General features: G+C 38.3%; 2 protein-coding genes and 2 pseudogenes across 4 annotated transcripts; 3 read left to right on the forward strand and 1 right to left on the reverse strand.

The window, feature by feature from the left end:
- Positions 1 to 298: 298 nt before the first annotated feature.
- Rttn (rotatin) lies at positions 299 to 158,714 on the reverse strand. 2 transcript variants are annotated; one of them, XM_048419139.3, is made up of 49 exons: positions 158,478 to 158,711; positions 157,993 to 158,180; positions 156,923 to 157,100; positions 156,548 to 156,637; positions 155,977 to 156,067; positions 154,188 to 154,302; positions 152,332 to 152,482; positions 148,493 to 148,658; positions 146,586 to 146,767; positions 143,213 to 143,328; positions 135,035 to 135,205; positions 122,605 to 122,817; positions 121,067 to 121,179; positions 119,652 to 119,778; positions 118,006 to 118,131; positions 117,434 to 117,550; positions 115,818 to 115,954; positions 111,015 to 111,186; positions 107,305 to 107,404; positions 103,833 to 103,921; positions 101,601 to 101,718; positions 95,917 to 96,013; positions 95,099 to 95,167; positions 92,640 to 92,828; positions 91,868 to 92,107; positions 87,585 to 87,729; positions 80,392 to 80,546; positions 72,816 to 73,035; positions 66,105 to 66,233; positions 65,359 to 65,469; positions 60,958 to 61,116; positions 59,390 to 59,461; positions 49,411 to 49,600; positions 47,158 to 47,249; positions 41,187 to 41,277; positions 35,276 to 35,465; positions 33,340 to 33,430; positions 29,717 to 29,870; positions 25,320 to 25,457; positions 23,825 to 24,042; positions 21,267 to 21,372; positions 20,089 to 20,186; positions 18,494 to 18,571; positions 14,207 to 14,333; positions 13,456 to 13,655; positions 11,465 to 11,732; positions 2,793 to 2,896; positions 1,676 to 1,745; positions 299 to 718 (listed from the first exon to the last, which is right to left on the reverse strand). In XM_048419139.3, exons 1-49 carry the CDS (start codon positions 158,506 to 158,508, stop codon positions 633 to 635), a joined length of 6,678 nt encoding a protein of 2,225 aa, XP_048275096.3. In that variant the 5' UTR covers positions 158,509 to 158,711; the 3' UTR covers positions 299 to 632. The 2 variants fall into 2 exon arrangements, 1 of the variants encoding a protein (XP_048275096.3); XR_014996872.2 differs by lacking the exons at positions 299 to 718; positions 1,676 to 1,745; positions 2,793 to 2,896; positions 11,465 to 11,732; positions 13,456 to 13,655 and having other exon boundaries at positions 14,209 to 14,333; positions 18,385 to 18,571; positions 158,478 to 158,714.
- LOC125390219 (large ribosomal subunit protein uL18 pseudogene) lies at positions 98,054 to 99,051 on the forward strand (annotated as a pseudogene).
- A 56,838-nt stretch (positions 158,715 to 215,552) lies between the features above and the next one.
- LOC125390488 (ATP synthase peripheral stalk subunit b, mitochondrial pseudogene) lies at positions 215,553 to 216,213 on the forward strand (annotated as a pseudogene).
- Positions 216,214 to 243,201: 26,988 nt separating this feature from the next.
- Positions 243,202 to 271,601, forward strand: Socs6 (suppressor of cytokine signaling 6). 2 transcript variants are annotated; one of them, XM_085676339.2, is made up of 3 exons: positions 243,202 to 243,358; positions 249,504 to 249,628; positions 266,229 to 271,601. In XM_085676339.2, exon 3 carries the CDS (start codon positions 266,356 to 266,358, stop codon positions 267,994 to 267,996), a length of 1,641 nt encoding a protein of 546 aa, XP_085532465.1. In that variant the 5' UTR covers positions 243,202 to 243,358; positions 249,504 to 249,628; positions 266,229 to 266,355; the 3' UTR covers positions 267,997 to 271,601. The 2 variants fall into 2 exon arrangements, with proteins under 2 accessions (XP_085532465.1, XP_085532466.1); XM_085676340.2 differs by lacking the exon at positions 249,504 to 249,628.
- Positions 271,602 to 288,358: the final 16,757 nt, after the last annotated feature.

Consider the following 288,358-nt stretch of genomic DNA (forward strand, 5'->3'; position numbering starts at 1 on the left):
TCACATTCATGTACTTACACTGGTAACAATTAGAGTTTATGGGAAGGAAGGAAGGAAGGAAGGAAGGGAGGGAGGGAGGGAGGGAGGGAGGGAGGGAGGGAGGGAGGAAGGAAGGAAGGAAGGATGAAAGAAAGAGGGAGGAGATAAAGTTAGAATTGGAGGCATGGTGTGGGGAGGGGTTCTGGGCAGAACTGTAGAAGCGGGGAACAAATACACTATCAAACTACATTGCATACATGAAATTCTCAAAGAATACAATACACTCTTAAAAGTCTTTAAGTAAAGTAAAACTAGCCAGTTTTGTTTCTAAAATATTTTATTAAATAACTATTAAATAGGATTTTTACAAAACATGTTGCATAGAAAAGTATATAAATGTTTATAATGGCAGAAATCTATGTCTGCAGCATCTTGAGTCAGCAAGTCTTCACTTCTGGAAGGTTGCCAGGAACGAACAGAGTGGGGAGTCACCAGTTCCACTCCTTTCATATGGCTGGTGATGTCTCATTGGGAAGGCAGATACAGATATTGCAAAATCAGCATCATTCAAGGAGCAGCTGCTGTACAAAGTTGGCCTCTGATCCAGATCTCCTGTGGATGGCAGTCAGCTCTGGAGTAGACCAGCTCACGGCTCAGGAATAGTTAAGCAGCTGTACAAGATTTTCAAGGCATTTCAAATAGTAGGCATTTAGAGCGTTTTCTTCTGAATTGGAGAAAGCTGATATATGAAAATAAGAGTTATAAATACCAGTATATTAAACTTAAAGCCCCACATAGGGGTGGACACTCCTACATGAAGCTATGAAAAAGATTTACTAGCAAGCTATTTATGCTCTTGATATACTAACATTATAAAATTATTTTACATTTGTAAAATTAATGTTTAACATTTCCATTCATTTCTTAGCAATAGCTTATCTAAAGCATATTTAAGAAAGCATCTCTGTAACCCACATGAGCTATAATTCAGAATAAACACCATACTATTTCTTACATCCCTCTAAAACCATAAACATTAACATAACCCAATTCCTCACTTCATCCTGAAATGCAAGATCACAGCTAGAAACAAACCAAAGACGTTTCTCTTCAGAAACAGACATTAACAACCAAGAGATCTACTACAGTACAGGAAGGACATACTTTGCTATCTTGAGAAAAAAGTGTTTGGAGAATAATGCCCATTGAAAACTGGCTCACTTCAAATAACTAATATGCTCTGAAATCATGACTGCAGATCACAGGGAAATGTGGTTACAGGGGCTGCTGAACCTATGCCTGGAAGACTTCAGCTTCCTGATGTTAAATCAAAGTTTTCTCTTCAAGGTTAATTCTAATTAGGCCCAATTCTTATCACCCAAGAACACCCTGTAGTGGAGTAGCAGCTGCTGGAGAAAAAAAAAACTGGCTTGGAGAAAGATCAAAGGCACGTTTTAAGAAACTTTTTTATTTCAAATACTCATCTGTCAGAACATTTTATTATGTACAAAAAAAAATTACCATGAAAAGCATGGGCTAAATGTGAGCCCATCTGATAGTACTTTGATAATATTTCTCAAAATCTATAAAAGCAATGCACAAAACTATCATTTTGCAGTGTCCTATTCAAATATTTCAGTAACCAGAAATTTCATTTAGTATTTATCAAATTTAATTGTAATCTCTTAGAACTTACTTCTCTTTGCTATGGAATATGCTTCATCTATTCTTCTTTTTATTGATGGATTTTTCAAAGTTGCTTTTGCCTGGAAAAGAGAAGACAATCTATTAGTTAGCTTTATTCCCAAATACTAAGGATAAGGATAATGCAGTACTAGTTGCCTGTTATTAACTATGGTGTTAAACAACATAGGGTTAAGATACAGAAACATAGACAGTTAGATACCACTTCAGCCTATTGTGTCAAGTCCACTGTACTCCATTCATGTCTAAGCTAACCTGGCCTCTTTTCTATAGTTTGTGATCTTTCCCTTCATTCTTATTCTTTCTCCCCGAACCTCAGTTTATTACTTTTGAGTAATCAACCTTAGGGAAATTCTCATTACTTCAATTAAATTTCAGAGTAAGTACTTCAAACACTACAAGTTCTTCAATAAGTATTTACTGAGGGACTTCAAGATGTCCAAACCTGTGCTTAGCTCACGCAAGAAGGAAGCAACCCCTTGGACCAGGATGAAGAGAAGTCACACAGGCATGAGTGGCTGTCATATCCAGGAAATCCGTGTGCCCAACACTGTCATCTGGCTACTGGGTAACCATTAGATACTCTTGAGTATTTCACTTATGAATGAAATGTTTACAAAAAGATCAGCTGCCAGAGAAAGAGAGGCTGCAGTACCCTGCTGCTATAATTCTCTCTGTGCAGCACTTGTACTTTGACCTTACAGAGACTGAGATCACTGTAGAATTAAGTGATGGTATATACACGAGAAAGGCAAATTACATGTATGGATAAAACTATTATTCAGTCTTCCATCAAGATGCATTCCTTCTGGGCATATCTGTACAAAGAAATATTTTCTACTAAAATTATAACAAATTTACAGTTTAATTGAAATTAAAAGGGAAATTCACTTAAATAGAACTACCCTTCTGAATGGAGCCCTGGTGAAACAATTAAATGAAAATATTAATTGGTAGATTATTAATCATATGAATGAACAAAGGGAACTTGGGTTTGAAACTTTATTTTTACCATTAGCTGATATTCCTGAATGCATCCTAAGAGCCCTAATTATTTAACTGCATCAACTCCCCTCCCTCCATTTCAAACAATTATTTTAAAAACTAACCTTCTGATAATTGTAAAGTAGAGCCCAAAGTGAAGCTGCTCCAATCCTCTGGGCATTTTGATTCTCACTTTCTAAGCAGGTAGCCAGAAGAGTAATGATTTTTTCTACAAATAAGCACATTATACAAGTTCAGTTCCACATACTTCCCTGTATTCTTATCTAGAACCAGTCCATGACAATACACAGAGTAATTGTCCTGTTAGAATAAAGATACAAGGTCCTACCCTCAAATGACATCTTCTACAAGTTGAGGCATATGAAGGGGTATCTTAGAACAAACTTTTTACAACAGATACAGATGATCTGGATATCAGTAATCTCTAAATTTTCTGGTCCAAGTTCCACAAAAGCTTATTCACTGAAGGACAACAATGCAAAACTAAGTGTATTATGAATTATATTAAGTTATTCTGCTATAGCTCCCATTTTCACAGGTAAAAAATAGATGATCTGTCATAAAAGCATAATCCCCACTATATAAATATACTGTAGAATGGGAATTTTTTATTTTACATCACAAGAAAATTTGACGTGATGGCATTTCAATATACAAGAAATGCTCATTTTTAAAAAGCTACCAAAGAGGAGAATAAAGACTTGTTAATTATGCATGCCAGTCTGATCATTCTAAGTGAAGATTCAGAGGCATCTACTTCAAAGGCAACTGTTAGGATGTTTCAAACAATATTAAACTTACTTTTATTATTTTCATATACCATTAAATTTCATATTATGTTTTCTAAGTTGTATAATTTTTAAAACATTCTGTTTTTAAATGTGAAACACTTTGTTAGCAAACTATTTACATGTTAACCACCCAGCAGATCTAAAGATTGGCCCCTCAGAACCAGACCCTCAACTAGCCTCGAGAGTAAAAAGAGTGATTAATTTCAGCCACCTGCATGGTCTTAAACATCCAGTGGAAAAGTATAATGAAAGTTAAACCATTGATAATGATATAAAGAATGGGTCAGGCTTGACATCTGGGCTTCTGACATGGCAGGTGAGGCCATCGCAGACAGAAACTCCAAGTGTAATCAAATTAAAGAACTCACATGCTTTTCTTCACCAGGAACATCCTACCATTTATATATGTTTGATAATCTTGCTAGTTCCTCCTTTAGAAAATCCACAAAATCAAAATAAGACCACATCAACACCACCATCCCATTGGCCAACGGTTATAAAACTGGACCTCTGGATCTTCACCATAGAAATGAGTTAAGTATATTACAACCTTAGTGATGACACTATCAGTGACTGGATATTGTGTATGCAACCACAGTCTTTAGTTTGTCTACTCTCAGTTAAGCTGACCCACACTATATGGTTCTACAATACGCTAACTCTGTCTACCTGGATCCAATGACTACCCTCAACTGTCTCAAGATCAACAAGAATGGATACTCTAAAACCATCTATGCTTCAAATAGCAACTGGGAGCAGTTAGATTGACTTGATGGCCTTCTCTTAAATGATTTTAGGGTCATATTTCTTGAAGAGAGAGCATAAGATAGCTAGAACATATCAATAGACTTGGAGACCACTGTGGAAGGATTTCTTGCTCAAGCATTTTCTTCCAAATTTTCTGACAGCAGAAACTGCCCCCAAGATCTTCCAGATGAGGATGTTGATCTTGTCCAGCAGGGAAAGCTACAAGTACAAGGATTTTTCACCCTCTTCTCTATCTGCCTGTAGAAATCAGTAGCCATGGCCACACCCTTTGAAAAAGTTCTTCTATCTTGGTTACAATTTGCTGAAATCACAGTTAATTAGCATTCCAGAACTAAAGTCTAAATACCCACCATACACACTACTACAGACCCTGGATAATGGCTAGCCATAGGAGATGTTTATTGACAACATGATACTGTTTTACTCATTACTCACCATTCTTTGTTTACTAAAAGCAAGAGCACTCTCAGGTCCCAAAAGGAATCTTGTCTACTTCTTTCCTGTCTCCTCCCCTTTACTTTTCTCAGCTTGCAAGCTGGTAGGTTTTAATCCTTACAGAGATTCTTCTGTAGACCCCCTCCCCAAATAAAAACCTGCACTATCTTAAGGCAGAGGGTTGTCTCTTTAATGATATGTATTCAAATCACAGTGTCATTATGTTATGGGGGTCAATAAATACTACCTGGATGAAAATTCAGCAACTTAACATTTTGTTTAAATCATGTTGTGACTTGAATAAAAAATGTGGCCCACAGACTCATAGATTTGAACACTGGGTCCTCAGTTGATGCTACTGCTAGGGAAAGTTGTGGAAAATTTAGGAGGTAGAGTCTTCAGAGCTAGAGGAAATATGTCAATGGAGGAAGGTTGTGAGGTTTTATAGCTTAGTCCTATTTCCTGTCTCTGCTTCCTATGTGGGGATAAAATGTGACAATTATGTTTCCTGACTGTCAGGAGGTCTTGTTGCCACACCTTCCCTACCATGATGGAGTCTATCTATCCCTTCTGCAGCCATACCTTCCCTACCATTATGGAGTCTATCCCTCTGGAACTGCAGGCCAAAATAAGCCCGCTCTTTCCTAACTTGGTTTTTATTAGTATATTTTATCATAGCAACAAAAAAAGTAACTAATACAAGTGACTTTACTGTAAGGAGTTCAAAATTTTTCTAAGAAAAAGGAAAAAAAGTCCCATAAAGTAAAAACTAATTTGTGTGCTAGAATGACAAGGTGGTAGCAAGTGAAATGCAGTCATTTTCTGCCCACACAGCCCTCTCCTGCCTGAATACCTCATGTGCATTACCCAGCTCCCCATGGCTTTCCTATAAAATCGCCTATCCAAAATTAATCTATATAAATAGCTATCAAATGTAATTTGGCATATGGATTGTGGGTGGCTACATAAAATATGAGTGTAATTTCATTTTGTTCCAACTGAAAATTATCAAGTAATTTTATATCCCAAACATTCAGATTTACGATTTAACAAAGTTCATATCATAACTTCTTTAACAAGTAATTTTAACTTATAATTTTTAATAAGCCACATTTACAGGCTAATTAATGCATTAGCTCTTTGTTAAAGCAAGTGAATAAAAAAATTTAAAGACAATACTTTATCATGAAATATAACATGGATACAAAAAAGCACATAAAACATTTTAAGTTAAAGAAGTTCGTAGGAATTCTAATTAAAACACAAGAACAGATAATAGGAAAATGATTATAAACCTAGTTTCAAATACCTTAAGTGACTTAAGAACTACAAGTGAATCAACAAGAGTGAGATACTAAATACTAAGAATTCAAGAAATATTTTAACCAAGGTTGGCTTAGTGAGAAAGCTGAAAGGCATGTCAGTTAAATGAACGTATTCTACATGGGGCATGAAGCACTTTCAGCATACTACTATCAGGTTAAAATTTACTGGGCAGAGTTTATAATACAATTCCATTCATCAACTCATGACTGAATGACAATTACAAATTAACTGTGGATACAAAAGCTTAAGAAATGAAATCAATGGGAGTATTTTGTGAGCATCAATTAGTCACAGATTGGATAAATGATTCATGCTTCATTCTATGCACATCGGAGAAGCTTCTTCTTGATGCGGCTGTGGGGTTACTATGTATTGCCTAATTATGTTGAGATATGTTGCTGGCAAGAAACTGTTGCTAGATAGATCATAGATCCTAGGAGAGAACCTACCTAGTCTACTACTATTCTACCTACTATTATTCTACTAAATCAGGAGTTCACAACCTTCCTAATGCCATGACCTTTTAATACAGCTCTTCATGTTGTGGTGACCCACAAGCAAAAAATTATTTCAGTGCTACTTCATAACTAATTTCACTACTGTATGAATTGTAAATATCTGATATACAGAATATCTGATATGCAACCCCCAAAGGGGTCACATCCCACAGGTTGAAAACCACTGTGCTAAATGAATATAGTATTAAATCAGCTTCTAAGAAGTTCTCATTGCATCATATAGTAAAGCATTTCTCAACCCTTATCAGAGAAGTTTCCAATTGCAGTAAATGGTGATAAACACAGACAACCAATAAGCATCAAGATACAGAAAACAAGGCTGTGGAATACTCAGCCCTAAACAGAACATCTTTACTATATCACATTTCCCATGGCTCAAGGATCATTGAGGGAAAAGGGGTGAAAAGTTCGTGAAAGTTAGAGGTGATGAATGAATATAAGGAAACCATTTTCCTGACACACCAGGGCAAGTGGTCATATAAACTCATAACAGTTGCCACAGCATGCAAAAGATAAGCACAAACCAGACTGAACCCTAGCATGGACAGAGAGATGGGCATAGAGTCCAACCCCAGTCAAGAAGTTCCCGGCACTGATGGCTGCTATGAGAGGGAGTCAGTTTTCCGTTAAGAGTGTAATTCCTGGTGGGTGGTGTTTAAGCGCATCATCCTAAATGGAGCAAAACTCAAAATATTCCCACTATAAGCCCACTGAACAAGACAGGAATTTTGACTCTACTCTATCATGTTCAACATACACTGAAAGTCTTAACTATAACAATAAGGCAATTCAAGGAGATAAAGAGGAGACACATAGGAAAGGAACCACACTCTAATGAAGACCATACATCTGAGAATATATGAATAGCATAGATTAGATTTGAGGACTTCAGGGAGTTGGCAAACTTGTGTGGGGAGGACAGGAGAGGTGATCTGGGAGGAGTATGAGTGGGGAAAGTGTGATCAAAATATATTGTATAAAATTCCCAAAGAACAAAATAGAAAAAGAAATAAAGCAGAAAAGCACAGGGTTGAGCCACAGAAACTAAAGATGAAATTCAGTTTTATATAGTTTGTAGTTTCTCTGTTAATGATGGCTATTCTTGGTTGTCAATTCAAGAAGGGGGGAGAAGGAACCTCAATTGAGGACCTGTCTCTGTCAGATTAGCCAGTGGTCTTTCATGTGGGGAGCTAAGGGTGAGAAGGGGAAAGGCACTTTTCTTAATTACTAATTGATGGAGGTTGGCCTACCACTGCAGACAGAGCTACTCTGGGCACACGGTCCGGGGCTGTATGAGAAAGTAGGGAGCAAGCAGGAAAATAGAATTCCAAGTTCATGCCTAGTCTTAGCTTTTCTTTCTCTCTTGTTTTTAAGGTATAACTTTTATTGATTCTTTACGGATTTCATATCATGCATTCCGATGCAACTTATTTTTTCATCTCTTTGCATCTGCCTTTTGCCCTTGCAACTGCCCTCCACCCAAATCAAAACCAAAGTTAAGAAAAAACAAAATCCAAACAAAACCAAGAGACAAACCAAAACCAGAACCAAAACCAAACAAAAAAAGGAAGGAAGGAAAAAAGAAAGAAAGAAAGAAAGAAAGAAAGAAAGAAAGAAAGAAAGAAAGAAAGAAAGAAAAAAGAGAAAAGGAAGAAAATGAAAAATCTAGCCATGGAAGCTGGTGTGGCCTGCTGAGTCACACAGTATGCCCTTTAGGCCACACATCCTATCTTGCAAATGTTCACTGCCACAAGTCATTGGTCTGACTCACTGCTCTCTGTGACACTACTACGCAGCAGTGGCTTTTCTTGATGGCTACAAGATTGAAATAGACTCTTTCTTCCTGCTCAAAAAAGAAATAAGCATTATTCGTCTTTAACCCTCTATTCTCTTTTGGTCTGCATTAAAACATATTAGACTACCTCAGGGTATTTGCTATATCACTTAACTTTTATGCTTTTGATCATTTCTCATGTTTCTAGTTCTCTGTTGCATTCTGAACAATACTTTGATAATTATTTTCTTGTTCCTAAGTTATCTCTTTTTGCTGTACCTAAATTGTATATTGTTAAAAACAGATATCCACATTAATTTAAATTTAGGCAAATAATGACCTAAAGTAACAACGTCCAACAGAACATCCTGAAATGAAAGAAATACTTATAATTACTTATAATCTAGGTAGAGAAGTTGGTATACTTTCCTATGCTGATTCTTACTCAGATGGCTAAATTTTCCAATGTACTTGTTAACTCTTCTTGCTAGTGCCTTGAAAAGTTATTTGTGGAAGTTCTCTGGGGTCTAACACGAACTTGTCCTGTATCTAGCAGGGAATTTCGCTTGCCAACACTCATGATCATTATCAACCAATAAAGGATCATATCAAGAACATGTACTCCTGAATGAAAAGACTGGGAGAGGCGATCTGTTTGCTATTCATCCAGATGGAGGCTGGGGGAGTATTTTTATTCTATTCTACTTTTCTTCTAATCCTTGAAGCTCCAGCTTTGTGTACAAAGGATAAGCTATAAGGGTCTCACTTGAAGATCATTATTTCCTTCTTCTCTTTGATGCTCTAAACAAAAGCTCAGCAATAATACTGGCAAATTTCCTACAGGCAAAAGAGCTGTCCACCTGGACACAAGCTTTCAATCAAAACTGGCTTGTATGTACATTCCCACTATCTTTCCCACAACTTGGGGCACTTTGATGTGAATTTGTATGGCACTTATTTGGTGTGCTTTTACAAAAGACACTCACCCTGAACCAAAAAGGCTGTGGATGCTTTTAGCAGCCATGTCAAGCCCAATGCACAGATATTTACACCACAAATTTGATACAGCCTGCATGAGTAATTTCTGTAACTTAACTGACTCTTCTAAAGCCTACTCCCTGGCTCACCATGTGGAAAGCCTGTGACAGGTTCTCACTGCTCTACAGAGAGCCTGTACAGCTGCTCTCTTACCTAGAAAGCCCATTGAGGTCAAGGGTCAACTATGCCCATCTGCTTAATACTTAGTGGAAGAGAGAAAACATTGCTGATTACAAGGAAATCCATAACATAAATCCAGAGATCTAAAGTGCCAAGTGCAGACTTTCTTGGTTCCCCCAAAGTCTTTACTTTTCCTGACTCAACAGTAAAGTTATAATAAGCAGGGAGACAAAAAACACTCTGAGAATGGGGAATAAACAAAGCAGATGCTACTGAGTTGCTCCCATGAATCAGAACTGTCAGCAGATGATCTCTGTGCATCTTATCACCTGACGTGAGACTTACTCTTATTTTACAGATGTGAGGATCAAAGCAGATGCAGTGGAAGAGGACCGAATGACAGCCACTGCCGTACATCTCCAAGTGCTGGGAAGCACTGTCAGCAGAGGAGTGGCAGAAGACCACGTACAAATACATCTTCAGTTCAGGTGAATTTGAAGCTGGCTGAACTTGAACAATTTTCTCTATAACATTTTCAGCAATTCTATAAATTTCGTCAAAAAAATAGAAGCACTACTATATGCACACAAAACATGAGCACAGTGTCATTTCTATTCACTTGGAAAACTTGGGGTGGTAAAGTCTCTGAGGGAAAAAAATAGGTTTAAAGCATGGAAGGAAAGGAGGATTACTAAATTATCTACTATACTAGCAACAAGGCTAGGCACTTTCTGTGTTTTAATAATCTCATTCTTACTACAGTAAAGAAGGAAGTATTTTGTGAATGAAGAATTTAGTTTCAGAGAAGCTGTAAAGTGAGAGGGGCATCCACCAGATGGATGGGCAGCTAAAGTCTGCCTCGTCCCCCACCACAAAAAGGTGTCTTCTATAAAATTCCACCCATTTACTTAGTAGTTATTGGTGTGGGAGAATGGTCTGTATTCTGTCAATTACATTTTAAATAAATGCTGATTGGCCAGTAGCCAGGCAGGAAGGGACAACTGCCAGGTGGGACAACCAGACAAGAAGTATAGGCGGGTCAAGAAGAACAGGAGAATTCTGGGAAGAGGACACAGTTCTGACCCAGCCACAGAGGAAGCAAAATGTGACTGCCTAGCTGAGTAAAGTACCGAGCCACCTGGCTAAAATAGGCAAGAATAATATAAGTTATAAGAGTTAATAAGAAGCCTGACTAATGGGCCAATCAGTTTATAACTAATGTAGACCTCTGTGTGATTTCTTTGAGACTTAATGATTGCGGGAACCAGGTAGGACAGAAAACTCAGACAAGTTATGGTTTCAGAAACAGATTCCTCCAATTTCTTTCTTGTTTCTTTTTCTTCCCCTGGAGTCCTTCTGAACTGCCTCCAGATATACAACATCTCAGAGAATGAAGCCTGGAAAGCTAATTTCCCTATCTGGTTATGGCTTTCAATTCTGCCTGTCAGGATTTCTCTCAATTAGTAAATGCTTAAGAAGTGCTTCTTGGTGACAGACAAAAACCTCTTGATTCCAAACAGCCTATGTACCAATGTAAAGGATATAAAAACAAAAGGTCAGCTAAAATTCATAGTGCATCAGACAGTGATCACGCTCAGGAGAGAAGTAGGATTGGGAAAGGGAGGGACACAGGGCAGGGTAAAGAGCAGGAGTTACAACTGGGACAGCTATTCCAGAAAGTTTCCATTTGCTGGAAAATGAGTAAGAAATGAGGGGAACTAGAACAACATGAGATCAAGAAGAGACAGAGCAAAGCAAAGGTTGTGACTGGGAGCCCCCTTGGCCCCTGCTGCTCTTTTCCCGCTGTCTCCTCACCTAATGTATCCAGTGGGACATCGGCTGCTGACCAACACAGAGGCTAGACCCACCCTCAACACCTACCACCACCCACTCCTGCAGGGATTGAAGCAAGCAGGAAATTACAGAGCTACTCTGTGTTTAATTCTGAGTAGAATGAACTAAACATCACAACATGTGTGAAATGAGCCCACAATGTGGTTATTTACCATTAGCCAGGATTTTAGGCTTATTAGCAGGACTGAAGCAAATGTTATGAAAAATCAGCAGAGGTATGTACAGGTTGGCCTTATGCTTGTATTTGCTCATCTCTGTGAGTAAGTCTAAGCAGCCATCCAGCCTCAGGATCATTTGCTGTCCATCTTCTCCAAATGATATATTCAGGAGTAACTTCAACCACAGAATGGCCAGATTGCTGAGATGTTTATTTCCTCCTTTAGGCAATGTCAGGGACAGGAAGTGCTGTAGGAAGTTGCTCTGTGGGTAAACACAGAATATTACTTTCTTTTCAGGTCTTTTTCATTATTTTCCTAATCCCATGGTATCCAATTAACTAGTATTTTGATATCCTTTTCCCTACCTAGTTTTATTTCTTTTCCTCCCAAATGCTTCATCTATACATTTCCAAGTATAAGTGGAAAGGCAAAAATAAAATAGTGATTACATTCTATACCTGTTATATTTTTTCCTGATAATAGATGAAATAAACTATAATCAACTCAATTATTACGGTTAATAATTCAGAGTTGTCCTCCTGAGTTACTTTTTTTAATTGGCCTTCTGGTAATTTTGCTACTCATTAAAGATTTCCTGTGTGAGGAAAGGAAACAAAGCCCAAATCCACCCTGCACAGGAGTTAACAAGTCTGGTAGGAGTGGAGTTGTTTCAGATCAATAGTTACACTTGTTTTCTCTTTTAACTTATGAGCAAGTACATACCTCTCATTTTGAAGAAGGTAATCCCATATATCTGTCTCCAGATGGTCTTTCAGAACTTTTATATATACATATATATACATTTGTATATGTATACACAAAGATATATATATGTATGTATATATGAAAACATTTATAAAGAAATATATTCAAATATACATATATATTCAAATACATGGCATATATGCATATAAATATGCACATACACTCATATGAACAAATGGGAGGAACATTAGCATATACATGAAGAAGTTATCCAGCTGTATGCTAGTAAATAAACTGAACTGGTATGAATGAGGGTGAGACAGAGCACTGGTTATAGGCCAAGTTACACGGTGTAAATGCTCCCACCAAGGCTGACTTCAGGATAACATTACAACAGACTTGAGAAATTTCTGAAAAATGTAATGAAGACATTCATGAGCCAGAGTGATCTGAGTGAAAGAAATTATTGAAAATATTTCCATAGTAAGATCAATCAATCAATTTCCTAAGTAAGAGAGCCATTTCTATTTATTTGGTGATTATATTCAAATTATCTTTCAGGGTTCAGAGACATGAAGTAGTAGAAGGGGATATTTAACTCATACAAATCCTATCTGACCTCCAGGCAGGAAAAAAAATTCAAATCATTGTCATTAGTAAATAACAGATGATCTGATAATATTCACATTTTAATTCACAATCAGGTACTCTGTTCATATATAACCATAACGACCCTCTGCGCCTATACATGTGCACTAGATTTGTCTCCCTCAGTCCCTTCCTTTATACACTCAGTTAGAATTAGTGTAAGAAATGAAGCTTCAGAATTGCAGATCCTCATAAAATGGCACTTTATGACATTAAGATGTAAAATGAAACCGGGGCAAAGGGCTTTGATTTTATACAGCTTTCTGTCACTATAATATGAACAGAAATTGTTACTGTTTGACTGGTCTGTGTGTAGATCAAATATATTATTTGTATGATACCAGTGATTTTTTTAGGAAAAAAAAATCACTGTTTTTGAGGCAAAACACAATTTAAAAGCAATGAAGATAACTAGAAGGAAATGGCATAATCAGAGTCTACTCCTGCTTCAGTTTTAGTGCCTCCCAAATTGGTTTAAATGATTAGTTTTTTTAATTCTTTTACCAACCTTTAAAACAAAGTGTCCTGAAATCATATAAAGCAGTACTAGAAAATGACTTATAAAATTTGATTGACCAAGTTATTTTGCCAAACAATTCTTTTATGACATGTAGGAGATGCTAAGTGCTTACCTTCTGAATTACTCCCTTGCAGTCATGAGATAAGGCCAGGTTTGAGAGAAACATAAAAACCATCTGTTGAATGGTGGTGCTCTCTGCAGGCATCTGGGAAGCAAGCTTCAGGATGCACAGTATCAGGGAGCTGCTGGGGGTGCTTCTGTATGCAGTGTGAACAGACTGTCCATAATTGGACCAACAGAGAGAACTGCAACCTTCGGGAAAAAAAAAAAAAGCCTGTCATGGAGTTGCCTCTGCTCCACTTCTTAGTTTTTAAAAACATGAACTGGTAAGCATATATGTCTGTCAAAATGACTTGGTTATCCACCTATCCACTGCAAAGAAGCACAGAAGCCTAATGCTGATGTGTACATTCAAACCTAGAGATCGACTGTCCCCTCTCAGAACAACAGTAGCTTGAACTATATCATGCTTGTCTTCTGTTAGAAAATCAATAATGGTTCTAATCATCACCTATCTTTTTCATCAATTTTCACCCTTTGGATGTTCTCACTGTATACAGTTTCCCATGGCCATATAATAAGGACAGTCTACTTCCTGAACTACCCAGTGACTCTGCCAGGTCAACAAATATATTCTTAAAATGGTCTGGAGTCATAAGATTCAGAAGAAATTTTGTCTTTAACTAACATACACTCATAAGGAGAAATACATCAACATACATATTTTTCTAGTCCAGCTTAATAACATCCTATGAAACTAGCATTTTAATTTATTAGAGAAAACAACATTTGATTCTAGTTACCTGTTGGAAAATTAGCAGTATAGACACAAAGCAACTGCAAGGCAATTTGCATCAGTGAGTCCTCCATCAAAAGCCAAGGCCAAAGAGAATGCAGAACGGGCACAAGACGCGCTTCAAGAGCTGCCACCTGTTTTGGAAAGGAGAGAAGAACAGTCATTAGTCTGGACATCTGAAATGCAAAATTATGTTCAATTAGTTGCCACCTCCATAAATCAATAGTTAAATTCATCTTTTCTGTATAGAAGAAGGGCCCTTTTCCAGTCAATAGTGCTCGACATTGGGCAGCCCTGCTCGGGAGCCTGCCCAGTCTCAGGAAGGGTGACTTGGATATATTAGTGAGAGAAGAACTATAGAAAACAGTTTCCATAACATGGAAGATATGCAGGAAAGTGATTATTTCCCAGCAAAACATAAACTCTTGAAAAGACTCAGACATGGTCCAGAGACAGAGATTTGCAGTCAAGAAAATACTGTAATCAATTTTGCTTTTTTTCTTCTCTTATTGTGAATGTAGTAGACGCGAGGAGACACAATTTTCTGAAAAAAAGCACTTGACCCCAAAGAGGTTGAATTTTGCCTAGACCTCCAGATCAAGTAAATAATATGCTTTGAAATTATTTAAGACTATGTGCCTAATTTGCCGTCCTACTGTGTGCTTGGGGTATTTAAGTTTAACCTGCCTGTAAAGGAACAATGTATCCCTTGGATTTCCCACACAATCAGTTTAAATGCATACACTTTTATGTGTTCTCCATGCCCCAACCCGGAATAATGTATGTGTGTGCTGTGGCGATTGTTTGCTGCAAACAGTCAATAGGCTGGCAGCAAACTCAAAATAAACATCTGTCACAAAAGAAAATGGAAGCAACATATAATAGTTATAAGTTGATGACGTCAGTTTGTAGCTTTGAGTACTATTCTGGGTCTGCTGCAGTCTGTAACATCTTCAACTATCAATCACTGTTCAAGAGCTCTGTAAAGAATACCCATTCCTTCCGACACCATCTTTTCCAGGTTGTCCAATAAATACAGAGGAAAGCCTCATCATCGATACACATACATGTCAGGCAACAGACACAGGCACAGATTTCAACACAAGTGCAGACTCACACAACAAACAGATTATCAGATAGCCAGTAGCCACAAACTACAAACAGAGGGAAGGTACTGAGAGAGAAGTAGAGAATTCAAGAGGAAGTGACTTGTTTTTACTCCTGAGATTATCGTTAATGTGTATTAGTACCAGAAGTTAACAATTACTTTTGTGTAATTTGAACAGATTCTAAGTAACTTAGTCTGTACTAAAAATCAGTTAAGACTGGGACAATGCTATAAATAAGATACAGTTGCTTGCAGAAGTGCAGGAATATCTTTTAAAACAAGAATTATAAGGTAATTTCTATACCCACATGAACTAGAGTACTCAGGCACATAGTTATACACCCATTTCAGAGCGCAAAGGACCAAACAGTAGGATGAAGTAGAAAGTCATTTAAAATATTTAATATTATCTAGGTTTTGAAGTTACTCCCAATGGTCTTCCTCATGCTTCTCATGCATGTTCTCACTCGGCGCCACACTGGCAACAAATGACTCCACTCACTTATTTCACAAAGAAAGAAACGATCTATCCTCCATTCCACCCACATGTATCTGTTCTCTCATCCATTTATCCTTTTCTTATGCCTAACAGAGAATCAGTACTGCTCTTGTCAGAAATTAATACACTCATCTGCACTCTGAAACATGACTCTCCTGTGTCCACGGGGATTTGATCTTTTCATCAGTTAATAAAATAATAAAATGTAGACATATGTCTACATTTTTTATTAACTAGTCATTAACTTATGCATTTCTCTGATTATTTCTCTGATGATATTAAAGAGGTTTACACATTAGTAGCACCAATATACTTATGTCATGCAATGATCTAGTTGTGGAAGGAATGCTCACTGCTGTCATGTCCGTTTCTTGCATTTTACCTTCAGCTCCTTCAGTTTATTTCCTGTTCTGATGATTCACTGAGATCACTCTAACCTTTGTGGCTGCCAAACTCTCCAGCACTGGGGCACTTACTACAAGTTTCTTTGTCTTCATTTCCATCCTTCTGTCTTATATCTACACTCCTCTGGTATCCTACCTTCTCTACATGTGTTCCAAACACATTACCAAAGCTGTTACAGTATACTGTCTTGGTAAATTTCAACTAGCATCCTGGGTACAAATATTAATTACATGCTTCTACTATTGCCAGAATGTATAGCTCCTCAGGCCCATAAAACTCAGCTACAAGCTCAATCTCCACTTGGATTTCCCAAAGGCAGCACTCCCACAGGCAAGCCTGAGCTCCAGGAGCCTCAGCCCTGCACTCTGCTCTGTCTCCTCCCACACCGGTAAGCAGCTTAAATTGGAGTCTGGAAATCGTTCTATAGGACTCTTCTTTAGTGTCAACTCTTCAGATTTACTATGCACCCCCTTTACACTTCTCCCCGCTCAGGTAAGGCCTTATCTCTTCAGATTTACTATGCACCCCATTTACATTTCTCCCCGCTCAGGTAAGGCCTTATCTCTTCAGATTTACTATGCACCCCATTTACATTTCTCCCCACTCAGGTAAGGACTTATCATCCTTTCCTGGAGTATCATAATTTACCATCCTGAGTCCTATCCACTGTTTAGGTTCGTTTGCCTCACAGCCATATAATCTACTCAACATAAAGACTCCTTAGTGTTACATGTGCATAAATCATGGTGGGGTGGGAAAAGGTAATTTAATTATGAGTTACGACCCTAATAATTAATAATTAGTAATAAGGATATATTTCCTAAGCTGGAATAAGAAAAAAAATGAAGAATTTCTGTCCCACAGATTTATATTTACACTCAAGAGTAATGTAATTATTCTTTGAATTTATTCTTTACAACTCAGAAAGACAGAAATACTTGACTTACTGAATGATTACACTTTTATAAGTGCCTAATGCGTACAAATGTGAACAGATAACTAGCAGATGACTTGTTTCATTATCTCTATAGGTAGGTGCCGTCTCGCAAATGTTCCATGTTCTGGAAATTATAAAATGTTGTCCTAGTCACTGTTCTATTGCTGTGAAGAGACACCATGACCAAGACAACTCCTAAGAAGAAAGTATTTAAACTGGGGGCTGTTTACAGTCTTAGACAGTCAATACATGATCATCATGGTAGGAAACAGACAAGTAAGTAATTGAGAGTTTTACATCTTCATCTGCAGACAGCCGGCAGAGAGACTGGACAACTGTGAGCTTTCTAAACCTCAGAGCCCACTCCCAGTGACACACTTCCTCCAACAAGGCCACACCTCCTAATCTTTCTCAAACAGTCCCACTCCCTAGGGACTAAGCATTCAAATATATGAGCCTATATGGCCATACACCACAAATGTATAAATAAATACTTAATTTTTAAATAATTGCCATGTGTATCTTACTTATTATAGTTTATGTAATACATGTTTACCATGTTTCTCCTGATACAACATGCTTTTTCCAGTTTTACCATAACTAAGAGTAAAAACTGAAGAATTTAAAAGCAAAGAAGTTTCTCAATTGATCTTTGTCTTACCAATTTTTTAATACTAAAGCTTTAAGCTAATGCCTCAAAAGTGAGGTCACTCCAGATGGACCAACTTCAAGGTTCAGATTTTCTGCCACACAATAGTACCATCACAAATGCTGAAGTGGGCAGAACCAATACTCACAGACAAAGCAGACTCAGTGGCTCTCAAAGAGGACTGTGCAAAGGTCACAGAAGACAGCAGACAGGAAGAGCGGGCTTCCTTTAGGGCACATGACCACAATGAGCAAAACAATATCTAGTCTGAAGCAGGATGCATGCTTATCTTCCTTTATAATTATAAATACTACCTCTTACTCCTTTTGAATAACTGTTTTGACAAACATCTTTAAAAACCTTCACTTCTTAAGACATATACAGCATTTATTATTCTGTTCCAGTCAGAAAGAAAATCTAAATGCCTAACAATATAGAATGAAGGATAGGTTCAAGAATTTATGGTTTACTTATGATGTTCAAGCCTTGATATAAATAAGAATGTAACTAGTGCTGAAGGACAATATGATCAAATGCATCCAGCTCTAAGAATTAATTATGAGCTTAAGAAACATTCAAGTACACACCTTAAACAAGAGAATTCGGAGATTCCACTCCTCTTCCTGTGCTACTCCTGTAAAGATTCGGCAGTGCACTACCTTAACTGTTATCAACACTCCGCGGAGCTCTACTTACTTTACATTCTTCATTTTGGTAGAGGCAATTCCTTAGGAGCTGCATGGTAATGCTTAGCTCTTTAATAAAGCCGTCCTCCTGCATAGACACAAAAAGGTTGAAAACCAGGAATGCAGTGCTTTTTGGAAACAGTAACTCCCTCCCTTACGGTCACAGTACACTGCAGTTGTGCTGTGATCACACCCAACCATCAACACTTTATAAAAACTGACAAGGTACGGTGACCATATCTCAAGAAGTGTGTGTACCACAAAAAAAGCTATTTCTGTCCCATCAAGCTTGGAGGAAATCAGATATATAATAGCCTTTATGTTTCATCCCAATAAAGTAAGGCAAGTACTGACTAGTTTTCAATCATATCAGGTACTGGCTGACTTTCCCAATGATGAAGTAGCACTTTTGGCTAGGCATGAAAATAAGCAGGAAAAGCAGCTGATAAACATGGATTCTGTTACCACGTACCAGTTAAACTATTAAATAAAGTTTGGTCTTTCCTTTTAAAGATTTGTTTAACCTTACTTTTAAATTATGTATATATACATATATGTGAGTCTGTGTATGGGTATGCTCATTTGAATGTAGTGCATCCAAAGATCAGAAGAGGACACTGGATCCTCTGGAACTAAACTCAAGTCCTCTGGAAGAGTAGCATGTATTCTTAAACACTGAGCCATCTCTCCACTTCCTTCTTGATTTCTTAATAGTTTTTACAGAAAAACTATTCTGCACACTGATTTCCAGACTGGCTGCATCAGTTTGCAATCCCAACAACAATGAACAAGTGTTTTACTTTCCCCACATTGATGCCAGCATTTGCTGTCATGTTTTTTCTGTATATTTGGGGTTTTTAATCATTTTTTGAGACCACTGTTTTGTTTGGAAATCTTTACCAACGAATATTGCATATACATAGCTATTTTCTCTATCTCTCTTAATGTATTATGTATATTAGCTTAATATACATAATAAGTAGAATATATATTTTTAGATTTAAATATTATACACACAAACATTCATTTTCTGGAAAAAAGGTAGTCTCAATGTTATTGGACACAATTATTGCTAGTCACGGGTAATATATAGCCACTATGTTACAGAATTTATATTAAAGTATAATTTATATATTCAGTCAAACAATTCAATGCTAGGACAAACATCTGGGAATCATGGAAGGAGATTGCCTCATCAATCACAGGAGTCTGTGACCAAGTCATTACAAGTGTTTATTCGTGACATAATAAATTTGAAATGTACAAACTGTGCCTGACATATAAATATGAAATAAATTATAGTTGTTACAGATTTCATTCCTTAGAAAACTTAACACTTTTATTCAAATACTCCATTGTATAAAATATTTTTGCAATGTATTATGTAAATATACATATTTTAAGTGTGTAAAACAAGAAAGAATAACATGTAAGTCTCACTTAAAGATTTTCAAATGAGAATTAATCTCAGAAACTAACTGCCTCTACCTATGTTCTATGTCAAACACTGACTTCTACCTTGCGCTCACTGTCAGCACGAGAGTAATGGAGACAGAATTACTTTATCCATGCACCCTTACACAAGAATTCAGAGGCTGAAGTCACCTTTTTTTTCAGCGTTGTTTTCCCAGGTCTTAGCAAGTCCAGGTTCAGTTGTGCATTGATGTGCTTCATCTGTTCCATGCAGTTCTCGATGAGATCAGCTGAAAGAAAAAACCTGCAACAGTCAAGGGCCATTCCACCTCTGAAGGGGTTAAGGTTAACACTCAAGTCAATGAGAGCCTGATCTAATCTGTGGGAGAATAATGGCTTAAAAGGGGGGAAAGAACACAATGCTAAGTCCACTTGTTTTTATTTCTTAGTGAGAGTTTCAGATCCACTTTATATTTTACAGCCTGCATGCTTCATCTTAGCAGCAAGTCATTAGTTGGATGAATGGGTTTTGTGTTCCTATTACTTTCTTTTACCTCTCAGATCCATAATCCCTGATGTCCAGATGAGAAACCATCACCCTGTAGTGTGAAAATCTATATAAAAATACTGCCCATTGGATATTATTAACTTTATTGTACCATAAAAACTATGTTTGAGTGTTAGAGACACACATTATATGTGCATACATATAATGAAAATGCACAATTATTAAACAATAATTAGTGTATACACTAATAATATGAAGCTGAGTAATAGGTTAAAACTTGAAATTTCTTTATATATAGTCTCTAGAGTAACATTACATGTAAATAGAAATACGCAATCTATAAGTATCATCTTAGTTTTATTTATTGATTGATTTTTCAGTACTGGGGGTTAAACTCAAAGGTCCTGTGCTTCCTAGGCAATATATTCCCAGCCTACTCTTATTGTATTTGAAAAGCAATAAATGTGGGGCTGGAGAAATGGCTGGGGAGTTAAGAAAGCTAGGATTTTGTTCTCACAAAGAACCTGAATTCAGTTCCCAGCACTCATGCCAAGCAGCTCACATCACCCTGTACCTCCAGCTATAAGGGATCCAATACCCTTTTCTGTCCTCCATAAGCAACTGCACCCAAATGAACACACTCACACACAAACATAAATACACATACATAATTAAAAATAAAGCAAATATTAGAGATAATAAAGTAAAGGCAATGATTACTGTATTGCTAAAAACTTTGTAAATGTCATTGATATTTTACTTTAATTTCTTTACATTTTTAGTTCAAAGAAAATAAAAATAAACGACGAGCAGGAAATACGATTGTCAAGATGCCATATAAACAACTGATGGTGAAGATCACCTCTCAAAGCATGTTTCTGCGCTCTTCTGCTGACAGCCAGAAGTGACATCAGTGCATTTGCGGCAACTCTTTTCAGGACATCTTTGGGAGATTTTCCTTCATAGCACTGCAGAGAATACAGATAATACAGAAGTAAAAGGGGCAATACCGAAGGAGAAGAAGGAATAATTAACACTGGGAGGTTTGAAAAAGGTATAGGAAATCATATTAATTTATGTTTACCTAAATTACATATAACATGTTTGCATATACATACACACACACAGACACACACACACACACACAGTTAAATGAAATTATGACACTTGGGGTAGTAATGCTCTACCCCAAGAACCACAGACTCCCTAGTAAAAACCCTAGTATCAAGCACAAGATATCCCTCAGGAGTTGGTTGGTCAGGGGAGACCAAAAGATCCCTAACACAACATAGACTGCTGCTATTGTCCTTCATTGCTCCCCAGGATTTGAAGGGAAGGCCCTATTGCACTGTGAACACAGTATCTGGAGGAAATGAGATGGGGCTGACCTGGAAGTCGCCTTCCAAAGGACTTTCTATCGTCGTCTCCTTAAGTGCTATGCAAGCTGCTAAGGGAGAAAAGTATCTACAGTTCTATCTAACCTGTTAACACCAAGAAACACAACATTGTCTGGGTTAAGAAAAAATCCACAGTGGTTCAGTAGTGGCACTTTATCTTGGGGACAGCCAGAAAAAGTGGACTGTAGGTGTATTCATCCCAAATAATAAATCCGCAATTCAACCCCTACATCTAAAGCTCAGAGAAAAATAATGGATGATGGGTAAGAAAGATTGTAAGAGCCAGACACCCAAGATGCCTGCTGTTAATGAGTCTCCTAGATACGATGAGAAAAACGCACCCATGAACCCTCAACTGTATGGCTGCCTAAATAAGACCAGCATAATGACAATACGTGTTGACACACCACCAGAGATAGGAAAATCCCAGATGGTCCCACCCCTGGAAGAAGAGTTATAGGTTGCCAATGGCTGAGGAGAGGAAGAACCACCTTTCTTCACAGATGAGTATCTGCATCAATTGTCCAATCTGAAATGAACAGTCCTGGATGTGCATACACACAAGCAAAGCTAAATGGATTCATTAGGTTATATGTGTATGTGTGTACATAAACACACACACATGTGTATATAAATATGTGTGTGTGTGATAATAAAGATTTCATGAATTGGGGGCAGTCAGAGGAAAAGTGGAAGAGGGAGAGAGAAGGTAAGTAGTTAAATAGATGCAATGCTCATAGATAAAGATCTAAAGAAAAGATTATAAAAAACAAACAAACAAAGAGAAAAACATGACAGCAAACACTAGCATCAATGTGGGAAAAAGAAAGACTCATTCACTGTTGTTGGCATTGCAAATTGATGCAGCCAGTCTGGAACTCAGTGTGCAGAATCCTCAAAAAGCTAAAGAAGTTCTACCACAATGCCAATCTACACTCCACAGGACTTAATATCCTCCTCCACAGATATCTGTTCAACCACATTCATTGCTACTCTATGCACAAAAGTCAGGAAATGTAACAGCCTAGATGTTCACCAACTGAAAAATGGATAATGAAAATGTGGTATAATTAAACAATGTAATAGCACTTGTTAAGGAAAGGGAGATTATAAAATTTGCAGGTAAATGGGTAGAGCTGGAAATAATCATTGAGTGAGGTAACCCAGACCCAGAAAGCCAAAGTCTGATTTTCTACATCATGTAGATGTGAGTTTTCAATCTTTACATATGCATATTTAAACTGCATTACCCCAAAAGGTCAGGAAACAAAATAGCCATGGCTGAAAGGATGTTGAAGAAAGAAGAGATAGAACACAGGTAGAATGGGGAAAAAGGTATAATGATGAATAAGGAAGAAACAGAGGTTAAGTGGAGTGGATGATGGGTGGACAGGGTAAAGGAAGGATATAGTGATTTTTCCTCCTGTTTGCAATACTCTTTAAAGTGCAGTGATCTGAGAAATAAAGCTTGTTAATCTGGCAGGAAGCAAGACAACTGGGAGAGCATACAGTTTTTATTTTTGAAGATTTATTTATGTGCTTGTGTATATGCCTAAGTGTATGAATGTGTACTACATGCATCTAAGAATTCATGGAAGTCAACTGGAAAAGGGCACTGAATCTCCTGGAACTGGAGTCACAGTGACTGTGAACCACCATGAGGGTGCTGGGAACTGAACCCAGGTCTAAGAATGGGCTAGCGATACATGTAAGATGTTCTGGGTTTAATCTCCAGCGAAACACACACACACACACACACACTGGGGGGAGGGAGGAGGCAGTTACAGTGAACTAGTAATAGTCCTAATTGTAAAAAAAAAAGTACAGCTTTACATGAGATAATTCTTAAAGTCTTATTTATACTTGCTAGTCTATTTATAGCTTTGTATTATATTGTTTATCTAATCAAAAAATAAACATTGACTGAAAAGTTTTAAATGATGACTACTAAAAGTGAATTACTTTAAAGATACATAAAGTCTAGAAAACAAACAAACAAACAAAAAATCAAGGACTCACACACCTGAAGAATTGCTTCATTAAGTCGCTCTGAGGATTTAAGACTTTCCTGAGTTCCATCAAGAAGTAAAGCCACTGTTGGGGCCTGGCACGTATTTGTTCCATCCTTGTCCTGGAGACGCCTCTTTTCTTCCTCCGCCAAGAGAATAGATAGGAACTGGAGGGTGGCAATACTCAGGGCAGGGCACCTGACTGACAAGCCCACACATCTGCACAATGCATCTAAAGGGAGAATGATTTCAGATGTAAATGTTTGGAAACGTCTTCAAAATTATGGAGGGAAATAATCAGATTGGTAGTTGCATTTATAGCATTCTTATTTTTAATGCTATACATAATCAATTAAATTATCAAATAAATATTTAATACTAATTCTAAAATAATTATTATAAAATAATTCTTATTTTTAAAGTTATCAATAGAGTATGTACAAGAAAAAAACAGTGTTAAAGTCAATATTAAGGCAATATTGAGAGTTGAGAAATCTATTTAATTTTTTATTGTATGAGTTTTTCAGTATGTATACACAGGGGCAATGTGTGGATGACTACTTTGAGCTAACATTTAAAGTTCCTAGAATTTTTAACTTCTGAATTTTATTTGAGTACTAAGAAAATGTTAGCCAGAATTTGTACGTATGGCTGAGGTATGTTCAGCACTTGTCTAGCATGTATGTGGCCCATACAAAAGCCTCTATTTTATATGTTTCCTAAAAATACATTTTAAAAATGTTAGACGTAAATATTTATGTAAAGTCTTGCTATGCTAAAGTTTATGAGACTATAAAAATACCAAAGTTTATTTACATAAAAAGTCACTTGCTTATTTTAATGAGAAACAAAATATAAAAAGTCTCATTTTTGATATTTCTATGCTATAAAACTTATCTTGGAAAGAAAATATTTTAGAATTTCCTGTGTTGTGTATGAGAGTCCATGTATGTACATTTTAATATAAAATGCAGATAGCAAAAAAGGAATGGCTTTTGTGGGAACAAAAATAAATCTATCTAATTGTTTTATGAACATTTTAAAAATGTGTATGTTATGAGGACCCTAAGAGATACATACATGGTTCTAATCTACATGGGAAGTAGAAAAAGACAAGATGTCCTGAGTAAATTGGGAGCATGGGGACCTTCGGAGAGGGTTGAAGGGGAGGGGAGTGGAAAGGAGGGGAGCAGAGAAAAATGTATAGCTCAATACAATCAATTAAAAAAATTTTAAAAATTAAAATGTGTATGTTAACACACATTTTCATGAAACCACAGACTGCTCTTACTTGGGTTTTGGCACACTGAAATTTATTGCAATTTTTCAAATCTGCATTTTGGGGGAAAGGAGGCTCATGCAGAGTATTGCAAATTCTCAAGTCAAGTACCCTGTAATTCTTTCCTAGGCCATGCCATAACTATTTGGAAAATTTACACATTGAACTGGGAATATAGTTTACCAATTTTTATTATATGAAAGACCCCCATCATTCAAGGACCTTCTTACCAATCACTGCCTCCCAGTGCTTGGCAAGAGCTGAGGTAATAAGAAGAAGGGAAACAGCACCAGCTTTCCTCAGGAGTGCGGCCAGAAGATCAAATAAGTGTGTCCATGTGCGATGAAAAGCCAGGACTAACTGTACATCTGTAAAATTAAGCAGAAACACCTCAAGTTATTAACAAGAGAACTCTTCAGAAATACACAACTGACCACTAATACTTTACTGCACACATGAATTACACACTTCAAAAAGAAAAACAATAATTGCCCAGTGGGCTCAGATGCAGACTACACTAACCAGAAGAGTGACCTGCCTGCCAGCTGAACTGCCCCAGACCCCATGCCACACCCTCACCCCGGCGGACTCCAGCTACGCAGGAGCAGGCCACACCAGTAAGAAGAACAGGTGAATGACCTCCCCGCCTGTCACTACCCCACTCCCTGGATTCTGTTCCAAGGCCCATTCCAGCACTCAAGAAAGACAATACTCACTATCTTCTCAGTTAGAATTTTTGTAACTGTGATAAAACACTATGACCAGAAGCAACTTAGGAAAGAATGGGTTTATTTCAGCCAACAGTGACAGATCACCGTCCATCACTAAGGACAGTCAGGACAGGAATTCAAACAGGCAGGAACTGATGCAGAGAACACGGAGGAGTGCTGCTTACTAGTTTAATCCTCAAGGCTTGCTCAGCCTGCTTCTTTATAGCGCCCTGGACTGCCTGTACATGAATGTCCACAATGAGCAAGGACCTCCACAGCAACCATCAACCAAGAAAATGCACCATAAACCTGCCCATGGACCAATCTGATGGTGGTATTCTCTCAATCAAGGTTTCTCTTCCCATATGACTCTACCCTGAGTCAAGATGGCAAAAAAACTAGCCTGCACAATTTTCAAATTACTACAGCTAACTCCTTTCTTCTACTGCTTCTTAAAGGTATGTTCCTCTACCCTTCTACAAAGTCACAAGCCATCTTTTCATTAAAATACACTCAAAAACAATCAGAAAGTGTGATATAGTAGATATAAACCACAATTTCAGAACTGCACAGTAGACACAGAGAAACATGAGAACAGCTACTTCTGTGAAACAAACTCTCCTCTTATTTTCTGTATTCCCTCTAGCGGCTCTGTGCAGAGATGAAAAGGAAAGAACAACGTGCTAAGGTCAAGGCAGAAGAGAAAGAAAACTTTCCTTAAGAGCCAAGCAGAGAATCATCCTACAAAGAAAACAACACTACAAACTGGGCTGAGCACTGCTGTCTGTGAGGACCCCACACTAGAGGTTAACCTTCCACAGTGAGGACGCTGTCTCTGTAAATTCACGTTGGACAGCTGGTTGTCTCTGGACTCTCTCAGGTTGTACCTCTGCACTTCTGTCACCTTTCATCAGACTTCACTCAAGGAAGCTAGAAGCATTGTTCAGGTGTTCCTCAGCACCCATGAGGCGCTTGAGAGAGCAGCTTTCAAGGACTCGGGTCACAACCTGCCCCAGTGCTCCTCAACTATCCTGTAACTAAACTCACTAAGGGGTAGTTTAGATGCTTGCTCATTGCTAATCTCATAAAAATTTAATTCCGAAGATATGCTGTGTACTAATATACTCAGGTACTATACACATATTTGTAGTAACCCTTAAAGAATAAAAGTCTACTCTTTTTATTCATTAAAGGCTAAAGAATGATAAAATATTTAAATCGGAAAGTAAATTTAAAAATGTTATTAACATTTTACTTTATTACCATACTTACTGAATATTTTAGTTGGATTTGTTTATGTATAAGGTATTGAATTATATATTTGAATTAAGAAATACTGTAAATATATATTTATTGATATAAATATCTAACATACCTGTATATATTAGAAATTTAGCCAAAGTTTAATAAAAATCATTCAAAACTTAGTTTCTAAGAAAACAATTTAAAAATGCTTTTCTTACGATAAATTCTTAATGAACATTTACACTTTTGCAAGATGCAAGGAAAAAAAACCTAGCTGCTAAATGTACCTTCCGATATTACCAATGATTTTGACTTGCAGTACTTTCTGTAACTAATCCTAAGTTTAAATAATTCTTTATGACAAAATATATAGGAGGAACAATAAGAAAATATTTACAAGGCCACAAGAGCGGTCACACTACCTCTTGCCAGGTGTACTAGATCAAGGGACTCATCATCTTCATCACAGTTTGTGGCAGTGATGTTGTAACGCCTTCCCCATCTTCATGAACTCAGTGTCAGCACTAGTCAAGTAATAGCCACAAAAACCCAACATGAAAAATTACTAAATAAAAAGAATTTATGAGGTATAACTGGACTCTGCTAGACTACAGATAATTGCAATATTTACCTCACCTCTTCTCATAAGAATCAATTTCATTACTGTTGAGATTACAGTCTAACCTACTAAGCTTAATTAAATTATAGCTACCATTAAGAGAATTTCTAAGCATGAAATTATTGCAACTCAAACACAGAGGTAATTTTAACATGGATATAAGTGATGCTGAGAACTGGAATTGCTCAGGATCACGACATCTTTCACTTTCACATCTCAAAGGCAAAGCAAATTGTGTGACTTCAAAGAACTAAGTGAGAATGAACTGAAGTCAGGTTTGATGGTGTATGTCTCTAATTCCTGATTAATTGAGAGGTTGAAGCAAAATGATTTCAAGTTCAAGGGCAGCCCGTGCCACAGAGTTAAGTCAAGCCCAGAGTGAACAACTTACCAAGTCACTATCTCAAGATAAAAAAATTAAAAATCGGTTGGAGAGGTAACTGAGTGATAAATTGCTTGCCTAGTTTGTACTAGGCACTAACATTAAATCTATGGGTTATGGGGGGAAATGAGTGAATGAATGAGCAGAAAGGCAAGTAAAGTCATCAGTTACATTACTATAAATGATTTATATTTAAAAACCAAACATATTCATATATGATCTCATATACCTGATAACTATCACTGATAAATATAGACACATATCTGTCTATAAAATTCAGGGTTTGATACATACAATGACCATGCTATTCATTAAATCCTATACTTTATTTCAATTTTCCCTATTACTAAGCTTTATATTTAGCTTTCAACAAAATGTAGGTCTCAATATTTTAAGGTCTTAGAAAATGTTCATCGTATATGCTAAACTGACTTATACCTGTAACTATAATTTGGCCTTAGCCACAAATATAAAACTAGTACTCAAAGTTCACTGCCGACTGTAGCGTGTTTCAGCTAGCAGACAGAGGAGATTTTGGCCCATTGTTTAAGCTACTCATCTGCCCTAAGTTGTTTCTGGAGCTACTTCAGATTGTTCTAATTATAAAGTACACCTTCAAAACCTCCCAAAAAATCAGGGGGGTGGGGTGGGGAGATGGTTTCATCTGGAGAAAAATAAGATTTGCTCCCTCAATACTGTTCACGTCTCATCTTAACTGCAAAAATAAAACTTAGCTGAAGGTCCCATCCTAGCTTTCAAAGGAGGGAAACAACCAATCAACCTAACTAGCTAAGATGCTATGAACTACAACAATGACTAGCATGGCACAATAACCCTACGGGTGCAGTACTACCACCCATAATTTCCTCCACTATAACCGTAGCCAACTGTTCAAGGCTAGTGAAGTCATGGATCTTGTAGGAAAACCTGTAATTGCCAATTTACTAAAACAGCACAATCCCTAACTACATCCTAATATTTGGCCTTATACTCACAGATAAGTATAGGTGTTACCCCTCTGGGAGGGCGGGGAAGTCTCATTGCAACAGATAGAAATCATTACAGAAAACCACACTTGATCAAAATTCAGAGACTGTGTGGAGTCCAGTCCTAACTGATACATCTATCTACCACACAACACCTGCTTCTAAGGTTCCTGGATCACTGCAGAAGAACAAAGCAGAAAGACTGTAAAAGCCAGAGGAACAACAAGTTCACTGTAAGATTTTATCTCCTAGAAATGTCAGAGAAGCTACAGCTCTCATCATCTTGATGGAGTCTCATCAACATGACTGTCTAAACAAGACCTGAAGGATAACACCAACAGACAGGCCACAATGAAAAAGGAAAATCTCATGGGACCTCAACCCCAGACAAAGAACTAACATCAAGTAAGGAATACCAACAGTGGGAGAGTATTCCTCGGGAAGAACCTTCAAACTGGTTATCCAATACCAAGTGGTCTATCCTGAAATCATATACAGATAAGTCAGATCATATGAACTGAGCAGGTTGTGTGTGTTGGGGGAATGCAGGGTGGGGGTGTAACAACTGAAGAAACAGAGATCATGAATTTGAAAGATAGTAGAAGATAGAGACATGGGAAGGGCTGAAGGGAAGAAAAAAATGATGTGATTACATTTTCATTTTTAGAACATTAAAAAAGCTTACCTAATACATCGTTGGTACACACAATGAGAACTCGGATGACATTAGTGATAAGAGGTTTCAAGAGCTCATCCTGTGTCACAAGACTAGAATCTACCAACAGACAGGACTGCAAAAGCTGGGACAAAGAGGACAGGAATTCCAAGAGAAAGGAAGCCTATTTGCAAAAAGAAAAATATAATAAATAAGCAGATGTCATAAAAAGCCTATCTCAGTCACATCATGGTGTCTACGTTTCTATGTGTTCTAAGAAATCATTTCTTTATAAAATACACAATAAAGCACTAAAAAAAGCACTCGTCATAAATTATGTGCTATAAACTTAATGTGTAGCAGGCAAAGCATAGCTTCCAATATTAGAAGCATGGTCAGTAATGGTCACACTTTGACCATCAACCATACCACCAGTAAATAAAGCAATATTTTCAAAGCCGATTTCTGTATTCCATTTAAAGAAAGTCTTTATATTTTAAAAGTATGTAACTTGTAGAACCAATATCCTAGAAGAAGCATAGAGTATATTTAAAGTCAAAGTAAACTAGTTTGTAAAGAAAAATCTGATTACAAAAATATTACTCAAAGTGCAAAAGAATGGAAGAAAAAAACATCTATCCTATTAGCCCAGCTAATGTTATCAATAAAATTTATTTTTGCTTTTAGTTATATATAACTATAAATACATATAATATAAATATAAAAACAATATTCTCAAATGTGAGGAAAAAAATTAAATTTCCATGATAAACAATAAAACTATCTATAGATAGTTTTCTAAATTTTCCTAATGCTAATACTGTAAATAGTACCTGGTAAATCTCCTTTCAAAACTTCCCCTGGACAGACAGCAGTTAAAGAACAGCAGGTGTGTCATACGTATTCACTGTTCTTAAGTAGTACATCCTCAAAGGGGAATTTTATAGAGCTACCCAAGGTCAGTTTCTATGTACAAAAGCATAGTCGTTTCATTCATCTTAGTTTGATGCTGTGAGACTGTAATTAGGAGTTGGGCACTGGTCTCCATTTGTGGAGGAGTCCATGTCTCCACAGAATACAGTCTCAGACCACTTAAAAACAAGTTCTCTTACTTCCTCTATGAATATGAAATTCCTTTATAGAATATGCTAGCTTCTTTTGTATTATATAAAAGTACACGTTCCTTTATCCTTTAGGAATTCCTTCTACAGATTTTGAAATTTAATTTGCTTATTTCTGTAACACTTTTGTTGTTCTTTTATATTGTTGGAGACAGGGCCTAACATAGTCTGGGCTAGCCTAGCACTCACTATGTACTTGAGAGCTTGAACTTCTGATCCCCCTACCTCTATTTCCCAGAGGTAAATATTTGCCTGTTGGGATTACAGGCAAGTACCACAAGACTCTGCTCTGTGAAGTGTTTGTGATCTCTTCATCTTCTGCCCTATTAAGGTTAGAACAAGTCTAATCTCTAGGTACTGGAAATATTATTATAAATAAGCCAGTGAGAAACATGAGGAAAAACCAAACTATTTTATAAATCAATCATTTAAGATTAAATATTAATATAGCCAATATACTATCTTTTCCTATTTATAATATTTTTAGAAACAAACAATGCAACAAGAAAACCGACTAATCACACACTCCAACACTGTTACCTCACTATCAACTTTCTGTACCTGGCTCTGCCTCAGACGCCCATAGCTGTTTTCCTTTTAGCCCAGGTCTCTTGCTCTATTCTGACCTTTTATAGGCAATTTTTTTTTTTTTGGCCATTGTGTATCAACTACTCTTGTGTAGCACCCCTTTGTCCAATGAATGTCACTCTTTTTGTTCCCCATACCATTTGTTACTATCTAGTCCCAAACTTCACATTTTCTATGTGCTCCTATCTGACTCTTGCACCTAGATTCCTTATGGGCACAGATGTTTGCTTTGTATCAACAGCAGCAACTAGAATAGAATCTGGTAAATGTTAGAGAATTTTCTGGATTCCTGTTCAAACAACAATGTACAGACATTAATCCATACAAGGCAGGCAGCACAGCGAATCAGAGTGTCCTCTGGAACCAACCTGCATGGCCAACTCTCCTTGCTCTGCTTGGTATTATGGGAGATCCCTCAACTTCTACCATTTCCTTTGTAACATTACGGCACTGACGATTGCTCCTGTGATTTCTTGTGCATGTATTTACTCAAAAGGACCCATAAGTGTTTGTCACTGCTATCACAGTACTAAACTGTACGTTCACGACACAACTACAGGCCAGGTCCTGCCCTCATTGCTGTCTGTACTTTCTAGTCTCATTTTCCCCTCACAGATCCAGCTCCATCAACTCTGGATTCTTCGCTGTTTCTTGGACAGACCAGCCAGACTCTGATGTCAGAGGCCTTGTTCTGTCTATAGAACCATCTTTATCAGGTCACGCGTATGATTGAAAAGGTGTTCCCTGGACACTAAGTACAGGCCTTTGCATCAATATCTGGTGCAGTCCCCCTTGCTTTATCTTTTCTTCTGAATGCTTGTCATCCTTAAATATACATGGGTTTGTTATCTATTTTCCCAATATAAAGAGAAAATTTTTTAATGACTTAAGAGAAATTTTAAGCCAGAGAAGCCATTCAGTTAAGACTTTTCAACTGTACCAAGAAAAGAGTAAAGAGAACATGTATCTTATGAATAAGCTAATTCAGTATAAATACTATATTTAAAAAACTATGTGCCTCAAAAATGGCATGCAAAATATTTCCTAGACACTCTAGAGGCTTTCTATGTTCAAAGAGTGCAACACAAAAGATACTTCAGTTTCCACTTTTCACCCCTCACCCACACAAAACAAATGGCATGTTAAATTTTGGTCTTTAATTAAAATTTCTAGCAGTAGCAACTATATTGGAAATTGCTAAACATATTTTACATACAGAACCTAAGCAAGAACCCAAAATTTAGCTGTGAAGAAAAAAAATTAAAATTTATTTTTGTCATCTTGAGAAAATATGCTTTTAGTTTTTTGTTTGTTTGTTGAGAACAAGGTCTTGCTACATAGTCCTGGCTATCCTTGAAGTCACAGTAGATCATGCTGATCTCCAACTCACAGAGATCCACCTACCTCTGCCTCCCATGTGCTGGGAAGTTTATCTGGACTGTAGTGATGCACACCTTTAATCCCAGCACTTGAAAGGCAGAGGTAGGAAGATCTATGTGTGTTCAAGGCCAGCGTGGTCTATAGAGTGAGTCCAAGACAGCCAGGACTACACAGTAAAACCATGTCTTGTGGGGTGGTGGTAGGGGGCATGTTAGTCTAACAACTTCAACCTAGGTGAAAACAACAGATACCAGAGAGAGCCTAAAGTAACAGGAGTAAGTGGTCTATACCAGTGCCCTTACAGTAGTGCTCCAAGAAACTTTGCTAAACATTTATAATTCATTATATGATGGAGTTAGCAAAAGTGCCCACTGTTCTTTTCTCCCCCAGTTTCTCTATTAAAGTCAAATTTTAAGTAACCTTATTCAAAAAGCATCTAGTATCACGCATATACTGAGAGATTCCCATCCTTTTCTTAAGTCTGGATCTACTTAAAATTTGCTGTTTGGCCCACAAGGCAAAGAAATCCATGCTACAGAAGAGAGGTTGATCCCAGGTACTTGCCTGAGCTTGAGTATGTTCAACAGCAGATGATAAAGCCAGCGGGGTCCTGAGTTCCTGGACACACATCTCTATGACAGAGGCATCCACAGTACTGTGAAGAATAAGGAATACCCCATTGATAGATAATTACTATGCTTCTTACTAAAGACAAAACATGACTATTTGAAGCTTCAATATAAACCTGAATATAAATAAAAAGAAAGGACATTTACAAGTAAACAAAATATTTAAGGTTTCCCAAAGTCAGAAAACAGGAAAATATTGTGCTAAGTAAGTGCGAAAAACAGAGAACTCTACAAAGTGACACAGTCTTAGTCAATAGGAAACCACACTAGAGGGACTGCATCCATCATGCTGTGCTGGAAGCAGTGTGCAGAGGGCGAGCTCCGCTGCTAATTGACCTGAGTGGGCCTAGCCCACTGGGGGAGGCGCTACCCCTGGGCAGGTGGACCTGAGGGTGTGAGGCAGCTGGACAAGCAAGAGCAGGCAAGCCAGTAGGAAGAACTCCTCCATGGTCTGAGTCAGTTTCTGCTACCAGGTGCCTGCTCAGCTTAGAGTTAATAATGACGACCTGTAACTTCTAAACCCTATAATAAGCCCTTGTCTCCTCTGAGTTGCTTTTGATCAATGTTTCATCATAGCAACAGAAAACCTAGGACAGACTCAAGGAATTTTTTTTTCAGTTCTTCACATCCCAGAAAAAGAGAAGGTAGCATGATTTAACAAAAAGAAGACAGACATTTCTAACAGCACTGCTCTAAAGTAAAAGGAGAGAACTGAAGAGAAATGGACATACACACGTGAATAAAAGAAGGTGGACATGCTGGGCTAGAGTAGCCGGATGTTAGGAGGAGAGAAGTCACACTCACTAAAGCAAGTATCTAGATACTGACTTTTCTCACACTCATCCCTTTCAGTTGAGGCCAGCTACAACCCTCTGAGGATAAACCATGTTCAATACTACAACACAGTGTAAGGAATGAACTAAAAACTTAGATAGGTCTGAATATAATAGCTAAGGCTATGTCACTATAATAAAAACATTATTAGATACTGATGGAGGACGGTTATCTGTCTATTGTGTTATTTTCATTGGTCAATAAAGAGACTGCCTTGGCCCTTTGATAGGACAGAAAATTAGGTAGGTGGAGTAAACAGAACAGAACGCTGGGAAGAGGGCAATGGGGCAGACGCCATGGAGCCAGCCACCAGGTCAGACATGCTGAATATTTCCCGGTAAGCCACACCTCGTGGTGCTATACAGATTATTAGAAATGGGTTAATCAAGATGTGAGAGTTAGCCAGTAACTAACTCTCTAGAGATAATGGGCCAGGCAGTATTTAAATGAATACAACTTATGTGTTATTATTTCTGGGGCTAAGCTAGCCATGCGGGAGCTGGGCAGGATGAAAAGCAGGCCTGCCCGCAACTCCACACTACAAGATACTCATTAGGAAAATAAAAAATTCAAAGAATCAAGTTACCATTTCCTTAAGTTACACCAGAATGCTTCTGATTAGTTTACTTTCCCATAACAAAATACAATCAAATGAAATTCAGCAATATTTTCAACCTGGGAACATAATTCTGATATGAGTGCTAGAGATAGGAATCTTCAAACTCCTTCACATCCAATGAAAAATAGCCAAGGGCATTATACTACATCCCTTGTCTGTGCTAGAAGGCACATAAGATTTAGAACCACTTCAATTTTTTTTAATTAAAGAAAAAAATCTTTTTGATCTAAGTAATCAAGTTAAGAAGCCAATACAAGTTGATTAATAAAACAGAGGGAGGAAATAACAACAGCACCTGTGAAGACAACTGTAGCAAAACAAAAGCCTGGAACTTACTTGGTATAAGAACAAATGAGAATATACTGCCAGGCACATACGGTCCTGTGTTTATTCATCTCTACTCCCATTTATCTCTTACCTACAAAGAAACTCTATGAGATGGGATTGCTGAAAGGCATTTGCAGCATCCCTTGAAGTAACTGCCAAGAGGTTGTCTAGAAGGCTGCAGATTGCTGACAGAAGAGATGGAGTAACAAACGTATACTGCTTGTGCAGGGGAGCAGAGAGCGAGGAGTCACAAGGTCGCACTGGTCTGGTTTCACACTGACCTGTTATTTAAAAAAAAAGCATAAAAATTATTCAGTTTACCTGGTGGTTATTAATAAAATTTAACTCCTCATAACACAGGAAAGTTTGTAAAGATATAGAGGTGGATGACTGGTTAATTCTCATAACTGCAAGGTAAAGTTTACCTTGAGGCTAGGGAGATTGCTTCTATTCCCAACCCCCAACCCCAGAGTGTACATGTGCACACACAGAAACACCCAACATGCAAGAGCCAAGGTTAGAATACAATCATTTTTCACCTCTGAAATTCTAGGTACCAGAATGTTCCCAACTTTCAAATACTTTACAGGGTCCATTTAACACCTTTAGTCATTTAATATTTCATTTACATAAACCCACAAAAACCTCTTTCGTTGTCCACTGTCTATCTGCTCATTTGCCCAGTCTTAAGTATATCTGAGGAAGTTTAAGAAAGCTAATTGCAGAAGGTAATCTAGCATCATGACTTGAACAGTAGCCACAATTTTCTTTGCCATTAAGTCTGAGGGTGAAAGTCTATGAAATGCAAGAACAACATGTGTGTATTCCACATTAGTTTCATGTTTTGTCAGTTTGTTTCCTTTTCTTTCTCTTTGTAGCACACAAAACATAAAATACGGTTATTAAAGACTAACTAAGCTAAGAAGTATATGCAAGAGAGTGACTATGTCTACTGTAGAGTCCCTTTTACCTTGTTCTTACCCTCATGTATTTCCTCCCTAACAAACCACTCACTCTGATAATTAAATTTCCTGTCTAATTTTATTACAAATAAAGAGATACATGTATTTTTTAATTCCCCTTATATTTTATTGCTTGCAGATATATGTTTGTTTCCTCTACGTCTATACTTGTGCACAGTATGAATGCCTGGTGTCTGCAGATGCCAGAGAGGGGCGCCAGAACCCATGGAACTAGAGTTTCAGATAAGAGTGAGCTGCTACTTGGGTGCTGGAAATCAAATCCAGTCCTCTGGAAGAGCAACAAGAACTCTTAAACACTGAGCTCACTGTTAAAAAAGTAGAACTCTATAAATACTATATACTCTAAGTATATATTTTTAGTGTTTTCTGTGTGATGCATGTGTGGGTATGCCCAAGTATACACATGTAGAGGTCAAAAACAAAATTGGGTGTTCTGCTTTATTCTCTCTCTCTGTCTCTCTCTCTCTCTCTGTCTCTCTCTCTCTCTTTCTCTCCCTCCCCCCCCTCCCTCCTTCCCCTTCTCCCCCCCCCCGAACCTGAACTTCAACAATGCAACCAGAATGGCTGCTCCCTGAACCCCAGTTTACCTGCCTGTTTCTGTCACCTGCATTGGCATGAAAAGCATGTGTCACCACAGCCAACATTCGCAGGGGTGCTAGAGGACCGCACAGCGAGCACTTTGCCCACTGAACCATCTCCCTAACCCAGTGCATGCTTTTGTTACTTATCAATATTTAGGGAGGGAAGGACAACAATTTACTGTATACCAATTTTAAGATACCCTCATTTTTAAAAAGCAGAATAGTTCATTACATGGATATTAATCTGAAACAAGCCCCTGCTTTTGGGAATCCAGGTATTTGATATATTTTCTAATTGCAGATAATATTTCATTAAATAATCATGTGCATGCGTATTTTCATACTTTTAGAAATTCCTATCTGTAAGACAAATAAATTTATAGATTCATGAGATATTGCCAAGTTCCCTTCCAAAAATGTTATACTAATTGCATTCCCTCTTAAAATTTATAGAAGTGTTGTTTTCTATAGCCTGGCCAAGAGGATGCACTGCCAATGCATTTTAATAGTTGGCATTTAATTTAACAGCTAAGAAAGAGCTAGCTTTCTTAGGTCACAGTGTAGCATTAATTTGTACTTATTCAGTAATATGGATTCCTCATCTTTTGTATGTGTCTGCCTCATGCTTCTGTTCATTTTTATATAGTGTTAGTTCTCCTCCTTCTGAAAAACTGAGAATATTTTACATGCTTACAACACAGCCATGAATGTTGGTTTTTCAGGAAATCTCTTCACTTTATGACAATTTCTGTCATAGAAGTTATCTTTTTAACTATTATTATTAAATGTAAAATGTGTCAATTTTTTACTGATGTTTGAAGCATAATTTGAAAACTTTCTATATACTTTTATAGGCAGTATATAGGAGTACATATAAGAGTTTGCAGAAACTCACTTTTCACTTTGAAACCCAGATAACTGTATATAAGAATGCTCTTGTGTCAAATGGCTAGCCAGTTTTCACCACTATTGATCAAAAGATCCATGGCTCATCCAAAGATCTGACTCATCACTTTAATCATTATGGATACATTTTCAGTTCTATTTGTTTTTCCAGTGCTGGTGATAAAAACAAATTCAATTACAGTTCTCCATATGTGATAAAATCTATGTAGCCTTTTCACCTTTTAGACCATTTTCCTGGCAACTTTTGTACACTCAGTTTTGTTTTGTTTTAATTGTTAATAGAATCTTATTTACCACAAAGAAATGTGTTATATTTTGACTGGACAATAATATATAGATTATCTTATAAAGAATTGACACTTGATAACTTTTTGACGACAAGTTATCCTATCTAAATATAATAGATGTTTTATATATTTGTTCACATCTATTTTCATACGTTTGGAAAATATTTTAAAGTTTTTCTTCTATAAATGATGTAGCGGCCAGTGAGATGGTTCAGCAGGTATAGGCAGCTGCTGCCAAGCCTAAGAACCTAAATTCAATCCCTCAAATTCACAAGGTGGAGGGAGACCCTACTCCTGCCAGCAGTCCTCTGACTTCCCCACACACAAACATACACACACACATACACACAATCAATAATTAAGATACATAAAAATCTGAATATATTTTGTAATTTTTTCATTGTCTGTTCCTGCATCTTTACCCCTTGTTGCACTACAGATGGCCTTGTCTACACTGTACTCATTGTTCAAAGGCATATATAAAGTCTATTAATTTCTGTGCATTTCTGTTATTTTAGTGAATTTTTTGTATTTATCATTAACTGCTTAAATATTTTTAAGCATACAAGATAGACAGATGTTCAATTAAGTATTTTCTATTATCAAGCCCTTTTATTTACTAACATAAATTACTAGAAACCAAGGTGGAACCCTGTTCATGAAATTATTGGAACAAATATGGTAATACAAATTCAATGAAGCAAACATTTTTTCTAAGAATATTTTTGATGTGGAATTCCCCTGTGTATGCTGTGAATATCATTGGTTAATAAAGGAACTGCTTTGGGCCTATAACAGAGCTATAGGGGGACAGAGCTAGGTGGAGAAAACTAAACTGAATGCTGAGAGAAAGGAGGTGGAATCAGAGAGAAGCCATGGAGTCTCTGCCAGAGACAGACAAGCTGAAACTTTGCTGGTAGGCCAAAACCTCGTGGTTATGCACAGATTAATGAAGATAGGTTAAATTAAGATGCAAGAGTTAGCCAGAAATATGGTTAAGCTATTGACCAAACAGTATTGCAAATATTATAGTTTCTGTGTGATTATTTTGGGGCTGAGCAGCCCAGGAACCAACAAGAGGTCTGCTGCAACATATTTTATATATATCAGTATTCACATTTAATTCCTTTTCAGAAAAGTATTATTTCATTCAGGTCAGAAATGTAATGCTAACAAATCAGGTTAACACATTCTCTAGAATTAAAAGATGAGTTGCAAACTTCAATGTAAATACAACATAAAGCAGAGATTGTTGTGACCCAAGTACAAAAAATAAAGCACACTGGCATTTGTAAAAATAACATTGCAGGGGATTGAGGATTTAGTTTGTGCCTAGCATAAAAATGGTCCTGGGTTTCACATTCAGCTTCAAGTAAAGTAAAAATATACTATAGGTTGCTTATGCAAATTTCTAGAACATAAAGACCCATAGATCTGTTTCAAGTGACAGTCTTACAGAATGTATCTCAACTACAGTCACTTCGCTCTTGTCAACCATCATTAATCTTTTCCAAAAAGAGGGTTAAAAAATGGAATGAATATTCAGTACTTATTGACTCAAGTACTAAACACTGCTCAACTGGTAAGGAGCCATATGGCGATCAGAAGTTATTCTAAACATGTCCCTAAACAATGAGCTGTTTCTTTAAATGATATATTTTTTTCAAGTATGTAAATGTGGGGCTCACCTGAGTGCAGGTGCCCTATGGGAGCTGGAATTGCAGGTAGCAGTAAGCAGCTCCACATAGGAGTTGGGAACCTGACTTGGTCCCTCTGCAGACACTCCTGTCTGCTGAGCCACAGCTCTAGCGGCTCAGACTTTTCCACAGCCAACTTTTCCTTTGCTACTTCACCACTTTTGTTTTGTTAGCTTCTCTTTTGTTTTTCGGATTTTCGAGACAGGGTTTCTCTGTAGCTTTGGGAGCCTGTCCTGGAACTCAATCTGTAGACCAGGGTGGCTACAAACTCAGAGATTCACCTCTCTCTGCCTCCGGAGTGCTGTGATTAACCTCCCACCTTACTTTTGATTATTTATTCTAAATTATCTTAAACTGTCTGTAATTTGTTTAATTAGTAATTTGTTCTCCAGATATTTAGTTTAAAAATTGTCTGGACTTTTTCCTCTTTTCCTTTCTCCCTTCTCTATCCACCTCTCTTTCTATCTTCTATTAAAGTAGAATATCTTCCTAAAACAAAAGGATACCTTGAGTGGGCACAGGCAATAAATCAATAGGTAAAGTGCTTGCTAAGAGCCATGGGACCTTGAGTTCAGATGCTCGTGGTCCCTGAAAATGCAGGATATGGCAGGAAACACCCTTATTCCCAGTGATGAGCAGATCACAGGCCATCTAGTGAGCTTCCAATTAAGGAAGAAACTGGGTATCAAAACACAGGAGAGAAGACTCGGGCACACAATCACACCCCCAGCCTGAGAGCAAAGAGCAATTGCTAGCTGCTGATAGAGAGATAGTTTTCTCTAACAATGTAGCCACCGTTAAATTGATCATGCTCTAGTGGAAGGAAAAAAATCCAAAAATATTTGAAAAGCACATTTTGTCTTGAAAAGTTTCATGACACTGGGGAAGCAGAGGTGGACAGATAGATCTCTGAGTTCAAGACCAGACTGGTCTATAAAGGAAGTTTAAGATAGTCTGGCTATACAATCAGATTTTGTCTCAAAAATAAGGATAGAGAAGAGGAGGTAGGTCTGGGAAGAGTTGAGAGAATGGGAGTGGAATGCTCAGGACATACAAAACTCAAAATTCTCCAGGAACCAATACAGAAAATATAAGCAAAGGCCTCCTGGCCCATGTGGGGCATCCAGAGAACACTCTGCGTGGATGATTCTCGGATGATAGAAAGAACTGTTTGGCTATCTCCAAAGAAAGAGAGGAAATTCTGCTCAATGTTCTTCACAGGGAAAAATAAAAGATGCTCAAAAAACTTAACCCATGGAGCTCAAGTGGACATGGTAAAAGGAAATGCACAGCAAGTATAGGACACCCAGGAGAACAACACCTGTCCAGGTTAAGGGAGCTTACAGGTTTCGCATGAAAAATTCATGAGGAAGTAAATGTAGGTCACACCGCTCACAGTTTCACCCTCAAGTAATGATGCACTACAAGTTCCAAGTTCACATATATTAAATTTTCTGTGCTATTAAGGGTGATTGAGAAAGATTCCTAATGTTAACCTCTGACCTACACACACACACACACACACACACACACACACACACATAATACCTGGAGTCACAAACTGGTCAAGTGCAGTCTCAGACGGAAGCGTTGACGGCAGCAGTGGCTGGGTCTCAGCACTGCCCACTGAGGCCGCCACCTGTGAAGCAGACAGGGTACTTTACTCATTAATACTGAAGCATGGAAAATAAAACAAATAGTAGATATGAAAAATATCCTTAAGGAAGCAAGTTTGCAATGAATTTTACCAGTTACCATAACTACAAAACACTTTGAATCCTGAGTTATGGCTAGTTTTCTGATAATGGCATTTCCTATGACACCCTGTAGCATCTGTTACAATGTCCATAAATCAGTAAAGAACCAAGTTTGATTTGAAGCCCAATTAAAATTTTAAGTTTCTGATATAAATAATTTATGGCTCTCCCTTGCCTAAATGTTACTTATTTACACTTCTTTACCTCAAATTTACTGTTTTTGAGATTCTTAATTCTTTGCTTTAGATTTGTTATGTAAATCAGTGTTTGCCTCCATATATGTATGTTTATCATTTATGTGCCTGGTGAGCACAGAGAACAGAAGAGGGCATTGGATCCCTCGAAAATGGAGTAAACTTAACTAGAATCCTCTGTAAGAACAAGAGCTTTTAACTGTTGAGCCATTTCTCTAGCCGTATTTTCTTCTATTAATAATACAATGGTTTGCTTTTGATGTTTCAAATTGTACACTTAAGTTTTAATAACACCTATAAAAATCAGTGTAAATGCTGAAGAGACAGATGACTCAGAATCTAACAGCACTTGCTGTTCTTCCAGGGAACCTACGGCTATCCCCAGTAACCACATGGTGGCTCACAACCATATAGAACTCCATTCCCAGGAGACTGAATATCCTAATATAGCCTCTGCAGATACCAGGTACTTGTGGTAAACAGAAATACAAACAAATAAATAAACAAACACACCATACACATAAAATAAAGTTTGGGAAAACCTTGAAGATCTAGAATTAAAAAAAAAAAAACACAGCGAAGTATTAAAAAATTTTTCTCTATCTTGCCTCACATCAGAAAAGAACTTAAAGAAAAAAAAAAGCTTGGCAAAATGCTGACACTGAGTTTCAGAAAACAACATATTTATAACATTAAGATTAATAGAAATGCTGTAGAAAGCAAACACAAATTCGCCTACAGGTCTACAGATGAGGCTGCGGCCGTCTAAAATTGAATGCACTCAGCCTACTGTGTTTGGCACTTCTTAGGTGAAAAATACCTCTCTTGGGAGGGAAGATACCTCTTTTTCTTCCCCCTTTTTTTTTTTCCTCTGTGAAAAGGCACAAAGGGTGTATACCTGGGGAGCCCCCATGTTAGTGTACATGTATGACATGGGGCATCCACAGAAGTGATAAAGAAGCATTACTGACGACGTAGAGACCACTAGGTCACATCTATATGATCCCTGTGTTTACTCCTAAGCATACTGCACCTCTGATTTACATGATAACACGAGAGCAAATACGAAGATCACTTTCATCTGTAGTTTCTGGTAGGATCTCAGTTGAGAGTTGACAGTATAAACACTTTCCAATAGGCGAAAACCCTCACACACATCTCTAGAGGGAGGAAACTAGCTGCCTGTGTTTGAGAGAGTATGCTTCCTTTTCCAGACTTTTCCTGAACACAAGTGAACCTCCTCAGCTAGACTGAGACTTCTGTCCACGCCCATGTGGAGGTGGTGGAAGAAGGCTTACTGAGAGTACACAGCATACTTAGTCATTCTTCCTTCTTCCTAGGAAAATCCTCATTCTCACATCTTCCCACTCTAAGTAGGAAACTTAGGTGGGAGGCATAGGCCTATCCTCTTCCAACACTAATCAGACTAATTTCATCCATAATTTCCTTGGTTCATTAAAATGGCCCCAATGCAAAACTACAAAGCATTTCTAGTCAATGGACTGCATGCATTCCAGAATAGTTATGAATATAGGACAATACAAAACTGCCAATTTTCTTAAAATATTATTAGATTTTAAAAAAAGAAAGAAAATGTTCCTGTAACTTGATTATACAGCTCTTAGGCATGAATTCCATAGATGACATCATAGCACAATGTCAAAAGTCTGGATGCACCTAGTAGGCTTTTCTTGGACTTTCTCATTTTTGTAATATACCATGAGATCTTCAATTGATGAATTGGTGTTCCTAATAAGACAAGCTGAGTCTTCTTTGAGTTGATGGAATATATAGTTATCACCTTATCATCTGGTTGAAGTTACAGAAGCCAATAAAAGATACAGAAAACAGACATATTATATTATTGTGGCCTATGTTAACAATGCTTACAAAATACACCCCACTTCCCCATTTGTATTTTCCTTCTAACTGAAAAACACTTAGTTCTTGCATAACCTGTAAATACTTGAGATTTATTGAAAACAAGGATATTATTTGTTTTATCCCTTTTTACTGAAGTCATGCCACTGAAGTCATATAAATGCCAACAGAGATACTTAGAAATATTTCTTCTAAGAAGCCACTTGATTTATCTCTACATATACTACTCTGTGTATAGAGCAAATCTTAATTCTCAGACAAGGGTCAGTGATATTTTCCTGGTATCAGTTGTAACATTACAAGCCATTTCACTATGCTGAATAAAATGTCTTTACATCTTTATCTTTGTAAAGGCATATCTTAGTACTTTAACACCCAAAAGCTGACTCAGCTTGATTAAACTGTTTTTGGTAATGAAACTTCAGCCTTTAACATCACGTTCTGAATGTTTTAGTATATTACAATAGTCATTTTCCAAACTGAGCTTTATGGTCTTAGCCAATTTTAACTCTTTTGAGCACTGAACATAAAACATCTCGGTTTTTCAGCCACTTACATATGTGTACAGAAGTGTTGGAAGGAAGGAAAACAGTCCTGCAAATGGATATTTCATATACAAAATAATCACTGAATCATTCTTACAGTGTAATCTCACTGCATGTTGACTACATAACACAGCAGAGACATTTGGCTTCGAAGCAGAGTATAACATTGTGGACAACAACAGAGCTGGTGCATCTGTATCTAAATGGCTTCTATTGGTTTGGGTACCAGGGTCTCACTCTATCTCTCATTTCTTCTTTTGTAACAAAATGCCAAGAAAATTGTTCAGTATTTTTCTCTCTTCAAAGACAATTATTATTTATAAATTAAACTTTCCAAATACTTAAACTAAAAATCAATCTTATTTAAATTTGTGTTCCACATAAGAAAAAAAATCTAAAGAAAAAGAATCGCATTTTCTGTGTCATTTACTCTGAGAAAAGATAAAACAAATTTAAAGCAATAGCAAAACAAATCACAGTCATAAAGTTATGATGTATTTGGGGTTTACTGTGTATGAATGTCTCATTTCTTAACTTTTTGAGGGAAAAGGGATGGTTCTGGGAGGAAAGGTATGCTGCGTACACGACCCAGCTGGATGGAGACCACAATTGGGAGCTATTTAGTAGAGCAGGGCCTCAATGAACCCACGGCACTGCCTAGCTACATGCACAGTAGGCAATATACAGGCCCCACCCTTACAAACCTTACAAAAAGACTGAACTACTGCTGATTAGATATCATCGCTAGGTCCCTAACGTGGCCCTGACAGCATAGAGTGGACAAGCCCAGTACTCAGGATCCAAATCAAAGAGGAGTCTCTGCTTGGAAAAGATAAAATGGAAAAGCCAACCAACAAACAGATCTTAACTTTTCTCAATTCTGGGAGATGAACAAATGATACAAACAGCCAAATAAGCTCAGTAAGATACATATTATCTCTCCTTGTTTCCTCAATTCATAATTTCTACATTCTAGAAAAATGCTAGCCAATTAGATATAAGAGAAAGCATCAGGTGATCTAAGTGCAATTGCTGTTGCACACAATAGTAATGACCAGAAAATAAATTCTTCAGATTTGTCTCTCTGGGACAAAGATACACATCACATTAGCATGGTAAGAAAAACAATTAGTACATTTCTGGAAGTTAGAATGAATTTAAAATAATAATAATTCCAATATGTCAGTTTGTAATCTACTATCTACAAAAATGAAAAATGAAATAATAACAATAAAGTAAAACTGGCTCTGTAAAAGCCAAAATGAAAATACTAATCTTTTGAAAAAAGATGAATGATTTACATAGAACTATATATTTAAAATAATTGTAGAGATGGTATAAATATGTCTTAGTAGATAAAATGTAAGAGTTGGAAGATAGGCTGCAAAATGATAACATCTAGGAAAGGCACAGTTATTGTAATCAGCAACTAACAGCAGCTACAGATGCTTGCGTGGCATCAGCATGACAGTGGGACCACCAACAGTCAGGATGGAAGAAGGAAGCACTTGGGGAGCCCCAACCTTTGCTACTCAACCAAATGTAACTGATAGATGAAGGAAGATGGGAGCCAGTGCCTACTTATATGCCCACTGGTGATCCCGTAAACTTTAATGGATAGTTCTTTAACTTGTAATAATGTTGATATAAACCAAAAAATATAAACATGGTTTTTCTTTCTGTATCAAGGTCTTTTTACATATGACAAATATAGTAAGTTGAATAAAACAAAGTAGTTAACACAGGAAATTTATTATTTATTGATTAGCACTAATAAACAATGAAGGAAAGGGCTTAAGGTAGATCTTATGGGTTGGCTGTCTAATTTCTTCTAATGCAATCTAGTGCACCCCAATCATTCTCTGTAACTATCTTTTATCAAGGTATCTGGATATCATGAGGTAAAAATCTCCGCTCCCAAATATGTTTCCCTTCATGACCTTCTGTCCACTAAGGACAGACCTGGGATTAACAAAGCCATGTAACCATGTGCCTGAATCCCTGAGATAACTTCTATATAGCTTTCATACCTGAGATAGATTTTTCTTAAGCATCTAGTCATGGTCTTATAAAAACTGGATCACTTGAGAAAACTTACTTTTAAGCAAGTATTGATGGTGTTCTGTGATTTTTCTGTGAACTAAAGATACATACTATCTTTACATATAAGCATGGAAAGTATGACATCTAGTGGGAACAGGGTAATTATGCTACATTTCCACATAAAAGTCTAGTTTAGCACTAAATACAAGCTCTCTCTTTTGAATCTAATAAAAACAGGGGAAAAGGAAAGGGGACAATATAGGAGGTAAGTTTTATCAATGTCTATCACGACATTGTTTATCAATATTATCACGAATGCATATTATTTATTTAAACTTCTAAAATCAAAGATACCAAATCTTTGCTTCTCTAATAGATTCTACAACACAGTTATTATCAACAAATACTTGAAAAATTGATGTTTTCTAACTAAGAAGAAATGCTTTTTGTATGCTTGGATTAAACTGAAGACCAGCATATACTATGAGAAAGAAAGCCATATATGCAAAAATGAAGATATCCAAGAACACACAAATTTTACATATTTTAGATATTGAAGAAAAGTTTCTGATTCAAGTATTTAGAGATGTGTTTGAATTATTATTACTACACTAAAATCCTCTTAACAGGTTAGCTTTCTCATTCTGCCTTGCCCTTAATTAAAAACCCAGGATAACTAATGAATTTTTAATTATATAGAATATGTTTCATCTATTATTAATGAAAACATTTTGGACACCATTCTCTCTTAATTCTTCAAAAAAGGTAGGAAAGGGGAGTTGATGACTCTTAACTGAAAGAAGCTAGGTGATCCCTAGTTGAAATTCCAACCCTGTCTCTTACAGCACAATTCATCACAGTTACTTAACTTCACAATAATACACTTAGGTGGGCAAGCACAAGGGTGTCTACCACACATGCCTACTTGAACACATAACAAACTATGTTAAGTAAATGCAGAGCAGCAATCTTCTCAGAATACAAGTTTTAAGAACCACAGTGATTATAATCATAATCTTATGCTTATATATAATATTTTATCAAAATTCAAACTTATTCAGAGACTCAAAATGAAACATTTCTGTGTCCTCTCAATTACCATTGTTTCTGAGGTGGAAAGAGAGCTTGGCTCATGATCCTGAATGGACGTCCCTGAGGGAGCCCTCCAAAACTTGAATGAGTCATCTAAACCTGTAATGACAGAGACAAATAACATGACATTTCCCAGGTTCGTCAACAACTAACAGAATACATACATCTTAAGGAAACTAAGAAAACTAAAGAATGATGATTTTAACTGTGCTCATTGAAAAGTTCTTGTTTCAATTCTTCCACAGAGCCTGTCCTTGGAATTCTAATACCCCACAGCAGAGTAAAACCATGAATGTACATTTCTAACAAACACCTAAAATAAATCAATACAGATTAGCTCAAAAGCCATGTTAGGAGTAATGGTGATTCATAAAATCAAAACAACTGAGTAAGTTACTTTTCTTTCTTTTTTTTATAAATTATTTTAAAGATTTATTTATTTACTATATACAATATTCTGCCTGAATGTATCCCTGTGGGCCAGAAGGGGGTTCAAGATCTCATTACAGATGGTTATGAGCCACCATATAGTTGCTGGGAATTGAACTCAGGACCTCTGGAAGAGCAGCCAGTGCTCTTATCCTCTGAGCCATCTCACTAGCCCCATAAGTTGCTTTTCTAATAGTGATAGCCATTTATAAAGTTCAAGTGCTTCATTAAATGATACTTTCACTTCCTCTAAGAAGGGAATAGAAATATAAATTTATAATTTAAGTAATAAAATATTAATCATAAAGCAATGAAATTTTATTATTTCAGTTAACTCTATAGATAACATAAATACATTTGAATATATACATATAAACAAATTTTATGTCTAAGTACATCACATATACACTCAAATAAATTCATATATTTGAGGGCTTTTGTATTTTTATTGAAAAGTATAAAAGGAGACTGTAATTTCATTCCCAGGCTGCCCAGACCGAAATAATCACACAGAAGCTATATTAATTATAACACTGTTTGGCCAATAGCTTAGGTTTCTTATTAAGTAACTCTTACATCTTAAATATCCATTTCTATTAATCTATCTATAGCCACAAGACTGTGGACTATCAGTAAGGTTCTGGCGTGTCCTTCTCCTTCAGCAGCTACACAGCATCTCCCTGACTCTGCCTACTCTCTCTCTCTCTATCCCTTTCAGTCTGGCTCTATTCTGCCCCGCCATAGGTCAATGCAGCTTTATTCATTAACCAATAAAAGCAACACATATACAAAAGAACATCCCACATAAGAAACTTTTCTGTGTTAAGATTCTAAAACATTAATTTCAAAATAAAAGCAACTTATGTTAAAAGAATATTCATTTTTATGAGATCTAATTAGTATTTATGTGTATTATATAATACTTGGAAAACCCAAAAACATCTACCAAGAGAAGTAAAAATGCTTTAGCAAAAATCCTGATAAATTCATGATATACCAAAAATAGATTTTTTTAAGACCTTTACCAAACCAGTTAGAAGATTTAGTTAGAAAAGATCTTATTCATAAGAAAGATTGGGGGGGGGGGGAACCTGTAGAGTTCCAAGAAATAAATGTTTCAATACGTTAGAGATTTTACTAGAGAAAAAAAGCTATAAAAGTTTAATGACAGGCAGAAAATAACTTAAAATACATGAATAAGAAGTCAAACATGGCTGCCATGAAGAATTTATAAAACAGAATAATGTTTGGGCAATGTTTAGAGAAACAGAGACTAAAACTGCACATAAAACACATAAAATAAACATCACATAGTAGAAAATGGTAAGAGATAAAACATATTAAGAATATTCTCTGGATTGCAGGACTGGAGAAAATTTTTCCTGTGCACTTTTTATTATTTTCCAAATGTTCTTTAATAAACACGTGTTTTAATGTCACTTTTTGCATGTGTAAGAGGTGTGTATGTGTGTGTGTGTGTGTGTGTGTGTGTGTGTGTGTGTGTATAAAATCGCATGTATATACTTGAGTGAGGAGGTCAGAGGTTGATGCCACAAGTCTTCTACAATGGCTTTCAGACTTTACATACTGAGGTAAGTCTCTCACATGAACACAGAGTTTGTCAGTCTGACCGGTCTAGCTAGTCAGCTTGCTCAAGGGATTCCAGACCACTGTGCATACCTTGCATGTCTTTCGGTGTTGAGGATCCAAACCCCAGTCCTCTCACCTGCGTTTTTTTAAACACTTAATCATCTACCTGGCCCCTCAACCTCATTTAAAAGAAGTTACACTTTGTAAGAATGAATAATAATAATAAAGGATTTATACTTACCATTTAAATCACTACATTCCGAAGTTTCAGTAAAAGCAGGAAAACTTAAATCAAACGTATATCTTCCTACATAAAAATGTTTCACCATCTGAGTCAAATGTTCATAGAAATGACAATGATATAACAGGGCCTGAAGGGCAGGTTTTCCTACGAGTGACAGGCCAGAATCCTCATCATGGACACAGGGGCCCTGAGGGGAAGATAGAGAAAAGGCACTGATTTAAGAAACCATTTCTTCAAAAAGATCTACTGCATCTCACTAAGGCAATGGTGTCCCAGACCTTACCAAAGTACTTCTAATTGTGGTTGCTTAGACTAGAATGGAAAGTATTTCACTTTACTGGCCCCTGGCAGAAGGTTGATCAACTCTATCTCCTATAGGCTCAATTCATTAAAATGCTGATAATTCTCAACTAAGCAATCACACACTTGAGCACAAACACAATAGTATCTTTAAACCTACACACAATAGTAAAACAATTATTATAAATACCTGAAATAATGTGGTATAGGTAATGGTTTTTAAAATGTTTCTACATAAAGAATCAGCAAAAGTAAGCAACATAAATATTGACATCTACAAGAAACAGGTAAAACAGAGTAAGAGAATAGCCATGCTTACGTATCAAGGTCAGTGACAAGCAATGTGGTTCCTCGTTTATTATAAATTATTCTGTCAATGAAATCAACGGCCTATCCATGCTAGGCGAGTAACTACCACTATTATCCCTATGTGGTCCTTTAAGGCACGACTTTACTAAACTACCCTTGGTGAGATATTTGTCAAAAATATTGAATCTTAAATGTCATCACTACAAGGAGTTATAGTATGTTTAAGCAAGTTATAGTATGTTTAAATGTACACAACATAATAAATACAAGAGACATGTAACAATTACAACAAAAGTCAATTCCTTTGTCACTCAGAGCAAAAATTATCAACCTAAGTGAAAACTATGGTTTTGTTAAGGCAGGCTAATGAGTGTGGCTCAGCAATAAAACACGTACCTGCCATACAGGAAGTCCTGCATTTGGTTCCTAGTACTAAAAGCAAACGAACACAAACCAAACAGCTCTCAAAGGTTAACACTAACTTCACTCTGGCTACTTAACAAAACATAGTCAACAAAACAAAAACCCTAAAATAACATAAAACTATTGTTCTGTATTTCCTAGTGATGATTAATTTTACTTTGTAATATACTAATCATGTAAAATTATTTAATTCATTTTATGAATTAGGTCTATTTAATTGCCTCCTCTATCAGAGTCCTAAATTCATAAATATTTACTGAGAACAGATAAACATAAATTGTAATGAAAACAACTATTCAGAGCTCTTCACAATTACATCTGCTGAGTCTTTACCCCATCAAAGGCGTTTTGGACGGACAATGGTAACAACCATTAGAAATGGGATGCTACGAACCCTCCATCTTTTAAGGTCCCACTTTTCTATCTTTAAAAGTGGTGGTAAAGTGAGAAGTAATAAGTACTCACTACAACAAATCTAGCAATTAGTCTCTGAATTATAAAATTATGAAGATAATCTAACCCAATTATACTTTTATTTAACAATTTTTAAAAACTTGTTCTTTTGGGGGCAGTTTCAAAACAGGGTTTCGCTGTAGCTTTCGTTCTTTTTCTAATCTTTCTAGGAAGATAAACTAGAGTTAAAAAGCACCGATAGATAACAAAAGATATCATAGTAAAGGCATAAAAATCCAAACTAGTTTATTCACAAAAAATTAATATCTCAGAAAGCAGTATAAATCTAGTTATGACACAGAGGTCAGGGAAGATCAACCCAAGAGGCTCACTATGGGGATCATTTCTGGAAACACACAACATAACAGTGCCAATCATTTTTCAACACTGACTTTACATAAGTCAAGTTCAAAGAAGAAAAAGTATATGTTGGTTCATGGTTTCAAAGGCCTCATCTTTAGGTGGTTAGCTCAATGAGTTTAGGTCTGTGGCTAAGCAGAAACATTATAAAAGGGCATGGTACCATGACTACCAGATGAGCGCTGACCATCTCCTAGTAGCCAGGAATCAGAAGAACAAAAAAGGCATGCATACCATGGACAAAAAGGACTCCTCAAAGGCACAAACCTCAGAGATTTCCTTCAGTGAAGCCTTGGTTCTCAAGGACTACCAGTGTTCCATAGTGCACCCTCTTGGTATACAGCCCTTGGGGACACTCAAGTACTACCAGTGTTCCATAGTGCACCCTGTTAGTGTACAGCCCTTGGGGACATTCAAGTTAAAAACACACACACACACACACACACACACACACACACACACACACACACACACACACAAAAAGGGAAAGTCATTTTGAAAAATAAATACAAAATATGAAGAAATTGTACAGAAGAGGCAATCCTTCCAATCCTCCAAGTAAAGAGCTTAATGAGTATTCAGTGAAAAAATTAAGATAAAATTCTAGAAAACCATGAATAAAAACATGAACAGTAAAAGGTCGGAGATAAAGAAGAAAAGAAAGCCTCAATAGTCCTGGGTGCTAGAAGACTATACGGTAAAGTTCTTGGGAAGAATGGTTTTTCAACTCAGTACAGAGTAAACTGCCAAACTAACAACCCAGAAAATAGTTGAAGACAGTTTTAAATACGTTAGAATTCACAGGGTAGATAAGAATACAAAAATTTAGGGATGGTTCCAAGAAAATGTGGTCCTAATGAAAGAGGAAAGAAGATTAAGAGTAGAAAAATTTGAGTTGTGATATAGACTTATGATGCAGGAAAAACAAACAGTATTTCCAAAGAGAAAAGATATGTCACATAAATCCATTTTTTAAAATTATGTGCATACTTATACACATAAATAAGCAACTGAGAACTAGATGAGTCAGCCATAGAAGGGTGGATAAGGAATTTTAACCATAAATCACTCAGTGTGAATTATGTAATTTCCATTGTTCAGAATCAATCTGTGGACAAAGTCAGGTATGAATATAAATATCATCAAACCTCACAAAGCAAAGATTTAAATAAAAACTGACAAAGGTTAGCCTCAGAAGTAAGGGAGAGGAGAAAGGACACTAATGTAACACCTAAGACATAGTTTGTCTGTCTTCTAAATGGGGCCCTGCAGGGTAAAAGGCAAAAACGTCAACAAGAGCAAGGGTGGCCACATACAAGAAGAGTTAACAGTGTCTACAGGGAGTCAGTCACACAGGAACTAAAAACACATGCAGGTGTCAGAATAATAAACACAACACTGGAAATATATCATTTGGAAATATATGGTAGGCTCCTGAAGAATTAAATTCCAAGATAGACATCTCTGTGAATGGAAACAGGTAGTGAATATCATTAATACTCTATTGCTTTCTATTACTATGGATATTTGTTACTTGATACAACAATCACTTCTAAAAACGTAAAAAATTACTGTATTAAAAAATTTTAAAGGATGCATTTTTATTTATGTGTCTCTATGTGTGCTTCTGTACACACTTATGTATGTATGGGTACCCACGGAGGCCAGAAGGGAGTATATTGGATCCCCTGGAACAAGAGATCTAGGCAGTTGTGAGCTACCTGATGCTGGTGCTGGGAATCGAACTCAGGTCCTCTGAAAGAGCAATGTGCTTTAAACTGCTGAGCCACCTCTCTAGTCCCTCAAAACCACTTTTAAGTTTTCAAATGAATGTCAAAATAATGGAAATTCATATGTATTAGACACCATTATTTATTTTCAGTTGACTGAGTTTAACTAAGCAATTAGGTGACTCCCTATTCTCCAATAGCAAAGCTTCTTAGTGGTGAGTGTGCCATGCCCAGCATATACACAAAAGAAAGCTTGACTTAGGCTTTCCATTGAAGATAAATGGTCCAAGGGCCATGATACAGGAGATTTTTACTGATTTCGCCCCACAGATTCAAATGTCATCAATGTCTTTTGGCACTATGAGGAAATTCACATGGTCTAACGGTTCTATCTCAAGATGTCTGTGTCTTTATCACCCTTGTCCCCAGAAGGTGAGCTGAACATTGGACCTCACAGATCACCTGCTTAATTTATGAGAGACCTCAGAATGGCAGTGCATGAAAAAAAAAATCAACTCTTAAGTTATCAAGTGCCAATTATAAACATAATTGCAAAGAAAAGTGCAGATTAATTTTCTTAGAACTATCCAATTAACTTGCAAACAGGGTTCTGAAGGAAATATACTACAATATCAACTGTAAAACACATATTTTACTCATATAGTCACAATGTAAACAGACTTCTTACATATCATAGAAATAAAACTATGCAAAAAAATACATGTAAGAAGAACTTTAAAATGAAATTACTTTGGCAACACATAAAAAGTACTATATGGTACTATATGTATAAAATATTATACATATATATGTATATATAATATGTATATTAATTACAGCAAATATGAAACATTTCTATATGAATGATTTATAATTAATAGGGAACAGGAATGAGTGCTTCTGTTTATCAAAAACACATACACAAATAGTATATGAGACACTTGTCTTGAGCTGCCCTCTTTACAACTCTGAAACCTGGACAATGAAACGCTCCTCAGGACAGCGGCTGAATGTGTCTGAGACAGCGTGTCTCAGGAGGATCCTAGGAATCACATGAAGAGATAGACTGTGCAATGATGACATTAGAAAACATCTCCACCTACAGAAAGAGGTAAATTACAGGATACAGCAACAGCACTTGAGATACTTAGGCCATGTTATGAGAAAGAACGACGGCAGACAGCACTGCTTGGAGGAGTGCATGGGATAAAGCAAAGAGGAAGGCCCAAAAGACAGCTCAGAGACAGCATAAAGGAAGGAAGACTGGAATCTTGGATATTGCAAAAACACAAACATGTAAGACTGCCCATGACGGGAATAACTGAAGCCGCCATAAACAGGCTGCCCATGCATGTTTAAGCAGTGCTGGGGAATAAATGATGATGATGATGAGTAATGAGTTCTTCTGTAACATGAAGGGGCCAGCTTGTTGGGGTTTCTGTTCCGCCCAGTACCCCACAGCCGGCAAGTCCCAAGGAAAATCAATCACACAGAGATCTCTATAAGTTATAAAGCTGATTGGCCTATTAGGTCAGGCTACTTATTAGCTCTTATAACTTATGTTACCCAATTATCCTTACCTACTTAGCCTCAGTACCTTTCTCACTGTGACAGCTTACATGTTGCCTCTTCGGTGGTCTGCGCAGGAGTGGCCGAGGGAGCTTTCGCCTCCCTAGCCTTATCCTATTCTCATTGCCCCGCCTCTACTTCCTGTCTGGTTGACCCGCCTATACTTCCTGCCTGGCCAATCAGCGTTTTATTAAAATACATGATTGACAGAATACAGATAATTCTCCCACACCATTCTTCCATTTATCAAAAATCCAAAACACATACACAAATAGACAAGCATGTAAATAGAGAGATTTTAGCTCCATGTGCTAATAGAATACAGACAAGAAATATCAAGAACATTAGGTCCACCCAGACACCAGACTTGATTTTTAAATATTACTCTTAGGGTTGGAGATATAGCTTGGCTGGTAGAGTGTTTGGCTAGCATGCACAAGGTCCTGGTATCATATAAACAGGAAATGATAGTACATGCCTATAATCCCAGTATGAGATAGGTGAACGCAAGATCAGAAGGATATGCTCATTACATGAGGAGTTTGGGTTAGAGACCCTGCCCCTCCCCCCCAAAAAAGGGAAAAAAGGAAAAAACTCAAATGAAAGCATGAATAAATACTATCCCTTTAAAAAATATTAATGTGTGTGGGTGTTTTGCCTTTATCTATGTCTGCATATCACATGAATGTCTGGTGCCTACAAAGGCCAGAAGAAGATCAGATTCCCTAGAATGGTACTTACAGATGGTTGTGAGCTGTCATGTATGTATTGGGTTTCTTCTAATTTGGGTCCTCTGGAAAAGAAGCAAGTGATCTTAACAACTGAGTCATCTTTCCAGCTCCCATACATACTACAATTATTGGAAAGTAATCAGAGCCATTTGAGCAGAAACCTGATTCTAAGCTGAAGTCAGAGAACTATAAGACAATACCTTTCTACACCAGAAAGAAAGGTAATGCTCAAAACTTCCCAATGACAAGATTAAAGGACACAAGTGTCCTCATCAAGAACAGTCTTTGCCAAATGTAGAATAATCTGATCAACTAAACAGACGCAGATAGCAATCAGTGAAATAAACTAAGAGTCCTTGAGTCTATACTAAAGTAAACAAATAAGTGAACAAATACATAGCAGGGAAAAAAGGAAGGTTCTTTGGTTGAGCAGAATGTAATAAATATAGAAAGAAATTACATAATTACAAAATCATTAGTAAATGTTATACAACTACTTCAGACAAGGAAATCAAAACTAGTAAAAGAAGTTTGATAAGAAACATATTGACATGCCGGGCAGTGGTGGTGCACGCCTTTAATCCCAGTACTCGGGAGGCAGAGGCAGGTGGATTTCTCTGAGTGTGAGTTCGAGGCCAGCCTGGTCTACAAGAGCTAGTTTCAGGACAGAGTTACAGAGCTCCAAAAGCTACAGAGAAACCCTGTCTCGGAAAACTTAAAAAAAAAAATAATGAAGAAAATAGGCAATAGCCAAATAATCAATTGATATAACCAAAAAGTAGAAAAATAAATAAATCTGAGTATATGATTTCTATGGTTTTTATGCCAAAACTGAATAATCCAAAGTCAATCATAAGAAAACAGATAAATTACAAGACATTACAGAAACTGGAGAATCTATGTAACTATCTATGAAAGTTATATTACTTCTATAACTTTCCATAAATCTATTATTTTTCAAAACAAATGTTAAAAAAATAAAGTGAATGTGCCAATTCAAAGTCCTATTACAAATACAGAAAGCAGAGTGAAAACAAGTACATTACTCTTATAAACTAACAATCACCCGACATATCAAAGCGCACGATAGTACCTTCCTTACATTAAATATAATATCTTTTCAATGGAAGAACAACTCTATCATTACAAAACTTATGCATAAGCCACCAATAGAATACATAAAACGTAAAATGCCTGTCTCCCCTAAATCAGGTCTTTAGCTCCAGAGCATTAAATCTGATCACCTGCATATCCCCAACATGCAAGCACTCAAGAAGTTCTGTAGGCATGGACAAAACAAAACAAAAAACACAGAAACAAGAGAGAGAGAGAGAGAGAGAGAGAGAGAGAGAGAGAGAGAGAGAGAGAGAGAGAGAGAGAGAGATAAGACCCCTCTAGCAAGTAGATTTCTTGTTACAATCAAGTCTAAAGTTGGTTATAGGGATCCAACAATGCAGGGATCAGGACACTATTCTTCAAAGAAACCAAGAAACAAAGGCAGCCAAATTCAGAAGCATCAACCTGGGCAAGCTGTGGGAAACTGGTTTCCAAAGCACTGGTTGGCTGGGAACCACAATTTACAGCACTTTGACACTGATTCTGCTTTCTCCCCTTGAGAGAGAAAGCTTCGATGATGTGTGTGAATAAAGATCAATCTCCATAAACATTAACAGTTATGCCCCAAATCTGAAAGAGATATAATATGTAAAAATTATTATCACAATAGTTGAGTTCTCATACCCACAACAGAAGCTGTGGGTATCTACTGGAGGCCAGGGAAAATATGTTGTTGCATAGGCTGTTTATCTGTGCCTCCTCTTTAAAATCATCTATCCCCAGCATATTTCTATTGTCCATATAACAAGAGTGGATATTATGATACAAAACAAAGACTTAACTTATATACGACCAAATATGTAAGATGAATGTTTTGTGCACTAATCAGTAAGGCTAAAGCAATGTCAATCTACTCTCAAGTGAAAACAGGGAGAACATTTTTCAAAATATAAAACCTATCAGTGGTAGAGCACTTGCTGTCTAGCGTAAACAAGGTCTTGGGATCACCATAAGAGAAGAAAATAGAAATAATAATAAACTATGCCCCGAACCTTGAGAAACAAACATTCTATGTAAGAAGATTAAGTTTAATGGCAAAAAAAAAATGAGGCAATGCAGTAAAAATAATATGAATCCAATTCAACGGTAAAAATATACGAGTGTCTTAAGAGAAGAGAAAACTATACTGGTTAGTAAAAATATTTTTAGAACTATATTTAAGAGATGGTGAGACAACTTAGAAGGTTAAAGCACTTGATGTACAAGTCTGATGACCCGAGTTCCATCCCAAACCCCATAAAAGAGGAAAAAGAAAATAGACTTCACAAACTGTCTTCTAGCCTCTCAACCCATACTGCTGTGCATACACACAACCTGAATTCCATCCCTAGACCCCATAAAAGAGGAAGAAGAAAATAGACTTCACAAAACTGTCTTCTCACCTCTCAACCCACACTATTATGTGCGCACACACACACCACACACACACACACCAGAGGCACATCCCCCACAGACACACACCCACATCATCACCCCCACACAGAGACACATGACACACACAGACACACACACACTCACACATGGCTAAAGATGACTTAGAGCACCAGCACCACAAACTGGGCTTTGCAAAGACTGAAGAAGTAAACAACCCAGGAAATTAATCCCAGCTGGATCACGCATCAAGCGACACACTGAAATCTGCCCTTCAGAAGCTCAGCTTTATTCAGTAACAATTAGCATATTCTGATGGAAATTTAAAAATAAATAAATTTATAGAAGATTCTGTGAAGTACTATAGAACATTGTTATAAGCACACAATCATAAGATAAGGATGAAGATTAAATGATAAAAAGCACATCTTATGCCTACAATGAGAGTACTTCATATTCTCCAAATTATCTATTTATATGTTAACTATTTAATGAATTGGCACTCACTATTTTTTAAAAACCTAATATATAAAAAAGAGATAAATCAAGGCCCCAACTATACACTAAGAGAAAAAGGGAAAAAAATTAATATGATGACGTTTGTAAATACAAACAATCTTACTTATTATTATTATAGAACCAATTTAGTGATATGGACAAGAGAGAGACTATCTGTACTCAGAAAATATATACTACTGACTAAATATGGGGCTTCACCAAGCTATTTCAATCCTTTGAGCTAAAGCTTCTAAACTATACAATGAAGAATATAGTTCACAGAGCCAACACTTATGCCAGTTAATATACTTGAAGCTTCTAGAAAAGTATCGAGTATGTCATGCTAAGCATTACTAATTCGAAAATTACCACTTCAGAAAAGAGATTTAATTTTTCTTACAATTTTATTATTATATTTTTAAACATTTTATCAGGCTGGTGGTGGCACATGCCTTTAACCCCAGCTCTCGGAAGCAGAGGACGGCAGTTCACTATTGAGTTTGAGGTCAACCTGGTCTACATCATGAGTTCCAAGCTAGTCAAGGTTACATGGTGATGCCTTGACTCAAAATAGACAGAGGATGGCCCTACTGAGTCAGTTCTCTCCTTTCCCCTTTGCTGGTCATTTCTCTAGCTCAGGAGAATGTTCAAATGTGAAAAAGAACCAGACAACTTTTACCGTCTAACTAAAAAGTACTTGCTGCCATACACACAATTTATTGAGTAATAAAGTTTAGCCATTTCTTGATATCAACAATAGACTGGTTCTTAGACTCTCACAAATAACAAAGACTGTAGACAGAGAAATCCCTTATATAAACAAGGTAGATTTGTACATTGTCTATGCATATCTTGTGTGTAACTTAAAAGGTCTCTTAGTCACATGCCTGAATGCTACTGTAAGTGGTTGTCATATAATACTGCTAAGGAGAATGATAAGAGAAAAAGGCTACAACTGTTCAGTACAATTACTTCTTGTTGGTATTTTTAACTCTTGGTTGCTTAAATTCACAAACATGAAACCCACGAACATAAATGGATAGCTGCACACATATGCTGAAAATCTAAAACTAATTAATATAAAATATTTGCTAGACTGATACTGTTTATACCCACCTGCCACGTATAATCTTTTATAATTTCTGAAGGCATCGGAATTACAAGGAGATTCTGAAGAATAAAGGCGGCCTGAAAATTAAAAACACAAAATGTCAATACTGCCATCTTGTTGTCATCTTTGAAATAACCAGCTGCTGTAACTAAATAACAGAGATTGCAGTTAGTCCCTTATACACGCTAAGAGAGCCTCACGAGATCTCATGCACCGCAGTTCTTACTAGCTGATGACTGAACTAGCTGACGAGCATATAGTGTGTATATAGTATATAAAAATGTCATTAGAAAATGTATTTCTTACTATTTCAAAATATAGTTTCATACAGAAAAATGATCAGTATAAGATATTCTAGAATCATTAAAGAAACATGTATCCTCACATCCCTTCGTAGGGACACACACAGAGAGCAAGCATCTGCCTTCTCCCTCCTCAATTGTCTCCTCTCTGGATTTTCATTTAATGAAAGATTATGGTATAATTCTAATGAAAGAATAACAAGAATTTGTGAAATTCTAAGAGTAAAACATCCATCCATCTTCACTGAAGTCAATTTTAAAAGTTTAAAATTAGTGAAGAAAGAAATCCACAGATGTAAGAATTACCACTTGAAATTACGACAGCACAAGAAAACTGGCTTATGCATTTGCCACTAGCCATAGTCGTTAGTGGTGGCCCAGGAGCTGCTGATTTCTTCAGAAACCTCTGAGAACTATTTGCTTTCATTTTTAAAGCTATTGGTATGAATTACCACTTTGAAAGTAGCAGCAATAAGAAGAAACCACCAACTGGAGCTGACAAGATGGCTCAATGGGTAGAGGCAGCTGTGGGGACACAAAAGTTTGCTTCCTAGAACGCACAAAATAGCAAAAGATGTGTGCTCTGGTGCTCACAGGAACACACATGCATAAATAAAAGATACAAACATGCAAATAATTTTAAGAATGCAAATTATATTGGTGTTTATTTTCTTCCCACATATTATTGACATATGCTGTGAAATGCTATTTTCAAAACACTTTTTTATTAATAAAGGTTTATAAACACTAAAGACCTATACATGTTGAGTAAAAACAACTGTTTTCTATAAATTACTTTTCAATGTCCACATTAAAATATATCAGCAAGAGAGCTCATCTGGTAAAGGCATTTGCTGCCAAGGCTGAATTGTACACCCAGATGGAAACAGAGGGCTGGCTCTGGAAAGCTGTCCTCTGACCTCTACAGTACAGCATGTTACTGCACACGCATACCGCATATGCATGCACACATCCTCTACAGAGTACAGCATGTTACTGCACACGCATACCGCATATGCATGCACACATAGGCAAAATAAATAAATATTTAATGCAAAAACGTAAGATTTTCTGCCTTAATTTTATCAGAATAAATGCCTTAAATTTTCACTATGAATTAATAACTTTTCATGTAAATATTTTTTAAGCAAAATAAATAATGGGTTTTGATCAGTCCACCCTGCTAAAGGGCAAGGCAAGTGAGGTTTACCACAAAGATTTATTTCTGTGACACACAAGCAGGTGGGATTAGGATGCTAACACAGACATACCTCCCGGCGTACCATACTGCATTCGGACTGATCAAGAAGAATGTTCACCACAGTTCCCCAGAGTCCACCAGAAATATTCTGACAACTGTTTGCCAAGGCCACACAGCCAGTTTCAATAGTAGTCAGTGCTGACCCCAGTCCCAGTGAGGTGAATCTCACCTGTCACGTAAAGACAGAGATATCAAATCCAAGGATACTCTTTCATAGCATGAGGTCATCCTTCTGGTAAAGGGAAGTGTTAGAACTCTATAAATGCAGCATTGGCTTTACATCACTACACACTACACGACACTCAGAAAAAGTGTCCTACACATCTGTGAATGTGGCACTGCCTTCACATTCCTATATTCTAAATGACACACAAAAACAGTCTTACATGTGTATGAATACAGCCTTGGCTTTACATTCCTACATACTAAAGACACACAGAAAGAGTGTCCTACATGTGGGTGAACTGACTTTACAGAAATTCTGTATCAAGGTTGAGGGGGAAAAAAAAATTAATGACCTAAAAAAAGTAGACTATAACCAATTGCCAAATGAGGTTAAACTAAATAGGTATAAGTAAGAATTAAAGCAACTAAAATTTACAAGGATTTTTTTTTTAAAAAGGAGAAGATATTTGGTTATATTTACTGAACATGATTTCTATGTATTCCTCATTTATAAAAAATACACCCACTTATTTTGTTCTATTTTTCTTAAGTTATTAATATCTTTTTTTAATTAATCCAGTTAAAAAATGGGGCACTGAACTGAACAGAGAATTCTCAACAGAAGAAGTTCAAATGGCCAAAAGACACTTAAGGTCATGCTCAACCTCCTTAGCGATCAGGGAAATGTAAATCAAAACAACTTTAAGATACCATCTTACATCTGTCAGAATGGCTAAACTCAAAAACACCGATAGCCTTTGCTGGAGAGGATGTGGACAAAGGGGAGCACTCATCCATCGCTGGTGGGAATGCAAACTCGTGCAGCCACTGTGGAAATCAGTGTGGTGGTTTCTCAGAAAATTCGGGATCAACCTACCCCAGTATCCAGCAATACCACTCTTGGGAATGTACCCAAGAGATGCCCTATCATACTACAAAAGCATTTGTTCAACTATGTTCATAACAGCACTATTTGTAATAGCCAGAACCTGGAAGCAACCTAGATGCCCCTCAATGGAAGAATGGATACAGAAAGTGTGGCATATATATGCATTAGAATACTACTCAGCGATAAAAAACAATGACATCTTGAATTTTGCATGCAAATGGATGGAAATAGAAAACACTATCCTGAGTGAGGTTACCCAGATGCAAAAAGATGAATATGGTATATACTCACTCATAGGTGGGTTCTAGCCATAAATAAAGGACATTGAGGTATTAATATCTTTTGCAAATAAATAGCTTTAACTTTTTAATACTTTGTTTAAAAATTATGTAGCTGAGTTACATTTCTTTCTAGGGCATGCAGTGTTTTCTCAAAAGTTATTTTAAAAAAAAGATATTCCAAAGAAGCTTAATTTGGCATAATAATGATAGTCATAACATAACTGCTATTTAAGTAATAGTTTGGTGCATATATGAATTTTGACTCCAAAAGTACATTTTCAGTGACAATTACAGGATAAAAATAACATAGCCATAAAATAGTCAAGTAATAAGTCTAAGTACAAAGCTCTCAAAACTATAGCAAGTTCAGATCAAGTAACAATTCTACAAATCAACGTTTTTAATAAGATCTACTATTTCTCACTCAATATCATTGAATAAATGACTAAAACTGCAACTATAATATGAATTTTGTATTAAAATAGCACTTAAGTATGACTAGGTTTTGAAAATGAAGTGGGGTAGTTGCCTTAGCAAATAGAGATAAGAAGTCTTTCTCCATGTGCCTACAACAAGAAAAGGAAAATGAACATATAATAAGAAGGTAGCCATCTATACAGTGGAGAGGAACCTCCCAAGAAGCCAACTGCGGATTTTTGGGTGCTGGGTCAAAAACATAAGAAAAGAGATTGCTGTTTTTTTGTTTGTTTGCCTGTTTTATTTTTCGAGACAGGGTTTCTCTGTAGTTTTGGAACCTGTCCTGGAACTAGCTCTTGTTCAGGCTGGCCTCGAATTCACAGAGACCTGCTTCTGTCTCCCAAGTGCTGGGATTAAAGGCATACACCACCACCACCTGGCAAGATTGCTGCTTTTGAAAGCAATCATTCTGTGGTATTTATTAGGCAACCTGAGAACATTACAACAGATTTTTTTTTCTTTACCAAGAATAGGAACAATACTGAAACCTACCCAGAAGCACAGAAGTGATTTCTGAAGTACATGATGGGTTAGAATCTAAATGACTGGAAGTTCATATGTTACTAGAAATACAGTATGTTACATTTGGACAAGCAACCATCAAAAGCAAAATGTGTGGCCCCGGTCCATGGAACCACTGGCAGGAGATAGAACTGTTTAACGATAGGGCAGTTAGAAGTCTTCTAATTATACTGTAGCAAGTCCAAAAAAAGGAATATTGAAACCCTGGCCCTTCTACTTTTTTCTCTTTCTGCTGCCCAGCTACTAAAAGGTGAGCACCTGTGCTTCCATAAGCTCCCACATAGACACTACCAAAGGATCAAAAGCAATGGGTCTGACTGTCTATGGACTGAAACTTTCAAAACTGAGTAAAAACAAACTTTGACTTTCTTTTTAAGTTGTTTTACTCTGGCATTTGTTATAGTAATGGAAAGCTGCTTTACACAAACAGAAGTAAAAGTGATCTAATTGTGTTCAAGTGTTAAGTGTTTTGTAAGCAAAGAAACTGGACACACAGCTGAAAATATTTCTAAGCAAAGTGTTGCGTGTATAAATTCCTCCTGAGTGCTTACAGAAAAATGAAAAGAAAACATGATTGAATAAACAACAATACACATGTAAAAAAGAACAATCATGAGCAATTAAGAAAATTCTCAGATAACTATGCACAAGATGAGAATGCATGTTCTGAAAAGACCGCAGAGCTATGACTGAATACTGTTCCACGAAGAGATGAATCTTGAGACATTATAGCAGGAGCCAGAAAGGAGATGCGACTGGATCAGCAATGCCCACACCAATGGGAATGGCAGGGAATGGGAAAGGGAACAGGAATGACTGGAAGATTGTAGGACAATATGTGCCATCACTCTCGAGAGAGAATAATGATCCCAATGTAACACAGAGATCTTCAGGTCTGCCGCTCATACCTTAGGCTTGAAAGCAAGGATGTTTTTTTCACAAGGGATTTACAATAAGAACAGTGACTATTGGTAAAGCAAATATTCCCACTGCCTTGTATTTGGGCCTCCTCCAGCAGAATGAGTGATCCTGGTAGTTAGGCTGGTTAAACTTCAAGATTTGTCAACTAAATTCTCACTGCATAATCCTACAGACCACAGTAGCTACCCACTGAGTGGTAGGAAACTAGGGCTGAGAACATTCCTCTACAGTATAAGACAAAGGGCGAGGGGGCCTGTGACCCACAGTATAAGACAAAGGGCTTTGGTTTTAAGTGCTAATGTATTTGCTACCTCAGCATATACACTTGCTTTGAAACCGCATTTCTTCCATTCCTATTTCTCCCCTTGGGACTAGGACTTGGACAAGAGACTAGAACCCCATGACTAGTCTACCCTCAGATAGAGATACATAATTTCTGTGTTTCACAGTCTCCTAGCTGAGTTGCGAATAAATTCTTTCCTCAGGATGAAATATATGAATTCTTATCTATTTTTATTTAGATAATATTCAAAGCAAACTTTGGACTTCACAGTTTAAAGTTGATACTTCAGTGCGTTAAGATTGTTTTGTTTTTGCTTTGGGGGTGTTTTGGTTTTTTATCTGTTTACAGAGATTAATGTACTTACTTGAAAAGATAAGGATACACATTTTCATGGAAGAAAGATGAGAAGTTGAAAAATTTCCCCTCAAATCTCAGTGGAAGCTTTAATTTCCAATGTGACCTCTTTGGAAATAGGGCTTCCACACGATAATTAAAATGAAATGAACTCTTAACAATGATGCCCTACCCACAACCCAACTTGTGACTTCCTGACAAATATACAGTGAAAATCTTGTGGATATTCTGCAAAAAGACAGGCATACGTCAATGAAAATAAGAGCCTTCTCCAGAGCACGACAATGCTGGTACACAAACCTTGAACTTTCAGCCACCAAAACTATAAGGCAAGAAGTTCTCTTACTACAATAACCCAGTCAAGAGAGTTTCGTTATGGCAGCCTGAGTGAAGACAGACATCAAATAAAACATAAGCTGTATCAATCACAATAACCCACAATACTACATAAGTATATCTATTTTATTTCAATTGTTTTTTAATCTGGACGTCACAAACTTGATAGTCCTCTATACTGACCTCCGGGTCTCGATCAACCCACAAGGGAATTAGCCAGGCCAACCCCTGCTGAGTAGAAGCATCTTCTTCACTGTGACTACCCAAAGGCAAAAACCAAAGTGGCATCCACTCCTAGAATGAGAACCAAGGACACAGTACTTCAAGTAAGTTTGGAGAACTTACTTTAACTAAAATTTTGAAGATCAGAATTTAAGAATGTATTTTTGGCCAAAATAAAGCAAAAAAGAAAAATCATGGCTTCCCTTAAAACAATTTTTCAACAGAGGATTTTCTTCCATGACTTAGCCAAAAACAAAAGAAAACAAAACAAATCAAAAAAGGCATTTTCTAATTAATGATTTCAGTCAAAATTAATTTTTAAATAAATTCGGACACATATAACTTTCAAGAAATGTTATAACCCCAAATAATCATTGTCTAAAAGATTTTACTTTCATTCTTTGTGTGTGTATGACACATGTGTGTAGTTGCCTGCAGACAAGAGCCCCATATCCCCTGGAGCTGCAATTATATGTGGCTGTGAGTCACTCACTGTGGCTGCAGAGAACAAACTCAGGTCCCCTGGAAGGATAAGCACTCTTCACCACTGAGTCATCTCTCCAGCACCCACCCACAAGCAAATAATTCTTGTTGTCTTACTAACAAACAAAAATAATATTTTCCTGTGGCAAATTCAGAGGCTGAAATGTATTAGACATAGCCCATCAAGCAATAGTTCGGATGATGGCAGCTTGTGTTTTAATTACCGAGCTTGGTGCCTGGGACATCATCTCATGGGACAAATGAAGTAAGCAAAGAACTGTGCTCTTTGTAACACCTTTGCCCATAAAGGACATAGCATTTCCTCCACGTTCCACATAAAACGAAGTAATGACCTAGAAAGTAAACATAAGGAATTTTATGGTGGTTTAACACTTAGGGGTATATAACAGCAAGTATTTTTCTCCTAACTTAGCTAATTGAATATTAGCCACAAAAATTTATAACAGTCCTATTAATTTAACAGTAGCAAATTTCATCATAGCTAAAAAATGTTTTTAAATGTTTTCAACTTTGGGATTTGTACGAAGAATATTTATTTAGTATCTTACCAAACATTTTTTAAATTTACAATATGAATATAGTATTTCTAAGTGCTGTAGCATTTTTAATCAAAATTTTTTAAATATATAGTTAAAAAGTATATGCAAAATTACTAGTTCTATAAAACTCTCTGACTACCAGGGTTATGCTAAACTTTGCTAAATGAAAATAGAAAGTTTATTTACTTCTGAGTGATCTTAGATTTCTATTGCTCATTTAAGATTATACTTATTATTTCAAACACTGGTCCTCATTTTGTTTCTTTCTCACACAACAGAGAGCTCTGACACTCTCCAACAGGAACAACACAGTGGTATTTCTCTTGTGAAGAGACACTCTTAGCAACTGAATCAGGAAAGTCCTCATGTTTAACTTAGAAAACTCTCTCAAATATGTGGCAATTGTTTCAGAGCATTTCTGTATGGATTCTGCATTGTTTCCCAAACAGAAGCCTGATGTGGGAGTCCCCTTTGTGTACTGTGATTGCCATTAATGAATAAAGAAACTGCCTTGGCCTGCTGATAGGACAGAACTTAGGTGGGTGGGCAACACAGAACTGAATGCTGGAAGAAGGCATAAGAGAGAGAAGCCATGAAGCCCACCGCCACTGGAGATAGACGTGCTAAAACTTTGCAGGTAGGCCTCAACCTCATGGTGATGCACAAACTAATAGAAACAGGTTAAGTTAAGATGTAAAAGTTAGCCAATAAGAAGTCAGAGCTAATGGGTCAAGCAGTGATTTAAATAGTATGGTTTCTGTGTGATTATTTCGGATCTGGGCGGCCGGGACAAACAAGCAAGCCCCTTCCTCCTACAGAAGTTGGTAACTCACTATGAAGTGATTGCAAAAAAGTAACTCTCTAGATTACTGACTTAAAGTTTAAAAACTCAGTAAGACAAAAGTATTTTTAAATATTTCATGCTCAGTATTTTTAGATGCTGTGTTTAGGCCCCACACATTTGAAGGAAAATTCTGCTGTAAATTTTGGAGCCAATCCAACTATACATGCTAGCTAAGGCCTCACTGCTCTCTTCAAGGGAAAACCCTGCACAGACCTTTCCACCTCACCTCTCGGGGTCCTTGCATGTTTGTTGTTTGTTTGTTTGTTTTTTAAATTTGTTTCTTCAACTCATGCAGCAACAGAAATCACATGTATAATATACATTAGAAATAAGCAAATATTAGAAATTAGCAAAAGGCAAATATCAGATCTACTCTATAGAAACAAGGAGACTTGACAATGGGAGGGTGGCTCTTTCAAGAAGGAATCGTCTTCAGTAACAGAGGAACCGTTAATCAGATCAGTGGGACCAACAATGATTGTTGCTATATCTACTCATAAAAGCTTCACCTTCTCCTTAATCATAAGAGTTTAGACAGTACACGATGATGAGACCCATTCACCTAAGTAACTAAGCAAAAAGTCTGAGAATAAATGTAACTCAGCTATAATTTCTAATAAAAGTGACTTCTTGACATTAAGTTCTTATCAGTGAATATAAAGACATACACATTTTTCTCCTTATTTTCAATGAAGCATAAAATAAGCATCTTTTTATTCCAAACCAGCACTTATTAATCAAAACTTTCATAACTATGAAACATTAGAAAATGAGGATATTTTTATCTATTCTGTGGTTAATAAACTTAGCTAATATATATTGTATCAAGATAACTGAGAAGGAAGCTATTGTCTTCTGATTGGATGTGTTACTTAAAATTAAATACTTTATTCTTCAATATCATGAATAGCTAATTTTGAATTCTAGAATTGAAGGAGAGCTATGATCAGCAATCTTTCTTACATTATCTTAAAAACAAAAGTACATCTGACTGTTTCAAATATAAAGAGAACATTTAGCTGCTCTTCACACTGTAATTCCTCACATATCTCTGATCTGTAAATATATAAATAAATAATTTGTCTTAAAGAGAGGCACAGTAGTGCTGAAGAAGTATCTCAGTGGCCAACTTCCAGCAACCACATCAGGCAGCTCCAATACCTCCAGTTTCAGAGGTTCTGTCACCTTCTCTGGGCTCCTACACACATTCAAACATGCATAAACATAATTTTAAAAAATAAATAAAATTAGAAATATACCATAAAAATTACATAGGCTTTAAGTATAAATTACATTATAATTAACACTGTAATTTAGGTACTTGTAGATTAAATTATATTTTAAATCCATGAGTGAAACTAAATTTAAAAAATTATTATAACCAATTTTTTAGCTAATATACTTGTGCAAAATTATATATTTCTGATAGCAAACACCTCATAGCATGGAGTAATTAAAGTGAAAGATTCTAATATATCCTTTTGGCATGTGTATTTAAGAAACACTGTATTTTCTTAAGGAGGCTACAGTAAAATTTGCACTGAATTTTATAGTACTTCTGAGATTATTTTAGCACTTTCAAGTCTTTCTTTAAAAATAGAAGATAGCTGTAGGGAAAATAAAACTGCAGATAACAATCACTGGGCTAAGCATTCAAATAGCCACTGAGGAGTAGAAATGGTCGAAAGACAAGTAGCATAAGCCAACAAAGACATGTAAAACAAAGATTATGTACTTAATAGATATGTATTAAATAATTGTGGCATATGTAAGCTTCTATAGGTAAATGGTCATAGACCAGCAAACAATATTTGACACATAGCTATGAGGAAAAGAAGGCTTATGGAAGGAAGGAAGGATGGGAGAGAAGGAGAGAGGGAGAGAGGGATGGACGGAGGGAGGGAGGGAGGGAGGGAGGGAGGGAGGGAAGGAGGAAGGGAGGGAGGGAGGGAGGGAGGGAGGGAGGGAGGGAGGGAGGGAGAAAGTAAGTTAAATCTTAAACTCTATGTAGTGATTGCTATCCAAAAAAGACAGGCACAGAAAAGGTTTTTTTTTTTTTGAGTGAACAGCCAAATCTAACAGAAAATTCAGAATGAAAAAAAAAACCAGAAATCACACTCAAAATATAAGATTATCAAAATTCTTAACATAGATATAAGTTTTTAACACATGGGTTTAAAAAAAAAGAAGGGCAAAAAGTTGGATGGGTAGAGAAGGAGGGGGAGGAAGTTTGGGGACTGAGCATCAGGATCAAAATCACTGTATAAAATTCTAAACAATAAAAGGATTGAAAGCATAAAAATTAAAGAAAATATATATAGATATTTTAAAAAAAACACATTAATCTTAGAAGTACATAGCCAACTTCGAATAGTGAAAGTACATGAGAATCCACCCCTGACAGTTCCATGAAGGCTCTTAGGCTTCCAAATTCCAGAATAATCTCAGAAAATTCTGCTAAGACTTCCGTCAGCTGGGCATGTGCACACATGCAAGACTGCCAGTACCACAGAGAAAAACAGAGAAGATGATGGTTCGTTCCTTTATAACACTAACAAACATTACCACTGGTGAGATAATGTAGGAAAAAAAATGGAGAGGGCTGGAGAGATGGCTCAGAGGTTAAGAGCACTGACTATTCTTCCAGAGGTCCTGAATTCAGTCCCCAGCAACCACATGGTAGCTCACAACCATCTAAAATGAGAACTGGTGTCCTCTTCTGACCTGCAGGCATAATGTATGCAGAACACTGTGTACATAGTAAATAAATCAATCTTAAAAAAAGAAAAAAATGGAGAAAGTATAATTTATACCTGGACAGCAGGAACTATAGATGCAGCCAATAATTAAGAAATGAATAATAAATAATGATTTTGAAAATTTAGATAAAAATTTTTAATTCTGAAAAAATATACTAATACAAACATAAAAATATTCTAATTACATAACTATAGATCTACTAAAAGGTCAATTCAACATAATCTTCCCAAATAGAACATTCTAGGCCTGAATAATTTCATAAATAAAATCTATCAATAAGTGAAGAATTAAAAGAAGAATTTGATTAGAAACTGGAAACAAGGTAAATAAAAAATTAAATTTTCATAAATCAATATACATGAGAAAAAAAATTTTAAATATATATCATCTTCATTTTCACCATAAGGCAATAATGTTCACAGCAACACAAACATCAAAACACTAAATGTAATTCATTGTTATAGTATGTAAATTATGACAAAAAATTTCAAACCCCACCTACAAGCAACCAAATGAATAAATTTCCTAAGGCTATTGTTGAAAGAAACCAACCCAAACAAATGGTTCCATTTGCACATTAAAAAAATTCAGAGTACAATCTGGGGACCTCTCCTTGGGCCTGGGAACCCCTCCAGAATCAAGTCTCTTGCAAACCCTAAAATGGCTCCCTTAGTTGAGATATAAACTTCCCTGATCCCAGAACCATCCTTCCTCCCTCCCCCCCTCCCATTCTCCCAAGCCATCCCCAATCCTCCCCCTCTCCCTAACCATCTTCCCCTACTTCCACTCCCCCAACCCCCCATGCACCCAAGTTTGCCAGGTAATGTTGCCTAGTTCTAATATCCAGGAGGCCAGGCCCAAGGAGAGGTCCCCAGATTGTACTCTGGGCAGCAGAGGAGAGGGTGCCTGAACTGGCCTTGACCCATAACCATACTGACGAATATTTTGCATGTCACCACAGAACCTTCATATGGCGATGGATGGAGATAGAGACAGAGACACATATTGGAACACTGGACTTAACTCCCTAGGTTCAAATGAGAAGCAGAGGGAGGGAGATCGTGAGCAAGGAAAGCAAAATCAGAGGGGGCCTTCATCCGACAATGGATGGAGATAGAGACGGAGTGTAGGTACCCAGGTCTTTTTCCCTTTTCTTCCTTGGCATTTCGCAGGGCTGTTTGACCTCTGGCCCCTGGAGATTCTGCACTAGCACTGGCTTGAGGGTAGCTTAGAAAGAACTTGGCTGTCTTTGTTATGGTAATTCCACCTGTAAACAAGGTTACAGCTGAGGGCCCTACATGCCTCCCACGCCAGCCTGAGGCACTGGGAATGTATCAATCTATTCTACTGCTCCTGATGGGAGGGGGCCATGCCCTTTTGAACCCTCTTGCCTCCTGGTATAAATACTTGAGTTTAATAAAGGGCTTTTTTGCTCTTTGGCAAGCGAGCAGGTCTCTTGTGTTTGTCTATTTAAACCCTTAGGACAATCGTCCATTCTCGTGGCCCTGGTTCAGGAAAGCGCGCTCCTGGATTAGGCCTGGGTATCCACAGAAAGTGCGGAGGCTTACAATGGAGACTCACATTGGAGCACTGGAAGTCAGGACCGCGAAGGGTGCGTTCACCCACTGATACAAGGGGACTGATCGAATGAGAGCTCACCAAGGCCAGCTGGACTGGGACTGAACGAGCATGAGATCAAACTGGATTCTCTGAATATGGCTGACATGGGGGCTGACTGAGCCCCAGAAGTCCAAATGAAGACTGAGAAGCCATTGACAATGGCACTAGGTCTTGTTTCGTCTGCATGGACTGGCTTTTTGGGATCCTGGCCTGTTTGGATGCTCACCTTCCTGGACCCGGAGGGAGGGGGGAGGAACTTGGATTCCCCACAGGACAGGAAACCCTGACTGCTCTTGGGAATGGTGAGGGAGGAGGAGAGTGAGTGGGGGGAGCGGGAGGGTATTGGGAGGAGGGGAGGAAGTGGAAAGAGTGTTTTCGGATACTTGAATAAACAAAAAAAAAAACAAAACAACACAAAATTCAAAAATATTTTGTATACAGACATGAGTTAAATAGTAAAACAATCAAGAATGAAGAAGAAGAAGAGAAAGAGTACCAAGAATCAAAAGCCTTTGGGAAAGGTTTCCAAAATGAACATGATTGATGTTGCCAGAATTGTCAGCTAGGTTCTCTTGGGAGAGTTGAGGGCAATCAAGTGGGTTTTAATTATGTAATAACTCACTGGGACAGTTGTTTAATTTTGTGTGTTTTCTGGTTACAGATTACATTTCAATATTTACACATTTTAAACAGGACTGGTTAGATGGTTTAGAAGGTAAAGGTGATTGCTACCAAGCTTGGTGAACCAAGTTCAATCTTACAACTCACATGGTACCTGCCAGGAGAGAAAGGACTGCCGTAAGTCCTCCGATGGTCACACCTGTGCTGTGGCATGCATGACCCCACCCATCCTGCCCCAACAACCAGAGAAAGTGGAAACAAAACATTAGCACGCTAAATGAAATAAGTGAAAAAACAAATCACTTCCATAAAGAGACTTAGGATAATTCTTAGTTTTTCTTCAAAATGAAAATATGCATATATAAGCTCACATTTGTTTAAAAACATTAAAGCCTTTTACCATTATAAGTTACACATTTACTGTACTATAATCTATCTTAAATATAACAATATACACTGCATTTGTTCCTGACATGGAAATAAAAAAATATGATCAGTATCTAGGTATTAGAGTTGTCATTCTATCTTACCTCCAGGAGGCCTGACAAGTACTTTCCACAAATTTCAAGTGGCTTTGAGAGAGGAGAGTGTGCACTCCACCCAGGGAAAGCAGTGAGGTGAGCCATCCCTCCTAAGGTTCGCTCCAGGGCAGGCAAGCCATAGAAATGAGGAGCATCTGTGACTCGGAGGCACTGGAGCAGCTTCAGAGACAGCTGAGTTTGGAAGACATAAAAAAGCTCCAAGCATTTCCTAATCATAGAGAAAGAGAAAAACCACAGTAAGGGCTCAGGGTGCTGTCTTGGCTGCTGAGGAGGTTTCTGATGGTGCACTACATTAGAAATGTATGAATTAGACAAGATGGTAGAAAATATTCCTTCTGAAAATAAGATTTTTCAAAGGACTCATAGAAAAAGTATCAACAAAGATAAGGCAGGAGAAATAAAGTAACAAGAATGTGGAAAATAATATCTATATGTAAATAGATATCACTGCCACCCTAGATTTTCAAAATTAGAAAAGTATGCATTTCGTGAATTTAACTTGCATATATTAATATTACACTTAACTCACTGTCATAAAAGTATTTTCATTTAATTAAAATTAACCTTTTCCCTAAAAATCTAAACATATAAGCAAAACTGTTATAAATAGAACATTTTCTACTAAAGAACAAATTCATAAAATTAAGTGCTAAGGCATACATTCAGAAATATAATTCTAGATTTAAAACCTTATATAACAAACTACTAAATGAAGCCTAAAATTTTTTCAACATTACTCTAAAGGATAAGTTAAATAAACAGAAAGGGATAATAAATACCACCAGAAACAGATGGCATTATTAACCCTGAATTTCCTTCCTTAAGGCTAATGAGAAAGGAACAACAGCTGCAGAGAGATATCCGACAATAGAAAAATGGTCTGAATTAACATGGCTGGTATACTTCAAGGATGTATTGACCTAGAAATGGAAACCAGGAGATGTGCTATGCTAGGGAAGAGGTTTTCTCTTGTTTCCACAGAAAAAAAGTTAAGAATACCAACAAAATTAATCAAGATTCGGCTCGAAAAGGAGAAACTTCTGGATAAAGAAAAATGACAGCTCATACAAAGAGGTGACAATCCTACAAGCTGTAAGAAAATCTCATAAGAGTTGGGGCAGAGTTCTGTTCTGGTCTTTGCAGGAAAATACCCATCTTCAAAACCTAAAGAGAAAAGATAGCTATGCTGAAAGAATCATCAAGCCAAAGGGGGAGAAAAAAAATCTGACCTATGATACCAACATTCTCTGCAGGGTAAAATCTCACTACCTAAATATCCACATCTCCTTACTTCTCAATATAATGATAGTCCTGACCCACTTAAAAATCAAAGCTGGCTTTAAAAATGGACTGTGGCGCTCTCCTTTTCTAAATCCAAGCATGTTAAAAGAAAAACTCAAGAGTTTCTGTCTCACATAAGGAGAGCCACCTGGTATAGGACAGAAGGAAAATAATAATATAGGGACTAGGGTTATCAAAACTCTGTTTTCAAAAATTCTACTTTTCCCCATACTGACTTTCATCTTTTTGATGCTTTTCTTTGAATATGCGTCTATCAAAATTTAAACTTTCCGTTTTGATGTGAATAATGTTTGTTTTCCACAGAGAACAATAAATTTTCCTACAGTAATCTCTGAAGTCTCCAGGAAGATGGGGTCCCACAAATATTCCATCTGGTTCACAATAATGCCATTCAGCTGATAGCACCACTTAAAACCGGCTTTGGATTACAAACTGCTCAGAATAATTTCAAGGTGGCTAGCTGAGATGCTCCAGCCTAACAAACTACTTTAGCCAGGACTTGAGACAAGCCCTGAACATTCCCATTACGCACAGACTAGACAAAAAAAAAAAAAAAAGATACAGCTACCTCATCCAGGGCTTGACAAATAACCCAAATGTTTCCTTTCAGGATCCAGTAAAGATACCGTCATCCCAGACAGCAGGTAATAAATTTAAGAATACAAAACCTACATTCCCAAGAGGTAGGGTGGGTGGTTTTTGGTCATTCAATGGAATATGGATATTTGTCATTGTTTGAGGGTGTGTGGTTACACATTATTATTGCTCAGAAAAAAAAAACTAAACCAAGAAAATTAGACTAAAAGTTCTTCTTTTGAAAAGAAAAAGGGGAGATATAGATATGATAGGATAAAAGAGTAGATTTTGAATTTACTCTGAAAAGAAAAAGATACGGTAAGATAAAAAGGTAGATTACTAAATCTACTTTTAGAAAGCAACTACTAGTTTTAAATTCCCTTTCCTGTCTTTATTGATTACTTTGTGGCTGAGTTGTCTCCTGAGTCATCCCACCTCCATGGCTTTCCTTTTAAGCTTTTATTCTGATGCACATTTTACTCAAGTTCTTACTCATTTTTAACAAATAGCCACAACAAGAAATCTTGTCTAAATGTATTTGTCTTTTTCTAAATGAATTTTTAAAATATATTTATTCTTTAAATGCACTGGGATACATTTATGCTGAGAAGTATAGCAATAAAGACAGTTGAAGGAAGCAGAGCAAATGTGAATGAAGACCGTACAGTCACACCACACAGTCCTATATGTCTGTATATACACCTTTGGAGTCAGTTACAAGGAAAGGCCTTGTCAGATTAAGAAAGGGAGCAAGTAGATATATAGTCACAAATGCATACTGATCGTTACTTTATTTAAAATTATTGAAAAGTATTACAGAGACATCGATAAGTAAGTTTCAAAATAGTGCATGTTGGATTTTTGGCAAGAAGCACATTACCATAAAGTATGAGTTTACTCCTCCATCCAGTTACACTAAACTGTTGCATGAATTTAATTGATCTTAATAATAAAAACCCGGAATCAGATATTAGGGGGTGAAAGCTGAAAGATCAGAGAAATAGAACAGCCAGCTACCAGTTCTTACCCCTGATGTGGGTGGGATGTCCTGTATATGTGTTGCTTTTATTGACTAGTGAATAAAGCTGCTTTGACCTACGGCAGGGCAAAATATAGTCAGGCTAGAGTATATATATATGAGAGATATACATACATATATATTATACACACACACACACACACATATGAGAGAGAGAGAGAGAGAGAGAGAGAGAGAGAGAGAGAGGGCAAAGCCAGGGAGATGCCATGTAGCTCCTCATGAAGCAAAAGGTAACAAATCACAAGCCTCATGTTAAAATATGAAATAATAGAAATGGATTAATTTAAAAATATAAGAGCTAGCTAGAAATACACCTGAGTCATTGGCTAAACAGTGTTGTATTTAATATAGTTTCTGCGTAATTATTTATATCTAGGCGGCTGGAAAACAAACGTGCAGTCTCTGCTTACATACCTCTATTAAATCCTGAGACCAAATGGGGCATCCTGTCTTTACAAGTCCTCAGGCTGAAAGGTGTCTCTAAGAAACCTCAGACTGAATCCTGAGCTCCTGTCTCCTCCTGCCTTCTATTCCTCTCACAGCCCATCCATATCACACTCCATCTCCACCCCATGGTGCTGAGTTAAACATGTGAGCCACAATCACTTGGCTCTGTTTCTCTTTGAGACTTATTCAATCTTGTATAGCCCAGGATGGCCTTGAACTCAGAGATCCATCTACCTCTGTCTCCCAAGTGCTGGGATTAAAGGTATGTGCCACCACTGCCTGGTCTCTATAGCTAACTAGTGTGGCTAGGTCTGCACTCTGATCTCCAGGCAAGTTGTAGTTGTTAAAGCACAAACAAATATCACCACACTAAACTGTTACAAAAAAAAAATCTTATTTGAAAATATCAGTTAAGTGTAGGATGGGTCTTTAATAAAAGAATTGTCTATGAGAACACTTCATTTTTCATTTTATTTCTTTTTTTCTTCGTGTTACAGTTATTAGTTATGCAATAAAAAGCAGCTAGGAAAAAAGGTGTAGAAAGTGATTTTAAAGGTGAAATAAGCACTACAATGTTTTGTGTTTTAGGAAGGTGAAATAAAAATTCCACAAGGCAAACTTTGTTCTCACTAGCAAAAAAGCAGGGGAGATTGTATTTCTAATCTCTGGGGTAGTCATCTGGGTACCACCCAGCGAGGAGGTTATGTGGTAGGCACGAGACACAGGGAGAAGTTTGAATGTTAAAAAAGATAGGAATATTTTAAGTAGTTTTAAATTGATTTGTGGTTGACCCTGTGAGGAAGTAATTTATTTAAGTAACTTGGCCTTAGTGTAAATTCTTTATGCTTCTAAATGCTTTAACAGTTCACCAGAGGAAGATACGGAAAATGATGATTTTAGAAGACATATATTTGGTGGAATAGATAGTGATACCGTCAACTTTGTCAGTTTTAGAGTCCTATAATCAGTAATTGTAGCACGATTAATCAAAATCCAGAGACAGATATTGGGGTTTAACCTGAAGGTCAAAAAAAACAAAACAGACAGCCACTGGCTCTTAAGTTTACCTCAGACTGAAATGGCGATTCTGTCTCCAGGAATCCTCAGAATGAGACTCTCTCTGAGAGCTGTCTCCTCCTGTTTCATATTCCTCTCTAGGGCTGGGATTAAAGATGTGCACCACTACCATACAGTTTCTATGGCAAACTAGTGTGGCTGCTGGAATTATGGTGTGTATCACCACTGCCTGGTCTGTAAGGCTGACTAGTGGAGTTGTTTTACTCTCTGATCTTCAGGCAAGCTTTATTTATTAAAGTCCAAATGAAATATCACTACATTTCCTCTTTTTGTCCAAAATAAAAAGACTATAACTAATATAAGAAAACTATATACAATAAGTACAATGACTGTATACAATTTATACAGACAATAAATGTATCACTATCTTCTCTGAAGGAGAATTGTACTGCCAGGAGACATGCCTCATTGTCATAAAAAAAAAGTCTACGTTATTAAAACATCTTAAATGCCAATCTCTGAAGCATTTGAAGATGACCTCTCTATCTAAAATATATCTTTGTTTGACTTTGGAAACATACCTAATGTGACTACAAGTTCGATTATAATAGATGACTAATTACTAACCTGAATATCCTTATTGTCTTAAACAGTTGGTAATAATAACTTTCAAGTAGTAGAAATTAGCATTATGTTGTTAAGTGAGTTGTATAGGTACAATACCTTGAACAAGATTAGAAATGTGTATACAGTATGTTTTAACAAAATTAATCTCAAATTTGTATTAATACACAAAATTTGTATATAATATACAAAAGTCCAATCAAATGTAAAACATTTAAAACAATTAACAAACTACAAATAATGAGAAAAAAATTCACATAAAATAACAAAATAAGGAAAGAGGCATCCTTTCACCACTGCTATTCAGAATCACAGTAGAATTTCCGGCCAAAGTACACAGAAAAAATATGCTATTTAAGTATGAAAAAAAAGAGTGATCTCCATTTGAATATGGCATAATGTTGTGTAGAAATTTAAAAATTTAAATTTAAAATTTAAACTAATACATATATTCACCAAAATTATAGGGCCCAAGATCAACATACAAAAATCTGTTGTTTCTACAAACTAGAATAAGCTAAAGGGGACATTGAGCAAATAATCATATTTAAAACAATATTAAAAGAAACATATTAGTAATGAATTTAAGCACTAATACACAAAGCCATATATACATAATATAGTGAAATTGCATAATATCCCAAAGATATTAAAAATCACTCAAATGTGTGCTTTAATTTTTTACTATTGCATTGTGATTGTTGTGGTGAATATGTGGTGTGTTGTATGTGTATATATGTTTGCATGTACAGTGTTTTTGGGGTGTATATGCCCGCATGTGGAGGGACTGTTGTGTGTGAAGTGTATTTGGTATGTATTTGGAGTGGGAGTGTGGTATGATGTACTTGGGTACCAGCACATACGTACCACATTTGTTGGTCAGAGAATAACTTCAGTTGTCTCCTTGCACCATGGAAACCAGAGATCAAAGTCAGGTTGACAGGTTTAGATATCAATCACCTTTATCCTATAAGCCATCATAAAGACTCAAATATGTATTTAAGTGGCTAAATAGATTTTAACTTTTATCTTAATTTTCAATGTTTTTAAAATTCAAAGTTATAAATGTGTATTTCAAATCATCCATATAAAAATAATCATAGTCATAAAAATAAGTATAATTGCTCTGATAGGTATATAGAAACTTAAGAAAGACTAAGAAGTTTAAGTAAAAAACTACAATGGGTGTGTATACATGCCTTGGGATGTAGGATATATACATGCCTTGAAATGTAAGGAGCACACATAGTTTGAGATGTAGGGTGCACATGTGCCCTAAAAATGTAGGTGCACCCACGGCTCAGTCTGAAGTGTAGGATGGGCACACGGCTTGAGATGCAAGGTACACACATGGTTTGAAAGGAGTTTAGTTTTATTATTTTTCTTGTTGTTTTGTAGCTAAAATTTCTTGCTCATAATTCCCTCTGTGAGACAGTAAAAGAAACTAGTACGTCTCTTCTCCAAGGCAGTGACAGAAATGTTAATCTTCCCATTCTCTTTTGTCATGAAGACACATAGGAAGAAAAAAAAATTACTGCTGTTTGGTAAAATAAGAAAGAGGATTGCCTGAGCCCAGGGAGCTGCAGACCAGCTTAGACAACACAGTGAGGCCATGCATCAAAATCAATGAAGACATTTTCTGACCTATCCTTGTCTGATAGCAGATCACTAGAGTCCTCTTTCTAACATTTTCAGCCTCACACCATACAGGGAGGAAGACTTCACAGAAAGGATGAGAATATTACAACATATTTGCTGCGATGGGTTTCCTACCTAATCATTAACAGTCTTACATATCAAGTCTCCAGAAAAATCCAAAGGACTAGTTTTAGAGAGCTTGTGAATAGCTGAACATGGGATTGTTCCTGAAGGTTGAAGCACCCAAAGAAGACCTGTGAATTGTACACCGCACTCTTCCAGTACTCATTGTATATCCTTCCATCCATATGCTTTGTCATAAATCTTTTAATAAATCAGCAAATGTAGGTTAAGTATAACCACAAATTCTATGAGTCACTCATGTTAACTAAACAACCCTACAAGAGATCGACAATATTCTACATAGCAAATGGTCTCCCAGAATATAAGCATAACAACTTGGACCTGACAAAGAGTATCAGAAGGTGAGAGTGAAAAGGACATTCTTAAGACTAAGCCTTAAACCTATGAGACTGATGGAATTTCCAGGTAGACTGTGTCATATTAAACTGAATTAGACAAAATCAAGTGTTATTCACTGGCAAAGAACTATTTGTTTCCTGGTAAGTAGAAAAGCAACTTCTAAGACCCGAAAGTCCTCTATGTTGACCATGGTGTAAGAACACAGGAATATCATTATTTTTCCTCCAACACATATGCACACATGTCTAGTATATTAAAGAAGATCAAGAAATTACAACCAGGCTCTACCGGAAACACAAACAGATTAAGCCTATCTGATGAATAACTCTTAATTTAAAGAACACAGAGTCAAGAAAGAAAGAACTAAGAAGTCTTAGAAATAGAAGAAAAGTATGCTTTATATAAATGACACCAAATGGCAAACAACACAAATGGTACCTGTCCGTGACTGTCATGAAAACCAGCAACAAGGAATTGAGAAGAGCAATCAGTTCTTTCTGGAGTTGCTGTCTGACTGCAGTCCGGACATGATCTGCTTCTTCTCGTGCTTGTGACTCTGTCAGAACCAGCAGGTCTAATAGTGGGTTTGGATTCTAAAAACATAAACATTTTAAAATACGCTTATTCTCTGATTGTTAAGTGTTGCTTCCTATTAGTTTTTTGTTGGTGTGCTAATATCCAACTAGTAAACTGGCAGACCTAGGCTTTAACTGCATTCATAAAGACATTCTAAATTCAACATGGTCTTAATGCATTATATCAGCAAGAAGAAAGTGAATCCATTACAAAGAATTGAGGGGAACAAATGAGAATAAAATCAAACCAAATAAAATCTGGAGGGGAAGAGCACTTAGCTTCATACCATCCTCTTTATCTTTGTGACTAGAAATAAAAATCGAATTATAATTGTTTCACACAAAACTGATACTAAATGAAAAACCCACTATTCAAACATTGGCCTTACTTATTGATCACCATCTGTCTTTACAGCTTGTTTTGATGGCTGACTGTTCCTCAACCATGACTTACAACTCTGCGTACGGATACTCAATGATTTACAGCTTTCCTTAATGGCAAACGAAGTGTGCCCACCTCTGATTATGTCTCATATAAAAACTATAAAAAAAAAGAAACAAAACCAAAAGAAAAAAAAAAAAAAAACATGGCACACTGTGAGGGCTAACGTTAACCTGTAAGCCCCTCTTGACCAAGACAGATTACTTCCTGGCAAGCATGGGGTTGTGGTTTGTGTAAGATAACAAGCCACATGTTTTCATTTTGGTAAACAAGGTTTGTTGCCCCAACTGCACAGGATGTGCTTCATCACACATAGGTGGGAGATATATAGGCAGGAAGTTTATCCGGGTGTGTGCTTGTCCCTGATTGGACAAAAGCTGGAAGTATGTAGCCTTGTGGTTTTGAATTTTATGAGCAACTGACTAGTCTAATTCAGTGCCATTCTCGGGAAACCATGAGTATGTACCTAGCCCATGCCCATTGTCCTGACCAGTATTAATAGACCATGCTTTAATTAGACAAAATTTTAAAAATATAAAAACTGTAAGTCAAGAAATTACTAAGACAAATCATTGTAATAAGTTTAAATTTTCCATATTATCCAGGGGTGGAGTGTGTGTGTGTGTGGGTATGACTACATAAGACTATGTAGGACCTGAAAAGTCCCACAATATATGTCCCTGTTGAGATGTTGAGGATTATTAGTGCTATAGTATTTGGCAATAGGATAGGTTAAGAAGTGAATCAAATTTCCAAATTTGTAAAACTTATCCTGTTTAGCAATTGAAAACCTATAGTTGAAGATATTAAGAGGATAATTTCTAACAATACTGAGAGCAGAAAACATTATAAGATGCTAAACAGCAGCACAGCTGGACATACATTAACTATTTTGGTGTTACAAAGACTAAGTCAAAGAGGGAAAAGACAAGATTTCATTTAACTTTCTGAGAAACTGGAAGATTTATTTTCACATCTATCTTACAAATAGACAATAGAATACAATAGAAATAAATACAATAAATAAATAAATACAATAGAAAAAGAAGGTATATCCTTTGAATGCAGAGTAAGAGGCATCATACTCCAAATCTAGTTAATACTCCATTCTTGTTGTCATTTTCTGTCTTGCCTGGTTTCTGTCCTCCCAACAGGTCCCACAGCCGTTTATCCCCCAAAGAAATCACACAGAGGTCTATATTAATGATAAACTGATTGGTTCATTAGCTCAGGTTTCGTATTAACTCTTTAACTTATATTAGCCCATTATTCTAGTATGTTAGCCACATGGCTCAGTACCTTTTTAGCGGGGACGTCACATCTTCTTTCTTCGGTGTCTAGACAGGACTGGGGAGGAATGGGCTTGCTCCTTCCCAGAATTCTCCTGTTCTCATTGACCCAGCTCTACTTCCTGTCTAGTTGTCCTGTCTATACTTCCTGCCTGGCTACTGGCCAATTAACATTTATTTATACATTATATTTATAACATAATTGACAGAATATAAACAATTGTCCCATGCCACATTCTTAGCACTGTGCACATAATAACATAACATAGTGCATATAATAACATACAAATTGATCAAATCTAAATGTAGCTACTGCTCCTATTAAATTCATTAAAAGAGCTCAACTTAAAAATGTCTGCATTGCATCTAATAAAAAGAAATAAAGAGAAAAATCATTTATATTACAAAGTATGTTGACAATATGTCATTCTGATAGTTAGGTCTAAAAATAATATGAGGAGAAACTTTGGGAAAGACCTAGAGGGCAGCCTTCTTCTAACTTATATCACTATGCTTTATATGTAAGCAGTGCCTTTTTTTCAAGCTTTTTATTTTATATTAAACAAAAAAAAAATACCCATGAAACAATTAAAATTACCTAAAACAAAGCTGACAAATCAATTTTTCTCCCATGAATAAAATAATAAGGGCATACACTTAGGTTATGTTAATAAATCAATATATTTTCTATGTATCATAGCCCAAAGGGTGACTCACACTTAATATGTCAAGTGATGGCCATAAATACTGAGAAAGTGAAGAACCTATTTATAATAGGATTCTAAATTGTCTGTGCAACAAGAAATATTTATTCTAATGTATAAGTAAAAATTAAACAGAAATTACTGATTGCCATGCCGATATTAAGAATGCCCCCACAGATATATGTATTTGATAACTTAGTCATCAGGGAATGGAACTACCTGAGAAAAATTAGGAGGTGTGGCCTCATGGAGTATGTGTGACCTTCTCAGAGGAAGTGTGTCACTAGGAGTGGCCTTTGAGGTGTCAAAAGCTCAAGTCAGTCATCACTCTCTTGTACTACTCCTTGTGAATCTGGACGTAAAACTCTCAGCACCATGATGTCTGCCTGAATCCCACCATGATCCCTGCCATGCTGATAATGGCCAAAATCTCTGAAACTGTAAGCCAGCCCCAATTGAATGTTTTCTTTCATAAGAGTTGCCATGGTAATGATATCTCTTCACAGAAATAGAACACTGACTTTTGGCATTTTGATACTTCTCTTTACACTCCAAACTTAAAAGCAACACTTTGTTGCTGAAAACACCAAATGTTTATGCCATAGAACATAAAGAAACAGAGATAGTTCAACTAAAAGCATCATCCCTGCTGACACAGTTCTGGAAGGAGCTATTAGAAAAGTAATCATTTAAAAGTCTTGGAAAGAGAAGGGATACAAGGAACATACCTAAACATAATAAAGGCAATTAAGAGCAAGTCACCATCAAACTAAAAGGAGAGAAACTCAAAGCAATCCCACGGAAATTAGGAACAAGACAAGGTTGTCCACTCTCTCCATACCTATTTAATATAGTACTTGAGGTTCTCGCTAAAGCAGTAAGACAACAAAAGGAAATCAAGGGGATACAAATCAGAAAAGAAGAAGTCAAACTATCACTATTTTCTGATGATATAATAGTTTACATAAGCAAACCTAAAAAAATCTACCAAGGAACTTCTACAACTCATAAACACTTTCAGTAATGCAACATGATAAAACATCAATTCCAAAAATTTCAGTAGTCCTCCTTTACACATATGATAAATGAGCTGAGAAGTCAGAGAAATATCATGCTTCATAATACACAGATAGCATAAAAATATCTTGGAGTAACTCAAAGCAAACAAGTGGAAGACTTGTATGACAAGAACTTTAAATGTTTAAAGAAAGAAATTGAAGAAGATACCAGAAAATGGGAAGATCTTCCACGCTATTGGGTAGGTAGAATTAACAAAGTAAAAATGGCAATTTTACCAAAAGCAATCTACAGATTCAATGCAATGCCCATCAAAATTCCAGCAAAATTCTTCACAGACTTCAAAAGAAAAATACTCAACTACATATGGGAAAGTAAAACAACCAGGATAGCATAAACAAGACTGAACAATAAAGAAACTTCTAGAGGCCTCACAATCCCTGACTTCAAACTCTAAAACAGAGCTACAGTACTGAAAACACCCTGGTATTGGCATAAAAACAGACAGGAAGAATAATGGAAAAGAATCGAAGACCCTGACATCAATACATACACCTACGAACACCGGATTTTGACAAAGAAGCAAAAATTATGAAATGGAAAAAAGAAAGCATATTCAACAAATGGTGCTGGCATAACTGGATATAAACATTTAGAAGAATAAAAATAGATCCATATCTATCACCATGCACAAAACTCAAGTCCAAATGGATCAAAGATGTCAACATAAAACTAACCACACTGAACCTCATAGAAGAAAAATTGGGAAATATATTTGAATGCATTGGAACAGGAGACCACTTCCTAAATATAACACAAATAGCACAGTGATGTGGGATTCCCCTCTGTATGCTGTGATTACCATTAATGAATAAAGAAAAGTGGCTTGGGTAGAACAGAGCTAGGCAGGGAAAACTAAACTGAATGCTCAGAGGAAGAAGGCAGAGTCAAGACAGAAGGCATGCAGTCCTGTGAGAGATAGACACTGGGAACTTTACCTGGTAAACCACAGCCACATGGCAATACACAGATGACTAGAAATGGCTTAAATTAAGATATAAGTGTTAGCCAATAAGAAGCTAGAGCTAATGGGCCAAGCATTATTTTAAATAATATAGTTTCTTTGTGATTATTTCAGGTCTGAGCTGCTGAGTGGCCGGAAAAAAACAAGCAACTTCCTTACTACAGCATACACACTGAGAGAAACAATTAACAAATGGGACCTCCTGAAACTGAAAAGCTTCTGTAAAGCAAAGGACACAGTTGACAAGACAAAAAGGCAGCCTACACAATGAGAAAAGATCTTCACCAACCCTACATGGGACAGAAGACTTATCTCCAAAATACACAAAGAACTCAAGAAATTGGTCATCAAAAGAACAAATAATTCAATAAAGAAAATGGGGTACAGAACTAAACAGAGACCTTTTAACAGAGAAATCTAAAATGGCTGAAAGACATTTAAGGAAATGCTCAATATCCTTAGTCATCAGAAAAATGCAAATCAAAATAACTCTGAGATTCCATCTTACACCTGTAAGAATGACCAAGATCAAAAACACTGAAGACAACTTATGCTGGAGAGGTTATGCTGGAGTAAAGGGAACAATCCTGCATTGCTGGTGGGAGAGCAAACTGGTACAGCCTTTGGATATCAGTATGGGGATTTCTCAGAAAATTAGAAAACAACCTACCTCAAGACCCAGCAATACAACTTTTGGGTATATACCTAAAGGATGCTCAATTGTACCACAAGGACATGTGCTCAACTATGTTCATAGCAGCATTGTTTGTCATAGCCAGAACCTGGAAGAAACCTAAATGCCCCTCAACCAAAGAATAGATAAGGAAGATGTGGTACATTTCCACAATGGAGTACTACACAGCAGGAAAAAAAATGACATCTTGAAATTTGTGAGCAAATGGATAGATCTAGAAAACATCATACTGAGTGAAGTAACCCGGACCCAGAAAGATAAATATCTTTCCACTCATAAGTGGCTTTTAGATATAAAGCAAAGAAAATCCAGCCTACAATTCATAATCCCAGAGAACCTAGACAACAAAGAGGATTCTAAGAGAAACATACATGAATCTAATCTACATGGAAAGTAGAAAAACACAAGATCTCCTGAGTAAATTGGGAGCATGGGGACCATGGGAGAGGACAGAAGGGGAGGGGAGAGGAAGAGGGGGAGGAGCAGAGAAAAATATACAGCTTAATAAAAACAATTAAAAAATTTAAAAATGGAAGGACCTTTGTGTAACAAATGTTTCTATAAAACATTTATTATAGTCTGTTATGAAATACGATTAAAATAAAAAAAAACAAAGGAAAGTAGTCATCAATCTCAGTCAGCTCTGAACCCTCCAAGATACAATAGCCACCTGCCTATAAGATAGATCCACAGGTACAATAGTGGCACAAATGTTATAGGAGTATTAACCACTTTATTTTTTAACTGGATTAAAGGTCTGCTTTATGAAATGGAATCTATATATGACACCAGCTTGGTGATAGGCCCTATGGGAAAATCTGCTGCTATTATCTTGCTAAATGCACAAAATAATAAAATGACTCCTAATGACATACTGTTACACCCACAGATCAGTGCATCTCTCGGTCCTCCTCAGAGAAGCTTCTTCTTACAGTATATGACAATGGACATACAGATCCACAACTGGACAATGCACAAAACCTAAGAGACTTTGGAGCACGCACCCTAAGGCAATGCTGAATCAAGGCTTAGAAGTCTATGGAGAAAAGAATACAGAAAGTTGTAAAAGCCAGAAGTGGTGGAAGATTTCAAGGAAAGAGTGTTTTCTAGACAACAGGATTGGTGCATGTATGTTCCCCCAAAAGACTGTAACAGCATGCATAAGACCTGTACAAGTTTGAGACAGGCAAAAATCCCAGCATAAAGAAGTAGGCACAAAGTCCCACCCCTATCCAGAACCTATCTGTAATTGTTTGCTGCAGGGAAAGGGGAAATTGTTTTTTTTTTCCAAAGGAAAGACAATGGTTGTATCAGCCACACTCTAGGGTATTCCCCATGCTCAGGAATGGTGGTCAACATAAACAGGACTCCAAGTGATTTCTTTATTTGGTTTGGGGTGGCTGATTCACTCACATGCACGCTCACACACATGCTTTTTCTTTTCATTGTTTATTTTGGTTTTAGTATTTTTTAGAAAAAAGGATATGAAGTTGGGTGGATATGGAGATGAGGGACGATCTGGGAGTAGTTAAGAGACGGAGAAAACATAATAAAAATATAGTCTAAGATTCCCAAAATTATATAAAAAATTTTTTAAATATACTAACATTAAAAAATTAACATATTAAAATATAACCAAAAAAATCTCATAAACAGAACTGGATTTATTAAAAACTAAGATTCAAGTTGTTTCATCCTATGGAATGTCCATTAAAAAAAAAACAGAGTCAATGATATCTGTAAGGCCATATTCCATTAAGCATTCACAAGTTAAGAATTATTTTAATAAGCACATGTTATAAAAACACTATTCTTTTTAATATAAGTAGTTTCTCCAAGTAAGTTCCTTCCCAATCCAAAAATTTAAATTCTTTGACCATACTTACATGCCTAAGAAGTAACTCTAGAATCCAGTGTAAAAGTCCTATTGATGGATCTTTTCCTTGTTCCTTTATTAACTTATTCAAAAAATGTATGATATCTATCAGCAGTTTCTCATCTTCAGTGCAAGCAGGAGGTACTTGTAAAAACCTTTGTTTAAAAAAAGAGAATAATCATGATTTCTAGCTGTTCGAAATGTACAGGTAATCACTGTTTATTAAGTATGTAGAGTCAACACAAGCACATATTTTCTAAGATAAAACTCTAGATGCTTATCTAGGGTACTGGGAGATGCACCGATGAAGGAAAGTCATCAGCCTCCTGAAACTTCAGCCATGGTAGAGAAAATGTGATAAAGGTAGTGATTTAAGAAAATAAAAAGTAAGTCGTTAAGAAAAAAAATGTAATCTCAACTGGAGTTGAGGCTCAGTGGTAAAACACTTGCCTCCCATGTATGGAAGTCTAGGTTTACCCAGTCCTTACAAAATTAAAATAGAAACTTAAGAGAAAGCGCCAAGGGATATGCAGAGAGGAACACACTCCCTCCACTTTCATTTTCAAACTGGCAGTGTCAGGCTTCTCTAAGAACTAAGATTTCCCTGGGCAGTGGTGCAGGTCTTTAATTGCAGCACCTGGAAGCAGAGGCAGAGGAAGGTGGATCTCTGTGAGTTCAAGGACAGCCTGGCCTACGGGACCGAGTTCCAGAACAGCTAGACCCTGTAACACAGAGAAACCCTGTCTCGAATCCCACCCCCCCCCCCCGAAAAAAAAAGGAATTATGATTTCGAATCCACATTTGATTGATTAGCAAGATCAAGGTAGGGAAGGAAGGAAGGAAGGAAGGAAGGAGGGAGGGAGGGAGGGAGGGAGGGAGGGAGGGAGGGAGGGAGGGAGGGAGGGAGGGAAGGAAGGAAGGAAGGAAGGAAGGAAGGAAGGAAGGAAGGAAGGAAGGAAGGAAGATGGGAAACACACACACACCTTGCAAATAAGTTACTAGATTTTGCAACAGTAACAACTGTTACTGTTCAGTAACAGGCTGAGAGAATGCTTATAAGAATATCTAAATTCAGAATAACAGAAACCAAAGCAACATTCTGAGATTCTTAAACAAACACTGGTGAAAGATTATTAGAAGGTTGTTAGACAATAAAATTCTTCTGCAGGGGAGAAAAAAAGCTTGGAAAATCATTTTTTTAAAGGTGATTGGGAAGAGAAGTGAGATTCAGCAACACTGGTAATAGCTTATTTAAAAACACCCACAGGAGCTTTACCAATAGCATAACAATAAGAAGTATGTCACACACCATCCAATACTCACTGGCCTTTGGCCACAGTTTTAAAAACCTGTTTACAAAACCTCCAGAGCTCCATTTTTAAAATGAGAAAATTCAGGCAAAGATATGGTTAGGCAATTTTTCAGGGTCATGTGATTACTACGTTAGAACATAAATGCTAATGTAGGTAGTCCAACACCATGGCAAAGTTAGTTATGCATATTTGCTGTGATATGGTGATTGTAACACATCTCTTCATTTAAAATGTCTACTTTGAGAAGATGGCATTCAGTTGAGAAAAAAAAAAAAAAACAAAAACACCAAATCTTGGTTTAAAGAAATACAGATTAGAAAACTATTTTTTAAAAGACAGAATGAAGAAATGAATCTAATAAAATAAAATGTCAAAGTCATAAAAATTTCAAACATCATCCAAGATATCCAACAAAATCATAAAATACCATCCCTATAGCCTCATACTGCATCAGCTCCCATACCCCTCAAGGCCACATGAGATTTCTGTCTTTCTGCTGTTCAAAGGTACTCTTTTCTAATGGGAGGCCTTCACCCCTTTGCCTGGCATCTGTCCTATTTCTACCTGCTTAAAGCTATTATTTCTTGACTTAAACTTCTTCCCATTGAACATTAGTCCCCTACTGTTGAGATTTCATCTTGGGACCAGTCCTACCTTGGCAACACTATTTGCTGCCTTCTCCAAGAGTTCCATGACAGCAGGGGACATGTTTGTTTTGCTTACTATAAAATTTCCTAGAAAAGCTTAGCACCAAGTAGGTAAACAAAGGTTAGCTAAATACACCAGGAGAGAGAGAGAGAGAGAGAGAGAGAGAGAGAGAGAGAGAGAGAGAGAGAGAACATTCTTTCTACTTTGTCTACTCCTTTAAACATCTCTACTTTCCTTTTAAAAGTCATCACATCACGGAAGTATGAACAAACAAATGTAACACTGAGAGCAAATGAGGAGAAAAATTAGAGAAGAAATTGTATTTTAATAACTGGAGAGATGTCACATGCAAATATATTAGGAATTAATTCTGAGTAAGTTTAAAGGACATACTGGTAGGTATAATTACAAAGTAACAATTCAAAAGAAGAGCTTAAGGTCAAAGTCCAAAAATGGAACAGTCATTCTTTAAAAGGCTCACACTGGAGGCGCCCAACTACTAACAAAGAAGAGAAGGGAACTCATTGGGGACATGGCAAGACTCTGACACTCCCCAGTCTGCATTAATTAGGCTCCTAACACCAAAATCTGCAATTGTCCAAGTCCTTTCTGTAGCACTGCTTTGTACATAAAACCTGTGGATAGCCTCCCATGAGCACTAAATTACCTCCACATTATTTTGACTACCCAACACTATGTAATTTTTATGCAGATATGCAGTTGTTGCACTGTATTGTTTAGGAAACCGCAACATGGAAAAACATCTTTTCATCACAGTTGCTTCTTTTAGAGGAACTGTTTATTTACATGTTTGCATGTGCACAATGTGTGTACAGATGACCAGTAAGACTGATAAAGGAATGGTATCTCCATAAACTAAAATTATATGCAATTCTGAACCATCCAATGTGGGTGTTAGTCATGAGCTCAGGTCCCTTCCAAGAGCAGCACTTCCGCTCCTGCTCTTAAGCCATCTGACCAACCAATCTTTTCTTAGTATTTCATCCCACAGTTGGTTGAATGCACGGATGTAGCAGATTCAGAGTTATGGAACATACACACAATATACTGCCCACGTAGGGGAAAGTATCATCATAAAAATGTGACACTCACATATAGTTATTGTTACTGTACAATTTAACTACACAAGAGGCTTCCATTGCTACATTAGAGAATATACCAAATTTATTGAAACTGCAAAGTTTATAAATGCTTTAGTTGGTGTATGTAAAAGGAGTAGTCTGACAAAACAGAGTACTAATGTGCTGTGTTCATCAGTTTTCCTACTATAATATCCCCACTGTGGCCTATTTCAAGGAACAGTATACTAAGAGGCTGTGAAAAGTTGTACCGTGTAGTACACGATACAAAAATGCTTCCATAAAAGATCCATTATAAATAACCACAAGAGCAGAGACAACAGCAAAACATAAAGCAATTAAAAAGTGACATTTTTCACATTTGTTACCTTTACTTTCCATATAACTTAATTAATATATTAACAATATGAAATTATAGTTCATATAGTTATTTTTTCATATAACTAATTTGAAAATGCCATAAACCAAGCCATCAACTATTCAACAAAGCTATCTCACTAGCTGGTTTGGCTACTACTGGAGAGGCTTAGTTATTATTACAACCCTTAACAATGAACTAGAGAAGTTCAAATTTACAAAACCATATGACCTATTATTTTGAAAATGATACACTGTATCTATTCAGAAAATTACACATTTACACTACTCATGTGCACAATAAAATAAAAAACTGCTTGAAGGGAGGGCTTTCTCAGTCTTGTTTCAAATGTAGTCATGTGCTACCAGTTCAACATCTGAAATCTGTAAGCTAGACTATTTTTAGTAACTCTCAAAAGATAGTCACATGGCCATTAACTTTACAAAATTTGATCAAAAATAAAAATGAAATTATTTATTTGAGAAAAAAGTAGGCAAAACAAAACAACCAGTAGCAAGTGTAGCAAACATATTTGTCAATATACTATGTCAATTTACTTACAATATGGACAGGAATAAACATTCAGTATGGTTCATCCATGTGGTATCCTGATTATTTACATTTGAGAGATAAATTGTTCTAAGGTAGGTTAATAAATAATCCATGAATGTCAAGACTAGGGTCAAGTTTCTCTCTTCTGTTATTATTTATCACACATAAACTATCCTAGAGTTTTTCTTTCTATAAAAAGCATTTCCCTCATAGTAACAACTGTACAAATATACACTCTTCTCATCAAAGATTTGAAGATGATCCTAAACATAATTTAGATTAGTTTTAACTTTTAAACTGGTAACCTTAAACTTACACTAACCTGTTGAGCACAGTGTGCCAAGCCAAGGATTTTAACGTAACACCACATGGACCAATGTCACCCTTCAAAGACAGTTTGTCATTGAAAAGATAGAAACTCATCCTGGTGACAGCAGCCCTCACATCCCTGTGGCCTGCAGCCTGAACAATGGACTGAAGGCAGTCCTGCAGCCCACTAGCTGTGTATGTGATCTTCAGTGTAAGGATATCTTCCGTGGACAGCTGCAGTGCACCTAAAAATCTAGACAGAAAAGAGAAAAAAAAAACAAATTAAAAAAGAACAACATAAGCCCAGGTTTATTTCTATCATAAACCTCTCTCAAAAACTGTTTCTGCCTCCATCTGCTTTTCATTAAAGGTTAACTTATAGTTAAAAGAAAATTAACATATAAACCCATCAATGTCTTCTAACTGTGAATACTGACGTTCTCCTCTTTACCAACGACACGCTAACACAGCATACTCATGTGGGACGGTTACGACATCTAGAAGTAGGAACACTCTCACGTACACTTACTGAGGTTTACTCTAATGTCACAGCACTTTTAACTACAACTATTAACTGAATAAGCACTATATAGTTTCCAAGACAGCACAGAATAAAATCCTTTCTAGCTTACACGGTTTTATATAGTTTTTAATAGGCATAGATCTAAAACAAAGTGAAAATATAATCAAGTTAGAATCGGTTGATAATATCAAGTTAAAAGAAAAAAAAAGGAAAAGTGAAGTCTCATTAATTCCATGTAATTTATCTTAATATAACTACTTACTCTTGAATTTTAGCTTCAGAAGTCATGTGTTTCAACAGATTATCACTCCCATGATACCATGCCAGGTTCCAAGCTATTCTTAGCATGTCTGACACAGGCTTCAAGGCCAAATACTCAGCAGATAATGGCAAAACTATTGAGTAAGGACTCACAGCATGGTGGCCAATCACATGAACTGGCAAATGATACCTAGAAAAAAAAAATTTAAATGATTGCAAACTTTAATTTTTAAACAGGACTCAAATAATAAACCAGAAATAAGTCTAGTTTTATGACTCCCATACTTTTTAGCCATGTAAAATTTATCACATTTTACATAATGTTTTAATTATTCTTCCACTCTCCCCCATGTTCCAACACCCTTCATTACTCTTTCTTGATGACTAGCTACAATCTATATATTAGGATTATTGCAGAGATAACCAGTGCTCCTTAAAGTCAGGAACAATGACTACAGTAAATAAAGCATTAAAAGTGCTTAGCTAAAACGTGAATGCTGACTTCCTGAAACACGCTGTTTGAAACCACCATTTCCCCACTTACGTGGGTGTTGCCATGGCACCCATTACACAGATGGACAAAATGCACTCTCAAGGAAGCTACAGGATTGTACACGATCAAAGTCACCAAGTGACTGAGCTCCACTTGCTGTGACAACAACACAGTGATCAAAAAACTCAAGATTCCATAAATACGTCTAGATACATAAAGAAATTCAATACCAATGTCTCTTAAATGATCTCAAGCTGATTTAAGAGTGGCTAGCAGGATATTCAGAATAATTTTAATAATGCAACATATTCCAAGAGCCTGTGGCTATATATAGCTCAATGATCAAATTCTTGTCTAGGATTAAGTCCACTAGCAAAATTAAAATAAATTTTAAAAAATAATTGTAAAAAACTAAGCCCACAGAGCTCTAATTTACATATTAATGGCCAACGTTTTACAAAAAAATGCAGCATTTAATTTATAAGAGCCACTGGTACATGCTTTCATTTTCACTTTCAACATACCAATGAAAGAGGCAATACTGTACTTTCATATCCAAATCTAAACATTTTAATTTAGTAAGTAAAGCTACTTTTAATAGAGTCTAATATTTTAATAGCAGTTTAAACATTTTAATAGCAATTTTCCACTGAAAACTATCAAGGCAAAACTGAAGAGCTGACTCAGTGGTTAAGAGCACTGACTAATACAAAATGATAGTTAAAGCAGGGCAGTAGACTAGTGATGCCCCAAATGGTGAGATTATCAGATTTTAATGGAGAGATTAAAAGAACTTTAAAAGCAATAGTGTTTATCCAAGAAAATCAGTGCATGATGCAGAGCTGTATCTAAATCAGACTTCAATCATTAAACTGCCCAGACCTGGGACTAGGAAGCTCCTACCCTAAGCAGCAAACACCTATCCTTCCCTTTCAGTGCCCGCCTCTGCGAGCTTCTGTCTACACCACTGCTGAGAAAGACTCCCAACCACAGGTCTTCAGTGCTACCCACTCTGGAATCAAGTCTTTGCTAAAGTCTTTAAAACTTACATGAATTAAAAAGGTGCTACCCACTCTGGAATCAAATCTTTGCTAAAGTCTTTAAAACTTACACGAATTAAAAAGAAGTTTTAAATAAGTAGTAACAAAAAAAATCTTTCAAGCCCATGCAATATATATAAATGATTTCAAGCATCAAGCAGGAGAAATATGAAAAATATTAAAGTATGGTTAAATTAAGAAAACTTTAAAATATTACTTCATGAAATGAGATGGACTAATCCTTCCAAGTTGAATAAGATAAACCAAATGTAAGAATACATTATATTGATAATTTTCAAAAGCCAGCAAAAATAAGCTATAGTGATAGAAGTTAAAACAGTATTATATATTAGAGTAGTAAAAAAGTAACAAAGAAGAATGGAAGGGGTTTCTGATCTAGAAACAAGAGCTATAAATCCTTCTCTTCACAGTATATCCATGATGTTTACTAAGAAAAAAAATTCCAGGGTTGTACATAAGTTTCATATATATTATACAAAAAAGAAAAATTATATACATATTTTCAAGTTCTAAGTAAACATAAAATTCAGCACATGATCTTGATTATACCCTGCATTTTTAAAAAAATTGTAAAAAGATTTCTAAAGCTTATTTTCAAATGGTTGAAGACAGAGATTATATGTGGAGAACGAGAGAGAGCATGTAGCAATTGCTATCAATACTAGCAGTGATGAGCCACAGCTGAAGGGAATGCACTGTGGTTCTTTGGGCTTTCCTATAAATTTGCAGGAGACTGAAATAAAAAGCTGATGACCCTCCAAAGAACCACGATGAAGAAAGTATGAAAGTACTACAAATCAAGTGACTGAAATGCTAATGAAAAGTGTAAATAAAAAACGTACAGACAGCAATTTCCCCTTGTGTAACAATAGTTTACCATTCATGAAAATAAGACCAATCCCTTACCTTCTAAAGACTGAAACAGGCAAACTGAAGGCTGGTGGCAAAGAAGGTTTATTAGAAGGATCAAGAGACCTGTAAAAGGGGGAAAGGGCAAAAGGAAACCTGAGTCGGCCAAAGTCTATGCAGTACAACCCATCCATCCCTGGGCAGCGCGTCTGAGAGTCTAACTAACCTTCAGTGTAGCCAAGTGTTTGCCACCACCTGAACTGAGAGTGAATTTTTGGTTTTGCAGTTTCATATGATAAGGGCTCAAATAACAGAGTGGACATACTCGCAGATGAACTCTGTGGCCCTCCCACTGGTGCTTCCTCTACTATATTTTTTTAGTGGGGCACAGGGGAGGTGGGCGGGGAGGTTTGGTTTTTTGAGACAGCTTTTCTCTGTGTAACAGTCCTAGATGCCCTAGAACTTGCTTTGTAGATCAGGCTGGACTTGGACTCACAGATCTGCCTGCTTCTGCTTCCCAAGTGATGGGAATAAAGGCATGCACCACCATGCCCAGCTCCACCAATGCTTTTTAAAGTCATGTTAATCAAAAACTATCACTCCAAATATCTTTTTACTTTTTAAATAATATTTTTGAAAGTACACAGTTAAAAACATGTACTACAAATGCATCCAAGACAAAAATCCCTATAATAATGTTTTTAATGTTAGTTATGCTAAAAATATAATTCAGAGTGACTTTTTGAACCCATGGGTTTTTAAATACCTATTATTCAAACTAAAAGGCATAATACATGTGTACAGCATGGAAATCTTTTAACTCAAAAGAACTCAATAACTAAGGGTAAAAAGAAACAGAAATTCTTATATCTCACCATGTATCCATTCTTGATACTTCATCAAACAACAGAAGACAAAACAATGCCCCAACTTCAGTGACAACAGTACAATCTTCATGAAATATCAAAGAAACTGAGGGACAAATAGAAAAGCAACTTCATAAAATATTTTCACTTCTAGAAAGAATGAACTTCAGCTTTAAAATGCCTTAACTTGAAAGAATGAAAAATAGAGCATTAACCCAGAAAAACTACATTAATGAGAGTGTTTTAGTGTCTCTGTCATAAGTGTGAGAATTACTGGGGTGACATATAAAACGGCAGTTTCTCGGTCTATATATATATAGTGTGCGTTTCTATCAAGTTCCCAGAAAACGCTAACACTACTGGTCCAAGAGTCACACACACAGACTCGCTCACTCCAGATGCAGGAAATCTCAGCAAAGAGCCCAGCTTCAAGGGAAGCTTTGTCAACACACATATTTCTAGCTGAAGTTGTCTCACTAAAGATTCTTTATAATTTTGGATCTTAACAACATAGTCCTAGAACTAGACATAATGCTGAAACACTGTGTTTATGCTATGTTATTCTGCTTTTTATTTATCATGAGGAGACATGGGAAAAGGCATCCTCTGAGTTATCAGGCAATAGCACTAGCTCCATCACATAGTTCAGAAGCCTAGTCAAGTCCTTTAACATAAAAAAGCTTCATCTACTTCATCACAATCCTAGCATTTCTAAAAAGTGATACAATTGTTCACTGTTTAAAAACTAAGAAGTTCTAAAGAAACTGGACCATCACACAGTAGCTGCACCATCATACAAGAATAACAATACAGAATCTTCAATTTTATAGAAGCAGAAACAAGAAATCTGTACTTTAAAATAGTTTTCCTAATTGTAAGAAGAAGTTGGGTGGTGGTGGTATACATCTTTAATCCCAGCACTCAGGAGACAGAGGCAGGCAGATCTGCCTGAGTTTGAGAACAGCCTGGTCTACAGAGTAAGTTCCACAACAGCCAAGGCTACACAGAGAAACCCTGTGTCAAAAAACAAAATGAAGGAAAGGAAGAAGGTAAGGATGGAGGGAGGGAGGGAGGAAGGATAAACACAAAATTAGTATGACAAAAAATACAATCCAAAAAGTAAGGAAATAAGAATCATGTAAAAATGAACTAATGTTAAACAAACATTTCCACTCAGCAGAGACAGAATGGCTCAGAATGCTTTGCAGTATTTAAATACAAGAAATTTTTGGAATATAAACAGCTACTGTATGGATTTAAGACCAAATTTAGAATCTTACCCAAGTTTTATTCCCATAAAATGTTAAGCTTATTACAGTTTCAAATATAATAGAAGCCCCCTTCTTATATTTTTAAATAGCTTACAAACTCGAAAGGTCTCATAAGGATTCTTCATACATCCTTAGTTTTCATTCCTTTTAACCCCAGCCCCTCTTTCTCCCACTCCTTCGCCCATATCTGCTCAAACCTCTAGCGGCCACCCACACACCCAGGCCCAGCCAGTTCTTTCATATCATATGTGCTGTGCAACCCTCACTGTATTGTTCACTCAGGTGGCAAACTTATTCATGCACACTTTATTTGGTTCCTCCCTCCCAACGGCCTCATTTTCCCATCCCCACTACTCTATAACCTATATGAACTATTATTTTTTTATCAACAAGAAAATTTTAAGATGGAAACACTAGTGATGGCAGAGCTGTGGAGAAAACTGGCTCTTTTTCACTGAAGAGGAAGTTAACCATATTCCACCATCAGGGTTGCAGTTCTAATAACAGGATATGCACAAATGATAGACAATGACTTCCTGACAATAAAAAAACTGAAACTAATATTCAGTGTTATGGAAAATGAAACAAGAAGACAACATACTTCTTTGGGAATATTAAAAAACAGATGATGAAAACCTACACTAGCTCTGTATGTCTAGAATTTTGCAATGTAACTTTGTCATCATTGAAAAAACATAAAGGAAAGAAGTTGGATTTCTTCTGCCTCTACCACATATTTAGTTAAGACTATGCCCAAGTCCCTAAATTCTGAGACCTCAATTTCCTCCCTCTATAATGATGTAATGAATACTCTTTCTTTCTATGCCTAAAATACAGTATAAGATTCTCTCATAGAAAGTTTTATAATGCTTTTTCCCCCTAGCGCCGTCAGGCCCACAGGTCTGCGTGGAGCCGCTATTGCGGGTTTCTGTTCCGCAGGATGGGGTTTGTGAAAGTTGTCAAAAATAAGGCCTACTTCAAGAGATACCAAGTGAGATTTAGAAGGCGGCGAGAGTGTAAAACTGACTAATATGCTCGGAAGCGATTAGTGATACAAGACAAAATAAGTACAACATACCCAATACAGGATGATAGTTTGTGTAACCAACAGAGACATCATCTGCCAGATTGCCTGTGCCCGTATAGAGGGGGATATGATAGTCTGCGCCGCTTATGTACACGAACTGCTGAAATAAGGTGTGAAAGTTGGCCTGACGAACTATGCTGCTGCCTATTGTACCGGCCTGCTGCTGGCCCGCAGGCTTCTCAATAGGTTTGGTATGGACAAGATCTATGAAGGCCAAGTGGAGGTGACTGGAGATGAATACAATGTGGAAAGCATCGATGGTCAGCCTGGGGCCTTCACTTGCTATTTGGATGCAGGTCTTGCCCGGACTACAACTGGCAATAAAGTTTTCGGAGCCCTGAAGGGAGCTGTGGATGGAGGCTTGTCTATTCCTCATAGTACCAAACGATTCCCTGGTTATGATTCTGAAAGCAAGGAGTTCAACACAGAGGTACATCGTAAGCACATCATGGGTCAGAACGTTGCAGACTACATGCACTACCTAATGGAGGAAGATGAAGATGCTTACAAGAAACAGTTCTCTCAGTACATAAAGAACATTACTCCAGACATAATGGAGGAGATGTATAAGAAAGCCCATGCTGCTATACAAGAGAATCCAGTCTATGAAAAGAAGTCCAAGAGAGAAGTGAAGAAGAAGAGGTGGAACCGTCCCAAAATGTCTCTTGCCCAGAAGAAAGATGGGGTTGCTCAAAAGAAGGCAAGCTTCCTCAGAGCTCAGGAATGGGCTGCTGACAGCTAAAGCAATTTTCTATGAAGATTTTTTTTCATAAAGATAATAAACTTATTGACCAAGTCAAAAAAAAGTTTTATAATTCATTTTTGCAAGGCTATTTAATCATTAAAGCCTGTCAATCAATTTTCCAAGCTTCGACGGAATAATCTCTAAAATACATATTCCCATTTAACAACCTCATATAGCTCCTCTCTGCTGTTTACTAAGGCTTACAAGATCTTGACATCATCTCAAACTCCGCTTATCTACATTCCTTCAAGTCTCATTGTCGCTATCGAGCTAAAATATCAAACACAACTTCTTGCTCTATCAGGAAGTCAGTCCTGTCTATCTAAATTCCCATGCAACTCTCAGGTCCCAGCTTACACATCATTTCCTAGAAGCATTATCTAATTGTTCCCTAACACTACTGCATTCAGCACTTGCTCTGGTACCAGGAAAGCGACTTCGGGTATTAAGCTATGTTTATAATTACTTGTCGAACTCTTTGACTCCTGACAACCCTTTCACCATGCTCATCGTAACTCTAGCAAAAGGGCCTATTGCTACACCCAGAACACAGTGTGTATTCTGTACATGTTCAGACGAATGAATAAAGAATGACATTTTCTCTGGATATATTCTAGGACATAGCTTATGTTGCCATGGAAAGTGGTTTTGCAAGACAGGAGTGTGGCTCCCTGATGCAGCACTTGCCTAACACACATGACCTGAGCTTGACTCCACACCATCCCACACATGTAAAAGGACTTTAGTATCTGCTAGGCACTTATAAATGCAATATTAAGATAAAATAAATATAGGTAAATGACAGACTAAATGCAATTAAATGAAGCTAGTAATTATCAACATGAATAAAGAAAACTGGAAGCTGGAAACAGTGGAACTCACCTGTAACATCAGCTTTTGGGAGGCAGAGACAGGCAGATCACTACAAGTTCAAGACCAACGTGGTCCATATATTAAGTTCTAGCCAGAAAAGGCTACACAGCAATACCTTATTACAAAAAAAAAATAAATTTTAAAAAGAAAAGAAAAAATGGAAAAAAGAAATAAATGTTTTAAAAGGAAAGAAAATCAGAATTGTGTACTTGAAATTCTTTCAGGTGATCACTATGTAAAGATCTGTAAAAAAATTTCACACTCCACTTAAAACCTCATGATCTTAAAAATAAATTTTTTTAAACCTGGTTTCAACTTTAACAAATCTTTCTTCAGTAAACTTTGTCCTGCTCACTTTGTAGGCCGATTATCATTGAAGGGAAAATGAACAAATATAATTATGTTTTAATACTATATATTTTAATATAAGTCTCATTTATCATACCAATGCCTAATATTGAGATATTTAATCAAAATGCTCTTTAGAATAGTCAAAAGCAGTGAGGTAAAGTTATAGGAAACTAAGTTCTGTAGAACACTGTGATGGTCAGCCTTAACTGTGAGCCTAACTGGAGATGGTCAAGAGACAGACTAGGTTGGAACAGGTGGAGGCCCAGATGGGGTCTAAGGGGACTCGTGTTCTGCTTGCCTGCCTTCAGCTCTTACCTTGACTGTGTCCATCTGCTGCTGCTGCCATACTTCATGGTACCAGAACCACATTTCTTCAACCACCCAACAGGGACTAAAGACCTGTGACTCTCCAAGGATCTCCCAGGCATTCCCATCAGACAGAAACTAAGCAGCTCCCAGGTTCTGACCCTCTCTGATGTGCAGATGGCCACCAACTGGCCCTATTATGCGAGCCAATATAATAAATCCTGTTCAATAATACAAACTCATCCTATGTTCTATTCTTCTAGAGAACCCTGCCAAATATAAAATTACCCAGGTCTGTATTAAAAGCAAATGACAAGAAGATACAAGACTGCCAGGTGGTGGCGGCGCATACCTTTAATCCCAGCACATAAGAGGCAGAGGTAGGCGGATCTCTGTGAGTTCTAGGCCAGCCTGGTCTACAAAGCTACACAGAGAAACCCTGTCTCAAAACCAAAAAAAAAAAAAAAAAAAAAAGAAAAAAAGGAGGAGAAGAACAAGAACAAGAACAAGAAGAACAAGAACAAGAAAAAGCAAACAAAACCCATATTTTTCTATTCAAATATCATTAAAATTAAATCAAACTAACCTGGATTTCTTTTTTAAAACATTTCTAAAACTTCCACATATATACAGATTCTCAGAATAAGTCTCTCAGTGTAATTGGGCTGGGTCTGTAGTCTCTATCCCAGTCTAACCTCACAAGCTAATAGCAAACAAAGGTACAAGTGACAGAAGTAGGCACAAATACTAAAGAAAAGAACAAGAAAGCAACTGGCCTTCCTTCTTTAAAGACAATGACTACATATAAGCACTAAATTACATATCAACAAGCAGGTGCAGAGAGCCAACAGAGCTCAGCTATTCTCAGCTACTGTCTATTCAGGCAACAACAGTACAAGAGATATTTCCACAAAAGCACTGAGTGCTTTTCACAGTGACATTTCAGTAAAGAGTCAGCAAAGAACTTTGTTCTCATACTACAGTGGAAAGAAGACGTTACCAAGTCTAACAAGAACACTCAAAGCTGAGAGCTGTTTCCTTTGGGCACTTGTCTACTCACCTCTGAGTAACAGGGTCAAGAGAGAAGACTGCTGTGACAAGGAAACACGGATGGTGTGGTCGGCATATAAAACCTTCCTCAGCAGTGTGAGGCACGGCTGAATCAAGCATTCTATGACCTGCCAACGGGAAATGAGATAAAGTATACTACCCTATCTTGTTCTAAGTCTTATGGCTTGGTCATTAAGTTACATGAAACTAAAATGAAAAGACGTTAGATATTCTGTTTTAAAATTACTTTAAATATTGGGCTGGAGAGAGGGCTCAGCGGTTAAAGAGCAGTGGTTTTTGAGGAAGACCCAGGTTCAATTCCCAGCATACATATAGTGGCTCACAATGGTCTGTAACTCCACTTCTAAGGAATCCAGTATCCTCTTCTGGACTCTATAGGGACCAGGCATGCATATGATGCACAGACATATGTGGATAAGAAAACCCTTATACACCTAAAATAGTAATCCTTTAATCCTAAAAAATTATTTAAAAATAAAAGCAACATTGAATATACTTCTCTTTAGAAAGCTCATAGAATTTTTAAGCTGCTGTCCTTTAGAGACCCCTTTTAGGAATAAAAACAAAATAAAATACAAATAAAAGACAAAATAAAAGATGGGTGGGTGTGGTGATATTTTGTCTATGTTTTAATAAATATTGTTAAAGTTTGTCTCTTGGTGCAGGCTGAGGTTTCACAGAGACAGCATTCAGTCTAAGGATTCATAGAGACAGGACCACTCCTTTGGTCTGATCATTGGTAGAGATAAAAACTCTCTAGTGTTTGGTTGCTCTGCTTCTCTGATCTTTCAGCATTAGTCACTATATCTGACTCTGGGATGTTATTATTAAGAACAATTAGAATTCATGCTACAAGTGGGTTTCCTTTTTGAGACTTAAAATCAAGTACTCATCCAAATTCAGCTAAATTCAGTTCAAACTAGTAAAATCAACCTATCAGGCTGGAAACATGGTAGACTGGGAAAGGTACTTGTTTTGTGAGCAGGAGGACCTGGATACGATTCTTAGCACTCATGGAGAATCTGGGTGTTGTGACTCAGAACTTGATGGGAGGGGACAGATGGATCCTGGGGACTACCTGGCCAGCTAGCATAGCCAGAACAGTGAGTTCGTTACAGGTTCAGTGAAATACCCTATCTTAACAACAGGATGCTGAGGTAAAGGCTGCCCAGAAATTGTGGGAATAGTCAACCAATGACTGGTTCAGCTTGAGACTCATATTCAGAGAGGGAGCCCACCCCTACAATGCCAGAAGAGCCAGGAACCAAAGACAGGATGACCTAGAGACCTAGGTTAAAACAAAACAGGACTGGCCAAAATAGGTAAGTAAGTAAGCAAGTAAATAAATAAATAAATAAATAAATAAATAAATAAATAAATAAAGTCAGTGAAATGATTCCTACTGATACTCTGCTATACTTGTAGACAGGAACCTAGCATAAGTGTTATCAGAGAGGCTTCATTTAGCAACTGAATGAAACAAATGCAAAGCCCCACAAGCAAACATTAGGCAGATCTTGGAAATCATATGGAAAGGGGAAGGATTGTAGGAAACAGAGGGGTCAAGGACACTACAAGAAAATCCAAATAATCAACTAATCTGGACTCATAAGGGCTCACAGAGACTGAACCAACAGCTGAGGAGAATGTATGGGTCTGACCTAGGTAGGCCCTCTGTATCTATGTTATGTTATATGGTGGTATAGCTTCGACTTCTTGTGGGACTCCTAACAGTGGGAATGGGGGATGTCTCTGACTCTTTTGCCTTCTTTAGACAAAAGAGTCTTCTGCCTCTTTTTCCTCCTACTGGGTTTCTCCATTCTATTTTAATGTAAAGGAAGGTGCCTAGTCTTATTACAACCTTATATGTCATGTTTAGTTGAAATCCCTGCGAGGTCTAACCTTTACTGAAGGGGAATGGAAAAGGTGTGGATCAGGTAGGGGACTAGGGGAGAGAAGGGAGAAGAAACTGAGATCTAGATGTAATATATCAAAAAATAAATAAATTTTAAAATAAATAAAAATTAACAAATAATAATATGGAGAGTGATAGGGAATATAATCCAACTTCAACTTCTGGCCTCCACCTACCCATGAAAAGGCAAATGAACCTCCATGCAAATATGCATACATCCCCCACCCCTCCCACACACACACACAGAGACAGAGAAACACATATACATACCTTCTCTCTAAAATAAGCCAATAAAAAATGTCTTACCTTGCCATCTTGACCAACACATTCATTTAAATACCCGATTATCTTCTCAATTAAGCATAACTTTTTCACCACAGCATGCATTTTAATATCTACAAATAAAATGATATCAAACTTAAACAAATATTTTATGGCTTTAAACCATTTTTAAATACATGGGACAGTTCTGTACCCAACTTACAAACTACTAAAAATATGGTATACCAAGGCTGAAATTAGAAGGCAAAATATTTTCATGAGTCCATACACTGTGAAACATTTAAGCTTCACAATTCTTACATCTATTCCCATATTGGAATATGAAATATAAAAATACATATAAAAACTAACAAATATGCAAACTATTTTAGATACTAAGTAGAACTAATATTTTAAGAACACAAATGAATTATTTTAATTCTACATGCCAAATTTTTTCTCCATATTGGTTCATTTCTTCTCTTTCCTAACTAGATTACTTCAAAATACTTAGAATTATTAATAAGCTAATAAGTAGATATGGGTTGAACATGAATATCGTTCTATTAGGAAATGATTTTCATCCTCAAGCTATCAATAAGAAATATAAATGAAAAATTTTAATGTACTATGTATTTCTAAAATAATAAATAAGCATATATTCAAATATTATAATTTTAAGAATAATTTTAAGGATTTTATGCAGAGAAACAACATACACAGAAGCACACACAAAGATGTTACTAGAGCCAGAAATGCTAGTTTATAGATTAGTTACAAGTATTGGCAAATAACTTAAAAATTTTTTCCCGCTTTTCTCACTAATAAACATACATCTTTCTTTGCTAGTCCTTAAAAAGTGGAATTCCAGCAACACCAGTGTAGGTTATTTTCAAACTCTACTTTTGAAACGTTAGTAATATTGAGATAATACTCTAAAAAAATGTTTAATTTTTTTAACCAAAATTCTCATTCATTCATTCATTTAAAGGCAGGGCTACAACCTGGCCAGGCTGACTTCAAACCATCCTATAGCCAGGGATGATCTTGAACTCTTCTTGGTCCTTCTGCCTCTACCTCCAAGAAGTAGGATGACAACCATGTACAACCACACCTAGCTCCTTTTTTTCCATTTTTTGAGGCAAGGTCTCACTATATATTCCAGGGTGGCCACAGACTTCAAATCATTCTGCGTCTGCCTTTTGAGACTTGTGATTAAGTATCATGCCCAGCTTCTACATTTTTAGAGTCTATTTTCTGCAGTTTATATTACTGTTATTAAAGCCAGAAAGCGCACTGTAACAGGGCTAAATGAAGCATAGTGCAGTGTCCCAGTTAGGGTTACCATTGCTATGATAAAATGCCATGAAAAAAAGCAGGGTGGGAAGTAAACGGTTTATCTGGTTTATACTTTCGCATCACTGTTGATCAATGAAGGAATCAGGACGGGAACTCAAATGGTACGAAATGGGAGGCAGGAGCTGATGCAGAAATTGCAGAGGAGGCCTGCTTTCTTACAGAACCCAGAACCACCAGTCCAGAGGTGGCACCACCCACAAAGGGTGGGGCCCTCACACATCAATCACTAATTAAGAAAATGCCCTACAGCCGGACCATATGGAGGCATTTTCTCAATTGAGATTCCCTTCTCTTAGGTGACTTTAGTTTGCGTCAAGCTGACATAAAAGCAGTCAGCGCCTGCAGTATCTTTCCAACATGGTTGGTTATACACACAATGAGCATGATAGATCTTACAGCAGGACAGACTTTAAGCCTTTGAGGAGCCTGCATACTGTTTTCAATTATGGCGACACTCATCTCTATCAGTAGCACATAAGGTGAGGATCATGCTTCCCTTTTGCTACCCTTGTCGACAGGTATTTTTTGTTTGTCTGCTTTGTCTTTAATCTTTTTGAAAGCAGGCATTCTAACTAGAATGTGGTTATGATTTATATTCCCATGATGATTAGTGGTAGGAAGCATGTTTTCAAATACCTGTAGTCAGTTATGTGTCTGTCTACTGGGGTCTTCAGAGAATATTTTACCTGAATTATGTCTCAATCAAGAAAATAAAATTTAAAAAAAACATAAACATGTTGATTATGCTTTTTCAAATAATCCTCGCATCCCAGGATCCAATAATGTCAGGATAACCATCAAACACTAATCAAATGTCTTTTTAGTGAAAATTACAAGTACTCATTGTCACGAGTCATTGGTCTGGCTTGAGGCCTCTGGCTTCTGCTACACCACTTATAATGCTCTCACTGGAGCTCCTCTTGTGTATCTTGGTGTTGTCTTTGTCCTGGAGATCCTACTGTTTTAGATCCATAGATTCATTCACAAGCTCCAACAGTTCTTAGATTCATTGGATAGTGGGGTGGACCAATTCATTCATAGCCCTGGTTCTGAGCCTGGGTGGTAGCTGAGTTGGTCAGCCTGCCAGCTTTCCTTGGCCAGCTCACCCAGTGCAGCCTGCAGCAAGCCAGTTTTCCTGCTCTCAGGTCCTCAGATCCAGCTCTTTCCCTCACCGTGGCCTTTGCATGGCGGACGCAGTGGGTGGCAGGGTCAGCTCTCATGCTCTCAGGGCTGGTTCATCTGTACAACCCCCTCTCCCTCAACAGAGTCAGCTCTAGTGTGCTGCCCAGACTCTCCATGTGCTGCAGCCACTGCAGCCAAAGAGGGTCAGGGTAAGCAAAGATGAATGGACTAAAGGGTAAACTGTGACTCAAAGGACCACACTACAGCTTCCATGACAAGATTATTATTGTTATTATTATTATTATTATTATGTTTCTGTTGTTGTTGTTTTGTTATGTTATGTTTGATTTTTGGTTTTTCTTTTCAATTCGGTTTTGAATTGGTTGAAAGGGCAGAGGGCAGATGTGAGGGAGATAAGTGGGATCAGAATGCATGATGTAAAATCCACAAGGAATCAATAAAAGTTTTAAAAAATGTGAAAATTAGAAACATTAAAATGCATATTCAAAGGTGAGAAAAAAAATTAAAGACAGAGACTTTATTGCTGCATAATAAATCCTATGCAACATTAATACTACAAACAAAGCAAGCTATTTTTTCTAGTTTACTTTTAATAAACCCACACAGATACTCTTTTTAAACAATAAACCATACATACAATTACAATGCTTTTTTTGCACTTTATTTTATGTGTATAGTTGTTTTGTCTGCATGTATATTTTATACCAACAGTATGCTCTGAGAACCCTTAAAAAGGCACCAGATTCCCTGGGATTGGAGTGATGGATGGTTGTGAGACTCATGAGGGTGCTGGGAATCGAACCCAGGTGCTCCTTAAACCGATGAGCCATCTCTCTAGCCCACAATGTATTGTTTTTTGTCTTACCCAAAAGTTTTGTTTGATTCATTTCTCTGAGCAACATGAACAAATCAAAATTATTACGTACCAATAAATTTAAAAAGACATCTGACAAATTAATCCTAACACAGCACCCTAAAATCCTACATCAGCAACAAAACCACCAAAACTCATTACCTTGCATGATCACAGCTAGCTGCTCTGCAGCTGACTTCCTCAGAACAAGATCAACTTCTTCTGAGGTGAAGATTTCATATACTTTCTCAACAGTCTCCAGCTGAAAATCAAAATATGTCTTTTCATCTGTTTCCAATTCCCCAATAAAAAAATTTATCACTCACTCCATAAAAATAAAAGCGTACAGTCAACTTACTAAAATAAACATATATGTCAACTTGCAACAATGGCACATAAGGTAATAGGGAAGAGGATCAGAACGAAACAGCCATGACTTTGTTGACTCCCCATAGGAGGCCTTATCCTTTAAGAGGAATGGATGCGGGATTTGTTGGGAGGGAGAGTAGGGGAGAAAGGAGGGACTGTAGTTGCTATGTAAAATGAATAATTTTTTTTTAAAAAAAAAAGGAGAACAAACAAATAAATAAAAATTTAAGAAAGAAACAACATGATGTCCAAATAAATTTTCCTTTTTCATGAACATTATTGCTAAAGGTCATAAATAATCAATTAATCCATTAGCACCTTGACTGAATATCCTAGAAAACATCTATGTTTCCTAGCATTTCTGTGTGATACCAGACTAACCTGAGACAAGCAACTCAGACCTATACTCAAGATTTTCCCTCAGTCCTGTAAACTATCAGCTGTAAATCCAACGGTCCCCTTCTTCAACCATCTCTGCCCCTGGAGACAAATACAGCAGGGTTTTAACAGCCAGAGGCTGGTATTTGCTTAATTCAAAGCAGTCTGAGAACAGCAAAACCAGCAATATTAAAAAAAAAAAAAAAAAAAAAAAGCTAAAGCAACATTACTTTTTCTCACACCCTCTGCTAACCTCTATCTAAGGATGGTTGATCTCAGCTATCAACTTCAAACACCAAACACCAGGGAAGATTATTTCCCATTTTGAGTGGTATCATCCCTAGGCAGGTAGGCCTGGGTTGCAAAGGAAAAGTAGCTGAACTTCAATATGGGAGAAAACCAGCAAGCAATGTTTCTCCATGCTTTCTGCTTTAAGTTCCTGATTTGGCTTCCCTTGATTATGGGCTAATCTGTAAGACAAAATGATCACTTTCCTTTCTAAATTGGTTTGGCAAAGTTTTTTTTCAAAGCAACAAAAAGCAAACCAGAACACATTCCTACTGCAGACTCACAAGACAATTCCAGAAATTCCTCTCCTCCCTTCCAACAAACTCTATAAAAGCCTAACAATGACAAACAGAATTTTGGTACTCACTGATTCTCTAGCTGGATCTTTTAAATATCCTGTGAAGAGCTTCAAAACCTCTGATCAAGGCCAACAAACACCACAAAACATTAAGCTCAGAACAAAACTAAGAATGCATTTGCCCATTAAAATCAAAACAAAACAAACTACGAGAATCTGGTTATGGTAACCTAAAACTATAACCCCAGCATTTGGAATACTGGGCCTATATGATCACAAGACAATCCTGAGCTACACAGCAAAGCCGTTGTCAAAAACAAAGAAACAAAAAAGCCAACACTGTACTAACTACTCAGTGTGGCCCTTTATTGCTAATACCTATGCTGAAGACCTCATCTAATATAAATAAAAACTGACAGACTGATGCAAACAGAAAAGGGGAAGCTATAAAGCATAGGAACGAAAAGGAGGAGGAGGAGGACAGACGACAGAGTTCCCGATAAGTTCAGTTGTGTAGGCACAGCCCTGGTTACATAGGACAGATGACAGAATTCCCTATCAACTAGTTCAGTTGTGTAGGCTAAATAGATGCTGGTTTAAATAGATTGGTTTGCTTCTCTACTGCTATAATAAAACACTAATCATAACCAACTGGGAAGGAAAGGGTTTATTTCATCTTACAACTTTCAGGTCACAATCTGTCACTGCGGAGAATTCAGGAAAGGAACCAAAGCAGAAACCACAGAGAAACACTCATAGCTTGTTCTTTGTGGCTTTCTCAGCTTGTATTTTCATACAACTCAAGACAAAGTACTCTGGGGTGGCACCACCCACAATGGGCTGAGCCTCCCACATCTATCATTAATCAAGAAAATGCCCACCAATTTACCTACATGTCAGATTATGGAGGCACTTTCTTAATTATGCTACCTAACCTCTTCCAAAATTATCCTGACTTGTTGGGGGGGGGGGGAGGACCACAGGTGCTAACCTTCTGAAGTCATCTAAAGGAGCCAAAGGCCAAATATTCAGTAAAGAGTTTTTTAAAAAAATCTTATAATCACTGTAAAACACTGGAGAAACTGCCTTGGCACACGTGTGTGTGTGTGTGTGTGTGTGTGTGTGTGTGTGCGCACACACACACATGTTTTTCCCTTGAAATGTGGAGGTTGAAAAAAATTTTTTTACAAGAACTTTTTTTTCCCAGTTGGCAATTTCCAATAATTTATGTAAGTGAGGTCTGTCTGATCATCATAAGGGCAGGTGAGATCTTCAATGGGCAATGGCACTTGCTGCCAAGCTTTTGGTCCATCTCCAGCAATACATACGGTAGAAGGAAAAAACTGACTTCTATGACATACCCTTGAGCACATAAATATGCACACAAAAAATCTAATAAAAATATATTTTAAGAAATTAACTGAAAAAAATAAAAAACAGGAGTTGGAGAAGTAACTCAGAGGTTAAAAGGTGTGCTACTCTTTCAAAGGATCTGAGTTTGGTCCCCAGCATCCACATCAAGTGGCTAAAAACTATCAGTAACTCCAGCTCCAGGGAATCCAACGCCTTCTTCTGGCTTCAGATGGGTGCTGTATTCATATGCACACAGATTTTTAAATATTAGGAAAGAGTCAGGTGGTGGTCGCACATGTGTTTAATCCCAGCACTAGGGGAGGCACAGGTAGGCGAATCTCTGTGAGTTCAAGGCCAGCCTGGTCTATAAGAGCTAATTTCAAGGCAGGCCCCAAAGCTAAAGTGAAGCCCTGTCTTGAAAAACCAAATAAATAAATGAGTAAATAAACAAGCAGATAGATAGATGTTAGATAGATGATTGATAAAATAAAAATTAGGAAAATAAGTAAAAAGTCAGCATAAAACTTCTCACTCTATTCAGCTGTAGTGCCTTTCAGACACCCACCAACAACGCCCATTTCTCATACACACACACTCAGATAAAGAGGGTATATCGTCTCTGGAAGACAGTCAGTAGTTGTGAGAACTAAAGTTAAAAGTTAGAGCCTATTTATGTTTTCACTCCCCTAAGCAAGCTTGTTTGACCCATCTGTACCAGCACCAGACATACTTGATCATATTCGGATGAGAGGTACAGGGGCAGGAAATACGTCAGGATATATAATTGCCCCTAATTGGACCAGATGTAAAATATGGCAGTCATGTGGGGTTGCCTTTTTAAGTCTTTGCAAGTCATATGAGTTGTGGCCATTTTCTGGGAACACAGAGATGGACCTAACCAGAGAGAAAATCAACCTGACCAGTATTTAATTAAAGCTTGCTTCAATTTGGTTTTAAAATGTGGTAATGGTCTTACTGTCAATGGGCGAGACTAACACACTTAAATAGTAGCTGCCTAGTAAGCAAATGCATCCAGAGGTCAGACAAATATAGAATACAAGAAACAAGTCCCACATTACCCATCTCCCTTTCTATGCATAAACAGCTTAAAAACAACCACATAAAATGTATGCTGTATAAAAGTGTCAAATTGCCACACAGTAATAAACTGAAAAGTTATAGTTACCTTAATAACTAGGTCTCTTCTGTCATCCAATTTAAGGTCAATAGGTTTTTTCACAATAAATAGATTAGTAACTTGGGAGAGAACTCTGGCATCTATGAATGGGCGTTTTATATCAGCTCCTTCTTCACTGGTAAGATGAAATGCTAAAAGCTTTAATGCTAGTGAACGAACCCTAAAAAAAAAAAAAAGTATTTAAATCAGAATTTTGTGCTAGGTAAATAATTATAAAAAGGCTTATAAATACATAAAATTACCAAAATAAAGTATAACTACATATATGTGTGTGTGTATATATATATATATTTCCATCAATAATATTTTCCTGTTTCTACAAAAATCTTTCATATAGACTATCTTCATATAGTCAATTTTGTTTTATAAAATAACATCAGAAACTGAGAATAATTAATAACAACAATTAAGTAGTCCTACAGAGACTAAATAACACAGTCAACTTTAGTTAATCTCCAAGTCAGATCTGTAGCCCCAACTATGTGAAGATGTAACAGAAGGATCATTTAAACACAGGAGTTTCAGAGTAGGCTAGGCAACATAGTGATGAAACCTAGTCTAAAAACAAAATTGTAAGATATGGTGGTTTGAAGAAAAATGGCTCCCAATTTGAATGCAGGAGGTCAGGATGTAGCGTGTCAGTCTTGTATTTCAATGCAGGGTCTGCATTTGGTGGAAATGTTTGGGAAGGATTGGGAGGTATGGCCTTGCTGGAGATGTGTCACTTCAGGGTGGGCTGGGAGGTTTCAAAAGTCTACAACATTCCCAGTTAGCTTGCTCTCTCTTGTTCTCTCTGTCTCTTTCTTTCTCTTCTCTTCTCTTCTCTCTTCCTCTCCCTTCCTCTCTCTGTCTCTCTGTCTCTCTCTTTCCCTTCCTCTCTCTGTCTCTCTCTGTCTCTCTCTGCATCTCCCTCTCTGATCATATGTAAGCTCTCAGCTACTTCTCCAGTGTCATGCCTGCCTGCCACCATGCTCCTTGCCAAAATGGTCATAAACTCTAACTCTTTGGAACGCTGAGGTCCAAAATGCTTTCTTTGCTTTTATAAGTTACCTTTATCATGGTGTTTTGTCATGACGATAGAAAACTAACTATGATAGAAGTTGGTACCAGAAATAGGTATTATTGCAACAGGCCTGACAATACTGAAGTTTTGGCTTTCATTTGGAGAAATGTAGAACTCTGGACTAGGAAAGTGGTTGAAAGCTGTAAGCTGTGCTTGACAGTCTATACATTCAAGCAGAAGCCTGGAAGACAGCAGTACTGAGAACCATGTGGAAAACAGAGGCTCAGCTCAAGAGGTTTCAAAGAAGAACAATATTAGCAACTGGGCTAGAGACTATTCTTATAATATTTTAGCAAAGAATGTGGCTGCATTTTGTCCTTGTCCTAACAACCTATCTGAGGTCAAATTGAAATTTTAGACTAATATCATTGGCAGAAGAGATTTCAAGATAGCTTAAAATACAATCTGTTACTAGGCTACTAATAATCATTCTTATTCAGGTACCTAATATAAAAAAAAAGCAAACAGAACAAAATGAAAGACAAAATGTACAGTTTGAGAAGAAAAAGAGCACAAGGAGATTTAGTGTTGGGGCCAAGGCTTATGCTGAAGGAGAAAAGGATAGACCTATACTAAATGGAATAAAAGGTATGGGGCCATCTGGGCAATATCCCACCCATCTAGTCCTGAAAATTAAGAACAGACCTAAAGAATTATCTGTTCCTAATGAACAACAACATATCAAAGCTTATGTAAATATAATTTAAGAAAGGGGGCAGGTTCCATTCCAAGCAGACAGTACAGTTTGGCGGACTCTACTACATGATCCTGGCTTTAGCGTCATGGGGGGTACAAGAGGAAAAGGGTTGCAGAAAGCCACTGAAGTCAGGTACATGACGGCCTGGAGAGGTCATTGTGTGAAGTTATGAAAGTGAAGATGCCAGACCCATGGGATATCGACCTAGGATATATCCAAACAGGAAGCAGATCCAGCACATGAGGGAAATACAAGATGCAGTCAACAGAACTGGAAGCCATCTAAACCCTTTAACATAGGATATACAGCTTCAGGACTTGGAGTTTGCGCTGCTGGGTTTAAGTGTTAATTTAGTTTAGTATTCCTCACTACGTCCCATTTCCTCCCTTTTAGAATAGTAATGTATATTCTTTGTCATTGTATTTGAAAGTATGTAATCTGCTTGTTGCTTTTTCAGGGGTTACAATTAAGAGATTACCTTGAGTCTCAGATGAGACTTTGGACTTTTAAACAGTATTGAAATTGAAAGACTATGGGGCTTTTGAAGTTGAACTAAATGAGTTTTGCATTTTGATATGGTTACAAGAATATAGGGTCCAGGGAGTAGAATGTGGTGGTTTGAATGAGAATGGGTCTCCATATGCTCGTGAATGTTTAGTCTGTATTTGTTGGACCTGTTTGGACAAGATTAGGTGTACCCTTGTTAGAGGAGATGTTTCAATGGGAGTAGGTTTTGAGAATTCAAAAACCCATCCAATTTCCAGTGCCATTCACAAAGAGCCCACTCTCTCTCCCTCTCCCACACCCCACTCTGCCTCATAGTTGTAGACCAATTAGAAGCTCTCATCTACTTATCCAGGACCATGACTGCCTGTCTGCTGCCAAGCTCCCTACCAAAATGGCCATAGGATCTAACCCTCTGGAAAAGTAAGTCCCAAATTAAGTGATTTCTTTTATAAGTTGTCTTAGTCTTTGTGTCTTGCCATATTGATAGAAAAGTAACTAAGAAGAGAAAAAAAATAGGTTAGACATTGCTTAACGCTGCTGCTTGTCCCTTTCCTCTAAGGCAATGATATCTATGAAAATGCAGGAATTTAAAAAAAGTTTCAAAGACTAATAACAAGGTTAGAGATAAGAAATATAAAACACATTTTTGTGTGCCTTTCTAGTATATAAACTTGGCATGATTTTAGGTTTAGAATTGGCTGCCAGAATTCAATTATTCTAATATTTATCTACTTATATCAACTATACTTACATACTCTGTAAGAATATAAAGATTAGTCAATAGACAGGGTTTCCAACTTCATTAAATTTATAGGTGGTATAGTACAGAATGAAGAAAATAAATATTTAAGTTAAACTGTGTTCTTTGATCTTACTTAAAGAGAATTCAGACCTTGTTCAAGGATCATGTTGAAAGTGTCTTTGCTTACTAGAAACCTTGGGCCCCTGTGATGTTTGGTAATCCTCACTGTCAGCTTGCCTAGATTTAGAATCACCACAGAAACATATCTCTGACCTGTTCATGAGGGTTACTAAGGTAGGAAGAACCCCCCACACCTAACTGTGAATGGTACCATCCCATGAGCTTTGGTTCTGGAGTGAATAAAAAGATCAGGAGCAGCTGGGCAATGCTGGGCGATCACCTTTAATCCCAGGCAGGAGGATCTCTGTGAGTTCAAGGTCAGCCTGGTCTAAAAGAGCTAGTTCCAGGACAGGCTCCAAAGCTACAGAGAAACCCTGTCTCAAAAACACTGCCTCCCTCCAAAAAAAGAACATGAGCTAAGCACCAGCATTCACCTGTCTCTGCTTGCTGACAAGATAGGCAACATGGTTAGCTGCTTCAGCTCCTGCTGCCGTGCCTTCCACACGACAACAGACAGTAACCTTGGGCTAGGAGCCAAAACAAGCCATTCCTCACTTAAGTTTCTTTAGTTAGGTATTTTCAGAGCATCACTGAAAATAAAAAAGAAAAGTAACTAATACAATGCACCTGAGAGGACAATAAATACCAGTGCTTCCCAGGAACCATGGCAATCCTCACGGAAACCAATCCCTGTGGAACATGTTGACATTATCTACACTGTTCATCCTATATCACACTGCACAGACATCCACAGGTCTTCTTCCTTGTATTCCCTTAGTGCTTCAACTTATTTCCACAAACTACTTTATCATCAGGGGAAACAAAATTATCTGTTCTCAAAACAGTGTTGGACAGATGTCTCAGGAGTTAAGAGCACATGCTGCTAGTCCAAAGGACACAGTCTGATTCCAGAACCCAAGTCAGGCAGCTCACAAATGCCTTTAACTCCAGCTACAAAAGGATCCAGTGCCCCTGGCCTCTATGGGCGCGCGCATGTGTGCGCGCACATACACACAAACACACACACAATTAAAATAAATTTTCTTTTTTTTGGTTTTTCAAGACAGGGTTTCTCTGTAGCTTTGACACCTGTCCTGGAACTAGATCTTGTGGATCAGGTTGGCCTCGAACTCACCGAGATCTGCCTGCCTCTTCCTCCCAAGTGCTGGAATTAAAAATGTGTGCCACCACAACCTGGCTAAAAACAATTTCTAAAGATTGCTTGGGCAAGAGAAATGGCTCAGCAGGTTAAAAGTACCTGCTGTTCTTGCAGAATACTGGGGTACAATTCCCACCACCTACAAGGTGGCTCACAACCATTCTAATTCCAGTACTAAGTGATAGGGTGATCTTTTCTGCCCTCTACAAACACAAGACACAAGTGGTGCACAGAAATATATGCAGGCAAAACATTCATACATATAAAATAAACAAGGAATAAATAAAATCTTTAAACTAACTAAATAAATAGAATTAAGAAAACTATTCCTCCTGGCCTTTTGAATACTCTTCATTACTCCTTGACTTTAAACTTTTCCCTCTTCTCAAAGAGAGGAAATATCCCCACTGTTAACTATACACCATTTCAGATTCATATAATTACTATACTTCCCAAAATGCCTTCATTAGTCTTTTTTATTCCAAAGGTTACACTGTACTCACAAAGGCTTTTTCACTAGCAAAAGCCGCAGCATGGACTTCAGCCGGGTAGTGCAAGGGAGAACGCCTTCCGTCTCAGAGCTCACTTTGCTTAGAAGGAGAATGCAGTTGCCTAAAGGATCTTCTGGATCAGCATAACCCTAAGAATTGTTTGTTAAAGAGAAATTATTATTCAGTTTTATACATATTAAGCTTTCAATATGAAAATAATAGTAATTATATAAGCATGCCATCCAATTCATCAGTCTCCCTCAAGTCAATTGAATAACAGAATCTCTTTTCAAAATAACCTATGTGAGATAAGGAGCTGAAATAAAACTAAATTAAAGCAAAATAATTTTTAAAGTACACATTAAGTAAAATATGCTCATATTTCTGTTTTCCCAGATCCTAGCAGTAGCACCTCCATACTCAAGACACTTAACAGATCTTTAGCCACTCCAAACAGACTGAAGCAGGAGTGCTATAGAAATTTCCTGTGGGAAACTGAACCAGTGAGTTTTGAGGACTAAAACCTATGTGTCCATTGGAAACAGATAACCATTGTCCATAGGAAACTGTAGCCTAGTCCCAGTGAATTACAACCATTTCTTCTACATGTTTTTCTAAAATATTTTCCCCTAAAATTCTTTGGGAACTGATGCTTTTTTAGAAATGCCAGCTGTCATTCTGGGTCCTGGGAACTGTTCTAATTCAGTGCTGACAGGATCAGAGGCAATAAAAGTCAATGGGCAGTTAAAAGTTAACTGTATGCAAGCAGTTTATGTCAAATCACCCATATTTCTGTAAATATGCTTTAAATAAGACTATTGCTCTTGAAAATGTATGCCTATGCTAATCACCTTTTAGTCTTGTAAAGACAGGATATACCTGCTTTTGGTTTAAAGATGTTTTGATGTAAAAATTGTGAAAAAAAAAAACATATTTGACATATTTGTTTTGCCAGACGCTAACAATGGAAGGTGGGAAAAAGTTTGTTAGTATGGAGAAACACGCTTGTTTTAAAAGTATAAATAAAAACGGCTTGACTTATTCAGGGCCGGCCACTTGTGTGAAACTCATTTGGTGGCCGGATACTACTTCATTTCTTCATGTTGATGTCCCAGCGGCAGGACCACAGCAATTAAGTTTGTGGGTCCTGGCTCTACCTTTCCATCCAAGGGAGGTAGGGACCTAAACTGTCCTTATTCGTCCAATGCCCAGAAGAGCTGCTTAAGAAAGTTTTGTGCCTAGGAGCTCATTAATCAATGAACCACTTTAATTAAATACATGCACAAATAGAACGCATGAGGCAAGCTAATTATGCAATGTCTGTTAACAAGGACTGCTGACTTTGACTCAAAGCCTTTATAAACGGGTGAGTTCCATTTTCCACAGTCAATACTTTTTGACCTCCCACCCAGATCTGTAAAGTATATATGGGCAAATTAGCTATCCTTGTTTAACCTTTTGCCAGAAACAAGACAGCTGCCCACTTCCTGCTCACCTATCCCCAATACCGCCAAGGCTCCACTTCTTTTTTGTCACAATGTGACAGTTCTGCTATTTGCATTCTTTTAAATCACTGACCACCAGCCAAAGACAAATGGAATCATAAAAAAATGAACTGTACAGAGTACCTGTAGCACTGGAATGACAGGACAGAGAGACTCAATAAACTTATTCCAGGTCAGCGTTGTCATCATTAATCGTCCCTGAAGCAGGTACAGCAGAATGGCCTTGGCAGCAGCATTCACCTACACAACAGACAGCCAGGCTATGAGAAGTCCCACTCCGTCCTCTCACAGACCTGCCATGTTTAATAAAACTTGAAAAGGCACAAAACTAACTTCTCTTTCTTCAAATGTCCCTCTCTCCATATGTCGTCTATATTCTGATATTAATGAGTTTTCTCCCGTAAGTTTCTGCTTTTTAACTCTTATCAAAGAAGTCTGAAATAACAACTATTCTGTAGTTCCTTATATGTAAGAGGAAATCTAAGTAAAATGTTGATCTGATTCTAGGAGATCCAGAGCATTCTGTATTTTGATTTATTCATTCCCCTTAACATTTCTTTTTATGTAAATAATATCAGAACTTAACTAATATATCAAGTACACATTTGCTTGTAGCTTCTCATGAGACTGTCCAATTTTATTAGAGTATGTGTTTGACTTAGTAAACTTTTATACATATTTTTAAGACCTCATACCTCATTTCTGGGTTCTTGAATACCAAATGCAGAGATTTCATATAGAACTTTTGGATGAAGCAGAAAATGAATTCCACTACAAAGTGAAGATACAGGTTTAGTGACATTATGGACACCTAAACATTCCTGTAAAATAATACAAATTTTTTTAAAATTAGTGACTATGATTTTTCTAAAAGAATTCTCTTTGTTCTGTTTATACTTTAGTTCCAGTTTTAGTTTTCACATCATTAGAAAGATCTTCTAGGTAATGAGATTTTCTACCTAGCTGTAAAAGTCTATATGGGCTGTGTAATGTTCTGCCAATGAGCAAAGTCTTCATAAATAACCAAACAACCATAACCCCTAAAAGTCAACAAATATTAAAGACATGACAGAATTCTAAAACCTTAACCTGATGTTTCTGATTTGTGGCGTGATTTACTAAAGCTTGAGAAAGAAAAATAAAATTTAAATTTAAAAAAAAGAAGAAATAAAAAGTATTGGAGAGTAAATCTATGAAACATACGAAAGTAACAGGAAATGTTTTATATAATGTTATGTGAGAGAGAAGTGATCAAAACTACTAATAGAATGTAAATACAAGAGGTGGAAGCACATGCAATAATGAGCCACAAACTTAAACTCAATTCCTTTCATACTGGAAATTACTCATCTTTATAACTACTAATAATACACAGGTCAAAATATATACACGTGATGTCACATATTTATATGCACATACATTATTTTGTTTTTTAATTGATTTTTATTGAGCTCTACATTTTTCTCTGCTCCCCTCCCTGCCTCTCCCCAACTTAATGCCACATAAAAAAATCCTCTAAACTTTACAGAGTTAAGGCTTCAGCTCTAAAGTTTAAAAATAGATGTCACATCCTCAAGACACACACTTCAGCTTCAACTTATTAATGAATGAGCTTCTGCTTATTCTATCATAAATATAATAATTCTTTCTATAGGCCTCCTATGACCAGATGATGCTACCAAGATTATAGCTTTTAAAAGTCATCTCAGAAGGGCATAGTGCCATCTGAGCACCATGGGGTAGACATCCCAGCACTCAGGATTAGAAACCTTGGTTCAGTAAAAAGGAGATTCGACCTAAATACTCACCACTAAGTAAAAGGAAACAAACCCAAACTTACAACAATAAAGATGAATTACCTAAGTAGATCTCAAATCCTTGGCAATAACATGTATAGTATGAAACTATACTTCCGATGTACAAAACAAACAGTAGTACACTTTATTTATAAAGACATGCACATAAAGGAAATATATATTCTAAATACATGGGTAAAAAGTATACACCAGCACCAAGAGCAGCTGTGCCGATGGTGCAGAAGGGGAGAGAAAGACATGTCTGGATAGCTGTGGTACTAGGAGTAAGAATGGCAACACCCAAACAGACTTACAGACATTGTTAGATTTAATAAAGGTGTTCAAAAGGACTAAGAAGCCAAAGGAAATTTAACAGTGCAACCTTCCCAAAGCAGACTTATGACTACCATCTACTAATGGAATACAGTTCTTAGGGCTAACACAAAAGCTTGGGAAAATTCATTCTAGAGGCACAGTATGAGAATCCATTCTTAGTTCTCATATTAACAAATTAGTTTTAAAAACAGGCAATAGAAAAATCCCACCTTCACAATCTCCAGACAGCACTGATAAGCCTCCACCTTCACCTGTGGCCATGGGTGAGCCAGCATATGGAGAAACACCTTCTGACTCTCCCCCTGCAGTAATGGACTGGCCTGTGCAGATTTCCAGCTTGGGAAAAAAAAAAAAAAAAGAGTCAAAATATCTGAGGCCAGCAAGTTACTAAGGGAAGGATTACACAGCATGTTGGAAAGATCCCCTCCTACTCCAGTTCTTTTGAGTGTGATCTTCCCTTAATTACCTAGATTGGCATGAACTTACCAGGCAAAACATACTCTCTCTTGAGGAGTAGAGAGAGAAACAAAAAGAAAACATCCTTAAAACCACACTTGCAGCCAGGCCTAGTGATACAAGCCTTCAAGTCCAACACTCAGGCGACAAAGATAGATCACTAAGTTTCAGGTCACCCTGGCCAACATAGAAAGCTGCAGGGTAGTCAAGTCTACACAATTAGACCTTAACAAAAAGAACAAAATTTTAACAACACACACACACACAAAAAACAAAAACAACAATTAAAAAAAAAAACTTTTGGACTTGAGCCAATAAAATAGCTTAAATGGTAGAGGTGCTTGTTACGGAAACCTGATGATCTGAGTTCAGTTCCCAGATCCTACAGTGGAAGAAGAGAATCAATTCCCAACGTTGTCCTCCTACCTCCACACATATGTCATGACATGTACACTCATATTATCCACATTAATAAAAACTTAATTAAAACTCAAAGTAAACTGATATTCATCATATTGCGGAATGTATTATAGGAATCTGTTTCAGTGTCCTCAAAATAAATTAACCAATGCATGATGCTTTATAAAAATCCCTAAGTTTTATAAAATTAGTAATTCAATAAAGTGTATACAAAGAAATCTTAAACTTGGGGAATTGTTTCTGTCTTGACTTATTTTTTGAGATTGAGTTCACTATAGAGTGCACACTGACTCTGAACTCCAAGTGAATCTCCTGCCTCTGTATCCTGAGCACTAGTCTGTAAATGTGGCCAGCTCCTCTAACTACCTAAACTGATAACTGTGTGAGTAGTTGACAGGGATGGCTACAGTGCATGCAAATGCAAAACCTACTCATTTTCATCATAGGCATGACACTATCAAAGTTAATGCCTGAAAAAAACAGTTAACTAGTCAATGCAGCTATACAATTTAATAAGCTAATACAATTAAATAGTGAAACCCATGAAACAATCTAACTAAAATACAAAACATGGAAGGTCATTTTAATTTATATAATTCTTAAGTTTATATAACATTTTCATGCATATTATTCCTAAGTTGGCATATTCATGTTAATGCCCACACACGTACATAGACACATGTGCATACATGCATACATACACACAAACAGAGGTCTATACTGTCACATTTAACAAAGGAAATATTACATCTTTGAACAAATGCAGATGATTTCTTTTATTAGTGGGGAGTGCTGATGGTAGGAAAAGCTACGCAAGGCTTGGTCCGCCAGCTCCATTAATTCTAGGAGATTCTTTTCTTCCTGTAATAAATGAGAAATGGGATAAGATATATGAAATTCATATACAACAAAAATTCTTAGTTAACTAAGTACCTTCAAGAAATTAAACCATTCGGAGACCCTGTTCATGCTTCTTTAAGTACACCTTCTGAATCAATCTACAAATAGCAACTTAGAAGGCAATTTGTAGGGGAAGCACAGTGAAATACCACCTGAGACCACTCACTATTTGGGTATCCTCTGCTCATTTGTGACTCTTTGACTAAAATACTGGTGTATGTTATTACCATCCCTCTCTACCATCCTGACAAGTTCTGGAAACAGCAAAAGCATCTATAGGTGCACAACCAAAAGACTGCAGAATGCCAAACAAATATCTACTTAAAGATGTGATTAGAGGCAGGCAGATCTCAGTGAGTTCGAGGACAGCCTGGTCTACAAGAGCTAGTTCCAGGACAGGCTAAAAAGCTACAAAAAAAAAAAAAAAAAAAAAACTGTAAAGAAAGAAACAGAAAGTTAGAAGCATTAAGAAGTGACAGAAAACAGAAAATGAACCAGGACAGATAGCTTGGGCCTTCATCCGAGAAACTTAGTAGGCCAAGTGTAAGGCCTGCCAGGACTACAAAATGAACTCAAGGACAATCCCATCAATTTACAAAAACAAACAGAAAAGTAAACAAAAAGGGCTGGAGGTATAATTGAGTTTCAGTAGCAAAGTCCTTACCTAACAAGAATGAGGTCTGGAAGGTGATAAGAGAATATGGCAAAACTAAGGAAAAACATCATAATGAATAAATAAAAGAAAATTATAACAAAGAGGTTCAGAGATACTCCAAAAGGAGTAAGAATTGTGGGCAGGACCTATTTTGGAATTTTCAGATGCTTCACATATCTCTATCGAAGCAATGTCATCTCTAGGATCCACTAATCTTTCAATATAATATGTTATGCTCAATAATATTTTTAAATGAGATAAGTGGTAATAATTACTTCTTCGATACTATACCTCAAGACACCCACTATCTTACAAATAATATCAAGACTACAATTAACAGAAAAAAAAATCAGCTTCTTCATGAAACCATGTAGTAACAGACATAAAAAATTAAAACAAAATTTTATCTACAAGTCTATAAGCATGCATTAACATGGCTATCATAATATGGACTAAACAGGTCATCACTCACTTCCCACAAAATAAGGCAGAGTTATAGCTTTCTGAAACTGCTAATTCTATGACTACACACTCTTCAGTACACTACAGTTACTGTGTTGCTTTTATGGAAATTATATCCTTATTTTAATCAGACTACAGACCCATTCAATAAAAATGTATCACACTCCTAGAAATTTATTGGTTGTATGTCTATCAGTTGGAGCAGTGTAGGTTAGATTTTCTCAACACTTCACCATGAAGATGTAGGAGATACTTGCAAAATATTTTACCTCTTTCCCCACATCAGATAGGAAGTTGCAGGTACATTCAATTGAATAAACAGCCTCTGCAGTTCGTTTATAAATACTGTAGTTTTCAGAATCCAGCTGTTCCAAATACGATACAACAGCGTCATGAATCTCTGGATATTCCAAAGAAATAGGCATGTCCAAAGACACAAGGAATAATGCTGCTGACATGGGCTCTGGCAAAAACTCATTCGCCTTGATTTTAAGAAGAAAAACAAAAAGTTAAATATTTTCTAAAATACTTTTTTAGAAACATACTGTAAAACACAAAGTTAGTTCAGTCTATCTTTCTCATTCTCTACCAAAAATTTATGTTCTTTCAAGAGAAAATTGTATTTCCCAACATATCATCTACTTCTATGTTTTATTCAATGCAATTTCTCTCTGCTCAAAATGTTTGAATTCCAAATATGGACTCTTTGTTCCAGGCCAGGAGATTCCTCCTCCTGGAGCAACACCCAGAATCACTCTTCCTCTAGGGGCTGCCCTTGTTTACCCCTCCGCGATGAAGCAAAGCAAGAAGGCAAGATGCTCCTGGGAACAAACACATTTCCTCTGACGTAAGCAAGTGTGTAGTGCAGGGCTCACTAGACACGTGAAACAGCACAACACTAGTTCAAGTGCATCCTGATTTATCTGAGCAAAAGTTGAATTGTGCTCTTTTGAGAGAAATTTCAACATAATATTTCAAACAGTGCCAGAAAACTTACAGAAGACAAGCCTACTGTACTTCTTTATAGTAGGATATATTTTATAACCAAAAATCAATGGATTTAAAACTAGAACTGATTTTTAATGATTCTAGTTTTGTGGTAAGATTCTTAGTATTAGCTAAAGAAGTGAAATGTAGTTAAGTAAAAGTTAAAGAAAAATCGTTCAACAGGCTCAGTAGTATGGCTGAAATATTGTCGTTATTACTGGGTTTAACAATGATTTATATTATGGATATCCCACTTTAACAATAATCATCATCTCCCTCAAAGTCAAATATTAAGAGCTGGATCAATTTGTTGTGGGATATTTGATCATACCGTGACAAACTGACATTGTTAGTAAAATTTGCAGTCTCAGTCTGAATGAATTAGGGGCAAAGTTAAAGACTAGCTGACCAGAATTAGCCATAGAGATTTTGGAGGACCCAGTATATGATACAACAGAGAGGCACAGTAAAGAGTACAGTATAGAGAAACTTAGAATGATTCGCAGGCCTTTTCCATCTGAGAAGCATGGAGAGGGACAGCTGGGGGTACCTCTGCTGATTTCTTTATCAGGTTTTTACCCCAATATAACAATTTAAATAAATGCTTCACCAATTAAGCAACAATGCCCTGAAGAGTTGACAAACAGAAAATGAAGATCAAAAGATGAAACCAAATTTTAGGTGAAAACCACTGAAAAGCTTAGATGAGTCAGAAAGCAGCTATTAGAAAGTCGTGAGTAACTCTACTATTGAAAAAGAGAGAAAAACCACATACCTGCTCACCTACAATCCACTCAACATATACTAACTGAGCCACCCCTGTTCCTCTGTATGGTGGGCATTGTACCAGATCCTGAGAACACAGCAGAAGCAAAACAAAATCTCTACACTTTGGAAGCTGACATTCCACTGAAGAAGGCAGAGTAAACAAAGAATTCATATGTCAGATGTAGCTAGGAATACTAATAAAAGTTTTTAAACCAGAATGGGAAAGATGGAGAAAAGTGATATGGAATGGATAAGGGAAGTGCTAATACTTTGAAGCAGTATAACATCTCTGTAAGGAGACATCAGAGTGCCCTAGTGTGCTTTCTACTGCTGTGATAAACATCATGACCAAATCCAATTTAGAGAGGAAAGGGTTTATTTTATTTATCTTATGAGTTACAAACCATCCCCAAAGAAAACCCAGGCAGGAACTCAAACCAAGAACATGAAGGCAGGAACTGAAGCAGAACCCACAGAGAAATACAGTTTACTGGCTTGCTTAGTTTTCTATGACTCCAGAACCACTTGCCCTAAGATGGCATGGTCTACTTCAGACCAGGCTCTCCCACAACAATCATCAACCAAGAAAATGCCCCTCAATTGGGTCAATCTGATGGAGGCAATTCTTCAACTAAGGCTCCCTCTTCCCAGATGCAAAATAAAGAACCCAGAAAGTCAGAAAATATAGGCATCTGGTGTAAAGCAGTCACAGTAAAGGGAATAGTAAGTAAACAAGCTCCAAGTAGGCCATTATAGATAATTCTGAGAGGTGGAGAAACGGAAAGATGCACCATATCAATTAAGGCTTTGATTTTTCTTAAGGACTTGCTCACAGATGGAAGCCGTTGACAGGATGCAAGCAAGTATTGAGACTAGTTTGCAAAGAATACATGGTAAAACAGAAAGGCAAAAATAGAGAACCCAATGAAGAGTTTACTGCAATAATATATATCAAACAGGACATTGGATTCCACTCAGGTACTTCATATTGGAGAAATGTTACTTAAGGGCTGGAACTTTTGCCTAAGAATTAACAAATGAAAAATGAAGATACTACTTATTGAAATAACAAAGTCTATAAGAAGAAAACACGTAAGAAGCAAAGAATTATGTCTCAGGTGAGGAGTTAAGAGATACCACTATACAAGTGAAGGTATCAAAATGGAACACCAGAGCTCTCTAAGATATTGATAATATAAACCATATGATATTGTGTATGCCTTGCTTGGAAACATAAACAAGTATATCATATTTAAAGATCATATAATTAGAATATGGAAGACAGAAATAACAAGACCTCAAGGAGATCTGTTTGTACATTATACTTCAAAGTGTACTGCTCTGCATCATTCAATCAGCAGCATCAATCACGACACTGTACACACATCCCTAAACAGCCAGAGGACATGAGGTATGAAGTTCTCTGCTTGTACTTCTGTTTGCAAGCTGAGAAAGAATACAAGAATATTCCTAGAATATACATGGTTTCTGCATCTTCTGATTCAGGGCTAGTATTTCCAGACAAGCCCTGCCCTACACACACACACAACTAAAATAGTTTTCACAAGATAACCAGCATTTTAACCACATAAGAATACTCTTAAAAGTTATTTACAATCAAAACATATCAATTTCAAAAGAAAACCTCTGTGAACATGACAATTTTCAGGGCCCAAATTCTCCTGCAGTTGTTGGTGACTCCTCACAGGCAGAGGGCAGCAAAACTTCACATTTATATACAATGGAGACATGAGGAGTAATGGAAGAGGATTTCTGTTTAGATGCCATTTTAAAGTAGTTAATTAAAGAAATATAAGTAAGTAACCTATAAATACATTCACTACAATTTCCTGCAGTGTCTAAAACTGATCTAGTGAAGCTGTAAGTTAAAAACACAAATGTACTATCAAAAATTATAGACACTGATTTATCTTCAGAAAAACAAAGAGAAAACAATGAAAAATATCTATGTTCAACAAAAACAAAAAACAAAAGAACACTGGGAATATTATACACACACTGTACATGCACACACAATCTATACATGCACATGTATGCAGTTCAGGTAATTGATAGGTCTTGTCTGGAAACATTAATCTGAGGAGTTTAAACAAGTGGATGGCTTTAAGAATCACAACTATATAGCTAATGAGGGCCAAGGTCTCTACTAGGATTCTACATTTTAATTTTTCACAAAACAAAATGCATGTTTTAAATGTAAAATTTTATTTTTACAAAATGACCCAGAAGTATATTATGTGTATTAAGAATTTCTAGGAACAAAACTAAAAATGGTTACTAACTAAGGACACTGAAAAGACACAGGAAGTAGCTCTCTAGTTGCCATAATTCTTCCTATGCATTCTGTGGTAATACATTTTTCTGGAAATATCCCTTGACTTCGAGGAAACTAAACTATTCTAGACATTGTCATCAAGTTAATAATGTACCCTGAGATCAGTTATGACTGCAAACTTAATCCTACTGTGTACATAATCCACTATCCTACTCTGTGCTTAGCCTGTATGAGTTTAGCCTGTCTTGAATACGGAATCACCTCACTAGGCCTTGCACTTCCCATGCAATTCACTATACAAGTTAAGCCAAATGCAGTTTTAGTCTTAAATTTACACTCTTACATGATTCTGACCCAGAATTATGTATGTGTATCTGTGTGTTGTGATAATCATTTGCTGAAAACAGCCAATCAGAAGCAATCTCAAAACAAATATTCACTATAAGTATTAAAAGCAATCTGTGGATATAGCTTGATAACAACTGTTTGTAGTATGGGTGGTATTCAAGGTCAGTAACTTAAGATTTCTGGCCAGGGCGTTGGTGACTGGTGATGCACGCCTTTGATCTCAGAACTGGGGAGGCAGAGACAAGGCGGATCTCTGTGGGTTCAAGGCTAACCTGGTCTACAAGAGCTAGGTTCCAGGACAGGTTCCAATGCTACAGAGAAACCCAGTCTTGAAGAAAAAAAAAAAGGATTTCTGTAAAGAATTCTTAATCCTTTCCCATGCTATGTTTCCTCCTACAGTGTTCAATAAATACAGAACAAAGCCATTTGTAAGAACAGGCATGACAAACATCAGACACAGATACACACATGTACAAGCATACACACACACACACACACACACACAAAGCATCTGACACAGACACTGACACACACAATGAACACATTGTAGATAGATCAGTAACTACAAAACACAGTCAGGCAAAGCGTACAGGAAAACAAATGAAGAATTCAAATTTAGACTCAGTCTTGACTACACTAATCCAAGAGGACATTGCTTTTCATTTTTCATTTCCAAATGGGATAATGAAGGATACTGGTGCCCTCTAAGGTTATCGTTAATGCATTAACTGACACACTTTCCTTAAAGTAGGTCAGGGTGTTTTCTTAAATAACTACACTAGAAAATACCTGTACATATATGATGTGTGACACTTTACCAAAACAGTTAAATTCAGAGGTATAATCTTACATTTAAAAATATAGTCAGGGCTGAGCTCCCAAAGTCCATCTGAAGGGTGGGAGGAATGAGAATATGAGCAAAGAGGTCAAGACCATGATGGGTTCACTCACTGGAACAGTTTACCTGAGCTAATGGGAGCTCACCAACTCCAGCCTGACTGGGAAGGAACAAGCATAGGATCAAACTAGTCCCTCTGAATGTGGCTGACAGTTTCATGGCTGGGGCAGACTGAGGGGCCACTGGCAGTGGCACCATGATTTATCCCTATTGCATGTACTGGCTTTTTGGGAACCTATTCTCTTTGGATAATACCTTGCTCAGCCTAGATATAGTAGGGAGAGTCTTGGACCTTCCCCAAAGCAATGTATATAAAATCAGGGCCACTGAGAAGGCTCAGTATTTAAAGGCACATGCCACTATGCTTGAGTGTATAGAGCCTACACTGTAGAGGAGAGAGCCAATTTCCACAAGTAGCACTGTGACTTACTGTGGCACATGTACCCACAGATACACACACAATAAATAACAAGTAAGTGTTTAAAAATAGATAAAACATATGTAGTCAATAAGATTTGTAAACCATATTTGTGCCTATGAAAACACATTTAATATGTATACAATATTTTATTTTGCAATAAAAATTAACAAATTGCTTCAATAAGGAGAAACAGTGAGTGATAAAGCCCAAAAGACCAGAAGCTGAGCAAGACTTCATAGCTCTGTGGCATGACCTTCAAAGAGACAAGCTGGTCAGCAGAGAGAAGTCTTTCCTGAAGGAAAAGTCCTCCTTTTAGAAACGGTAATTTCTGACCTGGTGAGCTGGTAACGCTGTCTATTCAAAAAGGTAGTCAATAGGCTGAAATGCATTCAGCTGCATACTTGTTTCAGCTGGAACACGTTAGCACTATAACAAAAATTTACCTAAAAACAAAGCTATTATAAAATATGGGTTAATTCCTAAAAAATTTAATTTTAAATGGTCTAATTAAGCTATCACACTTCATTATTTCAGAAGCAGTGTTTAGAATTAGTGAATAGAAGAAATAATGGCTCAAGGCAATTTCAACTTTTTCACTTCTCAAAAGTAATTCTTTTTAATTTTCCCACATATAATTGGATCACGATTATATTTTCCATGTACTATTTTTTAATCTATTCTCCAGTAAAAATGATAAAACTTGCAGAACTGCAAGATTTTTTAATATACCTATAATGAAACATGTTTTAGATGCTCATTTTGATCCAGTAATGCAATACAGACTTAATCCAAAATATGAGTAAATACATGCAGATATATACTGGGCATAATGCTACTCCTTACAACATTAAAAAAAATTCTAAATTTAATTTTGAAAAGAATTCCTTTATAAATTATGGAACATTTTTATAGTAAAATACTAGTATCCATTAAAATCTATGAAGTGCCTAATTACATAGAAATGTGTATTAGAGAGAAAACAGAATCATAAAAGTATAATTTTTATAGATACTCTCAATTTGACAGTAAAGAAAAAGAGAAAAAAACACAATTTAATATGAAATCATAAGAAAATTTTTGTTCTTCTTTTTTATTAAAATATTCTCTAAGAGATTATTTTATATCCCAAATAAAAAGACCAAGTTTTTTAAAAGAAAGGATTAGGTAAAATAGAAAAGTAGATTTTAAGAAAGTACCAAAAACGAGAACAAAAGTTTAATAATATCAAAGGTGGAAAAGCATCTCTGTAAGAGATTATGTCAATCACATGAAGAACTGTGAAAAAACAAACACTTGAATTCATGTAATTAGCTCAAACCATCAATACAACTTAGATACTAAAACAAGAAACCAAATATCAAATATTAACCATATGAGTCAAACAATTAGGTTTTATCAGAGTTTATTTTTATTTATGTGTGTCTATGTACACATGTGGGCACAAAGGCATGTGGGTACCCGCTGTGGGATAATGCTCTTGTATACGATAAAGACTTTGGCACTCGTATTAGGTTAATAAAATGCTGATTCGCTGTAGCCAGGCAGTTAGTATAGGATGGGCAACCAGACTAAGAGAATTCTGCGAAAAGGAAAGCCAGATACAGAGGAAGTAAGACGAGACTGTCTTAACTGAGAAAAGGTACCAAGCTAGGTAGCTAAACTTGGTGCTGAACCTGGGTAGAGTTGAGTCTTTTCTGCAACCCGTGAGAGAAAGCCGCTCTCCCTCCCAACCTGCGCTCTGCAACACTAGATGGAACTGCTCGGTAAGCAAGCCATTCCCAAAACAAAACGCCTGTAAGAGGTCCAAAACCTCTTCCGACCTCCAGATTGCTTGCCAAGCCATTGCAGTGTCAGGCATCTCCAGCCCCCTGGGGTTCCCATGGGAGAGGCATCCTGCACACAGTCAATCTCACATACTGCTCCCAGTCGTGAGGTTACACAACTGGAGGCAGTTTCCCTCTGGTGCCTAGCAAAGGCTTGTGCATGGGTACTTGCAAGGTCAACTTCAGTCCCCAGACACCCTGCAGTCTCCAAAATTTATCCAAATCCCTCAGCGAGGATTAGGAGCTTTGCCTCCCATCTCTGACCATAGCCGCTGTTCCCTGCTTGTCTGTCGTAACAGATCCACCCTCGTTTGTTCCTGCCTGCTCTGGCTCTTGTAGCCTGCAGGTTCTGCTACTTCCTGGCTTTCTCTCACTGTACAGACAGACTACAGACACAGTGTGTGGTCTCAGTTTCCACCAGCAGTCAGTCCTGCAGCTTGTTTCTCTGTCTGTTAAAAAATCCTGTCTAGTTTGTATGTATGGATAAAAATGTATGAATCATGTGGTCACTATATGCTTGTTTTAACTAGTCTTGGATGTCTGGGATTGCATGTACTGTATGTCTTGGTTATAGCTCAGCTGATTATTACACATAGCTGCCCAGACTCAGAATTTGCCTATGGGCTTTGCTGAATCTTGATGTGATGACAGAGAAAGTTAATTTGTGCTGTTCTACCTTATTTTAATGAAAGACAGCTAAGAAAAACGGTTAAAAATCTGTAACAAAAGTTAAAAACTAGTAACTCCAAATTTAAACTGCTCTAGAAAACTCCACGTGGGCATTTGCCATATTGACTAAGGATGGAAGAGAAGGAGGACATATGACCTCACAGCCATCTTAGATAAAGGTGAGCACATGGAAATGCGTCTACCAGTAGACATTAGTTATCTTTGACTAGGACAGATTTCTGTATAATTCCTGTCCTGTCCTAAAAACAAGGTTTATGAAAGATAAGGTTTAAAATGATGGTTTACTAAAGTATCAAAGCTAAACCTCTAAATATCCATGTGCAGGGATGTAACTTGTTGACAATCAGATTTTGTAACAATGTTAAAACTTGGTTTTGCCTTCCACAGATTATGATTATGCTGTATGTTTGAGGATCACAGCTGAACACTAGAGACTAGATATTCCTATTTTACCATGCATAAACAGTCTGACAAAGAGTTTCCCTTACTAAGGTCTATTCAGGTTAACAAAGACCAATTTAAAAATACATGTCTAGCCTTCTTGCTTTTACTAACAATAGCAAGCTGTAGCTAATTTGCTAAACTACTAAAGACATACAAGTTAATCATTCATTACCTCATAAAGGATCAACTTCTTTGTTATGTTCAGATTTAGCTTTAGTTAAGCCTAAGCAACATTTGTCTAATTTAGGTACACCTAACAGATTTTGCTCCCCTGATCCTCAAACACTTCAGAGATCTGAGAATGTGGCATTTTAATTAAAAAAGGTTCTCATGATAGAGAGATGCCAGCTACAGGCAGCATCCTGTCTCTCCTCCAAGAAGATACATGGCCGCAGAACTTCCACCTGGAAGCTTGCTTTAAATGTAGCAAAGCAAGCCACACAGCAAAAACAAAACTGCTTTGTACTTTAAACTATTGTCAAGACCCTGTCCATACTAAGAACAATAAAAAAAAAAAAATCCAAGGAAAAGTGGGCCACTCTCCCCAAATTCCTGCTCCATAGAAAAATCTGTCAGGTCTCCTGGGCTTGACAGCTAAAGACTGGTAGGGCTTGACGGCCACAGAGAGACCTGGGAAAGCTGCCCTAGGCAGCTGGGAAGCTGCTCACTTCTCTCTCAGGTAAAATTTACCCTTCTCAGATCTGATGGTGTTTGATGACTAGGGTACTGATAGCCTTACCAGTTTAATAGCTCTAAACCTGACCCCAAAGACTACAACCACCTTGGTAGCTCCATCAGTTCATTAGTTAAGTTTCCTGATAAAGCTTCACAGTACAGGATAAACAGGTTTTAGATGTAATTCAGAGGATCAGTTTCAACATGGATAAATTCAATTTTGACAAACTCATAAACTACAAACAGTTTTCAAGAGTCCTTAAATTTCTGTGGATTTTACTATTCCTAGCTTTTAGGAATAATGTTGTAGAATATTGTTTTAAGGTCTGTTACTTTTATCTGTATGACAAGCTGGGTTACTTTGCTTGTCTTAAAACACCTGCTTGTTCTAATAAAGAGCTTAACAGCCAATGCCGAGGCAAAAGAAGAGATAGGCGGGGCTGGCAAGCACAGAGAATATATAGAAGGAGAAATCTAGGAGGAGGAGGAGAAGAAACAAGAGGAAGAAGGAGGACTTCATGAGCCAGTCACCCTGTTATACAGCCAGATACGAAATAAGAAAAGAAAAGGCATATAGGATTAGAGAAGGATAAAATCCCTGAGGTCAAAGATACATGAAGCTAGCAAGAAACAAGGCAAGCCAAGGCCAAAGATTTATAATTAAGAATAAGCCTCCATGTGTGGTTTATTTAGGAGATGGCTGGCAGGGCTTCCAAAAGAGCAAAGAGCCAAAAGAGTAAAAAACAACCAAATACAGAATAGGTTAGCATTAGGGAGTGTATGGAACCCTGCAGAATTGTTGAATTCTCTCCTCCTCCTTCACTTGTTCAACTTCTTTCATTCAGTAAATTTCCTCCAACTGTCTTCTAAAAATGTCCATATCTTTTATACCCAAAGCCATAGCCTTTTGCTATGACATCAAGATACAAATCTGTTTCTGCTGTTTTATAGACACCTGCATGTTCCTGCTACGGTATCAGGGAATCTGCCTTGGTGGATCAGTCTCTAGAAAGGTCCACTCCTCCTGCCAGACTTGTGCCAAGGTCAACCCACAGACTGATGTGAGATTCCCCTCTGTATGCTGTGATTACCACTGATAAATAAAGAACTGCTTTGGGCCTATAGCAGAGCTATAGAGGAACAGAGCTAGGCGGAAAAAACTACCCTGAATCCTGGGAGAAAGGAGGCAGAGTCAGGGGAAGCCATGGAGTTGCTGCCGGAGACAAACTGTTCTGAAACTTTGCTGGTCGGCCATGACCTCATGGTGATGCACAGATTAATGGAGGTGAGTTAAATTAAGATATAAGTGTTAGCCAATAAGAAGCAAGAGCTAATGGCCCAAGAAGTGATTAAATTAATACAGTTTCTGTGTGCTTATTTTATGGAGTCTGGGTGGCTGGGAAACAAACAAGTGGCCTCCTTCCAACAACAGGTGGCCGTCCAGATATGGCAGCCCCTGCACACCAGCTTTGAGGACACCAACCTGATGAGAACTAACAGGTTGATTTCGTCCACATGCCCACTCAAGAAAGCTCTATTTTCTTCTAATTTTTACTGACACCCTTGCACGATGGACAGCATCTCCCCACCTCCAGAGAAACAGCAGATGCAATGGCTCAAGTACTCCTGAAGAAAGCATAGGCACACCATCCCCGCAAGCTCCTGAGACATCAGTGCTGGTACCACCTCTCCAGACTCAAGGACATAGCTGCTCTTTCGTCTGGCTCATTCACCCTTGTCTCTTCTGTATAACCAAGGCACATCTCTATTCCATTCTTTCTGGCAGTCTTCACTCTTCCCACGGCTAGCCCTGTTCACAGGGCCAGTGTTAATTATCTATTTTTTCTCTTAGCAACCTGACTCCTCTGCTCCCTCAAGGAACAGATGCCTGAGGTCTCCAGGACGGCAGCTAACTGAATGTTTCTTCACCCAAACCTCCTACTAAGCGTGAGTCCAACAACTCCCTATTCTCCGCTCCCCAAGTCATCCCAGGCATGCAGGAAGTAGCCACTCTTGAACTGGCACCCACATACTAAAGGAGCCTGGGATGTTCAAGTGGACCTATGCCTGTGGGTGGAGGGAACCACTTCAAACCCTGCCCAGGATCAGAAAGCCCGTGAAATAGCGGCTCCTCCCACAGAGATGCTCAAGACCATACCTACAGGATATTTAAATGGCCTCCTAAGAAAAGGTCATGGTCTCCTTTTCCCCAAGATCATCCTGGAGCTGTTTTACTCATTAAACCTGTACTTTTAATTTGGCCTGATCTGACTTATTGCATCGGCAGAGGATACCCAATAACCAGGGATCTGATAATTATCCGTGAGGAATAGAAGATGCCTTGGGTAAAGGTGTAAGGGGCAGATAACTTCCTGAGTGAATGTGTATTACTGGCATGGGCATAGCCATGTCTAGGATCTCAATGCCTCAGCAAAGCCTTCCCCAGGTGAAACTCAGATGGAATTTACAAAGCCTTCCTCTGATCAGTGTGCACTGTATGCATAAAATATCAAGCATAGCTTCCTCCTTCGCTGTGACTGTAAGCTGAGACTCCTCCCCTATAGAGACTGTGGTGGTATGAATGAGAATGGCCATCATTGACTCATATATTTAACTGTTTGGCTCCCCAGTTGGTGGAATGTTTTATAATTAGAAGGGATGACCTTATGGGAATTGTGTCATTGAGAGTAGGGTATGAGGTGTCAAAATGCCATGCTATGCACAGTTCAGTGTCTATCTCTGTCTCGATGTCTCTTTCTCTCTCTGCCTCTCTGTCTCTCTCTCTCTTTCTCTCCTCCTCTCTCTGCCTGCTGCTGGTGGATCTCAGCTACAGCCCCATTGCCATGCCTACCTGCCTACCTGCTTTGCTCCCTGACATTATAGTCATGGACTCATCTTCTGAAACTGTAAACAAGGATCCAATTAGATGTTTTCTTGTATAAGCTACTTTACCCATGATGTCTCTTCACAACAACAGAGGGTAACTAAGACAGAGATCTCCTAGCAAGATCAGCTAAACTTAGCTCCTTGTTCAACTGCATGCAATAAACCCAACTCCTCGATTCAGATATACAAATTAAATACACTGAGTTTCTGGGTTGCTGCAGGTGATGGTGTGTCTCCATCAGAGCGCATGGCCTACCTGAGCCAAGCTTTTCTGTACGTGGGTCTGTGTGTCTGTCTATTTTCATTCTCTCATCACCTAGTCAGGTTCCCAGGGTCAAATCAGCAGGATATGGTACTATACCTTGTATATTTTGAAAATATTCTAAAACAGAACACCTTCACACCATTAACTAGCCACTTCCTTACAATTCTCAGTACAAACACCCAGCCATATGTTCCTCACCTTTTCAACAGGGAGAAGCGTTTGCAGGAGCCGAACAGCAAGCAGAGCAATGCTGACGAAGGCCATTCTGTGGTGCACTAGCAGAGCCTCTGCTCGCTCCAGGCTGAAGCTGGTTTTACGGTAACAGATGGTTTCTCCAAGGGAACCTAATACTTGAAGCAGTTTCTCTTTCTGAAAACATTCAAATAAGACAAAACTAAACAAAACAATCAACTTTGCATATAAATATACAAATGTCATTGAGAAGAAATATTGTTAAAATACTATTAGCAATCCGACACAAAAACTTATGCCACTCAACAAAAACAACCAACATTGAATGATAATAAAAAAGAAAAAGAAATGACAAATGCATTGACATTGTAAAGAAAGTCACCAGTTCTTAAGTACTAAATGAAAAGGCCTAACTAGTGATAACAAAGACAACAAAATACAAAAGTGTAATGGGCTAAAAAAACTTTTGCCATTTCCACTGACTAGTTTTCCAAATTGGAGCAGACATACATATGAACCTTGCTTCAAATGTGTGTCTGAATATGTGCTGAATGCAGTGGCAAATATAATGGGGCAGAGAAAGTAATTTGACAGATATATTCTCAAATGGACTCAAATGTTATTAAATAATTAAGCAGAAGTCAACTTAAAAAAATGTCAAATTATGTAAACTTTCTTCTCATGTAATAATGTTATTTCAAGAGGAAAATAGTTTACCATTATGAATTTCCATGTAACTTACCACTTAACCAGAACATTGTATCTTTTATATTGAAAGGTACATATAAAGAAAATCATAAAGCATAAATAAACTGACTTGTCAAGTTATGACAATATAAACCAAAATATATTCTAGGTATACTTGACATGATCTCTACACTACCTGCGTTCCTAACAGACAGCTTCCATGAGACAGTACAGCAGAACAGTGACAGAACACTGGAAGTCTTGACCCCAACACAGTATACATAAAAACTGAAATGGAAAACCACCTGCGAACTAAGGACACTGGACACTCACTACAAATTACTTGGGAATTTAAAAGCAATGAGACATGAAAAAAAGACTGTTTGCCAGTAAGCTACAACTGCAGAGACAGAGACTGCAATGAAGTGAAAACAAATGACAACAGGAGGAGCAGGACGTTACCTGAAACAAAGGCACAGCTCCCAGCTCCTTGACCTAACTGTCATGTATAGAAGGGAAAATGTAGGCCTGATTTTTATATGCAGAGCAGAACGAAGTACAAATCTAATTTTAGCAAGTGCTTAGCAATAATTTTTCTGTTTTAACAAAAATGATTTTCTCTATTTACTTCAAATGAATGAAAGTATTCAATTCAAGGGGAAAATTCATTATACTGTGCTTAACAAGACTGAATTACAGAAAGTAAGACACGACTGAACTATTTAAAACTCTCTTGAAATATGATTATATATCCTTAAGTACTTAATCTCTAAACTGATAACAGTACATTATGTTACCCTTTTAATGACTTAACAACAATATTCTATCTTTTATATTAAATTTGGCCAAAGTAGGAATAAAAAGAAATTTCAGGTTTTTTTCTTTTTTTAATATAACACTGAATAAAATAGCTTTTATCAAGAAGGTATTTATTCTTAAGTAAACCATGTATACTTTCAGGTACTAATATTTGACCTTAGCATTTCTTACGTACCAACTGGTACCTGTATAACAGATTTAACCTTTAAAGCTAAAAAAAAAAAAAATTCATTGAGTAACAAAAGATCAGCAACCAGACGTAAAAGTGAAGGTATCTCATGCTTGCAATCCCAGCATTTAGGAAGTGGAGACAAGAGGACCACAAGATCAGCATCATTTTCACTACACAGCAAGTAGGGAAGCCAGTCTAGGATACATGACTCAAAAACAGAAGCTATAATCATAAACTGAAGAGTTTAGAAACATACTATACCTATATGTCACTTATTTATCTTTTCAAGACACATGTATCATTAAAAAAAATGCCATAGTGCAGCTATGAACATAGTTGAACAAATACTTTTGTAGTATGATAGGGTATCTCTTGGGTATATTCCCAAGAGTGGAACTGCTGGGTCCTGAGGGAAGTTGACTCCCAGTTTCCTGAGAAACCGCCACACTGATTTCCACAGTGGCTGCACAAGTTTGCATTCCCACCAACAATGGATGAGTGTTCCCCTCATTCCACATCCTCTCCAGCATAGGCTATCATTGGTGTTTTTGACTTTAGCTATTCTGACAGGTGTAAGATGGTATCTCAAAGTGGTTTTGATTTGCATTTCCCTGATCGCTAAGGAGGTTGAGCATGACCTTAAGTGTCTTCTGGCCATTTGAAGTTCATCTGTTGTGAATTCTCTGTTCAGTTCAGTACCCCATTTTTTAATTGGGTTAATTAGAGTTTTAGTGTCTAGTTTCTTGAGTTCTTTGTATATTTTGGAGATCAGACCTTTGTCTGATGAGGGGTTGGTGAAGATCTTCTCCCAGTCAGAAGGCAGCCTTTTTGTCTTACTGACAGTGTCCTTTGCTTTACAGAAGCTTCTCAGTTTCAGGAGGTCCCATTTATTCATTGTTTCTCTTATTGTCCGTGCTACTGAGGTCCTACTTAGGAAGTGGCCTCCGGTGCCTATTTCTTGTAGACTACTTCCCAATTTCTCTTCTATCAGGTTCAAAGTGGACACATTAATGTTGATGTCTTTAATCCATTTGGACTTGAGTTTTGTGCATGGTGATAGATATGGATCTACTTTCATTCTTCTACAGGTTGACATCCAGTTATGCCAGCACCATTTGTTAAAGATGCTTTCCTTCTTCCATTGTATACCTTTAGGTCCCTTGTCGAAAATTAGGTGTTCATAGGTTTGTGGGTTAATATCCGGGTCTTCTATTCGATTCCATAGGTCGACTTCTCTGTTCTTATGCCAATACCAAGCTGTTTTCAATACTGTAGCTCTGTAATAGAGTTTGAAGTCAGGGATGGTAATGCCTCCAGAAGTTCCTTTATTGTATAAGATTGTTTTGGCTATCCTGGGTTTTTTGTTTTGCCATATAAAGTTGATTATTGTTCTCTCAAGGTTTGTGAAGAAGCTTGATGGGATTTTGATGGGGATTGCATTGAATCTATAGATTGCTTTTGGTAGAATTGCCATAACAACCTAGGTGTCCCTCAATAGAAGAATGGTTAAAGAAGGTGTGGAACATATATACATTAGAGTTTTACTCAGCGGTAAAAAACAATGACATCTTGAATTTTGCATGCAAATGGATGGAAATAGAAAACGCTTTACTGAGTGAGGTAACTCAGACCCAAAAAGAGGAATATGGTATGTACTCACTCATAAGTGGTTTCTAGCCATAGTTAAAGGTCTTTGAGTCTAGAATTTGTGATCCTAGAGAAGCTAAATAAGAAGGTGAACCTGAAGAAAATCATATAGTTATCCTCCTGGATAGTGGAACTAGGCAAGATTGCCAGGTAAACTCGGGTGCATGGGGGGTGGGGGGGGTGGTAGTAAGGGAAGATGGTCAGGGAGAGGGGAGAGGGGGAGGATTGGGGATGGCTTGGGGGAATGGGAGGGGAGGAAGGAGGAAGGATGGTTGTGGGAGCAGGGAGGTTTATATCTCAGCTAAGGGAGCTATTTTAGGGTTTGCAAGAGACTTGAATCTGGAGGGGTTCCCAGTAAAAATTAAATAAAAAAATTAAAAAATTAAAAAAAAATAATAAAAAAAAAGAAAAGAAAACTCTTTACTGAGTCAGGTAAGCCAGACCCAAAAAGAGGATTATGGTATGTATTCACTCATAAGTGGATTCTAGCCATAATTAAAGGTCTTTGAGCCTATTATTCGTGATCCTAGAGAAGCTGGATAGGAGGGTGAACCTGAAGAAAATTCAGGTAGTTTTCCTCCTGGAGTTTGGAAATACACAAGAGTCCCAGGTAACCTCGGGTGCTTGGGGGGGGGGGTGGGGGGTGGGAGGGTTGCTGGAAGGGGAGAGGGTTAGAGAGAAGGGAGCAGGGGAGGAATGGGGAATGCTCGGGGGACTGGGAGGAGGGGAGGGAGGAAGGATAGATATGGGATCAGGGAAGAATATATCTCAACTAAGGGAGTCAGTTTAGGGTTTACAAGAGACTTGATTATAAATGGGATCCCAGGTCCAAGGAGAGATCCTCAGATTGTTCTCTGGACAGAGGAGAGGGTGCCTGAACTGGCCTTGGCCCATAACCATACTGATGAATATTTTGCTTATCACCATAGATCCTTCATCTGGCGATGGATGGAGTTGGAGACGGAGACCCACATTGGAACACTGGACTTAACTCCCTAGGTCCAAACGAGAAGCAGAAGGAAAGAAAACGTGAGCAAAGAAGGCAAGATCAGAGGGAAGCTTCATTCGATGAGGTATGGCGATACAGACGGAGACCCACATTGGAGCACCGGACTGAGTCCCCAAAGGTCCAAAAGAGGAGCAGAAGGAGGAAGAACATGAAAAAGGAAATCACTCCCACGAGGGATGCGATCATCCACTGATACAAGGGGACTGATCTAATGAGAGTTCACCAAGGCCAGTTGTCTGGGACTGAGCGAGCATGTAATCCAGCCAGATTCTCTGAATGAGGCCGGATTCTCTGAATGTGGCTGGCCCGGAGTCTTCCTGAAAAGCCATTGACAATGACACTGGGACTTGTTTCCTCTGCATATACTAGATTTTTGGGATCCAGTCTGTTTGGATGCTCACCTTCCTGGACCTGGAGGGAGGGGGGAGGAGCTTGAACTACCCTCAGGGTGGGAGACCCTGACTGTTATTGGGGATGGAGAGGGAGGAGGGGAGGGAGTGGCGGGAGTGGGAGGGTGTTGGGAGGAGGGGCGAAAATGGAGATTTTTGTATTTTAATAAACTTTGAAAAAAAATAAAATAAAATAAAATAAAATGCCATAGATATTTGTATACACAGTGCTGTTATACTTAAAAGTTTAATGGGCTCCAATGTCTGAGTGCTAAAGACTTGATCTCCAGAGTGAAACTATCAGGAGGCAGAGCCCTGTTGGAATATCCTTAAATCCCTTGAGGTTTTTATTTGAAGAGGGATGAAGGACCCTTTACCTCTTTCCCTTTCTTTTTGCTTTCTGGCCATGAGGTATGCAGATTAACATCATGCAAAGACCACCATTGCTACCACACACACATACTTGAAACCCAAAGCAACTGGGCAGAATGAATGAATGAATGAATGAAATTTATCCCCTGGCAATGCTGACACATGCGTGGGCAGCCCCTAAATGGAGGTTCTGTTGAACTGTCAATATTGGGTTTCATAGTCTAAGATGATGAGGACAACTGATTAGGTCTCTTCCTTAAGAAGGCACCAGATCTCATTACAGATGGCTGTGAGTCACCATGTGGTTGCTGAGAACTGAACTCAGGACCTTTGGAAGAGCAGGCAATGCTCTTGACAAGTTAATTATCTCAAGCATTAGCATCAGAAAGCTAATTAATATGCAAGTGTTTACTGTGTAAATAGCTGCATTATATGTATTTTACTTGTGTTTTTATGTTCTGACATCTATTCCCAAGGATTATTAACAGTCCATTTTCTAACAGCCCAAACAAATCTTAATTAAATATAGTCTGAATTAAATATAGATAGACATAATCACAGTAATGCTGTGGGACAATGGTCTTGTACCATGTAAATATTTGTCACTTGTATTGGTTTAATAAAATACTGATTGGCCAGTAGCCAGGCAGGAAGCATATGCAGGGAAACCAGAATAGGAGAATTCTGAGAAGAGGAAAGGCTCAATCTGCAGTCATCACCCAGACACAGAGGACCCAAGATGAGAATAACTCACTGATAGAAGGTACCAAGCCATGTAACTAACACAGACAAGAATTATGGGTTAATTTAAGATGTAAGAGTTAAGTTAATAAGAACGCCAGAGCTAATAAGCCAACCAGTTTATAATTGATGTAGGTCTCTGTGGGTTTCTTTGGGACTGAACAGCTGTGGGACCGGGCAGGAGAGAAACCTCTGTCAACACAGTTACAAAGAAAATTCAGTAACTACAAGTCATCACAAGGGCTGGAGTTACAGCTAGGTGGACAGAACACGCCCAGAACATTCAAGGTTCTGGGTTTGATTCTCCAACATTTACAAAACACTACACAATTTATCTTAAAAGCACAAAACTGTCATGTCAAAGGAAAGGAAAACAAGAAGAGAAGGCCCTATAGTGCCTGCAAGCAATTACTGTAGCAAAAACATAGACAGAGGGGTCCATGGAGTCTGACAGTCAGAATGCTTTAAGAAGATGGAAATGATGGGGAAACTGAGATGGTGAGAAACTAAAGCCAAAGGACTACACATGAGCGCACTGCACAGAAAGAAATCTGGAAGTCAAACACAGTTCTACCGGTCCCTGCTGAGATGCATGTTTGAGTTACAGCTGCAAACTCTATAAATGTTGGCCAAACCTAACCACTGAGATTCGACATGAACAAATCCCAGGGACACTAAAAATTCAAGTATCAACCAATGGAAGTCATCAGAGATCACTGGAGACATCCAATTGGAGACCCAGAGTGGCCACATCTCACTGAGTAGAATCTAGACCTATATAAGGAGGATACTCTAGTTCTACAGTTTTCCACTCTTGATACCACTGACACCTTCAGCAAAAACCATATTTCTTATGAAGAGTGGCTACTAGATGCTACTACCACTCCAACTATGAGACGGAAAATGTTTCTAGACGTTGACAAATGTCCACTGGAAGACAAAAGTGTTCAACATTATGAGACCCTTTCTAGCAAAACTTTAAATAGGCCTCAGTGAAGTGAGACTGCTCTGCAAATAACTTAGCCACTTGTTAGAACAGACTAATTCCACAAGGACAAATGCATTAAAAATCAAGACACACAGTGTAACATCCAGCCAGGCATGAGGATGCATACCTATAATCTCAGCACTAGGAAGGCTGAAGCAGGAAATCTTCAAGGTCAAGATCAAGGCCAACCTGGAATATCTAGCAAGACTGTGTCTCAAGTATAAAAATAAACAGAAAAACAAGTGAATAATATCTATTTTTTAAAAAGATCATTAACATAAGGCACTGAAAAAGCTAGGACAAAATCCAACATTTGTTCAAGAAAAAAGAAGAGAAAAAATACCTATCAAATTGAGTAATACAGACAACTTCTTCACACTTCATACGAGCACATATGAAAACTAGAGAACTCCGACTGTATCTAATCCTTAAAGGCACAGCACATCTGCTCCCATTGTACTCAATGATGTAGCCAGAGCAATGGGGTAACAAAAAGAAATTAAAGACTATCTAAACTGACTAAACAGAAAAAGTTGTCTTTATTCATAGACAAAATCCTAACACTGCTTATTCACAAATAGTATGATTCTATAGAAAGAAAATCATAAAGAAATTACCAAAACCAAAACAATGAGAGAAAAAGCCTCTGAGGATCAACAAATTCAACAAAGTCACAAGGTAAAAGATAATACAGAACATTCTGTTGTATTTCTAGACACTAGGACAAATCGAACACTTTTCCTTAAAATTCATTGTAATGACATTAATGTAAGAAATTTCATGGAGAGAAATCTGAGTTACATTTTTGTGAGATATATTTTTACCATTTTTTAAAACAAACTAAGTCAATATACCTTTTTTCTTAAAATTGTAAGAAAAAAAGGAATTCTTTCAAGTAACTTTAAGGTACAATATTTCAACTGTATGTCCTAAGGTCTAAATTCCTGACCCTAAGTCAGAAAGAACTGCTGGAAAACACTGAGATATCTGAATTATTCCATGGTAGTAATGTTGCTATTTATAAATGCTAACAATTAAAGTTAATGATTCTGCTCTTGCTAAAAACTAACACTTTCTATGAGCAAAAGATTAAGAAAAACTTAAAATCAGAAAATAGCAATACAACTGGTGAATCTTTAAATTAGATACCATAGTTCTGTTACAGAAGGGAAGGACAGTGTGAAAACCACCATACCCGAGTGGCCTCCTATTGTTCTCCACAGATTTGTTTCTATTAATGTAAAACACATCACTGAAGAAAAGATTCATTTAGATGCATATAAAATAAGCCTATCATGTATTTTGCCAGAAAGTAAAACCTACTAAAAACCTACTATACCCTAAAGATGATTATTCTCACCACATCTATAGCAAAGAGGCTGCTATCATCCCAGATGTCAGGTGAGATTGCTTGTCCAATGAGCGTCAGGTCCTCTGCAAGTAGTTCCAGAACTCTAATTATCATTTCTCGGCTTCCTAGATAAAGAAACAGGAGAAAGGCAAGGGGGAAAAAGTCACTCAATTTTCAGATAATCTCTTGGACCCCCCTAGCTAGGCATGATCCCAAAGTTCTATTTCCCCATATTTGACATTTTAAAAACTACTGGCAAGATGAATGAAGATGTCACAATCTCAACACAACAAACCAAATGGACTCATAAGTGGGAAAATTACTCAAAAGTAAAAATAACTAAAAATACCATGAAACAGATTTAACCAATTTCAAACTCAGAGTCTATCCATGTTACACATTATATGCAACAAAACAAGCAAATTTAGAGAATGCATTCTAATCACTTCTGTCTAGCAACACAAGCTATAAGTTTTATCACATATGAGTACTTTTATACCTAAGAGTCACATAGAAAGTTAATTCTGTACCACAGAAACTAAAAAAACAAATGTCCATTCACACAATCGTATACTACACCCATAGCTGAAGATGTATCTAAGTTGGTTGGGTGCTTGCTAGCTTGCTTGAGGCCCTGGTTTCTTTCCCAGCATGGCCAACACCAGTGTGGTAAGGCACACCTCAGATCCCATTACTCAAGAGGTGGTGGCAAGAAGATCGGAAGTTCAATGAAGCACAAATAATAAAGCCTAGAGTCAGATACTGGGATATCAACCCAAAAGCCAGAAGTGAAAAGCAGTCAAGCCACTAGAGAAGTCTTACCTCTACCCAGACTGGGCGACCACAGACTAAGCAGACTAAGCCTCTCTCTCCTCCCATTTTATGTTCCCTCCAGTGCTGGGATTAAAGGCGTGTAACTCCCTAGTACTGGGATGAAAGGTGTGAGCCACCACCCCTGGATTTGATTCTGCATTGATCTTGTGTATCCCAGGGTGGTCTTGAACTCAGAGATTCATCTCCTTTTGTCTCCCAAATCCTGGGATTAAAGATGTGTGCCACCACTGTCTGACATTTGGTGGCTTAGCTTTGCCCTTCTCATCTTCAGGCAAGCTTTCCTTATTAAAACACAAATAAAACATAGTTCTTGAGCTATGTAGTAAGTTTAAGTCCAAGCTGGAACACCCAAGACTCTGTCTAAAAGACAAACAAACAAAAACCCACTACCCACAAACATTCTGAGACAGGCTGTGCTAACTAGGCATGGCGGTACACTATACCTCTGATACCAGCACTGGTTTACATAACCTGTTCTTGGTCACATTATCAGGCCATCTCAAAAGAACACACCAACACCCCCCTAAAAGAAACCATTAATCTCTTTTCTTAGGTGAGACTGAAAACAAAAGCATTTCCAAAATTCTGAGTGAGGTAAATTTTCAAATAAGATTATCCTATCCTTCACCTTAAAGGTTAATTCCTAATGAATTATTAGTTAAACAAACTCCTGAATCACAGAGATCTACATTCATTTTTTCATAACAGCTGGAGCAAACTCTCTCTGCACCTCTTACAATGCTGAACAATTACAAATTATGCAATAATTTACTGCAAAAGGGCAAGGGAACATTTAGAAATTTTTATGTGCAAGATATAGCTTTATAATTATCAATGTGACTTTTTACAACAAATTAAAGAAAGGTTAAATGGAAAATCATTAAGTCTAAACCTGTTCTTCCCGATATACCAGACGAATAAACAGAGACACCTGATGACGCCAAAGTTCACCTCTCCCATCACACAGCACTGCAGGTTGTGAAGTGTGCACTCACACTCGCTGTGGCAAGGAAAGGGGCAGGGTTTGCCCGAGGCGTAAGTGCTTCCCAAATTTACACCTTTGTTCCACTTTCCTCCCCATCACCTCCAAGCAGGAAAAGAACGAAATCAGAAAAATCTTAAAATTTAAACTAGTAATGTGGGATTTTTTTTTTGCTAATTAAACTAACAAAGGCAAAACTCATTTACATTTTTAACTTGACAAGTTTATCAACTACAAAAATGTGTAGTTTTAGGCATGAGTACTTCCCTAGAAATCATAAAAACCTGGTTCAATTTCCAAATCTGAGGGGGAACATAAGGACTTACAGAATAAAAATCATTACTGCATCCAGTACTTTGCTTACATTGAAAAGTTAAAAAGCAAGGACTCCACATTTAGAGCTTTTGGTCAAGGCCCTGCTGTTGGCCATCTGAACAAATCATCTGTCTAAAATCATTTGAAGCCCTAGCTTCCTCCTTTGAAAACGTGAGGACAAAAATACTAACTGCCACTGCTGAATAAGAAAGTAGGTTGCTGACAGATACAGGTTATGACCCTCATGAAATCAAGTACCAATATACCACCAACTGAGCAGGCAGGGACTCTACATAGGGCTTCATTAACATGGCTCTGGTAGACATCAGTCATCTTGTCACTATTACCACTCTTTAGGAAAAGCATACTGAGTACACATGAGTAAATTGTGACCCAGAATATTTGGGGGTTGTTTTACAGAAAAATATGTTATAATAGTCGGGAGGTGGTGGCGCATGCCTTTAATCCCAGCACTCAAGAGGCAGAGACAGGCAGATCTCTATGAGTTCGAGACCAGTCTGGTCTACAAGAGCTAGTTTCAGGACATCCAGGGCTGTTACACAGAGAAACCCTGTTTCAAAAAAAACAAAACAAACAAACAAAAGATTATAAAGTATAAAGGTTAGGAATCCAGCCACAAGGTTTGGTTACCATTTCCTGGCTTATAAGATATAAATTCAGCTGGAGAGATGGCTCAGCAGTTAAGAGCACTGGCTGCTCTTGAAAAGGACTCAGGTTTGATTCCCAGCATCCACATGGTGGTTTATAACCCTTTGTTATTCATTCAAGGGGATCTGGTGCCCTCTTCTGGTATCCATGGACACCAAGCACAAACAACCATACACATAAAAATAAATAAATCTTTCTTTAAAAGACATGAATGTTGAAAGTGAGCAACAGAGAGTATCCCAAACAGCGACTAAAGAGCGAGAGTGAGGGGTTTTTTTTTTGTTGGTCTTAATGTATCTTTCTTAACTTTTTTCACCTAAATTTTATAGTTAGTGTTCATACATTTAAAATACAGAAGAAGCCCTTGATAATAAAAACCTATCAATAGAAAAAAAATATTCTATTTGAATATTAGCATGGCACCCACATTTAGTAAAGTAAAAAAGGAGAGAAGTGTATTCATTTCGTAGGAGAGACAAGTAAAAATAGATACTAAAAACCTTAATATAAAAGAGAAGGAGCCAGTCAGCCATAGGAGACATAACCACAGTTTGTAAGAAAGGAGATTCCGGACAGGCTAACCTGTTCTTAGCAGAGGAACCGCTGCCTCCAGGATGGAGATACAGAACTGAGGAAGACTGAGCTGCTGGAACTGCAGCTCCAGCGCGTCCTCTGTCTCCAGCTCCGGCAGATCTTCGTGTGCCACATCCAAAGGAGAGTGTACAGATATCCTAGAGTTCATGGGAGCATGCGTACTACTCCCACTAGAAAGTAAACAAAGGCAGACCTTGGGTTAAGGAAGCAACGCTACAACGGGCCTGCTCTTCCCTGCTGCACAGCAGAACTCACATAACTCACAATCACACTGATTCATGTGACAATTCTGACAAATTACACTAAATTCCATAGAGAGAGCATAAGACTATACACAAAGGAGCTTGGGGTGCAGCTCAATGACACAGCACTTACCTATCATGTACTAGACTATGAACTTCATTACCACAAAAAGAAAACTTGAACATGAAGTGAAAAACTATTTATTTACACATTGATTTTCATACTGATGATTCTGAAACACCACATTCCATAGCAGCAAACATGAGCAGCAATAACCCATTCATGTCTAAAACAAAATATGTAGGCTTACAGCAAAGCACTGAAGGGAGCCAGTTTATCCTCTGCTGAGGGCATCTGTGATATTCGGCTATTGTTCTAAGTAAGTCAATGTGAAAGATACCATGGGAAATGGGTTACTTTATTAGTATATAATCAACATCATATAATGATTCTGAAAGGGGTTTCTCCATTAAAAAATTCTTACCTTACGTCCTCAAAATTCTGATTTGTTATTCATGACTATATCTGAATCACTGAGATATGCTATTAGAACAGTTAAAACTGCCCAGATTTTAATGCCTATTTCCTTACGTCTTAGCTTCAAGATGCCAAGCATCCCAAAATATGGACGTAAATCACCCAAGTTTTTCTCATGTTTGACAGACCCTGTGAAGGTGCTGTTCACACATCAACAAGGCAATAAAGCATGCCTTATAGTAAGGTTAAAAAAAAAATCTGTAAGTCATCAGTCAAGCAGGGCATGAGCACTGTACTCTCCTGCCACAGCCCAACTCTCCTCCTTAGCAAGAGGTTTCAACCCCTTGAAAATGCGGGCTTTTCTGTAAATAATGGCAATAATAACAATGACTATCCTATTATAAAACTGAAGGTCACTAAGAGATCAAGAATGTAAAAGATGTGGTACTAACACCATGCTCATGAGCACCTGAATCCGTGTGAGCCTGTAGGGCAGCAGCAACACCAACCAAGCCAAGATACAGACTACCTTACTGAACATTATGTAGGATGGCAAGCAAGAGAAGACTACTGTCTTACAATATTTATGGCCTAGGATAAACACAGAAATCCAATGCCATCCCTTCAAGTGAACATATGAAAACTCTGCATTCACACAGACAAATGATGCCCCTTGAAAGAGTTTCCATATAAAAAATATTCTCTAACTATTCCTTTCCTATACAATTTTAAATTCTGGCTAGACTTACAAAAATGTGTATAAAAATACCATTTAAAAATTTAAATCACGTATTGACAGCTTCATGGATAAAGGCACTTACCAGGAAAGTCTAATGACCTGAGTTAACCCCCAAAACACATGTAAAGGTTAAGAAGAGAATAAAACCCACAAAGCTGTCCTTTGACCGACACACATTTGCAGAACATGCTAGCCCCTATCTCAGCCTCTGTCCCTCTACACATACATACACACACACACACACACACACACACACACACAAATGCTGTCATGCTGGTTAGGTAACACAGAGAGTCAGTGAGAAAATATAAATGTGTACTGACTATGAAAGCTAATGATTTTAACAGGCCTATACACAAGGCAATAATTCAAGAGGAGACAGGAAGGAACAATTCTCTCCACATAAAATACAAACAAGAACACAAGAGCCAGTCACCTGGAAGACACTGCATCCCAGTCCTGACCATCTCCTCGGGGCCGCTGGCCTGTACGCCCAACCACAGAAGGTCGAGGGCTGCCACTTCCTGGGGACGGGTTTGGGGAATGGTAAGTACCTCTTGCTTCATGACAGTAAGACAAAGAAGAATTCTGGGAAATTGTATCTGGAAAAATAAAAAAATATAATTACCCCTTAGTAGTAGAAACAGGCTTCTGATAATATGGATTATATCCACCAGTCTTCCAGAAAAATTAACAAGCAACAGAATGATTCTGCAGGGACAAAATTCAAAGAGAAAGTCAATCTTTCCAGCAAATATGCACACAACACATTTCTGACATGATTTTAAGAAACTCTGGGTAGAGACTTCAAGACTGTGAAACAGAACTAGGTAATACCTCCCAGCTTTAAGCCCTCAAAGCAGGGGCTGAACCACATTCAAACACTAAACAAAATGAAACATCAATCTAAATATGAGCTAAAGGCATAAATGCTCCTCCCAGCCATTAGAAAATTTTCAAGGCAATGAATTCTTAGATATTGAAATCAAAAACATAAACCAAGTAAAATGGATAAACTGACTTTACCAATTTAAAACTTCTGTTCATCAAAATATATTACAAGAAAGCCTAAAGACAAAAAACAGTGTGGTAAAAATATTTGCAAAGTATATATCTAGTAAGGGTTTAATATTTTGAATATATTAATGACTCCTAAAACTCAACAGTAAACAAAGAACTAGCTGAAAATGGGGAAGGATATTAATAGCCATTTCTCCAAAGAAGACAAAAAAATAACAAACAGCACATGAAAAATCACTAGTGAGTTTGTCACTCATCATTAGTGCTCGGAGATGCAATAGCCCACCTGGCGCCTACGAAGTGTACGATAAAGAGCAAGAGCGTGAGTAACTACGACACGCTCAAGCTTTATGCAGTGCTTGTAGAAAAGGAAAATACTGCAGCTACCATGAAGGGCTTGGAGACTTGCCAAAGCTAAAGAAAGACCTAGCCTATGACCTTCAGTTCTATCCTACATACACAGAAGACCCACACACATGTAGGACACTGTTCACTGACACACGACTCAAGTTAGATACAACATACAGGGTCCTAAAGAGATGAATGAATAAACAAATATGGCACATACACACAATGGAAAACTATTCAGCAATAGAAAGAAATAAAATACTGATACACGGTGTAACACAGACATGGCTTTAAAATATTACAAAGAAAATGAACCAGACACAGAACAACAAATTGTTCTATATATCTAGAATAGACAAAATTCTCAATAAAATTAGAGGTTAACAGAGGCATTAGGAAAAGAAGAAATGGAGAGTTGTTACTTAATGCCTCTCTTCGGGGTAACAAACAATGTCTACAGAGAGCTGTAAAACTGTGAGCATTAAATGCATAGTGTATACTTTTTTAACAAGCCATAATTACATTTATGTTATAAATGCTTATATATGCCTCACATGAGCCAGGCATAGTAGTACATGTTTTTATTCCCAGAATTTGGGAGGCAGAGATCAACATGAGTTCGAGGCCAGCTTCATCTACATAGTGAGTTTTAGGACAGCAAGAGCTACATAATGAGATCCTGTCTCAAGAAAATGAAATAAATAAATAAATACATAAATGTGTTCACATATATCTATAGATAACACACAGGATAGTGAAAGAAGACATAATAGCATTCCACATCACATGCATGTATTTGCAAACAGCTAAAGACAATAATAAGCACATGATAGATACGTAGACACACTGATAGAGGATAGATTTACAAGGGGAAAGAATTAGCACCTCACACTTCTCACAGTACTTCAAAAAATATGAAATGCTTACCCTGTAACCTCTCTCACCTACCTCGCTTCCTGGCACCTGACTCAGGACCCTGTGCTCTCCCAGTCCACGTTTGCCCTGCTCAAGCACTTTAGCCACTGCCGCCTTGGGCTCTGACTCCCCTGGAACACTCTTCCTGGAACACTTTAAGAGGAAGGCAACCATCCATCTAAAGAGAGGCGCCCTGTTCTGTCACATCATATTTATATTTCCTTTGAGCACTTCTTGTTAGAAACAAACCTGATTTTCATTATCTTCCTCAGCAGTCTCAAAGATAGGACTGTAAGTATTGGGCTGTTCCACCGGTGCAACCTACCCTGAGGTTGGTCTATCAGCCATGGATATGGTGGGAGATACCGAAGAACATATGCATACACAGTCTACCTTCAGAGACCATTTCTATTAATAGTAGAACTTTTTCTCTGACAAAGCATGGGGGCCAAGCTCTCTGGGATCACTTGCAAAACTCCATGTCCCACAAATATAATGAGAGCCCATAGCCTCAGTCTATAGTAATTGCAGTGTAAAGTACAAACACTCAAGTACCAGAGGATGAGAGAAGCTCTCAAGTAAATAGGAACTGTAAAACCGGATAACAAATGACTGGAGTTTTGTACTAACCTTTCAAAGCACGGTGTATAGGCTCACAGAAATCAGGTTGCAGAATTCTGCCTATGCCACCCTGTACCACATCTGTCCACTAGGTGACACTTTTCCTATGAAAAGCCTGTTGCTGTCAGCACATCTACGTATGCTACAACTCAAAAAGCATAAACACGGTTTTACTAAATACAAATCAGTGTTTTTCAAACAAAACTATTTGTCAACACAACATATACCTTGTATTAAAATTCCCTAAGTCCCACATGAATTGTCACAATCTGGATCCTAATCCCCAGCCCCATTAAGGATGGAGAATCTGAGGATAAACAGAAAAGTATCTGCAAATGCCTAAGCAAGTAAATTCACCACAAAGAAGCTTCAGATCATAAAACTTCTGCTACACCATCCTACGATGAAAAGTCAGAAGTCTCAGAAGGGAAACATAGCAGAAATGGAAAGGGTTAGGAAAGGAGATACAAGGGGTGAGAGCAGCCAAGACACTGCACAGCTCAGCAATGAAGCACACTTGCTGATCTTCCTCAGCACCCAGGTTTGGTTCCTGACACCCACATCAGGAGGATCACCTGTGTCTGTAACTCCAGCTCCAGGGGATCCAACACCCCTGACTTCCTCAGGTACCTGCACTTATGTACACATACCCACATGTAGACACAAAATACGTATCATTAATAATAATAAAAATTAATCTTTAAAAAATAATTTTAAACCATCTGCAAAAGAATATATATTCCTTTTTTTTTAAGAAAAGATCCAGAAATTTATGAACCATGAATGACCTGACCCCCTATAGGTAGAACTCCATTGGCCTTTCCTGATGTATAAGCTTGTAAACCCACATGACGCACCTAATAAACTACCTTATGAACTCATTTAGGAAGAAAAGTTCTTCAGATAAAAATAAGTATACTGAAATATTTTTACCTAATATTTTATTAAATCCTTTGAGCAATGTAACTTCAAAAGCCACCAACATCACATACATAGCCGTTGTTAAAACCCTTAGAGCAAATCTCTGTAAGCTGGCACCAACCTTTGGGTGTGTGCTACCGTACTTCAATGTGTATAAGCGTGTCTCTTTCTTAGTGCCCACACCTAAATCTTTATGAAAGTCTTTTACATAGTTAACTCCAACTATGCTTTCTTTTAAAAAGCAGTGTGTGTGTGTGTGTGTGTGGTGGGGGAAGGCGGGGGTTATCATGGTGTTCTGTGATTTACCTATTTCTATTCAGGGATCCGATAATATTTTAAGAGTTGAAATTTGTATTGTGAAATGCATACACAGTGAACTTTCAAGTACAGTGGACAGTTCTCAGAAGAAGATAAGGACTTTCAGCATCTGTGAACAGATAAGCAAAGTACCTTGTTTATGTGAGAAAAGGTTGGGGTCTCGGTAAAAGTTGAGTCTGTTTCTTAAACACGTGCACAGCTGCTGCAAACAGGACACAGACTGCAATGCCACACGATGCTTCCCGTCTCCCCCAAAGGCCAGCTTCACCAGACACAAGAGGCCCTGAGAAAGGAGAGTGAAACCAGTCACAGAGAGCTCAACTCCAAAAAGCGATGTAAAGCGATGTAGTTAGGCTTGGTGGTCAGGCCCAGGATTCCAGCACTTGGGAGGCAGAGGCAGGAGGATCACCACAAGTTCAAGGCAGCAGTCTGGTCTGCACAGCAAGTCCCAGGGCACAGATTACTAGACCTAAGTTTTAAAAAAAAAAAAATTAATGTTTTGAGAACTACACGTAAAAAGAAAAGAGGATGTAGGACTTAAATAAGGAAAGGTGAATAATCAAAGAAGTAAGGTTGCAAAAGTTGATAAAATAAAAAACTAGGGCCATAGAGCTAAAATTCTTGCCACACAAGCCTGACACCCTAAGTTTGATGCCCAAAATTCACATAAAGTAAAAGCAGGGAATCAACTCCAGGGAGTGTGCTGCCTGGTGCTGCGGCATCAGGTACTCAGGTTGTCAGTACACTCCAGGGAGTGTGCTGCCTGTCTGCTGCGGCATCAGGTACTCAGGCTGTCAGTACACTCGAGCCCATTTGAGTTTGAGACCAGGCTGGGAAACAAAGCCAGACCTCACCTCGAGAACAATTTGTAAAAGCTAACTGGAGCTGGTGAGATGGCTCACCAGTTAAGAGCACTTGTTCTTGCAAAGAACCTGTGTTCAATTTCCAGTACCCATATAATGGCACACAGCTATCCATAACTCCAGTTCCAGGGGACTTCTGACCTCCATGAGCACCAGGCACATACGTAGCATACAGACACACATGCAGACAAAACACCTTTATGTATAAAATACAAAATAAGTAAATGAAAATAATAAAAAGCATGACTAAAGGAGTCGGTATTTCCTATATCTAATCTCTGTAAAAACCCAATCTGGGAGAGGAAAGTCCCATTGTACTGCAGAGCACACAGAATCACAGCAAGTCCTCTGCACCTCACACAGCTGAAGACTTTTTGGGCTTTGGTAAAGAACAGCTTTATTTGTTTCTGTTTGCTATCAGTGAAGGAAGGTGCCCACACTGCTAATCGCTGGGGTTCACTCAGTCTGGGTGAGGAGCAAGGGCCCTCAGAGGTTACCAGATGCTACAGATACGTCAAAATCCCCACCTGGAACTCTCTCTACTGGAGAAGCAAGAGACTGCACAAAGGGAAAGGGCCAGTCAACGTGCTCATTGGTAACAGACTTCCCCAGCATTGTGTCCTAAACATAAAATACTCAAAGGTTACTGCTGGGCAGCAATATCCCTAACTTCTAATGCTACTGTCTCCCTTAAAAATCCACAAACAGGTCTGGTGAGTGACTCGGAGGGTGAACGCATTTACCATGCAACCTGGTGACCTAAGCTTGATCCCTAGAACCCACATCAAGGTCGAGGGAGAGTCAACTCTATAAAGTTGCCTTCTGACCTCCACATGTACTCTTTGGTATGTGTGTCAAGACACAGAACAAGAAATCTAAAACTTTAAATTTAAAAAGAAGATAATCCAAAAATGACAATTTGAGATAGACAAAGTTAGTAGAAACTACTGTCCACTAAAAGAAGTATTCAGATAAATTTGAGAGAAAGTAGTTTAAATAACTCAACAGTTCACTTTTTAAAATATATTAATACAAATTTTCTTCTACTACTGCACTGTGCAATTTAATAATTTGCGGTGAAATAAATTGTTTGTTTTAAAACCTAAAGCAATTACAAGTACTCACCTGAACAATCTTCGGTCTCTGAAGAAAAATCTCAGCAGGAAAGTCTTGCATGATCACGTCCTTCAGAAGTTCACATGTATTCCAGATCAGGTTGTGGTTGCTACTTCTCAAAGAGCTGAGACAACAGAGTTAGACATCAGAAAGAGTCCACCTACACCTGCCTACGTCAGCTAATCGCATAATGCCTCCATTACACCTTAGGCTTAGCAGCGGCATCACTCTTCCTAGGGAAAAAAAGCATACTCCATCTTTGCGTAGTGTACTCTGAACAGGAGCTTCTTCCATATACCTACATTTTATAATACAGTGACTGCTTGCTGGCTTTGATCCTCCACAAGATCATACTCTAGAATAGGAACTACACCATAATAACCATTGAGTGTGGAAACTATCATAGTTCTACCAAACAGGATTGGTAAAGTCAAACATAACTCTCTAATTAAAAGAAAAAGTAAAAGCATGTATAGTGGTAATCATCAAATTCAATTATCGAGTCATCTTCCCTATACCAGGCATCTTCTTATCCCACATCCCTCAGGTTCTACTTACCTGAGGATGTAGCAATTGTATACAATCTGCCTCAAGAACTCAGCTGGAGTTAATCCACCTCTTCCTTAGGTACTAACTCACAACTAAAAAAGCACCCCAAAGTGCTTTCTAAGGTGAGCACTACCTCTTCAATACTTTCCCCTAAGCATTATCAGAAATCACCTGTATCTTGCCTTAACTCTTTCAAATTTGATTTTTCATCTAAATTCACACCTTATCAAGAAGCAAACCATTTATTGTGACTTCAGTGAAATTGTACCAAGTGGATGTGGATATTAAAAACACTCTCTGGGACTAGAGAGATAACTCAGTAGTCAAGAGTACATGCTGCTCTTGAAGAGGACCCAGGTTCAAATCCCAGCACCCACATTATCCAGCTCTCAACCACCTGTAACTCCAGCTCCAGGGGATCAGATGCTCTCTTCTGGACTTTTCTGGCATAACTAAAAATACAAATAAAACTTTCTTTTTGTTTAATTTTTAAGACAAGGTCTCAACACGTTTCCCTGGCTGGCATCAAACTCGCAGAGATCCACCTGTCTATTTCTAAAGAATACTTGTATTAAAAGTGTGTCCCACTATGGTCACTCCTGAAAACAAACCTTAAAAAACAAAAGCAACAAACAAAACTCTGCAAACTTATATATTGGCCCTCTATTTCTGAAAGTAATAAAATCAGTATACACTAGATAAGATCAGTGCAGTTATCTCTAACCTTCTCAACAGCGGCAAGTTTTTCTCCTAATAGAGCCCACATTTTACTATATATTCTAGCAAAAAGATTACTTATATTTAATTTTCTCATTGTTCTTCATGAAGGACATAGGAAATGGGAAATTAATCTGTACAGAAAGAGAGAGCATGTTATGAAAGACTATATAAGAGTCCAGCCACAAAGAGAAACTGAGTTGAGTCAGGTGTGGAAGCACAGGAGAGGAACAAAGGGGCGGGGGGGGGGGGGGAGTAAGTAGGTCAACGCCATCCTTGGCTGTGCAGAGCAACTTTGAGGCCAGCCTAGGCTACATGATAGCCTGTACATGATATCTGGGAGGGGAAAAAACGGACATGTAGACTGCTAAAAGATAGAGACATACAATAATATTCTGGTTTTCTTTTTTGAAATACTGAAAATTGTACCTTTTTCCAACACTGTTACCATTTCCAGATGACAATGCATTGTGTTAACGATCAGATTTTTATGGCTACAAACCAAAAGGACTGTGCTACATCAGAACTGTACCTTTCATTGGAGGAGAGTACATGTCTATCTGTTGTGGTCAGAGGTAGCCAAGGAAATACAGAAAACTTCAGCCACTTCACAGTCGGGTTTCCTATTAAAAGAACAGCAAAACTTTAGCAGTCAAAGGATCAAACGTGGCAGTGTGCTAATAATATCTATAAGCTGTAAGATGAAATAAATGACCCAATCCTAGATCAACTGGCCAGTAAATAAATGGTGATGAAAAGGAAACTAGGCTGACCCTGAGTCTCCAAGTAGAACAACAGGATTGATGGTACCATCTCATAAGCTGGAGAATGAATAAGACCACCTATGTATCATACCTAGGAAGAACCTGGTAACAACCTGTGTTCAACAAACACTAAGTTCTAATGACAGTACCATCATTGCCTATACAGTAAAGTATAAAACCTGACCACTCAGACTCAAAACCTCAGCTAGGACAAAGGAGATAAAACATTAAATTCAGTGCTAAAGCTTTCCAGACTGACCACAAAATATCTTCAGAGCAAGAAAAAAGAATCCACTGACCTTTTATTCGCCAATCAAAAACTTCCCTATATATACATACCCACAGGTCCTGGCGGTACTTCCATCTGCTGGATATTACTTTTATCTTGGGGAAAATATCCTGTTAAAACTTCGCGCTGTTGTGACAATTCTGAAAAAAAAAAATCACTATGCTATCAATTAACCTGATAAAATATATTTTAAATTATATTATTTTCTCTCAATCTTTCAATGATTATTAAAACAAAAGAAATAGAAAAACAAAAAAAGCAATCTAGCTTGTTCTCGGAATACTGTATCTTTCAAAACAAGAAAAAAGAAATTACTGTTCATGTAGACACATACACAGAGACAACACACACACTCAAATATAATAAAGATTCTAAGAAAATATACAGCAAAATATTAACAAAATTGAATACAGAAAAACAGTTACCAATTTGATCAGTTTGGTAAGTGGCAGAACACAGTACAGGAACTTCTGAAGGAAGAACAAAAAGTCCATCGAGAATGCCATCAATCTCGGCCTGTACGGCTGGCTCCACATTTGGACGGAGCTTAGATAAGAACTCTACTGCACCAAGATCAATCAGGTGTTGGACTGCTGGGGGATACTACGGTAAAAGAAAAAGTCTTGAGAATAGCCGTGAACATAGAAATGCCCTGAACTTCCAATGTCTACCACAATTAAAACATGGTTATTTTGGTGTATCAAATTTTCTGTTTTGAAAAACAAATTCTGCATTGCTGTGCTCTAGAGTAAACAACTTTCATGAATCAAACATAAAGTAAAAGAGACAAACTTAAGGGTGAGACATCTTAAGAAGCCAGGACTCTGAGCACTAAAACTACACACTACCAATTCCTCTTTTATTTTTACATGTTTTATTGTTAAATAGTTCCATGACACTTTTATACATATTCATCATTGTACTTTGTAGGCCCAACACACACACCACACACGGATAGGGCCCTGCCTCATAGTTTCCCTTCTACTTCCAAGTCTTTCTTTTATAAATAAAATAAGTTACTTTTCTCTACTGACACTTTATCCTATCCTTACTGTAAATCAAAATAACAAAGTCCCTAGAATTCCCCCAGGAGAATAGTGATTTAAAGATAGAAAAAAAAAAACATTGAATTTATACTAACATTGGTCCTAACAACTAAATTGTTAGAGGCAGGTACAGGAACAGAAACCATTGTTTTTAATGGAATGGCATTACATGCAAATTTAATTTAACATATTTAAATGTGTTTCTTTTAATACTGAAACGTCTAAAAACAGGCGACAAATAATCAGAAATAGAAGATATGAGAACTTAGTTGTTCTACACAGTACAATATGAGATTAGGCTATTATGACAAATGACAAGCAATATCTACCCGAGTGAATTAAAATTCAACCTCTCTGGTTGTTTGTAACATTATTTTAAATCTCAAGTATGTCTTTCAATAAATGATACATTTACTTTTGACCCTGGCTGATTTATTCCAAAATGTTACCTTAACCAATCTGCTTAGCAAGTTCAGAACCTCCTCTTTCATTGGGACAGATGGGAAATTGAACCATTCGAGCAAATGGAGAAAAAGCAACCTTTCTTGAATCAGGTCAGCATAGCAGATCAAACTGTGCTCGATCTTGCACAGGATACTTTTGAGGGCACGTTCCCTGATCTCCACCAGCTGATGGCCTGTCAGAGAAGTTGACACAAAGTAATTTTATTTCCCAATTGTGAAGAGACCACCCACCCGTAACTTATTCTAAATGCGCATGGTTTATTTTGGAGACAATACGGGGTGAAACCAAGTGAACTAAGTGTTCAGGAGGCCGCAGGTGCGTTAGAAGCGGCCGAGAACCACACAGTATGAGCACGGTCGGCGGGCTGCAGGGACTAGGAGAGGCGACCGCGCGACCCTGCCGCCGGAATCCAGCACCACCATGCCAAGACCCGAGGGCTCCTCCGACCCTGGGCAACAAAGACAGTTACCAAGCTTCCGGATGAGCCCCGCCAGAACCATCTTGTCTCCACAATCTGCCGCGACCGGAGAATTAAACTGTCGCGCCACAACCTCCAGCCATAATGAATGTCCCCCCGGAAACTCAGCCAATAGCAACAGAGGTTCCGCGATGTCTAAGCTTGAGTAAAGAACATTAGGTGAAATGCTTTCAGTGATTCTGCCACCACATAAGAGTACAGTCTCTATAAATTCTACTGCCCCTTCCTTAGACCTCAATCTTAGCTCCAAGAAGCCGGAATGAATAAAAGTGTCGATAGGAGTAAAGAAGCCGCCTTCGCCAGCGTGCATGTCGGGAGTTGTAGTCCTGGCTCAGCCGGGCTCCCTGCGGGAGTTCCGGACACGCCCCAACGCTCCTTAGAAGAGAGTTCCGGCTTTCAGGCGCGGGATCTGAAGCGGGAACTTAGTCGCTTGCAACAGCCCTAGTCTCTGTTGCTCTCCTCTCCCTCTAAGATGCATTTGTTCAGATCTTAACAATCTGAATGTATGGCTTCTAGAGCTTGGGTTTTGTTTTATAAAGTTGCCCTTCCAATTCTTTCTGATTATTAAGTGACACAATCTATAACGTGTAACTGCGGAGTTCTGCAACCTCTGGGATACCCGACCTCAGATATAAGCAAAACAAGGCACAAAAGGAGGAGGGGGCAGGGGGAATAAATAAGAGATGGAAAGGAAAAAAAAAAGGAAAAGGGAACTCCGGAGGAAGATTCTATTTGAATACTTTCCTAATTGATTTTTCTAACATGCACTGTAATCGATCTCAACGAAAAGAAATTATAAACGATAAAGCAATGACACAAGTAAATTTATAAAATGATTTGCATTTTAGAGAGAGTTTTGTTTATTTTTATTTTATTTTATTTTATTTTTGGTCCTGGTCTTTTTAATCACACTAGGAAGGGAGGGGATGTCAATCAAAATAGATAGTGCATTCTTTGTTTTTTTCTTGGCTAAAGATCAAATCTTAAAATTCAAGTACCGATCCAAAGTCACACCAAATAGTAAGTAAGATAAAGGAACTGACCTTATGATGTTTCTTATTCCCATAAGAAAGAATAGTGCTACAGATGTGTGTGAGTGTGTGTGTGTGTGGTGTAAAAAGTGAAACCTGAGTTGAGTAATTAATAAATAGAAAACATACTGAGCCCAAGAACTAGGATGAAGGAATTCCTACCGAAGAAAACCATACCATCACAATGGGGAAGATACAAAAAAAAATGAGAAATTGAATGAGGTCATATTACTTGGGAAGAAGAAAAGGATAAGGGGGTTGCTGCTAGTTTCTAAATATTTTCTATCTGGCCTTCCTATAGTTCCTCCCAACTTTTCTAGCCCCACAGCAACTAAGCAGTATTAATGAAAACACAACACCTCGAGAGCTCCTAGAGGGGATTCTTCTGTTCCATCTGGATGGAAATCTGAAATAGACAAAGGATAGCTTCCTCAGTGTTGGTGGTTTAAATTCCAAGTGTTAAGTATTTTCTTAAGACGAACCTCTCCACCTACACAAATAATCCCATTCAAACCAAATTAAACCTAATTAAAAGATGCCCATGTTTAATAGAGTACTCCTGAGTGGCCCCAGGAAAACATGGACAGGGATAGACCACGCAAAACCCGGAGACCACTGGAGGACATCCTCTGAGGGACAGGGACAGTTTAAATAGCCTGTGGGAGTGGTCTCGACCTTCCTGGGGGAGAGGTTATCATTTGGCAGGCTTTCTTGGGGGAGGGGTCACCATTTGCCCAGCTGCCCAGCTTTGGGGGGGGGGGGGTAAAGTTTGGACTGAGGCAACTCCCAGGGGAGGGAGCTTTTGCCAGGAGCTGGGGTGAGGCTTCTGGTTAAACACCAAAGACTTCAAAATCAGGGCTGCACATGATCTTAAATAGACATAGTCAGGCAATATTTCTAGTGAAAGAAAATGAATGCATTCTTTTCTCATTGCTTTATATAAATAACACTGTTGGCTTCAGGAGAATATTCTTCCCAACAATTAATTAGAATCCTAATTTATTTATGAAAACAATATATAAAAAGAGTGAACAATAAAGATTCTTAAAAGAGGCTCAATCCAACAGATATGTAGAAGGTATTTGTCTCTCTGGCAAGCTTATGTTCTGTGTGTCTTTCAAAAAGTTACCCAAATGCCAATATGTTATTTAATAATAAAGGTCACAATTTATTAATAATATTGGTCAATAAGAAGGAAAAATGGTTGAAGCCTGAGGTTTCATTACCCACTTATGAATTATCCAAATCAAGCACCATAGCTTCATGCTATGATTTCACACAATATTTAATTTTTAAAAGCAAAATAAAATTCTAGCTTATCCTCCCAACACAAAAACAGAAAGCTAAAAAAATATTTTGTACCATTTTGAAGTGGAAGGATTGGAACAAAATATGATCTTTACATTTCCAAAAGCAGAGCCACATGAATTTAATCTTGCTTCCACTGGACAGTTATTACAAATCATTCTTAATTATAGATATCAGAAAGAGATACAACTAAAGTTAACTGTCTATCTGAACCAGTGCATCAATACAGTTTTTTTGGAAAAGAGTAGTTTTTTTTTTCAACAAATGAGATAACTAAGTATCCACATGGGAAGAAATGGGTAATTGTACCTTATATTATAAGAATAATTGTCCAAAATGTGCCAAAGAACTAACTGCATGAACCACACTATGACAATCTTAGGAAGACTACCAACTATAAATATTTATGATTGTGAAGTAAGAATTGTTTTCTTATATATAGCATCAAAATTACAAGTAATGAGCAGTACTGTTAGGCCTTAAAAATTTTTTGTGTTTATGAGGATATTACCGTGAAAATGAAAAGACAGACAGTCCATAGAACATGAGAAAAGATTTGCAAATCATATGTCGCTTGAAGATCTATTGTCCTGAATTTATTTTTAAAATTCTTAAAACACAACAATAAAATGAACTCAACAAGAATTCAACTAAAAAGCAGGACAAAAATGGGGAAAAGATCAGAATAGACCTTTCTCCAAAACGATACATAAATGACCAACAAAAACATTGGAAGGTCAATGTCAACAAAACAGAATTATACTATAGCTGCATCAGAGAAGGAGAGGCATAGTATTGCTGGTGAATATTTTGAGAAACTAGAAACCTCAGACATTCCTTTTGAAAATAAGTTGGAGGGTTATGGAAAATAGTCAGAAATCTAAACCTAGAATTACCATGTAAGCCTAATTCTACTCCTGAATATATACAAGCATGCCTCTTCTGTGTTTTTATGTCTTTGACACCAAAATAATCAATAAATTTTATATTACTCATTGTTGTGAGAGATACAATGAAATATCATACAGTTCTGCTTCATCCCACCCAAGCTGTGAGGTCTCCTTTGTCTACCAGCTCCACATCATGTGTGCTGCCTTCCCACTCAGGACTAGTAGCTGCCTAGTTTATAAGACAAACTATTGTGGTATCACATGCTTGTGGTCAAGTAACCCTTATGTAATAGCATAGCATTATATCAGGAAGTCTGTGTCGTTTACCTTATGTCATTTCATCATGCATGTGTGTACTGTATCCTTTTACATCATCATAAGAGGGTACATACGTTCAGGAAGTATTATGAGAGAGAGAGAGACCACATCCACATAATTCCCATGAAAATATTGTTATAATTAATGTTTTACTATTTTGTTAATTTATTACTATTCTCAGTTTATGAGTTAAAGTCTATCAGATATATATAGATATCAAAGCTACAGTAGAAGAAACGCTGGTACAAGTAGGAGTCAGTTATGTCTGAGGTTTCTGTTCTCTATTGTAGGTCTTCCAATGTGTTGCTCTACAGGCGGACTCGGACATATCAGAGAGAACCGAGCACTTTTTCAGCATTACTATTTACCAAACTGAAAACAGTATCTATCATCCATTAAGGAATAAGTAAAATATAGATTGCCCATCCATCCACTGGGATGTTTTTCACCTGAAATAAGGATTGAAGCAGTAGCTTCACACAGCAGGGATAAGTCCTTTACAACGCTATGCCTTTCGGGGAAGAAAGTCATGAAAGCCTAGCTGTTGTACTTCTAATAATTCAGGCTGATGCCCCATACACTGGGTGACTTAAACAAAGAATATTCTCCCAGTTCTGTAACCTGAGAAGTACCAGAGAAGGCACAGAAGGTGCCTTTGGCCAGGAGGTCAGGGAGTGAGCAGGCTGCCTCCTTTTTTGCTTGAAAGGAGCACTCAGGAATTAGGTAAGCAATGATCACACAGTGTGACTATTGAAGATGCTACTGGATCAGAGAAGAGCAATTTTTGACTAGGATGGGGAGGACTTGCAAATCTCTTACTCTGTTGATGAAAATGTAAAATGTTGCAGCCATTACTGCAAAACAGTCAAAAGATCCTCAAAAAGGCAATTTAGTATTGTCAGTTACAGAATCTATATAAGATCACCACTCCCAACTTCTAGGTATGTTACATCAAAATGAAAACATATGCAGTCATGAAACCTATATACAAATTGTCATAGTAGATCTATTCATAAAGATCCTAAAGGGGAGAACAAGCAAATGTCCCTTAATTTATGAATCTATAAACAATGGATGGGTAGAAAGAATAAATTATACCTATACAACAAGTATGATAAAATTTTAATAGTTAAGGAGGTTCCAGGTGTGGTGGTGCATGAATTTTAATTCTGCATTCACAAGGTAGAGTCAGGCCGACTCTGTGAGTTTGAGGCCAGCCTAATATTATAGTGAGTTCCAGGACTGTTGGGGTATTTAATGACCTACTTCAAAAAAAGGGGGAAAAAGAGTGAATGAGGAGCTGATACATACTAAGTGAAAACATGCTTAGTAAAGAAGCCAGTTAGAAAATCCTATATATTTTTGACTGGGGAAATGGCTTAATGGGTAAATTGCAATGAATAAAATGCAAACCTGAGTTCAAATCCCCCAACCCCCAGTAAAAAAAAAAATCAGGCCCCCTGGAGTACACTTGCAACCACATCATTGGAGGAGTAGAGATGCTGACTCCTGGCTTGCCAGTCAGCCTAGACAAATTATTAACTCCAAATTCAGTGAGAGACCCTGTCTTTAAAAAAGTGAGGTGAAATGTTACTGGAGAAGACACTCAACATTGACCTCGGGCCTACACAACACACACACACCACCATATGTGATCACATGTTGTCAAATGACCTGTTAGGCAAATGAATAGAGACAGAGTATAGTTGTTGATTGGATTCTGGCTTCATTGGGGAAATAGAGTGACACTTCCCAAGAGGAGGGGATTTCTTTTGAAATAAAGATGTTCTCAAATTGCCAGTGGTGATGGTAGTACATAGTTGTAAATATATTAAACAGCATTAAATTATGAACTTTAGGTTAAGGAATTGTCTAGTAAACAACTCACCCCTAGACAAAGTGCCATAGAAAGAAATGCAATGAGATATTAATACAGAAACAGAATTTCATTTTGTAAGCAACCTATTTTGTAGCAAGACCAAGACAGAATGTAAATGAAAATTTATTTTCTGAAAATGTGTGAAACTTAGCTCTCACCCCCTAGTGGCAGGGAGAGCCAGGACTGACAATGTGATGTATTAAAAAGGCCCTTGAGTTCATGTTAGAGCCACTTTCCTGTTTCTCTCCAGTGCCCGCAAATATGAGATGTGTTTGGTCCATTTTTCTTTCTCCTTCCAGTTGGGCTGACTCTAAGACACAACCCGACATTGTTGTGGGAGTACATTCCGCTCCTTCAGCCAATAGCCTTTAAAATACCAGCCTATTGGGTGTGGTCTCTTATACTGTCAAAGTACCTGTAAAGTGTGCACTTCCTCTCTTGCTTCCAGATTCCACTTCCTGCTGCTAGGCTCTATTCCTGTTTGCAAAGAGGACTGTTATCTAGGATAGTAGTCTGTAAGTTTTCCCTTCGATAAATAACCCTTTTATTGTTCATAATTCTAAACTGGTGTGGGATTTTTTTTGTGACTTCCATTATCACTACATAGTCATTCCCATTGAAAATGAAGGCTGTGTGTGTTTTCTTCACAGATTGTGAGGATTAATTAGTTAATGATAGAAATCCCTCGATGAAGAATTACATGTAAATTCAAAGTAATATTGTTGTCATGCTCACACATTTCCCATCATGTAAAGTCACATAACCTAATCGTGACAGTGATAGTGTATAGATATATCATTCCAGGCAGTAGTTACTTGTTAGGGGATATTATTTTAAGGTGTGTTCTTTTGTTTATGCTGTGGAACATTTGTTTAAAGATGTAAGGACTTGTTGCCTTTGTTTATGCTGCATTTGTTTAACTCTGTGAAGCTGTGATTCTTTGCCTGTCTAAAATGCCCAATGGTCTAACAAAGAGCTGAATGGCCAATAGAGAGGCAGGAACAAGGACAGGTGGGACTGGCAGGCAGAGAGTATAAATAGAAGAAACAAGGAAGAGAAAGAGCAAGATAGAAAAAGGAGAGGAAGACATTAGGGGGCAGCTACCCCCCAGGAACAGAGTAAGAGTGAAAGTAAGATATTCATAAGTAAGAAAAGGAAGTCAGAATCATTTAAGAAAAATTGACTACAAACAAGACAAGCAAAGGTCAGGCATTCATAACTAAGAATAACCCTCCATGTGTGATTTATTTGGGAACTATGTAGTGCCCCCCCGCCAAAAAGCCAAAATATAAAGAGGTTAAAAAAAATGGTTACTTCCAGTATGAAAAGAAACGTTCTTTAGTGATCTTGTGTACAAAAGGGATTCCTGAGATCTTTTCATGGCTTTCACGGGAGTAGCTTCTCTTTCCCTATTTTCAACAATAACTGACCTTCACTTGTGCTCCAACTGAATGTAATCTCTGTGGTGAAGTTTGTACCCTGAGCCTGCTGAGTCTGTAAGCAAAATGCAGTTCTAGTAATTTCTATAGAATGTTCTTTGTTACTGTAGATAATTTTCCATGTTACCTGAATTTGAAATTCAGGATTCTTCAAGGATAATGAAGAGAAGTCTGTTAATTGGCTAACCTAAAAATTCAGCTAAGAGTTAAATTAACCATTGCAGTTTTTTAAAAAAGTGTCGTTAAGTCTTATATTAATTTGTGAAGGTAGTCTTGTATGTCACTTAGATAGATCGAAACAGTTACATCATGTTAACATTCAAATGACAAAAGAATTCTCAGGACCTCTCCTCTCTTAGAGTCAATATTTATAATCTAATAATGCTTTTTATTTATAGCAGTTTCAGATATCACATAGGCCCAAGAAATCTGGCCCTCAAAAGGCCTATATCTCTAACTACTTGAAGACTTCCCTATCCTTTTCTTTCAGGCTAGCCTCCAACTCATTATGTAGCTGAGTATGACCTTGAACTCCTTATCCTCCCGTATGTCCCCACTTATGAGAGCTACAATTGTGTACAGGACCTTGTGTGCTGAAGACTGACCCCAAGACCTTGTCCTTGCTAGGCAAGTGCTTTGCCAACTGAGCTCTATTTCATACCCACTTTTCATAGGAAGATGATCTGTGACAAACGGTGAGTTAATATTCTAATTGGATAAACAAATAAGCTGCCTGTTGATGCCAAAGTAAGTCATTTCTGCTGAGTGAGATTTGAAGACATGAATCATAGAAGACCTAATATTATTTGGAAAAAATTTGTATGAAAGTGGATTGCTGTACTATGTGTTTGCTAAATCCCAGCAGTAGGAGGAACAGTTCACTTCAACAGTCCTACTGAAGACTCTGTGGTCGACAAGTCTAGACCTGTTCTATTCATTCGTATCATCCAATCATATGTTGTGAGGGGCTGTGGGCAGGCCTGTTTTTTATCCTGTTTAGCTCCCGCAAGGCTGGCTTAGCCCCAGAAATAATAACACATAAGTTATATTTATTTAAACATTGTCTGGCCCATTATCTCTAGAGAGTTAGTTACTGACTAACTCTCATATCTTGATATTAACCCATTTTTAATAATCTCGTGGTAGCACCACGAGGTAGTGGCTTACCGGAAAAGATTTAGCATGTCTGACCTGGTGGCTGGCTCCATGGCATTTGTCTCATAGCTGTCTTTTTAGTATTTTGTTTTGTTTTTTTTTTGCCTACCTAATTTTTTGTCCTATCAAGGGGCCAAGGCAGTCTCTTTATTGACCAATGAAAATAACACAATAGACAGATAACCCTCCTCCATCATTTCCCCTTTTTCTGTTTAAACAAAAAAGAAAGGCTTTTATTTTAACATAGTAAAATTACATATAACAAAACAGTTATCAAGTAAGAATTATAGTTATAATATTTATAACTAAATCTTTATCATAATAATGGAAAACTATAACTATGATTATCCATTTTTTAATTTTATTAAAGACTCCAGAAGGATATATTACCTAAGTAAACAAGAAGTAAGCAACTTTTAAAACTCTAGAAATGACAGAGACATCTCGCTGCCTGGACAGTCATCCAAAGTTTTTTTGTATCGTTGGGGCACCCATCTTTAGCCTTTAGGCCCATAATATCTAGAGACATTTTTATGAAGCAGGAAATTTTAAAGGCAATTTAGTCACTATTTGTTGTGTTCTGTAGAATGTCTCGCAGACTCTTTTATGAATCAGGAACCCCGAAATATCATCTCACCTTTAGGCAAGTTTAGCAGTCCTCTCTCTGCAGGTTCTCTGTGTCCAGTTTATATAACAGTCCAGGCAAGAGCAGTTTCTTGCCCAAATGGCTAACCAACTCCATAAGGAGCCTCTTTGATGTCCATCTTTTTTTTGAAGTAGATTGGTGCTGCCAGGAGTAGACGTGTCTCATTGTCATGAAAAGCCCTAAGTTATTAAAACATTAAATGCCATATTTTGTAGTCTTTATAAAAATAACACAATAGACAGATAACCCTCCTCCATCAATCATATCCTTGTATTTGACTTCACTGAATCTTGACAGCAAACAGCACACATGATCTTGTCTCCAGTTCCTCCTTCTCAAATCCAGACTCAGCATCTTTAACTTCTCAGAGTCCTCTTGAGTTCACTGACAAGTCTTCTTTAATCTGAATATCATGGGGAGGTGCTGAACATACCCTGGAAGGATGTTCATGCCTTTCCAAAGTACAAATTCATACCTCTCCAAACCCAGCACTGACAAACATTATCACTTTTATCCCTGCCATGTCTTTTTTATACAATTCCTCAATCCTTATCCTTTAGAGCCATGCTAGTCTCGACCTCTAAAACAACAAATTTTGCTTGCTTGGTTTATTTGACTGCCTAAATTGTGGATTTACATACACACATATGCCCCTTCAGACTGGTTGACCACAAGAAATCAGCACAAGCTTGTAAAGTGAAGCTCAGATATTATTATATCACCCCTCTATGTTCCACTGTTTCAAATACTCGGTGCTTCCTATGATTTTGAAATAGAGATGGCACTGAAGATTCTGTTCCAGACACAGACCAGCCCTTTCTCTAACTCCTCTCACTGTGTTCCCACATATAGCGAGTCACTGTATACCACTCTCTCTGGTCTTATTTGAAACTCTTACTTACCCTGTGTATCTTTCTAATGCATGCCCTTTGCACAGTTTTAGTTTTTGCTTGAAGTACTGTTTTGTCCCACTTTTGTCATATGAGTTTCTTCTAACCTGTCCTGCCTTCAAAGATTCTAAGGTTACCTCTTCAGAAAAGCCTTCTCTGGTATCTCCAGTCAGTTAAGAACCATGTGGTTAGCTCACACCACAATATAATTCTGCTTTGAGGTCCATCACACTTCCAGATGTACATTTATTCATAGAGCTTACATTTTTACGTGTGTGTGTGTGTGTGTGTGTGTGTGTGTATTCAGTGCTTCAATGGATGCAAAAGGCAACTTTGAGGAGTTGGTTTGCTCCATCGAATCTTTGGATCCCAGGCATAACACTCACGTAACAGGGCTTGGCAGTCGGCCCTTTTCCTGCTGATTATTCTTGCAAGCCGTTGTGTTTAACAAAGACTAAATCACCTCTGAGGGCTTGACTTTCATGTCCTCATAAGCTCCCAAGGGCTCACCTCCAAGTTGCCGTCACATGAGGGTTTGGGTTTTAACATATGAATTTGGGGGTAGGACGAAAACTTTCTGCACCCCAACAAACCGCTGCACCGATGCAATAATCCAAATCAAACCAAATTAGCTAATAAACACAAACGTTCCTGGATGGTTTTCCATCCCCCCCCCAGAGAGGAGACTGGAAAGGAAGACAAAAAACCACTTTTTTGTTTTCTGACGGGCAGTTTAAATACCCTGTGGGAGTGGCCTTGAACATCTTTGGGGAAGGGTAATTATTTGGTGGGCTTTCTCGGTGGGGGGGAGGCAGAGTCTGGACTGAGGCAACTCCAGGGGGTGGGGTGTGCTTGGAGTGGAGCCTCCACCCAAACGTTCCAGGGTCTTTGGGTATATGAATGTCAGGGGCTGGAGTGAGGTTTTCACCCAAGCATAGGGCACAAGAAAAAGAGAAAAATTGCCTAGGATTTCTCCAAAAGTATCATACAAATAGCAAATAAGCACACAAAGAGATGTTATTATTATACATGACTAGTCATTAGATAAATGTACACCAAAGCCACCATAAGAATCTGGAGAAAAGCTGGGCAATGGTGGCGCATGCCTTTAAACCCAGCACTTGAGAGGCAGAGGCAGGCAGATCGCTCTGAGTTCGAGGCCAGCCTAGTCTACAAGAGTTAGTTCCAGAATAGGCTCCAAAGCCACTGAGAAACCCTGTCTCAAAAAAACCAAAACAAAAATATATTCTTGAGGAAGAGCTCAATGGTATAGTGTTTGCATGTGTACGACCCTGGGTTGGCTCCGCAGAACACAGTGTGTCAGCATTTTACACCCATTAGAAGTCAACCATCGAAGTAAATATAAAATAACACATTTTAGCAATGATGTAAAGAAATTAAAAGGCAGTACTTTTGTACTTTCAAAGGGAGTGTAAAACGGTGTAGTCACTATGGACAGAAATATGGCTACCTTTCAAAAGTATAAATATATAATTATCATTTGACTGAACAATATTACTTCTGGGTATATACTTAAAAGAATTGAAGGCAATAACTCAAGCAGATACTTGTAAACCTTTGTTCTCAGCAGTATTATTCAAACAGTGTCATGTAGAAGAAATGCAATTTTCTATTGGCAGATGATGGGTAAACAAAATGTGGCCTGTATATGTAATGAAATATTCAGCCTTAAAATTGAATTGTGGAAATGCTACAGTATCAACAAACCTTCACTATAGTGTGATAAGTAGAATCACCTCTTACAAAAATAGTAAGTCCTGTGGTTCTGATGGGATTGGGAGATAGAAACTGGTAAGCAATTGAGACAAAAACCTCAAAAGTTTCTTGTCCTTGCCCAGAAACTGCTTATGACCTTGATTCTGTCCTGACTTGAAGCCAGGAAGACCAGAAGGGTCCTCGGGTTCCTGTTCTGGATTCTCGTGTTCTTCTGCTTTTACTCTTCCTAGATAAACCTTACTGCTTGAAAACCATGTGTTAGGCTGTGGCTGAAATTGAGAGGTATTCAGACACCTCCCGAATGAATCAACTGGAATGAACACTCCGCATACCTCAGCCCAGTTTCTGCTATAAGACCTTTAATGGCCCCTAGAAAAGCAATTCAATAATATCCCATTTGTGGTGGTCCAGTCCAGCTGCACAACAACTGTGCCTTCCTTCTTTCTCTTAAACAACCCCCACACCTATAACTCTATAATAAAAGTCCTCTTTTTATATGGGTAGTAGAAAAAGATAAGATCTCCTGAGTAAATTGGGAGCATGAGGACCTTGGGGGAAGGTTGAAGGGGGAGGGAAGAGGCAGGGAGGAGAGCAGAGAAAAATGTAGAGCTCAACAAATCAATAAAAAAAAGTCTTCTCTAAACACAGCCTTCTGTACTCCATGAAATTTATATTTAAAATTTCCACTGACTTGGTGGAAGCCATCAGTGGCAAACTTGGTACAAGTTTTGTGTGAACACTGACTTAAGGCACTCTAACTCTTGAGTAAAAGCCTAGCTAAAGCTAGGAAGCCTGCTTACCCTCAGTAAGTATTCCCTTTTCCCCATGTCTGTTCTACTTATAGTTTGTGAAGATTTTAGAATAATAAATTCATAGAAACAGAAGACAAAATTTGTGCAAGCTAAAATACAGGAATGTTAAAGAACATGGGAAGGAAAGGGAGTCTCTCAGCCCAGATTTGGCTTACATTTCAGTGGCTAAAAATTATTAATGTCAGCACAATGGAAAACAAAAACAAAAATACATTGCTATGAAGAACATCTAGATAGAGACAGTGTTTCTATTCTGAATGCTATCTCAAACAAAAGAATTAAAACAGCCCAGGAGCAATGCTTAACACAAAAACATTTATGACATTCAACTTCAACTATTGTCAGACCTGTCTGATGCATGATTACTAAAAGCTCAGAGAAATTGGGATTCAAAGTGAAGGTCCAAAAAGCAAAACAGCCAGCCCCTGGCTCATACCTCTACCTCAGTCTGAAATGACGATACTGCTCCCAAGTATCTCAGAATAAGGCAGACTGAGAGCTGTTTCCTCCTATTTTACAATCCTCTCTAGAGCTGGGATTAAGACAGACCTAAAGGTGTGCAGCACTGGATTAAAGGCATGTACTGTCTAGTTTCTATGGCAACTAGTGTGGCTACTGGGATTAAAGGTGTGTGTTACCACTGCCTGGTCTGCAAGGCTGACCAGTGGGTCTGTTTAACTCTCTGATATTCAGGCAAGTCCATAGACTTGAACAATGCACCTCACAGAAGATCTTACAATTTCATGTCCTTTTCAAAAAATAGTTTATTTTTATTATTTTATTTGTAAGTGTTTGAGTGTTTTGCCTGCACGTATGTTTGTCCACCACTTGCATGCTTGATGCTTTTGGAGGTCAGAACAGGGTTTTGGATCACCTAGAACTGGATCTACAGATGCTTGTGAGCCATTATGTGGGTACAGGGAATTAAATCCAGGGACTCTGGAAGAGCAGCCAGTGCTCTTAACCATTGAGCAATCAATTTCATTTTCAAAAGGACATTCTTTAAGATGTAGGTAGAAAGTGATTCAATAGTAAAGAAAACACCAGGGTTTCATGTATTAAAGGCGAAGACCTCTTTTAGAACCTAAAAAAGACCAGACTGGAGCTAAACTATGACTGTGATTTATTGAGGATGGTTAATATTGTCAGTTGGACGAAATCTAGAATGACCTGAGAGACAAGCCTCTGAGCACGCTTGTGCAGAACTGTATTTGGTTAACTCTGGGCATTCTTGTGGCAGATTACCTAGATTAGGTTAGCTTCCAATGCTTGTCAAGGATTATCAAGTCAGAAGCTCTGGCTCTTGTCTGGTTCGTGGGTGGCACCACTGCATGGACTGAGGGTCTAGACAGAACAAAAATAAACTTGTGAGCTGTACACAGCAATTTTCTCTCTCTGCTTCCTGACTTTGAATACAATGTCACCAACTACATCCTCAATCTCCTGTCGCCATGACCTCCCTAGCAGGGTAGGTGGGCTATAACCTCAAATGATGAGCCAGAGTAAATCTGGCCTGACCTACTTCAGTTGCTTTTATCAGGTGTTTTATTGCAGCCATAAAACAAGTAACTAATGCAGTGATATTAGGTATTTATAAACCCCCAATGTTCTTCCTTTGCAGCAATACACTGACTTCCACTACTGAGCTTTCTTTCTTTCTCCTGACCTGTCATTTTGTTTCTAACCCCAATAAAACCACACTCACATCCCCTTCTAAGATTGTTCATAAATTATTTAATTTATGAAACCAAGAACCTGCAACAGGGACCCTCCATCCACATGAGAAACAGATACAGTATTTCAATTTTATAAGACAGAAGAATTCTAGAAATAGATAGTGGCCATGTTTAGACAACAATATGCTTGTACATAGTGACACGAAACAAGATTGTCACTAACATGCAATGTCATAATCACAGACAAACACATGATTTTCTGTAATGTCAGAATTTATTAAAAATATGTTTATAAGATATGGAGCTTTCATTGCAAACAATTTACCAGATATTCCCACTTTCCTTGACAGACTTGGTGAAGGCATGCTGTTGGAACTCCTTCAGCTAGTAGACTTTAAGTTACCCATGCACTTGGGCGTGACCTCTTATACTATAAATACGAATGTACAGCCTGCACTCCCTCTATCTTCTGGTTGCTGGATTCAGTTCCTGTTTCCCCATTTGTGCAGAGACTATGATCTGTGAGTCTACCCCAAAATAAATAACCCTTTATTATATTCAATTCTAAGTAAGTGTGGGACTTCTTTTTAGTATCCGTCTTAATCTGGAGCCCACGTGAATACCAACTCCACACCTACTAGGTGGATAGGTCTGAAAGATCAAAAAGGTTCACAGACCAGAAGGTCCCCCGCGCCCGCCCGCCTGGCTTGATTTCACCTACTAAGCAGTCTATTGCAAAACTCTGGCACAACAAAGCTAAGCTCGGTGACTTGGAAATTTCCAAGGCTCATGCACATTTCCCAGCCCCACTGCCATTTTCCCTGCCGTGCACAGCGACTCACATAGCTTTCAGTTTGTGCTCACTGCTAGTGAGCTCTGGGCCCCTTGCTCCGTGTATGGAATTTATCTAATTGTTTTTAATTTGTAAAGCAAAGTATGTTTGTCAGTATTTAACCAGGCATCCAGGCGAGAGACCAGAGCTGCACAGGACTGTTCATGCTGCAGCCAGCCCCTCTTCGCCATGAGGCTGCAACCGCAACACCTGCTGGACAATAAACACTATTACACCCACAACAATTTACCGAAATCTCATAACAAAGGCAACTATTTGTTTAACAAATAAATCAATAAACTTGCAAGTTATATAATTGCAGACAATATTACCATCCAAGAATTTAATAACTTTTTTACTTATACTATGGCTTGTATTCTGCAAGGCTTATATGGTTTTTCTGATAAATGGATGCATTTACTGAATACTCAGACTAAGCTTTATTTTTTTTTATTATTGCCTTAAGAAAATGGTTTGATAACAGAGCCAAGAATGAGGCATTTTTAGAAATGATACAGTCTTTACAAACTAATAATGGACAGCTATCTGATAGGATTAATATCATCAGAAATCAAAAGTTACCTGAAAAATTAATATTATTGAAAAGGATAACATTAATTTGACAGACAAAATTCAATTTATGTCAAAAGGTACTGAGAAATTATCTAAAAGAATTCATACTGTTGAATTTGACAATCAAAATCTCTTTTAAAAAAGTTATGATAGGTTAGCAAATAGAGTATATCTCCAGGAAGGCAATCTGCTCTCTATCCAAATAATGTCCAAGGATGAGATATTATATTTAAAGGAAAAACTTCATTCATACCTTGGAATCACATTTGCAGAATGAGGACCAGAGGCTAGGACCCTCAATGAAATCACTAGAAATATATACAGGCCAAGTGATTCAGGCTTTATAAAAGGCAATAGTAAAAATATTTGAAACAATTGAGGAAATTATTGGAGCTGATGAGTAGGGAAAGAAGGTACAAGGACAGGACTTAACTTCACCAGTACCTATCAGAGATAACTTACCCAGGGATTTAGCTTCTTACCCTGTAATCAACTCTGAAAAAACATCAAGTTCTAAATGGTCAAAAGCATCCAAAGAAGGTACATGGATACTTATAGGAATGAATGATCTAAAAGAAATTTAGCAAGCAGTAGTGCCTTAAGGCTTGCATTCAGCATTTGTGAGGAAGATAGTAAAGACATGGGCTTCTAGCAAAAAGGTCACCTCATACGATTGACTTCAACTAGTTTCAGCAGTCCTGGATGATAGGCCCCAACTGCTGTGGAAATGCTACTTGAGAGAAGAGGATTTGGTTCCTGTTTTCTTGTTCAAGCAGAGGACTGCGATCTGTGAGTCTACCCCCTAAATAAATAATCCTTTGTTATACTCAATTCTAAGTTAGTGTGTGATTTCTTTTTAGTGTCTGTCTTCAAATACACACACAAATTAATTTATTCCAATAATAACTACTCACAGATCACTCATTACACATCACACAGTAAATAAATTATAGGGTGTGGTGGTACACACCTTTAATCCCAATGCCTGGGAGGCACAGGCATATTGGCCTCTGTGACTTCAAGGGACAGAGGTAGAGATTGACCTCTGTGACTTCAAGGTGTGGTAGCACACGCCTTTAATCCCAATACCTGGGAGGCAGAGACAGACAGATCTCTGTGAGTTCAAGGTGTGGTAGCAAACACCTTTAATCCCAGCACTGGGGAGGTAGAGACAGGCAGGTCTCTGTGAGTTCAAGGACAGCCTGGTCTACAGAGTTATTCCAGGACAAAGATATACAGAGAACCTGTCTCAAAAAGTAAAAGTAAAAATAGGAAGAAATAGAGGTTAAAATAAAGATGGAAAATATACAGAGAATTTTGATACTGTATGCTATTATGCTCTCTTTGAATTGTTTGAATGCTGAGGCAGAAACAACAGCTGCTAAAGGACTTTTGTTTATAAATGCTGCTGAACTAATCCAAGATAGGTATTTTGAAAATACCTTGACTTCTGAACTTGGATCTAAGGATATAATACTTTGGAAAGGAGGTTCTTCTTTTGTTTTCACAGAGGATGAGACCCTGTGGATTGCTTCTATCCCAATATGGTATGATAGACCACGCCCTCCTGAAAGGTTGCTGTGAACACCCTCAAAAAATTTCTTCACTCAACTGCCGACTGAGATGAACCTGGCAGACAGGTTATACCATGAAAGACCTGATTAACTGCGCCCCTATACAGCAGGAAGAAGTTTGGAGAGAAATAACTACGTCCATATTCCCAAATATTATTTATAAATGTTCTTTTACATTTAAAGGGGGATATGATATAGATATGAATAATTTCATTGGTATGGATTTTAAGGTCAATTTTGTTATATGTATATATATTTCTGATCTTGACTGATGTATTGTGATTGTGTAGTTCATTTTAAAAATGTAATGTATAATTAGAAAATATAGGTTGTTAATGGATAATATCGATAATAGTCAAGCTTGTATTAATGTTAGTCTGATTTTCTAGAAGTGCACAGATATATTTCAGATAGACATTCATATCTTTCAAAGACTACAGAGCATGGCATTTAATGTTTTAATAACTTAGGACTTTTCATGACAATGAGACACGTCTGCTCCTGGCAGCACCAATCTACTTCAAGAGGAAGATGGGCATCAAAGAGGCTCCTTATGGAGTTTGATAGTCATTTGGGCAAGAAACTGCTCTTGCCTGGACTGTTGTATAAACTGGACACAGAGAACCCGCAGAGAGAGGACTGCTGAACTTGCCTAAAGGTGAGATGATCTTTCGAGGTTCTTGATTCATGAAAGAGTCTGTGAGACATTCTGCAGGACACAACAGATAGTGACTGAACTGCCTTTGAAATTTCCTGCTTCATGGAAATGTCTCTGGATATTATGGGCCTGAAGGCCGAAGATGGGTGCCCCAACGATACAGAGGAACTTTGGGTGACTGTCCAGGCAGCGAGATGTCTCTGTCATTTCTAGAGTTTTGGAAGTTGCTCACTTCATGCTTACTTAGGTAATATATCCTTCTGGAGCCTTTGATGGAGTTAAAGAATGGATAGTAGTAGTTATAGTTTTCCATTATTATGATACAGTTATAAATATTGTGACTGTAATTCTTGCTTGATAACTGTTTTGTTATGTGTAATTTTACTATGTTAAAATGAAAGCCTTTCTTTTTTGTTTAAACAGAAAAAGGGGAAATGATGGAGGTGGGTTATCTGTCTATTGTGTTATTTTCATTGGTCAATAAAGAGACTGCCTTGGGCCCTTGATAGGACAGAAAATTAGGTAGGCGGAGTAAACAGAACAAAATGCTGGGAAGAGGACTATGAGCCAGACGCCATGGAGCCAGCCACCAGGTCAGACATGCTGATTCTTTTCCGGTAAGCCACCACCTCGTGGTGCTACAGATTATTAGAAATGGGTTAATATCAAGATATGAGAGTTAGTCAGTAACTAACTCTCTAGAGATAATGGGCCAGGCAGTGCTTAAATGAATACAATTTGTGTGTTGTTATTTCTGGGACTAAGCTAACTGTGTGGGAGCTGGGCAGGATGAAAAGCAGGCCTGCCTGCAGCTCCTCACTACAATAAATCTATATAAATATATATATAGAATATATAATGGCAATGAATGGATTTAAGAGATGAGGAGGTTGGAGGAGATTCAGATAAGCTTGGAAGGATAAAGCTGAGAAGTTGATAGAAAAATAGTCTCTGTGGGGATGAGAAAACAAGTCAGATGGGATTTCTTCAGAGGCACTGTATCTGCTGTTGCAGAGTGCGGCAGTGGGGTCAGGTTGAACTATAGTCTTGAGTCCAGCTACAGAGGCAAAGGGCAAGAATTGTCCACATGGTGGATGAACAATCGGATGGATTACAGGCCTAGGTGGGTGAACAGGAGGATCACCTGAATAGGCCATGTCAACATGGGAATAGAATGGAAATAACATTCTATGAGTCACAACAAAGCTCATAAAACAAACAGTTAGGAGTTCTCTGCCTGTCAGTCCCTTGAATCATCATACCTGATAGACATCCTGGGAGGTCAGATGACAGGGTCATCACTATCACTGTGCTAGGTGCTAACCTCTTTATGGAGTGCAGACAAGGGAGTTATATATTTTTGTTTCCATGACTGCTTTTCTTGATATGATTTTAATAAATTCATGAGTTTCTATGGTCCCAGTTCACACCAGAAATGTATAGTTTAACCCCCTTCCAGAAATAAGGCATTATCTTTCAGGCTGTGTTGCAAGGGAGTTACCAGACAAAAGCTATCCTCTATGTGTTCACCGAGGTGCTGAGTCATCCTTCTTCCTCAAAATGAAGTCAAAATATGTTTCTAAAATGGAATCTGACTGGGCACAACAATGTCTGGAAAACCACAAGTTTATACAATATAGGGCAAATTAGGGCGGGATACAGCCTAATCTCAAAATTTATACTTAACATGATAAGTTAGTATTATATCCAGTTTAACAAAATTTTGAAAGCCACAGGAGGAAAACAAGTTTCAAAAGAAAAAAAATGGCTGGTTACTTCCTCCAGTGTCTTATTACAGTTCTGTGATTTTGCCCAAGGTGACCCTTTATGACTAACCAGTAGGAAAGAGAACATTGACACTTCACAGAAATGAGGCTTGAGGGAGACCTAAGTGCTGAGGATATTCTCAATCAGGTCAAGAGCCTCAAGAGGGATGTCCAGAATACAAGGCTTCAAAATGAATTTAGAGATTGTGCTTATGATTTTATTCTTTTAACTCAATAGACTTAGATCTCCAGTGTGTCAGTTAGACCCTGACTTGTTTATAGTTTTTATAGATGTTTTCAGATTTGCACTCTTCTAAAGACAAAGTCCAAGGCTTTCAAGAGACTCACAAAGCATTCTATCCACCTGCCAAAAATAAAGAAACAAATCTAGTCCACTCTGTTCTTTTTTCACAGGAAGAAACCGAGATGTGAAGAAATGCTACTTCCAGCCCAAGATCACAGAGTTAATAACAGTAGGTTCTGCTTCCATTTTGCAGCAAAGTATTTTGGGTTTCAGGTGATTTCCCCAGTGGGAATCTTTCCGTTTTTTAAGAGGACGTTGCTGGAACCAGCTGTCCTTGGAACAAAGGAGTGGATTGAAAGCACCCCTGCCTCCACTGGTGCTGCCTTTCATGATCACAAGACACAAGATGAGCCCTTAATGAAAAGGGGAGAAAGGTGCCTGGAATAGAAACAAAAGAAAAGTACAGGAGTTGCTGACAGGAACAGTGGAGTGGAAGCACAGGCCTAACTCTGAATGTCCTTGTATCTAAAGGACTCCCTTGAGATGGTAGCAGGAACTAGATGCATTGTATTCATATCACAGCACAATCTAGATGCTGGGCTGGGCACAGCATGATCTGTCTTAAGAGGAGAGAAAGAAGAAAATAGAGAGCTATTCACAGTGGGGCCTTTCCAGAACAAAAGAGAAGGAAGAAATTTGGGTCGAGCACAACAAACAGAAAGATCAACCTGCAGCGTGATAAAGCAGGAAGTGGGCTAAGAAATGTAAGCCCTTTTCTTGATGAGAAGTAGCTGTGTTTCAGTAACCAGATCCTTTCCCAGGAAGGCAGGTGCTTTGTAAACTGGTCCGAATGAACACAAGTCAGTAGGTTTGGCAGAAAGCTTACAATATCAAAGCACAGACTAGTTAAATCAAATATGAAGGGGCCACAGTGATTCAGTAAATGAAGGCACACTGCCCTGAAACTTTGCAAAGTCTCAAAACATTTTGCCAAATGATACAATACTTAAAAGAAGCATTAGCTGAATTAGTAGATTAGAATTGTCCACTAATTTAATTGATCTCCCAACTGAAAGCAATACTTGGTAGCAAAGAGTCTGTTCCAGATACCCAGGGAGCAATGGCCTCAGCCAAATCAGACAGTTTGAGATAATCTTCTCTACATTTCCACAGTGGTGATGAGGGGTGGGGGCAGCTTTCATCTTAAAGGGAATAAGAGATACTTGACTCTAGATACTTGTTTTCAATCTGTGGGTCAAGCCCTCTTTAGGTGATTGAACAAACCTTCCCAGGGATCACATATCAGATATTTACATTAGGATTCATAACAGCAGAATAATTACAGTTATGAAGCAGCAACAAAAAATAATTTTATGGTTAGGGGGTCACCACAGCTTGAGGAACTATATTAAAGAGTAGATGCATTAGGAAGATTGAGAACCACTGAAATAGAACCAAATTTAAATGACCATGGCCAGACAACACAAATTAAGATTTCCCCTAATTCCATGTTCCAATGTGGAAGCAGTATCCGTTTTACACAACAGTCGCTATTTAAGGCAATTTTCAAATATACCAGTGTATACACTAGAGAGGCTGTTACAGCTAGATGTGGGGAACTTTTCTACATACCTCAGATGCTATCTGACGACATTTTAGTTTGAGAGTGGAAGATAGTGGCCTGCTGAATCAATGGATTACAAAACATTTTGAATTTATTATTCACACAGTGTCAGTTCCAACCCCAAGGTGGGCAAGAACTGGCTGTGGTGGAGGGAGGCAGTAAAGCTAGCCCAGAATAAGGTAATTAGCCTCTGGACGTGCGACATCCAACCTCTCCACATCACTGAGTTCTAATCAGTCAATAAGCCTTTTCAGACACGGCTTCTCCTGGAATTCTAGTTGGCGATAACTATAAATCCACCACTTTCAGGGATGGTGGAGGGCAAACCCAAGAAAGTGTGATTTGTTTTTAGTTTTTGTCCATTAAATGAACAGTCAAGAGGTTATGGAGACAGGAGAGAAAAAAGTTAAGGAGACATGGATAAAGAAAGAAACCCTCACACTGGGATGCTTTTGCTGCTGGCTGAAAGTCAAGAAATATCAATAGGACAAATAAAACCAAGATTGCCTACAGAGATAACACTGGTTTTCCCAAAGACATCTCAAACAGTGGTGTTCAAAACAGCAAATGAACTATTGTCACGAGCATGCTATGTCACGTGCATGAATGGACACATCCATCTTCCCACAATGTCAGAATTTATAGAATAACAACAAATTCACAAGGTACACATGTCAGTTTCATTGGCAGTACTATTCCAACTGTACTGATTTCTTTTGATGCCTGACTGAGCAAACACAGACTCTCTTATTCCAATCTTAACTATGAATAGTTGCTCTCAGATAGCACACCACACATCACACAATTAGAATATCTATATCTGCATTTAGTCCTATTGGCTACAGAATGGCTGCAAAAGGGTTAATGGGATGACCACAGGGGTCAAGGAGGTCCAAAGAGGCCTCACTGGAAGACACCCAGGAGATTGGTGCAGATGCAGAGTGTTCCAAGTGCTTAGATAAGATGTGAACATGCCTGGCTGGAGGCACTGGTCACGTAGTCAAGCCAAGCCTCGGTATCTGGGTTAAGTTAAGCCTCAGGGACAAGTAGAACTCCAGAAGCAATGTGCATAAATGTGGGGGCCATAGAGGCAAAGGGAGAACCTGGTTCAGGTAGACAACTGGGCAGATCTACAGGTGGGAATCCATTTAGGCCATCTCTGAAGTGGAGACTAACTAAAATGAAGCTGATAGGACATTAGAAATTCTCCACCTGCCCGTTTCTTGGCTCATATACTAAGTGGTGAGATACCAGGTTGGCAGGGGGCATCATCATTACATCATCTGATATCTTCTGGATGGAACGGGTTGAGGGTGTTGCGGCTGTGCCTTGGTCTGGTGCGTTAATAAGTTCTCAAGTCTGGTTTGCCTCACATGATTTTAATACACCCACGTGACTCATATTGTCCCGACTTACTTTGGTAAGTTTGTAGGACATTTGGTAAGTTTGGATGACATTTACTTGTAGGAATAGGCTAATCAGTTTTGCCCCCTAGACAGTACTGCACACAGGTTAATTAATGTCAAGCAGTAGTGTTCACATGCCTAACTAAGTAAAGTCACCTTGCCTCTGAGTTTGCATTTTCACTGGAGTCAGATGTTGCTTGTAAGATAGTCTCTCGGGGCAAAGAGAGTTTATGGAGAAGTTCAGAGTGTGGCAAAGCCAGGTCTCAAAAACTGTGTTTCCTTAGGGGCAGATTGTTTAAATAACAGCACTTCTCTCTTGTCCCTGAATATAAATAGGACACCTCACAGATTTCATGTACAAAGCAAAATCCTTTTATATAAAAAAGTAAACCTATTCATCTATTTACTTAATTTTTGAACTTTGCTTAGTGTTTAAACTTTATTGTAAGTTACAGCTTTTGAACAATGCAATTTTCAAAAATCCACAATTACACACACACACACACACACTTCCTTGTAAAGACACAAATGTGACTCTCTTGAGAAACCCATGTCCATGTCTTGAGTGTATAACCTTTTCAAGCTTCTCTCTGTGTATAAATACTTAAATCTAAAGTGTGTACTATCTCTTATAAATGCTTTATAAATTTACTAACTTTGCTTCACTCTGACTCAAGCTGGATTGGTTCTGTGACTTAAGGATCCAGTTTTACTTTGTAAGGAGGAAGAATCGTCAGGGCACTGGCAGTAGTGGCAGCATTGGGTGTAATAGATTGTTTTGACTGAATCTTTATATGAAAGTCTATGGATTATCTACCCCATGAAAAATAAAAATCATCTCATGAAATGTCAGATATGCAGTAGTTTTCTGCCAATATGGTTTATGTGTGCATGTCCACAAAGGTGTGTGTATGTACATGAGCTGTGAGGGTCACAGATTAATGCCAGATATCTTTCTCTATTGCTCTCCATCTTATTTTTGAGACATCGTCTCTCACTTAATGTGAAGCTCACCAATGAGCTAGACTAACTGGCCAGCTGTTTCCAGGCATCCTTCTGCTTCTACCTCCCCAGCACCGGCGTTATAGATATTTACTGTACTGCCCAACATTTTATGTGAGCATTGGGGATACAAACTCAGGTCCTCAAGGCTCTACAGCCAGTAGTTCACTCACTGAGCCATCTTCCCAGATACTCCTGGTATATTTTAAACAACTACATACTGTTGAACTATATCCACAGTAATGTATAGCATGAATTAATTTCACTGGGAATTTAAAAGAAGCGAAAGTTTTGTGTGGAATTAAATATAAGTGGCATTATATGCATAAGTGTTGCATGAACTGCTTAGCATGAGAAACAGCAAAATTGTTAGGAGGTGAACGCTAGCATCAAAGCTGACCTTAGTACAACAGCATTATTTTCAGTTTCATAACACATAAACTACCAAAAAGATACAAACAATCCCATTCCCATGTGACAATTTTAGATGTTTTTTTAAAATTTACATTTAAATGTGCATGTGTGCATTTGTGTTTGTGTGTGTGAGAGAGATGCACTAATCACGCCCACACACGTGTGTGGAGGTGAGAGAACAACATGTAGGAATAAGTTCTCTTCCATCATGGAGGTTCAGGGAGGGGAGATTGAATTGAGGTCATCAGGTTTGGTAACAAGTGCCTGTACAGTGTGACTATTTTAATGACCAAATAAAGCAAAGCCATTGAATATTTGTAAATAATGTCTTTGGACTTCTGACTAACATCTATTGTCATGAAAATGTTTGAAATTTTTTTAAAGGTAGGAATATAGAAAATCCTTTGACTTCTTTTCTGTGTTTACTCATTTCTACTGTCCCAGGTTTATAATGCAATGATATCCCTATTTTTACATCAAAATTGTCTGTGTTAGTATACTTCACTTCAGTAATAAATTTCAACATTATGCTACATGTCCTATAGAAGTACTCTAAGAGTTGCATAATAATCTAAGTTGTTTATTATTTATTATGGCAAAAAGTAAAATATTTGAGAATAAAAATGAACAAAATAACATTAAAAGTTATATATTTGGAAGTATAAATTTCACTGTAAGAAATTTGAAATACTAAAATAATGGCATCTTGATATACTGTATCATAGATTTGAAAACTTTATATAATTAAGAAGGGAATACTCACAAATTAATCTGCATATTCAAAGTAATCTCTGCAAAATTACAGCAACCCTTTCCTCAGGAATAGACAAAAATGTTCTTAGGGTTAATATGAAATGCCAGAGGATCACCAGCCATATATTATTGAAATGGAATAAATTTGGATGACTCATACTTTACAGCTTCACAATCGACTATTAAACTACGGTAACCAATATGGCATTGCCATAAGAAAGATCAGTTCAGATTAATGGAATAGTCCTAAGAGACTGACTCACATTAGGATAGAGGAAAATGTGGATCCAGTCAATTTTGAGAGAACTTTCCCATGATCTCTCTCTTAATCAAATAAGTTTTGTTGTTTGATTTGGTGTTTTGAAATGGGGTCTCTGGATGCAGTTCAAGCTGGATTTAAATTATGGCAGTCCCTTGACTCATCCCCTTGCATGCTGAGATCAGAGCCGTGTGCCACCAAGCCTGGCCTACTTTTGACTGTATAGCACCCTAAGAAAGTTCTAGCCCTATTATTTGAGTGCTTTTCATAATTGAGCCATTTTGATTCTTTTCCTTCTAATATGACTGTTGTGGTTGAGGATAGAACTCCCATGAGTTATTTCTAGAGACACCTTAATATAAAGGTTAGATAACAGGTCTGAAAACTATCAGGTACATTTAGAAGCACAGAAAAGACTTTTAAAAAGAGAACACTGAACACCAAAGTTATAATAGCAGTGGTGAGTAGAAGGTTCATCCTCTATGTGAGCTAAAGTGGAGCTATTTTTTTTCTAAAGTGAAGAGGAGGGCCCCTGTGGAGTTGAAGCCCAGGCTCTGAGAAGGGTACTTGTCCAGTAGGGCCTGAATCAGGACATATGAGGACTTATGAGGGTGGACTGAGTCTGTTCCTGGGTTAGAAAACTGGTTCAATCCACTCTATGCATTGTTTACTATTGCTCACATGAGGTATTGCTAGGGTAATGTTCACAGCAAGAGAAGCAGATGGGGAGTACACAGGAGAACTCCCTTCTTCCTTGAGGCCTCTATCCAAACCTTCCTAAATACAGGACCAACATGGTAAAGCAGAAATGTGGTTTAGTGATACATGGCCTCCATATTCCTAACACCAACACAAAGTGTGGCTTGGAAGTAGAAACAGTGGCTCAGTCACTGGCACAACAGCCCACCAAACATAGCTACAAAATTTGATAAGTCTTTGACAGTAGCTGGGAATTCTTCATTGGCACAAACCTCCAGTTGAAATTTAAGTCTTGATGGCCATAGTTTTATTTCCAAGTGCAGAAAAAAATTTTAAAAAATTCAATTTTCTTTAATATCTTAAAAGGGTCCCTACAAGGGATAAGGTGCCTCTTCTCCTAAATTGGTAACATGTTCCAAATATTCAGCTAATGGCCAACGCTTTCTTCTCCAAATTTGCCTATGGTTAATGGCAATTTGTCTATGGTTAGACTTCAGTGAAGTCTGTACAATAGTTCCTGCTAGGTGGTAATGATGTTTCTGTTAACTACCCCCATCCTCTGCAAATTTATTAAAGATGTCTCTCCATTACTATATGGATTTTTATCTCTATCACATAGGAAATGCAATTTACCTGTAAATTCTTTACTCAACTCTTTTCCCTACTGAAATACTAACCTGTGAGTGACAGTGAGTGTCACTTAAGATTTGATTATTCATATTCTATTTGATCACTTCTGAGTTTAAATATCAAGGAAATTATATCGGTATCATTAATCACAGATATATAGCTTGAATTTTTTATATAAGTGGAAATTCAAGGCAAGATTAAAGTTGTACTATTTCATTGGAAACATACAATGTTAATGAAGCCCAGTAGACTATGACTTGTAGTATAGTACAAGCATAAAAGTTCATGCATCACACTAACTAATGAGAACACAGAATTGGGCAAATACCTACTCTTCTTTGAGGTAACACCTCACCTGTTTTAACTTTTTAATGAGTTTTATGCCATATTTTTAAAAGCAGAGTACAACTATCATAGGATAAGCTACAAAGAACAACTAATTAGCTATCCCAAGTTGTTGCAAAATATTATCAAAGTGGGACTAGAGAAGTGCCTGAGTGGTTAAGATTACTTGCTACTCTTCAGTGGACCTTTGTTGCTCTTTCAGAGGATACTTGTTCAGTTCTGAGTGCCCACATGGTCACTCACAACCATCTTTACCTGCTTTATTGGCCCCTGTGGACATCATACATCATACACACACATACACGCACACACACACACACACACACACATGCACACACACACTAAATAAGTAAATAAAATAAAATTGAGTCTAAGTGATAATAGAAAAACACAAGAATTCTTTTTACCATGTCATGAAAAATCTATTAATAAACTACAGTCACTAAGAATGTGGGTTTTTGATGCTAAAAATTTCTTCAGCAATCCAGCAATCCTTCAAAAATTGTGCTTTTTAAACAGAAATTCTTCAGAAAAAGATACACTCTCACTAATTGAGGAAATATTGCAGGGAACGGTGCTTGACACAGATTTGATCAGGTGATTCCACTGTCTTTGAATTTTACATAGAGTCTCAAGTATATCGTGATGTTTTCTGATTTAGGTTGATGCTGCAGATATTGTAACACACCTCCTTATGTTTCCCCCTTTATGCTTCTATGTCTCTAATGGTTTTGCTTTCCTTTAGTTTGTTTATATTGTGGATTGCTATGAAATACTTTCTTATGTTGAACCATCTCCTACACATGTGGGATGAAGCCTATTTTATTATGGCAGATGATCTTTTTTGTATTCTTGGATTCAATTTGTCAATGTTTTATAAAACATTTTTGTATCAAAAAAAAGAATGTGGTTTTTTTTTTGTGTGTGTGTGTGCATGTGTGTTGCATTGTTGTAGAGCAAACTCAGGACCTCATGCATACCAGGCAAGTGTTCTACTACTAAGCAACCCTCCCAGCTTGGAATATAACTTTAATAATGATGCTAAACAGTGGATGCATTATAGTTTGAATCAGAAGTGTCCTGTTGGCCGCACTTTTCTGTGAATACCCAGACCTCGGAACAGGCGTGCACTTTCCCGAACCAAGCCCACGAGAATGGATGAATATCCTAAGGGTTGAAGCACACAGACAGCAAGAGACCTGCTCATTCACCAAAGAGTAAATGGCCACTTTATTAAACTCAAGTCGGGTATATATACTAGGGGGTAAGGGGGCAAAAGGGCAAAGCCCCCTCCCATCAGGAGCAGTGGAAGAGGATGACAGGTGCCCGGTGCCCAAGGCCAGAATCAGCTGTGGGAGGCAGGCGTGGCAGGCGTGGCAGGCATATAGGGCCCAGCGGCTAGAACCTTGTTTACAGGTGGAGTTACCATAACAAAAGAGGACCAAGTTCTTTCTCAGCTAAACCCTCAGGCCGGTGCAAGTGCAGAAAAGCCAGAGAGCCAGAGGTAAAACGGCCCTGCAAATCGCCACGAACAAAAGGGGGAAAGACCTGTGTACCTACAGTGTTCCTCACAGTCTCCTGTCTTGAGTTCTGGGTACCCAGCTGGGAGCATCATTTGAGAATTGTAGCGAGGAGCTGCGGACAGGCCTGCTTTTCGTCCCTCCGGGCTCCTGCACAGCTAGCTTAGCCCTGGAAATAATAACACACAAACTGTATTCATTTAAACACTGCCTGGCCCATTATCTCTAGAGAGTTAGTTACTGGCTAACTCTCACATCTTGATTAACCCATTTCTAATAATCTGTGTTGCACCACGAGGTGTGGCTTACTGGGAAAGATTCAGCATGTCTGACCTGGTGGCTAGTTCCATGGCATCTGCCTCATTGGCCTCTTCCCAGCATTCTGTTCTGTTTACTCTGCCTACCTAATTTTCTGTCCTATCAAAGGGCCAAGACAGTCTCTTTATTAACCAATGAAAATAACACATAGACAGAAGGCCCACCTACATCAAAGAATGTAGTGGAAATTTTCAGAGGTGATGCTTTACTAGAAGTAGGTCAAAGGCATGATCTGGCTCCTTGCATCTGCTGTATTTCTGGAGTTCTACTATGTTCCTATGTAGCTCCTGGCTGCTATGAAGTGAGCATCCTCCTTGTCTGACACTTCATCTGCCATGATGTTAAGCTCTGCTCCAGGTCAAATGGACTTAAATAAAAGTTGAGAGTAATAGAGTCAGCTAACCACTGACTGAAACCTGAGACTTCATGATCCCAAATAAACCCTGGCTGAGTTGTCTTTTTTTTTGTGATAAAAAGTCTGACTAATGTAGGAGGACTGTGGTGGTTTGGATGAGAATGAACCCATAGGCTCATATATTTTAATGCTTGGTCCCCATTTAACAGAACTATTTGGGAAAGATCCTTTGTGGTATGAGTGTGCTTCTTTTGGGTATATGCCCAGGATTGGTATTGCTGGGACTTGAGGTAGATTGATCCCCAATTTTCTGAGAACCCCTTAGAGGGATTTCAAAGGTGACTGTATGATTTTACACTCCCACCAGAATTGGAGGGGTACTCCCTTATTCTGAATTCTCTCCAGCATAAGCTATCATTGGTGGTTTTGATCTTAGACATTCTGACTGGTGTAAGATGGCATCACAGAGTCATGTGGATTTGCATCTCCCTGGTGGATAAGGATGTTGAGGATTTGAGATTCTTCTGCTGAAAACTCTCTGTTCAGATTGGTGTACCCCCTTTTTAAATTGGATTATTTAGTATTTTAATGTCTAGTTTCTTGATTTCTTTATATATTTTGGAGATCAGTTCTCTGTCTGATGAAGGACTGGTGAAGATCTTTTCCCATTCTGTAGATTTCCATTTTGTCTTTTTGACTGTGTCCTTTGCCTTACAAAGTTTCTCAGTTTCCAGAGGTCCCATTTATTAACTGTTACTCTCTATGTCTGTGCTATTGGTATTATATTTAGGAAGTGGTCTCCTGTGTCCATGTGTCCAAAGCTACTTCCCACTTTTCTTTCTCTGAGGTTCAATGTAGCTGAATTTATGTTGAGGTCTTTGATCTATTTGGATTTGAGTTTTGTGCATGGGGATAGATGTGAATCTATTTGCATTCTTCTATGTGTTGACATCCAGTTATGCCAGCAAACCGTTTGTTGAATATGCTTTATTTTTTACATTGTATAATTTTATCTTCTTTGGATGGAACTAGAAAAAAACATCCTGAATGAGGTAACCTAGACCCAGAAAGACAAATACAATATGTATTCACACATAAGTATATATTAGACATGAATCAAAGGATAATCAGCCTATAGACTATAGCCCCAGGAAAGCTAGGTAACAAGAAGAACCCTAAGAGAGACATACATGGATTCCCCTGGGAAGTGGAAATGGACAAGATCTCCTGAGAAAATTAGGAACGTGGGCAGGAGAAAAGGGAGGGTAGAGGGGGAAGGGGATGGGAGAAGGAGAGGGAGGTGGATAACATGAGGAATTGGGAAGGTTGAGTTGGAGGAGGGACAGAAAGAGAGAGCAAGGAAAGAGATATCTTGATTGAGGAAGCCATTTTGAGGTTAGTGTGAAACCTAGCATCAAAGAAATTTCCAGGAATTCAGAAGGATGACCCCAGGTAAGACCCGAAGCAACAGTGGAGAGAGGTACCTGAACTGGCCTTCCCCTGTAAGCAGATTGGCGACAACCTTAATTGTCGTCATAAATCCATCCAGCAAATGATGGAAGCACATGTAGAGAGTCACAGATAAGCACTAGGCCAAGCTTCGGGAGACCGGTCCAAGAGAGGGCGGAGACAAGGGGTCAAAACCATGATGGGGATACCCACAGAAACAGCCGGCCTGAGGTGGAAGGAGTACAGCTCCTGACTCATAGAAAGGAAATCTGTATAGGGCCAAGCTAGACCCTTTGAATATGGCTTACAGTTGTGTGGCTTGGGCAGCCTGTGGGACCAAGATTTATCCCTAGTGCTTGAACTGACTTTTTGGTGCCCATTCTTTTTGGAGGGATACTTTCCTCAACCTAGATATGGGGGGAGGGGGCTTGGTCCTGCCTCAAAGTGATGCATCAAACATTGTTGGCTTCCCATGGGAAGTCTCACTGTCTCTGAGGAGTGGATGGGATAAAGGGGAAATAGGGGAGTGGGAGGAGGGGAGGAAGTGAGAACTGGGATTAGTATGTAAAATGAGAATAGATTGTTTAAAAAATAAAAAGTCATTTTTAAATTGTTCATTTTTTCCATAAAAGCTATGGCTTACTCTAAATACACATTCCAAAGAAATCTTTTAATCGTTCATTTAATCTTCATGATGCCATAGGAGCCTATTATTAACTCCCACTTATACTAGAGGAGAATTAAAAAGTCAAACACAAAGATTATCATCACACAATTACTATGTGACAGTATCATTCTTCCCATTGAAGCACTTAAGATCTAGTTTTCCTTAGAGTTTTATTTCTGTGTAGTACCAAAAGGACATGAGACAGACTTAAAACTGTGAAAACCACAGTCTCCTAGAAGCAACATGCTTTAGTTCAAATCTGGCACAGTTGCATTTTGTGACGACAACAACAATAACTCCTGACTTGCATCTGCCATTCTTAGAGCCCAGGAGACTCCACTCATCTCTAGTTGGGGCTGTGCTGAGATGTGCACCTCAGCTCACACCAGAGCTCTGTCTTTCCATTAGATCTCCTGTATCTCAAACTCCCAAGGTTAACTTCAGTCCTGAGTCCAATTTCCCCTTCAGCCACCAACTTAATCTCTGTCAAGTCTCCAGCTGTTCTATTAGACTTAGGTTATTTTTAACTCATGTAATGAGCTCATTCCAGAAGCCTTTGGCTGAATCTTCTTTGCCACCCGTTATGCACAATACCTGGTAGAAAGGAGGAAATAATGAAGGAAGCAGTGTATGTCCCAGGAAGAAGGGAAACTAGGTATTTTTGAAATTTACTTTAGATTTGGTCTGGGAACCAAGATATTTCAGGAAAAAATCTAGTGAATGAGAACGAGTCACCAAAATAGGAAGTACAGAAGGACAGAAGAACCTAGGATTGTATAGAGTGCCAGTTAATTATGGACTTATAGGTGGAATTATTGCTTGGGTGGCTGCAAACAAAAGAATGCCCATGCCTAAGGCAGAAATAAGGGGTTTGTATGCCAAGCTAAACAGAGGTGTACCATGGCCAACAAGAATGAACTTGGACATTCTCAAACACTATTAACATGTCAGCTAAGAAATAGTCCAGACATAGCACAAAATGCCTGACTGTCTTAATGGTCATGTTTATCCTACTAAGCATAAAGCGAGTGCCAGGATCACTTGGTGGAAACAAGTCTAGTTATATCTAAGTGGCAGTAGTTACATGAAGCTGGACTCCCATGTAAGATGGAAAGATACATGATGTGTGATATACACAGATGACAAATGCCAGGGAGAAGGAAGCGCCACACATGTTGCACAGATGTTATTCATCTCCTTTTGATCAGAAGTCTACTGTTCTCTGAGAACCCCAAGACAGAACAGCATATGCAACTCTCTTTTCTTAACCCACGACCACAGACTTATCCTTGTCATAATTAGGAATATCTTATATCTTAATTTTAAAAAAGACTATGTAGATTAAATAATAGAAACTTATTCCCTGAAGTGTTAAAGACTAAAAGTCCATGATCATGGTGTCATTCAATTGAATTTCTAATGGAGACTGTCTTGTAGACAGCCACCTTCTCAATGTGACCTCCAATGACTAAGAATGAACTCTCTGGTGTTCCTTATGAACATACTAATGACATGAGATCAAGAGAACAATTTTATGTCCTCATAAAACCTGAATTATCCAAATATAGCCATAGTTGGGGGGTAGGGCTTCAAAATCTGAATTTCATATAGGACACACCTCTGGGCATAGCAAGAAGCATATGAATTAGTATATCACTTTTAAATCAGTACAGCTGAAAGATACTTTAAAACTAGTTGTGGGTAGCAAAGCTCATGATGAAGCTTGGTGCTAAAGGCTTTTAAGAGAATAAAATCCTAAAGCTTTAGAACTAAAGACCGTTGGAAATTTTCTGGTCCAATGTCTTTTCTTATTTTATAAGAAGAACTTGAGATCCAGAGAAAAAGTAATTTCTTAAGATCATAAACTTGTTGTCAGGAATAGGACTGGAAATAAGAACCCTCTCTCCTGTACTTATCAGTAGTTCTAAATTTAGTTTGTAGATGTTATATATGGGAGCTGTTTTTCTACAGCTTATTATGTAAGAAGATGTTTGTGTGTGTGTGTGTTTGCTTTTCTCATTTGATACTTCCAACTCCCCAGCAACGATAAAGTTGTTAGCCCATTTCTTTCCTATGAAAGATTATCTAACCAACAGCATTGCATTACTTACTTTTTCCTTGATGTAACCAAAAACCCAACAGAAGCAACTTCAAAGAACTATTATTTTGACCCAAAATTTAAAATGGGGTACACTTCATAATGGTGGAAGGCCATTGAGGCTGGAGTAAGAGGCAGCTAGTCACATACCATCTGGACTCCGAAGGGAGAGAAGAGATGGTATTTGTGTATAGCTTAACTTCTGTTTCTTGGTTTGGTTTCTTTGTTTAGTTTTGTTTTTTGTTTTTTTATTTTCATTATGGGATCACATAGAATGGTACCACCAATATTGAAAGCGTATATTTCCTCCTCAGTTAAACTTCATTGAAAATTAATTCATGGATACTCATTGATATGTGTTTACTGAGTGATTTCAAATCTCTTCAAGTTCACAGTCTAAACCAGTTAACACAGCCATCATGTGCCAAATATACCATTGTTGTTTTAATTAAAATCAGTACTGGTCTATCTAAGGGGGAAATTAATTGCCACAATGGAAAAAGGAATATAAATATTCTGATTTCTGGTGCCAATATTGTTTTTGAATTTAGTTCACCCAAAAGTAGATCTCCAGTAATATTTTTCAAGATCCTGTGGCAGTTTTTACACCTTCGCCAGACAAGATAGTGAGGGTAGGGGAAGGAAAGAAAATTTACCTCTGTCTTGGAGTTTGGGGCTTGACTTGAGAATTAAGCTGAGAGAAAGTACATTAACAGGACACACTCATGCAAATGTATGTAATTTAAGTTTTATGGGCCTCATAGAAAATGAAAATGCAAGGAAGCATAGTCAAATGCTTATCCTCAATTACTTGCAGGTCATAAATTGTGAAAACATAAAGAGGAAGAGAGAGTTAGAGTTAGCTGAGTGGATAAGTGACTAACGAGGCAAAGGTTAACTTCACAAGGTTTAACTTTCCAACCTTGGTAAGTATGTTACTTTTTCCTGCTTTTGGAAGGGCATCTTCTCAAGCTTAATTTTTAAAAGCCTTTAGCTCAAAACAACCCACGGCTAGTTTTGTGTGTCTGTGAATGTGACAAAACATATACGAGAAATAACTTGAAGGAATGCAGTACATTTTGTTCTGAATTCCATAGGTTTCAGTCCATGTTCATCAGGCTTCATTGTTTCTGGGCCGTGGAGACAGAGAGTATCATGTCAGAAACTCATTTGGTAGAGCGAAGCAGTTCACCTAATGGTGAATGGGAAGGAAAGATGGGAGAATGCTCATGTTCCAGGCTGTCTTCCTCTTTTGTTCCAACCTTTTAGAAATTACACTGCATTTTCAAGACAGGATTTTTCCTTCATTAATTGTCTCTGGAAAATACTTCCACGGACACCAGAAACCATGCTTTGCTGATCTCATAGGTGTCTCTCAAACCTATTGTGTTAACAATTAAGTTTAAATATCACCAACACTGGTGTCTAAGTATTACATATTAGGATTGCATATTCTGTGGGTTTTGTTTATGTATGTGAGGTTATTATTGTGTTCTATTTACTTGTTTTTACTTTATAAAGAAAAGAGGTTTATTCAGATCCCTGCTTTGGAGAACAAGATTTTAAACAGCATGTTGCAGACTTTGGGGAGAAGCTCACTTCATTGTGAGACTCACGTGGATTGCAGATTCTGAGCTCTGTATTTTTAAAGGATTATGACAGTCCTAAAAGTTCTCTCACCATCTTTCCTGGCAAACATGTATAGTGTATGTACATGTATATGTGTATAAACATGTATATGTGCTGGGCGGTGGTGGTGTATGCCTTTAATCCCAGCATTCAAAAGGCAGAGGCAGGTGGATCTCTGGGAGTTTGAGGTCAGCCTGGTCTATAAGAGCTAGTTCCAGGACAGGCACCAAAAACTACAGAGAAACCCTGTCTTGAAAATCAAAAAATAAAAAAAAGAAAGAAAGAAAAGAAAAAAGAAATGCTGTGTATTGCTAGCTAGTCAATGCTCCATGTTCCTTCTGGTCAAAAGCATCTTTACTTATTCAGCAGGAAACAATTATTGCAGTTGAAATAATGTAATTCAAGATCCAGTTCAGTGTCTTTTAGTCTGGCAGACTGTATTTGTCTACTTCAATATTTGTATATACAGTGGAATGTCCCTTATTTTCCTCTGGTACGGAAATCAAAAGGAAAACTGCATAGCAAATAGGTTGCTTTAGTATTTACCAAGGTATCTTCTAGACAGAAACATTAATGTCTATAAAAGAGACAAGAAGAAAAGGACAAATCAAAAGAATTCTGTTGAAAATATACCAGCAAAGTATACTAATTTCCAATTGTTAAAGTTGGTCAACACAGAAAATATATTCACAATGTTGTCGGGGACCCATGAGCCTCATGGCCAGCAGGGAGACAATCCACATGAAGTAAAGAATGAAAGCACCATCTTTGCAGGCACTGAATCAAACATGTAGAGTCTGACCTCAGGGTTTTTTTCTTCTTACACATTTAAGCATTTGGTAAAACTTTGGGAAGGAGTTTCCACGTGACAATTATCACAACAAAGCTTTAGGCATAGTAGTAGAAACTCCCAGCAAAGTAGCAAAGCACCTGGGACCTTTACAATAACAATGAATTCTATTGGCTGATAAACAGAGGTCAGGGCTCAGCCTAGAGGAAGGATCAGAGACAAGCACAGGGACAGATTCATTAGTGGAGGTAGGGCCTCTTTTACAGGGATGGTTTCTATTCAGTGGGAGGCAAAGCTCAGTACTGGGGCCTAAACAATGCTCAGGATGTCTGAGAGATTCAGGTGGAAGCTGGCTCCTAATAGAATAGCAAAGGATCAGCAGGTTGTTTGACCACTTTTCGGTCTGGCATTCCACGTGACCAGTTATCATTCATTTCCTTCCCTGGAAGACTATAGGCCCGTGTGATTGACAATGTTGGCTTCTCCAACGCTTACTCTAAGCTCTGCTGCAGAACATGACACATACAATGCCAAGATCAACTGTAAACCAACTCATTCTCATTTTGTTCAGCACATGCAAACCATGGAAACCATTAGAAGCTTTGGAATTTCCCAAAGATTTTATAAAAGTAAGTTCATGAAAATTGCATTGCTTTGGAAAAAGTGATTAACTTCTTGTTTTTCTACAATTATTCTATTTTAGAATTTTGAAAAACTACATGAATTATCTTCCAAAAGGAAAAAAAAATGACCTCAGGATTTAGCAAATGTAAATGTGTTTTGAAAGCACACCAGTTCTGAGCCACAACTGTGTAAGCTTCTCAGTCTCATTCACTAAAGAGCTGAAGACTCTGTATTTCCACGTCACAGTCCCTGACATTCAGTGGCAGTTTTTATGTTTCCATGGCTTTTTCACATTGTTTTCACAAAGAGTACTATAGTAACAAACGTCATCCTTAATTGAGAAATCTTCTCTCAAAACATTGTCTCAATTGCAATTGCATATTTTAGAAGGATAATGATCATCCCTTTTAACTTGCAATGATTCTGTTCATTTTATTAAACTAGGTTTGGGGGCTGGAGATATGTCTCAGCAGGTAAAGCTCGCCACCAAGCTGAGCAGCCCGAGTTTGACCCCCTATTCTCACATAGTAGAAAGAGAGACCAGTTCTTTCACACATTATGGCTTGCACTGCCCCCACATAAATAAATGAGTGAATAAATAAATGTAATGAAATTTAAAAAAATATTAAGTTAAGTTTTTCACTTGGACATACTTTCTGGTATGAACAGATTATACTGTACCACAGTATTTAACTGCAGATTGCACCTCTTTCATTTGAAATCATAAATCTTTTGTTTCAAGCAGTCCAAATTGGTAATATATGGTGGGTTGCACTCATTTATTAAGGACAATAGCCATTCTCAGTCCTTGTGTGGGGAGGGGTGTATGAGGTAGAATGTCACCAGTCACCCTGCTGGGTAGAGATTGGTGGAATAGCTGTCTATGCACTGTCAGCCCCTGAGACAGGAGACTGAATCTAAAAGCCAGTGATTCTAAGAATAGGACATGACAAGGAATGCACTCTTCACTGTCCATTCAGCCTGTGGATATTTTTGTGTGATCACATGATATTTGAAGCTGATGTACCCAGCTCATGACCACAGGGAGGTAGGAGGAGGTGGCTCATGTGATCCGAGGAGGGCAAGTCACAAAGACAAAATATTCACTGATACAATTGAGCCTCTGATTTGAAAATTCACAGAAGTACCATCACTTCAGGCTGATTGCTATAAATTTCTCAATGATAGTCTGTTGTTTTCAAATAAAAGTATTAAGGCTAACACTTTAGGTATACAACAATTAAGTCCTTGATTGAGTTTGGGACTTAATTGCCAAACGGTTAGAGTAAAATTTAGCATGTGATGTTCTGGTCTTATAAAAAGCTCTAATAAATAATCACACTAATATTAGGAGGTTTTCATTTGGGGGTTTTCTTTCATCAATCTCATCTAGAAAGGCATATACCAGAAGCTTTCACTATACAGATACTTAGAAGTAGGAATAGACTTATTTCCTCCAACCTGCTAGATGACCCATCTGTCACATGAATTTTTCTATGGAGCCATAAAAAAATGTACATTTATCTCAGATAGAAAAGCCTCCAATACATCAAAAAAAGGGTTATATCTAAGTCAGATGTGGAGAATCAATGGTTTTATGGGAGTTACTTATGGGTAACTGAAAAGCAGTTAAACCACTAGGAAGTCTCTTAGGCAACTTACAGGAAGATATGTTGATGAAACACACCCATGTCACGAATAGCTGAGGAAAGTTGCAAAGACTCACTGTACTACCAAGAACAGCTGTACTCCCAAAGGCTCCCCAGCCCCAGTCCACTGTCTACCTTATAAAACCTCTGAAGGGAAGGAGCCTGGTAATGCTCTCTTCAGTTTCTTCCTCCTTGCAAGAGGGAACAATGACACTGACACCTTGTGGGTCTCCTTTGTGTGATCACAACTGTTTTGATTCTAGACAGCAGTGGCACTGGGTGACACTATTTCTGGGGAGACGTGAGCAAATGTCTACTCACACCAGATAGGGAATTGATAGCAGACCAAAGTAATGAGGGTATTAAAGTCCAACTTGATGAACCAATGGCTTTTATTGGAGTGACTTACAGGAATGTAGGTGAGGGGTTAGTTAACAGGAGCAGAAATGACGCAAAGACAGCTGCATTACCAAAGCTTACTCCCCAGCGTGGGGTAACATTTCACAAAAGCTAGAACCCTGGAGCAAACTGCACAGCATACACACACACACACACACACACACACACACACACACACACACACACACAAAGCTCAATAGAATGGAGAGCGTCTTTCCCACGTGACTCAATTCATTTGAACGTCTTCTAAGCAGCTCAGCTAGTTTTTGTTTTTTTTCTAGGCCAGTGGTTCTCAACCTGTGGATCATGCCTCATTTAGGGGGGTTGAATTACCCTTTCAGAGGGATCTCCTGTGACCACCAGAAAACACTAGTATGTATGTCATGATTCATAACAGTAGAAAAATATAGTTTTGAAGTAGCAATGAAAATAATTTTATGGTTGGGGTCACCACAACATGAAGAAATGTAAGGGGTTGCAGCACTGGGAAGGTTGAGAACCACTGTTCTGAGCAGTTCAGCAGATCTCTGATACTTCTAGGTGGCTAGACTTATCTGAGAGTGACTCAGCTGTCTTTATTGCTTATACATGCGTGAGGAGGGATGGGCATGGTGAATCAAGTCAGCCTCAGGGACTTCCTAAATCTATTTGAGTCATTTGTCTTCTGTCCTAGTGAGCTTCTCTGGATGATGGATTGTTGATCTCAGAGAAAGTGCTATGGAACACATGGTCATATCCAAACCGGAGGAACAGGTACACAGCACCTCAGACTGCTTCTGTGTGCCTCACAGGTAAACTGAGTGCCTAAAGCACTGTGGTAGCTTTACTCCTTCTAGAGAAAAAATAGGACCTGGGTGCTGCACTCTAGTAAGGGGCAGCCTCCTCCTGCTGACCGTTGACTCCACTTCCTAGCATCTGCAATCTCCTTCCTAGGATCGTTTTTGCCTTTTTTCTGTTGGGAATCCTAGGAAATCTTCACATTTGGCTGACAGTTAACCCTCCTCCATCAACCAGGGAACCAGGGAATGCAGAAGCCTCAAGGTGTTAGGTAGAATGGGGGGTGTGCCTGAATATTAGGATCAAATCACCATCCAACCTGCCTGCTCTCTAGCTTAAAGAACCACTTACTGTATATGTAGCACATTTAATGAAATCCAAAAGAAAAGAGAAGAATCTCCTGATGGAGGAGGATTAACTGTCTATGTGTTACTTTCATTGGTTAATAAAGAAACGGCCTTGGCTTTTGATAGGACAGCAGCTTAGATAGGTGGAGTAGACAGAACAGAATGCTGGGAGGAAGAAGGCAATGAGGCAGTCGCCATGACTCTCCTCTCCGAGACAGCTGCAGGTTAGAATCCTCCTGGTAAGCCACCACCTCGTGGTGCTACACAGATTATTAGAAATGGGTTAGATCAATATGTGAGAGTTAGCTAATAAGAGGCTACAGGTAATGGGCCAAGCAGTATTTAAAAGAATACAGTTTCTGTGTAATTGTTTCAGGGGTAAAGCTAGCTGGGAAGCGGGCGGCGGGAAGCAACCCACCGCTCCTTCTACAATCTCCGACTTGAGGACAGCCTGGTTTACAATGTGAGTTCCAGGACAGCCAGGGCTATAAGAGAAACCCTGTCTTGAAAACAAAACAAAGCAAGTAGAACTCTGCAAATTTAGTTTTAAATAATTTCATTTGGCCATTTTATGTTTAAATCATTCCAAACTGGCCACCCAATTTGCTTCATTGGAAACAAATTGAAACTGAATAAAGTCTGTCTTTTAAAAAGAAATCCCTCCCCCTCCTTGTGTGTGTGTAGGTCAGAGGTCGATCTTAACTATTTCCTCTGGCACCTCACCCCGCTCCTTTTTTTGAGCCAAGGTCTCTTGTGGACTTTGAGCTGCTCATATCGGCGGGGCTAGTTGACTGCTGGGAGCCCCAAGTGTCCTTCTCTGCCTACCCAGAGCTGAGGTTACAAAACACCAGGCTTTTCAGGTGAGTAAATGAGAGCTGGGCATCAGATCAGGATGCATGGCAAGCTCTTTATCAACTGAGGTATGTCTCCAGCCAACAAGATAAAAATTGCTTTGAAACTCCAGTTTTGTAAACGAATGAGGTATTTGGCAAAACACAGGTCATTTTTTAAAATATTTTTAGCTGTTTCTTTCCATTTTCTACAAATATCCTTTATGAGCACAAGCAAGGAATTGTTCTTTATTCATCGGAGCTTTGTTTAATTGCTTAAACAACAAGCACTCATAACTCCATGGCAAAATTTTATAACATGGAAAAAGTGACCCAGCATGGTGAATGCTTTTCCAAGGTGTGTCCTGGTTGGTAAAGAACAGCTGTGGCGTGTCAGAGCAGACAATCAGCACAGAGCTACAGGCTTATGACAACAGGAGGTCAGAGGACGCCTCTTTCCAGCCACGGGGAAGCTCGCCAGGTGGTGTGCTGCTTCTGATTGGAGCCAGAAACAAAGTTACTGAGAACGTTTTCAAGAAGTGCCCCCCTTCAACTGTGAACAGAGGCACACTTCTAACGTCAGTATGTAGGGCACTGCCATTCAAGGCCCAGTGTGACTTCAAGGAATATGGAATTCCACATGACCCAGCTGCTAAGTTCCGTGTGGAGATGGATGGATAATGAACGGGGAAGGGCAGTAAAGAACATCGTTTGCTAATTTGGGCCCCACAGGAAAATGCCATGGAATCTAGCTTTCATCCTAAGAGAAACTGTGCAACTTAATTTTTTTTTGTCCCAAAACAAAAGAGCCAGCCAGAAGTTAAAATGGTGGCTATGAATAAAATACTTAGCCGTTTCTCTGTTACTGAAAATTATTTTCTCAAAGTATAATTATGATGGTGCATAACACATGATTTTCCTCCCTTTCACTCTGATGAATTATAAAAGTGAAAACAAAAAGCTACCATGGAACTCTGGAAATGTTTTTGAGGGGAAAAGTGTCAATTTTTTTTCAGCAATGGAATTTTTTTAGTAGGTGGAAACAAGAGACACTTGGAAACATAATACTTTTTTATTTGATGGAAAAATACTTTAAAAAATATTATACTTTGCCTATAGAAAAATGAGTTCATGGGAAAAAAAAGTATAGCTAGTTTCCAGAGTCAGACATAAACAACTTTACTACACAAGGTAAGTACTCAGACATGTTTATGTCATCAAAACAATAATGAAAAAAATTCAAGGTTATCTTCATATCATATCCACTTTCCCACAACTCCACCAGGAAGTCTTCTTCTGGTTTTAATTCTAATATTCTGATGAAAAGCTAAGAATGATTCATGGCCAGTAGTTCCAGTTCTAACTGGACATCAAAATTACACAGGGAATTGTTTTATTTAAATGATTGCACAAAATTATACACGCTCATTTATGAGAAGGTAAAACTTAGAAATTCAGATTCCATTGTTACTTTTTTCACTCTACAAGTCATTTCCTAAATGTAACCCTTGTTAACAATGCAATGAATCTATGCGGTGAACCCCTTGACCAGCAAGGAAGAACGACCACGAGTCGAGGATTTTTTTTACATCACACTTTATTGGAGCCTCTTGGTTGAAGGGAGAGCAGGAAGCGAGAGAGCGTGAAAGCCAAGCAGCATCTGCTTATATAGGGTGAAGGGACTTGGGTATTGTCCTGATTGGTGAATACCAGTCTGTTGATACCCGGAGCCTAGGGATTGGCCAGGGACAAGGCTCAATTGCGTATGTGCAGACAAGGGGCGCTCAGCCCAACGTGGCAATACCAAATAAGGACTTGTTTACCTCCAAGCTGCAGGACCGCTGGCGCCATCTTGTAATGGCGATTTTCTCCCGGCGGCTCCCTGCAAATCTATCCAGATGTTGTATAGAACAATACAAGTGATCAAACAATATGTCAACATATTAAGCTTGGTTTCTGTTTATATAGCAGAATGCTTTAGAATACATCTTTATATAGAAAAGAGGTTTAGTTCTGGAGATCAAAAATCCAAGAATAAGTAAGATTATCTGGCTCTGGTGAAGGCCTTGCATGGCAGAAAGCAGCAAGGCAAGGCAATGATTAAAAGAGAAAGAACACAAGAGGTAGCATTGCTTCAGGACAACCCAGTGACATGGTCACTACAGGAGGGCTATAGAGTGAGGACTCCTCTCAGGGACAGCATGTATCTGTTCATAAAACCCAAATATTCCTGGGTGGCTCTACCTCCCAATAGTGAAACAGTAAAGAGCTATGACCATGATGTAATCATTGGCTTCTGATCTCACAACCCTGATAAGGTGAATAGAGAAGACTGGTTTTGTAGACAGAAAAAGAGAAAAGGGAGGAGAGAGAAAGACAGAGGGGGGGGGAGGGAGGGAGGGAGGGAGGGAGGGAGGGAGGAAGGAAGGAAGGAAGGAAGGAAGGAAGGAAAAAAGAAAGGGAAACTAAGGAAAGTAGAAGCTGAACAAATAGCAAATTGACAGTTTCAAAGGGACTATGATGCCAGGAATGACTGGAGACCCCCTTGGTACTGGTGCTGAAACTCTTCTGTTTTATAAAAAAACTGATCAATTTCAAGGTTCAGTAAGATTTGTTGTGTGTGTGTGTGTGTGTGTGTGTGTGTGTGTGTGTGCATAGACAAAAGTTTCTGTCCTGCCCAATCTCATAGCCATTCACTACCTAATAAACACACAGAGGCTTATATTAATTATAAACTACCTGGCCTATTGCTTAGGCTTATTACTAACTATCTCTTACAACTTAAATTTGTCCATAATTAGCTATGTGGCTTGGTACCTTTTCTCAGTAAGGCATTTTCATTTTGCTTCCTCTGTATCTGGTTTCTAAATGACTCTCTGCCTTTCCTCGTCACAGTCACAGAATTCTCCTAGTCTGGTTGCCCCACCTATACTTCCTGCCTGACCACTGGCCAATCACCATTTTATTAAACAATATTAGTGACAAATCTTTACAGTGTACAAGAGCATTATCCCATAGCATGTGTGTATATGTGTTTTAATGCCTATAGATGCCTTCATGTGCCCTTACATATGGAGGCCATTGGATGTCTTCTTATATTGTTCTCCACCTTATTTTCTGAGACAGTCTCTTACCCAATCTGAACCTCACCGATGCCACTATATCATGTGGCTGGAGAGTTCCAAGGAACAGCCTGTTTAGAGGGTTCACACTCAAGTTTTCAAGCTCATGTGCAATCACTTTACCCACTGAGCCATCTTCCCAGCTCTTCCATTTGATTTCTTTTTTGTTGTTCACATAACACGGTGACTCCATCTGACTGGGACTAGCATAGTCTCCTTCCTGTGCTAACAAACAAACAAACAAAAAACAACCTGAAGGTACCCATGATTCATAGTGTGCCCCCATCCTCATGAGTGACTCCATTCTAATTTGGTTTGACTTCTTGGGGTTTGGTGTAGGACCACAGTTCATATAATTACCTTTCATAAGTATTATGTAACCAACGGTAGAGAAGGCATAGGGAAACAGTGTATACATAGTATCTTAAATTCTGTGAATGAAGATATTATTTCACTATTCTGCTACTTTATAAACAACAACAGCACTTGTTCTCTCTCTTGATTTGTGGCAAAGTCCCTGAATAAACTCAACTAGAGCGGTCTGAAGTAGAGATTTTTTTTTGGCAGGAAACAGATGGCACCCTTTCCCCAACACAGAAAAGGAGAGACAACTGACAGTCTTTGTTATGGACAGTGTGTCACCAGTTCAGTCCCAACTACATGCAGACACGTCTCTCTTTGTGAGAAAACTGACCATCTCCCCCCCAAAAAAACAAACTTCAAGGCAGTCTTGCATCATGCTGTCCCCACATGATCCTCACAAGACGTCAGCCACTGCCTAAGAGCTTCTCAGTCGATCTTCCAGGACTCGGTTTAAAAATAGGAACAGCTCATGAGGGATCACAGAGCATTTTAGGAAACCCAGACACAAAAGAGCCAAATAGAGAAGTAGAAGAAAGAGGCTGGCAGGGGTGGAAAAGCTCAAAATGAAAGGAATATATGTGTGCATGTCTGTATGTGTGTGTGTCTATGTATATGATGTATATATTGGTATTCTCAAAGTTATAAGGCAACATTTCCCATATGAGAGGAGCACTAGCCACATATACATTATATATATATATTATGTATATGTATATATATATATATCCACTCAGAAAACAAAAGCAACAAGGGAAATGAGTATTATAATAGGAAAAAGAAAGAATGCAACAGAAGATTATGTATCAAGTAGAGAGTATTTCTCAGAGAGTTAAATTATAAATCAGAGAGAAAACATAAGAAAAGGAAGGCAAAATAAGGTCCAAAGAGAGATTTTAAAACTCCATCAATAAGAGTTTCAGAAAAGGGGATTAAAAGAAAACAGAGGGAATCATAGGAGTATCCCCCCAAACTGAAGGTGAGCATCATTCAGAGTAAAATTCCCTACAATAGGCAGGACACAATGGAAAAAGAAAATACTAAAGAAAGTATTTGTAAAACATCAAGACAAAAATGAGGAGAAGGTATCTTAAATATCCCCACACAGAGAAACAGGCCACATGTGTGCAGAAGCATCCACGACTTGAAGACAATGAAGCAAAGTCAACACGCTTTTAAGGAAAACAAAATTTCAAACCCGAAATATAAACTCAGCATGAGACTTACATAAGAACAAAAGGAAAAGGCGTACACTCTTCACCTGAGGTTCAGTTTCTACTGCAAAATCTATTATGATATCCAAAACAACTCCAGACACCACTGTGTGCTGCAGTAACAGGCAGGAACCTTATCTCTGCTAGAAGGCCAGGTGAATGATCTAGAGAACACCAAATTTGCGAGTTTGAAGTTTTAAATGTTACCTTAAGATCTGTTTGTGTGTTTGTTTTGGGGATAAAGTCTTTCTCTGTAACCCAGGGTGACCTTGATCTCTCCTCCTTCCTTCAGCCCCAGCACCGGACTCACTTGTGTGCTGCCTTATCTTATTTACAGTAAGACTGTGAGGTGAGAACATGTGTCCAGCTTTTTGGTTTTTCCCTGATAACTTATGAGGGTGTCTATATTCCTGTTTCTTATGTAAGCTATCCCATTAAAACAGGACCAAACCCCCTTAAGGGGAAGAGGAGGAAGGAGAAGAAGACAAGGGGAGCAGAATGTTTCCCCTTAGCTGTGTAGGATGGGAAGATTAATTCGCAAAGAAGTGCTAAAAGATTTCACTTCCCCAAGAGTATAAAAGTTAGAAAGAACCAGGTTCTCTGACTGTTCTCTGAAGTTCTAACTTGATTATGTATGCCTGTGTATCCAGTGATAAACAGCATGCATACAGATGTTAACGAATTTTTCAATAGTTACAAAACATGTCTTTGTTATTTTAAAAATCTGCTTCTCTTATGTCTAAAATGCACATTTGCTCAAATTTGTAACCACGTAGCCATTGTAAATATTATGTATATTGACCCTTCTGACAATATTCTTACGGGGTATTATTAGACTATGGGAAATCCACTTGTTAACTTTCTCTGCTTCTTGTTCACAATCATCCTCTTCACATGAACACAGTGGTGCAATCCTGAGCATCTACAATTTGAAGAGCTTTCATGCTGCCCTCTTATCAAAAACACAGATGTCACTGTTAGTTTTGAGATTCCCACTCACTAATATTTGTCAGACAGAACAATATCAAACACATGGTTACAAACAAGTGGCTTTTTGCACACCCTCTGCTGTAAGATGCACACCCATCCCTAAGATGAAGCAAGCATCCTGTGGGCCAGTGACAGGTGCATAACTGACCTTCTGAGTAATCTTACTTTTGATTTTTTTCTGCATCGCAGCATGCTACTTTCTGCAAGTTTAGCGTCTCTCTCCATTCTAATTTACTCTCCTTGGCTGTGATAAGCACCATAACCAAAAGAAAGTTGCTAAAGAAACTGTTTATTTGAGCTAACACTTGAAGGCCATAATCCATACAGAAACTGGAGCAGAAACCATGTCAGAATTGTGCTTATTGGCTCACTCCCTCTTGCCTGTGTTAGGCCAGCTTTTTTATACAATCCAAGATTGCCAGGCCTCCTTAGCCTTATTCCCCAGAGAAAGGTGAGTGTGCTATCTGCCCTTTCTGCAGCCCCACAATGCAGAACATCAGATGTGATAAGGAGTCAAATCAAAGCAGGAACTCAGTTTGTTACTGTGAGCGTCAGCTTATATAGGTTAAGTGACATCATGTGATATGGGGGGTTACCTCCAGCCAATGAGAGACTAGCTGGAGGGGTGTCTACCTAGATTTTGCTGTCCCAGCTCCCCTCGGTAGCTTTAAGACTATACTTCAAACTCAATTTAGGCTTTTCTATGTCCTATGGGCCTCGAGGTATAGGCCCTGAGATAATTTTGGCCCAACACAAGCTCACATGCCCAGAGGTGGCGCATCTCACAGTGGTCTGGACCCCACCACACCATCAACAATCAAGACAATTCTCCGCAACATGGCGAAGCCAATATGATCCAGGCAATCCTTCAGTTGAGACTTCCTCTTCCCAGGTCACTCTTGGTTGTGTGAAGTTGACAATGAACACTAACCAGGACATGATTCTATGACAATAGCTTGCAGCCTGGACTACACATTAGATTCACCCAGAAAGGCTTTTTGGTCTGTTCATCCTCACCTAGACTGATACAGGTGGAATCTGAGTACCCAGGCCACATTGGGAACCCCACCTTGGTGACTGCAGGACATAGGCATTTTGTTGTTGTTGTTGTTGTAACTTTGGATCTGCTACATGTTCACTCTACTGTCATAGACCAGTGTTTTAATATAGTTTGTGGTTGCTGGGTGGTGGCACACATCTTTAATCTCAGCACTTGGGAGACAGAGGCAGGTGGATCTCTGTGAGTTGAGGGCTAGCCTGGTCTGCAAAGAGAGTTCCAGAACAGTCAGCACTGCTACACAGAGAAACCCTGTCTCAAAAAACAAAAAACAAAACTCCAAACAAATTATATATATACACACATATATGTATATATATGTATATATATATATAATGGTGTGTGTATGTTTTATACTATGACCCTAGAATCCAGTAGATCAGAGTGATACCTCTGATCTGCCGCTTACAAGTATGTGACCTTAAATCTACTTAATTTTTTCTAAGTGTGCAGATTAGAAGTATTATCTACTCATTGGAGTTTTAAATGAATTTAATGAAATAATGTGTATAAAATGTTGTTGTACCCGAATGAATAAATACTAAAAGCAAAGAAAACCCCTCAGGTTCAATAATTGCTGTCATTGCTAATCTAATTAGTCTGTTATTCTTTCTTTATTATTTTCTGAAAGTGAGAATAATAGAACTGGTCTCATAGCACAATTAAAGGAGATAAAATATTCCCAATACTGTATCTAACGTGTAGTAAACAATCCCAATACTATATCTAATGTATAGTAAACAGTTAAAAATGTTTGTTATTGCTGTTATAATAAATATACAAAAAGCAGCAAAACAATAACTTTATTTCATCATGTCACTGTGTTACTTAAAAGTAGTTCTTATCAGCAAAAGCAAGTTTTTCAAAAAACTTCCAGTGATTCACATATACAAGATATGTATAAACATGTACATTTTTAATTATTTTATGTTTATTGATTTTCACTGCATTTATATTTGTGCACCACCTGCAAGCCTGGTGCCCATAGAGGCCAGAAGAAGGCATCCAATTCCCTGAAACTGGAATGGTTGTAAGTCACCATTGTGGGTGCTGGGAATTGAACCTGTGACCCCTGGAAGAACAGTCAATGCTCTTAACTACCAAGCCATCTCTCCAGGTCCCATCATTCATTTCTCTAAATGTTTCTTTTGTGTGTTATTTCTATGCCTACGTGAGTTTATGTGCACCACAAACATATAGTAGGCTGCAGATGGCAAAGGGAGGACATTGGCTGCCCTGGAAGTGGAGTTATAGGTAGTTGTATGCTACCACATGGAGGCTGGTGACGGAACCTTGGTCCTCTGCAAGGGCAGTAAGCACTCTTAACCGTAGAGCCATCTCTCCAGTCTGTACATTATTTGTTTATGATGCAGATGGGGAAATTTATAACAATTTGAGATTGCCAACCTTTTCCTGAAGCAAGCTGTGCAATGAGTAAACACTCATTCACATTAGTGGACATAAAATAAATTTAAATAAATCATAAAAAGTAAATAACAATATGGGACACAAATTTAAATTTTAGAAATAACAATTTTGCATACTTGTGTACACAAAAAATTAGGGCACACTTAAAGAAATGTAACTATTCATCAAAAATTCGGACTTAATGGAGCCTCTTTTATTTCTTCTGGCAATCTTAATTGTATGGATATTGTTTATGCCAATTAGTATCCAAGCAATCTCTAGTTTTTATTTTAGTGAGATTATGAAAAGAGATCTGTAAAATAAAGATAATTTTAATCTCACTAAATGTAAGGTACACTTACCTAGGAATCACTGTTTGTATTATCAGATACCACCATATGTATGCCTATCAATTAAATTGCCAAGTGGGGGCTACTTTTCCTGATGAATATACTTCAGAGAGGGACAAAACTCATGAATAACTGATTAATTTTTTTTAAAAAAGTGGATTCTAATGAGACTGTTAGATAAGTAACTCAGTTAGATTTGAAGCAGGAAAGGAGCAAATGGCGGCGTAATTTTAAGATGCTGTGCGGGCTGCACAATAGCAACACATTTCCTTAGGGGACCTGGAGTGCAGGGCTATTTCTAGGAAGTGTGGGGCACATGTAATCACATTACAGGCTTCCTTCTCCTCCTAACCATCAATATTGTCCAGTTGAATTCTAGTTAAGTAGATTTCCAGAGCTCCCTTGGGGATAAATAAAGGTCACAGGAGGCAGAAGGGGAATCGTTTCCTCTTTCTCTTCAGAAATGTGGAGAGTAACTACAGAGTAAACTGCATGTGCCCTTTTGTTGTCTCATGCATTTCTCCCTCACTGGGCTCCCCTGAGACAAATAACTGATCCCACAATGGGATGGGTTGTTTTACACATGCCATCAAAAGACTAAGTGTGGCCAATTGCAAATGATAGCTGAAGATGTCAGAGCTCCAATAACTTAGATTTTAGAGAGTAAGGAATCAGTACTTAAACATAATAGACATATTCTGGCTATCGCCAATGTTCAAAAGAATCATTCCTAGATGCTTCTATCCATCCAATTCTGTTTTGCATTGTTTCATGGCCTTTTGATACTGGCTACTAATTTGACACTCCGGTCAGGAATATAGCAGGGGCATTACGGTGTCTAGCGACAGCTTTCAACCCGTGCTGTGCCTTTTTGAACCCGGCCCTGCTCCCCCGAGCTTTCTTCCATTTGCCAGTTTACCATAGCACTGAGATGCTAGGCTGGTCCTCATTCCCAGTTGCTTGTGACTGTTCTTTATAAATGTTAATTTTGCTCCGAGACGGATGTAAAGTCATTATATAAAATCCCTGTTCTTTGTAAATACACGAGATTCAAACAAATTGCCTTGTAATTTTGATAGCCAAAAAAATACATTTGTGCTTAAATGGTCATAGATTGACACAGATAAAATGTATTTCCTTATCGCTGAGAGTAAGTGTAAAGGATTCATGTTTTGAAGACAAACTGAAGTTCAGAGAAGGAAAGTCCTGCCTGTCGTTCAAGTTGTCATAACATTAGAGGTGACAGTGTGCTGTCAGCTGTGTACAGCTAAAGCCAGGCGAAAGCCAGACTGTTATAATAGATGCCACACAATATATTTTTCTTTAATGAGATTTTCTTTTTTATCAATCAGAAGAATACATTCTATCAAATCTTAAAAGCATTTTTGATTAAATTAAGCAAGGGCTGCTTTGACATAATCTTATCTGAGAGGAGGTGATACTTGGCTCCCTACTATTACAGGATCTCACCAGCAGGCAGAAAGGCTTCTCTTGGAACTAATGTTTCATATAAACATATTCCTGGATTGTTTGTTTAGCTAATTGTTTTGAAAGCATTTGCTTGTTTGCTCATTTTTGTACCAATGTTGCCAGCCCCTAGAAAATGTTTTCTATTTTTTTCCTAGTTTGTACATAAATCCTGTCTTTACTTCACCATTTCAATTAAAGAGTGTGGCAGGCTTCAGTGTTGGTCACTGCAATCTTAACTTGGTACCAATTAATCTACTTCTCCACCAATGTACTTGTGTGCACTATACACAAAGAATATAACTATAATACAAGATTTAGATAGACATTTCAAATACAAGTAGATCACAGGTTAAACTGAAAATGTCATTAGCTATAATGTTTCTTGTCAATCCTTTCATTAAGCAATTACGTTAATTTATTCCAGTTTTTCATTACTCATTGATAAACAATTTTTAAAAAAATATTTATTTATTGTTTACATTGGTGTTTTACCTGCATGTATGTCTGTGTGAGGGTGTCAGGTCTGCTAAAACTGGAGTTACAGAAAGTTGTGAGCCACCATGTGGTCCTGGGAATTGAACCCGGGTCCTCTGGAAGAGCAGTCAATACTCTTAGTCACTGAGCCATTACTCAAGTCCGATAAACAATTTTTAAAAAATAATGTGCTGAATAGTCACACTGAACACACCACATTTTCCCTCAGTTTCAGTGTGCATCTACTGAAAATGAAAGACATACCCCTGGATGATTATACCTAAAAAGCACATTAATCCCCTATTACCATTCAATACCCAATATCTTTGTAGGTTTCTCTAATTTTCTGCAAATTTTTTGTAGCTGGCTTTACAATTAAATGTAGCTTTTTGTTCTAGGTTTCTCTTCTCAACACCATGGTTATTAGTAGAGGATGTGGGCAGGATACCGGGAGCAAAATACAATGGGAAGAGAATCTCCACTTTTCTGCTCTAAATTCATTTTTATCTTTTCTTGTCTCAAAAACTGTGGATTCAACACCACCACCGTGCTCTGTGGGAAAAAAGAAAAATCCTCCACCTCCCTTTATTCTGGAAACTGGAGGGTGCTCGCTCCCTGTGTAGTAGGGCATAGAATTAAAGCTTTATTCCTTCCTCTGTATATTGGGCTGAAATTTCACTGTGCCTCTATGTGAATACAGACAGCATTTACCAACATGTATCTGTCTACTTTCTCTTGTTTAATCAAAGAAAACAAAAGAAAAGAAAAAAAGAGGAATATAGGTCAGCAAGGGTGGATTTGAGCTGTCTGGGGAGGTCAGTGTGACAACATGGCTTCTCCTTTGGCACATTTAATTGTGGTGTTTAACGGACATCCTTGCAGTTTAAGATGACACTTTTAAAACAAAATTCTCTCCTAACAAAGACTTGAGTCCTGCCTCTCAATGGGAGAATCAGCAGAACCTGTAGAGTTTTATTTGGAGTTGACATTCTCTGTTCTAATTTTATTTTTAATTATTTTAGTTTTTTCTTTTGTTGTTTTGTTTTGCTTCCACTGGAAGGAAAAAGATTCTCATTTTAAATGTTGAAGTGTGCAAGTTGTTTTGTTACAATGAAACCAGTGTGTGCAGAAAGGACTTGAGGCTTCTCTGCCAGAGCAGAGGCTCAATATGACCTTCTACGTTTGACCTGCATGACATCATGTCAAGCTTTATCTCCCTCATTTTGTATTTTTTGATACTGACTTTGTAGGAAGACCTCAGGGCTCTGCAGGCTGAGATCAAGAGATTTGAATCATGCCTTAGTGTCTGCATAACTAAGTGAAGTGAGTATAGTTTGCTGCCATGGACTTATAGTACCCTTAATTGTTATCTCAATTTGGCTGTTTAGAAATGGACCTTTAGTTACCTGGATATTATGATAGCATCTGCTTCCACCCTGTCACAGACCTGTTGCCCTAATGCTAAATATGTGAAGGACAGATACTGGTATGTCATCATTGGCATTGTGAACTGGTTGTCATAGTGAGCAGCCATGAGGTGGTCCAGAGTACTATGTCCCTGGTATGTAGCAGTAGCTCTCAGATGTGGCTCTGTGAATCTGGGTGGATAAAGAGCTCTGTCTGTCTACCTAATTCCATTGTGCAGAGAATACTGTTTTGGGGAGCTACCTGATGCATAAGCTTTTTAATATTGTAAAACAGAGCTAAAATTAAATGCCACTTTTTCAGAGATGATTAATGGACAGTCAAAAAACTCAAAACTTTTTGATGTGTAAAACTTTATAAATGGAATTTCTCCATCAATGGACAAAGTGTAACCAAAATCTGTCACTATGGGTAGTGTGTGGTTTCTGCACAGGACTCTGCTTGGGAAAGACATCACTGGATCATCAGGAATCTTGCCCCAATAAAGGAATATAAAGAAAAAAAATAAAGGAAGGAAAGGAGAGAGAGAGAGAGAGAGAGAGAGAGAGAGAGAGAGAGAGAGAGAGAGAGAGAAAGCAAAGAAGGAAGAAAGAAAAAGGTCAGTAGTGGTGGAATGGGCCTTTAATCCCAGCACTCGAGACAGAGGCAGCTAGATCTCTGGAGCCCAGCCAGGTCTGCAGAGCTAGTTGCAGGACAGTCAGGAAGCCAGGACTTGAAAAAAGGACTACACAGAGAAGCCCTGTCTTGAAAGAGAAAAAAGAAAGAAAATTCTGTGCCAGTCTGTGAAAAGAAAGCATTAAGTATGTACCACTGTGTTCAGATATTAAAGCTTGAAGAGGATTAATTTCCAGCTATTTTAAGGGTTCTCATTTACTTTGTACCATATCCCATCAAGATGTGCTTAATATCAGATTATTAAGTCATCTTACATGAGGCAGAAATACTAAAACCACTGTGCTGCTTTCCGAGTGAAACTGTTGTTACTCTCAGCTGGGCTACATTTGGTGTCTTTGGGGAGTGCATTCACAGGTGAGCCACCGAGCCAGTTTCAAACTCACAGACACAAAATAAAAGTATTGAGCTTAGAAAGGGGCTTTTAGGGAAATGGAGTAAAGGCTGACTGAGGTGGTAAGGAGCTAGGTTAGAACAACCAGAATGCGTTATTTACCTGTATGAAATGATCAAAAAATCAAATTCAATAAAATTTATTTAAAAATAAAATGAATAAAAATTACCAAATATATTCAGTTTTGAATCAAAACCCTAAGACTTATGGAAAAAACAGAACTAGAGGCAAAACATACAATGCTTCATCAATTAAACATTTTTCAAAAGACATAAAACTAATAAAGATGCATGAACATAAACACCATAACACCATAGTACCCCCCATGAAAAGACCTGAGATTTATACAAAGTGGACAGTAGAACAATGGTTCTTGTGGATTCAGTCATTCTTAGTTAGCCAAGTGCAATATTAATGTCTTGTCCCTGTTTCTCTGAAATACTAATCCCAGTAGGACCAAACTGTGGTCTCAGAAAAAGTCATACAATGGGAGAATATGAACTCTGGGCAAGGCTTCAACACCACATGGCTACCCCATTTCTCATCAGCCCTTTTGATTTTTTTCCCCAAGTTGAGATAGAGTCCTTAGCATTCCATGCATGTTTCAGCACTGGAATTGCAGGCATTCACTACCACACCCAGCTTCTGGTCATGTGTTACTGCTTTTGGTATCCATTGGTTATCCTGACTGTCTCAACTGACAGTGACTTTCAAATACCATCTGCTCCCCAACCTGTGTAATAAACATTGATCTGCACAACAGAGTTTTTCTCTTTCTAAACAGAAGGCATTTCTTTGCTACCCTTTGGACAATGAGTGAATATAATCTCAGATGTTTAGAAACCATGAGTTTGGATCCTTTCGTCTTCCTGACTTCAAACTCCTCTTACCATTTTGCAGATCTTGGGCTTTGAAATTCTTTTACCATTTTAATGACTCTCTTTTGAATAAGGGCTAATCTTTCTTCAAATGAGCCCTGTTTGAATAGATGTAGACAATGGTCTTTTACCCTAGATGTAACATTTTGAGGAGTGCTTTGCTTAGGAGTCACCTCTTAACATTGACCATACTTTTACTAAAATTGCCTCACTGGCTAGTCGGTCGGCGTCACTGAACTGGTGAGCTCTAGGTTCAGTGAGAGACCTTGCCTCAGAAAAATAAGGTAAAGAGCAGTAGTGAAAGACTCCCAAAGTTTACCTCTTGGTCTCCAGATGTATGTGCATATATATCATGTATTCTTAATTCCTAAGGAAAGTTTTTCTGAATTTTTTTTTTTGTCTTTGTTTTTGTTTTTTTGAGACAAGTTTTCTCTGTGTAGTTCTGGCTGTTCTGGAACTCACTCTGTAGACCTGGATGGCTTCCATCTCAGATCTGTCTGCCTCTGCCTCTCAAGTGCTGGGATTAAAGGTGTGTGCTACTAACGCCTAGCAGGGAAGATTTGTTTTTTTATTTGGTCTATATAACATTGTGCTAACTTTTGTAAATTTTAACAAATCCTTGTTATTTTAAAGACTTTGGATATTTCTTAATGTTCAGCTCAAACCTAGTTTAAATATCTCAGTTTTTAATACTGGCTCTGAAGCTCCTTAAGTAACAGTTCAGTGTTACCAGTTTTATGTATGTCTTATAGGCCTGGAAATCTATTGAACAAAGAAAGGAGGAATCTGGTAGCAGAATCCAACCAAAGGACTCAGTCTTTTCATGGCGGACAACACTGAAAACGGTCTGAGCTGTGCTAGATTCTAGCCCAGTAGTTCTATTCTGGAGTGAAAATTCATAAAGTGGAGCTCGCAGCAGATTACTTCATAAAATTACTCCATAAAACACGAGTGAGAACAAGACAGACGACTATATTTGCACAAACTTAGAACACTGACGATTTCTCCCATTACGTTTGAATACACCTGAAACAAAACCGTCTTTGTCTTTGAATTAATGTGGGAAAATCAGTCTATTGTACAATTACCAAAAGTTCCTTATCAGTTGGGGAGCTAAGACCCTGCAGAGTAGCTATGTGATTATAACTCTGGTGACATATAAAAATATCCCCACAAACGTGCATTGATTGACATGTTTGTTCTATTTTGTGATTTTATGACAGCTAAAAGGCTAATAATATCCATACTTAGACTATCAGAATTGGAAAGTGACTACACAGGTAATTTTAATATAGAGTAGATTGCTAGTTACTTAATCAAAGAAAAATAATGTGTTTAATATTATCACAACACTTGGAAAGGTAATTTCAACCATACAAAATAGGGAATATTGAAGTCAGCTTCTATAAATTCAAAGGCTAATGGCAAAATCTCTATTTTAAAAAAGGATAATTTAATTATTGTGTTTTCCTGGATAGGAAATGAGCTCTTAACTTTTATTTATTTAACAATTCCACTAAGAGTTCCGTGTATAAATAATGACTTGGTAATTTTCACCTTCTGTTGACATATTGATTTTTTTCTGAAATATTTCTTCCCTTTCCTCCATAGCAAAAACAAACCAGAAATTGGAGTCTGGTTTTTTCTGTAATTTTTAAAAGATCCAAGTGATTACTGTGTCTTTTGATCTAGATTATACAATAGTGCTACCATTGATTATGCTAGCCTATATATTAGAGCATTGTGAAAGATATGTCATACAAACTAAATCAATGCTTTGGCTATAAACGATTTAAATATAGTTTGTTCCTGAAGCTTAATGCTAATTTCAGAAGACCTCCCAATGAAATGATGCTTTTTCTTCCCCCCACCTTTGCCCCATCTTTAGCTACAGGCTTAGCTGTGGCTCAAGAAATTGCTGCTCTGCTTCCTGTTTGTAGGAAGTTACCAAGCGTTATAACATTAGTGGAATGATACTGTCCAGGGTTTGTGCCAATTACGTCAAAAATAAACATCTTCTAATGGAAATGAACACTGTGTCAATATGTATATTTGAATTAGAAAATGATTTTTAGAATTAGGAGAAAATATTGGCTTAGTTTCTATAACGGTCTCACAGTGCTTGTCCACCATCATGCAGATTGATGTGTCCCACCGCGGATGGCACTTAATTAGATAAGATAATGCATGCTCTTGCTAATGTTAGTGCTCTTATTTATCTCTTAGGAGGGAGTTCATGGAGTGCATCGATTCAAATTTTAATGGTTACATTAAACATTATTTTACAGGCTTATAGACTATAATTATTTTCAAAATAATTTTTCTCTATTCAACTAATTTTTAGCCTTTTAAACCTTTTATAGATATTTTAAAGAAACAAAATACCTTATAGCTCTTTTGTATGCTGCTCACATGTAATTTACTTACCTTTATGCATATAAACTTTCTTTAATATAAAATTTGGATACAATTAACCATATTACCTGAATGATAAAAGCAAAGGCATTGGCAGAAAAGAAAATATTAATACTTTTTTCTGAATGTCAGTATCTAATATTGTACCACATTTTCTATAAAATATGAATATCAAATAAAGAATATACCCTAATTCAGAGTCTTAAATTTTAATAAGTTCCAAAATACAAAAGAGAATTGAAATGTATCCACTTCCAAAATAAGAAAAGTTTGGATTCTTTATGCACATACACATACACACACTCACACATACAGACACAGACACACACAAAGATATGGATGACATTATAGTGAGATTCATGAAGAGAATACGAAAATTGCCCCTGCGATTAAATAAATTGTGTCACAATCAGAAATGGGTCTATGGGATTCATGGGGTTCCACTATATTGTTTTTGTTTTCTTCAAATGATCTTCCTGCCTCATCTTTAGCACTTTTAGAGTGCTAAAATTATGGGTGCGTGCCACCACAACCAGATAAAGGAAATATTCATTGGCACAATTAAGATCATTGTTTTCTATAATGGCAAAAATAAAAAGGCCCACTAGAATAGAAAGAGGTTGTGGTTGTTAGTATAAATAAATAAAAAATACACAACACCCAATCATTTTCTGACCAATTTTGATAGTTATATAACTAAAAAGAAAAGGACAGGATTAGTAAGAATAAAAATAATGTATAGAAAATTTAAAATTTCTTCCAACCCTGACATCTTCGGGGCAGAGTCACAGGGACACCAAGACCACTGCCTGAACCTTCGCATACCATGTTGACCTAGGTGGTACTTTCTGCTGCCGCAGTGGCCCATGTCTGCAGAACGCAGCCATTCTGGGGTCTTCCACATAGGACAGCCACGTATTGCCCCGTACCACTTCTTCCTGAATGTGGCGAAAAAGTCTGTCTTGGGTTGATCCGTGAGGAATTTTTCCAGTTCCTTTATCTTAGAACTAGGGTAACAGAACCCTTTGTGCTTGGAACTGGGTTTAGCTTGCATTTTCTATCCAAAGAAATAAATGTGTTTACCCCAGAGACTTTTCTACCACGTTAGTAGGAGGGTTGATTGTCTATATGATTAAGAAATATGGTGTCTCTATTGGAGAATTTATAGATAAACTTAATGAGAAAAAAATCTCCACTCAAAGAAGTAAAGCAATCAACCATCAAACAAATCCAGGATTCAATCGATATAGAGAAGTCACAGGCAGGCACTGGTTCAGAAGCATCACTGCCTCTTTGACATTCAGAGGAATAACATTGCCATGGTCTTGGAGGTCACTTACTTAGAAAGGCTACATATAGCATAGAAGGAGGTAAACAATTGCCTGGATTACCATGTTTCTGTGCAGGACGTGACATGGGTGGAGAAATATGTAGTGCAGAACATTTCTGCACAGCAGGAAAAGGAGACCATTGCAAGTGCATGCTGACCTAAAAAGAAGGCTCAGCCAGTTATGTGACCATATCTACTCAACTGAGAAAGTCAGAGAAGGTTAACTTAAGCTGGAACTAACCTGTGTGAGGAACTCTTCCTGTGTTGCTGCCAATTGAAATTACAGCGTTTCTTTCCTGAGAAATGATCACAGTTCATTTAGTGACTTAACCCTATTGGTCACTCAGGTATTTCTGACCCTTGCTTTATATTCAGAATTGTCTGGTTATAGCTTTTGAATAAACAATTTGAAGTAACTTGCTGTTCAACTAAACTTACCAAGTTAGAGTTTAAACTTACAATTAGTTATACCATTTTTCAATAAAATGACATTTGAAACAGAATAAATAAATAAAATTTTTGCCAATAATTTAAAATCTATCTTTACAAAAAAAACTAGGAACTATGACACAGTAGTTTGAGAAATAACAAAAATAGCTATTTTTAATTTCAATTCTAACTCTCAGCTGCTATGGGGATGCTAATGGCCTCAACAAAGGCGTCATAGGCATCCAGATTGACATTAATTAGTTAATCATGTTCCCAAAGGGGAAAAGGATCTCAGACTTTCCTAACATATTTAAAAGGCTTAATAAGGAAAAAATAAGTATTTGAATATCTAATGCATACATATGAAAATAAAAGAATAGCAATGTGTGTCAAGGTCGACTGGAGACTCGAGCACTTTAGGTATTTTTATTACAAAAAATAATGATATTTTAGGAGTGATCTCAGCATTATGGAGAGGATTGAGGCAGTTTTTGTAAGGCTATAATCTCTCTCTCTCTCTCTCTGTTTCTCTTTGTCTCTTTCTCTGTCTCTCTGTGTCTCTGTGTCTCTGTCTCTCTCTCTCTTTCTGTCTCTCTTTGTCTCTTTCTCTGTCTCTGTCTCTCTGTCTCTCTGTCTCTCTCTCTCTCTGTGTGTGTGTGTGTGTGTGTGTGTGTGTGTGTGTGTGTGTGGTTTATGAGCATATGTCTATGTGCAGGGACCCCAAAAGAGGACATTAGTGTCCTGCTCTATCAGTTTCCACCTTATTCCTCTTGAGATGAATTTCTCATTCCTGTCTCTATCCCTCTCCCACAGTGCTGGTGCTACAGAGTGTGGAGTGTGTTTTGCTTGACTTTATATGAGTGGCAGGGATCTGAGCTCAGATTCTCACACTTGCATAGCAAGTGCTGTTATCCACGGAGCCATCTCCAGTTCTGATGTTACAGGCATCCTGCAAAGAAAGTTGGTTCAGGGCTGAACACACTCCTGAGCCAGGTATAAGAGAAGCTAAAGGGAGTCGTTCTGGGGAGACTAGAATAACTGCAGGTCCAGGTACCTTGTCAACCAGGTGAGCTAGCCACTCACAACTCAGGAGCTGCCACAATACCTGATGAATTGCTGAATATCTTCAAAGTTATTGCATATACTTCAAATATCTTTGAGGCTTACAGCAACTGGAACAGAATTCTAGGAAATTCTCAACCTACTCAGTTTAGAATATTGCCTATTTAAATGACCACATAACTAAAGATGAAAAATTGAGATCAATGCAGATAAACGCATAGAACATTTCAAATTTAAATTTGGAGCCATTTCCTTTTAATGCCATAATAGTATGGGATTAAGTAGGAAATAAGATGTGTGTATAATTCTTAAATAGATGTTCCATAAAAGGTCTCCACGTTGTACACCTGAATTATATCTACCAATATACTATAAAGAAATATAAAGAAATGGACATGTCAAGACCACCATCAACAGGAACTGAAGAGAAACACAAAGTGCTCTATCAAAAAAAGCTCAAGAAAGAATTGTGACTCAGAGTGGTGAGCTAAATTAAATTAGCAAACCAATAAGGCATGAGGAATCCTTCAGGAATTAGCAACAGAAGAAAGCCATTACCCATGGGATGGTAGAATTTCAACAACTATCAACTCCTCTCTCTCTCCCATACACTGGCCCAACTCTTCTTCCACCAAAAACCACATTCCCTGCCTTGTCTTGCCCTGTCCTGTCCTGCCTACCCTGCTTTCTATAGACATGTGGATCCCTACTGTTGTGGCTTCTTTGAGGGGCAAGCTAAATACCAGAAACAAACATTGACAGAATCCAATTCCACCCACCTGATAGCCTAATGTGGGGCTGCCTTCAACATGCCTTTTTTGTTGTTGTTGTTGTTGTTGTTTTTGGCTTTTTAAAAATTGATTGTTATTAAGCTCTACATTTGTTTTCTCTGCTCCCCTTCCTGCCTCTTCCCTCCCCTTCAACCCTCTCCCAGGGTCCCCATGCTCCCAATTTACTCAGGAGATGTCTTTTTCTACTTCCTATGTAGATTAGATCTATGTATGTCTCTCTTAGGGTTCTCATTGTTGTCTAGGTTCTCTGGGAATGAAAGGGAAAAGATCTTCACTAACATGCCCTTCTGCCAGGATGCTATAACCATGGGCTCCTATTCGACCCTCTCATGCTAGAGTCCAGGAAAACAGGTACACTCACCCTCTGTAACACATACTCACAACACACACAAACACACAATACACAAAACACACCACAAAAGCCAGGCTGTTGGAAGAAATTATTTAGATGCACCAAAGGAAGTTTGGACCACATATAAACTGAGGGGACAACCTCAGAGCTTGCTTCTTGTCTCAGGAAAAAGCCTGAACCCACATCTGTGAGTCTTTCTGACAGTGGGGATGACCTTAGTCATAAAACCACAAAGGCAGTTCAGGGTAGAACTTTAGATTTAGCTTTTCCCAGAAATCAGTTGCTGGGAACCTAGAATATCTTGCTAATAGTCACAAAATAAAGAGTAATTATTGAATGCCTTGAGCCATTGGATAGGTGGAGGTTTTTATTGATATTTTCTCTAGTTTGGTGATTGAATTTTATATTAATTAATTATATATAGCTAAATTTGCAATAACAAGAATACTTTAATTTTCAAAATAAATCATGTCTGTGTATGCATGTGTCTGATGTGTGTGGGGAGGTGCATGCTCTATGTTGGGATAAAGAGTTCAGAAGACAATTTTATGGAGTTTTTTCTTCCAACTCCATGTAGGTTTCAGGCAGTGAATTCAAGTACACAGGCATAATGACAAAGGCTTTTTAGCCACTAAACAATTTCATGGCCCAATAAGAACACTTAATACTGATATGGTATTAAAAGATTAAAAAGATTCTGTTGAAGAGTGACTTTGATAATCACTCAGGAGATATTTTACTTTTTACTTTAAAAACACTGTTTAATTTCTTTTATGATTTCAAGATTTTACATTTTATTTTGACAATAATCAACTGAATTGCTTTCACGCCAATATTACTTTTAAAAAAAACATTAAAAATAGAGAAAACCTATGTAAGTATTTTTACAACCTATTTGGATTGTCTACATCAATTAATTTAGTTGGAAGAAAATGTCACTTTCTGTGAGTCTATTTTAACTAGTTTGACAACTAAAATAAATTGTAGTTAATTCAAAAAGATGAACAAGAAAATGCTGATCTTATAAAATATAAATTAAAATAATTTGATTTTTTCTCTTTGCATGATTGCTTAATGTCTGAAGTTCTTTTCTGTTGCTATTATAGAATATCCTGACAAAAGAAAATTAAAGGAGAAAGGGTATATTTTACCATCAATCTATCACATCAGGAAATAAGTTGGTCATGTCACACCCATAATTGGGAATAGAATATGACAATGTATGCATGCTATATCCAGCTTCACTTCAAGATATCCTCCCTAGGTAATAGTATGACCCACGGTGGGTGGGTCTTAGCACTTGAATGAATATAATCAAGATAATCCCCCACAGATGTGACATAGTTCAACCTGATCTAGACTATGCCATATGTATTAAGACTCTCTTCTTGGGTAATTATAGACTGCGGTACATTGACAATTAAAACTAATTATGATTGGGTGTGATGGCAGTCACCTTTAATTGCAGCAGTGAGGAGGTAGGGGCAAGTGGATCTATGTGAATTCTAGGACAGCCAGGGCTACATACAGAGACCCTGTATCAATTATCAATCAATCAATCAGTCAATTAATCAATCAATCAATAAAACAAAAAATAAAAATATATAAAACTAAACTTTATATCCAGGAAATACTTCTTTCTTTTAATAGTCCTGACTTATATAATCAATATTTTACATATTAAACAATTGAAAGCATCTGATTTAAGAGATGAAAAGGTATATTGAATAAGATCAAGGAGTATAACTATTCCTTCTATTCTTTGATAAGCAACAAAATGAAAATATGGGTAAAATACTAACACAATGGAAATTCTAATCAAAAAGCAGAATTAAGTTATTAAAAAACAAAACAGGAATTTATTTTATTCTACAAAAATATCTGTTTCAAGCTGGGTAGTAGTTGAGTACACTTCAATCCCAGAGGCAGTTGGATCTCTGAGTTTGAGGCAGCCTGGTTTACAAAGAAAGTTTCAGGTAGAGCTACACACAGAGGAACCCTGACTCAGAAAACAAAACATAAAAAATCTGTTTCACTGTCTCGTGTGTTTTTTTTCTCTTTTTAAGCAAAGGCTTTATTTTTATTTATTTATTTATTTATTTCTATTTTGAGGTAAGCATTTTTGCTATGTGTTGTTGGTTGTTTCCACTTTTTATTCTTTTTTTGGTTTTCTTTTTTAAAATATTATTTATTTATTTTTTATTACTTTATAAATAATACCAATCAAAATTTCTATTTCCTCCCCTTTTCCTACTTCCCTTCCACTCCCTCCACACATCCCCCATCCCCCTCCAGTCCTAAGAGAGGGCAAGATACCCTGCCCTGTGGGAAGTCCAAGGCCCTCCCCCCTACATCCAGGCTTAGGAAGGTATGCATCCCAAGAGAATCGGATCCCAAAAAGCCAGAACATGCAATAGAAACAAATTCCAGTGCCATTATCATTGACCCCTCAGTCTGCCCCCATTGTCAGCCACATTCAGAGGGTCCAGTCTGAGCCTATGCTCGTTCAGTCCCAGTCCAGCTGGAGTTGGTGAGCTCCCATTAGCTCAGGCACACTATCTCAGTGGGTAAACCATCCCCTTGTGGTCCTGACTTCCTTGCTCATCTTCTCCCTCCTTCTACTCTTCAACTGGACCTTGGGAGCTCAGTTCAGTGCTCCAATGTGGGTCTCTGTCTCTGTCTCCATCCATCGCCGGACGAAGGTTCTATGGTAATATTCAAGATAGTCATCAGTCTGACTATGGAACAAGGCCAGTTCAGGCACCCTCTCCTCCACTACCCAGGGTCCTAGCTGGGGTCATCCCCCTCAAATTTGTTGTGTAGCTAAGGATGACCTTGAACTTGTGATCCTCTTATCACCACCTCCAGAATGCTGGAATTATAAGCATGCCCTTTATATGACACTGGGAATGGAACCAAGGTCTCTCAGGCTTAACCATTTAAGCTACATCCCAGTCTGAAATGTGACACCTCTGTTTCTTGACTTGACGGGCAGACCTGGCAGCTGCTTTTAGACATACCCTGGAAGAGCCTATGGGCCCAGGTGATAATTTTATATTCATATGTTCTATTCAAATGTATTCTTGACTTCTACTCATGTGACAAGCCTGCTTTTGGCCTGCCTAAAACTAAAACTATTTCTCTGCACCAACCCCCTAGTAAAGACTGAACACTCCTGAAGCATTTGTTAGGAATGTTTATCTTGCTGCTACTCAATACTGAGCAGCAGTTAAGGTGAGAGTTACTGTTTTCCAAAGCAGCCTGCCAGACGTCCAGTGAGGCTGTCCTCTCAAAGTACTAAGAAATTGTTTGCTCTACAATCCCCACATAATAATTCTAAACACAGTTGAACCTGAAAATCATGAAAGACAGATCTGATTCATGCTGATGTTTTCTGAATAGCCACATAGGCTTCCCTCTGTTGCTTTATTTTTTTTAAACTAAATCCTGAGTTTATTCAAATACAGCAATATTTTAAGAGGGAATATGTCAGAAAACTACTCCAAGAGATCTCTGACAAAATTTCTACTGCCCATTGTTAATAAATGGTAATTTGTTACTGTAATGAATGTGTATTTCTGCCAATGAAAATGTAGGATGTAATCAGTACTGATAGCCTTTTAGCTATTTCCTTAAATAATGAAAAACTATTTTTAGCCAAGTGCTATTGTTTTTTTTTATAAGTGTCTGCAGAGGCTATTGTATTTGCTTTTCATATGAAAATATATTCTAGGGGATCAAGGGGATTCGAATTGGAAAGGAAGAAGTTAACTCTCATTATTTGCAGACGATATGATAGTATACTTGAGCGACCCCAAAAACTCTACCAAAGAACTCCTACAGTTGATAAACACCTTTAGTAATGTGGCAGGATACAAGATTAACTCCAAAAAATCAGTTGCCCTCCTATACACAAAGGATAAAGAAGCAGGGAGGGAAATCAGAGAAACTTCACCTTTCACGATAGCCACAAATAGGATAAAATATCTTGGGATAACTCTGACCAAGGAAGTGAAAGACCTATTTGACAAGAACTTTAAGTCTTTGAAGAAAGAAATAGAGGAGGATACCAGAAAATGGAAAGATCTCCCCTGCTCTTGGATTGGGAGGATCAACATAGTAAAAATGGCAATTCTACCAAAAGCAATCTATAGATTCAATGCAATTCCCATCAAAATCCCATCAAACTTCTTCACAGACCTTGAGAGAACAATAATCAAGTTTATATGGAAAAACAAAAAACCCAGGATAGTCAAAACAATCTTATACAATAAAGGAACTTCTGGAGGTATAACCATCCCTGACTACAAACTCTATTACACAGGTACAGTATTGAAAACAGCTTGGTACTGGCATAAGAACAGAGAAGTCGACCTATGGAATCGAATAGAAGACCCAGATATTAACCCACAAACCTATAAACACTTGATTTTCGACAAGGGAGCTAAAGGTATGCAATGGAAGAAGGAAAGCATTTTTAACAAATGGTGCTGGCATAACTGGATGTCAACCTGTAGAAGGATGAAAGTAGATCCATATCTATCACCATGCACAAAACTCAGGTCCAAATGGATTAAAGACATCAACATTAATCTGACCACTTTGAACCTGATAGAAGAGAAAGTGGGAAGTAGTCTACAAGATATAGGCACAGGAGACCACTACCTAAGCAGAACCCCAGGAGCGCAGACAATAAGAGAAACAATGACTTGATTATAAATGGTATCCCAGGTCCAAGGAGAGATCCCCAGATTGTTCTCTGGACAGAGGAGAGGGTGCCTGAACCGGCCTTGGCCTATAACCATACTGATGAATATTTTGCTTATCACCATAGAACCTTCCTCTGGCGATGGATGGAGATAGAGACAGAGACCCACATTGGAACACTGGACTCCACTCCCTAGGTCCAAACGAGAAGCAGAAGGAAAAAGAACGTGAGCAAAGAAGACAAGACCAGAGGGAACCTTCACCCGTTGATGGATGGAGATTGAGACAGAGACCCACATTGGAGCACTGGACTGAGCTCCCAAGGTCTAAATGAGGAGCAGAAGGAAGGAGAACATGAACAAGAAAGGCAGGACCGTGAGGAGTGCGTTCACCCACTGATACAAGGGGACTGATCTAATGAGAATTCACCAAGGCCAGTTGGACTGGGACTGAACGAGCACGTGATCAAACCAGATTCTCTGAATGTGGCCGGATTCTCTGAATGTGGCTGGCAGGGGGTCTCTCTGAAAAGCCATTGCCAATGACACTGGGACTTGTTCCTTCTGCATATACTGGATTTTTGGGATCCAGTCTGTTTGGATGCTCACCTTCCTGGACCTGGAGGGAGGGGGGAGGAACTTGAACTTCCCACAGGGCAGGAAACCCTGACTGCTCTTAGGGATGGAGAGGGAGGAGGAGAGAGAGTGGGAGGAGTGGGAGGGTGTTGGGAGGAGGGGCGGAAATGGCAACTTTTATAAATTAATAAACTTTTATAAATTTAAAAAAGAAAAAAAAGAAAATATATTCTATTAATGTGACAATTAACCGTAGGTATTGAAGAGAAAATTAGTGGAAAGGAAGTTCGTTGGTGGCCTTCAATATTTATATGTTGTGATCATTATTAACATAACACATAGTAGTAGACACTTGTGATCCCAGCAGTCAGGATATTAAGGTAGGAGACCCAAAATTTGAAGCTAGCTTGAATTGTACAATGGAAGCCTCTCTTAAAAACAAACCAATCAAAACTAGCTACCAAATTGTCATTTGTAACTTGTAGTGATCATATAGAATAGGAGAACAGTTGAAACTGGTTGGACCCCTTTTTGTCACAGCAAGGGGTGATGCTGTCACCAAGAAAGAGAAACCAGAAGACCAGATTAGAACAAAAATATGGGTGGGTGTGGTTTATTTTTATGAAGATATGGGATTGAGAAATTAAACAGTTAATATATTTTAAACATTCACAAGTGAATGTTGAATGATTATTTTTGGTCTTGAAACATTAGTTGTTTACTTCATTATGGTGTTTAAATTAAACATTGAATTGCTACAAATTAAATTTGAAAAACATCAGGTATTAATGAAGACGAGATTAATCTGGGAAAGAGCAAAATGCTCCCCACCCCCTCAAAAAAAAAAAACACTGACTGCAAAAAGTGAAGAAATTGCTTATTATGAAATCTCCAGTTACTATTATCAGTTTCTGCCTTAGTTCTCCTTCGTTTTGTGTGACAAAATACCCCAGCCATTGAACTGTGTGATGGATCCTGATGGGAGAACTTGCCTCACAAGCCTAATGACTTGAATATCTGTAGGGAGGAAAGAAACAACTTCTGAAAGCTGTTCTCTGACTTCCACACACGGGCACCCCCAACTACAATAATAACAACATAATATAACTATATAATTAATTATGATAAATAAATAATTAAAACTACCCCGACAGAAGGTATTTTTTTTCAAAGTTTATTAAATTATGAAAGTTTCCATTTCCACCCCTCCTCCCAACACCCTCCCACTCCCCCCCTCCCCCTCCTCCTCCCTCTCCATCCCTAAGAGCAGTCAGGGCTTCCAGCCCCATGGGAAGTCCAAGTTCCTTCCCCCTCCCTCCAGGTCCAGGAAGGTAAGTATCCAAACAGACTGGATACCAAAAATTCAGTATATGCAGAGGAAACAAGTCCCAGTGTCATTGTCGATGGCTTTTCAGAAAGGCTCCGGGCCAGCCACATTCAGAGAATCCGGCCACATTCAGAAAATCTGGTTGGATCACATGCTCGTTCAGTCCCAGTCCAACTGGCCTTGGCGAACTCTCATCAGACCAGTCCCCTTGTATCAGTGGGTGATCGTACCCCTCGCGGTCCTGAGTTTTTTCTTTGTGTTCTTCCTCCTTCTGCTCCTCATCTGGACCATGGGGGGCTCAGTCCGGCGCTCCAATGTGGGTTTCTGTCTGTATCGCCATCCATCGTCGGATGAAGGATCTATGGTGATAAGCAAAATCTTCATCAGTATGGTTATAGGCCAAGGCCGGTTCAGGCACCCTCTCCTCTGTCCAGAGAACAATCTGGGGATCTCTCCTTGGACCTGGGATCCCATTTATAATCAAGTCTCTTGTAAACCCTAAAATGACTCCCTTAGTTGAGATACATTCTTCCCTGATCCCATATCCATCCTTCCTCCCTCCCCCCATCTCAGTCCCCCGAGTTTTCCCCATTCCTCCCCTACTCCCTTCTCTCTAACCCTCTCCCCTTCCAACAACCCTCCCACCCCAACCCCCCATGCACCCGAGGTTACCTGGGACTCTTGTCTATTTCCAATCTCCAGGAGGATAACTACATGATTTTCTTCAGGTTCACCTTCTTATTTAGCTTCTCTAGGATCACGAATAATAGGCTCAAAGACCTTTAATTATGGCTAGAATCCACTTATGAGTGAATCCATACCATATTCCTCTTTTTGGGTCTGGCTTACCTCACTCAGTAAAGCGTTTTCTATGTCCATCCATTTGCATGCAAAATTCAAGGTGTCATTGTTTTTTACCGCTGAGTAAAACTCTAATGTATATATGTTCCACACCTTTTTTAACCATTCTTCTATTGAGGGGCACCTAGGTTGTTTCCAGGTTCTGGCTATTAGAAATAGTGCTGCTATAAACATAGTTGAACAAATGCTTTTGTGGTATGATAGGGCATCTCTTGGATATATTCCCAAGAGTGGAATTGCTGGGTCTTGAGGGAGGTTGACTCCTAGTTTCCTGAGAAACCGCCACACTGATTTCCACAGTGGCTGCACAAGTTTGCATTCCCACCAACAATGGATGTGTGTTCCCCTCTCTCCACATCCTCTCCAGCATAGGCTATCATTGGTGTTTTTGACTTTGGCTAATCTGACCGGTGGAAAATGGTATCTCATAGTTGTTTTGATTTGTATTTCCCTGATCGCTAAGGATGTTGAGCATGACCTTAAGTGTCTTTTGGCCATTCGGAGTTCTTCTGTTGAGAATTCTCTGTTCAGATCAGCACCCCATTTTTTAATTGGGTTAATTAGAGTTTTATTGTCTAGTTTCTTGAGTTCTTTGTATATTTTGGAGATCAGGCCTTTATCTGATGAGGGGTTGGTGAAGATCTCTCCCAGTCCGAAGGTAGCCTTTTTGTCTTACTGACAGTGTCCTTTGCTTTACAGAAGCTTCTCAGTTTCAGGAGGTCCCATTTATTCATTGATTCTCTTATTGTCTGTGCTACTGGGGTTCTACCTAGGAAGTGGTCTCCTGTACCTATGTCTTGTAGACTACTTCCCACTTTTTCTTCTATCTGGTTCAAAGTGGTCAGATTAATGTTGAGGTCTTTAATCCATTTGGACTTGAGTTTTGTGCATGGTGATAGATATGGATCTACTTTCATTCTTCTACAGGTTGACATTCAGTAATGCCAGCACCATTTGTTAAAGATGCTTTCCTTCTTCCATTGCATACCTTTAGCTCCCTTGTCGAAAATTAAGTGTTCATAGGTTTGTGGGTTAATATCTGGGTCTTCTAATCGATTCCATAGGTCGACTTCTCTGTTCTTATGCCAGTACCAAGCTGTTTTCAATACTGTACCTGTGTAATAGAGTTTGAAGTCAGGGATGGTTATACCTCCAGAAGTTCCTTTATTGTATAAGATTGTTTTGACTATCCTGGGTTTTTTGTTTTTCCATATAAACTTGATTATTGTTCTCTCAAGGTCTGTGAAGAAGTTTGATGGGATTTTGATGGGAATTGCATTGAATCTATAGATTGCTTTTGGTAGAATTGCCATTTTTACTATGTTGATCCTCCCAATCCAAGAGCAGGGGAGATCTTTCCATTTTCTGGTATCCTCCTCTATTTCTTTCTTCAAAGACTTAAAGTTCTTGTCAAATAGGTCCAGAAGGTATTTTTAATACCTTCTTTAATACAACCTGAAGGTAAAAGTGTTTCTTTTGTCTCGAAATTCCTAAGGATGCCATCATCACAGCTGAGAAGGCATGGCAGAGGAAAGGGACCATCTGGAGGCAGAAATGGGAGGCTGGCTGGTCACACCACATACACACTAAAGAAGCAGAGAGAGAACAGGGAACAAGGCTAGACTATAAAACTTCAGGAACTTTCCCTGGTGACTCTTTTCATTCTAGTCTGTACCTCCGAAAGGTACCACAGTCTTCCCAACTGGGCAGTACCACCAACTGGAGCTCAGGTGTTCTAACGTGAGCCTTTGGAGGACATTTCGTATTCAAACCACAACTTTTTTTTAAAGAAGGTCAAATACTATTCAAAGGTTTCACAGCAAATAAATAAATAAGTGATTTTCATTGTTGTTGTGAACTAGCACGGATTACTATGGCTTGTATATTGTTTGATGTATCCTTCAGAGGGTCACATTGGAAGTTTTGATGCCTGGTATGTTGGTGTTGAAGAACTAGAACCTTCAAAGATGGTGTCTCCTGATAGGAAGTTAGGTCACTGGGGTTGCCACCCTCAGAAAGAACTAAGATATACATTTTAAGACCCTTGTTGGTACCCATGAAAGCAACTTTTTATAGAAAAAACAAGCCTAGACTCTGGCTCATCCTGGTTCCTGTCACATCATATAATCTCAAGGTGACATCATCTGCTCTGAGACCCATATCCCAGGCAGCCTCCCAGAGGATGAGCTCATAAACCTCATTTTTCTGTAAAGAACCTCACCTAAAATTTTGTGACAATGATAGGAAACAGGTTAAGCCACTATGTTAAAGGAAAAACTAAGGTTTTGAAAAGAAATAATACTAAGATGAAATGTTACAGTTAGGCAAACACATGCACCTGCTGGTTGCCTGGAATTCCCATTCATGTTCCTGCCTCCCCTGCCTTGAGCAGTAGGGGCATAGCTAGCAACAACATTCACATGCAAATTCGGGTTGACTTTGTTACTCTTTGCTGCACAATACTGGGCAGGTTACTTAACTTCTTTGTGGCTTAGTTTTCATTTAGAAAGTTGAGTGTGTTAATTAGCAGCTACTATGCTATAAATCACCCGAAAACTTAATGGTCACATTAATCACGTTCCTTGTCATAATGACATAACCCCTAACAGAAACAGAAGGAAGGATTTACGTTGGCTCACGGTTCTTGACATACAATCCCTGACGTCCAGTAATGGCTGGTGACTGGAGGCATAGCAGCAGGAGCCTGGAGCACAACTGGTTCACATCACTGCTTCTGGCAGGAAGCAGAGGGCCACACTGGAAACAGGGCTGTCCTATAACCCTCAATGCTTGCACCTATTTCTCTATGTCTGCCGGCTAAGTTCCATATCCAAAAGGATTCCACCCTACCCCCTCAGTTAGTGCCACCAGCTGGACTCTAAGTGTCGCAATACATGAACTTTCAGGAAACGTTTCACTTTTAAGTCATAAGACGTTTAAAATAAGCATTCATCATTTTGTGGCTTCTTTGAGTTATGAGTTCAGAAGTAACTCTGTGAGTCAGATGTCAGTGTCCACTTACTGAGATTATTTTTATTCATCCATTTCTTTAATAAAATGGATGGTGCCACTCTATGTTAGAGAGAGTTTTGATTTATCCCGTCTGCCAATTCAATGTCCACCACATACAGAAACGCCTTCATAGACACACCCATAATTTTTGTACCACCTGTCACAGTTACATTGACACAAACATTAGCCACCATAACCTTCTATGATGTCCAAGAAAACATGATTATGCCTTTCCAGTTCCTAATAGAAATAGAATTCAATATATACATGATAAATTGAAAAAGAAAAGCTTGGTTTTCAAACTTTATGATTGGTATATTCATTTATTTATTTATCAGCAAAAGAAAAGAATTGATTGTGGTACTATAGAATTACTGTATATAAACTCCTATTAAGAAAGAAATATTACTTTCTAAGACTATCTCTTAGAAATATCTCATCAAAATAATTGCATGGACACAAATGCTCTCACTTCCAAAAGTTATCTCTAAGGAGGAGATCCTCTGATTTTACATGCATTCTCAAGTAAGAAAAAAATTTTCATTACTTTTAGCCTTAAAAAATTCCAGTCCATTGTATTGCCAAGTGCAGCATTCTGCAAATGTGGCTTAGCAGGGAGGATACCCAATTGGCACCAGAGACCCCAGGTCCATCTCTAGCCCTGTTCTAAAATGGGGACGTAACAACCCATATCCTGTGTATGATGATACTGACCACTCCCACATTAGATACAGTCACAGAGCAACAAAACAACTTAGATCTGTTCTAATATGGTAGCTGTTAAAAGTGCTTACCATTCTTGCAGAAGACCAAAGTTCAATTCCCAGTACCCACAGTGGGCAGCTCACAAACGCCTGTAGCTCCAGCACCAGGGGATCTCACACCCTCTGCTGATCTCTGCAAGTACCCACCACATATACATATGACCTCTCAGAATGATCATGCCACAGAACCTGAACTTTTTTCTTTTTTAGGCTATTCAGGTTCAGGATTTAGCTAGGCTTCTTGACCCTTCTCTCTGCTCCCTGTCTCCTATGCTACACCTTTTCTTGTTTATTTTTCGAGACAAGGCTTCTCTATGTAACTCTGGCTGTCCTGGAACTCACTCTGTAGACTCAAAGAGATTCACCTGCCTCTGCTTCCCTGAGTGCTGGGATAAAAGGTGTGCGCCACCACTCCTGGCTCTAAGCTGCAGCTTTAAGTTAGTGTTCTGACGTGCACCAACAGGAGAGATGAAAACAGCTGCTAGGCACCAAGTAAGATACTCATCCTCTGACGCTTGGGACCAGGTTCCCAGTTATGGGTTTTATCTCTCACTCTTTCTTTCTCTTACCCTCCTACCTTCCCTCTTTCTTTCAATTGAAAGCACTTTTGTGGCCTTGGATGCTCTCACCCCTGTCAATACTGGGTCCTCTAACCTCCAATTCTGAATGTGTTTCTACCAAAGGACCCACAGTTACCCTCTGGTCTCTGTCTGTCTTAGGGCTTTACAGTTTCAGAGATTTAGTCCATTATCATCATGGTGGAAATCATGGCAGCATGCAAACAGATACAGTGTTAGAAAAAAAGAGCTAAGAGCTTACATTTGGCCAGAGCACATATGAAACCTCAAAGTCCACCCCCACAGTGACATACTTCTCCAAGACCATGCCTACTCCAACAAGGCCACGCTTCCTAATAGTGCCACTCTTATGAGCTTATGGGGGCCAATTACATTCAGACCACACTCTGATTTTTCAGGCATGCATCAGTCTGCTCCCCTGCTTGTTCTAACAAATCAAGCACAAATCCAGACTTAGCAGTAGATTTTTTTTTTCCTGAAAGATATTGCCAACGTGCAGAGAGGGCCTATTGTATTATGGGAGAGGAACTGTTACTGCAGACTAAGGCTGTCTGACAGGAGGCTTTGGTTTACTCAGGCAGTAAGGGCACAGGCCAGGGTCTCCATCTGGTTTTCTTAAATCACCTCATCACTTGTTTCAAATGAGGAGGAAAACCCTTTTTCTTCATCATTGAAAGAAGGCATATGTATCTTTCTGTACCCTGAAGCCAGGTGGTTGAGCTTGCTCAGGCAGAACAGGTTCTGAAGCACCCTTTTTACAAGTCTGGCAGGGACTATCTTCACTTAATGCAAAGGTGCTTAGCACCTATTGTTCTAGCCTAGCCAAAGCTCTGAGCCAAGAGGACATTAAATGAGTTCAGGCAGGGAAAGTCCCTCAGTGGGAACTGTGCTGCATTTCTTTCTGAGAGTTGTTTTTGGGCTTAAACTTTTGGCTTGCTGAGATAAAGATGTGACTCAGGATAGGAAATATACACATACCACTTCAAAGGCATTTTAACTACTAAGACAGAAAGACTCAAATGACCAACGCCTCTGTTAGAAAAGGGAATGGCAGCTGTGGGTTCAGCAGTAAAAGCTGATATGAGACTACTCTTCATACATGAGTTTTATTCGGAGAGAGGAACTCATAGCCATAGGAGCTATGATTGGATTTTGAGGTGTGGTAATATTAAAAAGGGACAGTCCATCATATCAGAGACAATGTATTGAGGCCTTAGTCAGGGGAAGACAGGCTTCCATTTAAAACCTGGAGAGGAGCATCATTAAAAGAGATATCTTAAAGTGTAAGAGAGAGCCTCTATGGACAGGATGAAATAGACAAACCCAAAGGAGAAAAGTAAAGTACTTTTCAGAGTAAAGATGAGAGTCTTTAGAGTAAAGTTTTATATCTTTCAAGAGTAATGGGAAGTTCCATATCATGGGATTTAGTTCTATATAGCACAGAACATGGAGTAGCCAAGCAGCATAAACCAGTGGTTATTAGGCTACAGTACAACATGGGTTCTCCACTCTCTATTCTAGAGAGAGAGAAGGAGAGCGCTACAGAAGACATGGCCTGATTTCTTCTTCAGGCTATGGTGTATGGCCACCTAGAGTTACTAGCACCTTAAGAGCCTGTGAGCTAAGGCTTTTATTTAACATAAATAATATACTTCTGACATGTGTTTGTTGCTAATGGAGGAGGGCAAAATCAGGTCTATATGATAAGCTCTAATAGTGCTTTCATAATCCTTGATGGAGTCTTAGACCTTACTGTTTATATCCCATTTCCCAGGGAGGGAAATGAGGCCCTATTCCTGGACTATAGTTGAGGACTTTTTGCCAGCTTTAGTGCTAAGAATTCCCGCATAATTAACAATATTTATTATGAAGATTCTGTCCATACAGATAGTGTTCCTCTTTTTTGTTTGTTTGTTTTCTTGCGTGCTTGCTTTAAGGCAGGGTTTCTTTGTATAGTCCTGACTGTCCAGGAACTTGCTCTGTAGATCAGGCAGGCCTCAGACTTTAAGATCCACTTGCCTCTGCTTCCCAAGTGCTGGGATTAAAGCTGTGCACCACCACTGCCCAGCAGTGTTCCTCTTATATAGTTATATTTAAAATTTCTGCACAAGTATGAGGACCTCAGGTTGGAGCCCCAGCAACCACTTAAAAACAGGCATAGTAGCATGAATCTATAACTCCAATGCTGGGGGTAGGAATTGGGAGTCAGAGACAGGCAGGTCCCTGGAGTTCATTGGTCAGTTAACCTGAACTCGTAAGCTCTAAAGTTCAGTGGAAGATTCTGTCTCAAAAATAAGGTGGAGAAAAATCAAGGAAGACATCCAAAGTCAACCTCTGACTCCCATACACATGTGCACATACATGTACAGACCTCTACACACACACACACATACACACGTATAGTATTGCTGAGACACATGAGTGTGACACTCTTGAGAAAACTACACTCTTGTTTGGGTGGACACCATTCTTTCTCCAGTGTCTCTTTCTATTAACTCCAACTCATCTTATTGAACTCCAACTCTGCTTCAAACTGGCTGTCCTGAAATTCTTTTCTAGAGTGAAGATAAGAATCTCAGCCTCACCCGAGTGGAGGTCTCTGTAAAGAACTCCTAGGGCTGCTGCAGACAGCAGCATGGATCTGTCCCCAGCTTATGCCCCTCTGTGGCTGACGATATGCTACCACCTTATTTTAAAGCCTTCCTTTTACAGTGATTTTTCTCAATGAGAAAAGCCTAGGTTTCAATCAGATGTTTCTTTTTAACTATCTGGTATCTAGCTTCAGGAGAGTTTGAGATGAAAATTACAAAATAACTACCCCAAAATAAGTGTCTGTGCCAACGGGTACCAGGTTGTGCTAGATGTAAATGGAAATTATGGTTGCTCTGGAGGCAACTAGAAGACCCGGGTTTTGGAAAAACATCTACCCTCTCTCTACTTGCCTAAAATAGAGCACATGTTTACAAAGACAAAAGATGCCCTTCTGCTCCTTTTACCAGAGAGAACGAAAGTTATTACTGAAGATTGTTTAGAATTCCATGAGCCTAGAGGTGGTTCCAGAATTACCCACTGTAATGTTGACTAAGTAGCCTTGTTTGGCAATGCAGACTTTTCTCCCCTTTGCCACCCACACAGACTTACAGTATTTTTCCTTTGTCTCATCATTTTTCTAACACTTCATGTTTCTTTGTTGAAGATCCCACATTGAAGCAAGATAGACAGACAGGGAAAATTAAAGGGACAGGGGGAGATAAAGGATCCCCTCCCTCCAGAATCTGATGTAAGTTGCTTGACGGTATAGAGTCAACAATTCTACTACAATTAACAAAATTGCTATAAAGATTCATGGCATAGAGGCAATATTCCTTTTGTACAGAGATATTTCACATTAAAATGTTAAGAAGAAATGAAGCACACTTGCAGCCTAACCATAACTGACATTCAAGAGCAGCCACAACCCTTCTTTTCCAGGTATAAGCCTAGACTTTTCTGGGACTCAACAAATAGAATTATAAGCTTCATTTGCAATGACACGTCTTAGCTTCCAAGTGCAAATCTTGTGATCCTTGTTTTGGAGCCCCCTCATTGGGGTGACATCTGTTGAAGTCCAGCCTCAACGGGGTTCACTCATCCCAGGGTAGGAGTGTGTGGATTAGAAATATTAGATAGGATGAACAGAGATGTGAAAGAAAAGGAACAGAAATGCAGAAAAGAGCTGGGTGGGCGAGCCAGCGAATACTGAATTTGCCCATGTTGATTTTCCATATGCTTATATATCCCAATCCAAAAGAGGGACAGGAAGGCAAAAGATTGCTTTCACATGATTACAGTGAACAAACAGAGCAATTATCTGTGTCAATAGCTGAAACACCAAGCAACTATATCCTGAGTTAAGCATTCTGTTGTTTAGGCAGGACATGTATGATGGAGGAGGGTTATCTGTCTATTGTGTTATTTTCATTGGTCAATAAAGAGACTGCCTTGGCCCCTTGATAGGACAGAAAATTAGGTAGGCGGAGTAAACAGAAAAAAATGCTGGGAAGAGGGCTATGAGCCAGACGCCATGGAGCCAGCCACCAGGTCAGATATGCTAAATCTTTTCCGGTAAGCCACCACCTCGTGGTGCTACAGATTATTAGAAATGGGTTAATATCAAGATATGAGAGTTAGTCAGTAACTAACTCTCTAAGAGATAATGGGCCAGGCAGTGCTTAAATGAATATAACTTGTGTGTTATTATTTCTGGGACTAAGCTAGCCGTGCGGGAGCCGGGTGAGGAGAAAAGCAGGCCTGCCCTGCAGCCCCTCACTACACATGTAGCCACCATACCTTAGGCCAAGCATCCTGTAGACAGTCACTGCCCGGGTTAAACCTCCCATCATATCCTTGAAGGAGCAGGAACAGGTTTGGATTCTCTGACTTCTGGTCAAGGTGGAGTGGATCAACCTCTATGGGCCATCTCACTACCTAGAATATCGAGTAACCACATCCTAGGTCGAGATAGTTTCTTTAAGTTAGACCGCTTGTCAATAACCTTGAAAGAGCAAGAGTAGCTGTCTGACTTTCAGTGAAGGTAGAGCGAGCGACCCACTTCTGTGGGCCCCTACACCTCTAGTTAACCTTATAATTCATCTTGGTAACCACCCCCCCCCCCCCGTAATCATCGTCTGAGATGTAACTTCAGAAGCATCCAAATTGTGTATTTGGCTACTGAAAGCCTATAAAGACACTTCAAACTAACTCTGCAATTTGTCCTATAACTTCTGCATTTATGTCACGGCAAGTCTGTGTACACATGTATGTTTGTGTACACACATAAAACAAACACATGCAATAGAAATTACCTTCTTAATAAATTCAAGTTCTGCTTCATACTGACGCATCTTGAACTTAATTTCTGTGAGCTCCACCTTACTAAAGTTCTCTGAGAAGAATTCAAAGTACTGCAGCTCTTTTCTAGGCCACATCTACTGCCGTTATAACAATGAAATTCAAAGCTACCTCATGCCTTGGGCATCTCCCATTATGTGTGAAATATACACATTAATCAGTTCATTTTTCTCTTGTGGATCTATCTTTTGGCCATTCTGTAATAACTAAGAATATATAGAGTTGAATAAAAGTTATATTTCTCTGTCTACACCACCCTAAGAGTTTGTGACTTTGAATTAATATCCTATTTAAAAATAAAATGAGAAAAAATAATTACCAACAAAAACTCTGTCCTTAACTAAACTTTCTGTGGGGCTCTCCAGGTCCCTTTCCCAGCTTGGCTCCATCAGCAAACCCCATGTGGCCCAGTCTTAGCATGGCCTTATGTCAGCTTGTGTAGAATCTCCATCGTTTATATCTAGTTACTTTTGTTGTCTGATTGGTTTCCTCAGCCTCCCCTCCAGGCTCTTACCTCTAGGTGATGCCTGGTCTCTCTTGCCTGCCTTCAACAAGGAGCAAGCACAGTTGGCTTAGCTAGAATCCCAGCTGCCCGTGAGGTTTCCTCTTAGAAACTTTGCCTCCACTGTCCACAGATGTTCTGCAGCTGTGCCTCCCCAGTGACCTAGCAAATACTGTGTGCTTGGAATTGAGCCTATGCTGTGCTCCCTTCCTGAATAAAACTCACTTGCCATTTGTTAATAATCTGTGCACCCTCCAAATTCATACGTTGAAATCCTTACGATGTCAGCATGAAGTGTTGGGAGAGATGATTAGGTTGTGAAGGGGCCTTCTTGAGTGAAATTAGTGTTCTGATGAAGGAGACCGTGGGGAGTTCCTCAGTCTTACCTTTGAAGATGGCTCTCTATGGACCAGGACATGGTCTCTAAGCAGCGTTCACTTATCTTGGGCATCAAGGTGTTAGAGCTGTGAGAGGCAGAGGTTTGTTGGTTTACAGAGTTTTGTGATAACTGTTCAAACAAACCGACACAGCTTGAGTTACAGTTGGTTTCTGGCTTTCTATAATGTAAAATAATTAGAGTTTTGTTGTTGTTTGTTTTGTTTAAAGATGGAGTTGTCACTCTGTTTGAAAGTCTGGTCTTGAACTGATGGGCTCAAGCAACCCTCCTGCTTCAGGCTTGTGAATAGCTGAGACTATGGGCAAGAATTAGGTTCTTAAAACATGATTAATCTTGAATATATGTTCTTTATAATCTAAAGTCTTACTTATATGCAGAAGCTGGTGTTTGTGAGATTTTAAACTTGCCTTGAGATAAATAACAAAATATATCTCACTTACAAGTATGTGTTATAAAGTTTGTTAGAGTGACTAAATTATAAGCAACTAAAAAGTTTGGCAAACTTGATGACAGTTACTTAATTAGTTCCATATATGATACACAAATAAATTACCCACACAGATTCTCATTCGCAAATTGACAATACTTTTGCTAAGCACATCTGGGAATTTTGAGAACAGAAATAATAAAAAACACAATAAAGCAAATTTACTGCCAGTCTTTTCTTTCCTACTGTGCATTTGGCGTCACTCAAAGCTAGCAGTTTCATGTTTATGTCTTAGGAAACAAATGCACTGGCATCATTAAATCATTCACTTATCCAGCAATGAATTGTTATCCCTGCCTCGCACACAATGTGCCCTGCACAAGCAAGTGCTGAAGACACAGCGGTGGATGTGAAGCCTTTGCCCTTCTGAATTTTAAAGGCTCAGAACGGAATGATGTTTAATGTTTAAGGGATGACCCTGTAAGAAATCACATAGCTACATACATAAGAAAGTTTGTGAATGAGTAATAAAGATAGCTTTCATTTATTAAAGATTTGTGACAAAGTCACCTTATGTAAGCTATATAATACTTAGTTCTATTAGCAACTCTGTGAGATAAGAGTCATTATAAATGTTGACAGATTTCCACAACCCAACCATGGCCAACAATGTCTGAGGCCTGTCTGGTTACTACTTGCCTCTGATTGTTGTCAACCTATATCATCCAGTTTTAGAGAAGATCTTGGTCAGTTTAGAAAAAAAAAACTGATCAAATTACTCATTCCCCACCCATCCCTTAGGTGCTATGTGACCACTCTGGTCTGTCAGCCACAAGCATTTTCTTGTTGTGGTTCATGACACAATACTCTAAATTTATGACACCTTAATATGCTGAGGACTTTGAACTGAAGGTGTTTGGAAGGGCCCCAGATCAAGTTATCTCTGCTTTCCTGTCTCCTGTTCTGTATCCTGCCCTATAACCGCAAATAAACCATAGAAACCAAACTCTGTTCTCATGGTGAGTCATAGAAACTAGAATCTCCCTTCCTCAAAGCAAGTCGTAAAACCTGAAAAGGTTACTTTCTCCCTTCTTCTTAATTCTGGGGAGACCCTCCCCCCAGAGGGATAAGTTTTAGAGGAATGCCGCACAGAAGACCTAAGAAGGGGATGAATCTGTCCAGTCTTAATGGCGCTGAGGCACAGAAGTACTTTTTCTTTGGATCTTTGAGTCTGCATCTCTGAAGTTTCCCATGCCACATAAAACCTTGATTAAGTAAATGTGTTATGCTTATTGCTTATTGCCCTGATATTTGTTCAAAGGAATGCCATCCAGAACCTTTATCTTAAAAAAAATACTAAACTTAATTATTTTATGTGCATTGGTATGAAAGTGTCAGATCTGCAGTTATAGGTAGTTGTGAGCTGCCATGTAGGTGCTAGGAATTGAACCCAGGTCCTCTGGAAGAGTCAGGTGGACCTGGAGCCAGTGCTCTTAACCACTCAGCTATCTCGCCAGCCCCAAGGACCTTTATCTTATGTGAAGGAAATCTGTTATACCTTTCCATGCTCTGATTTAACCGCAATGCCTTCTGCTTCTGACGTTCTTCTTAGTAATTTACATGCTCTGATCTCACTCTCTCTTTTACTACAAATCCCACTGTCTCCTTGTGTTTGGAACAGAGTTCAGTTCTGTAACAAGGTCTCTTTTCTTCCACTGCAAGAATTCCTGAATCAATTTTTTTTTTAAAAAATGACATTATTGTACAACCCTGGTGTTCTTAAACACTGTAATGGGGTTCCATCTTCTGACTGTCTCTATGTCTTTGCCAACCTTGAAAATGAATGTTGAGGTTCAGAAATCAATATTCCAATGTCTGACATTTTGAAATGGCAAATGTTTTAAACTAAAGAAGCATCAAGGCCTATCTGACTGTATCCCTCCTCATCTCTACCGACATCTTCTCTTTTCCTTTCCAAAACACAGACATTTTACTGTACTTGAAAAAAATAAAGGACTTTGGGTATTTTCAGTCATGCGATCACCAGGGCTCTTGGTGGTATATTCTCATCTTCTCTATTTTGTTTTGCTTTAAATAAAGTTTTATTTTTTTTACTGCTTTAGCTTTTTGTATTTATTTTTCTACTTATAATTATGCGCATAGATGTGTATCTGATGCAAGTGTAGGTACTCATGACACCAGGAAGATGATGACGGATCTCCTGGAGCTGGAATTACAGGCAAATTGTAAGCAACCTGAACTGAGTACTGGAAACTGGACTAGGTCTGTTTTTCAGAGTAGAATGAGCTCTTAACTGCTGGTCCAAAGCTCCAAATCCTCCTTCCTATAAACAAAGTCAGGCAGCTACTATGGGAAAGGCCTGGACATATCTTTGTGACCCAGAATGTAAGCTGTTAGTCACTAAATTAAAATAATAGTCATAGCAATGTTAATCATACAGGGCAACTAATTGTAAGGATAATGGCACCTAAAGATACTAGTGATATCTCTGTGCTTGGCAGAACCTCAAGCCCCATCTTGGCTATAGACAGACCTCTTCTTGGCAGTCCTGCCCTTCTCTAAAATACTCCGCATCGCTTTGGGTGACATCTTTCCCCTACACCTAGCACAACCAAGATACATGTCCATGACGTTCATGATTAGTGTGGAGCAGTAATGCAGGTGCATGATCACACATGAGAAGGAGGAGCCATACTAATAGTGTACATTGGTAAACTGATCCTGGTGCCAGGGGACCTAAGAAAACCTTGTGTTGCTAGATACTCAATTATATTTCTCTCTTTTGTTCTTCTTTCATTTGGTTTGGTTTGTTTGTTTGTTTGTTTGAACTGTTATTTTTAAACAGTCTTCTATAGACCAGACTTACCTAGTAAAAGATGATTTTGATACTCTTGCCTCTGTCTCCCTTCCCATATGCTAAGACTCGACCAACTGAAATACTTCCCCAGCTCCACAATACTTCGTTTATACATAGAAGGATGTTAAAATAGCAATGAGCCATGTAGAGTGGATCTTAAGTATAATTAGAGAGCGGTTGGTTACTACCAAGGTGTCCATGCTACCACTGCACCCCTAGGGCTATCTTGTCCTGCTTATCAGTGTTGTGATTCACAGGTATCATAGCAACCATTGGTTGCTTCCCTCCTTTGGGAGCTTGCACAGTGCCTTCTGGTATCATGAAATGCACTTCTCTGAGAGGACGCTTTCAGGGGTGTTGTAAGGAAGCCGTCAGTTTGGTTCCTGGCTGCCCAGCAGCTCAGACCAGAAATAATCCCACAGAAACTGTACTAATTCAAACACTGCTTAGCCTATTAGCTCTAGCTTCTTATTGGCTAACACTTACATCTTAATTTAACCCATTTATAGTAATCTGTATATCGCCACGTGGCTGTGGCTTACTGGGTAAAGTTCTGGCATCTGTTTCAGGAGGCTTCTCTCTGACTCCACCCTTCTTTCTCCCAGCATTCATCTTAGTCTTCTAGCCTAACTAAGTTTGTCTTGCTATAGGTCCAAAGCAGTTTCTTCATTCATTAACCAATAAAGGAACACATAGACAGAAGGACCTCCCACCCCACAGGAAAGTTTCAGTTCAAGGTCCTCCAGGTCCACATAGTGTCTTCATCAACAGGTACTTGCCTTCCACCTCTTGGAGCGACCAAGGGCAATAGCAATAACTTATAATATTTGGGGAGTCTCTTGGACAGCTCTTGGGTTTCTCATGCCTGGGGTTGGGTTTTTGTAAGATGGTCTTTGACTCTTGTGGGGGGTATCATTTTCAGCCCACATGGTAAGTTTTCATTTAAATCCTCTATGTCCATTTTTATAGCAACTAATGTGCATTGTACATATTTTTAGGTAGATAGTTAATAATATAAATCCTTTTGACTTTTCCAGATGTCCTTTCTATTATTTTACCCTCCATCCTTCTTCTGTATTTAGCTCTTTCCCTCTCCCTAAACAGAATCCCTCTTTTCCCATTCCCCACTTCAGATCATTTGCACCCCTCTATTCACCTCTTCCATGTCTTGCCCTGCTCAATGGTCCCTTTTTACTTTCATGGTTTCTGTAGTCATTCCAGGCATGCATTCACATCTGAAGATTTGGAGCTAGGAGCTTCGGATAAGCAAGAACATTTAACATTTGCTTTCTGGACATGGGTCACCTCACTCAGTGTAGTGTTTTCTAGTTCCATCCAGATCTCATGACTTCAGTTTTGTTAACAGCTGAGTAATACTCCATAGTGTACATGTACCACATTTTCATTACTCATTCACCAATTAAGGACACTTAGGCTGTTTCCATTTTCTGGTGTGTGTATTAGACAAGTTTCTTTAGATCAGTGGTTCTCAACGTCCCTAATGTATTGACTCTTTAATATAGTTCCTCGTGTTGTGGTAACCCCCAACCATAAAATTATTTTGTTGCTACTTCATAACTGCAATTTTCCTACTACTATGAATCACAATGTAAATATCTGATATGTGACCCCTATGAAAGGGTCACTCAGTGCCCAAAGGTTGAGAAGCACTGCTCTAGAGTAACAGAATTTACAGAATGAATCATTTATATATATATGATTTATTAGCATGATTTACAGGCTGTGGTCCAGCTAATCCAACAATGGGTGACTGTGAACGGGAAGTTCAAGACTCTAGAACTTGCTCAGTCCGTAAGCCTGGATGCCTCGACTTGTCTTCAGTAGACCCTGGAACCCAAAGAAGCAGGCTCTAATTCCAGTGAAGGAGTGGACTTGCTAGCAGGGCAAAGGCAAACAGGCAAAGAACAAAGGTTTCATTCTTTCAGGTCCTTTTATAGGCTTCCTGCAGAAGGTGTGACCCAGACTAAAGGTGTCTTTCTACCTCCATGATCTGGATTAGAAGTAGATATTTCCACCTCAGATTAATTAGAAATCCCTCACATGTGTGCCTTCTATTTTGGGGTTTTGGTCAATTTCAGATGTAGTCAAGTTGACAACCAAGAATAGCCATCACACCTAGTTATTGTGAATAAAGCAGCAAGGAACCCGGCGGAGCAAGTATCTGTAGAGTAGAAAGTCAAGTTCTTTGGGCAAAGGCCAAGGCCAATCACTCCCACTTTTTGAAGGTAGAAACTGGTTAAAACTTAGGGACTAGTATATGTTTACATAGTTCTATGAACTGTTCAAACTGTAACATGATCTAGGTCTGCCACATTCACAGTCCAGGGTCTTGGTTATGTGCATTGTTGCTGATGGTCGTTGGTTTCTACTGCTCAGTAATAGTTTCCTGCCCTTAGAGCAGGTGAGGAAATATCATTACTGGGAGCAAGAGACTAAAAAGCTTCCTTCTATGTAATCATCATTAATCTCTTTGGTAATTTGATTTCAGTTTATATTCTGTTACTCACTGAAAACAGATATCGGACTTCAAATTAAGTTGAACTGGGTTTGGTGGCTCAAGACTAAGGAGGCTATTTTGGGGATGACAAGAGAGCGAGGGAGGGAGGGTAGAAAAGAGAATATGAAGTGAGTTATATTTCAACCAGGATACCAGTAGTGATAGTGTTCATTAATCTATTCAAGTAATACTGAGAGTGACAGCGGTAAGTCTGGTAAATAACACATATGCCACCTGCTATACTGATTTAACACACTTTCTATTTTTCATCCAGATTTTGTGTTTAAATGAACATAATCTACTGAACATTTCTGAAAATTAATATCAATTATTTGAAAACTACTATTATTTTCTTTAACTAACATATTCAATAAAACATAACAGGCCTGGAGTTTACTTACACCTGAAGCTCTTTTAAGTCTTCTATTCCCAGTCTTATTTCTTTGTCTATTTTCTTTTAAAAATGCCAATACTACTTAAGAAACACTTTCAAGGCTCACACTAATTCTAAGTGATTTTTAAACAATATGTATTCCCCCCGCTTTATTGAGATTCTATTGCTCACTATTAGAGGAAAAATAAACTATTAAACATCTGAATCTGATGTACATTAGAAGCATATTGTTTGAATTTGTAAAAAAGTGAGTTAAGTTGCTAAAGCCTAACTAAACACTCTCTCTCTCTCTCTCTCTCTCTCTCTCTCTCTCTCTCTCTCACACACACACACACACACACACACACACACACACAAACACACACACACACACACACAAAAAATTAATCGAAGGAATTCCCCTGAAAATGACTCCACTTGAAAGAAGGGCTAAGCCTAGTTTCCTTAAGACCAAGCCGGAGTAGGTACGGAAGGCGTTCCCACTTGTGGCTCAGCCTGGACCCAGCTCAAGGCGGCCTTGGAGTCCGGCAGAAGAGCAGAGCTTGGGTCCAGCCTCCTCCGAGAACTGCCCGGGTGCCAGCTCGGGAAAGGGGCGGGGCCTCCCGCGCCCGCGGCCCCGCCCTCCGGAGCCCCTCCCCACCCGACGCCCCGCCTACCGGGCTGTGCCGAGGGCGCGGGCGGCCCGGGCTCCTGTGCGGCGGCTCCGCTCCCGCCTGGGCCGCGGCCGCGCGCCCTCCCTTCGGGGAGGAGGAAGAGGAGGAAGGAGGAGCGGCTTGAGGAAGGCCGAGGGCGACAGTCGCGCCGTGGCGGGCAGGAAGCGGAGCCGGCGGCCGCGGGGGTGAGCGGCGCGGGGGGAGGGGGCGGGGGTCGCGGGGTCGCGTGCGGCCGGGAGGGCGGCGGTGGGAGGGAGGCCCAGGCCCGCGCCCCGACCCTCGGCTCCACGCCGGGCCCGCCGCCGCCGCCTTTGTTGCCCGCGGCCCGCGGCTGTGCTAGTCCGGGGTTCGGCGAGGCCTGGGCGGCGGGGCCTGCGGGCCGGGCCGGTCGGGGTTCCCGGAGCGGGAGCGAAGAATCATCGCGGCCGTCCGGGCCGGGGGTGGCGGAGGTAGCTTCCAGGGACCGAGGTGTCGAGTGGAGCCGGGACCCGGTGGCCGCGCGCGACGGGCCGCGGGAGGAGGGCCGAGGCATTTAAACTGCCCTGATCCCGCACAGGCCCTCTTTGGCTCCCGGAGTTGGCAACTTCAGGTACACACACACACACACACCATTGTGGCTCCGAGCAGCACAGTTGATGTTTCCCAGAGCAGGGCCTGGCCCCAAACTTGAAAGAGTTTGTGTGTACCAACTTAGTGTGTAGTCAGAACGCGATTTGGGGTTCTCATCCCCACTTTTTATAATTGGAGACGGAGGTGGAACTAGGGCTTCCGGTGGGGAGATAATGTTGAATTCTTGAAGGTCTCACTAAGGCAACACATACTGCTGTGCCCGAGGACTGTGCAGTATACTAATTACAATTATAATGCGAATTAACACACGAGAGACTTCCCAAATTCAGTTTTAATTTATAATGTTCCTTGGAATAAAGATAAACTTGTAATCAAACAAAGGTAAACTCCTGCCTACACAAAGGTGAAATAGCAGCCATAGTAGGCAGCTGTTTAATTTTAACCCAAGTCCCACCGTGGACCGCGTAGTTTACTTGAATGAATGAATTTCACTTGGAATTCTCAGTGCTGTGAAGGCAGTGAAAAACACGAGTGGTACTGCTTACAGGTTTCACGGATAAAATCCAAAAGAGGTAGTTTATAATCTGTGACTTTCTTCTGCACTGATTTCTCTCCAGTGCTTCATAGATGGATGTGGGAAGAGAGGTGGTTTAGGATCCGTCTCTGCCCCAGGAAAGTAGGTCACCTTAACCTTTGATTCTACCGCTCTCCCTAAAACCCTTGTTTATTTGAGGGCATGACACTCTGGACAGTGGGCTTCATAAGGGATGTAGGAGAGTATATTATCCAGGACTGAACTGGGTCAGGCTGTGCCCAGTTACCTACCTGACCCTCTAGCTTTTCTAGGGCTCCGTTTAGCATCTCCTTAAAGACACTGCTTTTTACCTTTTAAGACATCCTCCGAATTGGTCCCTGGCCCTGTTCCTTTCCCTTCTGACCACGGAACTAAAACACTGTTTCCCTCAGGGAGTCATCTGAGTGCCCTCCCTTGTTAGGACACCTGCAGGGAGTGGCAAGGCAGGGATTTGGGTGCCAGCCGAAGCGCAGGGTGTGGTGTGGAAAAGTGCGGCTGTATCAACTGGATTCCAAGTCCTTTACCATACCATGTTCTTCTCCAGTCTTGAGCACGGAGACACCGTTGCTTTTAAGAGCTGCCCTTTTTCAGAAAACAGAAACCACGTGCCTTTGTGACCTTCTTGTATAAGTTCATCCTTAGAGAAAATCCTGCTATGTTTTGCCACTGTGGACAGTATTAGGAACCTCTTGTTTTGCTCACAGAGGTAGTTGTGTGATTTTATTTAAAACTTCTGAGGTGCACAGAAAGGAGGCAAAGCCTTTATGTCCATTTCTGAGTTCTTGGTGGTCACTGACACCCAAGAATATGTGTTCATGAGAAAGAGGACAATACACACATACGTGGTCGACATTGGAGCGTGCAAATTCTCTTCTGACCTCTTGCTGTTATAAAAGTGGTACTCATATCTGTGGCACCTGTGTACTTTTGCAGAATTGTTATTTTCATGAGGAGTCTCATGAAAAAGTATGGCTTTTTAAAACTGACCGTCCTGTCGATATCTTAATGACCAGACCAAATTTAAGATTTCAGTGTCCATAGTGCCCAGAGAGGACATGACATGCTTTAGGGTGTTCGTTTGTTAGCACTATGACCTTGAACAGGCTTTGGATATCTCAAGTCTTATTTCTCAAATGGAATCTATCTTGCAGTTACAGTATGTATTTTATTGGAAATAAATCCAAACTCTTAATTGGGCGACAGGATTTCTACATCGGTTTGCATCTTGTCTTACACCACCGTTATATCCTGACCCTTCACTTCCTCCAGATCCCACGCTCTTCTCCAACACCAGCCTTGATACACTGGTTCTATTAACTCTCAGTGTGTACCAGTGGCTACTTGTGTGGGAGGTTTTTTCTTAGGCCTTAAAGCCAGTGTCCACTCTTCAGAGAACCTTCCTAAGTACCTTGGAGCAACAAACTGGCGTGTTTCCTTTAGACACTGCTAACTACTCTCTTCTCTCTGCTCTGCTCTGATACAGGTTCCATGAGGGTAATAGCTTGTGATAGTCTCTGTTCCCTTTGTGTCCCCAACACATCCCATGGAACTTGGCTACTTTCCCCTTTTTGTCTTTAACGTATCCTGTGGAACTTGCACACTGAACAGGGACCTGGTGTGCAGAAGTATATGCAGTTCTTATCACATTAAAGAAAGAGGCTTGCTGTGCAGATATTCGTTAGCCTTTGGTGTTGTTTGCCTTTGTTTAGGCTGATCTGCTCAAGTGAATAAATCATGACTCTAGTAAAATCAAAACCCTTGTGTCCACATGACATAAACAACCCTTCACAAAGAGAACCGTTTCCCCGTGGAGCCATAATGTGTGTGAGTTACTCATGAACCAAACCGGCTTATGGCACAGATGGACAGATCTGCCTCACTTTCGTTAAGTGGGGTTGTTTGTCAGTGTGGAAAGTAACTATTCTGTAGCATATTTCCTCACTGTTCCTTTACATAGCATTGTGAAGTCTGGCCTCAGTTATGTGGATCATCTTTGCAGCCTCAGTTTTTAACAGATAATCAAGCAAGAAGAAAAAACCAATTTGTAATTAGACATGCCAGACAGAAGACTGATTGCAACAGTCTTTCACTGAAATACAAATCTAGATTGAATTTTAACACTTTGATTTTGCAGAATAACTTTTAAAAAAGTTATTTGTTTTATCTGTAAAATAATCGTTTCTGAGAGATAAGTTGAAAAATTGAGACTGCATGTGACTAGGTTGATGTTTAGCATATTAGCAAGTGATAATAGTAATTAGTTTAAAATATGCTTGGGCTAGTCAGTAGGAATATGCTGAGAAGCCAGCAAAGTCTCCATATGATAGAAACATTCTTGCTGAAAAAGTCCAATATGAGAAAAGGGATATGACGGGAAAGCGGCTGTGTGTCTGCACAGATAGCCGGTAGTGTGCAAGTTGCTGGGATGTGTGTGGGGTCACAGATTACAGCGTGGGTGCCAGTGGGAACTTGGCTGTGGGTTCAGTAGTCTTAGGTGGTATGAGTCCTCTCCAAAGTTCCTTGACATGTGTGATGCTGTCTTCCTTCTTATAGCCACCACACTAAAGTATTGTCTTAAAATTTTGAAGACAGATTATCACATTTTCCCATAGCTAGCTCTTGGACATTAGAGAAGAAAAGAAATGATGGACTATAAGATGTCACTGAAGACCTTAGTGGCGGTGGGAGCTTGTATTTCAACTACTTCCTTACAAAGGCATAGGATAGTGCGGCTCCTATTAGATGAAAGATTTTTATCAGAAAATTAATCATTTAGTTTTGATCTTTGTAATTACACAGATAAGTTTGGTTTACTAAGTGATTCAGAAAGCCAGTCTTTGCTGTAGACCTCATTCTGACCATAGTGTTAGAAGTTTTAAATGGTTGAAGCAAAAGGGTTAACAAACAGATTAAGATAAATTCTCATTTGTGATGTACTACTTTGCATGTGTGTTACTTTCCTTGTGCAAATTTTGTTTTGATATTTATAATGCATTCTAAAAGTTTAGCTTTGGCTTTTTTCTTTTTTTTTTTTTCCAGACAGGTTTCTCTGTGTAACCTGTCCTGGAACTTATTTTGTAGACCAGGCTAACCTGAACTCACAGAGATATACCTGCCTCTGCCTCCTGAGTGTTGCAATTAAAAGCATGTGTCTCCATGCCCAACAGGCTTTGTTTTCAACTGAAATACTACCTTCTTCAGTTAGTACTTGTCTGTTGGCATCCCTTTCAGGGATGAAACAAACAAACCATATTTAGGGAATAATGTTACCAAATATCACAGATTGGCAGAATAAGTGAAAAGTGTCTGGATTTTTGTGCTTTTATACATCTGTAAAATTATAATTTCAGGCTAGGCGGAGTTCAACAGATTATAATAAGTGTTCATTCTTTTACAGATGATTAAATAAGTAAGCAAAAAAGACAAATGTTTACACAGTTAGCCTAGTTGTATGCCAGTTCTCTAGAGGATTTCAACATGGGATCTCATGCACACAGCTCTTCTTTAATTTAACCCTGGGAGGTGGGCACTTGTGCGTCTGTCTTTATGGACAATCATCTGGGTTTGGCTAGGGGAGACAAAGAAGCAGACAGAGAGAGCCTATGTATCAGTACAGAATTCTTGTTTTCCTTCTTGAGTTGCTAGAACTCACACCTGTAGAAATACCTGAAAAGTGAGGAGGTAGTATGTTTTTGGTTTTGGCTTTTGTGTCAGAAAATGCTTGCTCTGGGTATTTGGATTTTAGTCTAGGTATGTATAGAATTTTAGGTACAGTTTACTTAAGAGAAATAGGTTATGTGGCACTGATGGATTAACTCTGTAAGATCTCAGTGTGTTAAGAGGGATGGTTGACTTTTTGCTTTTCTAGTTTTTGTAAGGGTAGGATTTTTGTGACTTCTTTTGGATTTGTCTGCTTTTCTGCAATTGCTGTCCTATGACTTCAGGCAAGTAGGGAGGATAACAGTTTGAGGCACTGTTAATCCTCTGCCCAGAATCCATCATATGGGCTTGCATGAATGCCAGAGAATGTGGAAGATTCAAGGAGAGCCACTGAACAGTTGGGGTGGCGGTCTTGGAGATTTGAAAACAATGCCACTGTCACCCAGACTTCACTGTTACCTCGGGCCAGCTACCACCTGTTTATAGCAGTTGTATGTCTCTAGAACTTTTTTGTAGTTTTTGTATTGTCTATTAAATATTAAAGCTTCACAATGATATATTGTTGTGTGAATTCTTATTGGTCTTAATAATAAAATCTCAGTCAGATATGGGGTGAATGCTACAAGATCGGAGAAGCAGAGCAACCAGCCACTAGTTCTTAACCTCTACTGAATCCTCAGACCGAATGCACTGAGCTCCTGTCTCCTCTACCTTTATTCCTCTTCACTCAGCCATATCCCTTCCTGTCTCCATTTTTCTAGTGCTGGGTTAAAGGTGTGTGACTCCCAAATACCGGGATTAAATGTGTGAGCCATAACCACCTAGCTCTGTTTCTCTTTTAGATTGGATCAATTTTGTTTAGCCCAGTGTGCCCTTGAACTCACAGAGATCGGGCTGCCTTTGCCTCCTGAGTGCTGGGATTAAAGGTGTGCGCCACCACTGCTTGGCCTCTATAGCAAACTAGTGGTTTAGTTTTGCAATATGGTCTTCAGACAAGCTTTATTTGTTAGTTCACAGATGAGGTGTTATATATCTTATCATTATTCTTTTATTCTTAGAATATAATATTCCATTGATTTTAAACTTAAAAGACTTTAAACTTTTCTTTATAATTTCTTCCCCCTCATTTTTGTGAGTTTTCTTCTCTGAAGCTCTTTGTTGGCTACAGGAAGTCCTGGATTGGTTTATTTATTAGTTATTTTCTCTGGTTTTCATGTCAATCTTTTGCGAGTGTTTTTGTTGTTGTATTTAAATGTTTCACAATGAATTTTGGTTTTCTTAACCTCCTGTACCCTTATAAAAAGTAACTTTGGACTTGTTTCAAATTTGTCATCTTTTCTCGGGCCTGTTTCTTTCTGTCTTCCCTCCTAGAAGAATTGAATTTACTTGTTTCTATTGTCGAGTGCTAGATCTGGAAAGAGGACTTGGCACATGGTAGGCAGGTGCACTGTCACTGGGTGCCGCAGCTCAGGCTTTCTACACAGTTAACATTGCTCCCGTTGGTCATACTTTTCCTTTGCTTTCAGGTTTTCATTGTGTATGGGGGAATGATAGTATGCTCGTCAGATTTTTGTCAACTGGACACAAGCTACAGTTATTTGGGAAGAGGAACTCTAAATTGAGAAAATGCCTCCATAAGGTTTGCCTGTAGGTAAGTCTGTAGTACATTTTCTTAATGATTCATATGGGAGGGCCCAGCTCTTTTGGGACAGTAACACTGGGCAGGCTGAACAAGCTCTGAGGAACACTGGTAAGCATTGTTTCTTCATGGCTTCTGTTCCAGTTCTTTTAGGTTCCCGCTTTGAGTTCCTTCCCTGACTTCCCTCTTTGATGGACTATGATCAGAATGTGTAAGCCAGATAAACCTTTTCCTCCCCAAATTGTTTTTGGTCATGGTGATTTATCATAGCAATAGAAACTCCAGCTAAAACAGGTAGCAGTTAACATGTGTGCTCATTCTTGTTGGTGATGGTGATTTTTGTTGCTGCTTGTTTTTTGAGATGGTTTTGCTGTGTTGCCAAGGCTGTAACTAACTGTTGTCTAGGCTGGCCATACACCCTTGTTCCTCTGCCTCAACCTCTCAAGTGATAGTATTATAGGCCTGTACCACATACCCTGCTCAGAAACTATATGGTATATCAATCAGGACCTCACATAAAACTAGCAGCTAGCTAGCTTGCCGCCTCCCCCCTCCTTTCTCTCTTTTGTTAGAGCTCAAACTCAGGTCTTAGTTGTCCGTGCTAGGCAAACAAGTATTTTACCACATTCTGTATCTCCTTCCCGGAGCCTGTTGATCTACATTGGTCATCATGAATAGTTTTAAGTTGTATGTATTTTTTTGAAGAGATCAGTTGGTGGACATGTGCAGATTAGATAGCAATTTATAGGATTTGATTCACTCCTTCCACTATTTAGGTTCTGGGAATTGAAAGTCAGGCCATCAGGCTTGGCAGTGTCAGTATGTTTTACCTGTTGAGCCAACTCACTAGCCCATGTTGTATCATTTTAATAAGTGGAAAGGTGCCAGATGTGATGGTGCACACCTTTAATTCCAGCACTTAGGAGACAGAGGTAGGCAGATTTCTGAGAGTTCAAGGCCAGCCTACACAAAGAAACCCTGTCTCCAGGATGGGGGTGGGGGAATCTGAGTTAAACTTTTTTATTACATCATAGTTCAGTGCTTTGAAGAGATTTTTATTTATGAGCAAATTACATCACATCTCTGGAGAAAATGCAAATTCTTGAACAAATCACATAGTAATATTATTTTGTTGTACAGCAGCAGAATAAAAACAAGCTGGCAAAATACAGATATTTGGATTTTTTGTCATTCTTAAGTTTGCCCAAAATTCTTAAAGAACTTAACCTGAAAGGTTGAACTTATTTTATAGGCAGTGGAAATGGTGAGCTGTGTGGAGAATGTGAAATATTTTAGCCAACACCATTCTGCTGATATTTATTAAAATGTTAGTTGATTTTAATTTTGAACTGTCAGTTATGACAATGTATTAGTGAATTCTATTAAAACAATTATAATTACAACAGAGGACAGGATTTATGACATTACATAACTTATCACTGAGTATTACAATGGATCTTTTCAAATAGTCAGCTATAATTGTGCCATAGTCAATTAAAGTAGGTATGTGGGAATCATTAGGATCTTAATAGTAAGTCAGGTAGCATGCACATAATTTCCTTTATCAGTGTTACCCTGGTGCCACTGGTTTGAGGATAGTTGAAATGTCTGATAGTTGTTTTATAGATGACCTGGCCCAGGTATATAGGTGTGTTAATTGCCATGTATTTTCAGCACAATCACCAATTCAGCATGAAAACTGGTATCTTTCATTGTGACACTGTCCAGAGTAGCACAGACCCCACAGGTCAGAGCTCAGTCCACAGACTTCACCAATTCAAATGCCAGCTTGAAGTCCTGGCCAGCTCTGCCATCTTGCTGACTGGCCATTAAGTCAGAGGTTCCTGTAACAACCTCTTCTGATTAGATAACATGGAGAACTCAGCCAAAGCCAAAGTTTGTAAAGATTAGTCAGTTGGGGCCTCTACAAACTTTGACTGGTGCTTCCTCATATATTAGTGTTGGGAGCCTGTGAATAAGCCTACTTAATTTATTAAAACTTTTACTGTAGTTTTAAGTTGTCTTATTTTCTTTTATGACAATTTTATGTCCATTTTTCTTTGAGGTTATATTTTTTTAAATTTACTTGTATAGTCCTGAAAATGCTCCATATTGTTTTAAAGTTTATTTTGATATGATTTACAGGCTCTGAAAGAAGTCAAAGAGATTTTACTGTATTTCTTATGCTTCAATTATTTTTATTTGCATGTATATGCCAGACATTGTGAAGCTGGCCAGCTGCAGAAGATGTGAGGTCCCAGAGTACAAGATGTCAGCAACTGCGCTGCCTTTCTGGGGCACCAGTGCCTTAGTTTAGAGTATAAACTAAGGAGACCCGGGCGGGGTGGAGGTGGGGGGACGAGAAAACGCTTTAAGATGCTGTTGCAGTAATCAAGGAAACTAGAATATCCTGACAAAACCAGATTTCTGCGTGTATTGAAGGTGGCTGTGGATTGGCTTTCATGACTTTGGATATGAAGCTTCAGATAAGAAAGGAGCCAGGGATGATTCTGAATGCTTTGGTCTGAGTCCTTGAAAGAATGAGGTAGCTTTAAGTGAAGTAGCTGTCAATGGAAGTGAATCCTACAGGTGAAGCAGATTTGGAAGTGAGGCTGAAAACATGCAGTTTAGTGTAAACCTGTTACATTTCAGCCATCTGCATGGTAATGTCAAGAAGAAAGGTGAATATAATTTGACTATAAATGGTGAGAGGAATTTGGGAGTGGGTGACCCATAGGTACTGTTATCATAAGTGTGACAAGGAGAGGTGCTTAGTGTTACCACAACTTGATATCCCCTGCTTTGTTTATACCTATGGGAGGCCTGCCCCTTGCTGGCCAGAAATAGGAAGAATGGATGTGGGGGTTGGGGTAAGAGTAGAGAAGAGGGGTACATGCGGTACTGATGTAAATTAAATAAAGAAATTAAAAGAATAACTGTTAAATCATTTAGTGTGTGCGTAGAGACAGAGGAGGGGGCATCTGCATGTTAGGGTGCTACATCAGGAAGAGGCTGGGGTGAAACCAGCACAGGAGTCTAAAAATGAGGTGCCCTTGTAGCAAAGGCACAACTGGGTTGAGTTTTAGTAGCATCTTGGATAAGGGCTGAGCATTTGGCTTGTGCTGTTGTGGAAATGGCTGTGGCTGATAAAGAGACCCTGGAAAGCAGGAGCTGTTGCTGAGTTTACGAAGATCTCTGGGGAGCACTGCTGTGAAGGAGCATGCTCTAGGAACATGGCTTGCAGAAAGTGAGAAATAACATTTTTAGTAATGACCCAATAAAGGGGAAATGCAAAGAGAGGCTGTGATGCCTTTAGAATGGAGCTGAGGAACTAATGTGGAGCAGACACTGCTAATTTGATTGACACATGGTAGAATCCATGATTTCCTCTTCTTCATTTTTGGGTGCCGGGCTTTAAACCTAGAACTTCGTGCTTGTTAGGGAGGCTCTCCGCAGTTGAACTTTATTCTTAGCTGTGAAGTTTCCTCTTAATGACTTCCTTTCTCTGAAATTAGAGCTGAGATTGAAGCTGGAGTATTTAAATGTGAAGACAGATACAGGTTGAGTGGTCAGCAACAAAAGAGAATAAACCCAAGAAAAAGTTCTAGATGTTATTACTCAGGAGATTAAGAGCACTAGCTATTCTTCCCGAGGACCAGAGTTCAATCCCAGCATCCACATGGCAGTTCACAACTGTCTTTAACTCTAGTTTCAGGGGACCTAAGACCCTCACATAGATATACATGCAGGCAAAAAAAACAGTGCACATAAAAATAAACAAATATTAAAAAAATTAATTCTCAGATGTGTGGTCCTGAGAAAAAAAGGAGACCATTCTGAATGACTGTTTTCCCAACCATGTTTAGCCATGTGGGTGCAGGTGTGGCCTAGGCTAAGACATAACCAGTGCTCTAGTATAAAAGTGAAAGGAGGGATCTGAATGGGAGTGATTCCAGTGCTATAAACTGAGCAGGGAGGATTTGCCATTCTTGTCATTTAAACTTTGAATATGTAAGGCCAGTAGACCATGACTCACTGTGTGTGTATAAAATCTTTTGTACATATCAATATAAAAATTTTATGTCAGATTCACTAAATGTTCCTTACGTAAGATGAAAAGAAAGAGAAAGTTACCCAGGTTTTACTAAAGCAAAAATAATAGTCTCAATCCATTGTCTTACTCTTTGTCTGAATTTGTTTGTGAAATATCTTGACTTTAAAAAAGAAGCCTTCTGATTAACTTGAAACTGGTAGATTTACTTGAGCATTCCCAAGTAAAATCAATTTTCAGAAAAACAAAAACCTCATAGACTTTATTCAATTAAAAACACTCCAAGTTCATATTGACTAACATATCTAAAGAATGCTGCCATCCAATAACAGCTCCTTCTGGTCCACTTATTTTCTATTCTTTCTACATAATTGAGACCACACTTTACATATAATTTTATTTCCTGTGTTTTCCACTTAGCAAATGAACACTATGTGTTCTCTTCATGTTATTTATAGCTATATAAATACCAATTTCAGTGGTTCTCCAGGCCCATTGTGTAGCTGTACCAGCATTTGTTTTACTGCTCTCATACTGTTGGACATTAGGATGCTTTTGATTTTTAAAGCTCAGTTATTTTTAATCGTAATTCAGGGAGCATTGTTATTTCTTAAAATGTATAAAAATAGTGTTGCCAGGAGAGAGTATGATAATTTTTAAAAGTTGAATATTGCCAAATTAACTTGCATAACTTCATTAAGATACTTTTAAGCAATAGCTAGTTGATTAGAAAAGTTTTGACTGATTTGACTTGGAAAATGCTCTTACTGTTTTCTTATAAGGGTCAATATTTTCTGTGACACCAATTAGTTATCCAAGTGGAAAAATTAATCCCTACCTCATATAAATCAGTATTAGACTATCCAAATACTTAAAAATAAATGACAATTTTTTGTGGAAAATACAGGCAAAACTCTCTTTTAGTGTCAAAAGAATTTCTTGAGAAAATAAAAGGATCAAATAATTAAAGTGTGCAAGAGAGACAGAATCAGAGATAAAGATAAAGATGGAAAGATGCAAGCATTATGTAGCAAGGGAAAATGCAGAGACAAAGCAGGAAGCCAGGAAATCTGTGGGACTGGATACAGAGAGATTTCTAGGCATCTAGAATGTATCATAAGTTCTTTGTATAATGAAATAGAACTATTTATATGATTCCAAGTGGTTCCTCTTTATATAAATTGATCATTCCTGTTAAACAGCTTGTTCATGGGACATGAGATAGCTCAGTGGGTACAGGGCTAACTGTCAGGGATGATGATCAAAATTCTATAGGAAGAGAGAACACAACTCCTACAGGGTACCCTTTGGCTTATACACACACACACACACACACACACACACACACACACACACACACATCTTGACATCACGATCCACACACAAATAAAAATACAAGAATTCAACTTGATCATAATGATCTCTACATGTTGTCAAGTTTGGTTTGCTGATACTTGAGTTAAGGCTTTTTGGATTACTGAGGAATAAATGTATCTCCAGTTGTCTTAGAGTATTTGGCTTTGGTATCAGGTAGTACTGACCACTAGGAGTGATCTACAAAGTATTTCTTTCTTCTCTGTTATCTGAAAGAATTCGTCAGAGAATTTTGGCTATCTTACTAGTTTCTACTCTGTCATTCACTATATGTCTGTATACTCCTCTGGGTTCAGTACTCTATTATACGTGCTATTTCCTTAGAATTGTCTTGATTTAAGCTGTTCTTTCTCTAGGGTCTCCTGTGTATAGTCTGCACTAGCCTCAAGTTCAATTGCTGGACTTACATGTGTGCCACAATGCCCATTTATAAACTGCTTTTTCTAGCACCACTTTTTATATGTGTATGTGTGTATATTTTGTTTTGTTTGAAATGTTTTGAATTTATGGCTTCTAGTCTTTAGCCCATGGGTTATTTAGAAGTATTTTGTTTCATTTCCTAATATTTGATGGTTTTCCAGATTTATTTCTGCTGTAGTTATATAATTTAGCTCTGTTGTGGTCAAAGAACATATTCTCTATGATGTCAGTTTTTTTTTACTATGTTGAGTCTTGTTTTTGCCTATCCTAAGAATGGAAACTTAAAAGCAACATTCAAAGTCATTGTTAGTGTTCAATTCCCAGGTTGAATGTCTGTTGTCCATAGTGCTTGAGATAAGTGTTTCTGTTTTTTTTTTTATTTTTTTTTTATTTTTTTTTATTTTTCGAGACAGGGTTTCTCCGTAGTTTTTGGTGCCTGTCCTGGAACTTGCTCTTGTAGACCAGGCTGGCCTCAAACTCACAGGGATCCACCTGGCTCTGCCAGGTGCTGGGATTAAAGGCGTGCGCCACCACCGCCCGGCTTTTGAGATAAGTGTTTCTGATTTTGAATTCTTTTCAGAGTTTGAATGTTTAATTATATGTAATGAGATGACCTAGCACATCTGCACACATAGCTCTTGTGCTTTGTGTTTCCTTACTGTACATAATACGAAGGCCATCTTTTTATTTTTCTCAACCTTTGCATTTGGCTACAATCCTTCACACTATGTTAGGTGTGAAATTGTCAAAATGTTGGATTTCTTTTGTTTCTAGTTTCGGATTTTTATTTTTGGGATCTTCAACCTTCTAACCTCTCACCCTTTCTCTTTTTCTTCCTCTCCCCTCCTCTCTCCGTTTCTTCTCTCTTTCATCCTCCTTTCTTCTCTATCCCATTCTTTTATCTCTCCCTCTCTTCTCCCCTTCCCTTCCCCTTCACATTGGAGATTAAACTCAGCTTTGCTTTTGTCAGGAAACAGTGTCTACCAGTGAACTGGGAGTCTGCTTCATTGAAATCTTTGTATTAGTGAATTGTCTGTTTCTCCTTTCACACCATTATGTATTTGGGGGTTTAATGTTAAATGAATATGCATTGATAAATCCTGTATCTTCATGATGTGTTAACCTTCATTTCATTTTGAAATGTTTATTCTCTAGTAGTACTATGTTTGAGTCTCTAGTAATACTTTCTTAAAGCAAGTTTTTTTTCTGATGTTAATTGAGCTATTAGCTTTTATGGTTACTCTCTTAGTATCATCTTTCGTATCCTTTCAAGTGATGTGCATTATTCCACTTTAGAGGAATCTTATAGATAGCATGTCTTAGTTTACTCTCCGTTTCTGTTGTAAAACACCATGGCCAAAAGCAGCATGGAAAAGAAAAGCTGTATTTGACATACATGTCATGGTTTACAGTCCATTGACAGAAGTCAAGATTTGGAATTCAAGGCAGGAACCTGAAGATAGTAACTGAAGCAGAAAGCCATGTAGGATGGCCCCTTACTGGCTTGCTCTCTATGGCTTGCTGAGCCTGCTTTCAGTACAGATCAGGACCACATACTCAGAGGTTGCCCTCCCCACAATACCCACGTCAATGCCATTCAAGAAAATGTGCTATCTGTGATGGCGCACGCTTTTTAATCCTGGCACTCTGGGAGGCAGAGGCAGACCAGACTTAGAGTTCAAGGCCAGCCTAGTGTGCATAGTGAATTCCAGGACAGCCAGTGCTACACAAAGAGACATTATCTCAAAAACAGCCCCCTCCATACACTTGCCTTCAGACAATCTGATGGAAACATTTTCTCAGTTGAGATTCTCTTGTTCCTACCTATGAAGAGTAAGACCGCTACCACAGTTTTAAAGCCAAATTTGAAGCAAGCAGTAATTAAACACCAGCCAATAGATGGGTTCTGATCAGGTTCATACCCAGGTTCCTGGGAAATGGTCCCAAATCATGGTTTGCAGCAGTTTAAAGGAAAACCCATAATTCATTGCATTGCCCATCAGGTCCAGTCAGGGATAAGCATACATCCTGACATACCTCCAGCCTACATCCAATCAGGCAAGCATATATCGTGGCATAGTTCTGCCTGTGACCCTCCTGCCCACATGCAATCAAGAACATCTGGTGCAGATGGGGCAGACAAGCTTGTTTAGGGGAGTGAGAACATGTGGCTTGTTACCTCTCACAAACAACAGCCTCCAACATTTCAGGAACTGTCCATCCTTAAACAAGAGGCTTGTAAATCAGCGACATTTTTGTTTGATGGATCTCAAAGTCGTAGTAATGAAAACTTAGAATGTAACTTGATTCTCACATTTCCTTTCCTCAGACAAGAGTGTAACCTGCATAACTTTTTATTATTCATTTTTATTTATTTGTTCTGACAGTCCTTTAATTAGGTTAGGATCTGTCAACTTTTTCTGTAAACTATCAAATATGTTAAATTTGCTTGCTATAGAGCCTCTGAGCTCCTTGTTTTGAGGAGGCAGCCATAGACAGTGTGTGATACTTGCTTGATAAAAATAATTTACGTCACAGAAATTTGAATTTCATGTAATTTTCTTGTGTCCTTAAAAATACTGCTTTGATTTTAGCCAGCTAGTAATAATACCATAACTAATTTTCTTTGACGAACATATGAAAAGAGTGATGATCTGAGTTTTGCCCACAGAGTATGTTTTGGGCCATAACACTTTAAAAGTTTAGTCCATTTACATGTAACGTATTTATTGATTTTGTCACATTTACATCTGTCATTTTGCTAGCTCTTAAATTTACTTCATTTTATGTTTTTCCTATGTTAAGGGAACATTTGTGTTAAATGCATATTTTAAATGTTAACTTCAGGCTCTCAGAGTACTTTGTGACTACTTCATGGACCCTTAGTTATTTCTTACCACAGTGTACTTCAAAATAATGTTAATTCTGGTAAAATATAAATTTGCCTTTTCCCCTATGTCCTGCTATTCCTTTTTGTTGTTTTGCATACATTGTATCTAGTGTATGGTATGTTTGCCTTTTCCCCTGTGTCCTGCTGATCAGTTGTGTTGTTTTGCATACATTGTATCATCTAGTGTGTGGTATGTTGTTTTGCATACATTGTATCTAGTGTGTGGTATGTTGTCTTGCATACATTGTATCTAGTGTGTGGTATGTTGTTTTGCATACATTGTATCTAGTGTATGGTATGTTTGCCTTTTCCCCTGTGTCCTAATGATCCGTTGTGTTGTTTTGCATACATTGTATCTAGTGTATGGTAGCTTGCATCTCCATGAGTACTACAGCTGATTTATACTTTCCAATGTCCTTTAAGACAGAGGAATGAGAGAAATGAGAGGATTTAAATTAACTGTTACTTTTATCACTTCCAGTCATTGCTAAGTGACACTTTCTCTGAAGCACTTTCTTCCTGGTGTGTTTGTAGTTCAGACCTGCTAGCTGTCCTGCCTCTTCTCAATGCATGAATGTTTATGTTCATTAGTTCGTTTTTCCTGATTACCGACATTGCTTTGGCTGTAGAATTTTGAATGTGTCATCCTACTCCCTTCTGGCCTTCCCTGCCTCTTTTCTATCTCTGCTTCCCTTTCTGGTGAGTCCTTCCTCTCTTGCTCTCAGCCTTGCCACCTCCTGCATAGACTGCTTTTTCCTGAGCTTAGCTTCAGTTACTTTCTGGGGTGGGGAGAGGACTTAAAAGCCTCTCGTCACATCATGATACAGGTGCCCCCTAGGCATATTACTGTTTTTGCCTGTATTTCTGGATGGGGCATCTAGAGCACTGGGAAATAAGTAGTCCTGTGAAATGACTCAGGCAGGCTTATCCATCCACATTCTTGATTTTGCTGTGAATTGTCCTGCTTCATTCATGTCAGCATATTGAAATAAGTGGTCTTTCCAAGTCATTCACCAAGCTTTCAGTGTCTGTGTGCTACTCAGGATTCCTCGTAGACTTTGGAGACATTATTAAACTGTCTTGGACTGATAAAAGAAGTGAAGGAAACGAAGAAACGAGTATAAATTAAGGAAACTTGTAGAAATCATATAAGTGTTGAAAAACACTGTTTTGGGTAAGTTCAGGTATAGGGTGTTAGATGTGAGGGGTTTGGCTAGATGAGTTCCAGAGAATAGGCTTCACCACAGCTGATTGAATTGTGGTTGAATTGGGAAGGAAACTGCTGGTGAAGTGAGTGTGGGATGTATAGAGTGAAGTCAGACATGAAAAGACTACCGGGCATTGTGACATTTAAAACTAGGAAGACTTGGGCATGGGAGGAGAGTGCCTAAGGGGAGTACCTTTGGCAGAGCCTTGTTTTGTAATTCACTGTTCGACTTTGGCAGGTAAGATGACTTGGAGTAGTTGTTTGGTTCTGAAGTTAAACCTGCTTAGTTGTTACAGAAAGTACCGGGTAAGGAAAATGGGCTTTCTGACATTTTCCTGTCCTTCTGTGGTATAATTATTATTATCTATGTATCACCTGAGATGTTTAGGTATAAACACACACTCAAATAGGGCCAGCTTTGCATTTTGCTTTTTAGCTTTCTTTTTCTCAGCAATGTTTCTTGAGTATCTTTCTTCACCTGTATGATTTACTAAACTAGTCTGTAGATATTTGATGTATGTATGTTGTTGTTTCCTACAGTTTAGGCTAAAACTGTGTTTTTTCTAAGATGATTTATGCATTATAAAGGTGTGTGTCATGATTAAGTAGATTTTAGAATTAACTGATCATGTGTGTCAAGTGTCTTAACAGTGTTTGTGCCTCAGTTTCCCTATTTATTTAGTGGAACTATTACTATTTACTACTAGCTACAAGCATTTAGGCTATTGCTTTAAGCACATCTCATATATAGACCCATTTTAACTTCATAAGTTATATGAATGATAAATTTAGTTATGTCTAAGTTAATATAACTTCTAAGCAGAGCTGGGATATGCACAATCTCAGTCTAGTTCTACAGTGTCATAACTGCTTCATCAAACTCACAAGGTTCTAAGATGATAAGAACTGATGAAATAGTGTATTCAAAAGACGTAGTCCTTCTGTCACTCTGATAAAATGTAGCTTATATTTACCACATTAAACAGTGTAAGCAACAGTAGATTTGTTTAAACCAAATGATAGGACATTGTTGTCTTTATAGCTTTGGCACAAGAACATATCCAAAAAACAAATTGCTTGGGAGGGTGTTGGGAGGAGGGGCGGAAATGGAAACTTTTATAATTTAATAAACTTTGAATTTAAATATAAAAAAATAAATAAAAATCTATGTCTAAAAAAAAAAGAAAGTGCTATGTAATTGTAGCAATAAACATATTCTCTTGGCAAAAAAAAAACAAATTGCTAATTGAATGTCTGTCTATTTGGTTAAAGCATATGTGAATTGTTTTTCAAGTAATCTTACAAGACTATTTCCAAATTCTGTTTTGATGATGAGTTATAGTGTTGAGTTTGGATATCCTTCCCAATGTCTTGCTGCTGATGTTTAACTACTAAATTCCTGGGTGACAGTATTATCTTTTTTATATATAATTTATTTTTATTTTATGATCATTGGTCTTTTGCCTGCATGTATGACTATGTGAGGGTGTCAGAAGCCCTGGATCTAGAGTTACAGACAACTGTGAGCTGCCATGCCCATCTCTTCCTCTTTTTAAATTTTCCCTCTACCCACTGCACTCCTTTCTCAAATCCATGACCTCTTCAATTACATGCATATATGCACAATCAATCTTTTTAGTGTTGCTTATATGTATATGTGTTTAAGACTGACAACTTGAGATTGCACCGTCTATCAAGGGGCCCATCATTGCAGAAGATTAATTCTCTCTCTATTGGTCATTAGTTGCTTGTAACTCTTTCTCTAGAGGTGAGATTTTTGTGAGATTTCCCCTATCTACTTCAGGATGTCAACTGATGCCGTCATTGTGTAGGTCTTGTTTAGATGACTATATTGTTAAGATTTCATGGGTCTGACACTGTCATATCTAAAACACCACCTAGTAGCCAGTGTTCTGTACCATTGGCTCTATAGTGTTTTTTTTTTTTTTCTGTCCCCTCTTCTGCAATATTTGTCCCTGAGCTTTAGGTGTAGGGTGTATTGTAGATATATCAGTTGGAGGTAGGCACTCCATGGCCAGTTGTTCTCTCTACATTATGGTCAGCTGTGGATTTCTGTGATCGTTTGTGTTGCAAAAAGAAGCTTCTCTGATGAGGATTAAGAACTACACTTACTGGTGGAAATAAGAAAATAGGTAAAAAATTAGAATGCAGGTGGGTAATATACTGGTTTAGGGAAGTGGTAATATTAGGTTCTCTTGGGGTCCATGACCTCACCAGCCAAGGTTAGTTGGCTAGATTTTCAGTATCAGTTTTGAATCCCCTTCTATTGAGTAGATCTTTAGTCAAATGGAAGGCTATTGGTTATCCCCAAGATATAAATGCTACTATTGCACCCTTTTGTATGTCTTGCTGTGGTGGTCATTGTTGTGGTTTCTAGGCCTTACAACTGGGTGGGTCTACTAATTGTTTTTCTCCCTTTGGGTAGTCCTCAGAAAGGAGGCTTTCTGATCAGTTCCAATTTTAAAGGCGGTTTCCTATGCCTGGAAATAGAGTTTTTGTTAGCCAGTTTATGACTCTTAGAAATATATTGTCTTGATTTAAATTTCCTGTTTAATGAGTTTTCAAAATAAGGTATAATTCACCTACAATGAAATCATATCTTGTAGTACACAGTTCATAGAGTTTTGTCAAATGGACCCACTCATTTAAGTCCCACCATACTTTTCTTAAATTTTAATTTTGGGGAATGTTGGGGTCTTCAGTATCCCAGACTGACATTGAACTCCCTGTGTAGCTGAGGATGGACTTGAATTGCTGACCATTCTGACTCCAGGTCCCCAAGAGTGACAGGATTATAGGCTTGCAGGTGATACCTGGGGATTGAACCCAGGACTTCATGTATACGAGGCAAACCTCCTATTGCACATAAAGAAATAAAGAAGTTTTGAGAGAGGATGAATTATCTTCTGCCATTACTGTGACTGGCTTTTTACTTTTCCTTCCAGGAAACACCATTTTTACTTAAAGAACAATTGACAGGCATTGTGGTCATTCAACTTAAGTTTCATATTTTTTTCTACGATTGTACAGTATTGTTGCTGATGATCCATTTTAAAATTGTGAAAATCTATGTCTCCCACCATTGTCTTAGCTACTTTTCCTTCCCAAGGGCTTCTCCAGTGGGATCTGTGGTGGTATTCACAAATGTGATTTTTGTAGAAACAAAAACAAACCTTTTTTGGTGTTGTATGACAAACTAAAGCTTAATATTACACAATCGTTTATGAACATTGGTTCAAATGCAAGATACAATTAGTTTGTATGAAATAGAGTGAAAGTAAAAATCTTGAAAGTTTCAGATTTTCCAGTGCAATTTAACCTTTAAGAAACTATTACCGAGCCGTGGTGGCACACTCCTTTAATCCTAGCACTCGGTAGGCAGAGGCAGATGGATCTCTGTGAGTTTTAGGCCAGTCTGGTTTACAAGACTAGTTCCAGGACAGGCTCCAAGCTCCAGAGAAACCCTGGTTTTTTGTTTGTTTGTTTGTTTTTTTTTTTGGAGGGGGGAAAAAGAAATTATCATTTGGAACTGGAGAGATTGCTCAGTGGATAAAGTACTTGCTACACAAATGTGGGTTCCAGGGTGTGGATCCTAGAACCCATGTGAAAAGATGGGTGGTGCGGCCCACCGTCTGGAACCCGAGTACACTAGGGGCCAGAGATAGACTCCCGGGTATTACTGAAATAGTGAGCTCCAGGCTCAACCAGAACCCCTGCCTTAATAATAAACAGTAGTAGAGGAAGAGATTGCAGCCTCAACTTCAAGTGTGTGGATGTATGAGCAGATGCATGCACACAAACACATGAAACAACTGCTCCTTCCTTGAATTTGATAAACTATCAGATAAAAATATGCACAGGAATATAAAAGGTATTAGGCAAACTATCTTCTCTTCCTATCGTCTCTATGTTTAATTTCTTCTTATCCTTGGAATAAAGAGCACACTGAAAGATGAAACGCAGAAGCAGGTGTAAGCTCAGCTGTGTGCTCTGTCAGCACAAGATTTTCAGTAATGTGAAACGGTGCTACTTACTTTTCTCTCTCTCTGTTTTTACTGTTTGGAAGTTCATTTTTCAGGAAGCTGATTTATGTTATGCATAATGAATATATTAATGTTTCTAAATAGATAATTACTTTTAAGCTCAGTTTTCAGGACAAATTTCTATAGGCACAGAATATGTAATTAAAACATTTTGCTATTCCCAAAAAGCATTTGTCTTCTAAGAGACTAAAACATAGACATAGTTCTTCTAAGAGACTAAAACATAGACATAGTTCTTCTGAGAGACTAAAACATAGACATAGGTCTTCTGAGAGACTAAAACATAGACATAGTTCTTCTAAGAGACTAAAACATAGACATAGTTCTTCTAAGAGACTAAAACATAGACATAGGTCTTCTGAGAGACTAAAACATAGACATAGTTCTTCTAAGAGACTAAAAATGCAGAAGGTGGAAAGTTTAAGGAACGCTGATAGTGATGACTCACCTGTAGGCAGGGCGTGTGGCGTAGGGAAAGGAGCAGATGATTTAGCTCCATTGGACAGGTTTTACTTTCTCTGAGACTGAGGTTCCTTCTTGTAAAACGAGAGTAATGGAGCTACTTAACTTTAAGTCATTGTTTGACTTGTCTCTAGTTTTTGTATTAGATGTTAAAAATAATGGCACACATAGCTACCTGGAACCATCCTTTTAAAAAGAGGTGGTAGCACCCAGAGTGGGGGGCCCCCTGTAATCTCAGTGCTTAGGAAATTGGAGGCGTGAACCTCATTGAGTTCAGGTGTTTTTGTTGGACTACATAGTAAGCTTGAGGCCAGCTGGTCTACACAAGATCTTGTCTTTAAAAAAAAAGTGTAAAGTAATTAGATTTTTTTCTGTTTATACAGTATTCTTTTTCTTTTATTTAAACAGTCTTTAATAGTTTGTGTGTGTGTGTGTGTGTGCATGTGTCATAAAAAAGTGTAAAGTAATTAGATTTTTTTTCTGTTTATACAGTATTCTTTTTCTTTTATTTAAACAGTCTTTAATAGTTTGTGTGTGTGTGTGTGCATGTGTCATAGTTGTTTGTATGTAGGTCAAAGGACAGCTTGGAGGTGGTTTTTGCCTTGCACTGTGACCTAGAGCTTGTAGGTCATCAGTTTTAATAAGAAGTGCCTTTACCTACTGGGCCATCTCACTGACCCTGTAGATTTGTGGGGGTTTTGCTGGGGGGGGAGTGTTTTTTTTTATGTCTAAAACCTTTTCTCTTGAACTATCATGCAAATTTCAAGTGTATACGTAAACTTAAAACTTTGAATTAGAAAAATAGCAAGACTGATTCAGAACACTTACTTGGGCACAAGACAGATGGTAATCCTATAAAAAGATGACATATATTTTTGGAAGTGCAAACAGGAAAATAGATACTCTTTAAAAATTGTAGAGTAGTCTTTGCCTAGAAGATGCAGGAAAAAAGATTACAAAACATATGGCTTAATTGAACTTCTTCTTTCTAATATCTGGGATTGGATCTTGTCCTCTTAATACTAGAATTGAGTTGCTAGTATTGGTAGCATTTTTCAAATAGATACCTGCACGTGCTTTTCTCGTCTTTGGTGTAGATATGTTGTAGTGGCAAGCAGGACTGTTGGAAACCCAGGTTAGTGAAGTTACCATCTCAGAATCCGCTGCTGAGTCTGCTAAATGGGAGTTAGCCCCTACACCTGCAGCAAGACCAAGTACTCAGTGAGTTCAGAGTACAGCTTCATGTTTAAATTAGGTTGTGCGCCAAATATTTGTAAGTATTCTATTTTTACAGTATCTTTCAGTAACAGTGTATGACAGTGAGACTTCTTTTGCTTTTTATGAAGATGATGTAGCTGTTCCTGATAGGTTGTCTAGTCTGAGTGGTTTCATTGAGCATGATTTCATGCAGATTCTGTGTACACACAACCACCTGCTGTCTGTGGTTAAAGCTGAACACTTCTCAGATTCTTTCCTTCCCTCAGCTCCCACCTGAGTTACCAGTGTGTTCGAGATAACTTTGTATTCTATCATTCACATATCTGTCTCTTCTACTGCCTTACCTTCATAACTAACATTTATGTTATTGCACTGTGTTGTGTGTTAGTAAGTCAGTAAGTTAGGGCTGTGGTCTGCTAATCAACTGAGTTGCACTAAGCTGTGGGTGGAAAGGTATTAGCATTTCTTCCTGAAACATACATTCTTCTTCTAGTCAGGCAGTGCCCCTGTGATGGCCAAGAGCTGTGCCTTCAGAGTATGAAGGGCCATGGAAAAAAACATGTCTCACAATACATGTGCATGCATTTGAAGTGTGGACTTGTTCTTCCAGGGCATTAGCAATACCCCCACTGTGATTTGCTCCCTCAGCCTGGTGCATGGCAGTGGACAAGCCTGGTCAGATAGAAAAAAAAAAAACCTAGTCCTGAACTGTATAATAAGCAAAAAACAAAAAAACAAGGGGTAAATTAAGGACCCAGTATTTCCCTGATATCCAGTATCTAGCAGACAGTTATCCAAATCTTCAGGGTGATATTTCTAAGAATAGATTTGGACACATTTGTTTTGAAGTTTAAAAAAAATTGTTATGTTTTATTTGAAAACTACAATGTATAATTTTTTTAAAATTTTTTTTCTTTGTTTTTCAGAAAATAGCTCCAGAGGTTAAATGAAACTGGGCAGAGTTCATCCATGAGGCATCACAGTCCCTGCCAATGTTTGGGGATAGCTGCTCCAGAGAGAAATTGACCCGTTAGGATTAGGTAGCTAGTCACAATGAAGAAAATTAGTCTGAAAACCTTCCGGAAATCTTTCAACCTGAGTAAAAGCAAAGACGAAACCGAGTTCATGGTGGTTCAGCCCCAGACCCTCGCTGGCGACTTCGTGAAAGATGACTCTTTATTTGGGAGCTGCTATGGCAAGGACATGGCCAGTTGCGATATTGGCGGTGAGGATGAGAAAGGGAAGAGCAGGTCCAAAAGCGAGAGCCTGATGGGCACCTTGAAGAGGCGGTTGTCCGCCAAGCAGAAGGGCAAGGGCAAGGGCGGCACTGCGCCCGCAGATGAGGACACCTTTTCCTCAGCTTCGGCGCCTGGTGGCCTCAAGGATGTGCGTGCCCCACGGCCCATCCGTTCCACATCACTGCGCAGTCACCACTACAGCCCCACACCCTGGCCGCTGAGGCCCACCAGCTCAGAGGAGACATGCATCAAGATGGAGATGCGGGTGAAGGCACTGGTGCATGCTGCCAGCCCGGGCCCAGTCAATGGTGTGCGCAAGGAGCTGCGGGAGTTGCAGCCCAAGGAGCTGCGGGACCTGCAACCTAGGGAGCTGCTGCAGTCCAGGGAGCTGCGTGACCAGCAGCTGGAGCCACGCCCTGAGTCCCGCTGCAGCCCTGGTTCACCCGGGGACCTGCGCCTCCATCTGGAGGAACACGTGCCTGTAGTTATTGGACTCATGTCTCAGGACTACCTTCAGTACACCGTGCCTTTAGAAGACGGGATGTGCCCTCTGGAAGGGCCGCGCAGCTGCTGCCTGGACACGTCCTCACCCATGGAAGTGTCAGCCGTGCCCCTACCGGGGGCGAGCGCCTTCTCCGAAGACGACAGTCAGGTGGACCAGGACCTGGTTGTAGCCCCAGAGATCCTTGTGGATTCTTCGGTGAACAACTTGTTGATTGGCACCACAGGAGTCATGTTGCAGAGCCCTAGAGCAGGTCATGACGATGCCCCTCCCCTCTCACCATTGCTACCTCCAATGCAGAATAACCCAATCCAAAGGAACTTCAGTGGCCTCTCAGGCCCGGATGTGCACATGGCTGAAAGTGTGCGCTGTCATTTGAATTTCGATCCCAACTCTGCACCTGGGGTTGCGAGAGTTTATGACTCAGTGCAGAGCAGTGGTCCCATGGTTGTGACAAGTTTAACAGAGGAGCTGAAGAAGCTTGCAAAACAGGGGTGGTACTGGGGTCCCATCACACGCTGGGAGGCAGAGGGGAAACTGGCAAATGTGCCAGATGGTTCTTTTCTTGTTCGGGATAGTTCTGATGACCGTTACCTTTTAAGCCTGAGCTTTCGCTCCCATGGTAAAACACTTCACACTAGAATTGAGCACTCAAATGGTAGGTTCAGCTTTTATGAGCAGCCAGATGTAGAAGGGCATACGTCTATAGTTGACTTAATCGAGCATTCAATCAGGGACTCTGAAAATGGAGCATTTTGTTATTCAAGGTCTCGGTTGCCTGGATCTGCGACTTACCCGGTCAGACTGACTAATCCAGTGTCCCGGTTCATGCAGGTGCGTTCTCTGCAGTACCTGTGCCGCTTTGTTATACGTCAGTACACCAGAATAGACTTGATTCAGAAACTGCCTCTGCCAAACAAAATGAAGGACTATTTGCAGGAGAAGCACTACTGAAAGATTGGGAGCCCTGCTTCTTGCACTTTGGGGTTCAGAAACAAGACTGGAGTACAGTTTACAGACTTACATCACCATTGAAGTCTTTGCTGCCATAACTATTTTAGTTTTTATGTGTGAAAGAGTCATCAGTTTGTTCAGGGGTGGGGAAGTGTCTGCAAGGTGTCTTGAGTTTATTTTGATTCTTTGGAAAGGAATGTCTTGAGGATCTAGAAGTATGAGTTATCTTTCTTTAATGTGCAGAATAATCGCAATGTGAATGACCAGATTCTTCTTAACCGCCCCCCCAGTCCTTTGCTGCTATCCACTGTGATTCTTATGCATTAAAGCACATTTCATGTGTGTTTAACCCTAAGTAAAGTTGAATGAAATGTAAAGAATAAAAATTGTTATGACGTTAAATGGCCCAGTTGAATAAATGTGTGAGATAAACCTATCTACAAATACACTGAAAAATAATTTTTAAGTCTCACACTTTAAAAAAGGTTTATTCAGAATTGTGAATCGACACAACCTTGTTTAATGGAATGCAAATCTGCAACATATCTGTACAACACTTTTCTAAATTATTTTTTAAGGATGTGATTGTTTTGGTTGTGAGAAGTGAATTTTTCTGTTGCCTTCATTTTTCATCTTGTGATTTGTCTCTTTTGATAAATGGCCTTACATTAAAAATTGTAAACAAATATATACCCAATTTATAAATTGTTGCCTTTTCTGTCATTAAACTCGGGTACAAATTGGCATAACTTAAAGTCCTGTAAAGCCCAAACCTTTGTTACAAAAGTGAGATGACCCTGGTTTCTCGTGAGTAGTGTGTGTGAGTGTGTGTATGAGAGATTCTTTCATTTCAATATTTTATCTATGATTTCTTTAGTCAATACTTTTTTCCATAAACTTGACAAAACAAGTTTCATAAATGAGTTGTATTTTCTTACATTGAAGTTTATATAAAGTTGTAAATTGATTTGAATAGAAAAATTATTTTAAAGTTATCTTTCTTCTGTGTAGTCATTACAATGTGCAGGGTTTGACCATTCTGCCCCCAAAACAATAGTCCTAAATGACATCATTTAAATAATTGGAAATTGTGATATGCATGAGAAAAACTGGAAAAAAAACTTTATCAGATTTGCAGAGAGTTTCCTGTTGTGATTGTCCTTTGAAGATAGCATTTTGGTATATGCTAATTTTGCTAATTCCTAAGTAACTTGGCTTCTCTAGTTTTTTATCATTGTGTTAAGAGAATGGTGTGCCAGGTTTTAAAACTTATTTGGAATGTAGTTTAGAGTTCTGCAATGGTGTTATTAAAAATATTAAGTGCTAGTATTTAAAGATTGCCCCATTCAGAAGGCATTTGCAGCTACACATGCTTAAAGAAAAATCACAAGGGTGAAGGTTTTAGGTCAAACTTTCTGGCTTTGTCATCCAAACATATCCCTCTCTTTACATTTTTCTCTATTTTTCTAGGGTTAGAATTGAGATATTGCAAGAAAAGGCACAGTGCCATTGTGTTACAGTGGTAATGGCATTTTAACTTGTAAGGAACAAGGTACTTACTTTTGATGGAATGTTGGTTGGACCTTGTTACAAAGAATTTCATTTTCTAATGTGTTTCATCTAATATGATGGAATATGGAGTATACTGTAATAATACAAGCACTCATTATAAGCTATTGGAATAAGAACTATTGCAGAGTTGTAGGCTTGTTATCAAATTAATGCAAGACACTTAGCTATTTTTTTGCAAAACTATTTATTTTTAAACAGCTGAAGATATATCTATGTGAGTTGAAAGTCCCTGCATCTACGTTAGATGGTAGGTATTGTCACATAGTTACTGTATTGATGGTGAATGTCAAGATGGCTTCGTGTCCTCGAGATCATGGCTCATAAAAGTCTCTGGACTGTCCCCAACATGTCTCACATGAACATAGCTTTTATCCTACTCTTTCTCATGGTGCCCCGTCTTAGGGTCTACCCATTAAATGCCAAGATTATTCTGATGTTCATGGAAGTCTTTCTAATAATCAGTTTTGTGCTACTTTGTAGGGAAATCTTTATTATGAAAAACAACTTTTGATGCACTGTATTTTCATACTTAACAGGACCTGTTGTAATTCAATTTGAAATCATCAGGTTCTGATAGTTGATGAATAAAAATCAGCATTTATTGAGAAATTCGATTCACAGAAAGGTGTATTGTCAGTATTTTTGTGTCTTTGTAGCCAAGGCATCCATTTGACTGAAGTGGGAAACTGAGAAATATTGGCTTTGTAGGACTCTGTTAAAAATGGAAAGAGAAAGAGTAAGTCCTTGTCTTGTATCTTGGCTTAGATAGAAGTTGGTTAACTTTCTGGATTTCTTTGAACTTAGGCTATACAAACACAACCATTAAGCCGTTCTTAATCTGCACATTTAAAATTCCTAGGTTAAAGCAAGAAAATAGCAAGCAGGAAAGCTGCATCCATTTGTGACAAGTGAATTGGTTTTTGTTTTGTTTTTATCTCAAGTATTTTACCACCAAACCTGCTGGAGGCTGGAAATTACTTGGGGCTTCCAAGGACACTTAACACATTTTTACACATATGAAAGCGGCAGAAAGTACTTGAAAAATACCTTGTTTTCTCTGAGGAAGACTGCTTTCTTTTTACATGGTGCAATAATCTGAAAACTTATATCACATATCACAGTAAATAACCACAGAACTAAAAATAATTTTAAGAAAACCAGCTACATAGGGCAACCATCTTACTGTTAAATAAAATCAAGTGCCAAAAAGGCTAGCTCGTTGGCATTAAGATAAAACAAACTATGTGTCATAGTCTCTGAGCCAGTATTACTGACACAGTACGGAAGTTATTGAAATCTTACAAGTTTGTGCAGTTTCTTTCCTAGTGCAAAGTATCTAACTGCTTTCAGGAATGCCAACTTTAATTACTGTACATTTCACATTATATATGAAAGAAACTTATGAATGATTCAAAATAATATTTTGATTTAAATCTAAATTTCTTTCATTAAATGTGAAATGTTAATTAGAAAATGAAATGACAGTACCAGCAATAGACAGTTTTGTTGAATATTCTTTAATGAAGAACAGTAGCCAGTTCCACAAATAACTTTCAAGTTCTAAAGGTATTGGTACGTTAGTAATAAAAAAATTGGTTTCTTTTAATACTTTTTTAATCCTGTAAAGTTTTTATAACATCCTTTTTATTGATTAGTCATAACAAGGCAAATATGTACTTTTGTTTGAAAAGTGATCCAAATTCTCCAACGAGAGAGGATGAGGAGGTCTTAGAATTTCCAAACAGTATGTATTCATGTTGGGGTAAAGAAGTCTCATAGTTGGTGTGCTGTGAGATTAATACCTGCAATCCAGATTGCTGTAGTTTACACTTTGTACGTTTGAAATCAGGTGTGTACCGTTTGTACTGAGAACACCACAGAATGAACTATCCAAAGTCCATTGATTTAATATGTGTTTTGGTTTGTAAGCGAATTATAGTAATTTCTTGCACATTTTTTTGGAAATCAATTGTATAAAAATTTATGTATCTGCTTCTAGATACAGTGTGTAAATAAAAGTTTCGTTCACAACATCTGCCTTGTCATCTGTAACATCCAGGTGCAGGTTCTGACTTAATTAGCATACAATTAGCTGGAGAGTTTATGCATGGTCCATCATGTGGGCACTGAAGAGTGGGAACAATATTTTAGTAGAAAGGGAAACATGAAGTGTCATTTAGGATGCCCAACTAGGGGTCAGTTGACGGTGTTGATAAATTGCAGTGGTTAATATAATGACTGGAAGCGAGTTGAGAGACCGACTGAAAGACTAAATTACAACTATCAAAGTACCAAAACCTTACAAAAAGGAAGTTAGGCTAAGTGATTATGCTTGTCTGAATATGAAATGTTTGTATTAGGATATTAAAAGGCTTCTTATTTAATAGTATTTTACCAGGAAAAAAATCTATAAATAAGAAAGGTTTCCAATATTCACTGAATTTCATTGCTTTGTAAAAATTTGTGTGTGTGTGTGTGTGTGTGTGTGTGTGTGTGTGCGCGCGCACAGGCTGAGACACAGAAGATATTACTGGATGCCCTCCGTCACTCACCTATTATTTCTGAAAGCAAAATCTTTCCCTGAACTTGGAACTCAAATTTTCTTGGGTACCAGAAGTCAGCAAGCCTCAGGATACTGTCTGTCCCCCTCAGGGTTTGGGGTTTCAGTCATGTGTGACCCACCCAGCTTGCTAAATGAGTGCTGGAATCCTAACTCTGGTCCTCATTATGCAGCAAACAACCCTTAACCGCTGAGCAACTTTCCAACCCCAGGTGTCTGCTTTTAATGTTCCTGTCTTATTTTTCTGTAATGACAAAATACCCTGACCCAAGCAGTCTGAGGGAGGAAAGGTATTTTTGGCTCACAGTTTAAGGTGTAGACAGCAGGTGCCCAAAGCAGCTACTTTGCCACTTCGCACTTAGTCTAGAATCCCATCGAGGGAATGGTGGTACCCATATGAGTGGATGTAAGTCATAAGATAATTTCACACAGGTTTGCCCAGAAGCTCAATTTCCCGGTGATTCTAGGTTGTTTGACAGCACTACCACAGTACCAAAACATTTCGGTTAAATGTTGCTTGAGAATTTCCCCCAACATTATTTTAAAGTAAACCCTTAAAAAATATCATAGGTAATTGAACATAAGTTTTAATTTTACTTGTGGAGAACGACTTTAAGAAATTTGATGATAATAGAACCCAAATAATCGAGTGCTGTATTGTTTCCAAAATTTATTCAGTTGATCGATGGTACTAATGGAAACCTTAATTATGAGACTAGAATGAGCAGACCTCAGCCATTGTACGATAGACTAAGAACCTGTCAACATGTGCAGATGGACAGATCTTTTCAAAAGTGACCCAGATGCTGATTCTCTTGAATATAATACGTAAACATTGCATGAAGATACCACTTAATACTCCCCTGTGTCTTAATTTCCTTTTGTGATAAAATGCTGTGACAAATGCAATTCAAGGAAGAATAGATGGGTTCTGGCTTGTGTTTCAAAGGTAAAGTCATGGTGTCACACAGCAGGAACTTGAAGCAACTGATCACATGAATTCACAGGAAGCAGAGAGCAAGGAATGTTTATGCTCAGCTCATTTTCTTATTACACAATCTAGAACCAAGGAATGGTATGGCCTGCTTTTAGAATGAGTCTTCCCACCTTGATTTAATCAAGATAATCCCTTATAGGCAAGCTCAGAGCTAAATCATCTATGGAGGCCTGTTTCTGAGTTTTGTCCTATTGACACTTAACACTAAACATCATACCTTCTTTTCTCAGCCATTATTTTGCTAATAACACAGTACCGTGAAGTCAGAATGATTTTCCAAAGTCCTCTATGACATGGCTTAAATTATATCAAATCCCAAGATTTAATAAAATCCAAATAACCAGTAGTTTCATGGTTCAACTTAGCCAAGAATAGTTGTTTCATTTAATGCCCTGCAGGGCAGACATCAAAGACAAAACTAAACTTTTTTATTGGCATAAAGACTACTAAAGGAGGTACAAATCTGTAGCCTGCTTCTTGGCTGTCTTATCCAGGTGTTTAGGAGCTTGGTGAAACTTATTACCAACCCAGTCTTTAGGTTTAGAACTCTTCCTAGAGCAGTTGCAGGGCCTTTAAGGAAAACAGGGAGGGCTTCTCTAAGAAAATAGATGGCTCTTATCTGTAGAGCAAATACAGCAAAATTATAAAGTCCCTAGTGAGTCCTTCCTGGCCTCATGGGCAGTGCTCACAACAACCCAGAGCATTTCAGACTGTGTATATGAGCCAAGCTGGGACCTAGGCCGGCAAGTCCAAGGATCTCTGAGGTGCAGCCCAGGCAGTAGTCAGTAGTGAGAGCATACTAGGGAAAGGTTATCTTTAGAGGTAAACTTCTTATAGTTATTTTGAGCAGATTTTTCTGTTTCATATAAATTACTATTTTTGTATATTTTAAATTTTAAGAAAATTGCATCATTTCTCCCCCTTCTTTCTCCAGCCCCTTCCAGCTCTTCCCATGTTTTCCCCTTTGCTGTCATATTGATAGCATCTTTCCATATTGCTATACACAGGTGCATGAAAACACACACACACACACACACACACACACACACACACACACACACACACACAAATACAACCTGTTTTTATCCACCATCCTTTTGATGGTCATTCATTCTGTCCCATAGAAGAAGGCGGACAAGTGTGTGTGGGGGGGTGGTATTTGCTGAGAGGCTAGATGATATTCCTAAAGATCTTGTGAGGAGGGTTAAGAGTAGAGAAACATGCCCTGAGGATGAAGGATCTAGTCCTAAAATAGCAACTAACTCACTGAAAACATCAGTCTGGCCTTGGAATGCTTAACTTACTTTTAGCTTAACAGTGGATTTCTTTTACTTCCACCTTTGAATTCTTAACTCCTTGTCCCTGCCCCAGGCCCAGATGTTTTCTTTATCTGAGGCTCTTAACTTCTGAGCAGTTAGCCTTTATTCCAGTTGAATTTGTCTGCTGTAGAGCCTGATATGGTGCCCTCCAGTAACGTTTGTATTTATTCTTTAAAATTTCTGCCCTGGGTCTGGAGAGATGGTCCAGCTTCCCCTTTAAAAGTGCTCAGTGCCCCTCAGATACTCTGAGTGTTGTGATTGCCACATGCTTGGGCAGTTCAGGGCTATTTTTAGCCAAAGCATCAAGAGACCCCTCTCCTCTCCAAGACTTCACTACCAATAAGAATTTTTCCTAAGTCATCTGTGCCTTCGAAGTGACAGTTTGGTGTGTGAATGTGGTGCTCTGTACTTAGAAAATTCTGTTTTTACAGGAAGATCTGTCACGAACCCTTGTTAGAGTATAGTTTTAACTGGACATGGGACTCATACCTAAAATCCTCGCTCTTGTTAGTTATAGGCAGGAAGATCGGAAGTCCAAGATCATCCTCTGCTTACATAGTGTGGTCAAGATTAGCCTAGGCTACCCAAGATTAGCCTAGGAACCATTGGCTTTGAGGAGAAAAATGAACTGTTTGCTAGGGTGGGTTCATGGGAGAAGTCATATCAGGACTTCTGGAAGTCCCAAAGCCTGACCCCGGCAAAAAACCAGCAGCAACTCTAAGAACAGCTAAGTTTGTATGTGTAGGTACATGCACTCACGAATTCAGGTGTTTGTGTGTGTGTGTGTGTGTGTGTGTGTGTGGTGCATGCATGTTATGTACATGTGTGTAAGTGTTTGAAAGCTATAAGTTAACAATATGTCTTCCTCAGCGGCTTGTCCACATTAATTTTTGAGGGAGGATCTCTGCCCAAAGTTGAGCTTTCTGTCTCGACTTAGAATGACTACTTAGTAAGCCCCAGGTATCTGCTCATTTTCATCCTTTCAGCACTGGTGTTACATGTATGGCTGCCATGCCCAGGTTTTTATTGTGGGTGTTGGGGTTCAAAATTCAGTGCCTCCCCACTGAACCATCTCCCAGCCCCTAGAGTTGAGTTTTATAGTCACATTCCACTAACTGCTTTTATACAAGACAGTACACTTTCTACTTAGGACCACAAAGCCTAACCAGACTTCCTGGAAGATAGAGTGTTCCACTGGAAATGCCTCCCTAGGATTAGAAATATCATAAAGAATAGTGAGAAGACTTCAGTATAGAACCAGGGCCAAATCCCAACAGCAGCATGGGTTTGCATGACTCATAGACAAGGACAGGATGGCATCTACTGATGGAAGGTAACTCTAATCTCACCTCTCTAGCTCTTTAACCTAATCTCTAGCCTTGTTTATGTGGCCCTGGAATCTCCCCATTTTCTTCTAGTTAAAGGTTTAGTTTTAATCATGTTTCTGCATGTTATATACGACTCTATACTGGTATCTTGATGAGTTAAAGTTTGTGGGCAAACCAAAGCCATGACCAAGAAGGTATTCCTTTTGCTTTCTGTAATTATCTGAGTGGATAGAGCTGTTCTGGTAGGCAAGTCATTCTAGTGGTGATTTGATTTTAGTGTATTCTTACCCACCCTCCAACCAAGACTTTGCTGACTGTAATCCAATTTTGCCCTTGTTGTCCTGAAATACTACTTTTGTTTATTCTTTACCAGACGGACACATATAATTCCCATATATATCAACCTTTCCTTTTACAAACAAACAGAAAGGATTTGATGTTTATTGCTGTTAAAGATTCAATTCTAATACACGTCTCCCAGACTTACTGTGCAAATAAATTAAAGGCAAAAGAAGATTCTAGCTGCTCAAGCTCTTCCTTCTTGTAATGTTTAAAACCTGCAGTCTATTTTCACTGGCTCAGTGAAGTCACGGTAATAAAAATAACACAGAAAGGCAGAAAGCAAAATTGAACACCAGTACTTTGCTCTGATAGGACTTATGGCTCTCAGGAAATGTGCCTGCATGACCCTAAGTCATTTACAGAATGAGTTTTTCGCAGATTTGATCACTTTTAAAGCCAGTCTTTTGATTGACCCATGCCATATTTTCTTTTTCCCACATGAGAACACTGCTTCCGACAGCAAAATAGAGTTTTCAGAATGTAACTTTGATCTATTTACTTTGATTTTGGGGGGAAATATGAATGTAATTCACTTATTAGAACTCATGTGAGCAAGGACAGCTCTAACATGTGCCGTATAAAAGTTTATTTGTGCCTTTGACTCCCACTCAGTGTTTGAATCCTAACTGCAGACTTCACTCATAATGAAGGCTGGTTTTGGTTTAGTTCTCTTTGTGCGTGCATAAGTGTTTTTTTTAAACTACATCTAAGGAAGTAGTTTTTCCCTGTTTAGAATTTAAAGACAATTGGTGGAATCCAGAAATCCAGCAAATGCCAACTGGAAGGGGAAATTTGGACTTGAGTTCTTAGAACAGTTTAAATCAAGAAATGTTTTTTTTTCTTTCTGCCTAGCATTCTGCAATATCTGTGTGTTTATATTGTCTTTAATCACTGAGAGTTTACAAACTCTCGCTCTGTAACTAGGTGATTAAATGTAAGTTCCACATTCTGCATTTAATTAATAATTTAATTACACTGAGTTATTTACTCAAGAGTATAAAGGAGTTCATCTAACAGCATAAAATATGTAGCATCTATCAACAGTTAAATTGTTGTCCTTCATCACTAATTGACACAATCTTGGATATCAACCCCACTGCTAAAATGTGTTGGAAGGATTTCCCTATCTATAAGAACTGGGTTTAAGGTCAGAAAAGAATAGGAATGTATTTCTATGGTTTTCTGAGGTAGTTAAAATGCAAGATATAGAAATGTTCAAAAAAGTATGTATGTTTAGAAAACTCTAGTTACAAGAAATGTTTTCAATTTTGTTCAATTTTTCGCCATATTAAGTCAAGAATAAAAGTTCAGCTGTAACAGCACAATACTGGTTTCTATTCAGAGCTTTGCTAATACATTCAGATCTAGAGGCTGAATATATACTAAGAGATCTATTTGAATTTCCTTATATATTTTCAGTTTATTTATCATCAAGTTGCTTTGGTTTTCCTTCATCTAAGTAGACCACGAGATAAAATTCTGGCACCAATTCCCTTGTCTTTCTTCAGACCCTGTCAGAAATCATATCTTTATAATTATCATTTTGGAATTTAACTATAAACTGTCTAGCTTTTCATTGTATAACTAATTGTCTTTCTTCTACAAAAGCTTAAAAACCTAGAAAGGAAGGTTACAACATTGTCACAATGCCCAATATCTAGGACTTGGTTGCTTCCTAAAGTGTTACTAACATTAATAATTCCCAGCACAGTACAGGCACATGTAAAAAAAAAACTTGCTGGCAATAAGTTTAGGGGTGGGGTTTTTCTTTTCAAATTCTTTTATAGATTTGTTCATTTTATTTTATGTGTACGAGTGTTTGGTCTGCATTATTGTTATATGTACCATATGTGTGTGTGTGTGTGTGTGTGTGTGTGTGTGTGTGTGTGGTGTGGTGTGGTGTAAGTGGTCTTAGAGGTCAGAATAAGGCAGATCTCCTGGAACTGGAACTACAGATTGTTGTGCGTCATAATGTGTGGATGCTGGGAATCAAACTCGGGTCCTGTGCAAGAGCAGCAAGTGCTCTTAACTTCTAAGCCACCTTATTTGTCCTTTCTTTTCATGAATCTTGAAAAACATGAATTTTTTAAAATAAGATAAATTGGTAAAATATTTGCATATATATATATATATATATTACTATTTCTGTTCAGTGTTGATTGTATGTATGTTTTTGAGGAGGCTGACCACTTGGTATTGGATAACCATTTAGGAAACTCATCCCTGGGGAAGAATAATTTTCACTATCTATGCAGTCATGAATTGTGTATAACTCTTTTTGTGTGAGGGTGGGGCCCATTAGATTTCCCCCATCCAGGCTGGCAGAACAACTAGTGTTGTCATTGTTTGGGTCTTGTTTAAATAGGCATGTCTCTTGGATTTCATGAGAGTAGCTTCCTTTCTTCATATACAGAAGACACAATCATATAGCAAACTTCTTGTTTCTCTAGCTCTTACAATCATTCTTCCCCCTTTTCTGCAATGTTCCCTAAGATTTAGATGTGTGGGTTGTGTTGTAGATTTATCAGTGAGGGCTAGGTACCTCATGATCAGTTGTTCTCTGCACAGTTAAGGCTTTCTGTTGCAAAAGAAAGCTTCTTTAATGAAGAGTAAGAGCTACACTTACCTGTGGGTATAAGGAATCTAGTAGTTTTTTTTTATTAGTCTAGAATGCATATGTATCTTCAATTTTTCATACTCACCATGGGAAAACATGTTTGTTTCTAGAATCGATTTTAAAGTGGAAAAGAAGAAAGAACAATTTCTGTCAATAATAACTACATTTGACTTTCTGATCACCAAAATCACACGGGCCACCAAAACACTATTATTGTGCTCTAGAAATTGAATGAAAGACAAACAGAAGAAAGAGTTAAAATTTTGTGGTCTGAGAGACTGTAAGAAAGTGAGGATTTTGATATCTCTTTCCTGGCTTCCACACTTCAGGAAGGAGTAATAGTTTAGAACAATCTTTAAAATAGAGCAAGTTCATGCTATGAAAGTGAAGGTCATAGGACCTTTTCTTACATGTCTAGGAACAGATACATTAAGAAAACATTTCTCAGTCCCCCAAGGACCATGTAGTGTCGTCTAAAAGTCATGCCTGAGAACACTCTGGAGGTGGACTTGTCTTTACAATGGTTTTCTGTTGCTTTGATAAAATCATGATCAATGAAACTCATAGAAGAATTTATTTGAACTTATAGTTCTAGAGAGATGATAGTCTGTCACGGTGGGAAAGCATGACAGCAAGAAGCAGGTACAGTTGCAAGAAGAAGGTATGGCAGCAGAAGCTGGATGCTCTCTGAGGGCTCATATCCTTTACTGCAAGCACAAGAGAGAGAGAGAGAGAGAGAGAGAGAGAGAGAGAGAGAGAGAGAGAGAGAGAGAGAGAACACAAAAGGCAAGAAGGGTAAGACCTCCAAGCCGGTCCCCAGTAACACACCTCCTAAACCTTCCCAAGCAGTGCCACTAACTGAGGATCAGGTGTTCAAGAACCCAAGACTATGGGGACGTCTTATTTAAACCACTACAATGGTCCTCTCACTTCTCTGACTCTATGGCTTCAAGCTGCCATGTAGATCATTGTCTGTATCACCCACACATCTCTGTATCATGTTAGAAAAGGAGGATTTTCAACTAAGAATACTATACCGAGCCTAGCTGTTAATCAAATGTGAAAATGGAATAAAAACTTTTAAGGAACTAATAAAAGAAGGCATAATTTTTTTTCTTCTGGGAGCTATCAGATAATGTGTTTCCCCCAAAGGGAGAAATATGAAATATGAAAGGGACCCCAAAAGTGAACTCCAAAAGTCATCTCCAGGTTAATAGCTGTAGCGGCTAGACAGTAATCAATTCAAGTTCAAGACAGGACAAAGGTCCAGTCAGGACAAGAAGACAGAAAATCCAGTTGATTACTGTTGTGTTAGGTGTTAGGATATATGGAGAACAATTCCTTTGAAAACGTCAAAGATGATTAATACATAGAAAACTAATTATTAAAAATGAAAAGCATAAGACAAATGTAGCAAATAGTGACTTTGGCTGTACTAGAAAGAATATACATATGTCACAATGTGTATTTTAGTTATAGAATATTTACTTGGCTTATATTTAAACATCTCCCCAAATTAAAACATAACACTATTGTCAAGATAGGAAAAGGAGAGAGCATGTATGAGGACAAGTGATTTGACAGATAAAATAATTAAAATGATCATCTTTATGGAAATGGCTCAGTAATTAATACCTTAAGGCTAAGGATTAAACTAAGCAAGAAAGTCAGGAAATGGTAGTCTATAACTGGTGTGGGACAATGGTTTGTATTCTGTCAATTATACTTTAAATAAACGCTTATTGGCCAGTAGCGAGGCAGGAAGTATAGATGGGACAACCAGGCAGGAGGAAGAGGCAGGTCAATGAGAACAGGAGAATTCTGGGAAGAGGAAAGCTGTTTGTGTAGTCCTGATCCCAGCCACAGAAGAAGCAAGATGTGACTGCCCCGCTGAATAAGGTACCGAGCCACGTGGCTAACATAGACAAGAATAATGGGCTAATATAAGTTATAAGAGTTAATAAGAAGCCTAGACTAATGGGCCAGTCAGTTTTATAACTAATGTAGACCTCTGTGTGATTTCTTTGGGACTTCACGATCACGGGAACTGGGCAGGACAGAAACCTTGGACAAGATATATTGGTACCTACAGCAAAAATAATTTGGAATTCAAATGGAAGGTTGTGAGTGCCACAGACAGAACAGTGGCACTCCAAAGAGAGAGCCACTGCCTTATCCTCAGAATTGTGCTTATGTTACATGGTGAAGAAAATTTGCAGATGTGTTTAAATTAAAGATATTGGGATGAGATGATCTTTGTGTTCTGTCTAATCACATGATACTTTTAACAGTAAAGTGTGCTTCCTGGATCAAGTCAGAGAGAAGCAATGGAGATGGGAAGGACAGGAAGAGACCGACTTATCAGCGCTGGAGATGAGAGGAGGCAGAGCCAAGAAATGAGGATGGTGTCTAGAAGTTAGGAGTAATTGGCATCAAGGAAATAATACCTTCATTCTGCAACTTCAAGAAGCCAAATTCAGCTCACATTCTGAATGATCAGGAGATAGATTCTCTCCAAGAGCCCAGATATGAATGACCTTCTGTATATGGAGACTTTAGCTCTATAAAACTCCTATCTAATTAAATGTCTACAGAACTGTGAAATTATAAACCCGTTATTTGGGAACTGTCTGTGTTGAGTCTGTGCCCTCAGAGGCCAGTAGAAAGCATTAGCTCTCCTGGAGCTGGAGCTACAGGGTGTGGGAAACTGTCAAATGTAGGTGGTTGGATCTGAACTCCAGTCCTCTGCTAAAGCAATAAATGCTCTTAACCACTCAGCCATCTCTCCAGTCTTGTAAGTTTGTTTTGAATACACAAAATTTAAATCTCTAATAGGATAATAATTTATGGATGTTTTCTTGGAGAGATTAATACACGCAATTCAAACTAATAGTCTCTTTCCAACTCCTCTTCAATTAGGTATACTGCACAAGAATCCTGGTGACTATGCAGCCTGTGACTTTGGATAATGACCTCTGATATTTAAGATACTTTGGATACTCCTAGTGTCATATCTATGCCTGTTATGTTACAGTGGTTTAGCATCATGATTGCACAGATTCTAACATTCCTTCTATTAATAGATGGTGTTATTCACCTTATACTTTTGATTTAAGATGGTTTGTGACTACTTTGACAGTAAACAGTAGGGACCATTTATGACTTCTGATGATAGATTCCTAAAGGCCACACTGCTTCATTCTTGGAACTGAACCACGACATGTTAAGTTTTGGTCCTTTTGAGATTATTTTGTCAGAGAGGCTACACATAGGTACTCAACAAATCCACCGAAGTCAGCCTGTAACCACCTTGCTCAGGGAGATATTTTTATGCCTTGATAATACCATGTAAGGTCCCTTCAGGGTATCCTATTTTGCTATTGACAACCATAAGGTTTGTTTACCAACCTGTCATAAAACTGAAGAATGTCTAAGATGATCCCTACTCAAATTCAGGTCTAAAAAAATCATGAAACCTAATGACTTTTACCTTCAGACAACAATTTAAGTATTTGGAAAAGTTTTTAGGTAGCAATAAATGACTGTAACAAAAGCTGATTAGAGGCATGTTTTGATGGGGCCTCTACAGCCTCAATATCAAATTTACCTTTGGGGTTAAAGCCATGAATTATGCTTAAAATAGAGAAATGGAAAATTTTACTTGTATCCCTGGCAGGAAAATATATTACCACTACTAGTCACCAGGCTCTCCCATAGTGCGAAAGTTCTTATTCAGTGGTGGTGGTCAGGTGGTAAGGAGAGGTGTGAATTCTACACTTAGCAAACGTGATTGGTTAGTTCTTGCACCATTTCCCCAGAGTGATGGTTTTATATTTTGTGATTTCTAGATTCCATTGTTATATTCTTAATGTTCTAAAATATAGTCACTTAATGAAACCTGCCAAGTTTTCATACATTACAGACACACTTTTTTGTGAATGTGTTTTTAAATATCCATTAATCTTATCTTTCAATTCTTCTGATAATAAAAATACTTGGTTAATATGACTGTCATTTAGGCTTCCTTCTGGAAACGCAGGTAAATCAAGTCTGCGATGAGGAGAGAGCTCTGAGAGATTGGTGCCCTTGTTATACTCTCAAGAGCTTTCTGAATTCAAGACAGTGAGAGATTAATCATGTGACTAGGATGAGGCAGGGCAAGGGTGTGGCTCAGGCAGGCAGATTTATGCTCTAAAAGCCCTCTGGTTTACAGAGACTTTATTTCAACCCATGTCATGTTATTTTTGAAAGATTTGCAGCATGGCTAGCTAATAAAATAAAATGCTGACTGAACCGCAGTTAACTCTCAAACAACACTTTACATATTTACAAAATATTTCTCTTTTGAAATTACATTTATTTATTAGTGTTTGTGCATACAGCCAAAATCATGCACACATGCTTACCCATGCTATAATTCATATGTGGACATCAGAGGACACCTGGGGGAGTGGGCTCTCTTTTTCAATTATTGGGTCCCAGTTATTGAACTCAAGTGGTTAGACTTAGCAGTGAATGCCTTAACCCTCAGAGCCATCTTGTTGGCCTCATTTACAGAATATTTCTTTCCTGTCTGCTAACTCTATATTTTTGTGTATGTCATATATATATATGTGCGTGTTTATGAGTGTACACGTGAGTGCCCGAGTTACTCTCCACCTGTTTTGTTGTTGTTGTTGCTGTTGTTTTTTTTGAGACAGTGTGTTTCGTAGAACCTGGGGCTTCCTGCTTCAGCTAGGCTGACTATACATCAAGCTACAGGAATACCCCTGCAGCCTCCAGTCTCCACAGGGGTTGTATGCTACCACGCCCTCCCTACTTTTTATATGGATATTGGGAATTTGAACTTAGGTCCTTGTGCTTGTATAACAAGCAGTTTGCCAACTGAGCTGTTTTCTCAACTCTTCTGCTTGTGGACTTTTCAGTTTTGCTCACTTTATGGAAGTTGTTTGAAAACAGCTGACTTTTAAGCTTTGTCATATTTCTGTTTATTCTGGTTGTCCTTATATCAGTGGCTCTCAACTTGTGGGTTGCAACCCTTTTTTGGGGGGGTGTCAAAAGGCTTTCTCACAGGGGTTGCCTAAGAAGATGAAAAAACACAGATATTTACATTATGATTCATAGCAGTAGCAGAATTACAGTTATGAAGTGGCAATGAAGGCAATTTTATGGTTGGGGATCACCACAAGATGAGGAACTGTCTTAAAGGGTCGTGGCATTAGGAAGGCCGAGAACTACTGATTTTTTTTATGTCTTTTTATCCCTTTATCCCTTCTTATTTAAGTGTGTGAGTATCAGAGCAAGAATAGACTGCTTTAATTCCAGTGATTTGGATGAGCCAGTTTGATTTGTCTACTTAATCTGCATTTACTTCATATCCCTGTCTAGTTTCTGGGAGGTGCCAGGAGCCAGAGTGACTCAGTGTGCTGAGTCAACAGGAGAGGGCCTGGGCGCCAGGGTTGGATGGAGATCTAAAGTACTTGCCATCTCAACTCTGCTGGCTTATTGGCTGTTGACCTGGGGCTGCTTTTTGACTCTGGCTTACAGCTAATCATTTAATTGCATGTTCTTTTCATCTCTCCCCACCAATGGAAATCATCATCCTTTGTCCCTTGACCTCCCCATCAGAATGCTAATTGTTAAAAATAAAGGAAAGCAAAGGTTAATTATTAATAAAAACGAAACTACCATTGTTCTCACTGGTAAGTTTCTCTGTGACTCCCTTGTTCGTCCCAGCTATGCCTGCAAGTTAAGCAAGCACATTCTCATTGAAAAGGAAGCCTTGCAATTTCAGAGGTCACCTGAATTCATTGAAAGCTGTTCCAGCTAGCTCTTTCTCCGCCAGTTGCTAGTTTTTGTTTATTTTCTTTTGTTTTTTGAGACAGGGTTTCTCTGTGTAGCCTTGGCTGTCCTGGAACTACCTCTGTAGATCAGGCTGGCCTTGAACTCATAGAGATCTTCCACCACTTCCTGACTTGCTAGTAGTTGTTTCTAAGGCATGCTAGGTTTCGATGGAATGCTTATGGATGTTGTCTTTACACTTGCATCACCTGTATTCCCTTTGTTGTTGCATTTGTGGAGGCTTATGCATTTACAGATTCTACTCGTCTGTACCAGTCCGTGTTTCTTTACAATGCAGGATAGCAGAGATGGGTGGATGAACCCACCAATGAAAGGGTTTATATTAAAAATATTTGTAGAAATAGGTGTTCCTAGGTTTTCAAATGGCTTGAGGTCATGGGGTCCCATGCTACTTCTTTTCTTCCATTCTGAATCACCTTTAATTTTTGTCTTTAGGTTTAACACTTCATGGTCATCAAATCATTGCCATACTTCTCAAAGCTAAGTTTACATGGATTTGTATAGGTGTAGGAACAGGATATAAAAGTTTACTTACTCATTTTCTTTTTCTAGTAAGTATCTGGTGATGACCTAAGTATCAGGACAGGCTGTGTTCTATGCAAACATCATGCTCTTTTGTGCAGGGTCTTGAACATTTGAGGACTTTGGTACCTGTTGAAGGTCCAAGAACTAATAGCACATGGATACCAAGGGAAATTCTATAATAAATTGGAAGGATCATAAAATAAGTTCTATGGTTCTGGAGACTGACAAGTTCAAGATCAAAGTGCCAGCATATTTGGTGTTTAATGAATGTCCCTTTTCTAGTTTGTAGATGGTGCTTTTTCCAGTGGCCAGTGAGCTCTGAGTTTCTTCTATCAGGACACTAACTCCATTCATGAGAACATAGTCTTTATGCCCTAAACCATCATTCCAGTCATTAGAATTTCAACATTGAGTTTTGGTAGATAGAAACCTTCAGTCTATTACAGTTTACTTAAATAAATAAAATTTGTAAGAACAAAGGCCATTATGTTGTCAAAAGAGTGAGGGAGACATCTTGAAGAGACTGCTGCTCTGTCACCTACATTTCTCAACACACACACACACACACCACACACACACACACACACACACATACACACACACACACACACACACACACACAGAGAGAGAGAGAGAGAGAGAGAGAGAGAGAGAGAGAGAGAGAGAGAGAGAGTGTTTGTGCACCACGTACTTTACTTTCAGAACCAGGGAATTCCAGCCTTTGCTAGATCTGGAGAGGACTTGAACTTGAAAACTAGGAGCAGCTTCTAAGTGAGCAGTTCTTTGTGTGCCCCAGCTGCCTATCTGAGATGTTCAAGTCCTTTGAACAAATGTGCATAGTATCTGAATGTAACACACACTGTCCTGATACTTAGGCCATCTTTAGATGCTGCAATGCCAACCTTCTTAATGGTGTCATAGGCAAAGGTCAACCTATATTTAAAGGGAGTTTGAGAAACGCTGAATACAAGGCCTGGGTGTGTCAGGAGTCCAAGGTTCCTATTCTTGGAACCTGATTGAGACAGCCATACCAAACTGAGGACTCACTGTGAAGTCAGCCTGTTGCAACCTTGTAATTAACTGGAACAGTTTTGCCCCCTGTTAGCTATTTTCTTCCTTTATTTTCTCCTTTTCCTCTATTGATGTTCTTTTAGAAATTGGATTAGAGACTTCAAGTTCTTCTGAGAAAATAATGAGAGGACCTTTTCGAGATCTCTGCTTGTAGAAATCCTAGAAAACTTTATTCAGGTTCTGCATGCCAACCTACAGAGACGAGTTGAGACACTCACACAGCACACTGGCCAGCTCTGAGTAATGTGTACGAAAGACTAAATTGCATCAAACTAGTACAAAGCATACTCTATTAAACTTCACAGTCCCATGCCAACAGGGAAACTCTGTTGTATTTAACAGAATGACTGAAGGATCTTATGAATTTATTGCTTCCTGCTGCATCGGCTTCCTTGATTCAGAATTAAATGTTATCTTAAGGCTCTTTACAGGAAAGATGAAGTGAAAGAATATCAGAATCACAAAACCAGTTCTGTGTAAAAGCTAAAAAAAAATAGCAATGTGGTAAAGAGAAACTCAACTCTATCCCATACAGTTCTGTCACCTTTAAAATCAAAGTACGGAGGCTACGCTTTCATGAGGGTCTTTGAACATTCTCCTATTTTCCTTTCAACAATATAAAACAACTTTTATCTCACTTCTCTGTTTCCTCCTTCTCTCTTCCTTTTTCCTATTTATATCTTTGAGAGCTTCAAGATGAGGCTAACCAATTTGAAGTCAAATGACAACAGAAAATTCCATGAGTCGAGGAAAGGCTTGGATTAACCTAGAAGGAGGGTGTGGGCATTTGGAAGGGAGAGACTGAACAGAGAGATGGACAATGTGGTAAATTCAGCTTGAGTCATTTTGTATTGATTACTCATTCAGAGGAAATATGCACCTGGTAGCCTCTGGGACGGCTCATGTTGCCGCTACTCCAGTGGAAGAGCCACCCTTCAGAGCCAGGCACTTCCACAGAGGTGCCATAAGGCATGTGCCAATCTAGGCAAGCCACTTGTAACTTTATTTGCTTCTCTTTCAACAGTAGGGCAAAATATATAAGGAGTGGGATTCTACTGGAAAACAACTACAAGAACAGTGTTTGGCTTTGCAAGAGTCACTTCTGATTTGATTTAACTCTGTCTGTGATGTCAGCTGATGATTGGTCCTCAGAATCAACACCTGTGGAGTTCATTGGCAATTGTTTATTTGAAGCTCATAGTTAGTATTCCTGAGTTCCTTTTAGTGTAATCCAAAGGATTTAAAAGGATCAGAAGTTTTACAGATAGTGTGGTTTAAATATAAAATGAACTCAGGCTCATGTTTTAGATACTTGGTTCCCAGAAAGTGAACCATATTGCCCAGGACCCCTTCCTGTCTCATTTTCTACTTCTGGTTTGTCATAAAGTGAGCAGCTCTTCTCCACTACATGCTCCTACCAACCTAGTATTTTCCCCAAGCTTATGGCAAGTGGTCAAGGTCTGAAAAGGCCAAATGATTCTCTCAAGTTCTTTTTTTTTTTAATCTGGTACTTTTGTCACAATGATAGAACAGCAACAAATACAACAGAAAACAGAAGTTTTTGGTTCAACTATGTTTAAGTTAGGTTTCAAATTTCTTATCATAGTGAGATATTTGCAAGTGTGTACAGGTGATAGAAATTTGTAGTGAGTGGACAGATTTATGATTGACTCTCCAACTGATCCTACAGTGTTTGCTTGGGTCATGGTCAACATGCACATGAGAGGAACACTTAGACTTAGGCTCATGGGTCTTGTTTCTACTAGAATATCTAGTCCTCACCTTAAGTGAGGAGTGTGGTACATGAGCTTGTTCTGTGTGATTATTGCACTCATCTGTAAGCTTCCTTTCTAGCCCATGTCAATACCTGAAATATAGGAGACATTGATAAATGTTTCTGCACTATGTAATATTTTCAGGGAGGATTTTATAACACTTTAATGTTCTTTTTGCACTAAAATAGTATTCATTTATTTGCTCTTTCATTAGCAGATTTTGTTCATTTACAATTTCATACATATACACTGTATCTGATCCCTCTCTGTAGTCTCCTGTTTATCCCCCCCTCCAAAATAATCTTTTCCCCCTATATATTAGTTTTGGTTTTGTTTAGTGTGCCTGAATTTAAATCAGGCCCATCTATATTGTCCTGAGTTTGGAATTAACCAT

Source organism: Myodes glareolus, chromosome 13 (assembly GCF_982192425.1).
Source record: "Myodes glareolus chromosome 13, mMyoGla1.1, whole genome shotgun sequence".
In the NCBI taxonomy this organism is placed as follows: domain Eukaryota; kingdom Metazoa; phylum Chordata; class Mammalia; order Rodentia; family Cricetidae; genus Myodes; species Myodes glareolus.

Coding starts and splice junctions, on each gene's coding strand:
- Rttn (XM_048419139.3), bottom strand. CDS start 158,508: ATGGTTCTGGCGGGGCTCATCCGGAAGCTTG. Junction 148,659..152,331: donor CCTTTTCTCACATAAACAAG/GTACTTTGCTTA, acceptor TTATTTTTCCAG/ATACAATTTCCCAGAATTCT. Junction 96,014..101,600: donor CTTGACCCTGTTACTCAGAG/GTGAGTAGACAA, acceptor TTTGTCCCTCAG/TTTCTTTGATATTTCATGAA.
- Socs6 (XM_085676339.2), top strand. CDS start 266,356: ATGAAGAAAATTAGTCTGAAAACCTTCCGGAAATCTTTCAACCTGAGT.